Here is a 243,229-nt window from a genome sequence, read left to right as displayed (position 1 = left end):
TGGCGGAAGTGCATCTGGGAGGGCACTGAGCACCTCGAGTCTCGTCGCCGAGAGCATGCAGAAAATAAGCGGCGGCAGTGGAAAGAGCGTGCGTCAAACCAGCCCAACCCACCCCTTCCCTCAACGACTATCTGCCCCACCTGTGACAGAGTCTGTGGTTCTCGTATTGGACTGTTCAGCCACCTAAGATCTCATGTTAAGAGCGGAAGTAAGACCTCCTCGATTCCGAGGGACTGCCTATGATGATGACAATAGTGACTACACTTCAAAAGTATCTCATTGGCTGTAAAGCGCTTTGGAACATAAGAAATAGGAGCAGGAGTAGGCCATTTGGCCCCTCGACCGTGCTCTGCCATTTAATAAGATCATGGCTGATCTGATCATGGACTCAGCTCCACTTCCCTGCCCACTCCCATAACTCTTTATTCCCTTATCACTCAAAAATCTATCTATCTCCGTCTTAAATATATTCAATGACCCAGCCTCCACAGCTCTCTAAATTCCATAGACTTACAACCCTCCGAGAAAAAAAATTCCTCCTCATCTCAGTTTTAAATGGGCGGCCCCTTATTCTGAGACTATGTCCCCTGGTTTTAGTTTCCCCTATGAGTGGAAATATTCTCTCTGCATCCACCTTGTTGAGCCCCCTCATTATCTTATATGTTTCGATAAGATCATCTCTCATTCTTCTGAACTCCAATGAGTATAGGCCTAACCTACTCAACCTATCTTCATAAGTCAACCCCCTCATCTCCGGAATCACTCAAGTGAATCTTCTCCGAACAGCCTCCAATGCAAGTATACCCTTCCTTAAATATGGAGATCAAAACTGTATGCAGTACTCTAGCTTTGTATCCCCCTTGCAATAAAGGCCAACATTCCCTTTTCCTTCCTGATTCATCATCATAGGCAGTCCCCTGGAATCGAGGAAGACTTGCTTCCACTCTAAAAATGAGTTCTTAGGTGACTGAACAGTCCAATATAAGAACCACAGTCCCTGTCACAGGTGGGACAGACAGTCGTTGAGGGAAAGGGTGGGTGGGGTGGTTTGCTGCATGCTCTTTCCACTGCTTGCGCTTGGTTTCTGCATGCTCTCAGCGATGAGACTTAAGGTGCTCAGTGCCCTCGCGGATGCACTTCCTTCACTTAGGGCGGTCTTTGGCCAGGGACTCCCAGGTGTCAGTGGGGATGTTGCACTTTATCAAGGAGGCTTTGAGGGTGTCCTTGAAATGTTTCCTCTGCCCACCTTTGGCTCGTTTGTCATGAAGGAGTTCTGAGGAGTTCCTGATTACTTACTGTACCTGCATACTAACTTTTTGTGTTTCATGCACAAGGGCCCCCAGGTCCCTCTGTACTGCAGCACTTTGCAATTTTTCTCCATTTAAATTATAATTTGCTTTTCTATTTTTCTGCCAAAGTGGATAACCTCATATTTTCCCACATTATATTCCATCTGCCAAATTTTTGCCCATTCACTTAGTCTGACTATATCCCTTTGCAGATTTGTTGTGTCCTCCTCACAATTTGCTTTCCCACCCATCTTTGTATATAAATGCATGTCTTTCTTTCTTTAGTTAGTCTATATTAGATGTTATTTTGTTATACTAAATAAAGTTTCCTTTAGAAAAATCTAGGTGAAACCCATAATGCAGAGTAGCACCAAGGTTCAAAAGATGAATTATGTTAGGAAGCAGAGCTTTGATAATGCCAATTTTTGGTTTACCGATCTGAAGATTGCAAGAATGGAAGACTGAGCGAGGTAAAGAACTGAGATATTTAGATATATTGCAAACAGTAAGAGATAATATAATGAATCTTGATTTCAAAATAGTGAGGAGGTAGTGAAGATGAAGAGTTTATAGGATCGCATATTTGGGGTTTAGAAGGAAGAAGAATAGGTTATAGGAGCACTGACCTTAATAGTATTGATAAAATGGTGAGAGAAAGATTTCAATGAAGGGAAGGATATAATAGGCTCAAGGTGAGAGACTGCTTGATAGACTTTTTCTTGTATCCAGTCCAGGAGAGGTACTGAAAGAGCCTTACCATATTTGAGTCTCCGACGCATATTCACCATCAGAAAGACTGCCTACTTCCAGTTCCGTAACATTGCCCGTCTCCACCCCTGTCTCAGCCCATCATCTGTTGAAACCCTCATCCATGCCTTTATCACCTCCAGACCTATTACCTTTTAGGTTCTCGGGGCATCCCAAGGTGCTTCACAACCAATAACTTACTTTTTGAAGTGAAGTCATTGTTGGTTTGTAGACCAACATGGCAACTCTTTTGTGTACAGCAAAGTTCTACCAACAGCAATGAGATAAATGACCAGTTAATCTGTTTTGGTGGTGCTGATAAAGATTTAAAAAGAATAGAGAAGTGAAATGGGGGACTTCACTTATCATAATATCGACTTGGAAAAAACAGTGTAAAGGGTAAGAAAGGGGAGGAATTACTGAAATGTGCACAGGAGAACTTATTTGATCAGTATGCTTCCAGTCCAACATGGAAGGAAGCAGTGCTAAACCTAGCTCTGGGGCATTGACGCGGGGCAAGCAGAGTATGCTCCAGTGGGAGAGCATTTGGGAAATTGTGATCATAATATCATTAGGTTTAGAGTAGTTATATGTCATGTATGTACATTCTGTTTGTAGCCACCAGATGGCGTCATTGTTGGAGGCCACTGAGCAGCACGCACACGGTGCTGCTCAGGTATAAAAGGCAGCCATTATGAGACTCAGGCACTTTGGGCCTAAATAAAGCAGAGTCAAGGTTGTACCTTGCTTAGTTAAACAGTACACAGTTTGAACCTTTATTGCATACATAACATTTGGCGACGAGAATACAAGAACCTTTGTTTGCAAAATGAGCACGATTGGATTTTTAAAGCGATTCGTGGAGGGAGAAGATTGGGCAGACTTTGTGAGCTGTTTGAACCAGTACTTCGTGGCCAACAAAATGAATGACACCATCTGGTGGCTACAAACAGACTGTACATACATGACATATAACTACTCTAAACCTAATGATATTGTGATCACAATTTCCCAAATGCTCTCCCACTGGAGCATACTCTGCTTGCCCCACTTCAATGCAGATTGGCACTGGGCTGTGTTCCTCACTGTGTGCGATTCAAAGATCTACGGTCTGATAAAGAACCTACTCATGCCTAGTGATCCAACAGAGAAAACGTACGAGGAGTTGTATACATTGGTACGGGAGCACCTCAAGCCAGACAACGGCATCATCATCTCGAGATACAGGTTTTATACACACATTCGATCGGAGGGCCAGAGCACAGCGGAATTCGTTGCCGACCTGAGACGTCTAGCGGGATCATGAAAGTTCGGAACGGTGTTGGCAGACATGCTGCGGGACTTCTTTGTTATCGATATCAACCACGAGGTGATCCTGCGCAAACTTCTGGCGGTGGAGGAATTGGATTTAAAAAGGGCCATCCAGATCACTCAATCATGTATGATGACAGACAGGAGTCTAAAGCAAATAGCGGTGAAGAACCGAACCTTGGCAAGTACTGTAAATGCGATTGCTTCGGCGTTTGGCAGAGCGGCACATGACAGTGCCTATCCGGCTGCGTTCGCGAAACCTGTGGCTGCCCAAAGTCTGCCAGCGGGAATGTATCCGACTTCTCCGTGTTGGCGTTGTGGGGAAAATCATCGGCACTAGCAGTGTCGATTTAAACAATATTGTGCAAAGGCTGTCTGAGAGTGGGGCATCTCCAGCGCAAGTGTCCGCAGTTGAGCAAGTGAGCTGCGACCCACTACGCGAGGATGAGTGCCAGACTATCGTTGATCCGGATACGCAATCCGAGATGCCAGAGGAGGAAGTGTATGGACTGTACTCTTTCATAAACAAGAGTAAACCAATTTTGATTAATGTGAAGTTTAATGGGATACCGGTATCAATGGAACTGGACATGGGGGTGAGTCAATTGATCTTGAATGAGAGGGCATTTAATAAGCTGTGGGATACTAAGACTGTGACGCCCAGGCTGAGCCCTGTTAATGCCAAGCTGTGCATGTACACCAAAGAACTGATAAAGGTGATTGGCAGTGCACAAATTAATGTGTCATATAACGGTGCTGTTCACGAGTTACCGCTGTGGATTGTTCCAGGCAATGGCCCAATGCTGCTAGGCAGAAACTGGCTGGAGAAAATCAGATGCGACTGGAACGACTAAAGGCGTTGTCATCGGAGGAAGATACATGTGCCCAAGTATTGAGCAAGTTCCCCTCGCTGTTCGAACCGGATATCAGCAACTTCACGGGAGCCAAGGTGCAGATCCACGTGGACTCAGATGCAAGACCCGTCCATCATAAAGCTCGGGCAGTGCGTATATGATGAGGGAGAAAGTCGAAATTTGACTGGACAGACTCCAGCGTGAAGAGTCACCTGTTGAATTTAATGAATGGGCCAGCCCCATTGTTCCTGTGCTGAAAAGTGATGGCACAGTCAGAATCTGTGGAGACTACAAGGCTACGATCAACAGGGTTTCGAAACAAGATCAGTACCCATTACCGAAGGCTGATGACTTGTTTGCGACGCTAGCCGGAGGGAAGTTGTTCACAAAACTGGACTTGATGTCGGCCTATATGACACAAGAATTGGTCGAGCCATCGAAGAGACTTACGTGCATTAACACGCACAAAGGACTTTATTTACCACAGGTGCCCTTTTGGAATTCGCTCGGCTGCAGCAATATTCCAGAGGAATATGGAAAGTCTACTGAAGTCCGTTCCCAGAACCATCGTGTTCCAAGATGCCATCCTGATCACCGGTTGTGACTCCAAAGAACATCTGAACAACCTGGAAGAGGTTCTACTGCATTTGGGCAGAGTTGGACTCAGACTGAAACGCTTGAAGTGCATTTTCATGGCATCGGAGGTCGAATTCCTCGGGAGGAAAATCACCGATGTTGGCATCAGACTTACTGACGTGAAAACCAAGGCCATCAATAATGCACCCAAGCCACAGAATGTGATGGAGCTGCACTCGTTCCTGGGTCTACTCAACTACTTTGGTAATTTCCTACCTAAATTGAGCACCTTACTAGAACTACTGCACATGCTATTGAGAAAAGATGACAACTGGATGTGGGACGCATTGCATGAATGAGCTTTCGAGAACGCCACCAATCTGCTTTGCTCGAACAAGCTGCTGGTACATTATGACCCATATAAACGTTTAGTTTTGGCCTGTGATGCATTGTCGTATAGAATTGGTTGCGTACTCCAACAAGCCAATGAGTCGGGGAAACTTCAACCTGTTGCGTATGCATCCAAAAGTTTGTCTAAAGCAGAAAGAACCTACAGCATGGTACAAAAAGAAGCTTTAGCGTGTGTGTACTGTGTTAAAAACTTGCATCAATACCTGTTCAGTCTGAGGTTCAAATTAGAGACCGATCACAAGCCGCTCACTTCATTGTCTTCTGAGAGCAAAGGTATCAATACCAACGCTTCATCACGCATCCAAAGGTGGGCGCTGACATTATCTGCCTATGGTTATGTAATTTGCCACAGACCTGGCACAGAATTGTGCCGATGCTTTGAGCCGGTTGCCGTTGCCCACAACGGAGGTGGAAATACCATAACCGGCGGATCTAATGTTAATCATAGATGCTTTTGAGAGTGAAGGAACCCCTGTCACGGCTCAACAAGTTAAGACCTGGACTAGCCAGGACCCGATTTTATCGGTGGTAAAGGGTTGCATCCTCAAAGGGGATTGGTCTGCCATACCTAAGCAAATGTGCGAGGAGGCCAAACCGTACATTCATCGCAAGGACGAACTGTCTATTCAAGCTGCTTGCATATTGTGGGGCAATCGCGTTGTAATGACCAAGAAAGGGAGAGAGAAGTTTGTGTGTGAGTTACATAGCACACATCCTGGTATAGTGATGATGAAGGCCATCGCCAGGTCCCATGTTTGGTGGCCAGGAATTGATTCTGAGCTGGAAGCATGCGTGCATCAGTGCAACACTTGGATGCAGCTCAGCAAAGTACCAGCGGAATCACCGCTAAGTCTGTGGTCATGGCCATCCAAACCTTGGTCCAGGATCCATGTGGATTTTGCAGATCCCTTGCTTGTCAAGGTGTTTTTAGTGGTGGTGAACGCTTATTCGAAGTGGATAGAATGCATAATCATGTCATCCAGCACATCCACGGCAACCATAGAGAATCTCAATGTCATGTTCATGACACATGGTCTGCCTGACATAGTGGTGAGCGACAATGGGTCGTGCTTCACCAGTCAGGAGTTTCAGGACTTTGTGAAAATTAATGGCATAAAACATGTAAGGTCAGCACCGTTCAAGCCTGCGTCCAACGGGCAAGCAGAACGCGCAGTACAAATTATCAAGCAAAGCATGAGGAGAGTAACCCAAGGGTCACTGCAGACCCGCTTGTCCTACATACTGCTAAGTTACAGGACAAGACTCTACACACTCACAGGGGTCTCGCCTGCTGAACTCATGATGAAAAGAGGTCTTAAGACCAAGCTATCTCTGGTACACCCAGATTTAAATAATCATATTGAATACAGAAGACAAAGTCAACAAGGGTATCACGATTGCGCAACTGTGTCACGCGAGATTTCTGTTAATGATCCTGTATATGTGTTGAACTATGGTCAGGGTCCCAAATGGATCGCTGGTATGGTCATGGCCAAGGAGGGCAACAGAGTATTCATTATTAAGCTCAAGAATGGGAAAACTTGTAGGAAACACATGGATCAGACAAAGCTGAGGCACACAGACGAGCCAGAACAGTCGGACAAAGAAACCATCGACGACCAACCAACCTACCAGCAGTCTTCAGAGGACTCAAGGATCATCAGTGAACCCGAAATTTCCAACACGGACCCATTCAATAAAAATGGACTTGCAATTCCTGACATGGCCACTGCCACCCCCAACAAGTCCGTCATCCAGCCATCAGCCACATCAGACCTCGCACACTCACCCAAGGCTAGAATCGAACTGAGATGGTCAACCCGGGAGCGCAAAGCATCGGACCGTCTCAACCTGTGAAAGATAAGATCGCAGAGGGAGGTATTCTCATGTTTGTACATTCTGTTTGTAGCCACCAGATAGCGTCATTTTTGGAGGCCACTGAGCAGCACGCACATGGTGCTACTTAGGTATAAAAAGCAGCCATTTTGAGAGTTAGGCACTTTGGGTCTATATAAAGCAGAGCCAAGATTGTACCTTGCTTAGTTAAACAGTACTCAGTTTGAACCTTTATTGCATACATAACATTATAGAAAAGCCAAGGGACACTCAAAGGTGAAGAGGGCTAATTTCAGTGATTTGAAAATGGATCTGGCCCAGGTGGAATGGAAATAAACATTAACTGGTAAAACAGTAAATGTGCAATGGGAGGTCTTCAAGGAGGTGATGGTTCAGTTCCAGACTCGACATATTCTTGGGAGGGGGAAAGGAATGGAATCCAAAGCTAGAGCTCCCTGGAAGACTAATTGGGATTAAAATGAAACCGAAAAAGGAGGCTTATGATAAATGTCAGGTTCATAATATGGTAGATTATCAAGCTGAATACAAAAAGTTCAGAGGAGAACTGAAAATGGAAGAGGGCCAAACAGAGTCTATGAGAAAAACTTAGTGGGTAACATAAAAGGGAACACTAAAGTCTGTTATAAGCATATAAAGAGTAAAAGGGTAGTGAAAGGATGGGCGGAGATGGTTATGGACCAAAAAAGGAAATCTTCTTGTGGAGGGAGAGGGCATGGCTGAGGTATAAGTGCCTTGGGATGTTTTACTACATTAAAGGCGCTATATAAATAAAAGTTATTATTATAATATGAGTGCTTTGCATCTGTCTTCACTAATGAAGAGAATACTGCCATATCACAGTAAAGAAGGAAAGACTGAATCAACTGGGCTTGTATTCACTGGAGTTCAGAAGAGTGAGAGGGGACCTCATAGAAACGTTTAAAATTCTGACGGGTTTGGACAGGTTGGATGCAGGAAGAATGTTCCCAATGTTGGGGAAGTCCAGAACCAGGGGTCACAGTCTAAGGATAAGGGGTAAGCCATTTAGGACCGAGATAAGGAGAAACTTCTTCACCCAGAGAGTGGTGAACCTGTGGAATTCTCTACCACAGGAAGTAGTTGAGGCCAATTCACTAAATATATTCAAAAGGGAGTTAGATGAAGTCCTTAGTACTCGGGGGATCAAGGGGTATGGCGTGAAAGCAGGAAGTGGGTACTGAAGTTTCATGTTCAGCCATGAACTCGTTGAATGGCGGTGCAGGCTAGAAGGGCTGAATGGCCTGCTCCTGCACCTATTTTCTATGTTTCTATGTTTCTAGAAAAGTCACCTGGTCCAGATGGGATGCATCCTAGGTTGCTGAAGAAATTAAAGGTGGAAATAGCAGAGGCTTTGGCCACAATCTTTTAATCCTCCTTAAATGTGGAGTAGTACCAGAGGTCAAGAGGGGAACATGGGTTAATAAATGACAGCCAATGTGGATTTGTTAAAGACAAATTGTGTCTGACAAACTTGACTGAGTTCTTCAATTAAATAACAGAAAGGGTTGATGAATGTAGTGCTGTTGATATTGGATATATGGACTTTCAGAAGGCATTTGATAAAGTGCCACATAATTGAGTTGTTAACAAAACTGAAGGTCATGGGATTAAAGTGGCAGTATGGATACGACATTGGCTAAGAGACAGAAAGCAGAGAGTAGTGGTGAATGGTTGTTTATCAGACTGGAGCGAAGGCTGGCACAGACACGATGAGCTGAATGGCCTCCTTCTGTGCTGTATGATTCCATAGTTCTATGAATGGGGTATAAATATTGGCCAAGGACACTGGAAGAATTCCCTACTCTTCTTCAAATAGTACCATGGAATCTTTTACAGGGAGTCACGGTGTTAGTTTAACATCGTCAACAATGCTGCACTCCCTCTGTACTGTGCTGAAGTGTCAGCCTAGATTATGTGCTCAAGTCTTTAAAGTGGGTTGAGTTCACAACCATTTGACTTAGAAGTGAGAATGCTTTTTTTGAAGAGGTCACTAGCATGATGGATAGGGAGTCTCTATGGATGTTGCCTATATGGACTTTTAGAAGGCATTTCATAAGGTTCCACATAAGAGATTAGTAGCAAAAATTAGAGCACATCGAATTGGAGATAACCTTGTGACATGGGTTGGTAACTGATTGGGAGGTAGGGAACAGAAAGTAGGGATAAACATTTTTGTTATGTCTTTAGATGCTCTGATAATGACTCCACGGGGCAAAGTATTGCAATTGAACTGGAGTGATTTTAGTCCATTTAATATAACTCCAGAGTGAGGATACCACATGGTGGACTCCCTTTTATACCTGGTTACCTATGTTGTACAGGTGACCCCTGGGCCTCAACCAGTTGCGCCCTCCATTGGTGCCAGCATAGTGTATACAGTGTGAACCTTGTTGATGGTACCTCCAGTAAACAAGTCTCAATCTTATGCAACTATATAGTGACTACACAGAGAGAAGATCTATAGTATGCATACATAACAGGTTTTTTCTCTGATGGGCAGGATGTGACAAGTGGTGTTCCACAGGGATCTGTACTGGGGCTTCAGCTTTTCATTATATATATTAATTACTTGGATGAAGAAGCAGAGAGTTGTATATCAAAGTTTACATATGACACTAATTTTGGAGTCAAAATAAGTTGTGTGGATGGGAGTAGAAAGTTACAAAGGGACATAGGCAAACTAAATGAATGAACATATCTGTGGCAGATGGAAATCAAAATGGGGAAGTGTGAGGTCATCCAGTTTGGCTCTGAGGAAGAAAAGAAAGACTTGGATTTATATAGCGCCTTTCGCCACACCAGACATCTCAAAGCGTTTTACAGCCAATGAAGTACTTTTGAAGTGTAGTCACTGTTATAATGAGGGAAACACAGCGGCTAATTTGCACACAGCAAGCTCCCACAAACAGCAATGTGATAATGACCAGATAATCTATTTTTTTGTTATGTTGATTGAGAGACAAATATTGGCCAAGACACCAGGTATAACTCCCCTGTTCTTCTTCAAAATAGTGCCATGGGATCTTTTACGTTCACCTGAGAGAGCATACAGGGTCTCGGTTTAATGTCTCAACCGGAAGACACATTCTTAATGCCATGAGACTAGGGGCTGTGGAGGAGCAAAGTGATTTAGGTGTCCATGTACACATTCACTAAAAGCTAGTACAAAGTTACAAAAAGTAACCAAAAAGATGAATGGAAAGTTGAAATTCAAAAGTGAGGACGTGACGCTTCAGTTGCACTGCGACCACTACTGGAGTATTGCATTGGATTTTGAACACTGAATCTCAGGAAACATATATTGGCCTTGGAGCCAGGAGTAAGGTACAGATTCAGCAGAATGATACCAGGGTTTAATGTATTACATTATGAGGACAGGCCACAAAAACTTGGCTTGTATTCCCCCATTTAAAAGGTTGAGAGATGATCTAATTGAATATTTAAAATGATTAAGACATCCAATAGGGTATATACAGAAAAATCATTTCTTCCCTGATGGGGGAAATCAAGAAGAAGATGGCATAATCTCAAAATCAGAGCTAGATCATTTCAGAGTGAAATCAAGAAAAAGTAGGAGAAATCTGGCTGTCGCTCCCCCAAAAGACTGTGGATGCTGTGTCAATTGCAAAGCTTTTCTCCTAATCAAGGATGATGTGTGTAATGTATTTGTTTCATGGGTTCTTTGCTTACGAATTCATAGCAACACATTCCTATTAAAAACTAGTTGGTTTATGAGGAAAGGTTTATCACACGACACATTACCAGTTCATCCACCAGGCTCACAACCACCTGCCTCATCGCGGATCCCCCGAACCCAGCTGGCTGGGGTTTTATTGAGCCTTATGAACATCACGTGACTGGCTAAGCCACTCTCAGCTCAACTGCTCAACAAACCTGTGAGATCCTCAATGTGTAGAGTTCCAGAGTGTAAATTATAAAACCCTGGATTTCCAAATGTGTTATTTTTGTGTTAAAAGGGCATCAGAACAATTCACATATTTTTTGTTTCATTATAAATTCACATAAAGGTCTCAGAAACACTGCGCCAGTTGGAGAAACCTTCCCCATGGATTCAACGCATCCTGGACCTGTGGGTAAGATCCCTACTAGTGTAAAACAAATATTTTAATGGTTTAATACCATCAAATGATGTCAAATTCAGTTACTCCATCTGGAAAAAAATACAATTCCTTTAAACATTTCAAATTCCTGGATTAAATCAGTAATTATAATCCATGCATATCTCCGGGGGTACAAAACTCTCTACACACCCACATTCTCCTTGTTCTGTTTCTGAGGTGTCCAGTTTATTGTTTACAATTACCACTGCAACCCCTGACGAGGTAGTCATCTGTGATGGCAACCTAGATTTCTTTTCTCAGCTCTCCCTCATTTTTCATAACATTTGGAAGAACTCTTATTGATCCCCATTATGAACATTTCATTTTATGATGGTCACCAGCATTATTAATTAAAGCTGGGAGCGAAGAAGACTATAAAAATAAATATTTAATATGTAGTATTCTTCGGTGTGTATATTATGTAAGGTATTTTTGTCCATTATCCCTTGTCACTAGTTAAGTGGAGGAAAAAGCTCCTGGGTTATCAACAGGGAATCATCCTTTTTTTTAATACATGACAATGTAGAAGTGCTACACAACCCAAGTTTAACAGAATCATTAAATATTAAAGGACACAAATACAATATAATTGAAATCAGGACAAGCAATTATGTTTACTTATCCAGAGAGACCGTCAGGGAAGTGAATATAAGTATGACTTCTCTAAGGTCTTCTTTACATATGCTGTAATTAGCATGTATTATTTACTCGTGTTAAATATTTATGTAGTTTGAATAATTTAAATGGGGCAAACACTGACAATGAATATGGACTGAAAAATGTACTTTATGTGTGTGTATTACTGCTCTGGGAAAAAATCTCATGAAATTTACAAAGGCTCTGATAAATATTGTGAAAGACTATATTCAGTTTCGCGACTGATTATTAGTTTAATAAAACAAAAATGAGACTCCACATGATGAGAAAAGTCAAATAAAAAATATAAGACGGTTAAAAGGGGAAAAATACAAAACAATGATGAAATACAACAGCAGACTGGAACATTTTCAAAGCAGCTTTATTCAAAGTTTTAATTCAGATTCATTAACATTGCAAGAATGCTACAAATGACACGCAGCCGTCTTTAGTTTTTTGTGATAGTCATCAAAATCAGTCATGTTTTTTCTGATCAAAACGAGTGAGTGCCAGTCCTGGTGAGTGACAATCAGCAAGTCTGCGAATTCATTGCATTTTTAACTGCTTCATTCTTTTCATGTCTTTTAACCAATTTGCCTTTTCTACCTGACATCAATTTGCCCAGGATTTATTTTCTATTTTAAATACATATTTTGAAACATAGACAGATAATACCGCGTGGGTCCCACACACCCACCGAAACAAGTCATGCATCGATTGTCAATGCAACCGGACGCGAACTTTTCCTCGTGTTAGAGGCGGAGAGAGTTTCGGGGTCTGCGCCGGCGGTGCTGAATCGATATTTCGAAAGCGCGCTTCTCGGACGGGAGCTGCACTTATTTGAATGCGCACAGGATCCGTACGCTTTGCGGAAGTGGTTGGCGGTCGTCAAGGGCGACGGGGCCCGCGGAGCGCAAACGGTCGGAATTAACGGAGGCGCCAGACTGACAATAACATTAAACCTCGCTGAGAAGGCGCTCGGTTCAATTTGACTGTCCGTGCCCAAGACCCTCGGTACAGTATTGTATTTCTGGCTTTGCCTCGGGTTTCTCACTGCCTGGTTCCGGGGGGCATCACAAAATTTAGACTGGTCTGTGGGGCCTTGTGTGCAGAAATTGCTTCGTCTTGGCCCACTTGGCTGTGGCAACGCTAAGACCAGAATAAAAGATGTTTTAAGGGCAAATATTATAAACTGGGTGTTAGAAACTGATGTAAATTAAAATGGGATGTGATGTCAGTGCATGCAATGCTGTAAGGGATTTAATTCAGTAAAGGTGATTGTGTGAGCTGTCACATTATGCTCCAGCAGTCTAACCGCGATTTGCAGTCTGACTCGATTGACTTACGCCAATATGCTTTAAAATTGTGTGATTTAAAAAATAATCATAACCTCAACTTGCTCCCCAGTGATATGTCAGCATCAGTTGTATCTCAAATAAAACAGAAAATGCTGGAAATATTTAGCATCTGTGGAGAGAGAAAGCGAGTTAACGTTTCAGGTCAACGATCTTTCGTCAGAACTGGAAAAAGTTAAAGATGGAGCAGATGTTTAAGCAAGTGCAGAGAAAGGGGGAGGAATAGAGGAAAGAACAAAAGGGAAGGTCTGTGATAGGATGGAAAGCAGGAGAGATTAAATGACAAAAGCTTCGATGGTGCAAGGCAAAAGGAGCTGGTCATGGAACAAATAAAGGATGGGTCTAGAGGAGGTGTACATGGGAATAGCAGAATTATCAACCGCTGCTGTCAGAAAAAAATAGGAGTAGTGGTTATGATCTGAAATTGTTGAATTCAATGTTGAGTCTGGAAGGAGGTAAAGGGCCAAATATCATAGAATCATAGAAGTTTACAGCACAGAAGGAGGCCATTTCGGCCCATCGTGTCCGCGTCGGCCAAAAAGAGGCTATCCAGCCTAATCCACTTTCCAGCTCTAGGTCCGTAACCCTGCACGTTACGACACTTCAGGTGCACATCCAATTACTTTTTAAATGTGGTGAGGGTTTCTGCCTCTACCACCCTTTCAGGCAATGAGTTCCAGACCCCCACAATCCTCTGCATGAAGACATTTCCTCTCAAATCCCCTCTAAACCTTCGATCAATTACTTTAAATTTATACCCCCTGGTTGTTGATCCTTCTGCTAAGTGAAATAGGCCTTTTCTATCCACTATATCTAGGCCCCTCAATTTTATACACCTCAATGAGGTCTCCCCTCAGCCTCCTCTGTTCCAATGAAAACAAATCCAGCCTATCCACTCTGTCCTCATAGCTTAGATTCTCCACTCCTGGCAACATCTCGTAAATCTCCCCTGTACCTTCTCCTGTGCAATCACGTCCTTCCTGTAATGCCAGAACTAGGCCTCGGCTAATAAAGGCAAGCATTCTGTATGCCTTCTTAACCACCTTATCTACCTGGCCTACTATTTTCAGGGATCTGTGGACATGCACTCAAAGGTCCCTTTTTCCTCTACACTTCTCAGTATCCTAGAATCCCTTTCCTTATTAGCCCACCCAAAATGCATTACCTCACACTTCTCTGGATTAAATTCCATTTGCCACTCTTCTGCCCACCTGACCAGTTGATTGTTATCTTCTTGCAGTCCGCAGCTTTCTTCTTCATTATCAACCACACAGCCGATTTTTGAATAATCTGTAAACTTCTTAATCATACCCCCTATATTCAAGTCTAGATCATTGATGTAAATCACAAAAAGCAAGGGACTGAGCACTGAGCCCTGGAAAGATGAGGTGCTATTCCTTGAGCTTTAGTTCAAAATGCTTTCCTCAGACATAATCCAAGATTGGAAGGATGAAGTATAACTATTTATACTGTTCAAGTGGACATACTGTAGCATGAAAATTTCACACAGCCATTACTGGCCACTAGTGCATGGACACACAATCAGCAACTGTTGACCATCTCAGCAATGAACAAATGCTGTAAATAAAATGAGTAGTTCAAGACCAAGAATTGAAGCACATATTCAGTCTTTTCCCCGCTGATTAAAGTTGTGTAAAATAAGCAGAAAGTATGAAATTATGCCAAAGGTTTTTAAATATTCGATTGGATAGAAGCCTGTAGAGGTCTGGATTTGTACACAAATCTGCTATTTCTAATAATGTCAGCTAATAAAATAATACATTATATCTTTCATATGACAACAGATCAGAGAATCTTTACAGTTACAAATGTCACTGATTGCTCGCATACTGGTTTAGTGGGTAAATGGGCAACATGGTGGGCTACTAAAGATAAAGATGACAAAAGTCTTTGGTTGGAATTAGCAGATCTCAACCCGGACAGTAGTTGGTGTGTTGGAATAGGTCTCCGTGACAAGACTAGGGTAGGAAGAAAAAGCCAGATTTCTCACTCCTGTTTGCTGTTTAGTGACCCTCTGTTGGAAAATGTACTTGTGGAACATTAAGTGAAGGAAGGGTCGGGCTCAGCAATAATGACCTTAAGAAATGAATAGCCCACTGACAATCACTGTCAACATTAGCACATGAAGAGTGGCATTTGAGCAAGTTACCAGAGGGCTCTTGTCTCATGTGGAAAAAGGAGGGAGAGAGAAAACAGGGAATTATAGACCGGTCAGCCTGACATCGGTAGTGGGTAAAATGATGGAATCAATTATTAAGGATGTCATATCAGTGCATTTGGAAAGAGATGACATGATAGGTCCAAGTCAGCATGGATTTGTGAAAGGGAAATCATGCTTGACAAATCCTCTGGAATCTTTTGAGGATGTTTCCAGTAGAGTGGACAAGGGAGATGTGGTGTGGTGTATTTGGACTTTCAGAAGGCTTTCGACAAGGTCCCACATAAGAGATTAATGTGCAAAGTTAAAGCACATGGGATTGGGGGTAGTGTGCTGACGTGGATTGAGAACTGGTTGTCAGACAGGAAGCAAAGAGTAGAAGTAAATGGGTACTTTTCAGAATGGCAAGTGGGTACCGCAAGGTTTTGTGCTGGGGCCCCAGCTGTTTACATTGTACATTAATGATTTAGACGAGGGGATTAAATGTAGTATCTCCAAATTTGTGGATGACACTAAGTTGGGTGGCAGTGTGAGCTGTGAGGAGGATGCTATGAGGCTGCAGAGTGACTTGGATAGGTTAGGTGAGTGGGCAAATGCATGGCAGATGAAATATAATGTGGATAAATGTGAGGTTATCCACTTTGGTGGTAAAAACAGAGAGACAGACTATTATAGGAAAAGGGGAGGTGCAACGAGACCTGGGTGTCATGGTACATCAGTCATTGAAGGTTGGCATGCAGGTACAGCAGGCGGTTAAGAAAGCAAATGGCATGTTGGCCTTCATAGCGAGGGGATTTGAGTACAGGGGCAGGGAGGTGTTACTACAGTTGTACAGGGCCTTGGTGAGGCCACACCTGGAGTATTTTGTACAGTTTTGGTCTCCTAACTTGAGGAAGGACATTCTTGCTATTGAAGGAGTGCAGCGAAGGTTCACCAGACTGATTCCTGGGATGGCGGGACTGACATATCAAGAAAGACTGGATCAACTGGGCTTGTATTCACTGGAGTTCAGAAGAATGAGAGGGGATCTCATAGAAACATTTAAAATTCTGATGGGTTTAGACAGGTTAGATGCAGGAAGAATATTCCCAATGTTGGGGAAGTCCAGAACCAGTGGTCACAGTCTAAGGATAAGGGGTAAGCCATTTAGGACCGAGATGAGGAGAAACTTCTTCACCCAGAGAGTGGTGAACCTGTGGAATTCTCTACCACAGAAAGTTGTTGAGGCCAATTCACTAAATATATTCAAAAACGAGTTAGATGTAGTCCTTACTACTAGGGGGATCAAGGGGTATGGCGAGAAAGCAGGAATGGGGTGCTGAAGTTGCATGTTCAGCCATGAACTCATTGAATGGCAGTGCAGGCTCGAAGGGCCGAATGGCCTACTCCTGCACCTATTTTCTATGTTTCTATGTGCCCCATCAAGAGTCAGCGTTTTCAGGACAGATTGGGGGGGAAAATACATTATGGGCCATTTTGAAAATGCAGAAGTGCAGTATGCAAATGTTTTAATGTCACTTGACTGCTAACTTTAGTTTGATTCCATAGGTGCCAGAGATGGCTTTACCCACGATCCCTTCCAGATGGAGCAACCGGAATCGAGTGCTGGAACAACATATTGTTCGTCAGCGGGATCAGGAGGAGCACCTTCGCAGTCAGTGGGAGCTACATCGCCAATACTTCAAAACGCATGATATTCGGAGCAGTAAACAGGCGCAGTGGAGCTCAAGGCAGTCTTACCAGCAAAGGTAGAAAACAAAAGGAGGCTACCTGGAGTAGGGTATTTCTCCGCGTGGGAAGTGGGAAAGATGCTTCTTCAGAAAGGTATAGATAGTAGCTAGTGGGTCTGTATTCTAGTTTTTTTTCTCTCTCCAATTCTGAAGGAGCTGACTCTTGCTGTGGTATGGTTCTAGGTAACCTCTTGTACCTTAAGGTACCATTGTTCATTTGTAAGGCTTGAAGATGAGTGGACTATTCCAGCTTGGGGGTATCACAATGAAACTCGATCATGTCTTTACCCAATGTTCATAAGTTCACTTTCTTGAAGTAATAATGAACAAGAGTTCAGGTTGGTTAGGTTGTCATGAGCAGGAACTCAGGGTGACTTATTTCCGCCCTCCATAGTTCAAGGTTCTGGCACAATTGCAAAATCTCTACTGCTGCTCCAGCTAAGATCAGCAAGGTCAGTGTGGAGCAGGGATCAAATCTGTGACATTTCTGATCTGTATGCCCTCGTGTCAGATGAGTTGGAGTATTTACCCAGTGAGCCAGTGAGTAGCTATTTTATATATTTTACTAAAGAACATTGTATGGCATGGTTGGTTCAAATTCTATTTGGAACCCAAGTTCAAATCCAGCCATGACTGATAGGTCATCAATGTCTGAAGGCTGCAAAAGTCCAGTTTTCCAGTGGAGGCACGTGGACAGTATAAAACTACACCTGCTATGGCATTTAATTTACAGTCACATTGAGAAAGGTCACAAAGCTGGCTGGCCCTGGGAAGTAGAAATGTCACACTGGCACAGTAGGGGTTGAATTTTATTTTAAGGTGATTGACATTAAGGCAGTTTGGTGCAGGTTAAACAGCTTTATTTTGCGTGACCTACAAACGTGCGATGGTGACCAGGTCCAAAAATGTGAAAAGGATCTATTTCCCTAGCTTCAAAAGCAAAATACTTTGAATGCTGGAAATCTGAAATAAAAACAGAAAATGCTGAAATTTCCCCAGCTTACCTCGATTAGTACAATGACCTTTGTTAAATGTTTTTTTTTAAATAAATGTAATTTGTTTCCAGAGTACATGTCAGTTAAGAATGGGTATTAAGTTTGGAAATGATGTGCATGGATACCAGAGTTGCTGGACTATAATTTTGTGACGTGAGTAACCTATTCCTGGCTGTAAGAAGGGGCATTCAGGCAGACCTTTCTTTCTTTGGCAGTATGACGGCGTACCACCGGAATCGTCAGCAGGGGGAAAAATTGCATAGCCTGGAGCAACGACGGAAAAGGCTACAGAGCTTGCTGCTCGAGGAACAGGATCTCCTTGAAGCGGAGCTCCGTGATCTGAAGGTTGACACAAGTTCTCTCATCCATGAGGCAAAGGAGAAGACTCAGGAACTGAAATCTGCCCGCGAGGAACGCAGGAAAAAGGTAGGGACTGGGTTTCGCAGTAAAAACCCAGCTTGGAGCTCCCGGGTGGCCTAGATAAACGTACCACCTCGTGTGGACTTGAGCCATACTGATGGGAAGGTCTCTGATCTGTGCTGAGTTAGCTGATCTCAGTCAGATAGGAGTTGGGGCGCTACAGTGGCCATTGGTGGGTAAGGCAAGCGGGGGGAAATCAGCCAGGTCGTTATTGTTGATCCAATGTCCTTGGCTGGAAAGTGTGCATGTGTAAATCAGCCTTGGTTGTTACACCTATGATGGAATACCCCGATGACATTCAATGTTAAGGTGTATACATCCGGGACTGCACGTGGCTGTGCCTTGCATAGATATCTAGGAATGAGTTACAGGCTGTAATCTAATCAATGCATAAAAAAAGAATAATGGATACCTTGGAGTGAGTTGCATTTTGTAATCGAATCAATGCATTTACATGCGCTTTATATATAGAATAATGGATGCCCGGAGTGAGTTATAGTGAGTGAAATCTGATAGTTTAGTTCTATGATATCCTTAGAGCCCCTTCAACAACACCAATTTGGGTTTATATAGCTCCTTTTAATGTAGTAAGTATGCCCAAAGGAGCTTTATAGAAGTGCTATCAAACAAAATATGGTGCCTTGTAATTGGTCATGTGCTGCACTTCAACTGGGGAAAAGCCCTCACACTTGAAATAACAGATTAAGGATATTTGTCGGAGGATGCAGTAGTTGGTTGGAATATTATGCTGATTTTTGTTTTTGTTTTTATGGTTTTCTTCCCTTCTCTTATGAAGGCAATGGCTCGTGCTGGGGTACAGTTCTATCAAAGTCAAGTGAGAGCCAACATTTATGTTAAATTTCTTAATTTTCTCTTACAAAAATAAAAGAAAATGTCTGTTTTTGCTCATAATTAGCGACTTGCTAAATCGCAAGCTCCAGAAATTGCGTGTTTTAAAGTTGTGATTTCCTACAATTCCATTCATGGATAGTTAATCACAGAGAAAAATAGGCATTCTCGAACATACGAACGATGATGGACAGATAAAGATCTTCTGGTCCATCGAACCTGTTCCACACAATTGCGATACCCTGTGTATCACTATATACACTCCCCACCCCACCTGAATCCATGTGATCACCAGGGGAGGTGAAAAACCAGATTTAAAAAAAAAACCCAGGCCAATTTGGGAAAAAAGATCTGGAAAATTCCTCGCTGACCCATCTGGGCGATCGAAACTGGTAACGATGATCACTCTGGCCTGGAAATTTTTAATCAAGAGGAATTGCGGGCCCTGAGTGTATTCATCCACAATGGGGTGCTGTCAAAGGCAAGCCAGCAACTGTCTTCAACTGATGTCCACATAAGTGCACTTTGTAGCAGGAGCAATCGGGGGAGCAACTTTAGCTGACTTCTCTCCTTCCAAGTCCAGGGGCACTGTGATAAATTGGAATGCCCCTATTGGCACCCTGGCTGAGAATGAGTAACTCGGCACAGGCTAGGGATAGGACCTAGCACCTTCCTGGTGGGTATTACTAAGTACCACATTGGGTGGTGAATTTACTGAGCCATCAAGGGAGTCTTGATTTATAAATCCTTCATGCTTATGTTGCAGTTGCTAATTAATCCGGCTGCTTAAAATGGGCGAAGGTTTAATTGCTATAATTGTGGTGCTTCTGGGACAGTGAATGGAGCTTTTCACATAGAAATACTCACACCTTGATTTTCTTGGAGTGAAGTAGCTTCTATTTTGCCAATAGTTTACTTTTGCAGCTGACATTACAACAATATTTGACATTGGAAACTGATGTCGAGATGCTATGTAATTGGTGCTAAACATTTTTGCACCTCTGTTCTCAGGTTGCTGAAGAGCTGTTGTATGAACACTGGAAGAAGAACAATATAGAACTGCGTCAAGTGAGTAGTGAGGCTATCTCGCAGAGCGGGTGAGCGACATCTATCCCAATTGGCAATTCATGTCATTACCTGGTGGAGGCCTGGTGGACACAGCCCTTTGAGGTTATGCTGAGAATTGGCAATGGGCATTTTTGTTTTTTTTGGTCCTTTTCTTTTCAATGATAGGCTGGGTTTGTTTTCTTTGGAACAGAGGAGGCTGAGGGGAGACCTTATTGAGGGGTATGAAATTATGAGGGGCCTAGATAGAGTGGATAGGAAGGACCTATTTCCCTTAGCAGAGGGGTCAATAACCAGGTAGCATAGATTTAAAGTAAAGTAGGAGGTTTAGACGGGATTTGAGAGGACATTTCTTCACCCAGAGGGTGGTGGGGGTCTGGAACTCACTGCCTGAAAGGGTGGTAGAGGCAGAAACCCTCACCACATTTTAAAAAGTACTTGGATGTGCACTTGAAGTGCTGTAACCTACAGGGCTACGGACCAAGAACTGGAAAGTGGGATTAGGCTGGATAGCTCTCTTGTCGGCCGGCACGGACATAATGGGCCGAAATGGCCGCCTTCCGTGCTGTAAATTTCTTTAATTCTATGATGACAAAAGTCCCAATACAGGTTAAGTTTATGATAAATTGTCTTTCATATTTAGAATTCCGCAGCATGAAACAAAAGGACTTCGGGCCTTTGTGCGAGATCCAAGACCTAGCTGAGAGATGGATCTTTGGCAAAAAAGGAAGTGGTTGTAAGGGAGGGCTTCAGGAGTTGAGTTCAAAAGTAGTGTGGGCTGATGTGGTCTATCTTCTGTGGAAGTTGATAAGCAACTGTGGTAAGAGGAATTTTGAGTAAGTTACATCCAGTAGACATTTAAGAGCTTTCTCCCATGTCTTTTCCCTTCGTCCCTGAAGTAACCCATATTGGATTATGGGTCCACTTGCATTGGCAGCTCTCCAGTATCTCACCCAACTTATTATTATTCATTTGTGAGCCAAGATATTGAGTCTCGGTAGGTTTATCAATCTTAGCGTAGTGCAGTATAATCAAGCCTGATCCTATCGTTGTCAAGTGTCTCCACCACAGCACTTTCCAGCAGGATCGATCAGGAACGAGGGCTTTTGACTAAATCTTCTACCCTGTCTAGTCCAGGAGTTCTGAAGTGTTTTAATAATATAAAGTGGAGTCACTATCTTTTGAAGTTGAAACGACTGGTCAAAAAATCTACACATCAAGGTTTCAGCATATCATTATTGTGCCTCCTCGGCTCTGCTCCACTGTGCTAGCTCTCTAGCTGGTCTCTTACTTTCCAAGATGAACTCCTTTTGTGTTTAAAGTTGGGTCCCTCCCTGCATTGCTGTTCAGCGGGGGTCTGTTGCTTATTATGAAGGAGCAGCACTGAGACCTGATGTTTCCTTTGGTACTGGATTTTATCAAATTCAAACCATCAAACCAACAAACCCAGTGGCACAGAGAGCGATACAGCCGACAGTTCTGACTCCACGCGGAGTTTATAATGGGAGAATCAGGCTAATTTTTGCAGTGAAAGTATATCCGTTGTAGCAGCCGACCCTTTACACTTTTCATCTCGTGAAGAATGTTGCTAGAGTGAGATTTTATTTGAACTCGGTACTGGCTCATCACTAAAGTCAACTATGTGTGTTGAGGTGCTCTGAGAATAAGCTTGGAAAAACTGCTATGGTTGCACAATATCTTTTGGTGCAATGTGAACCATAATTAGAGATCCAAGTTAGTTTGGCATAGTTGCCTGTTGCAGTAAGGCTCACGAATACTACTTTTAAGAGCCCTCTTTACAATGACAGCATTGTTTAAAATTGCAGTACTATTAGGGTCATACGAATTGCTAGACGAGTAAAAACCAAGGTCCATCTAGTTCGCCTTCTACCATCCTGGTAGTCGCATGATACAATAATGGAGTTGTTGACTATCAATCAATTTTCTAGCTATTTATTTTGGATACAGATCCAGTCGGATTTGCACAAGACGCACGTGACAGGCAGCTGGTGTTCACAGATCACGGAAAAACGGCAGGTAATTAAACCGCATTTAAAAGTTTGAGATCGTCCAACCTCCTAACCAAACAGTACAGAGATGCAGACACAAAATATGGTTATGGGTCTAGTTACAAGTTTAGAGTCTTGCCTTAGATATTTTCTCAGGTACAGTGGTGCTAGTCACTCCCATATGTTTTAGGGATGTGCCTGTACTGCCCAATATCTAACAGTACGATAACATAACCCAAGGGTGTAACAATAGCATTCCTTTGTAATCCAAACTGGATATTTGAATCTTCCACACTTGTTTCTTCAATCTTTCCAAAGGCAGATCAAGCAAACACTTCATGAGATAAAGCCAGATGTGAATGGTAAAGCTGCTTTATTTCACACCATGTGAACTTACAGAGCAATAATTACGAATGTATTTACTTATCTCTAATTATTCCAAATACCTTTGTGTAATTATTCAAAAATATAAAGAAGCTTAGCTTCCCCACATCAGTGGGTTGTCTTGTTTGACTTAACAACATATATAGCGCCTTTAACGTAGTGAAACGTCCAAAGGCGCTTCAAAGGAGTATTACGCGATAAAAAATTTGACACCGAGCCGCATAAGTAGCAATTAGGGCAGGTGACCAAAAGCCTGGTCAAAGAGGAAGGTTTTAAGGAGCGTCTTGAAGGAGGAAAGAGAGGTAGATAAAATTATTTCTAATCCCATCCTGCATTCTAAACTACTCCCAAATTTTGTTGGGCCTGACTGCCTTCCAGTTTTCTGCCTCAAAAAAACCCCGTGGGTCGTTCTTCATTTCCCTTCTGTCCCCTGCAGCAAGTTGGGGCTTGGTTCCTGAAAACTCCTCCTATCCAGGCGTTGGCCACAAGAGCTGCTAATCAAACTTGCTGCCGCCCCCTCCCTTTGAAACTAGCTTCATGTCGAGCTAAATGGGAAGGGCCATTCCAACCCCATACAGTGTGATTGTTTGCTGGGAGCTTCTGAGATGAGATAACAGCACCCTTATTATTCCTGCCTGTCTTGGACAACAGTATCAATGTCCGACTTTAATACATTCTCCAAATGCCTGGCAGACTGTGACCTTTCTTTTTAAATCCATGCAAATTAATTGTTTCCAAACTCAACAAGTTCAAAATGCAAATAATTTCTGTGGAAAAATGATCAAACAAATCCCCAAATCCCTAACAAAAGACATTTCCAACATTCAGTTTCTGAGGTTCAGACCGATGTGGAAAAACGTGGCTTCTGTGGGGACTCTTTTGAATTGAGTCAAGTATTCATTTCTTAATTTTAAATAAGATATAAAAAGGATTCTTTATTGACTGTGACCAATGGTGCCATTTAAAACAGTAACCTTTCTTTTCTTTTAGACGCTGTCTGACTTCCTGTGCATCTCCAGCATTTTCTATTTTTACTTAAGGATATATATTAGTTTTCTTGTATGTGTGACTTATACTGACAGTTGTTTTTATAACAAACTAGGGGATCTCCTGTGATGTTGCTGACTGGGAATTGGAGATTCTGCAGTTTTATAATAAGAACATATTACACTATAACAGACAATGTATTTATGATAATGATGGAGTGTTTGTGTCCTGTTTTCCCTTTCATAATGGGCTTAAGGAACTGCGCGGAGGCAAGCTGCTGTTGATGTGGAGCTGTTTTTAAATTGCCTATCCCTTGTGCTACCCACTTAGCCACAGGTGCCAGTGGGTAGCACACTTGCCTCTGAGTCAGAAGATTGTGGGTTGAAGTCCCACTCCAGGGACTTGAGCACATAAATCTAGGCTGACATTCCAGTGCAGTGATGAGGTAGCGCTGCTCTGTTGGAGGTGCCATCTTTCGGATGAGACTTTACATCGAGGTACCGTCTGCCCTCTCAGGTGGACGCAAAAGATCCCATGGCACTAATTTGAGCAGGGGAGATATCCCCGGTGTCCTGGCCAATATTTATCCCTCAATCAACATAACAACAAAACAGATTATCTGGTCATTATCACATTTCTGTTTGTGGGAGCTTGCTTGTGTGCAAATTGGCTGTTGTGTTTCCCACATTACAACAGTGACTACACTCCAAAAGTACTTCATTGGCTGTAAAGTGCTTTGAGAAGTCCGGTGGTCGTGAAAGGTGCTATTAAATGCAAGTCTTTTTTAAGGTGCAAACCCATGGGGAAATGCTCCAAATGGCTACATAAATTAAGAACTTTTAATTTGAAATTTTAAATGTAGTTTAATGAATTAAATGATTAGTCATATTAAACATCAATTGATATAATAACTTTTGTTTTAACAAAATGTTTTAATATATTTAGAGGGACTTGGTGATAGGTTAGATACTAGCCTTTCATTTCTGGCACCTGGGTTTAAATCTAGATTGATGCAATAACAGCCTCCACTATCTGCTGCCTGTAAGGGTTGCATCTGAAATTAAGTTGAGCAGTCTAAATTGTGAAGGGACCTACAGCACGAACTGGCCCCTCATTTTACACTGAATGACAGTCTGACTCGGAGATGCCACAGGATAACTACAACAGTGCCTTTAATGTAGAAAAATGTCCCAGACATAATCAGACAAAAATGTGCATCGAGCCAAAGAAGGAGGTATTGGGATGGGTGACTAAAAGATTGGTCACAGAGGTAGGTTTTAAGGAGGGTCTTAAGGGAGGTGCTTGGTTTGACAATTCTATTTTTCCTACTTGAATTTTACGGAGGTGCTGGGGTGTGGAAGGAAGTAACGGAAATTTGTCGTTTTTTTAAAAAAAAAAGGAACCGGTGACAAAACAGAAACAACACATTTATTTGTGTCTCCTGTTTTTGCAATTTTTGTAGCAAGAAGAGGCAGAGTTAGAAGAGACGAAAAGGTTAGAGAATGAATATGAAATTGCACGCAAGCAGGCCATGGAGCGAATAAAGCAGGAAGCGGAGAGGAGAAGACAGGAAGACTTGAAGCAGGCAGAGACCCTGCGACAGCAAATGGAGGAGCTGCGTTTACGGGAGGTTGAGGTAAGAACTAAATTGCTTGTGCCTGTATAAATGGTTTCAGCGCAAAAGATAGGAGTTGTGTCGGATCCACTACTAGACACAATTTGTTCAATGGGCAGATCCAATCAAATAACACATTGCGACTTTGTCACCCGTGCATTATGATAGTAGGTGGATGTGCAATATAGTGGGCTGAGCACCACTCTGCCATGCAATGGCAATAGGGACATGTTGGATTCCAGGTGTGCTGCTGTGGGAGATCACCAAACAGAAACCATGCACTGCTCACAATAGCTGGCCCTCACACACTTCCTCTTGGCTGGCTCAGCCACTCTGCTACAGCACATGTAGCCCCAAGGGAAATAAGAAGGCATAAGGACAGGAGAGAATGTTCTAAAAGCTGTTGTCCTGTTTAAACAGTGGGCACAAACTGAAACAAGTAAATCATCTGATTTCTCTGTGTGGAGAAAATGTACAAAACTATTAATCGACCTGAAGACACTGCTAAAAGATGTGTGATGAAGGAAGGAACATTTCAGTTGACTAGTATAGGCCTCCTATATTTACTTGGTGGCTGTGTAGTTGCTGAAGGTATATTTTCTTAATGTGTGATATGCTTTATGGTGCAATGGAACAGAAAATGGGTGCTTTCTGTTTACAATTTCTGGGAGATCCATATAAGGAACAACAATATCCCTGGGTGCCATCTTATGGGTTGGATATGCAGGTAATGGTGTAAAACATATTTCCGGTTGGTTCGAACTGAAGGGTGATCTGTGTAACCAGTATAAATCTCCAGACACCCACAACTATTGATATTTACACTGTGGTCAAGCCGACCAATAGAAAAATATATATACATATAACAGCTTCAAGTAAATGACTAAATCAGGGTCCTCCTGCGCCGATGCAAGTTTCCATACTGAAATCGCACAGAGTTAACACCGCGGAGGTGTATAAATGTTTGCCTATAAAAGTGAAACATTTTGTTTTGTTGATATCTCCAGATAATGATAAAAGACAGCGATATCTCCCAAGCTGTGATATTGAATTGCTGCCGTTGACTCATATCAGTTAGCAGCTGTGGCTTTGTTACTAGTTTGTCTGAATGTGATGAATTCTATGTGATGTAGATGGAAGTATACCAAAGAGTAGCGATGAGGAATTGAAGGTATAAACCAACACCTTGTGCTGCATACCTTCAGGTGCTATGGCACAGTACTATATTGCCAGTTTCTTTTCACTAGAGTGGGTTAATTGCTGTTTAAAGAATTCATTCTTGGGATGTGGGCGTCACTGGCAAGGCCAACATTTATTGCCTAATCCTAATTGCCCTTTCAAAGGAGTCCGTGAGGTGAAAGTACTATCACAGTGCTATTAGGTAGGGAATTCCTGGATTTTGAACCAGTGACGATGAAAGTACGGCGATATATTTCCAAGTCAGAATGGTGCGTGACTTGTAGGGGAACTTGGAGGTGATGGTGTTCCCATGCGCCTGCTGCCCTTGTCCTTCTAGGTGGTGGAGATCGCGGGTTTGGGAGATGCTGCCAAAGAAACCTTGATGAGTCGCTACAATGCATCTTGTAGATGGTACACACTGCCGCCACGGTGCACCTGTGGTGGAGAGAGTGAATGTTGAAGGTGGTGGATGGGGTGCCAATCAAGCGGGCTGCTTTCTCCTGGATGTGTCGAGCTTCTTCAGTGTTGTTAGAGCTGCACTCATCCAGGCAAGTGGAGAGTATTCTACCACACTGCTGACTTGTGCCTTGTAGATGGTGGAAAGGCTTTGGGGAGTCAGGAGGTGAGACACTCACTGCACAATACCCAGCCTCTGACCTGCTCTTGTAGCCACAGTATTTCTGTGGCTGATCCAGTTGAGTTTCTGGTCAATGGTGACCCCCAGGATGTTGATGATGGGGGATTCTCCAATGGTAATGTCATTAAATGTCAAGTGGAGGTGGTTAGACTTATTGGGAGCTGTGTGAGATATCAATGTAATGCAGTATCTCAGTTTTTCAGGCATAAACTGCTGCTAAACTGAGTTATGTGTGTCTGTTTTTAGGTCAGAAAAATACACTAATTCATGAAGTTCTGATCTAGTAATTTTCTGGCAGCTCTTTTTTCTCCCCATAGATCATCATTTTCTCCATTGTAAGTATAAATAGCTTCCATATATCTGGGGATTTACATTGGCTATGTAACTGTGGCGTGTTTCCATGGAACAATAGTATAGTTGCATTCTGGAGTGGGCAAAGAATCTACAGGTTAGTACTGGTCCAAAATCAAGGAGAGCATGCAAGATTGATGAACGAATATGAAAAAGCTAGGTGTTGCTACTCCTGATTGATAGCCAGTGACCTCTGCTAGAACGCATGCATGCGTGGACTTCAGTTCAGGACAGTATTTGAATGTGGTGGAAGTGCATCCGGGAGGGCGCTGAGCACCTTGCGTCTCATCGCCGAGAGCGTGCAGAAATCAAGCGCAGGCAGTGGAAAGAGTGTACGGCAAACCTGTCCCACCCACCCTTTCCCTCAACGACTATCTGTCCCACCTGGGACTGTGGTTCTTGTATTGGACTGTTCAGCCACCTAAGAACTCATGTTAAGAGTGGAAGCAAGTCTTCCTCGATTCTGAAGGACTGCCTATGATGATAAAATTTTTAAAGGGCTTGACAGGGTAGATGCTGGGAAGATGTTTCCCCTGACTGGGGTGTCTAGAACTAGAGGACACAGTCTCAGAATAAGCGGTCGGCCATTTAGGACTGACAAGAGGAGAAATTTCTTCACTCAGAGGGTTGTGAATCTTTGGAATTCTCTACCCCAGAGAGCTGTGGATGCTTAGTCGTTGCGTATATTCAAGACTGAGATCAATAGATTATTGGACTCTAGGGATATGGGGATAGTGCGGGAAAGTGGAGTTGAGGTAGAAGATCAGCCATGATCTTATTGAATGGCGGAGCAGGCTCGAAAAGCCGAATGGCCTACTCCTGCTCCTATTATGTTGATGGCCTGTGTGGTCAAATAACCTACCAATGTGTATATGTAGATCATTTTCTTGTGGTTCTTGTATTGGACTGTTCAGCCACCTAGTGGAAGCAAGTCTTCCTCGATTCTAAGGGACTGCCTATGATGATGATGATGATAAAAAAATTTTAAGGGCTTGACAGGGTAGATGCTGGGAAGATGTTTCCCCTGACTGGGGTGTCTAGAACTAGAGGACACAGTCTCAGAATAAGCGGTCGGCCATTTAGGACTGACAAGAGGAGAAATTTCTTCACTCGGAGGGTTGTGAATCTTTGTTACCTCTTCCTCTTTCAGTCTGATCTGTCCATAAGAAGTTTTACATCTAGAATCATTCATGTTACCTTTCAGTAGCCCTTGGTAATCTCTTTGGCCCAAGGCAATAACTTTTGAGTTCTTTTGCACGTGAACTTTCCTTGACATTAGGGAAGTGATGGAGGTTTTTTTTGATTTGTGCAATAATTCAAACCTTAGCGTGTGAAGAGAAGGGTGTTCCAAGAATTGTCTTCCTAGAATTGTCTTCCTTCATCAAGAAGCATCAGCATTGCCAGTGGGTGTTTCTAAATTTAACTCAGGGTTGGTCTATCTTCAGGCTAAGAATCTCAAGGCAGAACAGGAGAAACTGTTGAAACAGCAGTGGGAACTGGAGGAACTGGAAGAGGAAAGGAAACAGTTGGAGCAACGACGCAAGAAATCTGAGCTGGGGTGAGTATTGTTAGTTGGCTTGTTACTTACTGCTTTGAAGATTTCTCTCAGTAATTTTTAAAGATCTACTCCTTTTTACATCCTCCTTGGACAAGGGGCAAATCATTTGCTACAAGACCTTTTTGAAGTGGCCATTAAGGCACAACTATCCTTTTTGGGAAGAGTTGGTGAAATATGCTTTTATTTGCAAATCATATCTTGCCTCGCATGTCCCTAATAAGTAACGTAGTCAAATTTTTCATAAAATGGATGCAGCAGTCATTGTAAAAAAAAAAATGACTGTTATTGGATGATAATAGGTTCATATGGAGCCATTTTAACCCTACTCACTTAACAGAAACTTGGCGGGTGAGTAGTTAAAATCACCATGGCTCTTACCCATTCAAAAACCACCGTGATTGCATCATCTGCAATTTTAATCTGCTTTCCTGAACAGGCAACGACGAAGCCAACAGGGTCCTTCTTTACGTATGCATGTTGTGGCCCGATGACATCATTAAGACCCGACTAATTTTAATTCTGGCCTGAGTGGGGAGTCCACCTAGAGTTAAAATCGGGGCTGAGTAACCATTCTGGCCTCATGATTGAGTAAATTGCTGTTATTGTCACTGTGGCTTACAAGCTGAAAGTACACTACTGTTTCTGTGTAGCTTCCTCTAACCCATTTGTTAGTTATCTTCTTGCCCGCTTTAGATGTTTCCTCCCCCTCTCCTCATGCCATACACCTTTTCCTGACTGAATTAATGGATTCTGTTTTGACTCCTTTGCATGTGCTACTCTGATCTGGCCTGTTGAAACTGCTCAAGTTATCCTTTTCAAGGTTTTCTCAGTTCAGGATTTTTAATTCATGGTAAATGCTACAGAAAGCTCCAAGTAGGATAATCACCCCTTTCTCAGGGGTGGGGAAAGCTTGTGTCCTACCAACTTGTGTCACAGTGGACTCTGCCACCAGATTGCACAGGCTTTTTCAGCTTATAACTTCACTGTTTCTTTTTTGCTTTAAGTGAATGAATTCTCAAACTTCGGCCTTTTTCTTTCAGCGGAAAGTGCTTCCATATGCTAATTTCCTTTGTTCTTTTTTGCAGCCGGATACTGAACCGTCAGTACAAGACTCAGATGAGGAGACGCGCACAGCAGATTCAGGAAGAGCTGGTAAGTGCTCCTGCACTGCAGCATCAAAACGTTCAAACATTTCATTGAGAGCCTTAGTTTCATTAATTGGCAAGGATAGGATCAGGTTTGGGTGTGATGCCCACCCTTGTTAAATAGCCTTCTTTACATTTCTCGTTCAGAGAAGAGAATGGGAGAAAGAAAATCATTTATCAATGATTTAGATGAAGGAATTGAATGTAATATCTCCAAGTTTGCAGATGACACTAAGCTGGGTGGCGGTGTGAGCTGTGAGGAGGACGCTAAGAGGCTGCAGGATGACTTGGACAGGCTAGGTGAGTGGGGAAATGCATGGCAGATGCAATATAATGTGGATAAGTGTGAGGTTATCCATTTTTGTGGCAAAAACACGAAGGCAGTATATTATCTGAATGGCAACAGATTAGGAAAAAGGGAGGTGCAACGAGACCTGGGTGTCATGGTACATCAGTCATTGAAAGTTGGCATGCACCTACAGCAGGCGGTGAAGAAGGCAAATGGTATGTTGGCCTTCATAGCTAGGGGATTTGAGTATAGGAGCAGGGAGGTCTTGCTGCAGTTGTACAGGGTCTTGGTGAGGCCCCACCTGGAATATTGTGTTCAGTTTTGGTCTCCTAATCTGAGGAAGGACGTTTTTGCTATTGAGGAAGTGCAGCGAAGGTTCACCAGACTGATTCCCGGGATGGCGGGACTGACATATGAGGAGAAACTGGATCGATTGGGCCTGTATTCACTGGAGTTTAGAAGGATGAGAGGGGATCTCATAGAAACATATAAAATTCTGACTGAACTGGACAGGTTAGATGCAGGAAGAATGTTCCTGATGTTGGGGAAGTCCAGAACCAGGGGACACAGGCTTAGGATAAGGGGTAAGCAATTTAGGACTGAGATGAGGAGAAATGTTTTCACTCAGAGAGTTGTTAACCTGTGGAATTCTCTACCGCAGAGAGTTGTTGATGCCAGTTCATTGGATATATTCAGGAGGGAGTTGGATATGGCCCTTATGGCTAAAGAGATCAAGGGGTATGGAGAGAAAGCAGGAAAGGGGTACTAAGATGAATGATCAGCCATGATCTTATTGAATGGTGCAGGCTCGAAGGGTCTATGTTTCTAAAATAAATAATAATTTTTTTTTACAAGTGTGAGTTTCAGTGAAAAGACCGACTAAAGCACACTAAATAACAATTAGCTTAACACTTGGTGGATTCAGGACTTTTCAGGGAAGCGTGCAGCTGATTCGGGATGAGCTGTGAGTAATGAAGAACTGTGTGGTATGAGGTTAAATAAAAATGGACTGTGTTAAGAATGAGAAGTCCATTCCATCAATTATCGGTACAGTACAAGTGGAGTAATTAGTTAAATGTGTGATTTGCTTTATTTTGTTTCTGTTCTTTCTAAGTATATTTTAATCCTCTCCCAGTGCACTTTGAATGAGAAGGGCAGGGAGGTGAATGTATCGCCTGTCACCATAACTGGCCATTTAACATGGCTGAGGACGGTCAGGATGTCTGTTCCTCTGTGGCAGAGGACAATGCTTTTTACTAATACTGCTCTGTGATGGCATAGCTGACATGGAGGCCTCAACATGGCGATTTATGGGTGTAGATCTGCCACCTGCCATTCCCTGGTACAACACGTTGGACCACAAATATACTGTGCCAGCCTTTATGCTTTTGTTTAAGCAGGGTTGTTCTGACACCCTTCGATTGAATGCACCTGGGTACAACTTTGAATCAATAGGAACAATGATGAATGTTCAAGAGGTAACTGCCATCTATCATGGGTTGACAGGCATCCAGTGAAAAACGGTTGGCAACAGGTGGCTGGGGGAACATTCTGCACATTGCTGCCCCTGTCTGGAGTAGCAGCGAGAACTCTACTCTTGCTGATTGCTGGATTATGGGTATCATTGTACTGTTGAGTGATTCTGTTGCCAATGAATGAATATCATTGGCAACAGAATCACCCATTTAAGCATTCTTTATGCACGTACTGTGCACATTTGATTTCCTCACCGAGGTCATTGCTGAATTGTAGTTCTTTATTTTGTACTTTTTTTTTCCAACTTGCAGGAGATGGATCGCCAAATTCTTGCGTCTCTGATTGAAAAAGAAGAGATGGACCAACAACTACAGTCAGCGAGGCGTGAACGGGCTATAGCAGACGCAGCGTGGATGAAAAAAGTCATTGAGGAGCAGCTACAATTGGAGAGAGAGCGCGAGGCAGAATTGGACACTGTATTCAGGTCTGTCCCTGATCATTTGTGCAGATAATGCTCCATTTAATTGGTCGGCAGAGAATTGTACTGGAAGGAAAATAACAGATCATTGTATTGTGCTGTTTTTTACATGAGCATGAATTAGTTCATCTCCTATTTGCTTGTGAGCATGATATCTATTGAATGCTTTCATCGGGTGTTAGAGGCTTCTGGCAGAAGAGTGCGCCAGGCTAAGGCTCTCTAGTTGTAGTCAATTATTCTCTCGAGTGCGAAATTGCAAAATAGAACTATTATTTATAAGTGGACTTTTTTGCTGAACGAACGTTATTATGATAGGTGTCCCAATTAAGTGCACTTTCTGCTGTTTTTCCTAGCGAGCCATGGAAATATGTTGAGTCTTTACTTCACCTAAACTTAGAGCTGTCTTTCCCACCCGTTCCACCCCCAGTTGTCTGTGGCTTGTAAATCAGCAGCACAATTTGCTTGGAGGTGAAGGCAAGATGTTTTCCATTTTCCTCTAGATTCAGAAGCACAGTGACAATTATTCAGGAGCCAGCGCTCTCGTAGTGAACATGTGATTTTAGATAAGAATTAATGTTGGGATGTACTTAACTGACATCGAAGGGTCTTATCCTAGAGTATTCTTCTAAATCAAAATCTATACTCTTTAAATTTCATGAAATCAGTATGTTTCAGTTCTCCTATTCAGTGGAAGGGAAAATTTAATTAGAAACGAAAGCCCAGTTTCCATGACTGATGTCGCAATATTAATCAGAAAGGAACTTCAACAGACTTTCTTGGACGTCAAATAATTTAATTTACTTTTCAGTTGAGAGCCTACAAGCATTATAAATAGAATGTGACATGGCTGCATTTGTGTCCTAGGAATATTTTTTTTTGGTGGGGGGAGTTATTATTTTTAAATTGTTAATTAAAGAGGTTATCTTCTCAATTTTCAATGCAGCACTTTGCAGTGACAATGTGTAGTAGTTCATTGCAGTCAGAGAATGTAATGGTGTACTGAAATTATAGGATGCACAAATGAGCATTTAAGTTTGAAAAAAATCCCTCTGATTCCAGGGAGGAGGCCCAACGTATGTGGCAAAAACGAGAAGAGGAGTGGGAGAGAGAGCGGCAAGCAAGATTGCGTTTAATGCAGGAGGTATGGAAGTTTCATTCTTCCCTCGACTTTCCAAAGATTAATTATTTGAAAATATCAAGTTGTTGGCTGTGTAGATGGTATGCCTTAGAATAGATTCAGGCAGTCTCACAAATGCAGTGTTGGTGTTTCTGTACATTCCACCTTGCATCTATGAATATGGTCCTGTGAATTAATCATGTTCTTTACAAGCATTGAACTCCAAAATAAATGTCCAGTGCTAGCTAGTTTACGAAGTGTCTTTTGATCGGTGCTTCAGTACAAAGTAGTGAGACCCCTATAATTCCTCACACTGTAAGTTACTATTCTTGGTCATACTGTCAAGAGAAGGTGGAGTGAAAAGGGCAGGTATTTAACCAAATGGAGCGAGAGAGAAAATAACCTAAGAGGTGCACTTCTCCCAGAATCTTGTTTAAAAGCGCGATTGGCCAGGCTGGAAACAAGTCTTTGCGTTCAGCTAGGGAATGGTCCATGGTATGTAGCCAATCAGAAGAAGTGATGACGTTTTGTTTTAAAGTAAGGACTATGAAGTGTCACTGATTACTGACAGGGGGCAGGCCAACATATTTAAATACCAGCTAGTAATATTTGATTTCATCATCATCATAGGCAGTCCCTCGGGATCGAGGAAGACTAGCTTCCACTCCTGAAATGAGTTTTTTGGTGGCTGAACAGTCCAATACGGGAGCCACACTCTGTCACAGGTGGGACAGCTAGTCGTTGAGGGGAGGGGAGGGGTGGGTGGGACTGGTTTGCTGCACGCTCTTTCCGCTGCCTGCGCTTGCTTTCTGCATTCTCTCGGCGATGAGACTTGAGGTGCTCGGCGCCCTCTCGGATGCACTTCCTCCAGTTAGGGCGGTCGTGAGCCAGGGACTCCCAGGTGTCAGTGGGGATGTCGCACTTTTTCAGGGAGGCTTTGAGGGTGTCTTTGTAGCGTTTCCGCTGCCCACCTTTGGCTCGTTTGCTGTGAAGGAGCTCCGATAGAGCGCTTGCTTAACAACACAGAAGGACTCAATTTCACCCATAACACCTGTGAAAGAGGTGTCCATTTTGTTCCATTCTTGTAGCTTTCATTTCAATTTTATTATTTTTCAAATATTAATCCACTTTCCTTTCAAAAGCTATTGTGTATTCTGCCTCCACCACTATTTCTGGTGGGGCATTCCTTGTCCTAGTAACCCCCTGCATAAAAATAATTTCCCCATTCCTTTCCTTGTTTTTTTGGCGATGATTTTAAACGTATGCCCTTTGGTTACCGACTGGCTGACTAATGGAAATAGTTTTTTCTGATTTATCTTATCAAAACTCTTAATAATTTTTAATTTCTCTGCTCTATTGAAAGGAACCCCATTGATACTTTTGCCGTCAGAATGATGGCGGCATTGCTATTTCACATTTAACAAAGAGAATCTCAGCTGACTGCTGTTGGCTTCATCAGTTCCAGGCTAGGGGCTTGAAAAATCAAAGACTTTTGATTGTTACCCAGTCGCCCTTTATGGAGGCACATGAGTGGAGACATTGCCTGTGCTCATTGTTTGGACTTTGCAGAATGATCACTTGGGGTGCTGGGTCTCTCTCAAGCTTCAGGAAAGAATGACCAAGAGTCACACAGTGCCTAAGACAGACTCTGAGACAGAATCCGTAGATAATTTCTCCATTTGCCCTGCATTAACTCAACGATCACTAAATGTTAATACAGTCATCATCATAGGCAGTCCCTCGGAATCGAGGAAGACTTGCTTTCACTCTTAAAATGAGTCCTTAGGTGGCTGAACAGTCCAATACGAGAGCCACAGTCCCTGTCACAGGTGGGACAGATAGTCGTTGAGGAAAGGGGTGGGTGGGACTGGTTTGCCGCACGCTGTTTCCGCTGTCTATGCTTGATTTCTGCATGCTCTCGGCAATTAGACTCGAGGTGCTCAGTGCCCTCCCGGATGCACTTCCTCCACTTGGGGCGGTCTTTCTCCAGGGACGTTGGTGGGGATGCTGCACTTTTTCAGGGAGGCTTTGAGGGTGTCCTTGTAACATTTCCTCTGCCCACCTTTGGCTCGTTTGCCGTGAAGGAGTTCTGAGTAGAGCACTTGCTTTGGGAGCCTCGTGTCTGGCATGCAGACATTGTGACTTGCCCAACGGAACTGGTCGAGTGTGGTCAGTGCTTCAATGCTGTCTTTTATTAGTATGCTGGTCGGAAAGTTCCTCGGCCGGGGGGGCGGGTGGCTCTCCCGATTGCTGTGCCAGGAGATTGATGGAACACCTGGAGAAATAGTGTAAATGGCTGAAAATCGTTAGATAAAGGTTTGTTCTGCTGGTGGTACGAAATGAGGACAGGACAAAATTGCCCCAGAGTTTGTAGGGGACCAAATATTATTAAACTGTAAAGTCTCTTGGAGAGGTCACAGATTGACTGGTGTGAGAAATGGAAAAATATCGCACTTGCGCTGTTGGGGTGCTATTGTGATGTTAGGGTTAAGGTACATTGTTGGGGTGGATTAAAAGAGGCTTTGCCTGACCTGAAAGCTTAAACTGGAAAGGGTCACATGTCCCTCGCCTGTCGAGCACGATTTGTTTTAAACAGAGAATTGTGGTGGGGAGCAGTAAAAGCAGTATTTAATGTGCTCTCCTCTTGTTAGGTACTTGTAGGCCGACAACGGCAAATCCTGGAGCGGATTGAAATGAATCGGCGTGCTCAGGAGGAATCTGTGCAGCGACGCGAGGAGCTGATCCGGGAGCTAGAGGAAGTGAAGGAAATGACAAAGCGCGAGAAGGAGGAAGAGGAGGAGGTGAAAACCGCTCGCAAGCAGGAACTGACAGCACAGGTTTGTTCCACAAAACCATTGATATACAGGCATTAATCACCGGACTCCGCTCCTGGTGGCTTTTTGTACAAGGTATACGTACATTGTTACATATTTAAGTGGATCAGTGCACATGGTCCCCCAGAGATACTGAGAACGGCCATGTAACCAAAAATACCTCCAAAGATTTTTCAGGTGGTCAGTGATGCTCGCTGATTTCAGTCAAGGCATCAACAGGTGCAAAATTGGTTTCAGCGAGTCAGGCGGGGAAAAACACAGTGGCGAGCAGTGGTAGGATTTAGATTGACTCCCGCGTCTCTTCACACAATGAGCTGATGGAACAATGACATCCAAAAACATCCCCCGCAGCAAAAAGATTAAATCTGAAGCTAAATTTATGTCTTCCGCCCCGCCCCCAACTCACTCCCACACCTTCCAGGTGCATCTTCAAGAAAGGTGGTGGAAACATAGTCAATGATCAGTCCTGATACTGTCAGTAATATTACAGTCGCGAGTATTGCAGGTCTACTGAAAGTCCACTCGGATCTTGTTGTAATCCCCAATACTGGGCAACAGGCTTTCATGCTATCGATGAATACTAAACAAATGTACTGGATAACGTTGGACTGGGAAATGCAGTTATTCCTAACTGGAATTATTTTTTTCTTGTTTTTAATGAAGGTTGAAGAACGGAGGAGGCAGGAATTGGAAGAGTTGCATCGGCAACAGGAGAAGGAAAATGAGGAAAGGCTTGCAGAGAGACAATATGAAGAGATGCTTCAACGTGAGGCTAAGCTGATGAGGCAGCGAGGATATGATCCGAAGGTAACTATACACGTTGAAAATGGGTGTCTGGAGCACGGCAGTGGCTCAGTTAGCAAATGTACCATCCAGTCGAGTACACCATTTTCCCCAAGCTGTGCGGGCACACGGCTGCGTACCGATCAGAAGTTCCCGTGCTCATCAGCTGTTCCGTAAATTTAAAGGGACCGCGCACCAAACATAAAAATTAGAAGTAACATTGGTGTGGTATTGAATCTCTTTAAAGTGAAAATGTTGTTAGACTTGATTGTTTTGCTCCTGTTTTATATTTTATTAGACATGCCACCGACCAAGAATAGCCTGGACATAGCGTGGAAGCTGAGAAACACAAGACTGGCTTGTGAAATGTGAGTCTCGTCTCGGAATGGATCAAGTGTCTGGATCAAATCCACATTTCTTGACCTCTCAACATAGCAGACAGAGCCAAGTTCTCATTCCCTTTATGTGCTGGATGTTGTAGTATGTAATTTGCATTTATTGAAGGAAAAACTCAATATATGTAAAACTCTGAGATTTAGGCTGGAGTTTACGTAAAACCGTAGAGCTGATAAAGCCTCTAAGGATCTCGCTTACTCTTTCTAAATTGCTGGCCTGTTATTAGTACACATTAAATATGAATGGTTCAGTCCTTAACCACTGGCCCTGTTCATTGTCTGGAAGATTGTTCTTTCTCAAGTAGGTGTTTGTGGCTGGTGCGTAGAATCCATGTTCTTTCTATAGGATCTGGAAGTAATCCTCAAACCCTGTCATTCAGGTTTTGAGAGGTTCAGGTCCACTAGATTTCTCCAGTTCTGCGGTGGGTAAATAATTTTGCTTCCACATTACAAAAGTTGAAAAAGCTGATACTTTTCACTCCTTGAGCTGATCTGTTAGCGACAAAATTAGTTAACGGACTCACAGGCATGGAGACCCGTGAGTCCCAGTCTTAACTGACATTTGCACCAAGGCTTCTAGGAAGTAGGCACCCATTGATGCCTTAAAACTGACAGGTCTTGGTCATCTGGCAGGGAAATGGAGAAGCAGTATGCAAAATCCCCTACCTGTGAGGTTCAAGCACACCTCATCCAGAGTTGACCGAGCAACTCTATTAACTGTATGTGGAACTGTGCACAATTTGGGCTATCTGTCTTCCGAGCAACAGGAAGTGACACGTATGGAAAGTAGGGCAGCGGGGAGACGCGAAAGAATTGGGGAATGAGAGAAGCTGACCCACAAAGAAATTAACCAGCTTAGAAAACAGAGTGCCAGATTTTAAAATGTTCAATCCATAATGCACCCTTTTTTGTATTGCCGTGTTTGCACTGTTTGTGTTTGCAAGACCAGCCTAATATAATAGATTTTTTTTGTTGTATTGGACCATTTAACTCAGGATTCAAATGGCCAAACAGAAATAGGACAGGAAGATTTTATTATGATGTTTTGTGTTGTGTTTGAAGGCTTTTAACTCTTGTTAAAAGTTTGCTTGTGAGCTTTACATTGGCAGTCTGGAAGTACTGAAACACTACAATGACCAGCCTCGACTCTCCCATCATTCTCCCAATGGCTGCAGTTGATCACTTTTTTTCCCAGATTAGGAATCAACATTGCCGTACAGCAACATTTTCCTTTTTGGGCCGGAAGATCACGTGAACGATCAGGTAACAAGGCTTTTGCATTGGCTAGTGTGATCCTGATTTCTGGTGGTCTCCTGCCCCCTCTCCAGATTTCTAATCCGGAGGGGGAAGGGGAAACCAATAGAGGCCGAGGAAGGGGCTTGGATGTGTGAGAAAGAAAACAATTGGAGAGAGCGAGATGGAAGATTGGGGCTATGAAATGGGATTAGGATGCTTGGAAAGGACATTGGAAGGAAACAGAGACTTGGGGAAAAATATGCTTTAAAAAAATTCAAAATAGTTTAAATTGGGGATTGCAGAACAGAGGCGGTGGGGGTATTGGTAGCTGTTTGAATATAGGCCCCAGATTAAAATTTTTTTTTTCCAATTTAATATTCTGGGGTCCGATTTAAAAACAGTGGATTCCAGACGAACATGTCTGAATATAAGGTTAGTGATAAATTATGTTTTTGATATGTATTTTATAACTATCTTTTGCTTAGCTCAAGCTGTATGTCTTTACAAAAGTAAAGAGCTGTTTGTGCACATTTTCAATAAAGGTGTGCAGAGCTGACATCTTTATCTGGAATTTACCACTTTTGTGTTTTGTATGAATCCTGTCAATGAGGGAGGGCCATTTGGGATGTAGCATTGGAACCATCTTTGACTTTTCTCTTGTAGCAGCATTCCTTTTATTGTGAGATGAAATGTCAAAACCGATTTAAAATCTGTTGCTGAGTCAGAGTTTGAGTCCAAAGGTAAACTGGGAAGTGATTAAGTTGAGAGAAATTAAAACTAACACCTTTATTAAAATATTGAGTAACTTGAGCTTTGAAGTCTTAGCTCTTTGTAAATAGCAATGGAAGTTATTTGGGTTTGTCATAAAAATATTTCCATTGCTTTTACTCCACCTGGAGCTGACTGAGTTAATCTATGTGTGAAAGGAGTCTCTGCCTAATTAGCAGCAGTTACTGTTCACAGCTGCATCTCTTAACACAACACTCAGGACAGATTTAAACCTATTTAAATTTCAGATGATTAAAACCTTTTAAAGAACTTCTAATGTAGCTGTCCAACTGATTAATTGCTAATTCGCTTGAATTCCTGATGGCTCTGAAATCCAGCTTGGGAAGCCAAGAAGTGTCTCTTTACTTGCTTTCAGTCTGAATTATTGATGTTTGTAATATAATATGTTTATAAAAAAGCATCTCTGCCTTTTTTCTAAGCTTTTGTACTGAGTTTGTGACTTTTTATTTTAGAGGCACTTATCATGAAATAGAAAAATAATCAGTTTGGGGCTTGAATGTTTTTATTTATATTTGTTATTAATAAAATCTCTTGTGCATTAAATGGTGGAATGGTTCTTTTTAACAAACTTTTTGACTCCTTGTCTGGCTACAACTCCACAGTTACCAGTCAGCCACCGGTACTGCACCGATGACCCAATGCTGATTATTTGTCATCATTATAATCATCATAGGCAGTCACTCGGAATCGAGGAAGACTTGATTCCACTCCTGTTAAGAGTCCTTGGGTCCAATACGAGAATCACAGGTGGGGCAGATAGTCGTTGAGGGAAAGGGAGGGTGGGACTGATTTGCTGTACGCTCTTTCCGCTGCCTGAATTTGATTTCTGCATGCTCTCGGTGACGAGACGCGAGGTGCTCCACCTAGGGCGGTCTTTGGCCAGGGACTCCCAGGTGTCAGTGGGGATGTTGTATGTGACCCTCGGCAGGCTATTTGGCCACTGGCGGTATTGCAGCTGAACCTGATCTTGTCCTCACTTGATATCCACATGTAAGCTTCCAGCAGATAGAGCTCTAGAATTCCAGCCCTGGACGATTTTGTCCTTCCTCATCCAGATGTACTGAGGTTAATTGTAGCATGCTTGCTTAAGATCAGCTAACAGAGTGGGAATCAATCATGGAACCTTTCTTGTCTGTATGACTCAATAACAACTTGCATTTTATATAGCGCCTTTTAATGTAGAAAAACACCCCAAGACCCTTCACACATGCACAATCAGACAAAATTGCATGCCAAGCCAAAGAAGATATTAGGAGGGGTGATTAAATGCTTGGGTGAAGAGGTGAGTTTTAAGGAGAAGGAGAGAGGTTTAGGGATTCTAGAGGGTAGTGCCCAAAAGACTGAAGGCACGGCCAAGAACGGAGTGGAGGATACGCAAGCCTGAATCGGAGGAGTGTAGTTATTGGACAGTTGTAGGGCTTAAGAAGGTTACAGCGATAAAGAGGGATGAGGCCACAAAGGGATTGAAGACTCAGCTGCTCGCTGCCTTAATCAGTTGAACCTGTTCTACTATCCAATTCATTTTTTTCCATGTTTGGTAGGTTCCTCCCTCAGTGCATCAGTCCATGATTGAGGGACAAGCAGGTAACCTTCTTGAACCCAACCAACTGGTTGGAGATGCACAAAAGCATTTTGTGTACTCTGGTAGGGTATGAAAAAGTTAAGATATACAGAGTTGAATGACTAGATCACAGAAGCTCCTGTTTTTAGTGACTAGTTCACTTGAGCTCCATTACCAGAGTTAGATGTACTTCCTCTCCCCATCTTCCCTGCAGACTGAAGCATTCTAGGGTCCAGTGTCATGGTGCCAGCAGTGCTTGGGTGCCTTGTCCAACAAGTGATTTTTCATATAAAGGCCTCATGGTTATCGACTACCCAATCTGCACAAGCCCATACTTACAGCATGAGAGCTAGTTAGTGATCAGAAGCAGGAATTCTGGTTGATATACTCTCCACTAATGTTCCCCCTAATTTTGTTGGGTGCGTGGCCCCTGTAAGGGCTGCGCAGCTCATTGACAGTTGCGCGCATGTGCGAAATTTAACATTGGAAAAGCCAGCCCCGGCTGAGTGGGATTGGCAGAGTGCCACATGGCCACGCAGCTGAGAGGGAACGTTTCTCCCCACTGCTGCTTCAGCCAAGAATTAACTCGGCATAGACTAGAAATCAAATCTGGAATTTTCCTAGTCTTTATAACTCAGCTGCTCATAGCTTAATTTTCTCCCTTTTTTTTGTGAGTTTCTTTTTTAATCTTTCCACTAATGCATATAGTCTATGATTAAGATCAAGCAAATGACTGAATTATTATTCTCTACACTAATAACTTGTATTTATCTAGGACCTTTTAATGTAGTAAAATGTGCCAAGGCACTTCCCATGAGCATTATCAAACAAAATTTGACACCAGGCTACATAAGGAGAAGAGGTAGGTTTTAAGGAGCGCCTTAAAGGAGGAAAGAGCAAGCTTAGGGCCTTGGCAGCTAAAGGCATGACCACCAATTAAAATTGGGGATGTTCCCTGATTTAATTCCCAAATGGCCAAGCTCTAATTTTATTATGCCCTCTTGTTATGGATTCCCCTACCAGAGATCTGTCTGTATCTATTCCTATGCCTTTAAGTGCTGGAGTACGGCTTGAATCTAAACCTTCTACGACCAATAACTGATCCAACCTGATCCTTGGGCTACAGTATTGGTGACGGCAGCCTTAAGTGCCTTGCTGGCCATTTTAAAGATGAATCCTGTCCTCACTAAATGTCTGTTCATACACACATCCTAGCATGAGTAGTTGGATAATGATCAGGACAGGAAACGCTGTCTGATTTAATCTATCCCTCTTCCTATCCTGGGGGCATTAAGGTCAACTATAGCAACCCCACTACCTCAACGAAGATCAACTGCCGAGAACAGAAATCAAATCTAGGGCTTCCTTTGGTGTTTAATTTAGTACCATATTGGGTGATGCAATCACCAATGGAACCATCCGCTATTGAAAATTTAAGAGCAGGTGGTATATGTTCCAGCAGTATTTGGCTCTATGGCTGCCTATCATTGTCCACATACTGAATGTTGGATCTCGCTGTGTAATAGGAGAGGGAAACAGAGACCAGGTACTACTTACAGTGAAATCCAGAGGGAGTCAAGATCAGGTCTCACCACTTATGACGACGACCTGTCTCACTGATTAATGTTGTGCTCAAGCTTCAATGCCTTTCTCTGATCTTGAAAAATCACATTTTATATAGCGCCTTTAATGTAGAAAGACCTTTGTTCAGACACTGATTTACAAAAATGCTAATTTGGCATCTCATTCGTGCCCCCCACTTAATACACACTAACAGCTGGAACATTCAACTGGTTGTAAATTTCTTTCAAACTGGAAATTAGAGAAGGAAGTTACTCACTAGCTAGTGAATAACAGCAGTACTACTCTCCCTCTATCTCCAATCTTTCATCGTTTGAGGGACATCAATCCTTTGGCAGGTTAGACCATTGACTTGTTCATCTATATCAATTTACCCCTCTACCATTGAATCTCCCTCCTTTCCTTAAGATGGCGACTTATGCGAAAGTACTGCTCTCAACATTTCTGCATTGCTCCCGTGAGTCAATTAAAAGGTTGCATCTGTGGAACTTCAACCTTCCAATCAAGGAAGATCACATGGAGAGTAACGTACCTAATAAAACAAATTTCTCAATGGTTTTTGTTTCCTTTGGTGGGAGGATGGGATGATTTGGACACATTTCTCTCAGGTTGTCCTCTGTTGATTCCTCTACTGATTTGTTTCTTCCTTTAGCCCAAATCTCAATTTCTTTACGGTTTTGACAGCTTTACATCCAGCATGCAGTTGTCACATTTCCAGTTTCTGTCGTGCAGTGTCCAACCCCCATTAAACTTACATCAAATCTAGGTTGGGTTGTGAAACTCTGCCTACGAGGGCAGTTGAGCTCAATTATCAAACGCGACTGGGTTTCCAACATTCTGTGTTAGAAGCAGGGCACCAGAGCAGTTTAGATTCATTATAAATTTACACTAAACGTTGGATTGAATACTGTGACGTGACCTCCTGATCGTTTCAAATATTAAAGCTAAGTTCAAGGAGCCTTGAGTGTAACGACAGACGACTGCACTGATCTTAAGGATATGTAATGTCTACAACCTGAAAACAGGATAGCAGAGTGTCCATAACGTAAAAGTTTATTCTACTTGAAACGTGCACATACCACCACCACTGGAGATACAAGTAGATACATTGCAACAACTACTGCTGTTCCCAGTTGATGTTTGATATATAATAGGTACACACTGGGAAAGAGTGTACTCAGTTCCTGAAACCTGATAAATCATGAATGAGTTGTGTGTTCCTTGTAAGTGGAGGCCCAAGCTTGATTTGCCCTCTGAATCTCTGAAGGATAAAAGATTGGTTAATATTTCAGGTGTAAACTTATCAGAACTTTTTTTTTTTAAAAAGGTTGCACTGAAAACATTAACATCTTTTCCTTCAGATGCTGGGTATCCTGCTGTGCATTTCCAGCTTTTAAAAAACTTTTATGCTTTGCTGCTCAAGCATGCTACAAATTGAAAAATAATCTGTGTAAATATTCTATGGTTATAAACCACATCTGGCAAATCTGGTAGTGAATCAAAAACAGGCTCTGAATGTTGATGGTTTGAATTCCATGGACCTCAGAAACTAGTTGAATTTATTTAGAAAAAAATCAGACTAGATCAAGCAACCAAAGTTCCCCAAATTATTTCCCATAGGACCTTGCTTTATCAATTTTTACATTAGATTTTTCTGTAAACATATCAATGATAGCTGTAATAAAGAGGCACTCAAGGGAATCTGGAAGCACATAACAGGAAGGCAATTTGAATATATTTTAAATTACATAAGTTTCCCATCCATATTTACATCATATCATCATCATCATAGGCAGTCCTTCAAAATCGAGGAAGACTTGCTTCCACTCTAAAAATGATTTATTTGGTCACTGAACAGTCCAATAGAGGAATTATGGTCTCTGTCACAGGTGGGACAGACAGTCGTTGAAGGAAAGGGTGGCTGGGACTGGTTTGCCGCACGCTCCTTCCGCTGACTGCGCTTGGCTCTCGGTGATGAGACGCAAAGTGCTTATTTACATAAGTGTCAGCCGTGTCTCAGTTGGTAGCACCTTCATCTGAGTCAGAAGGTTGTGAGTTCAAGTCCCACTCCAGGGACTTGAGCACAAACATCTCGGCTGACACTCAAGTGCAGTAGTGAGGGAGTACTACACTGTTGGAAGTGGCCATTTTTTGGATGAGCATAAGGGCTGGTTTTCTAGACCAATATGTCGAGGAACCAACTAGGGGGGAGGCCATCTTAGACTGGGTGTTGTGTAATGAGAGAGGATTAATTAGCAATCTCGTTGTGCGAGGCCCCTTGGGGAAGAGTGACCATAATATGGTGGAATTCTGCATTAGGATGGAGAATGAAACAGTTAATTCAGAGACTATGGTCCAGAACTTAAAGAAGGCTAACTTTGAAGGTATGAGGCGTGAATTGGCTAGGATAGATTGGCTAATGATACTTAAGGGGTTGACTGTGGATGGGCAATGGCAGACATTTAGAGACCGCATGGATGAACTACAACAATTGTACATTCCTGTCTGGTGTAAAAATAAAAAAGTGAAGGTGGCTCAACCGTGGCTATCAAGGGAAATCAGGGATAGTATTAAAGCCAAGGAAGTGGCATAAAAATTGGCCAGAAATAGCAGCGAGCCCGGGGACTGGGAGAAATTTAGAACTCAGCAGAGGAGGACAAAGGGTTTGATTAGGGCAGGGAAAATGGAGTACTAGAAGAAGCTTGCAGGGAACATTAAGACGGATTGCAAAAGTTTCTATAGATATGTAAAGAGAAAAAGGTTAGTAAAGACAAACGTAGGTCCACTGCAGTCAGAATCAGGGGAAGTCATAACGGAGAACAAAGAAATGGCAGAACAATTGAACAAGTACTTTGGTTCGGTATTCACTAAGGAGGACACAAACAACCTTCCGGATATAAAAGGGGTCAGAGGTTCTAGTAAGGAGGAGGAACTGAGGGAAATCCTTATTAGTCGGGAAATTGTGTTGGGGAAATTGATGGGATTGAAGGCCGATAAATCCCCAGGGCCTGATGAACTGCATCCCAGAATACTTAAGGAGGTGGCCTTGGAAATAGCGGATGCATTGACAGTCATTTTCCAACATTCCATTGACTCTGGATCAGTTCCTATGGAGTGGAGGGTAGCCAATGTAACCCCACTTTTTAAAAAAGGAGGGAGAGAGAGAGAACAGGAAATTATAGACCGGTCAGCCTGACCTCAGTGGTGGGTAAAATGATGGAATCAATTATTAAGGATGTCATAGCAGCGCATTTGGAAAGAGGTGATATGATAGGTCCAAGTCAGCATGGATTTGTGAAAGGGAAATCATGCTTGACAAATCTTCTGGAATTTTTTGAGGATGTTTCCAGTAGAGTGGACAAGGGAGAACCAGTTGATGTGGTATATTTGGACTTTCAGAAGGCTTTCAACAAGGTCCCACACAAGATATTAATGTGCAAAGTTAAAGCACATGGGATTGGGGGTAGTGTGCTGACATGGATTGAGAACTGGTTGTCAGACAGGAAGCAAAGAGTAGGAGTAAATGGGTACTTTTCAGAATGGCAGGAAGTGACTAGTGGGGTACCGCAAGGTTCTGTGCTGGGGCCCCAGCTGTTTACACTGTACATTAATGATTTAGATGAGGGGATTAAATGTAGTATCTCCAAATTTGCAGATGACACTAAGTTGGGTGGCAGTGTGAGCTGTGAGGAGGATGCTATGAGGCTGCAGAGTGACTTGGATAGGTTAGGTGAGTGAGCAAATGCATGGCAGATGAAGTATAATGTGGATAAATGTGAGGTTATCCACTTTGGTGGTAAAAACAGAGAGACAGACTATTATCTGAATGGTGACAGATTAGGAAAAGGGGAGGTGCAACGAGACCTGGGTGTCATGGTACATTAGTCATTGAAGGTTGGCATGCAGGTACAGCAGGTGGTTAAGAAAGCAAATGGCATGTTGGCCTTCATAGCGAGGGGATTTGAGTACAGGGGCAGGGAGGTGTTGCTACAGTTGTACAGGGCCTTGGTGAGGCCACATCTGGAGTATTGTGTACAGTTTTGGTCTCCTAACTTGAAGGACATTCTTGCTATTGAGGGAGTGCAGCGAAGGTTCACCAGACTGATTCCCGGGATGGCGGGACTGACCTATCAAGAAAGACTGGATCAACTGGGTATCTGATCAGGAGAATCCCCATGGATTCTCCTGATCAGATGCTGTACCTCGAGTGGAAGATCGCTGGAACACAGGAGGAGGCCATTCAGCCCCTCGAGCCTGTTCAATTAGATCGTGGCTGATCATCTGCTTAACTCCATTGAGCCGCCTTTGATTCATATCCCTTGTCTAACACAAATCTATTGATCTCAGTCTTGACCTTTTCAATATGCCCAACATCCAGAGCCTTTTGGAGGAGTGGGTTCGAAATTTCCACTACCCTTTGCCTGCTCATTTCTCTGCTGAATAGCCTGGCTCTAATGTTAAGATTTTGCCCCCTTGTTCCACATTCACCTACCAGGGGAAATGGTTTCTCCTGAGCACCCCTATCAAAACCATTCATACTTTAACCACCTCGAATAGATCACCTTTCAATTTTCTGAACTCAAGGAAATACATGCCACGATCACATAAATTCTCCTCAGAAGTTAACCCTTTCACCCCCGGTATGATGCTGCTAAACCTGTGCCGTACCCCTTCCAGGGACAACAAACTTGTGATAGACGCAGTAGCGGGATACGGCAGCCGGTTGGGAGAACCCCCGCGGGAATTCCCGGAATGCGTGTGCGCAGCGATGCCGTGAGTGCATCTGTGAAGATCTCCTTTGTTCAGGATTTGCAGCGATTCTGAAACATGTCCCAATTCTGGGCACCTCACTATAGGAAGGACATCGAGGCTTTGGAGAGGGTACAGAAGAGATTTACAAGAATGGTTCCCCAGATGAGGGACTTCAGTTACGTGGATAGACTGGAGAAGCTGGGTTTGTTCTCCTTGGAACAGAGAAGGTTGAGAGGAGATTTGATTGTGGTGTTCAAAATCATGAGGGGTCTGGACAGAGTAGATCAAGAGAAACTGTTCCCATTGGCGGAAGGGTCGAGAACCAGAGGACACAGATTTAAGGCGATTGGCAGAAGAACCAAAAGCGACATGTGTAATGAGAGAGGATTAATTAGCAATCTCATTGTGCGAGGCCCCTTGGGGAAGAGTGACCATAATATGGTGGAATTCTGCATTAGGATGGAGAATGAAACAGTTAATTCAGAGACCATGGTCCAGAACTTAAAGAAGGGTAACTTTGAAGGTATGAGGCATGAATTGGCTAAGATAGATTGGCTAATGATACTTAAGGGGTTGACTGTGGATGGGCAATGGCAGACATTTAGAGAACGCATGGATGAATTACAACAATTGTACATTCCTGTCTGGCGTAAAAATAAAAAAGGGAAGGTGGCTCAACCGTGGCTATCTAGGGAAATCAGGGATAGTATTAAAGCCAAGGAAGTGGCATACAAATTGGCCAGAAATAGCAGCGAACCTGAGGACTGGGAGAAATTTAGAACTCAGCAGAGGAGGACAAAGGGTTTGATTAGGGCAGGGAAAATGGAGTACGAGAAGAAGCTTGCAGGGAACATTAAGGCGGATTGCAAAAGTTTCTATAGGTATGTAAAGAGAAAGAGGTTAGTAAAGACAAACGTAGGTCCCCTGCAGTCAGAATCAGGGGAAGTCATAACGGGGAACAAAGAAATGGCAGACCAATTGAACAAGTACTTTGGTTCAGTATTCACTAAGGAGGACACAAACAACCTTCCGGATATAAAAGTGGTCAGAGGGTCTATTAAAGAGGAGGAACTGAGGGAAATCTTTATTAGTCGGGAAATTGTGTTGGGGAAATTGATGGGATTGAAGGCCGATAAATCCCCAGGGCCTGATGGACTGCATCCCAGAGTACTTAAGGAGGTGGCCTTGGAAATAGCGGATGCATTGACAGTCATTTTCCAACATTCCATTGACTCTGGATCAGTTCCTATCGAGTGGAGGGTAGCCAATGTAACCCCACTTTTTAAAAAAGGAGGGAGAGAGAAAGCAGGGAATTATAGACCGGTCAGCCTGACCTCAGTAGTGGGTAAAATGATGGAATCAATTATTAAGGATGTCATAGCAGCGCATTTGGAAAATGGTGACATGATAGGTCCAAGTCAGCATGGATTTGTAAAAGGGAGATCATGCTTGACAAATCTTCTGGAATTTTTTGAGGATGTTTCCAATAAAGTGGACAAAGGAGTACCAGTTGATGTGGTATATTTGGACTTTCAGAAGGCTTTCGACAAGGTCCCACACAGGAGATTAATGTGCAAAGTTAAAGCACATGGGATTGGGGGTAGTGTGCTGACGTGGATTGAGAACTGGTTGTCAGACAGGAAGCAAAGAGTAGGAGTAAATGGGTACTTTTCGGAATGGCAGGCAGTGACTAGTGGGGTACCGCAGGGTTCTGTGCTGGGGCCCCAGCTGTTTACATTATACATTAATGATTTAGACGAAGGGATTAAATGTAGCATCTCCAAATTTGCGGATGACACTAAGTTGGGTGGCAGTGTGAGCTGCGAGGAGGATGCTATGAGGCTACAGAGTGACTTGGATAGGTTAGGTGAGTGGGCAAATGCGTGGCAGATGAAGTATAATGTGGATAAATGTGAGGTTATCCACTTTGGTGGTAAAAACAGAGAGACAGACTATTATCTGAATGGTGACAGATTAGGAAAAGGGAAGGTGCAACGAGACCTGGGTGTCATGGTACATCAGTCATTGAAGGTTGGCATGCAGGTACAGCAGGCGGTTAAGAAAGCAAATGGCATGTTGGCCTTCATAGCGAGGGGATTTGAGTACAGGGGCAGAGAGGTGTTGCTACAGTTGTACAGGGCCTTGGTGAGGCCACACCTGGAGTATTGTGTACAGTTTTGGTCTCCTAACTTGAGGAAGGACATACTTGCTGTTGAGGGAGTGCAGCGAAGATTCACCAGACTGATTCCCGGGATGGTGGGACTGACCTATCAAGAAAGACTGAATCAACTGGGCTTGTATTCACTGGAGTTCAGAAGAGTGAGAGGGGACCTCATAGAAACGTTTAAAATTCTGACGGGTTTGGACAGGTTGGATGCAGGAAGAATGTTCCCAATGTTGGGGAAGTCCAGAACCAGGGGTCACAGTCTAAGGATAAGGGGTAAGCCATTTAGGACCGAGATAAGGAGAAACTTCTTCACCCAGAGAGTGGTGAACCTGTGGAATTCTCTACCACAGGAAGTAGTTGAGGCCAATTCACTAAATATATTCAAAAGGGAGTTAGATGAAGTCCTTAGTACTCGGGGGATCAAGGGGTATGGCGTGAAAGCAGGAAGTGGGTACTGAAGTTTCATGTTCAGCCATGAACTCGTTGAATGGCGGTGCAGGCTAGAAGGGCTGAATGGCCTGCTCCTGCACCTATTTTCTATGTTTCTATGTTTCTATGACATGAGGGAAAACGTTTTTACGCAGCGAATGGTTAGGATCTGGAATGCACGGCCTGAGAGGGTGGTGGAGGCAGACTCAATCGTGGCTTTCAAAAGGGAATTGCATAAGTACCTAAAAAAAAAAAAATGTGCAGGGCTACGGGGAAAGAGCGGGGGAGTGGGACTAGCTGAGGTGCTCTTGCAGAGAGCTGGCACGGGCTCGATGGGCCGAATGGCCTCCTTCCTTGCTGCAACCATTTTATGATTCTGATTCCAAACACTTTTCAGTGGCAGAAGGGTCGATAACCAGAGGGCACAGATTTAAGGTGATTGGCAAAAGAACCAGAGGCGACATGAGGAAACACTATTTTACACAACGAGTGATTAGGATTTGGAATGTATGGCCTGATAGGGTGGTGGACACAGATTCAATAGCAGCCTTCAAAAGGGAAGTGGATAAATACTTGAAGGAGAAAAAAAAAAGAGGGATCTGGGGAAGGAGCAGGGGGAGTGGGACTGACTGGATTGCTCTTCAAAAGAGCCGGCACAGACACGATGGGCCGAATGGCCTCCTTCTGTGCTGTACTGTTCTATGGTATTCACTGGAGTTCAGAAGAATGAGAGGGGACCTCATAGAAACGTTTAAAATTCTGACGGGTTTAGACAGGTTAGATGCAGGAAGAATGTTCCCAACGTTGGGGAAGTCCAGAGCCAGGGGTCACAGTCGAAGGATAAGGGGTAAGCCATTTAGGACCGAGATGAGGAGAAACTTCTTCACCCAGAGTGTGGTGAACCTGTGGAATTCTCTATCACAGAAAGTTGTTGAGGCCAATTCACTAAATATATTCAAAAAGGAGTTAGATATAGTCCTTACTACTAGGGGGATCAAGCGGTATGGCGAGAAAGCAGGAATGGGGTACTGAAGTTGCATGTTCAGCCATGAACTCATTGAATGGCGGTGCAGGCTAGAAGGGCCAAATGGCCTACTATGTTTCTATGAGACATTAAACCAAGGCCCTCATTTGGACATAAAAGATCCTATGGCACTATTTTAAAGAGCATGTGAGTTATCGCCGGTGTCCTAGCCAATATTTATCCCTCAATCAACATCACTAAAACAAAAGGTTTACACATTGCTGTTTGTGAAAATTGGCTGCTGCATTTCCTACATTATAACAGTGACTACACTTCAAATGTACTTCATTGGCTGTAAAGCGCTTTGGGATGTTCGGTGGATGTGAAAGGCATTGTATAAATGCATGTCCGTCTTTCTTTTGGCAATTGTTTAGCCTGGTCAAACCTCCAAATAGAGATGGAGTTCCAGCATATGGAATAGGTTTCCTTGGCAACAATTTCTAAAACCCAGCTGTTTATTACTGTAAGACAATCAGTAAAATGGCAATTTCCACAGCTCCACTGTAAACCAGTTCATTAAGTTTCCAAAAGGCCACCACAAATGTCAAAATAGATGAAAGAACATTTCAAATTTCACTTAAGATTTTTTCTTAAAGTATAAAATGGTTTTGTGCCCTTTATGCATAGATGATGGTTACTGAGGTTACTTGCTTTATATAAAAGGACCAGGAAACTGAAGACGTTTTGTTGAGCGCAATAGTTTGTTATTTCTGTGTGCACAATTCCACATTTACCCTCATTTCCATGATGGGCTAGTTGGGTTTTGTAAGAGCAGCAGTGTAAAACCAGTACATGTCATGCACCTCACATTAAAGTAGTTCTATGAAAAAGCAGCATTGCATTTGCTGTTTTGGGTGCAACCATTGTATTTGAATGTGCAATAATCGTATCGGCATCAGTGTTAGGAAGCAGGCACACTCAGATGATCAACTTACGTCACCTCTCGGGTGACAACAGGCTTCTACATTGATGACAATTACAGAATTGAGAAATTATATATATATTATATAAATAATATATATATTATACAAATTTAAAAAAAAACACCGGCACACATCTAGCTGTTCATCATACTAACTCCTAGAACTCCCTCCATTACAACACCGGCCCCTTAATGTCTACCCCTCTGACCAAACTTTTAGTCATCTGTCATAATTTCTTCTTATCTGGCTCGGTGTCAAATTTATTTTTGTGTTATAACACTCCTGTGAAGCACCTTGGGATGCTGTGCTATATAAATACAAGTTGTTGTTAATAATTCAATTACAAATCTATTTTATTTCCTCCCAAAGGTAATCTTATTTATCCCTGGTTTCTGCTAATGTTCAGATATTGTCTGGGAGGAACCGGGATAATTCACTAATTCTTATTCTCTATCGACCTCACCAGCATTCAACACTGTCCCCAACACTCCATCGGAGATCTCAACCTGTGGTAATTCATGGATGCAACCTTCTGTCATACTATCCAGACATAGTTTGTCTTTCCTCCAATTCTTATCAAATGTTTTCTAAAAGCAGTGAATTTGAAGGAACCTAGCAGAAACAGAGTGCTAGTATGTAAGTGAAACAGAGGTTGGTGTGGAAGAGAAGACAGAATACAACAGAGGATCGACAATGAAGTGGAGCATTTAACTAAAAAGTGATGAGTACAGTCAATTTATACCTATTCAGATTTTGCGACATGCTGAAACATTTACAGTACTCCCACACTGAGTGTCAGCATACATTATGTGCTCAAATACAGTGGGACTAACTGGATTGCTCTTCGAAAGAGCCGTTGCAGACTCAATGGGCTGAATGACCTGTGCTGTACTATTGTAAGATTTGCAATATGAAATGCCACCAAGCTCGGTGAGACTAGTGCAAAGGAGTTTGACAAATTTTACAAGATGCCAGATACGGTGTTTAAAGTAGAATGAAATCTTCTGGAAAGTTATTTTGGTTTTTGTAGGCTACAAAACCACTCTTGCATAACAGAACACCAGCATTACAACTCTTAGTTGAATGAGAGCTTTGGTTTCCACTGTGGGTAATTGTCACCGGAACCTCAATCGTATCATGAAGTGAATGAGTTATATCACAGACATGCCTTGTGCAAGATTACCTATGGTTAGTGATTTACTAATCTGTGCCCTTTGGTGTCTAACCATTGAGCTGAAAACTCATCGCCAAATCACAACCAGATGCTTATTCCAATATCATCCCTATGCATAAATAAATTGGTGTAGAGTCCCAGGGTCAGTAAGACTCACATGAAGCAACCACATGTGCAGAAAATCTGACCAGGTCTTCACCAAGCCAATTTTTGATACAAAAACTTTTATATTTTGGGGTGGAGATTTCATAGATTCTTTCTCTCCAACCAGTTTCTGCATGTCTTGTGCTTCAACAGCAATTCTTTTTAAGTCTGATTAGGAACTCTAACATTTGAAGTAAGGTTATAACAGAATTAGTGTCGGAGGACTGGAGTGTTGCTAATGTTATATCACTACTCAATAAAGGGGAGAGGGATGTCCACAGACCAGACAGCTTAACATTGGTAGTAGGAAGTAATTGGAAACTAGAGACAAAATAAATTTTCATTTGGAAAGGCATAGGTTAATCAAGGAGAGCCAGCATGGATTTGTTGATGGCAAATCGTGTCTGACCAAATTGACTGAATTTTTTGATGAGTTAACAGAAGGTTAAGGTAGTGAAATAAATGTATAAATGGACCTTTGGAAGACATTCGACAAGTGTCATACAGGCTTGTTGAGGAGATGGAAGCCCATGGATGAAGGGGAAAATGGCGGTATGGATACGGAAATGGCTCAGTGACGGGAAGCAGAGGGTGGTAGTGGATGGATGTTTTCAGACTGGGAGATGGTTTGTAGTGGTGTTCCCCAAGTGTAAGTTCTGGGACCATTACTCTTCAATTTTTATAAATGACCTAGTGTGAATTCCGATTCACAAACCAAACCCTTTGAGCACAAATGCTAATTTAGTGCCCAAGTGTAGGTTGTCTTTTCCTGAGGAACAACTCTGCGAAGTGCGTTGACTTCATTTCACACAAGATCTTTATTGAAAGCAGACTTCCATCCTGTCAATCTACAAGGATTCAAAAATCCGGTACTAGAATGGAAAGGACATTATTCATCGTATACAATTCAGTTTCCTGGAGATATTTAAATATACAGTTACATCATTATGATCTGGCCTTAAGTTACAGCAAGCAAAAGTCTAAAGAACAAGTGGAGGACAGGAAGAAAATAAAGAAACCCAGGATACTGTATATACATGTAATGTATTTAATAAATCAGACTAAATACATTGTTACAAACTGTACAAGGTTGCATGCTTAGTTGGTTTCAATATACCCATTAGCTGCTGAAAGTGACACACAAATATTACACAGGAAGAGCCACATGACAGGTACAGTGCAAAGGTATGTAGAGATTCACTCATTCTGGGGAGGAAAAAGTGACAAAGACCCTTAATACACCCACCTTCAAAGGCTGAACATTTTTGGAACATAGCAAACGGACTTTCACTGTAACTAATGTCAAATTCCACCCCAGAACTACAGTCGTCAGTGCCTAGATTTCACGTTGTAGCCTGGTAGTGCCAATCCCCATAATCGTAGTCATTTATAAGGAACATTTAGTCACCAATTCATATTGCAATAACACTACCACAAAACCCACCCTCACCTGAAAATAATCTTTCCCTTCATTTTTCATGTTCAAAGTAAAAAGATCCTGAGTACAGCCTGTATAAATATGCTGCTCCCCACTCCTCAGTGTCACATACGCGAACCCATCTACATCACCGTACTGATTTTTGTCAGCCTCCATTCTCCCCCTTAGAACCTAACCAAAAGTTCATAGACTCTATACGCTCAGGAGAAAATGGGTGCAATCCTGATTAACTCCATCTTCATGAAATGTTCTTGCGACCTTCTCCCTCTACATTTCCTCCTGTAATGAACTGGGTTCTGTTTCTCCCCCCCCCCCCACCCACCGCGCCCCCCTCCACAGCTGCTGCAAATGACACTCTGAGTTGCTGGCAGGAAGTGCACTTCTGGACTGGTCCTGCCAGTTCAAGTCCACACCATATTTTGCATTGCATTAGTCTGGGTGCAGATTCATTCATCAATACAAAGTTGACTGGGATGCCCAGTTTAACTATTTCAAAATCACTTGCATAAAAATGTGCTGACTTTGCCATTCCTCCATCTGTTAATTCACCTATCATCAAGAAGAATTGGAAGCCTTACTGCACCAGTTCAAACGAGGTTGTGCTAGTCTCGTCTGTTGTGGGATCCAAGGCTACAGGTTGAAATCCCCATGGCTGAAGGGCTTAAAAGAATGCATCTGATTGAGATGCAGTTTTGCAGAAATCAGGTTTTCACTTATGGGAATTCAATGCAAAAAGTACAGGAGATTATAAGTTCCATTACAATTTACTGACCACTTTACAAAAGTCATCAATATTACCAACTAAAAGTAAACGGTCTTGCTCAGAACGAACTGATCAAAAATGCTGTGCAATGCCAGGCAAAGGATTGGCGATAAATAGCTTTTGCATACACAGCCTAGACACGAAAATGTAAAACATCTTCCACAAAAAAAGCCTGATCAATCTTAAGGGTTGGCTGTACAAGTGGCACGTTGCATTGATACAGTGCTGTCAGTCATTTAGGTCACAAGCTGTAATATTACGAGGTACAATTTTCACAAAGCAATGATGAGTATGGCTTTTAATTCAATTACGCTTTGACCAATCTGATTTATACAGCTTCTGGTTTAAAATTTGTGCATGTGGCTGAATGAAGTAGCACGGATAAAACCATTCACGTACACGAGAATTCACGAGCAATCATTGAAGATATTGTAATGCTCTTTTGAAACACTAAAAAATAGTAAAAACAGCATTTGTCGTTAAGAGCTATCTAACATCAGTGATCAACAGAACAAACTCAATTGTCTGCTGACAGAACAAAACTGTAGAAAACATGTGAATCGTTTTTTATAAAGTTAAATTTAGTCCAAATGCTTGCTATAGCAAAATATGAATCTATTCTCTAAATATTTCATAAATCATAGAATGATACAGCACAGAAGTAGACCATTCAGCCTATTGTACTTGTGCTAGCGATTTGAAAGAGCTATCCAATTAGCCCACTGCCCTTCTCTTTCCCCAGAGCCTTGCTATTTTTTTCCACTTCAGGTAACACTTCCACTTCAAGTTTGCCGACTGGGCTAAAAAAGCAGTGCTCAGCAATACCGTACAGTCGTTTGGTTTCAGCTCGAATCTCTGGTCACTTCCATAACCCCCAGGTTAACTGTTTTACCGCTATAGCCCTTTAACTGCAGCCTGGTGCCTAACATGGAGATCTGAACCCTTCTCAAACTTACCTTCCTTGTACAATCTAAAGACTTTCTAAACCAATGATTGACATCTTATCCAATACTCACTGATTCTCCCTGCCCATTTTAACTTTAGTTTATTTCCCTCACTATGGGTTTTGTACCTTGACCGAGATTACTCAATAATTAAAATCTTAATAGCTTTGGTAAATACAAAAAAAACCTTAATTCCCATTGCAGCAACTTCAAACAATTTTTCCCCCGACATTGCATAATTTTGGAAATACTGTTAACCTTTATAACTGTGGAAGAAATGCAGCTTTAAGTTTCTACATATTTCTACTGTTATCAATACACTTCAGTCATATGCACAATTCTAACCAACATCTGTTTTCACTCCCAGAAGGCAGTATCTAGCCAGTGGGCATTGACGTCAGACAAACAAAATAAAAAGCACCAGAAAAATTAGCATAACTCCGCTGCAAACATATAAGCAGAAGGAAAGCTATTTTAATATCCAAAAATTGTAAATAATGTTATTAGAAAGCATGCAAACATAATACTGACAGAAAGCCCAGACCAAATCTGGTACATATTCAAAATAGTTTTCTTTTATAAAAAAAAAATTCCTGCAAATAAAAAAAGGGGGAAAAGAAACATGGTCGTCAGTTGTTGTTTTCTTTTGTTGTTATAGTAACAAGTTGCTTGGCAGCCTTGGCAATATCATATGCACACTGGATCACTTGCTGTGTTACCAGTTGGATGTCAGTTGCGGGACTGGGTTCTGCAGGCAGTGCTTTCTTGCATTCTGACTGGAGTCTGTATGCGCTCGAAGTTAGCAGCCTCAGTGAGGCCCGAACCATCTCTGATCGAGGTTTCTATACAGTGACAGAAGAAACATTCTTCACACGACTGAATAGCCCGTGTAATCAACAGAATAGTACACGCATTGCTTTCAATGTCCAGATAATGCGAGAAAACAATGAGAAAATCAAACACAATATTGGAATTTACTGCAACATTTTTTTTAAAAATCAGTCAGGTTTCTGATGTGCACAGAGATCAATTGCCATTTTTAAGAATCTCCACATCAAGCTAATGAGAAATCCACACAGGTAGTGATCATTTTAACGTTTCAGATCGTTCAACTTTCATCAGAACTGGAAAAAGTTAGAGATGTAACAGGTTTTAAGCACGTACAGAGGCAGGGAAAGGATGGAGGGAGGGGGGGGGGAAAGAACAAAAGAAAAGGCTGTGAAAGGGTGGATGGCAGGAGTGATTAAACGACAAAAGGGATGAGCTGAAAATGACAAAAGCAGAATCATTATCAGCAAAAGATGCTGTTCAAAAAAATGGGAGCAGTGTTTATGATCTGAAATTGTTGACCTCCGTGTTGAGGCTGGAAGGATGTAAAGTGCCTAAACAAAAGATGAGGTGGTGTTCCTTCAGCTTCATTAGAACAGTGTCGCAGGCTGTGTACAGAAAGGTCAGAGTGGGAGCGGAGCGGAGAATTAAAATGACAGAGGACCGGAAGCTTAGTGCCACGCTTGGGGACGGAACGGTGATCGACCTGAAACATTAACCCTGTTCCTCTCTCCACACGTGCTGCCTGACCTGCTGAGTATTTCCAGCATTATCTGTTTTTATTTTGCTTTTGTGCAGGTAGTGCTTGTGCTTGCCCAGTGTGGAGTGCACATGCTCCTCGTCCCACTAACCTAAATCCAGAGGACTTGGGTTCAAGTCGGCAGTGGTAATTCTGGAGTTCAATCAGCTAAAACCACACAGCCTACCAAGACAGAGTACTGGTAAATTTCCCACGGTTTTCCAGTCAGGACCACCCCATCAATTAAGGCACTGACTTGCAGGATTTACCTGGAGCCAAGTGGGAACACAGTCAATTCCCAATGACAGATTTACTCCTCCAGGTTTAGTTAGTAGTCAGGCTGGCAAGTCATTGGTACTCTGGACTATTGCAGAGCTGCCTGGCTTGGCATCGGATTACGGAGTTTGCCACAAAAAAAGTTGACTTGGTTCAGCATTTCCATTGCAGGGTGCGACACAGTGGAGCCATCACAGAGACCCAGCTTACCTGCCCACAACAAGCTTCACTAGTTTGCCATTAGATAACTGATGAGCAATAATTTGAGCTCTCGCTAGGAGGAGAATAGTACACAATAGATTGACCTTGAATATCCTAGAGATGGAATGAGTGACCTTTCAGATCTCTGACCTTTCTCAGTCTTCACTCGACTCGTGCTACCTTTCTCCTTTCCAATGCTCCTTTCCAACCTGAGCTAGCAGCTTTTGGCCTCTTACCAATCATGTAACTTACTTGAAGACTTATACTTATCTGAATGAACACCGTTACCTTTTAAATCATATCTTGATTTTCAAATTTTCCATATTGGCGAAATTTACAGTTTTAAAGTTTTACGCAGTTGAAATACATTTTTTTTTTGTTCCTCACCACAGGGAAACTAAAAATATTTTAGAAAAATGACTCACCTTTGGGAAAAGAGCGGCCATCTCAGCTACAGCAACATGTATCCTTTCCGAGCAGGGCATAAAGCTAATGGGTGAAACAGCACAACGGTAGAGGGTACAAGGAAAAGGGGGAAAAAGAAAAACCATTAGTCACTCAATTAATATACTGCTGTGTGACTGGAGTTAAAGTGACATTCAAGCAAGTCTACACTAATCGTATGGCTGTTGGACCAATGAATCCAGGGACTGAGATGGGACATGCAATGCCAATGATTCCCTATGGCAGGGATGTCCAATCGGGCCCACAAAGCCCAAGTAATTCAGTTCTATTTGTGCTTGCATTTATTACTAACTGGCCTGCACTGATTGAATTTCATAGGCCTGGAGGTTTGGAAATGGTTGTTCCTAATCCTGTTGCCTCATTGGTGGATAAACCCGAAAACAAAAACACCGAGATCCGTCAGAACATACTGCTTAAATTAAGGGAACATTAATGTAAACTTGCGGACAGAGCGCCATGATATATCCACCAGAATGGCCCATGAAGACGGAAAGGTGTGGACATTCCTGCTCTGTGGTATGTAATATTTAGCTGAAATTGTGGCAATGGCCGCAGTATTAATATCCACTTTCTAAATAGGATGATCATTCACATGCTTTCAAACCGCCTCTCCTCCTGGCATTGGGTTCTCTAGCAGCTCAGTGTGTAAATGGCCCAATGTGTGATGCTTTGCTGTATGGATCAGTGAGGTCCCAGGTTAGATACACAAGGCTGTGTAGAGTTAGCTGATCTCACCCTGGGCAATGGTTGGGGCATTATAACTGGCCTGAGTGTTCTTTGGCGAGGGTTCTAGATTGCTATCCACTGACCCTTGCTGGAAAGCTTTCGCTTGCGTACTTTAGACAAGGACAGGATCAGACACGACTGCGATGCCCTCTCCTGAATGTATAATTGACTCCTTGCTGGGATACATTTGATAGATTGCCAATAACATGGTACCTCAGCCAAATAACCAGTTTGAAAGTAGTAAGATAATCAATTTGCAGTTCAGTGCCAAGGAACAAAATATAATAAAAATTCTGTATTAAAATTCATGTGTCTGATTAGTTGAGTTTTGTTTAATATTTGAACTGGATTATGATCTTACAAAAATAAACTATTCTCAATTCTTTCAGAATTCTCGCTCTACCTGGACCCCTCCCTCTGGCTTCTTACCCTCTCTAGACCTCTTCATTGCAAACTGCCGACGGGACATCGGCTGGCTCAATTTCTCTGTTCCTCTCACTCACTCCAATCTACCTCCCTCTGAACTTGCAGCACCTCGCTCACTCAGATCCAACACCAACCTCGTCATCAAAGCTGCTGACAAGGTGGCGCTGTTGTTGTTTGGCGAACCGACCTCTACCTTGCAGAGGCTGATCGGCAACTCTCTGACACCTCCTTCTACCTCCCCCTGGACCATGACCCCACCACTGAACATCAAGCCATCATTTCCCAGACCGTCACTGACCTCATCTCCTCTGGAGATCTTCCCTCCACAGCCACCAACCTCAGTTCCCCAACCCCGCACAGCCTCCTTCCCAAAATCCACAAACAGGATTGCCCCAGTAGACCCATTGTTTCAGCCGGTTCTTGCCCCACAGAACTTATTTCTTCCTACCTCGACTATTTTTTCTCCCTTTGTCCACTCTCTTCCCACCTACATCCGCGACTCCTCCGATGCCCTCCGTCACGAACAGTTTCCAGTTTCCTGGCCCCAACTGTCTCCTTTTCCATGGACGTCCAATCCCTCTACACTTCCATCCCCATCCAGGATGGCCCGAGGGTGCTCCACTTCTTCCTCGAGCAGAGGCCCAACCAATCCCCATCCACCACCACCCTCCTCTGCCTGGCTGAACTTGTTCTTGCATTTAACAACTTCAACTCCACTCACTTCCTCCAAATTAAAGGTGCTGCTATGGGAACCCGCATGGGTCTTGGCTATGGCTGCCTTTTTTGGGGATTATGTGGAACATTCTTTGTTCCAGTCCTACTCGGGTTCCCTCCTTCACCTCTTTTTCCGGTACATTGATGACTGTATCGGTGCCGTTTCCTGCTCTCGCCCTGAACTTGAAAATGTCATTCACTTTGCATCCAATTTCCACCCTTCCCTCACATTCACATGGTCAATATCTCTGACTCTTCTCTTTCCTTCCTCGACTTCTCCATCTCCATCTCTGGGGATAGGCTTTCGACCAGTATCCACTATAAGCCCACTGATTCCCACAGCTACCTGGACTGCACTTCCTCCCACCCCTCATCCTGCAAGGACTCCATTCCATTCTCCCAGTTTCTCCGTCTCAGTCGCATCTGCTCTGACGACGCCACCTTTCACACCAATGCCTCTGACATGTCTTCCTTTTTCCTCAGAGGATTCCCCTCTGCTGTGGTTAACATGGCCCTCGACCGTGTCTGTTCTATTTCCCGCATCTCTGCTCTCACTCCTTCCCCTCCCTCTCAGAATCACGACAGGGTTTTCCTTGTCCTCACCTTTCACCCCACCAGCCTCCACGTTCAACGGACCATCCTCCGCCATTTCTGCCACCTCCAGCATGATCCCACCACCAATCACATCTTCCCCTCCCTCCCCTCTCAGCATTCCGAAGCTCCCTCCGCGACACCTTGGTCAATTACGCAGTCACCCCAGCAACCCTCTCCCCTTCCCACGCACCTTTCCGTGCAAATGCAGGAAATGCAACACCTGCCCTTTTACCTCCTCCCTTCCCATTATCCAGGGCCCCAAATACTCCTTCCAGGTGAAACAGCGATTTACTTGCATTTCTTTCAATTTATTGACTCCTCTACATTGGGGAGACCAAGCGTAGATTGGGTGACCGCTTTGCGGAACACCTCCATTCAGTCCGTAAATGTGATCCTGACCTTCCGGTCGCCTGTCACTTTCATTCTCTGCTCTATTCCCACTCTGACCTCTCTGTTCTCAGTCTCCTAAACTGTTCCAACAAAGTTCAACGTAAGCTCGAGGAACAGCACCTCATCTTCTGTTTAGGCACTTTACAGCCTTCTGGACTCAACATCAAGTTCAAAAATTTCAGAGCGTAACCGCTTGGCCAAGACAGCAGGATCTCACTATGGAGAGGACCGTGGACATGAAGCAGGTCTCCACTTCTTCCTGGGAGACTGCTATCTAACAAACAAATACCCTGGACCAAGGAATTATCAATGTTTTGAACATTTTTTTTTTAAACCAAAAGGGATTTAAAAAGGGACTGCTTTTTAAAGTAGCAGTAATATTTTATTGATTAGCTAAAGCAACATTAATTTGCACACTACAATCAAATAGAAAATTTCAACCCTTTCATCAGAACCACTCACATTTTGGATTGTTCAAAAATGGTTAAGTGACATGTCTACATTCTCAGAATTGGTATACGGAAATGTCAAATCAGCAATACCGAACTAAATAGATGAGAAGCCCAAATCTTAACTTCACAAAATCCCTAATTTTAATGTGAGTGGACTTGGTATGCAGACATGGAGGACTGGTGAAAGGGTTTAAGTTTTGTTTGAATTAGTGGGTCCTTTGGTATCAGAAACATGCATTCAGTGTACTGCAGCTGATCTGCTGAACTGTCTTCCAATCATTTCTGTAACCCTGTTCACACAAACCCAGTCTTTAACCTCAGCTCAAGCAATAGGCAGATCAGAGCAGACATCAGTGAGAACTTCCACACAAGCACGAGTCATCCAGCAAGAGGAAAGTGATCGTTACAGGCCACAGTTGATCAGTTTTTACTCTCTGTCAGGCTGCTGGATTCTATTTGGCATCTCTCCCAAGAGGCAAAACTAATTACAGGCACAGCTAGCAGGTTAAAGTGTCCCTCGGCTTTTGAATTCAAAAACATTTGAATGCACAGGATATATGCAAACACAGGGTTACAAGGCCAATCCAAAAGCACCTATATCCAAAATAGTGTTGGAAATTGCCCAGGGATAGCAACATTGAGAAAATGTTAGGAGGGACATTTCTGATTAATAAGATGACAAACATTTTAAATGTATTTAAATACATCTAGCTGTGTTTATTTTAAGAATAATGAAACATGCACTATTTTACATTCTGATTTGATCACTTTTCCCCATAAAAGGACGGACCCATGCTGTTGGGTTCCATGGGTGCCGACATCCCTGCGATAGGAATACAAAGAAAAACAATGATGGACAGGTTAAAAAACCCTCTGGTCCATCGAGCCTGTCCCACCCAATTGTGATACCTTGTGTATCATACTAGATACTCTCCACCCCACCCAAAACCATGTGATCTCCTGGGAGAGGTGTAAAACCAGATAAACCACCCAGGCCAATTTGTGTGAAAAAAAATCTGGGAAATTCCCCTCTGACCCATCTAGGCGATCAAAACTAGTCAAGGAGATCACCCTGTATAGCCATTCTTCAATTGCAAGTGTGGACATTGAGTGTTAGGAAGCTATTTTTTGCAGGAGCATCAATCCTTTTCTCATCTGACATCCACATGTGAAGTTTCCAGATTGCTGAACTCTGGTTGATACACACCCCTCCCCCTCCCCCACCCTACTTCTCTAACTTAGGGGACCAGAGGTCAGTTGAAGCATGTCGAATATTGTCATGGCAGAGATGAGGTAACTTAACACAGACAGGGGAGCCAACCTGGGATCTTCCTATTCTCTATGGTTCAGTGCCACTAATAAGTGCATTTGCCCACTAAGCCATCAGAGGAGGTGAACACTTTTACATGTGAAAGAGGCACTGGACAGGTCCGGTTTCTGGGAAGTCACAAAATTATTGTACAGATTTCAGAGGCTACTGCAATAACAAAAGGATCTATGTGTAAAATTTTAATGCAGCCCATTTTGGATACTCATTTTTGATTGTGGGAAGGGGGGGAATGTAGGAGTTTTCGCCACATGGACTTTGATATTACCAACACAATGAAGGCACACTCTATGACAATCCATGGTCCATGATGGAAACAAATCACTTGGATCAACAGTGGCCAAATAATTAAAGTAACCAACAGCCAATAATGTTCATTTAAAAAAAAGTCCTCCCTCCTCTTCTGAAGAGAGCATGGTTCCAGAGGCACTGAGCACACAGCTACCTCGCACAAGTGGCCATTTTTAACTTTGGCAGTGGGTGTCAGTAGTCAAGGACATCAGATCTAAGCCCTATCCTACTGCCCTCACATGTCCACTTTCTAGTAGAGGCCACTGGATGATACAAGTGGTGAAAATCATGGCCAATTTTGCTACTTCCAAGCCCAAGCACTGAGGTCACAGAGATCAGCTCAGTCGGCACAGACTAGATACCAAGCTATGGGATTTCCTTGATGCATTGCTCAGTTACACACTACATACTGCACTTATGAACTGAACCAGTGGAAAGCTGAAACCAAAGGGGTTACTTATGTAGCCATTGTAATGTATACACCAGTCACAATTTTTAATGTATAGCCAACTCACATTATGCAAAAGGAATTTGGATAAATTATGGAATTTGTAGCCTTTGGTCGGTATTTGTGTATCATTTCTTTTGTGGCCACTGGATTTATTTTCTTTCCACTAGACTCGTTACTTTTATTAACAAACCACAGTGACAATCATGCAGGGAAGAAGAGAAAAGATGGAGTGCCTGGGAGGCAGAGACAGAGGTCAGAGTACCAGGTGGCAGGGTCAGACTGCTGCGGCAGGGTCAGAGGCTGGAGGGAAGTTTTGTCGGCCCGCAGAACCAACGTACTGAAACAGCCCAGGCTGTGCCTGAACTTGCGCAGGCTCTCGCGTTCAATCTGTCTGCTGGAACGGAGGGAAGGTGGGGATCGGAAACAGGAGAGGAAGAGAAAGGGAGAGAAAAAGAAAGAAGTAATTGCTCAAATGAAATCAAATTACAAAGTGAAATGAAATTAAAATAAAAAAGACTTCAAAATGAAAATACAATGTGGACTGTGGCAGATAGCAGAATGCACATGAATAGAGCAATTCCTATATATCTACATACGTACTGCACACTTAGTGGTAGGTCCAGACCAGTTTCCTTTTTATTTGCTATTTTGTTTAAATGTTTCTTAAACAGCATTAATAACAAATGACAGTGAAGAGTGTGGGCGGACTTGCAGAAGTTATGAAGACACTGTGACGGCTCATAACACACCAGTGCGTACATACAGACTTTCTGAAAACATTTCACGGCAGCAATCAGTTAGTAGACTGTATGGGAGAGAACAAATTATAGAATGGGCTGTCTAGTATATTTGACTAGTTTATGGCAAATTCATTTTGTGCCAAAAATGGGGCAGCTGAAACAAATGATTTGCACCAGTGCCGATAGTAATTTTGTTTCTTCAGTTAGTCCTCCAAGCCAATATTCTCGGATATCACGAACACTCCTGATATTTTTGATGGCTTACTGTATAAATGGCCTGCCTGGTGTGGGAATAAGCCATGTGAACCAGGAAAATGCAAGGCTTGAACCTGACCTGTGTTACATTGGGGTGTGCTGTGGTTAACCCCTGCATTCCTGGGCTAGGAAGAGCATAAAAGAAAGAAATAGCTGTAGGGCTTGCCGAATGGCTCAACAATATTATCTAATGACCAGGTGATCAGTCCAAGAAGGTTCCAGGTTTAATCCTGAGGGAGAGGAAATTCTCCTTCCTGATAAATATCCAGTGATCTCTGCTGGAGTGTGCACGCCTATGGACAGCATGGGGCTTGGCTTTAGTGGCTAAATTTCACAACAATTCTCACTTTCAAGACCGATATATGAATAATGGTCACTTGGGTGAGGTAATGGATGAGGCCTGTGGAATCACACCTCGGCACAACTCATCCCTTTTTGGAAAAAATAGTAAACAGGTATCTGCCTGTGCTAGAATTGCATGTGTGGATGTTAGCATTAGGCTCAACTAGGTTGCCTCGCCATAATCAAATTGGTGTCTAAGCGCATAAGTGGAGATTTTATTTTTAAAAATACTGAAAGACCGAGGTGAAAGATCAAGGCCCACAGCCCAGGATAACACCGAGGCTGGAAACCAATGCGCGGAGAATGGTCATTTTGACAAAGTACTGGATGGTTGTCAGTGCCAGTGGAAGCATCAGTGCATTAGTCAGCACCTTCAGCAAAGGACGGGAGAAAAATTGGAAAAAACACTGAAGAAATTAAAACAAAACACCTATCATGCATAGAACTGGGTGATTAAAGAGGTATGATGACAATAGCTCTTAAATAATACTGTAAGTTGCAAAAATAACTTAATACCCCTTTGTACTCCTTAGACAACTGTGAAATCACAAAACATATACAGTGGGATCACTGCATGCACATAATCAAAACCACTTTCATTTTTCACAATGATATACAAGATATGTAGGACAGCCAAACCCTAAGGGATTAGGGTAATGTTAACTTGTGCCATTATATAAACACAATGGTTTGGTTATAGTCTGGTGATACTCACAAATACCTTTCAAAAAAAATAATCAGAGAATCAGGTGACACAGGAAAGACACTGCTTTCACCTCTGGGACCCGAGTTCAAATCCAGCCCAGACTGCTGATGTGAAAGTCTCCTGTCTGTTGGTGGTGGCAATCACCATCATCATTACCTTTGCCTCCTCAAAAAACCCACCCATGATCAACATTCACTTTAAGCTGCGGTGTCGCATTGCCGTGAAGCTCTCCAGGGAACCCTTGGATCCGGTTTTTCAACATAAAAACCGCGCATGTGGAATGGACCGCACAGCCCTTTAAAGAGGCCGCATAGCGCCAAAAAAATTCCAGGAAACATTGCCCATGACCCTCTCTCTCCTTGCAATTTACTGCCCAGTCACCTCCCTTTCCTCTCCAAAGTCCTTGAACATGTTGCCTCCCAACTCTGTGCCCATCTTTCCCGCAACTCCATGTGAATGACTCCCATCCGATTTCCACATGGCTACAGCACCGAAACGGACCCAACCAAAGTCACAGATAACATCCTGTGACTGTGGGGCATTCTCCCACCGCGACCTCTCAGCAACCGTTGACATGTTTGACCCCACACGTTGCCCTCCAACACCTCTGCTGTCCAGCTCAGTGGGACTGCCCTCGCTTGGTTCGACTCTTACCTATTTGATCGCAGTCAGAGCATCTCCGGTAAGTTCCCCCCACCCCACCCCGGCCAAGGACATCTTTGGCCTCCTCAACATCAGCTGCAGATATGGTGTCAGCTTCTGCATGTACATGAACGACTACCAGCTCTACAGCTCAACCATCTCTCTTCACTCCTGAGCTAGTTGATTAACCTTACGTGCTTACTCGTGTATAAAAAAAAATGCACAAAACAAAATATTGTAGTTTTACCTGTCATGCTTGTTTTCCTGCGCAGCTCGCAGCAACTCCTGAATATTTTTGGTGATCTGTTCAGTTTTACGAATTACATCCTCTGTGCTGGGGAGTGTGGAATCTGGTTCTGCATCTGGATTGTCCAGCTCCAATATAGGGTTCTCTCCATGTCGTCCTATGGTTTTTGGCTTACTCTTCCGGCAAGAGCTTACATTAGGCAAAAGGAAACAAAACAGATCATTTATTTTAATTGAGGATTATACTCTCCGCTTACAGGTAGCAACTTAAATAGACTGATCACCTTTCAATATATAAATTAACAAATACAATTTATAGTGGCAGAATTATTTGGTGAAAAGTGAGAGAACACTTGCTTGCTTCAAGAGAGAGTAATATTCCATTTATATTATGGACAATATGATCCTATTCCTATGGTGCCAAACCTGTCCTTTTTATACTGCAACTTTCCACGCTGGGCCTAGACCTTTCTTAGATGTCAGACAGCAGTTCATACAGGCCTCCTATGTTAAACTTGAGATAGCAGTCAAACCTGAGATAGCAGTCACCACTGGCTGAGACATTTACCAGTGTCAACATTGTGGCTTTTCTCTCCCCTAGAGGCAACAAAAATATACATTCTGAGAGGGTGTTTCCTGCGCTACATGTAGACTGGGTCATTTATATTGTGGGGCTACCTCCAAAGATAATAGCTGCATGACACAGGGTATAACAGCTCGTCGAAGTGCTTATCCAAGCTAAGGATCAATGCATTATGTACCAACAACCTTTTCCATCTTTCAAAAATGGGCTTAACTTCCGTGTGACATTTGCATGAGTGACTTTCTACTTGTATCTCAACAAAATATTTTGATATTTCAAATAACAGTGTTGATATTTGATGTCTCCAAGATAAGAGGAGACTAATTGTTGTGCTATTTCTGACTGTTCCATTTTTGATCGGGGCAGAGGAGTATGAGAGATCGGGGCCCAGGAGCGTTGTGATCGCGGCCGAGGAGAGGCGAGGGTTCAGGGGCAGCACGGGCCAGCCCACACTGCAATCGATGGATAGTAGGAGCATGCATGCGCACTAGGTCCGTGCAGCAGAGCTTGGTCTCCAGTCGTCTTGTTTAACCCTTGCCACTGGACCAAGACCTAACTCTGTCAAGCCCGTGTGGTGGCTGGTGTGCAACGGCCACCCCACGTTAAAAGAATCCATGCACAGGCATCTTCCACCCTTCAGTATGTAGTTCGGGACCTAAAATGTCAGGTCCCTGTGAACTCATCCCTTTTTGGTGTGGAAGCGGGTCATCCTCGATACGAGGAACTGCCTAATACTATACGTATCTCAACACTAAGTACATTACAAAGATAACATTAAATATTCTTTATTTCAATATATTGTAATTTCTCAATTTTTCTTGCAAGCATTCTACCACCGTGGTGGTAATATTTAACCACCACCATGAAGGCAATAGCCTGCCTGAAAATATTGTTTAGCCACTGTTGAGTGAAAATATCTAGATGCTTGTGCTCTCTGCATAAAAACAAAGGGAGGATTTACTACTTTGTCCCCTGCTAATCTGGAAGGTGGTCTGGTGATCCCTCAGGCTTCAACCACTATCACTCTAACCAATTCCAAAGAGGCATGCAAGAATAGTCTTCGCGGAATACCACTCCCTCAGATTCTTCCTCCTTTTCCAATGGGACAGAGCCCAGTCTCCAATTACTGCTCTCTGATCACAATCTAGAACTTCAATTGTTAATAAATGTATGTGAACTGATAACATACTGCACTAAAATCATAAAATTTAAAAATACATAAAGGGAGATAGAGAGAAACCTTGAGATCACAAGATAAAAATGGGAACCCAGCATTACTTCTCACATTTGACATTTAGTAGCTCAAGTCACTGTGTATTTTTACTCTGGTCACCGGAACTTCACTCACATTTTAATGTGCCACTTTGTGCATACCATACATTCTGAATATATTCCATTAAAAAAAAATAAGAGCAAGCTGAAAAACTTGTGGGCAGTGATATCAGTGGCTCAATGGAATTTCCCCACAAGTCTAACCATAGAAAGTTCCCATTATTGCAATATGATTCATATGGTAACTTCATAATTGCATTCATTTCTTCCCATCCCACTCTCATCCCAAGAAGTTGTCCTTCAGCACGATTACCATAGCTCTAAAATTATTACAAAGATTATTTAAGGGTGAATTTCAAAACAATAATGCATGGGGTTCGGCTATTATTTCGGAGCCATTTTGAATTCTATATAGGTAATCGTGTGAAATTTTCTCTGTGCCTTATTGCACTATGCTTAATCCATACCCAGCCTCATCCGGCTCCAAGTCGTTCGCTGCATTGTCGTAGTCACTGTCTGGCATGCTGTTTTGTTTCTCGAGTTTTGACGCCTAAAGAAGTTAAAACAAACCCCAAGATACAAACAGTATAGTAACATGGATATTGAATCAAGTGTTCACACAGGTTGACAATTATTAGGTGACATACAATCCAGATTCAGACAGGAACTAAAAATTATACGTTCAAACTGTTTGAAGTCAGTAACAAAAAAAAAATGCTGCTTTGAATTTTAAAAACTAAACTAATGCATTTATGTTTAAAAAGCAGACCATTTTCTATTTTTCACTCGACAACTAGAAATTTGAAATAAAGTTATTTGCATGACTTTTGAACCAGGTTTTTTGCTGCGTTACTTTTTTAACATATTTAGATTGTCAGGGTGGGTGGGTGGGGAGAGAGAAAGAAGGGACGTGGTGTGATAAAAGGGAGAGAGTCTTTGCATCTCCTGCCTAGAGTGATTTTGCATTGCACCCCATATGTTGTGCGCACATCAAAAACATGTTTCATCAGCAGTGATATATTTCTCAACAGAAAAATTCTGGATAAAGATTAAACGTACAGCTTCAGGGCACAAATTATCCCTAGGGAAAGCAGATTCATGTGAACTTATGAGACAGTGAAGGACAAAAATGTAGCTTTGCATCTGAAGTAAAAAAAATGCTCAGCTTGGCATTTACATTGTCCTCACGAAAGAGGGTCAATTTTAAGAACAGAGCCTTATCATGTCTGATATTTTAAACACTCATTTTATATTGGTATAGTTAGTTGAGATTTAAAGACACCTCTGTTAGTTATGATAAAAGCCATTTTACTATTTACAAATGAGTAACTGTTTTATAAATTTAAGCAATTTTCTCTTTTTTGTTGAATTAAAATAATCATTTTGAAGATAAAGCTAGGGTTTATTTGTAGCTGGACTGACAATGACTTAAGTCTATTCATGTTTCTAAAAGTTCATATACAACAAAATTCTGCTTGGAACGCAGACAAGAAATTCAACAAAATTAGCAGTGCTTCATCAAGCTGTTGTTCTGGCGCCGTGACAAAGAAAAACATTCAACACAAGTCAGTTTTCCCTTCAAGTAATTCATTTTTAAAAATGCACAATCTGACTTTGGAAGAAGAAAGTTTATTTTTGTTTTAAAATCAGTAGACTTAAAAGTGAGTACATGCTACAATGCGAGACAAGTCAGACCATGCTCAAGGCAGGATGCTAATGATACTGTGCTACCTGGTGGCTGGAACCATCTTTACAGTAATAGTCCGTCCAAGAATGATTGTCTGGATTGATTACATTTTTCAACAAAAAAAAGTGTGTATTAGCCCATCTAGAGATCTGCATGGAAATTATAGTGGACCCCAGTAGCCAATGGCAACTCAATTACCACAAGACTCCCCCCATATTGGAATGAAGCCTCCAACAAGCCCAGCACTGAAAATGGTTACCCATCTGATTTGAGATGCCACTATAACCACCATTAGGTTACTGGGCCATGAGATCTTTAGTGGATAAATGATTGGCAGTATTTCAGATCCAGGCTACATGAGAACTATTTCAAAGACTCCTTCTGTTCCACCAGCAGCCAGTCACAGTTCATTTAAAGCATTACTAAAGTCCCAAAACAATCTTAGTAATGGAAGCATCATTAGAAAATGGAGCAAGCTTTTGAAGTCAACTGTGATCTTTTTCTGAAAGCTTTACCTCATGGTACAGCAACCAAGTTGCATGAAGATCCCGATTCACATATATGCATACACTACATAGCATTGCAATAGAAAATGGAACATTTTTCTTATTTTAACCCAGTGAAAAAGCACATCGGATTTTCAAGTTAGATTGTTGGGGGTGGAAAAGGAATGTTAAACACTGAAAACCTGTACCGTGTATTAGCTTTAGATAATATGCTTTAATTGTTAAATTCAGAAGTGTTGCATGTATGCCACCAGGAACACATCCTTTACTTTTTAAAAACGCATTATCCTTCTGAACTCAGCCATCAATTGCTGGATTAGCAATTAGCATATTTGGTATAAATCGCTCAATATTATTTCCCCCTTTGCATCATTCTGTGCAAGAGTAAACCATTACTGCTGAGCTCCTCTGATGGCTGTGTGTGTTAATCCAGTGCGTAGCTGAGGCATATAGACTAAGATCATGCCAATTCGATCTCTGATCTATGATTTAGCTGATCTCAGCCAGCGTGCTATAAATGTCCTCAGTGCCTGGATCTGGCACCAGCTAAGGTTCTTGCTTCTGATCAATATCCAGCGATCCATGTTTGAAGTGTGGACTTTGGGTAATGACAGGATTGGTTTGGCTGCGATGCTCGCCAATGTTCAGCATCAAGGCTTACACATGCATAATGGCCATATGAGGTACTAAAAAGCGACCAGTGCTCATGGAACCATACGACATCAAGGAATCAGTGCCTGCAGGAGCGGGGAAGGGAGAAAATTGGGAAGAAAAAAAAATTATAGCCACTATATTTATACTGAAAGTTCCTTTTCCAAAGTTTTCCACACCTCTTCTTGAAAGCGCTGGTGTACGGCTCCACGGGCCCTTCAGTACCTTGCCCAAGTGGCCATTCTTCACACGAGCTCAGGCAGATTTGCTTGCTGAGTGCATCAAAGCTGAGCCTAAATCCAGTCATCACCCAACATTTCTCACTCCCCCCCCCCCAAATATATATGCCAGATAACAACCAGGAGTTCAGGCCGATTATTTCCACTCCCTATCCCAGGGGTGCAGTTGTACTCTAGCTGGAATCAGCTAACACAGCAAGAGACCAGAGATTGAACCTGGGATGTGCCTGCTCTATATGGCTCAATACAACACTGGGCAGTGAATTCACTCAGTAATCATCAGGGCAGCTTGATGGTATATTTTGAATGGAGATCTAGTACCAGTGCTGTAGCAAAGGGTCAAGCTTTGATGGCTGTAAGGCTAATTAAGTTAGGTGTGCAATGTGACCTGTGGTTTGGGAGCAAGCAGGATTAATAAAATGAATAAAAAGTGAAAGGCAGAGAAGAATGATCAGGAATATGCAAACAGTGGGTGAAAGAAACCCTGGTGAAAGTGACTATTCATGCAGAGATGAAGGGAGGAGAGAAGGACAAAGAGGAGGGAAAGAGACAGCAACAGGCACTGCAGATGGTCACCACTTCCTCCTATGCACAGACCAACTGAGAAGGTACTTAACCCTTCGGGTGTTCTCATCCCGGGACCAGGAAAGCGTGGAAGGGAAGGAAGGTAAAGATGAAGAGGAGGTCACAAAGGCACTCCTCCCAATCTGAAAGGGGAAAGAAGAAACACTCGGGCAAAAATTAAACACAAGTAAAACACAACAGAAGAGAATGATCCCACAAACTGTAAACATATAGGTATGCCAAGTTTAGATATTGGGAGTTTACCTGATAAAGTTTTTATTGGGTTTTAAAGAACTAAATTGCAAACAGGTTTCAAAACAGTGAACAAACCTCATTTTAACTGAATAGGTTGCCTTACTTGGTATGGTTACCAATAGAATTGATAATATTGCAAAGATGATATTGCCAATGAAAACAGTACATATAAAAATTAGTTTATCTCATCCATCCAAAGTTCTGTCCATCAAATGCACTCACTAAAGTGAAGTATATTCCTCTGAATTAACTCAAACCCAGGGACTTGAACACACAAAAAAAATCTAGGCTGACACTCCAGTGAAGTGCTGAGGGAGCACTGCACTGTTGGAGGTTCCGTCTTTAAGAGGCCCCGTCTGCTCTCAAGTGGACGTAAAAGATCCCATGGCACTATTTCGAAGAGGAGCAGGGGAATTATCCCCGGTGTCCTGGCCAATATTTATCCCTCAGTCAACATAATAAAAAAACCATTATCTGGTCATTTTCACATTGCTGTTTATGGGAGCATGCTTGTGCACAAATTGGCTGCCGCATTTCCTACATTGCAACAATGACTATATGCCAAAAGTACTTAATTGGCTGTAAAGCGCTTTGAGACGTCCAGTGGTTGTGAAAGACGCTACATAAATCCAAGTCTTTCTTTCTTTCTCTTAACAACACATGTAGCCCCGTTTACTGGCAGCTATTGATCTCTTCCCTGTTTGGTTGGAAACAGGGTGGGATCACACATTTTGAGTGTAATGCTTTCTCTGGCATCATGGTTGGCTCTATATTGCTACGGATGGGAAAAGTCTTGCTGCAACTGAAGACAGGACAAAATGTCTGTTCCTGACACAGTGGTTTCAAAGAATAAAATGGAAACCAATGAAAGCTATAGGACTTCTGATGCAAACATCGCCTTTGAAGATCACCTGCACACAGACAACCTGGAGGTAGTAGACAAATTGATTGCATTTAATTGTGCTTTTTGGAACAACAAAAAATTAATAAGTGGTTTATTTAAAAATGACCTCATCATGTCGAGATTAATTTAAAAAAAAAGCTAGTTCATGTATTTCTACTTAAAAAAAAAATTACAGCATCTCAAAAATCACAGGAGTACTCAGGACAACAAACCTAAGGAGGGCATTAATATGCTCACGATTTCAGAAAAGTATCTGCTACCTCTACTGACACATTAATGAAGCAAGGAAATTCAAACTATGATGTGTACCATAATGTCTTTCTGGTAAATTAGCAGATCTGAAGGATAGATGATGGAAAAACTAATACTATTTTATAAGGCACAATTCTTTCAACAGTTTCATATTCACAAATCAAATTTAGTACATTTCAGGTTTTAAGGTTGTTACTTGGCATACCTACAAACAAAATAAATCAACAAGTCGACATTTAAAAGCAAGACATCACTGGAAAAACAAATCTGCATGCAACTCTTAAAATTAAGTTAATGACTAAAAATGACACACATTTTGGTGATTTATATTGATGCTTATTTAATAAACCAGCAGGGATTTTTTAAAGTAAAAATCAGGAGGATGTATTTAGTCAATGAGGTCCATTTATCTCCAGTTCAGTCTGGTTCAATTTAAACATTAGGACTTCAGTGGTGGTTTGGAACAAAGTGCCTGTAGTAACTAAATTTTACACTGGGCTACCAATGAAACTTTTCATTTTATCAACTTAAAGGCAATTAAATACAAAGCATAAGCTGATTTTTTAAAAATAAATGGAACAAAAATAATTTTACCCCAATCCACATTTGGAAAGGAAAAATTAGCAGGGCTGTGGGGAAAGAGGGGGGTGGGACTAATTGTATAGCTCTTTCAAAGAGCCAGCACAAGCACGATGGGCCGGAGGACTCAATGATCCTGCACAGTATTTCACAAAGTAAACATTCTAAATGCTGGGTTGTTCTGTATTCAAACTCAAATAACTTTAAGAAGTGTAGCTTGTTGAAGTTTAGTGCAACACAATCATTCCTATACAAACCCTGTGGAACAGAAAGTTGAAAAAGTATGGGATGGGTTTGTATTCCAAACTCAAGCCCAACCTGAATGGCAAACAAAACAGACAAATTAGGCATAATCTAGAACTGAGGGTATTGGTGAGGCCACACCTAGAGCACGGTGTTCAGTTTTGGTCTCCGTATTTAAGGAAGGATCCACTTGCATTGGAGACTGTTCAGAGAAGGTTCACTAGGTTGATTCCGGAGATGAGGGGGTTGCCTTATGAAGATAGGTTGAGCCTGTACTCATTGGAGTTTAAAAGAATGAGAGGTGATCTTATCGAAACATACAAGATAATAAGGGGACTCGTAAGGCGGGTGCAGAGAGGATATTTCCACTCATAGGGGAAACTAGAACTAGGGAGCATAGTCTCAGAATAAGGGGCTGCCCATTTAAAACTGAGATGAGGGTTGTACATCTGTGGAATTCTCTGTCCCAGGGAGTTGTGGAGGCTGGGTCATTGAATATATTTAAGGCGGAGTTAGACGGATTTTTGAACGATAAGGGAATAAAGGGTTATGGGGAGCTGGCAGGGAAGTGGAGCTGAGTCCATGAGCAGATCAGTCATGATCTTATTAAATGGCGGAGCAGGCTCGTGGGGCCAAATGGCCTGCTCCTATTTCTTATGTTCTTATAAATCCAATTAGAGTAACAATTTCTCTCACTTTATAACTTATCGCTGGTGTTGTACAAGTTCTTCCTCATCAAAAGGGACAAACTGTATTCCAGCATTCCCCAACACATAGCTTGTATAAAAACCAGTGCAAATTTTACACTGCATTTAAAAAAGGGTAATCACCAGCCCCCCCCCCCCCCCCCACACACACACGTCTAAATGCAAACTTAAAACCTGACTAGTGGAATGTTTTTTTTTAAATGTAATGTTCAAAGATTCAAAAACTGAGAATTTATTTATACCATTCAAAAAGAGTAAAATCACCAATAATTATATTGCTTTCCTTGCTTGCACAATGATGTAGCGAGTGTAGCAGAACAAAGGGATCCAACCTGCAGCATTAGTAGAACGATTAGGAGAAATGTCAATAAAACCAACACCTGGAGGACATTAAACTTTCAAATACTATCCGTTCCATAATTGTTCAATTACCTACCAGAACTGGAAAAATATTTTCCAATATTTAGCTTACAATGAGTAAATCAGGTTTTGCACCAATGGTTTATGTAAATTGGGGAAACTAAACAGTCACAAAGATAACAAAGTGTCATCAGGCTATTTCTAGAAGGATTTTTATTTTCAAAGATTTAAAAATAAAGCTGTGCAAATGTGACTTTTCCTCTCCAACTTTCGCCCTTTCCTCCTGAAGGAAGACTCTAGCACCTTGCTCAAATGATCATCGTCCATGTGTCAATTATTCAACCACAGGGAGCGCCACAGCCAAGGCCAGTTCGGTTCTCACCTAACAACCAGTGCACCGAGGTTCCAGCGTGGTCACTCAACATTGGTCAGGAGCAGCAAACCTCTCCAGCCGAGGCACAGTTAAATTCCACTAATCAAAGTTTTCAGGATATTAAAGGGAACTGATAGAGTAGATAGAGAGAAACGATTCCTGCTGGCTGGGGCGTCGAGGACAAGGGGGCATAGTCTAAAAATGAGAGCCAGGCCTTTCAGGAGTAAAATTAGGAAACACTTCTACACAGTAGTGTGGTAGAAGTTTGGAACTCTCTTCCGCAAACAGCAATTTATGCTGGATCAATTGTTAATTTTAAATCTGAGATTGATAAGATTTTTGTTAACCAAAGGTATTAAGGGATATGGGGCAAAGGTGGGTATATGGAGTTAGGTCGCAGATCAGCCATGATCTCATTGAATGGCGGAACAGGCTCAAAGGGTAAATGGCTTCCCCCTGTTCCTATGTTCACCACTTCAACTGATGACTTGGCTGAAATCAGCTAACTTGGCACAGATCAGGCATAGATTCTGAGATATTTCTGGTCTTTCGGCTCAATACCACCCATCGTGATGCATACGCAAATTGAACCATCATGGGAAAGCTTAACTTTGACCTGCCAAGATAACCTGCTTGTTTCAAGGACATGATTATTAATAAGACCTTCATGATTTCAACTCAATGTACAATACTTGTATGCCATCTAGTGCTTCAAGCAGGCATTTTCTTTCTTCCTCAATTAACATTCGATCAAATCAAGTTGAAAAGTTTAGGTGAGGGTCTATGGGCCTTATTCCCTTGCAATTCGAATATGATGATGTTAGCACAACAGTATTGGAATAATAACATTTAAGGGAACAAGGGTTAAGGGCAAAAGATTAACATGCTCTAGGTGTCATTTTTATTCAATTAGGCATCTTTCAATAGTTTTTTTTATAAATCTTAGTTTTGTAACAAAAAGCAAGAGTAATAGAAGAAAAGGAACAAAAACCACAAGAGAGTGTTTTGCAAGTTGGAAAAGAAAATCAGATTTTAGGACAATGAGGGAAAGGAGAAAAAAAAAAGCACAAGTTGCTTACCAGAGCTGACGGCGATTTACTTACGTGTTGAGGGAAGGGCTGAAGTCCTGCAATACTGTCCTCTGGGTACGTGACGTCCCCCATTGGGAGATAGGGTTTCTGACCAGAACCAGTCTCGTACATGGACATAGGCCGGCTGCCACGTGCAGACGGGCGCCGTTTTAAGGACGAAGGATTGGAGGGACCTGGGTATTCTGAACTGGTGGGAACTTGATAGATATTCGTAGTGACCTGCCGCCTGAGGGTGGTGTTTTCACTCTGCAGTGTTTGGAGCTGAAAGAAATGTTTTTTTAAACCAATAATCTTTTCTTGCACCAAGTAAAGCTGGACAAATTTTGGCGATTTCTGCAAAGTGGTTCGTGCACGTTATAAATGAAATGTTTCTACAACAAGTAAAGTCAGAGAGACAGACAGAGAAAATGAACAAATGAACATTTCAGGAGGAGCAGCTGAAGCGTGGACCAAATTGCGCATAAATCACCATAAATTCCATCTGGAGGTTTAGCAACCAAAATTTCACATTGTAGAGTTTTAAAAAGAATTTGGTCACATTGAAGAGCCCAGGTGGAAGATGAATAATTTACAGACATTAGTAAATACATACATGTGATGCTGTAGCTTTAAGCCCACTAACTGCAGCATTTTTAATGGTGGTTTACATTTAAAAAAATAATGTCTGGGTAAACATAATGTTTGTAACATGACACTTAAAAAGCTGTCTGCATGCACACCCCTTTACAGTATCCTTTTCTTTGCTCTCAACACATCTCAAGCCTCTAAACTATCAATTTGAACATATAAAAGTATAGGGAACCCTGTATAAACGGATACTTATTGAGACCCCCAAAGAATGTGTACAAGAGGCACTCTGAAACAATGGACACTCACAAATTACGAGCTATGGACAGCCTTCAACGCACCAAGACCGTTTACAACTTAAGACACGAGACGGCCAGCGCGAGGTGGTAGTGGGTTTTGTGGAAGCAACAGCTTTTGTGGAATGGGAAGGTCTTTCCCCAGCATCCAAAGCAGCAGAGAAACTTCTCCATCTGTAGGATTAAATGCTTGCATGGCTCTATTCCACGGAGGGAATGGTTTCTTTGCCGCTATGGATGCTGTGCAAAGAACTACCCATTCTCCTGAATGTGTTTTTTTTTAATACAGTGCATACAATGACCATTTTGAAAATAAGGACACCTGCAAAAAATGTAACAGCTGATGCCAGTCCCCAAGAGACTGTCCGTAATTTACAGGTTTCACTGTACTGGCTTTTGAGGTATTCTATCTCCAGTCATTTAAACATGTAAAAAAAGAATTGCAATGAAAACACAGAGAATCCCTCAGTGCTTTGATTACACAGAACTAAAAAAAAGGATAGGGTAATAGGAAGCTATAGGAGTTTTGCAACATTTATTGCAACAGAAAACAGTAATATTCATCATATACCCTTAAGGAACATTAACACCAGCTCCTATGATCCTTGGCAGACTTTCTGCTCCACATCTCTGGGTCTCCATTTTTAACCTGCAAGGCTACAGGATTCTGTCTCTCCTTGCCGGTGTCCAACTTGTCTGAAACTCAACCTCCCTCATTACGTCCTGCACTACATCCTGCTCACCCATCAATCTCTAGCTTCATTAATCTATATCGGTTCCCTGTAAATGTGCAGAATTTAAAATCCTTGTCCTTTTCTTCAAAATCTCTTCAGATTTGCAATCTCCTTCAGCCTATATTCCCTCCCACATGCTGGGGTCTACTGACTGTCTTTTTGTGCATTCCTCCTCCCTACGGCTCATCAATGGCAGAGCCTACAGCTGCACTGGGACATTTTCTACTTTAAAGACGCTATATAAATGCAAGCCTTCTTTGCTTGATCTTCAGCAGAAAGTGCCAGCAGAGTAATCGCAGCTTCAATTAAGTAAGTGAAAAGGCTATAAAAAAATAGAATTATTTAATAGATTTCCTCCACCTTTCTGGCAATTGACTACAGTGAGATGTTCACCATGTGAATCACAGGTTCAGACCTGTGCTCCCACTCTGGCAAAGTGCATTATAGCATGCAGTTGAGCCTAACTGCAGTTTTGAGACAATATACTCAACCAAAAAAATAACAAACGCTACAAAAGAACAGTCCCGACAATAACAATAATTGGAATCTTAGCACTCAACAAGAACAATTACGTATTACAAAGTAATGCAAGTCCTGTTACAAAGTTGAATTCACTGGTTATTTATACAGCACCTTTCATGTCCTTAGGAGGACACAAAAGTGCTATGTAGCCAAAGAATGACTTTCTGAAGAGCAGTCAATTGTTTTGCATTGACGCACTGACCACACTTGTTCAGCTCCGTTGAGCAGGCCACATTTTTCGCATGCCAGACACGAGACTCCCAAAGCAAGTGCTCTACTCGGAACTCCTTCACGGCAAGTGAGCCAAAGGTGGGCAGAGGAAACGTTACAAGGACACTCTCAAAGCCTCCCTAATGAAGTGCAACATCCCCACTGATGCCTGGGAGTCCCTGGCCAAAGACCGCCCTATGTGGAGGAAGTGCATCCGGGAGGGCGCTGAGCACCTCGAGTTTCATCGCCGAGAGCATGCAGAAATCAAGCGCAGGCAGCGGAAAGAGCATGCGGCAAACCTGTCCCACCCACCCCTTCTCTCAACGACTATCTGTCCCATCTGTGGCAGGGACTGTGGTTCTCGTATTGGACTGTTCAACCACCTAAGGACTCATTTTTAGAATGGAAGCAAGTCTTCCTCGATTCCGAAGGACTGCCTATGATGATAATGATGATGGAGACAAATGTGGCAACCAGTTTGCACATTGCACAGTCCCACAAATATCAGAGATAAATGACTCGTTAATGTCTTTTGTTGGTGTAGGCTGAGTGATAAACAGTGGCAAGGGCATCAAGAGAACTCCCTTGCTCCTCTTCAAATAGTGCAATGGAGTGAGAATGGCCCACTGTCTCAATGTTGCTCTCTAATGGAGTTACATTAAAGATGTTATCAACAAAAGGTCAAGATCCTGCACTGTACAAAAGAGTGGAAAAATTACATTTTGGTCATAAATTTGTCATGCCCCAGAGGTCACAATAGCAAAGATTTACAAGTGGGAAAACAATTCATACACATTATATTGTAAACATTCTTTGTTAAATAAAGCTACTTATTACAATCAGTTAAAAGTTTTTAAAAAGTGGGCCATTAAACCAACGCAAGGAAGAACTAGTTCAACATTATAAATAAAGTTTCAATTTAACTTACTCATTTAATCTCGACTGCTAGAGGGTCTAGGGAAATTGCAGTCTCTCTGGGTGGTAGTTTTATATACACATTCCTCCCTACTGACTCGTGCCAGTCACCTCCCTGCATTTCACCCCATTGCTATTCTTCATTTGTGAGGCTGGACAATGTGCACTAGCTATTCCATTGTGGTGTTGAGGGCATGAGCCTAATCCTGTACCACACCAAACATCTGCATATGTGCACTTTCTAACGGTAGTCACTGGGAAACAATTAGAAACAGGAACCCTAGATAACTTTAATTCCCTTAAAGTATCGGTTTGCCTCAGCTGATAACACTTGTCCAATTCACTTCTTGCAGGTACTAGCCCCGCTTGAGGTCTTGGACACACAGTTAAAGCCGACACTTCAGTGTTACTGAAGGAGTGCTGCATGGTCAGATGACTCATTAAATCTAGGACACAATTTTCTATTCGGGTGATGCAAACGATCCCATGGTACTATTTAAAGAAGAAGAGTGTTCTTCCAGTGTCCAGACCAAAATTCATCCTTTAACCAACATCCAAGAGCAGATTAACTGATCATTCATCACATTTGCTGTTTCTGGGACCTTGCTACCCAAATTGGCTGCTGCATTTACCCACATAACATTGAATGCATTCTGTGAAGTGTTTCGGGACATCCGAAAAAGAGAAAAAAGGCACTTATATAAATGCAAGTTCTTCCTTTCACTGGTGGTATTTTGGAAAACTGTATATTCTGTACTGCCTCCCAAGTAACCCAGCAGAGACCAATTAAACCTGGCACTTTATGGGTTTGTCTATTTTTATATTCTGGGGGCAGCTATTTCAATTTCGATAATGTGTGCCACATCTATTAATGCCTACAATGAACAAAGCAGCTTTTGTGTTGGAAGGAGATCATGTTGGAATAGGGAATTTTAGGCAAATTAAAAAACTATCTGGGAATCATTTCATGCCTTAAAACATGTGTTTTTAAACTTAGAAAGAACCACGTGGGCTGTTCATTCTTAATAGAAAACTGCACATTTTAAAAACTTTTACGAAGAGTTAAATGATCTGTCAGTTCCAGCCCACTCGTTTGCTAATGAGACAGAATAGGGCAGATGAAATTCCAATCTGGGGAGAATTCTGGTTGTGTATAATTTTTGACTACCAATGCAACTGTATATGAAATTATGACAACCCATCTGTACAAGGGAAAAGAAAGTGAAAAGGAAGGTCAAGTGTTGTGCAGGTCAAATTAAAAAAAAACAGATTGTATTGGAAATGTCCTTGTAAAACTACTCTGACATTTTCATAAATCACAGAGCTGAATTGCTCAGGTTTCTTGTCCCTTTCCTTCAGAGACGGTAAACAGCTTCCGTTACGTCTCTCAACAGCGCATGCTGTAATTTCAGATCTCGCTACTGTCTTGACACTATTGTAAAATAGTTATTGAATTTCCTTCTCCTCTGAGCTTCAAGCTCCTGAACAGATTAAACCTGCGTCAGACCGTGATTAATTTTTAATCAAAACTACTGTGATTTCACTTTCTGATCAGCCTGATTGCGATTATTAAAACAGCTTTCTATTCTACAATAAATGCAGCTCATTTCTTTTTGGGGATTGCAGGAGTGGGATTCCAAGGCATCACAAGTTTGAGTCTTGCCGTTTGAATTTTCTCAGGTACAGTCGTGTTACTCAGACATGTAGAGTGTTTTACATTCAGGTGTATTCCCTTACTGCTCAATATGTAATTATATAATAGCATAACCTAGGAATGTAACAGCATATCCTCGTCAGCTGAACTGAATATTTGTATCTTTTGCACAAGCCCTGAAGTACTCCTCTCCAATCTTTCCGAAGGCGGACAGAGAAAACACATCCTTAAGCTGTTTTATTTCACAGCAAGTGAACATACAGAGCAACAGTTATGATCAAACTCACTTAGTTCCATCAGCACAATTTGTCTTTGCATAATTAATACAAAATCATGAACATGCTACACCTCCCCACATTGACGAGTCACCTTTCTCAACTTAAACAAAATATCTGCTATCTACCTCTGCATTCTAACCTTCAGAGTTAGTGAATGCTTGGCCTCACAGCTCTTCCTTTAAAAGGAAAATACTTGCCAGTGTTTGATTTTGTCTGTTCTATCTCCCTGTGCCCACAACCCAAGGTGGAGGGCCTATGACAGATGATCCCTGCTCAGCATCCAGGACCAGGGACCTTCCAACATAACAGATGAGGGATGGTTACTGAAACAGGCGAACAAACTGCTTTTGTTTTCACTCGTGTGTGTAGATACTTTACTTTAAAAAGCCAACATTTAAATGGTAGTTCTTTTCCAAACCTTTTCTGCAAAAAAAATGGTAAAAAAAAAGAATCCCAAAAATTTGATTGGAGGAATAACCTCATTTGGGATTTCCGAACTTCCATTTCTTTTCCACTATCGGAAAGCAAAACCACTTGCTATAATTCAGTCTATGGTAAAGGGAAGAAAATAAGTATGTCTTATGAACATCCCTCCCTCTGAGGAAGTATTGAAAAATAGAATTTGTAAAAGTGAAAAAGGACCTTCACGATTTAAAGAATCAATTTATTTCCTACATTATTTGAGGACAGGGATCATAAATAAAAGGTGGTTTTAAAAGGAGGTAGCTTCTCATAGGGGTCCAAGTCACAAGTAGTTTGCCCCAGGTTCCGTGTTATGTTCTCTTCTGAACATTATGTTCAATATGACAGAGGAGAATGTACAGCACACTAATTACATTTTCAGATAACACCAAATTGTGTAATGAAGTCAATAACTTAGAAGAGTTGAGAGATTAGAAAAAAAGTTGGTGATAAATAGTTGATGGAAGTTGCTGCAAATGGATTTAGATATGTTGGGGAAGTGGACCCAATATATCTAAATCTTTAGATATGTCTAATACAGAGAAACATGCAATTATGCATACAGATGAAAATAAAAGAAATAGAATACATCATGGTCAGCGACCACGCTCTCAAAGCACAAGCGTTACATCAGGAGGCTGCAGCCAAGAAAAACAGGGTCGGGGCCTGGAATGCACTTCCTAAAAGGGTGGCGCAAGCAGACTGAATAGCAACAAAAGGGAGGGATAAGCAAACTGAATAGTAACAAAAGGGAGGGGTAAGCAGACTGATTAGTAACAAAAGGGAGGGGTAAGCAGACTGAATAGTAACAAAAGGGATGGGTAAGCAGACTGAATAGTAACAAAAGGGAGGGGTAAGCAGACTGAATAGTAACAAAAGGGAGGGATAAGCAGACTGAATAGTAACAAAAGGGAGGGGTAAGCAGACTGAATAGTAACAAAAGGGAATTGGAATTGTATTTGCAAAGGAAAAAATTGCAGGGCTATGGGGAAAGAGCAGGGGAGTGGGACTAATTGGATTGCTCTTTCAAAGAGCCGACACAGCACAGTGGGCTGAATGGTCTCCTTCTGTGCTGTCTGATTCTACCATTCATGAGAAAACTTGGATCACAATAACAAGGTTATACAAGACATTTCTAAGATCTAATTTGGTGTAACATCTTCAGTTTTGGTCCCCCTCCCACCTCAGAAAGGACATTGTGACTCTGGAAATGGTGCAGAGGTGGAAAACAATGATCCCGGCTTGAGAGTGTTGCACTCTGAAGATAACCAGCAAAGCCATTGCAATTGTCCTCTGCAATTGAAGTACTGGATGGTTTGACACAAAATAACATTCAAGTAGTCAGCACTAAGTAAGCCACCCTCAAGCCATGTGTGGTACAACAACGACCTGTATTTATATAATGCCTTTAACGTAATAAAACCTCCCAAGGTGCTCCACAGGAGTGTTATAAGACAAAAATTTGACACCGAGCCACATAAGAAATTATGGCAGATGTCCAAAAGCTTGGTCAAAGAGGTAGGTTTTAAGGAGCAGCTTAAAGAAGAGAGGTGTGCAGAGGTAGAGAGGTTTAGGGAAGGAGTTCCAGAGCTTTAGGGCCTAGGCAGCTGAAGGTATGGCCACCAATGCTTGAGCAGTTATAATCAGGGATGCTCAAGAGGGCAGAATTTGAGGAGCGCAGATATCTTGAGGGATTGAGAGGCTGGAGGAGATTAGAGATAGGGAAGGGCGAGGCCACGGAGGATTTGTAAACAAGGATGAGAATTTTGAAATCTAAGCATTGCTTAACTGGGAGCCAATGTAGGTCAGCGACCACATGGGTGAACGGGACTTGGAATTAGGACACAGGAATCCGAGTTTTGGATAGCCTCAAGTTTATGTAGAGTAGAATGTGGGAGGCTAGCCAGGAGTGCGTTGGAATAGTCAAGTCTAGAGGTAAAGGCAGGGATGAGTGTTTCAGCAGCAGATGAGATGAGGCAGGGGCGGAGAAGGGCAATGTTACGGAGGTGGAAACATGCAGGTTTCGTTATGCTGCGGATGTGTTTTCGGAATCTCATTTCAGGGTCAAAATATGCCACCAAGGTCGTGAACAGTCTGGTCCAGCCTCAGACAGAGGCTAGGCAGAGGGATGGAGTTAGTGGCTAGGGAACAGAGTTTGCACGGAAAAAAATGTTACTGATACCAGCTCAGGTCCAAATCAACAAGCAATCAAACAAAAATGAAATATGGAAAATAAATGAGAAATCTGAAGTGTAATGGGGTACTGCTTAGAGACAGAATAGTTGCTGTTGCATTTAGGACAATACTCAAACCTCTCACTCCCCCACCCTGCCCAAAAAAAGGATACACAAAGGCAAAGGAAAATGGAACGCATACTTAAGTAATCTACAGTGCTACAAGAAAAATCATTGGGATCCTGCCAGTTCTCTAACTCAGGAAAGTTATCCTTGACCCTTGGCTATAGAGCAGATTGAATGCTTCAAGGAATATCTGAAAAAGTCATTCTTACTTTTTTTTGCATCAAACGCAGCTCGTCGCTCAGGTTGCTGTTCACCTTCATCAGCTGCTGTATCTTTGCCTCGGAAGCGCTGAGAGCATTTTTCACCTCCATGTATTCCTGCAATGTAATTGGTCCGTCTGACAGATCAGAGTCCATGCTCTACAACAAGAAGTACATCTGATGAACAAAATTCTCTTTCTTTGTAGAGATGGTTATAAAACTACCAAACTTTTGAAGGCTAAACCTGCAGTGCGTTTCCCCTCTCTCCAAAATCCTTTTCACTCATATCACTATAACAATCCTTCACTGCTGAACTCCACTGTTACAATGGCGAGGAAGGTACCAAAATGCCACTGGGGCCATGACGTTAAATGTTACAGTACAGAATGAATAGATTCAAATGTGAGTTAGCATCTGGATTTTTTAAGCTTTTAAAGAATGGCTGAATTTTAACAGGCAGTAATTGCATTGAATGGGTTTAGATCAAACTGGGACAAGGCAATCTGAGGTTTTACCACAGCAATGTGAACCTGTTTGTGATTATTGCCTTATAATCACTCCCACTTATCTATCTCAGAACAGTACATCAGTTGATTCATCCATGGCACTGCATAGTAACAAAATGGTTGGGTTTATAATAATGGATGAAAGAAAAAACAAATTCAAATAAGGATTGTTGCTGGATCATGCATGCCACTGAAAATGATGCCACTTTGTTAAAGTTCGCTGAGAGCCAAAGACTGAGCCAACATGTCATTGAGCAGTAAAGGTTGTACATGTGCACAGCCAAAGCAACACCAAGTGTGGCTTCTTGCAATTGGGTGTTTCTCGAACATGCCCATCTGAAATCCCACCCTTTGCTGCTTACAATAGAGCTGTAACTGGATGTGATAGATCATTCCCAGCAACTGATATCACTGGAGTCACTTAGCAGGGATGGAAACTCTATTTTGCGATTTGTGTTTTAACAAAAAAGGTACCCTGGAAGACTTGAAAGGGGAGTAATCTGAATTTAAAGCACTCGCCCAGCTCGCCTTCCTTTTGTAAGTGCAACTTTTCCTAAACAACACTGATGCACTTTTTTAAAGAAATGGACTGCAACTTAACATTCAATGTTCATTTTGGATGTGATTCAGGAGTACAGTACTACAATTAGTATCAAGCCACCACCAAACTTGAGCTCCATTAAAATGACACAGTAGAAGTACCTTTGCTCTGATTGCTTTAACTGCTGGTTCCTGGTCCGTATCTTCATCTGAAGCAACACTGTCATAATCTGGCTGATCATTGTCATGGCTCTCACTGCCATGACGATCATGAACGCTCTTCAGTATAAGTTCCACATTATCTATGTTAACAAGAAAAAAACTGAGCAATTTCCAAACTGATTGATATATAACACTTTAGAATGGTCCAAAATGAAGAAATTGAACAAAATAGAAGAGAACTTAGTCATTGAAACACTCTTTACACACCTACAGATAAAAGCAACTTCTGGTATGAAAGATCCAAGAAAGATTGTGCCAGAGTGCCTGTGATTATATTACGTATTGGCAAATGACTAACAACTGCATCTCAATCCAGCAATGATCATCTTTTCAGTTCAGTTTTGTCCATGGTTCAATTGAAATGGAACCTCTGACAACAACCACCGACCCAAATCTGACTCAGAGAGAGAGGATGACTGTAGAGTGTGGCACACTCCTTTGCAAGGAATGGGGGAAGTGAAGATATGTGATCATTCTTAAAATGATCATGGATGAGCAATGGGCATTCAGCCAAGCAAGCCCATCCAGCTAGCACCCCAACTATCCCAGCCTGGCATCCAATTGCATTTTGAATGCCCCAATATTCTTGCCTCTAGTGCCTTGTTTGAAATTGCTATCCCCTGGTTCTACTAGCCAACTCCGAAATTATATTCAGATTTACTTCATCAATACCATGCAATACTTTGACCTGACCCAGCCTTAACCTCATTCTCCAGACTGTAGAGCTTGAATGGCTATAATTTGGGATGAAGAGAAATTTCTTCACTCAGAGGGTGGTGTAGCTTTGGAATTCTCTATCCCAGAGGGCTGCGGAGTCCGAGTCATTGTGTATATTCAAGAAAGATCGACAGATTTTTGGATATTAAGGATATCAAGGGATAGTGCAGGAAAATGGAGTTGAGATAGAAGATTAGTCATGATCTTATTGAATGACGGAGCAGGCTCAAGGGACAGAATGGCCTACTCCTGCTCCTATTTCTCATGTTATGTTCTAATTTCTCAATAGAGCTCATCGCTTAAGACTTGGGATCATTCTTGTTGCTCGCTAATGCATCTTTTTCCTCTTACACCCCAACTGCCTCCTCCATACAGTATGTATTAGCTCCATTAGTGTTAACTGCAGGATGATGGGACCTGCAATGAAGAACTCAAGATACCTCTATTACAGTACACATCTTATACTACCCTAATAAGCCAATATGACATTTGATCCCCTATTAAACTACTGGAAGACTGCCCTAGAAGCTGTTCTATTGCGTTAAATTTCACAATGTTAGATAACTACAACAAAAAGGGACCAATTCCCAGCAACATTTAATCAACCCGAATAGTTCAGTAAATTCAGGAACCAGTGTGAAATTTAGCCATTAGGAAAGTACCAGTTTCAAACCCCTTGTCCATGCTAATCTCAGCTGTGGTAGTAATTTGCCTGAACGTCTTTGGGCTGGGTGGGGGTAGGGGTGAAGAGATAAATACCAAGGTTCCCGCTCTGATCAGCCTGAATAGCTCCTACTGAAAAGCACATGTGTATGGATATTTGGTGAGGTCAAGGTTTTAGGCCACATGATCAAGCAGCCAGTTAACGGTCTTCAACTGGCTCACACGCAAAAACTAGCCACTTAGGTGAGGGACTGGAGACCATACCCAAACACAAGTCAATGCCTTTAGAAGAGACGGATGGAGAAAATAAAGATCTCTTCAAAAAAAAAAACAACTGACAACACAGTGAGCTGGGAACATACACACATTCTAAATATACTGTTTTAAGAGCACATCCGTTGCTGGACTTTTATTTGCTGCTACTTATTTGAGAGACTACAAAGCAGGAAAGATATAAAACAACAGGCATTTTCTTCTTTCTGACCTGTCAACTGGAGGTTGTCAAGCATATAGGTTTGTGCGGTGACAGGATGAGTTTTAAGAATAAGATAAATGTATAAGGACAATTATAGCTACATATCACAGACAGTTTGCCGCAATATGCTTAGTTGGATCAGCATTCTACTTTGTCCTTTAACCAAGTATATATATTTATCTGGACTCAACTGTATCACTTCCCCATGACATACTGCATTTCTCTTCAAAAGGCCTTTATTAATAGTTTGGAAAACAGACATTGTGGTATATGTTGTCATTTATTCAACAACATGGTGGAGTGGAGGAGAAAGGGTGGGGGGGGGGAAGCTAATAAACAGCAACAGGTATTATAATGCAGGCCATTTTTATTCAACAGCATAGGGGTGGAGAGAAAGGTAAAAAAAAAATAGTTCACAGAACTTCTGTATAAAAATACTGTTACATGCAGTAAATAGTTAAAAAAAAGACTAGGTTATTGATAATACTAGGATGCAGAAGTGTTTCAAAAATATATCGCAAAATTCATACTCGTGGTCCAATCACACATTTTCCAGTAAATATGTTGCATCATGCAGAGATGCCATTATAAACTGGTTCAAAAACTGCCCAACACACCTTGGGTATTTAACGCACATTTTACAAAGAAATACCAGGCTATGTACAAGTCTCAATCTGAATCACAGCCAAACTCCTATACATGATTTCAGGAAAAATCAATTTCCCATTTTAAAGGCATATGCAGGTATAGAAAAACAAGTTTATTGGCGGAGTAAAAAAAGTGAGCACATACACCTGAAAAATTCCACCTGTTTAACTAGTATGTGCCAGTATCTATTTAGATCGTACCATAAATTTATGACTACTGATGATCCCACCTCAATGAGAGAGTTCTGCAAGTTAATCTGTGGGAAGGAAGGGGGAAAAATCCTTCATCCAATGCTCAAGCATACCACCCTAGCATGATTCGAACAAGAACATATAGTAAGCTGGAAGGTGCTGCCCCCTCTTTTAGAGTGGGAGAGGAAGATGGATGAAGTTCATGGAATTCTGCAGTTCTCCTTATGGCACAATTGGTAATGCAACTAATTCAGACCAAGAAAGTCTGATCTTCAAATCACTGGGCTTTGCTAAGTTAGCTGAACCCAAGTAGGTGGGGCAGTAGGATGCAATAGTTTGCCTCACAACTCCCAAGGTTGGGGGAAGAGATTGGGCTTTGCTGTGATGTCCCCACAGTTAAGTAGTCCGTTGACACTCAGCGCCTAGGCTCATACAGGAAGAATGGTCATCTAGACAAGGTAGCAGAGGGCTGTCACGACACATGGTAACCATTCTCCAGTGGTCAAGGTGTATAGAAGAGCAGGAAAAAAAAAATGATGGGCGGGAGGAAAAAAAATTGATGGAATTTTATTCTTGGATGCAAAAGCTTAATTTAAAAAAAAAATACAGGCAACAGATTAACACTCTGAATTTTATGCAAGCTTCAATTTCCAATTTAAAACAAAAATCTATTTTACTATATATTAAAGACAAATTTTGGTTAAAAAATATAACCAGGAAGATATTGGACACCAAAAGTCTTGACAAGAGATCCTTTAGTCTGAATTCAGCCTGTAGTCTTGTGACCACTGTCGAAGAGTAACTGGCACAAGTTTCTGTAGAGACCTTTGTCCAATCTTCAACATAGAAACACAGTATCCAGAAATCTCTGTAGTTAAAGTCATCCATAGTGCCCTCAATGAATGTCATTTCCCTTATATCAATTCTTGCTAAGCACCGCCACAACTCTACCACTTCCATGCTTCGTGGGTAGGACAGGACATTTTTCAGTGAAAGCTCCACGTGTTCACTTCCATGTGTGCACCTTTTCATCTGAATGGAAAAATAATAATTTTGGTTTCATCCGACCACAAGTTGCTACTCTTTAAGAACTAGACTTGTTTTCGTTTTAAAGCACAAAATGTAAATAAGCTTTTCTCTTGAATTCCTAACCATGTAAAATAATCCATTAAATCATGATCACTGAACTAAGGACTTTGCTTCTCTCCTCCACTTGTCTCTGTTTGAAAGTACCTCTTTCTGTCAATAATGACCAACGATCTCAATTTTCAGCAAAGCAAGGTTTTAAGTCAACCATGCAATTGTGCTATAAGGCTTTCTTCTCCCCACTTGTAGTTGTTTTCTCCTTCTCCAGTTTCATGGGTGCTGGCTACACTCTTGATACAGCACCCAAGTGACCATTCTTCATGTGCGAATCTAGGGGCGGGGTAATTTTTCCCGAGCCGTTTTTCCCTCAATGTCCACATTTTTCTTTCTGCTAATTTTCTCCCCATCTCTCCTGAAGGTACTGAGTCTTGCTGGGGTATTGCTGCAAAGAGCACCCTCTAGTACCATATTCAAGTGACCATTCTTCATGCGGGAGCCTAGGCTAAGTGCTGGGTGGCTCCTTACGGCACAATAGATTCACAGTTGAAGCTGATCCCATCCTCACTCAGTGTTCACTTTCTAGATGGTATTTCTGGAATGTGTCTCTGCCTTGTTTTCTCCTCCCTACTTAAGAGTGCTGAGGGCAAGTCTATCACTGTAACCACTGCACCAGATTAGATCAGAGCAAACTATAGGTAGTGAAAGTTTAACTATAGCGAACTAGTTTAATTGCACAGGATAAAAGCTCACTGGGTTGGGGGTAATATATTAGCATGGGTAGAGGATTGGCTAACTAACAGAAAACAAAGAGTCGGGATAAATGGGTCATTTTCTGGTTGGTAAACAGTGATTAGTGGGGCTGCCGCAGGGATCGGTGCTGGGTCCTCATCTATTAACAATCTATATTAATGGCTTTGATGAAGGGACCGAGTGTAATGTAGCCAAGTTTGCTGCTGATACAAAGATGGGTGGGAAAGCAAATTGTGAGGCGAACACAAATAATTTACAAGGGGATATAGACAGGCTAAGCGAGTGGGCAAACATTTGGCAGATGGAGTATAATGTGGGAAACTGTGAGGTTATCCACTTTGGCAGAAATAATAGAAAAGCAAATTATAAATTAAATGGAGAAAAATTGCTAAGTGCTGCAGTAGAGACACACCTGGGGATCCTTGTTCATGAAACACAAAAAGTTAGTATGCAGGTACAGCAAGTAATCAAGAAGGCAAATGGAATGTTGGCCTTTATTGCAAAGGGGGATGGAGTATAAAAGCAGAGAAGTCCTGCTACAACTGTACAGAGTATTGGTGAGGCCACACCTGGAGTACTGTGTACAGTTTTGGTTCCGTATTTAAGGAAGGATATACAGATTGAGCATCCGAAATCCGGAAACCTCGGGACCGAGATCGTTCCGGATATTTCCAGATTTTGGAACGTCTTTGCCTGGGTCGAGGTAGGTGGGGTCGGGCAGTCGAGGTAAGGGGGCGAGGTCGGCCCGCCGAAGTAAGGGGAGAGGAGGGGAGAAGGGGAGGGGCGGGCGAAGTTGGGCTGGCGGTCGGGCCACCGAGGGCCGGGGCGAGGGAGGGCCGGAGTGTGGTCGGGCCGCCGAGGGCCGGGGCGAGGGAGGGCCGGAGCGGAGCGAGGTCGGGCCGTGGCGAAGTCGGGCGGAGTCTCAATTTCGGAACATTTTCCGGTTTCCGGACAACCCTGCCACGGATTGGCCCGGTGTCCGGATTCCGGAACATTCCAAATTTTGGAACTCCGGATTTCGGACGCTCAACCTATACTTGCATTGGAGGCTGTTCAGAGAAGGTTCACTAGGTTAATTCCGGAGATGAGGGGGTTGACTTATGGGGATAGGTTGAGTAGGGTTGGGCCTATACTCATTGAAGTTCAGAAGAATGAGAGGTGATCTTATTGAAACTTATAAGATAATGAGGGGACTCGACAAGGTGGATGTATCCACTGATGGGATGAGACTAGAACTCGGGGACATATTCTTAGACTAAGGGCCCACCCATTTAAAACTGAGATGAGGAGGAATTTCTTCTCGGAGGGCTGTAAATCTGTGGAATTCTCTGCCCCAGAGAGCTGTGAAGGCTGGGTCATTGAATAAATTTAAGGTGGAGATGGACAGATTTTTGAGCAATATGGTAGTAAAGGGTTATGGGGAGCAGGCAGGGAAGTGGAGCTGAGTCCATGATCAGATCAGCCATGATCTTATTGAATGGCAGAGCAGGCTCAAGGGACCAAATGGCCTACTCCTGCTCTTATTTCTTATGTTCATAAACCAGAGGTGAAATCTCGTCTTTTCTGGATTATATGACTTAGTATTACATCAGGAAGTGCATGCACAAGAATATTTTACCTGTACACTTCATCATCATCATAGGCGGTCCCTCGAAACGAGGATGACTTGCTTCCACGCCAAAATAGGATGAGTTCACAAGTGGAAGATGCCTGTGCGTGGATTTTTTTAACGTGTGGTTGCCGTTGCACACCAGCCACCACATGACCTTGACAGAGCTAGGTCTTGGTCCAGTGACAAGGGTTAACCAAGACGACTGGAGACCTGGGATTTTCTGTTCATTTTATTCTGATAAAAGGTTGTCATGTGACAGAGGGAGACAGACATGCGTGGTTCCCTGTGCTTCAGAAGCTACTGTAGAGGAGTAACTGACGGAAGAAGGAAAAATTGGGAAAAAGAGGGGGAGAGAGAGATAGATGAGTACGGTAACGGATTGCTGGCATTTGGCCTTGACTTCAAAATAATAATTCATCCCAAGACCTCTGTGCTCCACATATTCTGGCCCTATGAACAACCCCGATATTAATCACTCCAACTTTGACGGCTGTGTCCTAAGCTCTGCAATTCCCTCCCTAAATCTCTTCGCCTTTCCATTTCTCTTTCCTCTTCGAAACATACCTTTTCAAACAAGCTTTTGGTCATCCGGCTTATCATCTTATATGGCTCGGTGTCAAATTTTGTTTTTTGTTTGATAGTGCTCCTGTGACGTGTCTTGGGATGTTTTATTACGTTGAAGGCGCTATCTAAATACAAGTTGTTGTTGAGCTGTACACGTATTCCTTTAATAAAAGCTGTATCAGCTGAAGACTATGCATCATTACTATGACTTCTATATTCAGTTTCAGCTGGTATGTTTGCGACAGTTCAACATTTTCCTCAATTGTCCCTTTCCATTGATGCCAAATGTCACTTAAGAAAACTCCCCAAATCTGGGTAAGCTTCTTTTGTTACACTTTTCATTGGAATTAAGAAAATAAATACATAATAGAAACATTGAAAACATTTAAGAGTTAAAGATGACAATGTCCAAACATGTTTTGGTTAATTGCTTCTAAATAAACATGTGCAATTTTCCACATAGATGAACATGCAGTTCTTAAGTAGACTGCTCTGTCAATAAAATGGATATGAAAACCAACAACTTGTTAAAATAGATCGGGATATCACAGCGGTGCGATGTCCCAATATACAATGTCCACAAACTGTGAAGTGAACTGCTGCTCCTGCAGTTCACTATAACTTGTATTAAGAGATAGCATTTTCCTAGTAGTCCCACATCTCCTTTGCTAAAGATGTCCCAAGAAGCCTATTTTCCTCTGTTGTACAAAACACTAACTTCTTAACTTTCTATGCCTTGGCCAAGACGATCCAAGATTTCAGTGCTGCTCCCATATATGGGGAGGCTCTTCTCACATTCCTTACTCACTCATAGACACAATCCAAGAAAAAAATTCATATGACAAGTCATCCTCATTCCTGTACTTCCAATCACTCTCTTCCTGTAGGCACATGTCCAAAATGCCATGAGTCTTTTTCTTTGCAATACTAATGACCTGTGTAATTCAGATTCTAATGCTCACCTCCATTTTAAAATCAACACGCTATAGTTATTGATCTTCTGAACCTTCTCTTGCTGCTCCTAATCTGTAAGACGACAGCACATTTTTCATCTCAATTTCTGCTAATAACTGTGCTTGCAACTGCTCCAAGATGGCTTGACCATTTTTAGTGACCTACAAACAACGCGAGAGCAGATCGGAGCAGGAGATAAAGACAGCGCAAGCAGGAGCCGGCACACAAACAATGCAAGAGCAGATCGGAGCGGGAGAAAAAGGCAGCCAGCCCAACCAGCACCAACTGACCTGGGAGGATAAGTAAAAAGATTCAAAGTCTGACGTCACAAGAAAGCAGGGAAGTGACTGGTTGGTCAGTATTTCTTTTTCTTGGGCATTGGTTGAAATTAAGAGCTGGAATTAAAAACCTAAACTTTCAAAACGTGAAAACTTAATTAAATGCATTAGAGATGGCAGGGCAGGCGATGTGTTAATGCTGCTATATGTGGCAGCTGGGTGACCCCACTGAGATCCATGGCGACCACATCTGCAGTCAGTGTCTGCAGCTTGAGGAACTTTGGCTGGAGTCCGAGCTGCGGACACTGCGACACATCAGGATGGGGGCGAGTTACCGGACGCTGTCTTCCAGGACACCCTTCAATCACACCCCTTAGATTAATTAATTTAAATTTGGTCCAAGAAATAAGGGATGTATGCAATAAAGGTACAGCAGTAATCATGGGTGACTTTAATCTACATATTGATTGGGCTAACCTAACTGGTAGCAATGCGGTGGAGGAGGATTTCCTGGAGTGTATTAGGGATGGTTTTCTAGATCAATATGTCGAGGAACCAACCAGGGAGCTGGCCATCCTAGACTGGGTGATGTGCAATGAGAAGGGACTAATTAGAATCTTGTTGTGTGAGGTCCCTTGGGGGAAGAGTGACCATAATATGGTAGAATTCCTTATTAAGATGGAGGGTGACAAAATTAATTCAGAAACTAGGGTCCTGAACTTAAGAAAGGTAACTTCGACGGTATGAGGTGTGAATTGGCTCGAATAGACTGGCGTGTGATACTTAAAGGGTTGACGGTGGATAAGCAATGGCAAACATTTAAAGATCACATAGATGAACTTCAGCAATTGTACATCCCTGTCTGGAGTAAAAATAAAACTGGGAAGGTGGCTCAATCATGGCTAACAAGGGAAATTAAGGATAGTGTTAAAACCAAGGAAGGGGCATATAAATTGGCTAGAAAAAGCAACAAACCTGAGGACTGGGAGAAATTTAGAATTAAACAGAGGAGGACTAAGGGTTTAATTAAGATGGGAAAATAGAGTACGAGAGGAAGCTTGCAGGGAACATAAAAACTGACTGCAAAAGCTTCTATAAATATGTGAAGAGAAAAAGATTAGTGAAGACAAATATAGGTCCCTTGCAGTCGGATTCAGGTGAATTTATAATGGGGAACAAAGAAATGGCAGACCAATTGAACCAATACTTCGGTTCTGTCTTCACGAAGGTAGATACAAATAACCTTCCGAATGTACTAGGGGACAGTGGGTCTAGTGAGAAAGAGGAACTGAAGGATATCCTTATTAGGCGGGAAATTGTGTTCGGGAAATTGATGGGATTGAAGGCCGGTAGAGTACTTAAGGAAGTGGCCCTAGAAATAGTGGATGCATTGGTGATCATTTTCCAACAGTCTATCGACTCTGGATCAGTTCCTATGGACTGGAGGGTAGCTAATGTAACACCACTTTTTAAAAAAGGAAGGAGAGATAAAACGGGTAATTATATTAGCCTGATATCAGTAGTGGGGAAAATGTTAGAATCAATCATTAAGGATGAAAAAGCAGCACATTTGGAAAGCAGTGACAGGATCGGACCAAGTCAGCATGGATTTATGAAAGGGAAATCATGCTTGACGAATCTTCTGGAATTTTTTGAGGATGTAACTAGTAGAGTGGACAAGGGAGAACCAGTGGATGTGGTGTATTTGGACTATCAAAAGGCTTTTGACAAGGTCCCGCACAAGAGATTGGTGTGCAAAATCAAAGCGCATGGTATTGGGGGTAATGTACTGGCGTGGATAGAGAACTGGAAGCAGACAGTCGGGATAAATGGGTCCTTTTCAGAATGGCAGGCAGTGACTAGTGGAGTGCCGCAGGGCTCAGTGCTGGGACCCGAGCTCTTTACAATATACATTAACGATTTAGATGAAGGAATAGAGTGTAATATCTCCAAGTTTGCGGATGACACTAAACTGGGTGGCGGTGTGAGTTGTGAGGAGGATGCTAAGAGGCTGCAGGATGACTTGGACAGGTTAGGTGAGTGGGAAAATGCATGGCAGATGCAGTATAATGTGGATAAATGTGAGGATATCCATTTTGGGGGCAAAAACACAAAGGCAGAATATTATCTGAATGGCGGCAGATTAGGAAAAGGGGAGGTGCAACGAGACCTGGGTGTCATGGTACATCAGTCACTGAAAGTGAGCACGCAGGTACAACAGCGGTAAAGAAAGCAAATGGTATGTTGGCCTTCATAACTAGGGGATTTGAGTAAAGGAGCAGGGAGGTCTTAATGCAGTTGTACAGGGCCTTGGTGAGGCCTCACCTGGAATATTGTGTTCAGTTTTGGTCTCCTAGTCTAAGGAAGGACGTTCTTGTTATTGAGGGAGTGCAGCGAAGGTTCACCAGACTGATTTCAGGGATGGCTGGGCTGTCATATGAGGAGAGACTGGGTCAACTGGGCCTTTATTCACTGGAGTTTAGAAGGATGAGAGGGGATCTCATAGAAACATATAAGATTCTGACGGGACTGGACAAATTAGATGCAGGAAGGATGTTCCCGATGTTGGGAAAGTCCAGAACCAGGGTACATTGTTTTAGGATAAGGGGTAGGCCTTTTAGGACTGAGATGAGGAGATGCTTCTTCACTCAGTTGTTAACCTATGGAATTCCCTGCCGCAGAGAGTTGTTGATTCCAGTTCATTGGATATATTCAAGAGGAAGTTAGATATGGCCCTTACGGTTAAGGGGATCAAGGGGTATGGAGAGAAGGCGGGAAAGGGGTACTGAAGGAATGATCAGCCATAATCTTATTGAATGGCGGTGCAGGCTCGAAGGGCTGAATGGCCGACTCCTGCACCTATTTTCTATGTTTCTATGTCAGGAACAGGAGGGTGTGACTATGAGTGAGGCAGGTATGGGGACCCAGGATGTAGCATTGGGGCCCTTGCTCTCGTCCAACAGGTACGAGATTCTTGCTCCCTGTTTGGACGAGGGCAGGGATTGCAGGGAGGATGAGCAAATTGACCACAGCACCGTGGTACAGGGGGCCACTCAAATGGGGAGAGTAAAAAGAAATGTGATAGTGATAGGGCCCAGTATATTTCGGGGGATAGATAATGTTCTCTGTAGTCGAGAGCAAATCCCGAAGGCTGTAACCCGGTGCCAGGGTTAAGGACATCTCCTGGGCTAGAGAGGAACTTGGAGTGAGAGGGAGAAGATCCAGTTGTCGTGGTCCACGTAGGTACCAATGACATAGATAGGACAAAGAACAAGGTTCTGCTGAGGGTACATGAACAGCTAGGGGCCAAATTAAAAAGCAGAACGTAATAAATCTCTGGATTACTACCTGAGCCACGACCAAATTTGCATAGGGTAAATAAGATCAGAGAGATGAACGCGTGGCTCAAAGATTGGAGTGGGAGAAATGGGTTTCAATTCATATGGCACTGGCACCAGTACTGGGGTAAAAGGGAACTGTTCCTTTGGCACGGGCTTCACTAAGATTGTTTCTTTGAACATGGGATTGTTTCTTAGAACAGTATGTTACAGAACCCACAAGAGAGCAAGCTATCTTAGATCTGGTCCTGTGTAATGAGACAGGAATAATAAACGATCTCCTAGTAAAAGATCCTCCCGGAATGAGTGATCACAGTATGGTTGAATTTGTAATACAGATTGAGGGTGAGGAAGTAGTGTCTCAAACGAGCGTACTTTGCTTAAACAAAGGGGACTACAGTGGGATAAGGGCAGAGTTGGCTAAAGTAGACTTGGAACACAGACTAAACGGTGGCACAATTGAGGAACAGTGGAGGACTTTTAAGGAGCTCTTTCATAGTGCTCAACAAAAATATATTCTAGTGAAAAAGAAGGGCGGTAAGAGAAGGGATAACCAGCCGTGGATAACCAAGGAAATAAAGGAAAGTATCAAATTAAAAACCAATGCATATAAGGTGGCCAAGGTTAGTGGGAAACTAGAAGATTGGGGAAAATTTTAAACGACAGCAAAGAATGACTAAGAAAGCAATAAAGAAAGAAAAGATAGATTACGAAAGTAAACTTGCGCAAAACATAAAAACAGATAACAAAAGCTTTTACCGATATATAAAATGGAAGAGAGTGACTAAAGTAAATGTTGGTCCCTTAGAAGATGAGAAGGGGGATTTAATAATGGAAAATGTGGAAATGGCTGAGACCTTAAACAATTATTTTGCTTCGGTCTTCACAAAAACCATGCCAAAAATTGCTGGTCACGAGAATGTGGGAAGGAAGGACCTTGAGACAATCACTGTCACTAGTGGGGTAGTGCTGGACAGGCTAATGGACTCAAGGTAGACAAGTCCCCTGGTCCTGATGAAATGCATCCCAGGGTATTAAAAGAGATGGCGGAAGTTACAACAGATGCATTCGTTATAATCTACCAAAATTCTCTGGACTCTGGGGCGGTACCAGCGGATTGGAAAGCAGCTAATGTAACGCCTCTGTTTAAAAAAGGGGGCAGACAAAAGGCAGGTAACTATAGGCCGGTTAGTTTAACATCTGTAGTGGGGAAAATGCTTGAAGCTATCATTAAGGAAGAAATAGAGGGACATCTAGATAGGAATAGTGCAATCAAGCAGACGCAACATGGATTCATGAAGGGGAAATCATGTTTAACTAATTTACTGGAATTCTTTGAGGATATAACGAGCATGGTGAATAGAGGTGTACCAATGGATGTGGTGTATTTAGATTTCCAAAAGGCATTCGATAAGGTGCCACACAAAAGGTTACTGCAGAAGATAAAGGTACGCGGAGTCAGAGGAAATGTATTAGCATGGATAGAGAATTGGCTGGCTAACAGAAAGCAGAGAGTCGGGATAAATGGGTCCTTTTCGGGTTGGAAATTGGTGGTTAGTGGTGTGCCACAGGGATCGGTGCTGGAACCACAACTGTTTACAATATACATAGATGACCTGGAAGAGGGGACGGAGTGTAGTGTAACAAAATTTGCAGATGACACAAAGATTAGTGGGAAAGCGGGTTGTGTAGAGGACACAGAGAGGCTGCAGAGATTTGGATAGGTTAAGCGAATGGGCTAAAGTTTGGCAGATGGAATACAATGTCGGAAAATGTGAGGTCATCCACCTTGGAAAAAAAAAAACAGTACAAGGGATTATTATTTGAATGGGGAGAAATTACAATATGCTGCGGTGCAAAGGGACCTGGGGGTTCTTGTGCGTGAATCCCAAAAAGTTAGTTTGCAGGTGCAACAGGTAATCAGGAAGGCGAATGGAATGTTGGCCTTCATTGCGAGAGGGCTGGAGTACAAAAGCAGGGAGGTCCTGCTGCAACTGTACGGGGTATTGGTGAGGCCGCACCTGGAGTACTGCGTGCAGTTTTGGTCACCTCACTTAAGGAAGGATATACTAGCTTTGGAGGGGGTACAGAGAAGATTCACTAGGCTGATTCCGGAGATGAGGGGGTTACCTTATGATGATAGATTGAGTAGACTGGGTCTTTACTCGTTGGAGTTCAGAAGGATGAGGGGTGATCTGAGAGAAACATTTAAGATAATGAAAGGGATAGTCAAGATAGAGGCTGAGAGGTTGTTTCCACTGGTCGGAGAGACTAGAACTAGGGGGCACAGCCTCAAAATATGGGGGAGCCAATTTAAAACCGAGTTGAGAAGGAATTTCTTATCCCAGAGGGTTGTGAATCTGTGGAATTCTCTGCCCAAGGAAGCAGTTGAGGCTAGCTCATTGAATGTATTCAAATCACAGATAGATAGATTTTTAACCAATAAGGGAATTAAGGGTTATGGGGAGCGGGCGGGTAAGTGGAGCTGAGTCCACGGCCAGATCAGCCATGATCTTGTTGAATGGCGGAGCAGGCTCGAGGGGTTAGATGGCCTACTCCTGTTCCTAATTCTTATGTTCTTATGTTTTTATGAACCAGGCTGGGGCCAGAGTCCTGGCGAATCGAATAACTAGAGCTATAGATAGGGCTTTAAACTAAATAGTGATGGGGAGGGATCTGATGAGCGGAAATGTAAAGAGAGAAAAGAGCAGGCAAATGTGCAGGGTAGCAATAGGGGTAACGATAACCAAAGCGTGACAGGAAGGGACAGAGTGTATACACACAAGACAAAACTAAAAGCTTTGTATCTGAATGCACGCAGCAATCGTAACAAGACAGATGAGTTGATGGCACAAGTAGAAATAAATGGATATGATCTGATTGCCATTGCAGAAACATGTTTGCAAGGTGACCAAGGATGGGAATTAAATATTCAGGGGTATTTGCCATTTCGCAGAAAGGAAAAGGAGGTGGGGTAGCTCTGTTAATAAGAGATGAGATCAGTGCAGTAGTAAGAAATGATATTGGCTCAGAAGATCAAGATGTAGAATCAGTTTGGGTGGAGGTAAGAAATAATAAGAGTAGGAAGTCACTGTTGGGAGTAGTCTATAGGCCCCCAAACAGTAGCCACACTGTCAGAGAGTATAAATCAATAATAAATAGAGGCTTGTAAGAAAGGTACAGCAATAATCATGGGTGATTTTGATCTTCATATTGATTGGACAAATCAAATTGCCAAAGGTAGCCTGGAGGAAGAGTTCATAGAGTGTATGCGGGATGATTTCTTGGAACAATACTTTGTAGAACCAATCAGGGAGCAGACTATTTTAGATCTGGTAATGTGTAACAAGACTGGATTAAATAATGATCTTGTAGTGAAGGATTTCTTGGGAAGAGTGATCATAGCATGGTAGAATTTAAAATTCAGTTTGAGGGTGAAAAAGCTAGTTCTCAAACTAGTGTCCTGAACTTAAATAAAAGTAATTACAAAGGTGTGAAGGCAGAGCTGGTTAAAGTGGACTGGGAAAATATATTAAAGGGCAAGACTGTAGAAAAGCAGTGGCAAACATTTAAGGAGATATTTCATAACTCTCAGCAAAGATATATTCCAGTGAGAAAGAAAGATTCTAAGAGAAGGATTAACCATCTGTGGCTAACTAAGGAAGTAAAGGATGGTATCAAATTGAAAATAAAGGCATACAATATTGTGAAGAACAGTGGAAGACCAGAAGATTGGGAAATTTTTAGAAACCAGCAAAGGACGACTAAAAAAAATGATAGAGATAGCTTATGAGAGTAAACTAGCAAGAAATATAAAAACAGACAGCAAGAACTTCTACAGGTATACAAAAAGGAAACAAGTAGCTAAAGTAAACATTGGTTCCTTAGAGGGTGAGTCTGGGGAATTAATAATGGGATCAGGGAAATGGCGGAGACTTTGAACAAATATTTTGTATTGGTCTTCATGGTGGAAGACACTAAAAGTATCCCAATAATTGATAATCAGGGGGCTATTGGGGTGGGGGGGGGGGGGGTGCAGAGAAACTTAAAACAATCACTATCACTGGAGAAAAAGTACTAGGCAAACTAATGGGACTAAAGGTGGACAAGTCTCCTGGACCTGATGGCGTGCAAAGATAGTGGCTGTATTGGTTGTAATCTACCAAAATTCCATGGATTCTGGAGAGGTGCCAGCGGACTGTTCTGTCATCCTGGGAATCATTCTGATGAACCTTCGCTGCACTCACTCAATAGCAAGAATATCCTTCCTCAGATTAGGAGACCAGAGCTGTACACAATATTAAAGGTGTGGCCTCACCAAGGCCCTGTACAACTGTAGTAAGACCTCCCTGCTCCTAGTCAAATCCTCTTGCTATGAAGGCCAACATGCCATTTGCCTTCTTCATAGAAACATAGAAAATAGGTGCAGGAGTAGGCCATTCGGCCTTCGAGCCTGCACCGCCATTCAATGAGGTCATGGCTGAACAGGCAACTTCAGTACCCTATTCCTGCTTTCTCGCCATACCCCTTGATCCCCCCTAATAGTAAGGACTACATCTAACTCCTTTTTGAATATATTTAGTGAATTGGCCTCAACAACTTTCTGTGGTAGAGAATTCCACAGGTTCACCACTCTTCACTGCCTGCTGTATCTGCATGCCAACTTTCAATGACTGATGTACCATGATACCCAGGCCTCGTTGCACCTCCCCTTTTACTAATCTGTCACCATTCAGGTAATAATCTGCCTTCCTGTTTTTAGCGTCATCTGCAAACTTGAAGATATTACATTCAATTCCTTCGTCTAAATCATTAATGTATATTGTAAAGAGCTGGGGTCCCAGCACTGAACCTTGTGGTACCCCACTAGTCACTGCCTGCCATTCTGAAAAGGACCCATTTATTCCTACTCTTTGCTTCATGTCTGCCAACCAGTTCTCTATCCACGTAAGTACATTACCCCCAATACCAAGTGCTTTAATTTTGCGCACTAATCTCTTGTGTGGGACCTTGTCAAAAGCCTTTTGAAAGTCTAAATGCACCACATCCACTGGCTCCCCCTTGTCCACCCTACCAGTTACATCCTCAAAAAATTCTAGAAGATTTATCAAGCATGATTTCCCTTTCATAAATCCATGCTGACTTGGACCAATCCTGTCACTGCTTTCCAAATGCACTGCATTTAGTTTAATCTATATTAATGACAGAGATGTATCCAAATTTGCTAATGATACAAAGATAGGTGGGAAAGCAAATTGTGAGGATGCAAAGAATCTGTAAAGGAATATAGATTGCCTAAGTGAGTGGGCAAAAATTGGGCAGATGAAGTATAATATGGGGAAATGTGAGGTTATCCACTTTGGTAGGAAAAATAAAAAAACAATTTATTATTTAAATGGGAGCGATTACAAAATGCGGAGATAGAGGAGGATCTGGGGGTCCTTGTACATGAAACACAAAAAGTTAGCATGCAGGTAAAGCAAGTAATTAGGAAGGCAAATGGAATATTGACCTTTATTGCAAAGGGGATGGAGTATAAAAGTAGGGAAGTCCTGCTACAACTGTACAGGGCATTGGCAAGACCATACTTGGAGTACTGCGTAAAGTTTTGGTCTCCTTATTTAAGGAAGGATATACTTGCACTGGAGGCAGTTCAGAGAAGGTTCACAAGGTTGATTCCTGAGATGAAGGGGTTGTCATATGAAGAAAGGTTGAGCAGGTTGGGCCTATACTCATTAGAGTTTAGACAACTTAGAGATGATCTTATTGAAACGTATAAGATTATGAGGGGGCTCGACAGGGTAGTTGCAGAGTATGTTTCAGAATAAGGGGTCGCGTCTATTTAAAATAGAAATGAGGAGGAATTTCTTTTCTCAGAGGGTTGTGAATCTTTGGAATTCTCTACCTCAGAGAGCTGTGGAGGCTGGATCATTGAATGTATTTAAGGTGGAGATACAGATTTTTGAAAGATAAGGAAGTCTAAGGTTATGGGGAGCGGAGTTGAGGCCAGGATCAGATCAGCCATGATCTTACTGAATGGTGGAGCAGGCGCGAGGGGCCATATGACCTATTCCTGCTCCTATTTCTTATGTTCTTATGCTGTGCCGATTCAAAAGACTTGAGAGTTTTAACACCAGCTGCAAAACACTTGTCTGGGAACTGTGGAAAAAGACTGTCCAGGAGATAAGAGAATGAAAGACCTATTCATCGTGAGAGTGTCCCTTTGTTTTGAACCTAGACAATTGCGTACACGGTGGGCAGACAACCAGAAAAACAGTATAACATGGCTGTAACATGCAAGGTCAAATGCTGCAGTCAAGAGATTGATAACCTGGTCAATTACAAAGGAAAAGGGGGTTAATTTTAAGATCGTTGAGCAGGGCTGTAATTAACCCTGTCTTTTCTTTCTATTAATCACTTGGGGGATAGGTAATTTTAACTGTTGTAATAATAAGATAATAAGATAATAGGCCCAAGTTTCCACAAGAAAAAAAACGGGCGCCCCTCCGAGCTGGGCGCCCGTTTTTCGCGCCTAAAAAAACTCTCAGTATTCTCCACCTACTTACAGGTCCTGTGGCACTCGGCGCAGCCAGCTCGAGCTGTGGGGGGGCGGAGCCAGGTCCCGGCGCTGAAAACAGTGCCGGGACTTCTGCACATGCGCGCTACAGTCGGCATGCATGTGCAGTAGCTTCAGGCGCCGAACTGTGTGGGAGGGGCCCGAAGCACGCAGCCCCTATAGCCCTGGCCCAATGGCCTCACTGGGGCTGCGTGAATGAGGCTCCTCCCACGGCCAGCTCCTGCTCCCCGCCCCCGACAAGACCCGACACCCGCTCCCCCGCCGACCAGACACCCGCTCTCCGCCCCCACCCCCCGCCGACCAGACCCGACACCCGGTCCCCCCCCCACCCCCCACCGACCAAACCAACACAACACCCGCTCCTCGCCGACCAGACACCCGCTCTCCGCCCCCACCCCCCGCCGACCAGACCCGACACCCGGTCCCCCCCCCACCCCCCACCGACCAAACCGACACAACACCCGCTCCTCGCCGACCAGACACCCGCTCTCCGCCCCCACCCCCCGCCGACCAGACCCGACACCCGGTCCCCCCCCCCACCCCCCACCGACCAAACCCGACACAACACCCGCTCCTCGCCGACCAGACCCGACCCGACACCCGCTCCTGTCTCCCTCCCTCCCTCCCTCTCTCCCTCTCTCCCTCTCTCCCTCTCTCCCTCTCTCCCTCTCTCCCTCAGCGGAATTCTCCCTGGCTGAAGCATTTTCACACAGGTAGGAAGATGGTTTATTTAATCTTTTCTTGGCTTATAAATGTTTATTCAGGTTGGATTTATTTGTATAATATTTGTAGAAGTATAAATAAGGATTTATTGTCGAATTTAATGAGTTCCCTTTCCCCCCCCTCCACCTCCCCACCTCGTTCTGGACGCCTAATTTGTAACCTGCGCCTGATTTTTTTAATGTGTAGAACAGGTTTTTTCAGGTCTACAAAAATCTTCACTGGCTCCATTCTACTTTAGTTTGGAGTACATTTTCACTGTGGAAACTTTCAAATCAGGCGTCAGTGGCCGGACACGCTCCCTTTTGAAGAAAAAATTCTGTTGTAAACTAGAACTGTTCTACCTGACAAGAACTGCAGAAAAAAAAATGTGGAGAATTGCGATTTCTAAAATAGTCCGTTCTCCACCAGTTGCTCCTAAAAATCAGGCGCGAATCATGTGGAAACTTGGGCCCAATAAGTTAATAATAATGGGATAATAAGAACATAAGAACAAAATAAATAGGAACAGGAGTAGGCCATACGGCCCCTCGAGCCTGCTCCGCCATTCAATAAGATCATGGCTGATCTGATCATGGACTCAGCTCCACTTCCCTGCCCACTCCCCAAAACACCTTATTCCCTTATCATTTGAGAAACTGTCTATTTCTGTCTTAAATTTATTCAATGTCCCAGCTTCCACAGCTCTCTCAGGCAGCAAATTCCACAGATTTACAACCCTCTGAGAAGAAATTTCTTCTCATCTCTGTTTTATATGGGCAGCCCCTTATTCTCAGATCATGCCCTCTAGTTCTAGTCTCTCCTATCAGTGGAAACATCCTCTCTGCATCCACCTTGTCAAGCCCTCTCAATCTTATATGTTTCAATAAGATCACCTCTCATTCTTCTGAATTCCAATGAGTAGAGGTCCAACCTACTCAACCTTTCCTCATAAGTCAACCTCCTCATCCCCGGAATCAACCTAGTGAACCTTCTCTGAACTGCCTCCAAAGCAAGTATATCCTTTCGTAAATATGGAAACCAAAACTGCACGCAGCATTCCAGGTGTGGCCTCACCAATACCTTATATAGCATTGTTGTTGCCTATCTAAGGGTTAAGTCATGGCAGGACAGCTCGGTCACGTGGTATGCTCCTCCTGTACCATGTGGGAACTCGGGGACGACACCAGTGTTCCTGACGACTACGTGTGCGGGAAGTGTATCCGCCTCCAGCTCCTGACGGACCGCGTTGCGGAGTTAGAGCTGAGGGTGGATTCACTCTGGAGCATCCACAATGCTGAGAATGACGTGAGTAGCACATGTAGCGAGTTGGTCGTACCGCAGGGAAAGGATCCACAGCCAGATAGGGAATGGAAGACCAGCAGGAAGAGCAGTGCAAGGAAGGTAGTGCAGGGGTCCCCTGTGGTCATCCCCCTGCAAAACAGATACACTGCTTTGGGTACTGTTGGGGGGGGGGGGAATGACTCATCAGGGGAGGGCAGCAGCAGCCAAGTTCATGGCACCGTGGCTGGCTCTGTTGCACAGGAGGGCAGGAAAAAGAGTGGGAGAGCGATAGTGATAGGGGATTCAATTGTAAGGGGAATAGATAGGCGTTTCTGCGGCCGCAACCGAGACTCCAGGATGGTATGTTGCCTCCCTGGTGCAAGGGTCAAGGATGTCTCGGAGCGGGTGCAGGACATTCTAAAAAGGGAGGGAGAACAGCCAGTTGTCGTGGTGCACATTGGTACCAACGACATAGGTAAAAAAAGGGATGAGGTCCTACGAAACGAATTTAAGGAGCTAGGAGCTAAATTAAAAAGTAGGACCTCAAAAGTAGTAATCTCGGGATTGCTACCAGTGCCACGTGCTAGTCAGAGTAGGAATCGCAGGATAGCGCAGATGAATACGTGGCTTGAGCAGTGGTGCAGCAGGGAGGGATTCAAATTCCTGGGGCATTGGAACCGGTTCTGGGGGAGGTGGGACCAGTACAAATCGGACGGTCTGCACCTGGGCAGGACCGGAACCAATGTCCTAGGGGGAGTGTTTGCTAGTGCTGTTGGGGAGGAGTTAAACTAATATGGCAGGGGGATGGGAACCAATGCAGGGAGACAGAGAGAAACAAAAAGGAGGCAAAAACAAAAGACAGAAAGGAGATGAGGAAAAGTGGAGGGCAGAGAAACCCAAGGCAAAGAACAAAAAGGGCCACTGTACAGCAAAATTCTAAAAGGACAAAGGGTGTTAAAAAAACAAGCCTGAAGGCTTTGTGTCTTAATGCAAGGAGTATCCGTAATAAGGTGGATGAATTAACTGTGCAAATAGATGTTAACAAATATGATGTGATTGGGATTACAGAGACGTGGCTCCAGGATGATCAGGGCTGTGAACTCAACATCCAAGGGTATTCAACATTCAGGAAGGATAGAATAAAAGGAAAAGGAGGTGGGGTAGCATTGCTGGTTAAGGAGGAGATTAATGAAATAGTTAGGAAGGACATTAGCTTAGATGATGTGGAATCTATATGGGTAGAGCTGCAGAACACCAAAGGGCAAAAAACGTTAGTGGGAGTTGTGTACAGACCTCCAAACAGTAGTAGTGATGTTGGGGAGGGCAAACAGGAAATTAGGGGTGCATGCAATAAAGGTGCAGCAGTTATAATGGGTGACTTTAATATGCACATAGATTGGGCTAACCAAACTGGAAGCAATACGGTGGAGGAGGATTTCCTGGAGTGCATAAGGGATGGTTTTCTAGACCAATATGTCGAGGAACCAACTAGGGGGGAGGCCATCTTAGACTGGGTGTTGTGTAATGAGAGAGGATTAATTAGCAATCTCGTTGTGCGAGGCCCCTTGGGGAAGAGTGACCATAATATGGTGGAATTCTGCATTAGGATGGAGAATGAAACAGTTAATTAAGAGACCATGGTCCAGAACTTATAGAAGGGTAACTTTGAAGGTATGAGGCATGAATTGGCTGGGATAGATTGGCGAATGATACTTAAGGGGTTGACTGTGGATGGGCAATGGCAGACATTTAGAGACCGCATGGATGAACTACAACAATTGTACATTCCTGTCTGGAGTAAAAATAAAAAAGGGAAGGTGGCTCAACTGTGGCTATCAAGGGAAATCAGGGATAGTATTAAAGCCAAGGAAGTGGCATACAAATTGGTCAGAAATAGCAGCGAACCCAGGGACTGGGAGAAATTTAGAACTCAGCAGAGGAGGACCAAGGTTTGATTAGGGGAGGGAAAATGGAGTACGAGAAGAAGCTTGCAGCGAACATTAAGACGGATTGCAAAAGTTTCTATAGATATGTAAAGAGAAAAAGGTTAGTAATGTAGGTCCCCTGCAGTAAGAATCAGGGGAAGTCATAACGGGGAACAAAGAAATGGCGGACCAATTGAACAAGTACTTTGGTTCGGTATTCACAAACAACCTTCCGGATATAAAAGGGGTCAGAGGGTCTAGTAAGGAGGAGGAACTGAGGGAAATCCTTATTAGTCGGGAAATTGTGTTGGGGAAATTGATGGGATTGAAGGCCGATAAATCCCCAGGGCCTGATGGACTGCATCCCAGAGTACTGAAGGAGGTGGCCTTGGAAATAGCGGATGCATTGACAGTCATTTTCCAACATTCCATTGACTCTGGATCAGTTCCTATGGAGTGGAGGGTAGCCAATGTAACCCCACTTTTTAAAAAAGGGAGAGAGAAAACAGGGAATTATAGACCGGTCAGCCTGACATCAGTAGTGGTAAAATGATGGAATCAATTATTAAGGATGTCATAGCAGTGCATTTGGAAAGAGGTGACATGATAGGTCCAAGTCAGCATAGATTTGTGAAAGGGAAATCATGCTTGACAAATCTTCTGGAATTTTTTGAGGATGTTTCCAGTAGAGTGGACAAGGGAGAACCAGTTGATGTGGTATATTTGGACTTTCAGAAGGCTTTCGACAAGGTCCCACACAAGAGATTAATGTGCAAAGTTAAAGCACATGGGATTGGGGGTAGTGTGCTGACATGGATTGAGAACTGGTTGTCAGACAGGAAGCAAAGAGTAGGAGTAAATGGGGACTTTTCAGAATGGCAGGCAGTGACTAGTGGGGTACCGCAAGGTTCTGTGCTGGGGCCCCAGCTGTTTACACTGTACACTAATGATTTAGACGAGGGGATTAAATGTAGTATCTCCAAATTTGCGGATGACACTAAGTTGGGTGGCAGTGTGAGCTGCGAGGAGGATGCTATGAGGCTGCAGAGCGACTTGGATAGGTTAGGTGAGTGGGCAAATGCATGGCAGATGAAGTATAATGTGGATAAATGTGAGGTTATCCACTTTGGTGGTAAAAACAGAGAGACAGACTATTATCTGAATGGTGACAGATTAGGAAAAGGGGAGGTGCAACGAGACCTGGGTGTCATGGTACATCAGTCATTGAAGGTTGGCATGCAGGTACAGCAGGCAGTTAAGAAAGCAAATGGCATGTTGGCCTTCATAGCGAGGGGATTTGAGTACAGGGACAGGGAGGTGTTACTACAGTTGTGCAGGGCCTTGGTGAGGCCACACCTGGAGTATTGTGTACAGTTTTGGTCTCCTAACTTGAGGAAGGACATTCTTGCTATTGAGGGAGTGCAGCGAAGGTTCACCAGACTGATTCCCGGGATGGCGGGACTGACCTATCAAGAAAGACTGGATCAACTGGGCTTGTATTCACTGGAGTTCAGAAGAATGAGAGGGGACCTCATAGAAACGTTTAAAATTCTGATGGGTTTAGACAGGTTAGATGCAGGAAGAATGTTCCCAATGTTGGGGAAGTCCAGAACTAGGGGACAAAGTCTAAGGATAAGGGGTAAGCCATTTAGGACCGAGATGAGGAGAAACTTCTTCACCCAGAGAGTGGTGAACCTGTGGAATTCTCTACCACAGAAAGTTGTTGAGGCCAATTCACTAAATATATTCAAAAAGGAGTTAGATGAAGTCCTTACTACTAGGGGGATCAAGGGGTATGGCGAGAAAGCAGGAATGGGGTACTGAAGTTGCATGTTCAGCCATGAACTCATTGAATAGCGGTGCAGGCTAGAAGGGCCGAATGGCCTACTCCTGCACCTATTTTCTATATTTCTATGTATAGTAAGACTTCCCTGCTTTTATACTCCATCCTCTTTGCAATAAAGGCCAAGATACCATTGACCTTCTGATCACTTGCTGTACCTGCATACTATCCTTTTGTGTTACATTCACAAGTCCGGGCTAATAATTAGAAATGATTGTGCATTTGATGATGTCGTGAATTGGTTGTATTTCTTTTGATCATTCTAAGTAAATATAACACCAGGAAAGGGGTGAGTGAAGGAACATCCCGTGTCTGTATTGTTCTGTCACAAGTACGAACTCAAAGTGTAGAATCAAGGCATATAGCTTACAGGCTAAAACCTGTTCTTATAAAAGATAAGTCTTACACATCCTACATATACTTCTATCTCCCTGCATTCTCATTGTGATGAATCTTGATTTCTGTAACTCATTCCTCCCTAGGATCTCACATCTGTGCAATTCTTTACTTCTCCAAATCTTCTTTTTCTCTTACAGTATACAAGCTTTTAAAATTTAAGATTGGCATCTTCCAATCACTCTATCTTGATTTGCTCTGTCTTCTTAGGCGTCAGCTGTGGCTCAGTTACAGCATTCTCATTTGAGTCAGAAGGTAGTGGGTTCAAGTCCTACTTCAGAGACTTAAGCACAAAATCTAGGCTAGCACTCCAGTGCAGAGAGTGCTGCACTATCGGAGGTGCCGTCTTTTGGTTGAGACGTTAAAACCAAGACCCCGTCTGCCCTCTTAGGTGAATATTAAAGATCTCATGGCACTATTTTGAAGAGGAGCAGGGGAGTAAGCCTCAGTGTCCTAGCCAATACTTATCCCTCAACTAACATCACTAAAACAGATTATCTGATCATTATCACACTGATGTTTGTGGGACTTTGCTATGTGCAAATTGGCTGCCGCGTTTCCTATATTACTTTAAAAAAAAAGTGCTTTGGGATGTCCTGAGGTCGTCAAAGGCACTATATGTATGCAAGTCTTTCTTTCTTCCCTAACTTTTTCAACTTTAGTGCTATCCTGCACTATAAGCTTTGGACCGTTACCTATTTAATTGGAACATCCAAGGTAAGGAAGAATAAATTACATTAAATTGTTTTTTGAAGGGTGTATTTAGAAAATATTCATGCTGCTCAGACAAAGCATACAGCATTACCATGTGAAGAACTAACTGAAATATAGCATCATGTTGAATAAAATAAAATACAACATGGTATGGCAAGAATTCAAACAGAAAATTATTGAATAAAGTTTAAACTGCTACATAAATGGTTCAAAACATCTCATCTGCTTAAGCTTTATTATAGATATGAACAAAACAAACTGGGGATTGATCGCACGGGAGAAATCTCCGATACAGATGTTTCAACAGTCATCTGAAATTGAGAGTAGATTACACCTTTCTAAAAATCCAGCAGACCTGTTCTTTTAACAACATACACATTTCACAATTTATGGGACATTTTATTCACTTTTTTTTGTAGGAACAGCTGTTACGGAATGGCCAGCCAGTACACTCAGTGATCCACACTAAATGAAGATTGATCAAACTCTTCTAATTTAATTAACTGATAACCAACTGATCTTTGGAAAATGATATTGTTGGTACAGATTTACACTAAGTGCAGAGATGTGGCACTCCCCTTTCTCCTTTCACTTTAGTGATACAGTTGAGTCCTGATGAACACTATTAACTCGCTAAAGGTTACGTTTGCATGAGGAAGGCTTCTACACAAAGTGACAGTGAATGGGAATAGTACATTAGAATTCTGCATTTTAATCCAGTCTCCACTGTAACAACTGCAATGCATTTTGAAAGCCGATATATATTTTAAATGAGTGAAAGCACACACACCTTTAGGACTAGTGACAGGATTCCCCAGTTGTCTCCGTTTGGCATCACTTAAAATATCAATGACTAGAGTGGCAAACTCGTGAGCGTTAAACCGCGCCAGCTTCTGTCTTCCCTGCAATTTACAATGAAAGGAAAGTACAGATTAGAGTCTGATTGTGTGCAACATCTTAGTGATGTTATGAATGAAGACAGTAGCTCTGTGATAATAAAATCTCCAGAACAGAACTTCATAACTTTACATCATGAATAAGTAATTGTTAGCTTTCAAACTCCCTCCAGACAACAATTTAAACGTATAAAACTTCGCAACAGACGACTAGAGATAAAAGGAACACTTAATATTGAAAATCTAAAACAGAAAATGTTGGTAACGTGCAGCAGATTCAGTAATATATGAAAAGACAGGTTAACATTACGGGTGGAGACTTTTCTTGGAACTGACAAAGGGTCTCCACAAGCTGATTTACCCGCGCTGTATTAACACTTTCTATTTTTATGATGCTAGTAAGCATACAGACATCATCAACTGGATTATGTGACAGTTCCTCCCTTTTATAGTGCTTGCAACAACAAAGCATTTATTGAAAACTTGCCTGATTCCTAGTTGACGAGTACTCTGGATTCACAGGAAGGAAGGGAATAACTGTTGTCTCAGTTACCAGGGTGCTGTGGTTTTGAGTTGTCAGCCAAACTGTGCAGAGAAAAATCAGTTAACTCGAACATTTTTATGCAGTAGTGTGTAAAAAATAAATAGAAACTCAAGGCAACTATTCTGATCCATATTTATCATTGCCTCTCAGAGTGTACAAGAACCAAATCTAGAGACTGCTCCAAGTAGATTCCGTAATTGTAAAGTAGCTGATCTATAAACTCATGCTTTCCTTTCTCATACTACAGCACTATCAATGCAAAGGGGTGGTAACTGTATTGGAAATGATAAGTTCATTTTCAAACCCATCTCTTGCAAGATTTAATGATTGAGTTCTGATCATGTCACAGAAATTAAAACAACTAATAAACCAGCTTACTTGTGAATTAAGATCCTAGTTGTGGTCCCTTGTGTAACTATGCTCCCATTATAACAGAATGAAGGTGTCGTCGCATCCATGAAAATGCACGTTATCTAGAAAGCTATTTAAATAATATAAATATATAAATTCCAAAATTTTCCTCTGTCGCATCTATTTCCTGTTACCATAATTTAGTAATGCTTTTGTAACCATGATAATACCGAGTGTAACAGGATTATAATAGGTGACAGTAATGCCTGTATTTAGTCCTCCCAACACTTGTGGCACGTCACCCAGCTCTACTGTTGCAATAGGTGAGTGATCCGAAACTCTACTGGGAGCTCCCATACATCAGCTCTCCTCCATCCACATCTCTACAAGGCCCACGCTCTCCCACCTGTACGTTCGCTCCACCTCAAAAAGGGGAAGTGTCCTCTTGATGCTCAGACAGCCATCCTAAACCATGCTAATGTTGCAAGTTAAGTCTCCATTCTCCCCCCACCCCTCCCAGCTTATCCTGAAAGTGCCATCTTCAAGTGTACAGTGATAGAGGCCCCAACCAGCCGGTAACTTTTGACAGTGCCTTGCCGCTGGCCCCCCTCCACTCCACTTTGCTGGTCCTCACTATTCTTGCTAGAGCCAATCACGCTCTTCTTGACAGCTGCTGCCCATGACTCCAGCCTCCACCCCTCCTACTACCCATTTTTGCAAACTTACCTCTAGCCCTCCATCTCACCTCCTCGCTCAGTTGGAAACTAATGAATTGTGTTTGGCATTATAAGCACTTTCAAAATAAGTTACTGGTTCTGTGTGTTTGGAACCAGCTTACTTACCATACTATGGTCAGTGGAGAGATAAATGCTCCAAGGTGTGGGGAAGCACAAAGTCTTGGCAATACATAGATGGCTAGGATAACGTGGTCATGCAGAAATGGGCAGCAGAGAGCACGAAGACATACACAGCATTAGTCGACAAAGGTTCAATGCATCTCAGACTCCTGATCACTTTATAATTTTGGTTCCCAGCTTACTGCTGGGCACCAACTTTAATTACCTTGTTACACGATGTGGCAATGAGTGGAATAGGGAATTGACAACGGGCAAAACAGGAGAGGCACACAGAGAGAACTTGCAACACTACAAACAAAGAGACTGTTTACACTGACTTACTGTGAGAAATCAAATCGGAGAAATTCTCTCCCACTCACACACCCCTCCCAGCATTCCTCTCTCAACAACAAAACCAGGTTAAACGATCATTCATCTTATTGTGGTTTATTGCGTAATATGGCTACTGCATTTGCTTAGATAGCCACAGGCACCTTATTGCAAACAAGTGCACTGCATGCAAAATGCTTTGAGACATTTGCAAGAGAAGTGATAATGCAGAATGTTAATGCACATTTTTCGTTCTTCCACGGATATCATTAATTTATTTCTAGTTTGTCCTGCAAGGAGACATCATCTGTTAGTACAAAGAAGACCCCTTAGCCAAAACTGGTTTCCTATCCCACTGGACCCAGCTAAAACCAGCAAACACCCTCCAGGAACAAGATTTAAAAGGTTAGCTAAAAATTGGAGGTTCTAAGTTGAGGGGCCAATGCTCTGGTATCATTTCTAGAGGGTTGTTTACTCCCACAACTTTGATGTGCTGTGCTCTGGAAAAAATAGGTAGGTTATGAGAAAGACCTGTAAACTTAAAAAAAAATGTTTTTATATAAAAGAGCCAAGAAGGGGAATTTCATGTAGATTATTCAAAACAGAGCTCCCTTTTCAGAACAGCAGGCAAGATTGCGAGTGTATCACAATATTGGATTACACTTCACAGCGAAATCCTCACCTGCATCAGTCTCCCTTCGATCTACTTCATCATACACATCCATAGCTAGTTCCTCAAATAAGTGATTACTTAACTAGAAACAGAAGCAGAAAGAACATTTTATTACTCGAGATAAAATGCAACTAAAGTGCAACTATATAAACCATTCACAGTGCTTTGACAATGTTTAAGATGCTAGAGAGGCAAATTGAAAAACGACTGGCGCATGAAAAGGAATTGTGAACTGAATGAAAGAATCTGCACATATTACATTAAAAGATCACTACTGCTTTAACTCCTTCCAAGTTCATCTTTTCCAAGATTTACAAAAAAAGAAATTGGCAAGAAATCTCTCTGGCTCCCAGCAAAATCTCCATATCCTTCCCTCTCTCCCCCTTCTTGACTACAATCTAAAGTATAGGGAAGGAGTTTGTGTGCCTTCTAACTTGAATAGCCTTGCTGCCAATTACATAAGAACATAAGAACATTACGCCATCCATGCTGGGAAGAGGATGTTAAACAGCAGAAATGGTTGGGAGAAATTGGTCAGCACCCACGCAGAATCTGACCATCCTGCATAGGGGTGGAAATTTAGGGCTACGGAGTTAGAGAATCCGCAGACCCTCAGCTACTGTCTACTGCCATATCACAAGGTGAAGTGAGCTCAGAGATTGTGTGTAAACCTCACAGATAGCATTTAAAGTTTGTCAACCACTCTGCCTTGGCAGCACAAACTGAGGGATGAGAGTGTATTAATGGCTCAGTGCAAACTCATTTCACTTAAACCCATTTTCTTTTTTTTTGTTGGCAAAGATCATCAAAGTCCTACAATGCTGCCCGAGTGGTGAGCTAACAGACATGGTAATGTTGGAACTATACCTGTAGACTTCAATGCAACTGATTTGGATTGTGCCCCAGGCAACCAATGACTTCGCAATCCTCTTTAGCATTTGCAATCATCACCCCACATGGGGAAGTTGGCTAGAAAAAGGTGACATCAATAATTCCTGCCAAGCCAATTGACCACTGTCAAACCATGGCTATAGCCACTTTTTACACTGAGTCATAAAGCATGTAATAAAAGAACATGACTTTGGTTTCCGGAAATATCGCAACTCTTCTTGACAAAAGATGGTACAGAAAGGGCCGTGGAAAACTGCCATGGCAACAGAAGAACTGGCTCACCATGACACTGACATTCCTGCACTGAGTGAGACCAGGTGGGCTAGAAGGAAATAGCTGCCGACATGAAGCCAGCTATACATTCTTCTGGTACAGCCAGGCAGATGAGGCACTGTCACTACTGGTGCTGGACTTGCGCAGATTGCAGTGAAATGAAATAACCTGCCAAATGGCATCAATGAGCACCTGTTGATTGTGAAAGAAAAGCACTACACCAGTATTCATGACTACTAGACCGGAGGAACTGGCCGTAGGACGGTGGAATTATGGCTACTTCTATTTCCACCCGTGGCAAAATCTACATGATTCTGTGGAAGGGAGGGAGGGAGGGAGAGGCAAACGGTAGAGTTATTTTTAAATACACTGTTCTACATACATAACTCATTTGGAATTGTGTCTGGTAGAAGTTGGAAACCCTTCTATCCAGTACTTATCTAGGTCTTCCCAAGATGAAAGAGCAATTATGTAATGATCTAAATGTGATCACTGCATCACCATCAGCAGGCATACTGATCAGGCCAAATGGTAAATGCAGCGCTAAAATTGCACATATTACTGAGCACTAGAGACTTATAGTTCTCACTGTGCAATGTGTAAAGTAATTCAACATTTTAGGCAGCTTTTCTAGGATCCATTTGCAATTTCTGGGCATCTGATCTGCAGGATTATGGAGTGCAATGTGAATGAGGATACCTAGTTCTTGATGAGCAACATGCACAGGAAATGTCTCAAATGTCAGAGACAAACCGTCTCAGACATACGTGCAATAGGCATCTTAGTATAATCTTAAGGTCAGTATTCAAATCCAGGCTCTTTGTATACCAGTCTTGTATTCTGCCACAAGACTCAGCGAGGCCAAGAAGAAAACTTACCGACTGAAGCTTTTTCTTTGCTGCCTTCGCGAGTTCTGACAAATCTAAACTGCTGAAGATCGAGGATAAAGAACACCATTATTAATGAAGTAATATAAACACAGAGCAGTATGATATTTTTAAACAGTTTTCTGAGATAGTTATTTCCAAACCAGTACAGCTGGCATGTTTTGGCAAACTTGGTTAAGCAATTTAAAGCCATGAAATGGGCAATGTTTGAGAAAGAGAAAAAAGTAGTACTCCAGATGGCTCAGTGTACAAGATCACACAGCCTGGTGTGGTACAGAGTCATATAGACCAGGAACATTCTAGGTTAGATTCCTGGTCTTCTGCTCGATCAGCTTATCTCAGCTGGGGCAGCTGTGGAGTGTTACACTTAGAATTGTACCCCAGTATGATTCTGGTATCAACATGAAAGAGACAAGAGTCCTGTGGTGGACCCAATTCTTCCTCCAAAATCAAATTCAACAATATTACAAAGATGCAATATTGCTCAGTTAGAGCACCCAACATTTGATGCTCTTCAATACTGGGATTTGGTGTCTTGATTGCTATGACAACCTGAGATCCTATGAAGGTTTAAAATTCTATCGATTTTAAAATTCTCATCCTTGTTTTCAAATATCCTCCAGCCCCATAACCCTCAGATATCTGCACTCCTCCAATTCTAGCCTCTTGAGCATCCCCGATTTTAATCGTTCAACTATTGGTGGCTATGCCTTCAGCTGCCAAAGCCCTAAGCTCTGGAATTCCCTTTCTACCTCTCTTCAAGACGCTCCTTAAAACCAACCTCTTATCAAGCTTTGGTCATCAACCCTAATATCTTAGGAGGCTTGGTGTCAAATTTTGTTCGATAATGCTCCTGTGAAGAGTCTTGGGAGGTTTTAACCACATTAAAGGTGATATATAAATACAAGTTGAAGTCACATAAGATCATCCAGGACAGTATTACTCATAATATGGGTTGCGGAAGGCAGTACTTGTGACCCCCCCGACCTGTGAGAGAACAGCTCCGCAGGTCATAGAAACATACAAAATAAGTGACGGATTAGGCCATTTGGCCCTTCGAGCCTGCACCACCATTCAATATCATGGCTGATCATTCACCCCAGGTCGGACTATAAAAGAGCTGGAGCGGCGTACCACTTCAACCTCCAGCGTGAGCTACTCCAAGTATGCGACGTTTTTGAGATGGACGACGTAATCAAAATCCTGATCGCCGTTTTGGAGCGTGGGCAGGAACATCGGCAAGACCCAGGTACAGAGGAGTGGGAAGGTCGGGGCAGATGAGCGGCGAGTGTTTGTGGCGGGATGCAGTGAATGTTTATGGCGGAGGAGCGGTGAGAGATCGTGGCGGAGATGCGACAGATGAGGGTATGGGACCCAGAAGAGCCGAAGGCCCGGGGCAGCCCACACTGCGATATGTGTGCGTGCTAGGTCCGTGCAGCAGAGCAGGTCTCCAGTTGTCTTGGTTAATCTTTGATACTGGACCAAGACCTAGCTCTGTCAAGCCCGTGTGGTGGCTGGGGTGCAACGGTCACCCCACGTTAAAAGAATCCATGCATAGACATCTTCCACCCCCTCAATTGGAGTTTAGGACTGGAACATCGGGTCCTTCACCGAAACACCTATGAACTCGTGGAAGCAAGTCATCCTCGTTCGAGGGACCGCCTATGATGATGATGACTTGTGACCCATCTCATCTGTCACTGTGGCAATCATCAGAGCTGTTGCTCCAAGCATTGCCCCAGGAACTCAAAATATGGGAAATCGAGAGGCCAGCCTATCCCTCCATGGCGTCACGTGTTGGAGCATCGCTGAGAATGGCCATCAAGTGCTTGTGGTGTGGCTTGAGACCAAAAAATTACTGTAAGGCCAAATTTTTTTGAAAAATCAGTCTAAATTTAAAGGTGTGGGTTGTGTATATCGTAATGTTTCCTGGTAGCAAGGAGGAATCCAGTTTGGGGTGCAGCTAATATGCAGGGGTGGGCTATACATGCGTCAATATGGCAACACTGATCTAGCGTACGATATTGTACTAGTTCAGAATTCTAAGTGAATTCTAAGTGTGTTGCATGTACATTTGGTTCTGGATACCATCATCATCATAGGCAGTTCCTCGGAATCGAGGAAGATTTGCTTCCGCTCCAGAAGCGAGTTCTTTGGTGGCTGAACAGTCCAATACTAGAACCACAGACTCTGTCACAGGTTGGACAGATAGTCGTTGAGGGAAGGGGAGGGTGGGACTGGTTTGCGGCACGCTCTCTCTGCTGCGTGCGCTTGATTTCTGCATGCTCTCGGCGTTGAGACTTGAGGTGCTCAGCGCCCTCTCAGATGCACTTTCTCCACTTCGAACGGTCTTTGGCCAGGGACTTCAAGGTGGCAGTGGGGATGTCGCACTGGGTGTCCTTGTAACGTTTCTGCTGCCCACCTTTGGCTCATTTTCCGTGAAGGAACTCCGAGTAGAGCACATGCTTTGGGAGTCTCGTGTCTGGTATGCGAACTATGTGGCCTGCCCAGTGGAGCTGATCGAGTGTGGTCAGTGCTTCAATGCTGTACAATATACAAGTACTGCGCATCAGCAACCTTCAAAATGCTGTCTGATATCATCAGTGCACAGCAGATGGAGTCAGCAGCTAAACAGATCATCACATTCTCATTAGCGGAGATGCTCTGATCTTTAATCCAACTCAAGACAGTTCAATCCCCACAACGACAAAATTTGAGGTTAGTCATAGGCTCATGTTATCATGTTAAACATCAGGCTCACAATATACTGTAACATTATGACATTTCAGTTTTAAAAGAAGTATCCGAGCACACATTACATTGATCTTCAACTATCAGGCCTAGAAGTAGCTATTTTAGTATGCATTACTTACAGGTGCCTTTATCCCAAGAGTTGCAGTGAAGAAAGTGCAAAAATATTTATTGATTAGTCTATACAATAAGATTACAAACACTTCATAAGATGGCTGAAGAACCAGCGGCATGAAATCAAAATTACATGCTGATCGCCAATTCATTTTGAACAAGTCCTGCATACTTTGCAGATCCATTTCACCATAAAAATGTCACTGGGGCTCCAATATTCAGCTGGTAAGTACAACACGTAGCATGGAATTGAGCAATACTGACTAAGGAAGTCGACCATTGACCTCTGTGTAAAACTATCTGATCTCACTCAGAGTGACGTGTTGCAAATGGCCTCAAAGCCTAGGGAGCAAGAGTGGAAAAAAAAAATCATCCAGGGTCCCCACTCCCAGCTGTTATCCAGTGATACCTGCTGGAGAGTGGTGAAGACAAGCTCAAGATTGCCCGTGGTGCTTTCAGCGGCCAAATAGTCCGTTAACACAAAATGTCTGACCTCATAGATAAAGAATGGCCACTTGCTGAGGTACCAGAGAATTGTGGATGTGTGTGATACTGTACCCCAGCAGAAATTTGGGGAAGGAGGAAGAAGGGAGAGAGAAGACAGTTGAGTATAAATACAAACGTACAGACAGACAGGAGTGCGACACTTAGTAAGAGCTCTCATTAAAACCCTCCCTTCCTGTCAGCTGCCGTCAATTTGTGAAATATTCCAATCATCCTATCACAATGGTAGAGTATAAATTTGGATGATACTATTCCAGTGGGAGAGCTTAGCTGAAAAAAAACTGCAAAACTTCTGAAAATGTTTCAAGGGTTCAGATAACAGTGTACACATGATTTATTCCACAATAGGATTTTTGTCAGGAAGGGTTTTCTATTCTTGTTGAGCTAGTTTCTTTTGGTCTCTTTTCTGTAAAATTTCAATATACATTCACCCCAAAGATAATGCAACAGGTATCTTGGAGTATCTCAGCTGCCCGTTACCCAATATACTACGGATTTTTCTTCACAATTAACTTAGAAGGTACTTTTTATTAAAAGCACTGCAAATGAAAGTCCTGGTATAGTATTAAGCCATACGAACCAGGATATCTCAAGTTGGATTCCTGGGCTGGGTTGAGTTAGCTAATCTCAGTGAGGGCAGCAAATGGCCTCAGCACCTCACAGCTGAGGAGCAGGTGGAGAGATCCATACATTTTTCCCACTTCTGATCACTATCCAGTGTTTTCTTCTCGAAAGTGTATCTGCATAGACGTTAGGAGAGAACAGAATTGGTTTCGCTGTTGTGTACCCCACAGTAGAATAGTCAAGCTCACATGTAAAGAATAACCACATGGGTGAGGTGGTAGAGGGCTACCAATCAGGGTTGGTAATTTGAGGATCAAGAAGAAAAATAGGGGTAACGACCGTAAATATTGAGAGATAGCACAAAGACTGCCGGATATTTTTGATCAGGCTGCGATCCTCACACATGCTCAGCTGAGGTCAGCAACAGAGGCAGTCAGCCTGCTGATCCAAAGTGTAAGCCATTAACTAATGCAATACTAGATATTGCTAATACCTGGGCCCAATGACATAGCTACTGCAGTGTCAGTGTGTAATTTCTCTGACGTTTAGAACATTTTTCTAACAAAAGCTAACACATTGTGAGTAGCACTTTATTGTAAATACTTCCCCAAAGAATAGTGCTTTCCTCCTTCAATAAGTAATGTGCTAAATTGTGCTTAGAGCATATAAAATATAAAGTTCACTCTCATGATCGCTATCCAACCATACTCAGTGGAAGTGCACATATGCGGGCATAAAGTGAGGATACAACTGCCAAACCACTTCCTATCACTGTATAGGTTCATGCTTGAAAAATGGACATTTGGTTGAGATACGAGGCAGTGACTGACCTCAGCAAGGAATCATTGCCTTCGGGAGAGGAAGGAAGAAAACTAGAAGAAAAATAAATAATGAAACATCTACAACTAGTGCATTTGGCCGCTTCTTTCTCCATTTTGTAATTGAGTTGTAGTAACTCAATAATCCAGCAGGTGGCAGCCACTGGTGCATCATCAGCTCATTCAGTGAAAGGACAGGAACCATCATGTTTTCAGGGGCAAGGGTATCAGAATAAAAGCAATATGCTGTGGGAAGTTTAAATGGAATATAATGCTTACAATTCAAAGTAAAACTATAGTGAACACTGAAAATGAAACAAAGCCACAAATATTTAAATTCCCACAATGTCAGTAGTGTGCAAGTGCACCACAGCTACAGTTAAAAAAAAATATACAAGCATATTCACATCCAAAGCATGATCTTCGACTGCGCAAAATCCAACACCTTACACATAGCTACAGGTGATTCACCAATTCAAAAGAATAAATGCACAACTCCCCCAGGTATTTTCCCAGCAGTAAATTTCTCTCATACCAATTACTCTTCTGTGGCACTGAACCTGGGAATCAAAACCAAGTTCCCAGGCCACAGGAGCCATCTCCACTTTGACAGGTTTTCCATGCTTCCCTCACCTTCTGCTATTCTGCTGTAACCATTTATACCTCCGCTGGATCCATCTTTTGTTTCTTTACCACCCCCTTTTTGCCTTGCACCAATCACTCCTGCCCTCCACCCCATCACAGACCTTCCCCATTTATTTTTTCCCCAACTCCCCCACCTTTTCCCTGCCTCCGCATTGGTTTAAAAACTGTTCATCTCCAACAACTTCCAGTTCTGATGAAAGATCATCAACCTGAAACGTTAACTTTGTTTCTCTCTCCACAGATGATGCCTGAGCTGCTGAGTGTTTAACAGCATTCTCTGTTTTTCTTACAAATTTCCAGCATCCGCAGTATTTAGCTTTTGAACCAAGACGAAGTTTAGTGTTTAAATAATGTGTGTGTGTTAGAGGGCAGAGAATATTTGGATCAGGGTGTGTAGATATATATAATTCAGTCTCCATTTTGAGGGCAAAATATTTTGTCCTTAATTTTATATTGCCATTATAAATTCCAATCTCCGCATGTGTAATGGGAAACTGCACGTTAACTTCGCATGGTGTAATTACATCTTCCCACCAAGTAGCGGCGCTACAGGGGAGGGAGCAATCACAAAACACTGCGGATGCTGGACAACTCAAATAAAAACAGAAAATGCTGGAAATACTAAGCAGGTCAGGCAGCATCTGTGGAGAGAGAAACAGAGTTAACGTTTCAGGTCGATGATCTTTTGTCTGCACTGGAAGAAGTTAAGAGATTTAGCAGCTTATTACCGAGTACAGAGACAGGGGAAAAAGGGGGGAGGAGGGGAGGAAAGAAGAAAAGAAAGGTCGGTAATAGGGCAGGACTCATTAAATGACAAAAGGGATGATGCTGTAAATCAACGGGGGTGGTAATGGGTCAAGTAAAGAAACAAAAGATGGGCCAAGAGGAACTGTAAATGGCAACAGGAGGGTGTAATTACAGCCTGACAAGTTTAAATGTGGATATAGGAATTTAGAATAAGAAAACTTAACACAGTGCACATAGAAACGCCAGACTTTTAAATTAAATATTGTGATCTCATAGCCTGACTACTTGCTGCAAGGCTTTGCTCTATGTCCAAGCCTTAAAGTACAGTCCCCACCGCTTATATCGGGCGAGTTGGTGTTAACCCGCTACAAGTATTGGATAGTGCATCATCTTTTGGAGGCATCAAGACCATCCTCGCACACGCTCTAGCAGCCAAGCACCAATTTGGACTTTGTCGTAATAAACAAAAATCTCTCCGCCTCACCTATCAGCCATCTGTGGAATTATGAAGTGCTGCCCATTCTTGTGATCTGGAATGGAAGAAGATAGTTGAGTTGCAGTACAGTTCAAACAAAAGCACAGCAGGCACAATAAATTTGAGCACAAATGTCAAATCAGATGCTGGAAATCTCACCAGTAAGAGGTCACAGATGTTACACCTAGTCTGGATTGGGAATGCGCCCCTTAGGACTTGAAGCACACACCCATCATTACCATCCATGATTTGGATTAACGAACGAAGAAGGTATTCTACTCTCATTGAAGTGAAGTTGTCCCATTAAGCGCAATATAAACACTTGAAGGATACCTTAAAACTTAACCTTCAGAAGGACATCATTGGATATTGACAAGTTTGATGAGTTGGCACTCAATTAAAGTTGCACATTGCAACATTTCAAGGATCACAATGCTTTGACGATGAATGCCAAACAGTGAAAAGTGATGAGAAGAGCATACAATACATCCAGCAAGATTCTAATTTGGTAGCGGTTTTAAATGTGAAATCTATTGAAGGAACTGCCAATCTTGCATTGGTCTTTACAGTTGTATGTCTCCAGGGAGGTCAGAATCAGAATCAATACAACAATGTAATGCACACCCCTACATGGCAGACATCATTGGACATGGCATATAAGCAGCATATTAAGAGGAACCTTCGCTTATTTAAAGTTACTACAACTGTAAGCACTAGTCAAGCTACTCCCAAAACCACAATTGCAATGGCAATTCTAAAGCCATTATGAATTTGTGTGTCATGTCGGTTAAAACCAGTTGCACACAAACTATTCAGCGCATGCAAATGTATAAATGGATACATTCTACAAAGGGGGAGCATAGAAAAAATAAAGTTATGAACATTTGAATACAGAGAAAACATATTAGCATGAATAAAGACTTGCATTTAGACTAGCACCTTTCACGACCACCAAAGCGCTTTACAGCCAATGAAGTACTTTTTGAAGTGTAGTCACTGTTGTAATGTAGGAATGGGAGGAAATAAGACACTCTCATTGGCTGATATATGTGCAACATATTGACTACTGTATAAATGGAGAGTTCACAGAGGATCCCTTCAATTGTACATAATATTTGGCCTCTCTTGTGGAAAGGGGATGTTGCATTGTAGATATCTAACAAGCAAGAGCTTCATATTCATGACATTTTTTATCTCCTAGTGTATCTTTCACCAAAATATTTAAAACAGGAAGTCTCTCTTTCACGAAGGATTGAAGTTAAGGTGGATTACTCATTTTTCTCATAATGTGCAGTTTTGAACTTTGTAGCCGAATAACTTGTTCTCTCTCAGGTGCTGTATTAGATCAGTGGCACTCGTTAACATGGTTTGCCTCTCCTTCACTTGCTACCTTCAGTAGACTAACAATCCCATGTACTTCGGGGTCTACATCTATTTTCTGATCAACTGTGGGATGTTGACCAAGCTGGAATTAAGTGCTCTTCCCCTTCTTTTCTTTCTCTAGCAAAAGGTGGCAAGGCAATGATATCAGGAGGTGGGGCCATTACTGCTTCAATACACAAAAGTGCAAGGCCCGCAACTGCTTCTTCCCCATCTAACTTCGGTCTTCCCCTTCTTCCTCCTGTATGGTATTGACTCGCCTCCCTGTAAAGCCCTCTCTATACTTGAGCAACATTATAGAAAGGAGGTAGAATTATTGAACAGAAGAATTGATCCTTTACTTTGCCCTTTCTTCCTGTGGAGGAAATGCATGGCTTCCATTTGGCAGCTGCCCATAGTGTCGTGATTGAAAACAGGAGTTCAGTATGCTGGAATCATAGTGCAGACTTGCACCCCACATTCCATGGTGCATCAAGTTGCATTCCTGAGAGCAACTCTTGAGGAAACTATTGGTTAGAATTGCACATCGCAATAAAACATTAGTGAGCAACACTACTATCTAGATTCTCCAGTGCTGATCTTTCACACCCACCTGGTTTCCTTCCACAGAGAAAGAAGGCTAGTCTATCAGTGAGTTCATACTGGATCTCTACTAAACGGTCCGCTAGTTCATGGTGTCCTGCTTGCCTACAAAACAAAGATAACATTTTAATGTCAAGAGTACTTGCGCTGACAAAGGAGAAAAAGAAAAGATCTATTTGGAAATCCACGCATTACAAGACACAAACTCAAATCTAAAACGTGGGAAAAGTACTGTACATATTTAGCAACACCAACACCAACTAGTGAGGTTATGACAAAAACAATGGTACTTGTATACCTTGTTTCCAGCCACCATAACAGGTGATTCAGCTCTTATTCTTGCATTCACTTGCACTATGACAGAACCCATATTATTCAATTAAAGATTTAATAGAGGTATTCAAAATTACATGTGGGTTTGGTAGAAACTGTTCCCACTGGAAGGAGGATCGGTAACCAGAGGATACAGATTTAAATTAATTGACCAAAAAGAACCAAAAAGGGCGTATTCTTTTACGCAGCGAGTTATGATGATGTGGAATGCACTGTGAGAGTGTGTGGTGGAAGCACATTTATAGTAATTTTCACAAGGGAATTGGATCTATACTTGAAGGGGTGTAGGGAAAGAACAGGGTAGTGCGACCAAATGGAAAGCTCCATTCAAGAGCCGGCATTGGCACGATGGGCCGAATGGCCGCCTTCTGATCTACATAATTTGACAAAATCATAGAAATGTAAATACAGGAAGATGTGCTAATAGATCCATATCAGAACTGGCTACTTCAAATCACACATCCTTGCTTTTTTCTTGGACGCTACAGAACGAGAAATTTCAGCAAAAGATTACATTTGAATCCTTTAAAGCTCATGTTTCCATCAAAGTAAATGTGGAGTTTGCAGCTGAATTTACAGAGGTGGAGAAAAAACCCACAGCTGCTGCCAGCCCTCCCAGTGAACTGTTCTAACCCCTTTCACAGGGGAACAGTCTCCCTCTTTGATCACATTAAAATAAAGAAACCCAGATTCATCAGACTGGAGATATTTACAGTGCATTAAAAAGGTCAAAAGATCAGGAAGAATACAACATACTCTGGCATACTTGGATTATTTCTGTAGATTACAAAATGGACATCTAATACACAACAATTTGAACTTCTGTGGACTTCATGAACTGCTTGATTTTCATTCTCTACAGTATCAAAACGCCTCGTAATATATCCCGATACCCCTAAAGCTCTCTGCCTTGCTACCTCTCACCCCAACTTCACAAAAGCTACCTCTTTGACCATGTCTTTCGTCACCTTCCCTGAAGCTTCTACTACTGGTCAGCATATTTATCATTTCGCTGAAGTGCCTTGGAGCATTTATTATATTAAAAGTGTTATATAAATGCATGCTGCTGTATACTTCTCATTTTCACAGGGTCAGCATCTACAGTAACATACCCTGGTTACACTTCTATTTAAAAGATACACCAGTGTCAAAACTTGACCACAGTCAAACCATTGTCATGCAGTGTAGCCCTCTTAATAAGACACAAATAATCTTCCGGAAATACTAGCGGACCGAGGGTCTAGCAAGAAGGCGGAACTGAAGGAAATCCTTATTAGTCAGGGAATTGTGTTCGGGAAATTGATGGGATTGAAGGCCGATAAATCCCCAGGACCTGATAGTCTGCATCCCAGAATCATATAAACATAGAAACATAGAAAATAGGTGCAGGAGTAGGCCATTTGGCCCTTCGAGCCTGCACCGCCATTCAATGAGTTCATAGCTGAACATGCAACTTCAGTACCCCATTCCTGCTTTCTCGCCATACCCCTTGATTCCCCTAGTAGTCAGGACTACATATAACTCCTTTTTGAATATATTTAGTGAATTGGCCTCAACAACTTTCTGTGGTAGAGAATTCCACAGGTTCACCACTCTGGGTGAAGAAGTTTCTCCTTATCTCGGTCCTAAATGGCTTACCCCTTATCCTTAGACTGTGACCCCTGGTTCTGGACTTCCCCAACATTGGGAACATTCTTCCTGCATCTAACCTGTCTAAACCCGTCAGAATTTTAAACGTTTCTATGAGATTTCCTCTCATTCTTCTAAACTCCAGTGAATACAAGCCCAGTTGATCCAGTCTTTCTTGATATGTCAGTCCCGCCATCCTGGGAATCAGTCTGGTGAACCTTTGCTGCACTCTCTCAATAGCAAGAATGTTCTTCCTCAAGTTAGGAGACCAAAAATGTACACAATATTCACCAAGGCCCTGTACAACTGTAGTAATACCTTCCTGCCCCTGTACTCAAACCCCCTCGCTATGAAGGCCAACATGCCATTTGCTTTCTTAACTGCCTGCGATACCTGCATGCCAACCTTCAATGACTGATGTACCATGACACCCAAGTCTCGTTGGACCTCCCCTTTCCCTAATCTGTCACCATTCAGATAATAGGCTGTCTCTCTGTTTTTACAACCAAAGTGGATAACCTCACATTTATCCACATTATACTTTATCTGCTATGATTTGCCCACTCACCTAACCTATCCAAGTTGCTCTGCAGCCTCATAGCATCTTCCTCGCAGCTCACCCAACTTAATGTCATCCGCAAATTTGGAGATACTACATTTAATCCCCTTGTCTAAATCATTAATGTACAGTGTAAACAGCTGGGGCCCCAGCACAGAACCTTGCGGTACCCCACTAGTCACTGCCTGCCATTCTGAAAAGTACCCATTTACTCCTACTCTTTGCTTCCTGTCTGCCAACCAGTTCTCAATCCATGTCAGCACACTACCCCCAATCCCATGTGCTTTAACTTTGCACATTAATCTCTTGTGTGGGACCTTGTCGAAAGCCTTCTGAAAGTCCAAATACACATCAACTGGTTCTCCCTTGTCCACTCGACTGGAAACATCCTCAAAAAATTCCAGTGGATTTGTCAAGCATGATTTTCCTTTCACAAATCCACGCTGACTTGGACCTATCATGTCACCTCTTTCCAAATGCGCTGCTGTGACATCCTTAATAATTGATTCCATCATTTTACCCACTACCGATGTCAGGCTGACCAGTCTATAATTCCCTGTTTTCCCTCTCCCTCCTTTTTTAAAAAGTGGGGTTACATTGGCTACCGTCCACTCCATAGGAACTGATCCAGAGTCTATGGAATGTTGGAAAATGACTGTCAATGCATCCGCTATTTCCAAGGCCACCTCCTTAAGTACTCTGGGATGCAATCCATCAGGCCCTGGGGATTTATCGGCCTTCAATCCCATCAATTTCCCCAACACAATTTCGCAACTAATAAGGATTTCCCCGAGTTCCTCCTTCTTACTAGACCCTCTGATCCCTTTTATATCCCGAAGGTTGTTTGTGTCCTCCTCAGTGAATACCAAACCAAAGTACTTGTTCAATTGGTCTGCCATTTCTTTGTTCCCAATTATGACTTCCCCTGATTCTGACTGCAGGGGACCTACGTTTGTCTTTACTAACCTTTTTCTCTTTACATATCTATAGAAGCTTTTGCAGTCTGTTTTAATGTTCCCTGCAAGCTTCCTCACGTACTCTATTTTCCCTGCCCTAATCAAACCCTTTGTCCTCCTCTGCTGAGTTCTAAATTTCTCCCAGTCCCCGGGTTCGCTGCTATTTCTGGCCAATTTGTGTGCCACTTCCTTGGCTTTAATACTATCCCTGATTTCCCTTGATAGCCACCTTCCCTTTTTTTATTTTTACACTAGACAGGGATGTACAATTGTTGTAGTTCATCCATGCGGTCTCTAAATGTCTGCCATTGTCCATCCACCGTCAACCCGTTAAATATCATTCGCCAATCTATCCTAGCCAATTCACGCCTCATACCTTCAAAGTTACCTTTCTTTAAGTTCTGGACCATGGTCCCTGAATTAACTGTTTCATTCTCCATCCTAATGTAGAATTCCACCATATTATGGTCACTCTTCCCCAAGGGGCCTCGCACAACGAGATTGCTAATTAATCCTCTCTCATTACACAACACCCAGTCTAAGATGGCCTCCCCCCTAATTGGTTCCTCGACATATTTAAGAGTACTTAAGAAAGTGACACTAGAAATAGTGGATGCATTGGTGGTCATTTTCCAACAGTCTTTCGACTCTGGATCAGTTCCTATGGATTGGAGGGTAGCTAATGTAACCCCACTTTTTAAAAAAGGAGGGAGAGAAAACAGGGAATTATAGACCGATTAGCCTGACATCGATAGTGGGGAAAATGTTGGAATCAATTATTAAAGATGTAATAGCAGCGTATTTGGAAAGCAGTGACAGGACCGGTCCAAGTCAGCATGGATTTATGAAAGAGAAATCATGCTTGACTAATCTTCTAGAATTTTTTGAGGATGCAACTAGTAGATGGGAGAACCAGTGGATGTGGTGTATTTGGATTTTCAAAAGGCTTTTGACAAGGTCCCACACAAGAGATTAATGTGCAAAATTAAAGCACATGGTATTGGAGGTAATGTATTGACGTGGATAGAGAACTGGTTGGCAGACAGGAATCAAAGAGTAGGAATAAAAGGGTCCTTTTCAGAACGGCAGGCAGTGACTAGTGGAGTACCGCAAGATTCAGTGCTGGGTCCCCAGCTATTTACACTATACATTAAAGATTTAGATGAAGGAATTGAATGTAATATCTCGAAGTTTGCAGATGACACTAAGCTGGCTGGCAGTGTGAGCTGTGAGGAGGATGCGAAGAGGCTGCAGGGTGACTTGTACAGGTTAGGTGAGTGGGCAAATGCATGGCGGATGCAGTATAATGTATATAAATGTGAGGTTATCCACTTTGGTGGTAAAAACAGGAAGGCAGATTATTATCTGAATGGTGACAGATTAGTAAAAGGAGAGGTGCAACGAGACCTGGGTGTCATGGTACATCAGTCACTGAAAGTTGGCATGCAGGTACAGCAGGCGGTGAAGGCGGCAAATGGCATGTTGGTCTTCATAGCGAGAGGATTTGAGTATAGGAGCAGGGAGGTCTTACTGCAGTTGTACAGGGCCTTTGGTGAATATTGTTTTGGTCTCCTAACCTGAGGAAGGACATTCTTGCTATTGAAAGAGTGCAGCGAAGGTTCACCAGACTGATTCCCGGAATGGCAGGACTGGATTGACTAGGCTTATATTCAGTGGAATTTAGAAGAATGAGAGGGGATCTCACAGAAACATAAAATTCTGATGGGATTGGACAGGTTAGATGCTGGAAGAATATTCCCGAGGTTGGGGGAAGTCCAGAACCAGGAGTCACAGTGTAAAGATAAGGGGTAAGCCACTTAGGACCGAGATGAGGAGAAACCTCTTCACTCAGAGAATTGTGAACCTATGAAAGTTGTTGAGGCTAGTTTGTTAGATATATTCAAAAGGGAGTTAGATGTGGCCCTAAAGGGATCAAGGGGTATGGAGAGAAATCAGGAATGGGGTACTGAAGTTGCTTGATCAGCCATGATCATATTGAATGGTGGTGTAGGCTCAAAGGGCCTACTCCTGCACCTATTTTCCATGTTTCAGAAAAACTGTTACTGTGTTGATGCTGGTGTAAAATCTTTTCCCCGTTCTATGGTACTTAGATGTGTACGCTGGCAACAGTCATTCAAATGAGCATGCATTTGCAACACCAGAACATAAGCAAGCATGGAATGAGAAAAAGCATCAAGGCATGAAGCATGTTCCTTCTGCAGATAATGGATAATCTACCTCATCATGGAGAGTATTCTATTTTTGGAGGCAAACTTCTGTGCACATATTCAGTTGTCAGGAATGATTTTCGAGGAAAATGTTGCTGCATTTTTCAGAGTTGTTTTACTCCAGATGCTTTTTGGATGGGTGAGTTTTTGCTCCCTATGCTCCAGAGGGTATTTTTGTTTAACCAGATATGTGGAAAAATGACTAACATGGCCAGTGATCAAACAGAGAACTCTCTCTACTTTATTTTCCTTCGATGGTGGCAGAGGAACATGCTAGGCTTCAATTGGCAAACAAATTATCAGTAAAAGGTTAAGTGCACAACAGCAACATAGATTTTGCTAGTTATTAAGCTTAAATATCTTAAGTGGAAAGCAGTATTCATAACTACCATGCTAAACTATAATTTATTGTTCCGTCACAGTTCTATTTTTCCTTTATTGTCCATTATATAATCTGACTTTTTTTCTCTGGACTTCAGGCAAACTCTTGATTTGAGCCAGCCAGGCTAAGAAATACTTTCCAGAAAACAACCAGGCCCAGAAAAATGTAAATAACAGTCTGCTAAATTCAAAAAAAGCTGACAAACACTTCCAAAAGATGTTTGTACTTCAACTGAATGGCTCGGCTCGTCCTTTACAGACTTTGCTTAGAAACAACTAAAATCTGTCAGACTTGTATTGAAATAACTAGGGCACAGTTTAAATTGAATAAAGTTGGTTTTTAATCCCTTATGTTTCATAAAGATTAATAAGCCAATACTGCACTAAATCGGTGACAAAAATGCTTCATCTTTTCACGATTACATATTGGAAAGTATATTGCAGTAAATAAGCCATTGTTGCATTAACATTTATATTCTTCTCGGTACTAAAGAGAGGTATCTCTATGGCCTTTTCAGTTATCTAACCTTGCATTGTCACATGGAGTTTTGCCACTGGTATCAGGTGCACCGGGATCAGCACCGTACACTGCCAACAGCTCAGCCTGTAGAATCTGTCCTCCTTTGCTTGCTACATGAAGAGGAGTGTTTCCTTTCTCCTATAAATGTAAAAAGAATTAAAAACAGGCACTGAAGCAGTTTCAGTTTTACACAAAGTAACCATTTATATGCAACAAAAAAGTACAGCCTCATAGGAAAGGCAAACTTCTACAAAATACATTTTTATTATTTGTTCTTGGGCTGTGGGCAACGCTGGCAAAGCCACATTTATTGCGCACCGCTAGTTATCCTAAGATTGAAGTCGGCTTTCTTCTAGTGATTGTCTTTACAATGGGGTGGCTTGTTAGGCCACTTCAGAGGATATAAAAGCCAACCACACAATGTGGGACTAGAATCACATAGTTCAAAAACAGGTGTTAGCCATTTCCCTTCCTTGGCAGACATTAGGGAACCAGTTGGGCATTTCAATGATAATTTGGCAATTTGCCAGTACACAAATTAGCATATTCATTGAATTTCACAATTTTAATGGCGGGATTTGAATTGACAATCTCTGGGTTGCTAGTACAGTACCGTAACCAGCGTGGCGCCGCCTAACCTGTGAGGATCATCGCGGCAGGTCGGGGATATAAGGAGCCAGTTCCAGATCCAGCATGGCGACCCCCGGCCTGTGAGGGAACACCATCGGCAGATTGGGGATATAAGAGCTGGAGGTAGCCACTGCAGGGAGCAGTGCGAGCTAGTCCAGGAGGGCGACAGCTTCGAGGAAGGCGACTGGATTGATGCCACCAAAATCCAGGTCGCAGATTGGAGCATGGCAGGGCGCGGCTTTGGGGGCCCCCAGGTGACGCACGCGTTTGAGGCCCAGGAGCGGTGGAATCAAGGAGTGGCGGGGCCGTGGCCCAGCAGAGCTTGGTCTCCAGTCGTCTTGGTTAACATTTGGCACCGGACAAAGGCCTTGCTCTGTGTCAAGCCGGTATGGTGGCTGGTCACGCAAAGGCATCTTCCACCCTTCAAGATGTAGCTCGGGACCTAGAATGTCAGGTTCGGGTCGGGGGGGAAGGAGAGAGAGGGGGGAGGGGGAGGGAGTGAGAGAGAGGGGGGAGGGGGAGGGAGTGAGAGAGAGGGGGGGGGGAAGAGAGAGCGAGAGAGAGAGGGGGGTGGGGGAAAGAGAGAGAGGGAGGGGGGGGGGAGGGAAAGAGAGAGGGGGGGGGGGGGAGAGAGAGAGGGAGGGGGGGAGAGAGAGAGGGAGGGAGGGGGAGGTCAGGTCAGGGAGGAGGTGGTCAGGTCGGATCCAGTCCAGGGGGGGGTCGGGGGTGTCGGGTCGGGTCCAGTCCGGGGGGGGGAGCGGGAGTCGGGTCGGGTCCGGGAGGGGGGAGCAGAAGCGGGAATCGGGTCGGGTCAGGTCCGGCGGGGGGGGGGGGGGGCGATCGGGAGCAGGAAGCGGGTCGGGTCCAGTCCGGGGGAGGAGCGGGTCGGGTCTGGTCGGGGGGGGGGGGGGGGGAAAGAGAGCAGGAGCTGGCCGTGGGAGGAGCCTTATTCACACAGCCCCAGTGAGGCCATTCGGCCAGGGCTAGGGGCTGCGTGCTTCGGGCGCCTGGAGCTACTGCACTTGCGTGCCCACTGTAGCGCGCATGTGCAGAGGTCCCGGCACTGTTTTCAGCGCAGGGACCTGGCTCCGCCCCCCCCCCCACAGCTCGTGCTGCGCTGCGCCGAAGGCCAGAGGACCTGCAGGGAGGTGGAGAATACCGAGGATTTTTTTTAGGCGCTCTTTGTGGCGTGAAAAACGGGTGTCCAGGTCGGGACTGCGCCGTTCTAGGCGCGTGTGGAAACTTGGAAACATATGTTAAGTTAACCTGCATTAAAAATGTAGCAAGCAGCAGTGCATAAAAACTGCAGAGGAAACTCTGCACCAAAAACAGTTACGTTGAAGACTTACAGGATGGAAGAAGTTTGCTTGGGCCCCTAACGAGAGCAATCGCAGGCAGGTCTCCAAGTTCCCCGTCCGTACACTTGAGTGCAATTGCTGAGATAACAAAAAGACAAAAGACACTCGAGCACCAGACAACACAGCTGGGAGCACATGAACCATTTAATCTTTAAAAGAGACATACATGAAAAGGAAACTTGAAAGAAAAATGCATTATACAGCTAATTATTTGTTTGGTTACTTCTGTAATTCAATCCCTGGAACCAAAAGGCTGACATCAGTCTGCTTTATGACGAGCTGTCTATTCAATGTAATTAAAAGCTACTTTAAACTCCATAACCATCTCAGATTTCCAGTTCCACAATTTGTTGTAGAATTTATAAAAATCTACTACAGCTAGCTACCAAGCAGAAGTTATGGAACTTCCTCATTACAAGGGAACTTGTCAAGAAAATTAAGCAATTTTTTGTTGATTCTTTAATACAATCGCTCGCACAAGTTTGGACATATAATAGTAGCAATGCTGACAAACAGATGACAGCTTTCTATAACGCCCTAGGAAACCTTACACATGAAACTGCTTCAGTGCCTATTATTACCTTTTTGTTAAAATTCCTTTTACATTGTAGGAGAAAGGAAGGTGAGAGACACAGTACTGGCACACAATGGCTGCTGCACTTCCTTACATTACAACAGTTACTGCACTTGTGAAAGGCCAGAAATAGCAGCGAACCTGGGGACTGGGAGAAATTTAGAACTCAGCAGAGGAGGACAAAGGGTTTGATTAGGGCAGGGAAAATGGAGTACGAGAAGAAGCTTGCGGGAACATTAAGACGGATTGCAAAAGTTTCTATAGATATGTAAAGAGAAAAAGGTTAGTAAAGACAAACGTAGGTCCCCTGCAGTCAGAATCAGGGGAAGTCATAACGGGGAACAAAGAAATGGCGGACCAATTGAACAAGTACTTTGGTTCTGTATTCACGAAGGAGGACACGAATAACCTTCCGGTTATAAAAGGGGTCGGGGGGTCTAGTAAGGAGGAGGAACTGAGGGAAATCCTTATTCGCCGGGAAATTGTGTTGGGGAAATTGATGGGATTGAAGGCCGATAAATCCCCAGGGCCTGATGGACTGCATCCCAGAGTACTTAAGGAGGTGGCCTTGGAAATAGTGGATGCGTTGACAGTCATTTTCCAACATTCCATTGACTCTGGATCAGTTCCTATGGAGTGGAGGGTAGCCAATGTAACCCCACTTTTTAAAAAAGAAGGGAGAGAGAAAACAGTGAATTATAGACCGGTCAGCCTGACATCGGTAGTGGGTAAAATGATGGAATCAATTATTAAGGATGTCATAGCAGTGCATTTGGAAAGAGGTGACATGATAGGTCCAAGTCAGCATGGATTTGTGAAAGGGAAATCATGCTTGACAAATCTTCTGGAATTTTTTGAGGATGTTTCCAGTAGAGTGGATAAGGGAGAACCAGTTGATGTGGTATATTTGGACTTTCAGAAGGCGTTCGACAAGGTCCCACACAAGAGATTGATGTGCAAAGTTAGAGCACATGGGATTGGGGGTAGTGTACTGACATGGATTGAGAACTGGTTGTCAGACAGGAAGCAAAGAGTAGGAGTAAATGGGGACTTTTCAGAATGGCAGGCAGTGACTAGTGGGGTACCGCAAGGTTCTGTGCTGGGGCCCCAGCTGTTTACACTGTACATTAATGATTTAGATGAGGGGATTAAATGTAGTATCTCCAAATTTGCGGATGACACTAAGTTGGGTGGCAGTGTGAGCTGCGAGGAGGATGCTGTGAGGCTGTAGAGCGACTTGGATAGGTTAGGTGAGTGGGCAAATGCATGGCAGATGAAGTATAATGTGGATAAATGTGAGGTTATCCACTTTGGTGGTAAAAACAGAGAGACAGACTATTATCTGAATGGTGACAGATTAGGAAAAGGGGAGGTGCAAAGAGACCTGGGTGTCATGGTACATCAGTCATTGAAGGTTGGCATGCAGGTGCAGCAGGCGGTTAAGAAAGCAAATGGCATGTTGGCCTTCATAGCAAGGGGATTTGAGTACAGGGGCAGGGAGGTGTTGCTACAGTTGTACAGGGCCTTGGTGAGGCCACACCTGGAGTATTGTGTACAGTTTTGGTCTCCTAACCTGAGGAAGGACATTCTTGCTATTGAGGGAGTGCAGCGAAGGTTCACCAGACTGATTCCTGGGATGGCGGGACTGACCTATCAAGAAAGACTGGATCAACTGGGCTTGTATTCACTGGAGTTCAGAAGAATGAGAGGGGACCTCATAGAAACATTTAAAATTCTGACGGGGTTAGACAGGTTAGATGCAGGAAGAATGTTCCCAATGTTGGGGACGTTCAGAACCAGAGGTCACAGTCTAAGGATAAGGGGTAAGCCATTTAGGACCGAGATGCGGAGGAATTTCTTCACCCAGAGAGTGGTGAACCTGTGGAATTCTCTACCACAGAAAGTTGTTGAGGCCAATTCACTAAATATATTCAAAAAGGAGTTAGATGAGGTCCTTACTACTAGGGGGATCAAGGGGTATGGCGAGAAAGCAGGAATGGGGTACTGAAGTTGAATGTTCAGCCATGAACTCATTGAATGGCGGTGCAGGCTAGAAGGGCCGAATGGCCTACTCCTGCACCTATTTTCTATGTTTCTATGTTTCAACAGTAATTTGTGTGAAGCATACAGACATTTAGACATAACTGGACCCGGTTATAAATATTATTTACATACAGTACTGCATTCTAGTTTTGGAAATTTGAACAGCACACAAGACACTGAACAACCTGTTGCACAAAATTAGCACTCAAATATTTACTTCCCTTTCACCCCTCCATCCCATTAACAACATATTTTAACTCAATAAAAATGTGGAACAAATATCCAGCTCTGCCAATAGCTCACTTTGTAAGGGCAATATGTAACTAAGCCATACAGAGCAGGAATGGCTCTGATTTGATCCTCTGTCTATCCTGAGTCGGCTCATTTCAACCGAGGCAGCAATTAGTGATGTTTCAAATATCCCTAGTCCCCTGAATTAGATGGGGAGGGGGGAAATGTAAAAAGGGAAAATATTAGCCAGTGTTTCCACGCTTGACAACCGTCCTCGGTTGGAAAGTGTGTGTGTGTGCGTGCATAGTTATCAGGTTAAGTAAGATAGGATCAGACTCTGCTGCAATTTCCTCAGTAATCAAATATGCTGGTGATACTCAGTATTTAAGCTTGCACATGAAAATGAATACTTGGGTGAAGTACCAGAGTGCATAGCACCGGTAGAACCATAACCCAGCACGAGATGGTATTTTCAGGAGTGAAGTGGAGTAAATTAGATGGGAAAAAGCTTTTTAAAAAATATATCCTCATGGTGATATAGTGACCCAGCATGCTGAAGCTCCAAAATATCATGCCTGATAAGGGCTGGAGAATTTTGACTATGAAACTGGAGTAAAGTGCCAAGTAGAGAAAAAGTACTTCCACATGAAGGGGAGTGGGATAGGAACCGAATCAATGTACCCGCTAAGCTGTGCAGCTGCGGAATCATCTGCAAGGTCCCAGCGCAGGCTGCTCATCGGTTTTTACATTGTAGATACCGCGCATGCGTAAACATTTTGAACGGGCCGCACATTGGTGGAAGCAGGCCATGCAGGAAGCTGTGGAACCTACGGGGGACATTGAACCCAATTAACTTAGTTGCACTTTCTTGCAGCTGGCTATTGAGCACCATTGCCAGAGATCTAAAAGCAAGTGTCCAGGATCGTCACAACTAAAGAAAGTGTGTGGCTCACGGAGACAAAGTTATTTTACTCCCTCTTTGGCTCGCCACATAAACCCAAGCACATCATTCCCCGGTTAAGGTTGGTGAATAAGCAATCCAATCCCAACCCTTATCCAATGCAACTGATAATGGTGATTATATTAGAATTTCCTGTCCTTCTGTTCAGAAGTATCAGTTTGGAATACTGACTATTCAAGAAATATGTCGATGGGAATTCAGTCCTGAACATGTGTTTTCTCCCCCAATCTCAGTGGGGTGGGGGTGGGGTGGGAAATAATGTTTGTGCCATTTTGGTACAAATTTGCCTTTAATAAATTAACTCCAATGGCGTGCTATTTACAAATGAGAAAAATGTATAATTTACAAATCCCACAAGACAGACAGACCACGATCTTCAAAGTTATAAATGATTTCTCTCTAGTGCACTCTTAGTGGGTGGTTTGGCTTTATGTCAAAAATTTACATCTCAAGAGGAACTCTATTCGCATGCAACAGCTGTCTACTTGCTTGTCAGGACAGGTATAGATGAAGGCACATTTGTAGATTTGATATATTCCCAACAGCATTATCTAGTTAAGCTTCATAGCAACACAATTAGAATTTGTGTATAGAAGCAGCGCAAAAAAAAATCCAATTTCCCAGTCACCATAGTATTTACATAGCAGCTCCTTCACCTCATCTTCGAAAATGTGTATAGTAATCCCCATTACACTTAATGGTAAAAATCTTGGGACCATACTTTTTGTACAAATATCCCCCCACCCTCACTTTTAAAAGATATGCTATTCCTTCCAAAATATCAAATTTATTGCCACATCATAAGTTATGGGGTGGGTTCCTTGTGTCTCAAAGCAATTCCTTTCATTGTGACAAGGACTGGCTCTTTGGATCATACTTAGGATGACTTGAACAGGTTAGGTGAGTGGGCAAATGCATGGCAGATGCAGTATAATGTAGATAAATGTGAGGTTATCCACTTTGGTGGCAAAAACAGGAAGGCAGAATATTATCTGAATGGTGACAGATTAGGAAAAGGCGAGGTGCAACGAGACCTGGGTGTCATGGTACATCAGTCATTGAAAGTTGGCATGCAGGTACAGGATGCGGTGAAGGCGGCAAATGGCATGTTGGCCTTCAACTTCAGCAGCTGTGCATCCCTGTCTGGAGTAAAAATGGGGCGGGGGGGGTGGCTCAGCCATGGCTGGCGGGGGAAATTGGGGATAGTGTTGGGGCCAGGGAGGAGGCATGTGGGTTGGCCAGGGAAAGCAGCGAGCCTGAGGACTGGGAGAATTTTGCAATATAGCAGAGGAGGATAAAGGGTTTAATTGGGAGGGTGAGGGTAGAGTATGAGAGGAGGCTTGCTGGCAACATAAAAGCTCACTGCAGGATCTTCTATAGATATGTGAGGAAAGGAAGATTTGTGGGGACAAGCGTGGGTCCCTTGCAGTCGGATTCAGGTGAATTTATGGTGGGGAGCAAGGAAATGGCGGACCAGTTAAACAAATACTTTGGTTCTGTCTTCACGAAGGAAGACACGAATAACCTTCCGGAGGTACTGGGGGACCGAGGGTCTGGTGGGAGGGAGGAGCTGAGGGAGGTCCTTGTTGGGCGGGAAGTTGTGTTGGGGAGGTTGATAGGATTGGGGGCCAATGGATCCCCGGGGCCTGGTTGTCTGCGTCCCGGAGTGCTTAGGGAAATGGCGGATGCATTGCTGATCGTTTTCCAGCAGTCTCCGACTCTCGGTTCTTATGAACTGGAGGGTAGCTAATGTGGCACCACTTTTTGGGAAAGGAGGGAGAGAAAACGGGTAATCATAGGCCGGTTGGCCTGACGTCATGGGGGGGAAAGTGATGGAATCGATTGTTGGGGGTGGAGTGGCGGCGCATTCGGAAGGCAGTGGCGGGGTCGGTCCGGGTCAGCATGGATTTATGGGGGGGGGAGGAGGTCCTGCTTGACGAATCTTCTGGAGTTTTTTGGGGGTGTGGCTGGTGGAGTGGATGGGGTAGAACCGGTGGATGTGGTGTATTTGGGCTTTCAGAGGGCTTTTGGCGGGGTCCCGAACGAGAGATCGGTGTGCAGGATTAAGGCACATGGTGTTGGGGGGGGTGGTGTGCTGGCGTGGATGGAGAGCTGGTTGGTGGACAGGAGGCGGAGAGTTGGAATGGGCGGGTCCTTTTCAGAATGGCAGGCAGTGACTAGTGGGGTGCCGCAGGTCTCACTGCTGGGACCCCAGCTATTTACAATATACATTAATGATTTGGATGGGGGAGTTGAGTGTGGTATCTCCAGGTTTGCAGATGACACTGGGCTGGGTGGCGGTGTGAGCTGTGAGGGGGATGCTGCAGGGTGACTTGGACAGGTTGGGTGTGTGGGCAAACGCGTGGCAGATGCAGTATAATGTGGATAAATGTGAGGTTATCCACTTTGGTGGCAAAAACACGAAGGCAGAATATTATCTGAATGGCGGCAGATTCGGAGTGGGGGAGGTGCGGCAAGACCTGGGTGTCATGGTACATCAGTCATTGGGGGTTGGCGTGCAGGTGTAGCGGGCAGTGGGGAGGACGGGTGGTGTGTTGGCCTTCATAGCTGGGGGATTTGAGTGTAGGAGCAGGGAGGTCTTACTGCAGATGTACAGGGCCTTAGTGAGGCCTCACGTGGAATGTTGTGTTCAGTTTTGGTCCCCTAATCTGAGGAAGGACGTTCTTGCTATTGAGGGGGTGCAGCGAGGGTTCACCAGACTGATTCCCGGAATGGCAGGACTGACATATGAGGAGAGACTGGATCGATTGAACCTGTATTCACTGGAGTTTAGAAGAATGAGAGGGGATCTCATAGAAACATAAAATTCTGACAGGATTGGACAGGTTAGATGCAGAAAGAATGTCCCCGATGTTGGGGAAGTCCAGAACCAGGGGTCACAGTCTAAGGATAAGGGGTAAGCCATTTAGGACCGAGATGAGGAAAAACTTCTTCATTCCGAGAATTGTGAACCTGTGGAATTCTCTACCATAGAAAGTTGTTGAGGCCAGTTCGTTAGATATATTCAAAAGGGAGTTAGATGTGGCCCTTATGGCTAAAGGGATCAAGGGGTATGGAGAGAAAGCAGGAATGGGGTACTGAAGTTGCACGATCAGCCATGATCATATATTGAATGGTGGTGCAGGCTTGAGGGCCGAATGGCCTACTCCTGCACCTATTTTCTATGTTTCTATGTTTACTTAACTGGAACTACCCAATCCCAGAAAAAGCATACAATCAGGCAGTACTGCTGCACACTCATCTGGGTGAAGCGATTCCCTGGGAATGCAGAGTTCCAAGACTACCAAAGTGCTGACTCCTCATTGTCACTACAGGACCCTGGCAATCCTTGCCTGTAACTGAGGTCACCAAAGCAGCGAGGAGGGTGAATCAGCAAATTCAATGATAAATCACTTTCTAAACATCAGACTAGTGGAGGAACAGGAGACACTTTGAACAGAGCTATTGCTCCTAAATTACCGTCAATGATTTTAGTATTGACAAAGTCAGCGAAAAATTCGCCCGATTCACAGCAGCATTCCCCAAACAGAATGGAATCATGCATTCACAGTAAGTAAACTTATGCTTAACTCAAAATGCTCTCTGATGCTTCTATTGTAACACACCACTGCAAAGCAACTTTAAACTCAGCCACATGCTCTGGAGGAGCTCTGACAACTTTCTTCCAAGGAAGTGTTCTGAAGTTTTCATTTAACTGATGCTTTCTGTTAAGAGGCTTACTTTGCTCAGGTCTTTGGCTACAACACTGTCATCCTCACGACACGGCGAGCGATGGACGAATGCCAACATCGAATATTTGGCTCGGATAAATTCTGCTTTGTTAGGGCTGAATGAGATTTAAAAAAGTGATCAATTTGTTTGACAAGGCAAGCATATTTTTAAAAACATATATACATGCGTATACATTTGGAATGCCAAACAAAATAGTTGATTGGCAGGGGGGAGAAAAACAGCCTTATGCAAAATTTGTGCTCATCACAGCAAGGGGCATCAGCACTGGAAAATGGAATACTTTCCTATTTCAGGCACCTCAAGATAGAGACAGAAAGGTTAGATGTTAGAGTAATGCTCTCTCCACTTAATTGTCTCGACTCTGTCCCTGTATTGTGCCTCAGGTGCAACTTCTGAACAGAGCACATGACTGTACCAATGTGATAATTTTCCTATTGCGCCACATCAGCCATTCTGTGGCATTGGAGTGAATATAATGTTCAGAAGTGCTGAATTGCCAGCAGCTGTGTGTTGTGGGCAGATGCCCTCCAGAAACTGCATTGATACTGTCCAAACTCATTACACTGTGTTCACACAAGCACTTTGGAACATTTCAACAGTATGACAAGATGCTATATAAATGCAAGTATCTATTTTATTCACATGGCACCTTTATACCCAGCAGCAGACAGAGGAAACTTGCAAACGACAGAACTGGGCTGGAATTGACGCCAGCTCCCCTAGCTGAAAGACCAGTGTCTAACCTGTAATATCACCCAGTTTCTCCAATTTTTCTTTTAAAGAAGTGGACATACTGACTTATGAGCCAGGTAACATTCTGATCCTGGGCCCCAAGTATACAGGGTTGCTCACTGCAATATTGTTGCAGTACTAGGTTTCTACAATCAGAGATTTTGAAAAGCAAGTTTGGAACTGTTAATGACTAATGTAGCATTACTCACTTTTTGCAAATTTGGTTTTCACAAGCCTGTATGTGGCTCCAGAAACATCCTCCCGATTCCAAGGGAAGGGTGAGGGTGGGGGTAAACATACATACATGGTATGTATAGCTCAGGCAATGGAATGTTTAACCGCTGCAAATTGTTAATATGCAGACAACAAAAAAGTTAGTTTAATTGTTTCACAGCTTAATTTAATTTCTATTACACCAGGAAAATTATGTTTGTAATGGAGACAGAACGAATATCAACTTTAACTGAGGTTTTACCTCAAAGAATAAACAGTTTTAAGTTGAGTTTCAACCAGAAAGTCCCCTTTGTTGAAATACAGACTGGCACCATGAAGAGACAAGAATAATAATTATGGGACATGGGATTAGTATTGAGGGAGTAAGATTTATAACTTGGGTGGTCTGAGACAAGCTTTCGCTACATCTGACCACTATCAGGCATGTGTAAATTGATAACAAAAAAGACTGGAAACATTTTTTAGTCTTCGGATAAGGATATAAGGCTCAAAGTTAAAACTGCAGAACCACGAGCCAACAAGAGTTATGGCAAAAAATAAATGGCGCTGTACCTAGTGTCTTACATGTGCAGAAATTTGTTGGAGGCAACTTGTAAAAGCACACACAAAAAGTGACCTGCTTGAGATGCCATTACTGATTCGTTGGACCAATCACACCTAAACTACTAAACCTACTCATCGTGCTAATTTGAACGGTGTATGAAATATACACAATAAGCAGGATCAAATATACTCACTGTACTTTGTCTTGAGGGCTGGCCTTGCGCTTTCCACTCATTACAGACGTAGGATCCAGCAAGGAGTGCTCCCAGATTGAATTGGCACCATTGCTAACAAGGGTTTGCACCATCTGAAATGAAAAATATTTGTAAAAAGACGGGGCTGAAATATAATGTGCACAGTTTGCTACTAATAACTTTACAAATGGTATGGCATCTACCCTGGACATTTTCGCCTCTTCTGGTGACTCAAAACTTTACTCAGTTAGATTGTTTGACGAAAACAGTGGAATAAGCAGCACCTAAAATATCTCAAGCTGGAGTGAAATGTCGGGGTATGGAATATGCAATAGCACATCAGATATCTTAACAACTGGAAGATCCACAATTAGACTTATAGAAGTGATTGTTTTCAGTGAAGGAACCCTTGTAATACACAATAGTACAATGTAGGTTAAGAGTAATAATCTTGATCAAGAACCACAGCAGCTATGTTGAAGTAATCTGCTTAAGGTCCCAGGGACTTTTTTTACAAGGCATGATTAAAGTGATCCAGCAGACCAGTGACCTCAGAGCCCTCACGATTGCTGAAAAGTGCTCACACACGGGGTAAAAATGTTACTGCTAGTCACACTCAGATGGAGCATGAATTGAAAGAGACATGTCGTCAGTAAGGAGTTTCCATTTTTAGCACCCCATCAAGTGTCAAATGATACACGCACACTAAAGATTAGGAAAGCAGTAGTGAAACGTAACAGCTATTGCCACTCTCGTTAGGATTTATTTATTTTTCATGAAGATTCCTTCTTTTAGATTCTTTTCTCCAATCCACTTTCCTGACTCACTTTTCCCTTTGGACCACAAAGATGCATGCTGTAATGCTACAAGAGCCACATATACAGTTTACATCATGTTCCCATTAATTTTCAGACATCTCAAGTTACTGGTTAAGGGTTTATCCATCAACAGCACGAGCACTGCCTTTTCTAAATGGTGAGGCCTACAAAATTCAAACAGGTCAAAAATGGAAATAGAGACATAAATAGGAACTGAACAGTCTGGGATTGCCAGCCCTGTGAAGACATGTGATCAATGTACCCGTTAAGCTACGCAGCCATGGTCTGAAGTCCTGTGCAGGCTGCTCAACGGATTTACAATGGAAAAACAGCGCATATGCAGAAATTTGAATAGGCCACGCAGCCCATTAAAGGGGCCACGAATCCACAAAGAAAATTAAAGGGAACAATACATGCGACCCTGGATCTGCAGTAGGTTGGACCGCTGCCGTGCGTCATGTTACCCCTCCTCTCTTTCCCAGGTGTACAGATAATCTGTTTCCCAGTCCCTGCTCGTAGTGCTGCTATCAACCACTCGGAGTACACGAGCACAATCTTAAGTAACTCGGCCTCCAATTTTCCCACATCGGGATATGGCTGTCTCTCCCACAAAAAAAAAATCGATCAGATATTTAGCAAATAGATAATTATGGCCATAGACACACATCTTAACCATTATTTAAATGGTTAGAGCTCCTATTTACTATGTGGTAAACGAGCCAAAGGAGAACAGCAGAAACATTATAAGGACACCCTCAAAGCCTCCCTGGTAAAGTGCGACATCACCACTGACACCTGGGTGACCCTGGCCGAAGACAGCCCGTGATGGAGAAAGTGCATCCGGGAGGGCGTTGAGCTCTTCGAGTCTCAACGCAAAGAACGTGAACAAGCCAAGCAGAAGCAGCAGAAGCAGCGCGCGGCAAACCAGCCCCTTCCCTCGACGAATGTCTGTCCCACCTGTGACAGGGTCTGTGGCTCTCATATCGGATTGTTCAGCCATCAAAAATTCACTTTGGGAGTGGAAGCAAGTCTTCCTCGATTCCGAGGCACTGCCTATGAATGATGATTATGTCAAGGGACTGCACATTTGAAAAATATTACAATTCAATTTCACTAGCCAAAAATGTGTCTTTGAACTTTAACTGCAAAAAAAATTCGAAGCAGTAATTACATAGGATATACAGCAGAGAAACAGGCCATTTGGCCCAACCAATCCATGCCAGCATTTGTGCTCCACTTGAGTCTCCTTCCGACTTTCCTCATCTATCAGCAGAACCCTCTATTCCCTTCTCCCTCATATAGAAACATAGAAAATAGGTGCAGGAGTAGGCCATTCGGCCCTTCTAGCCTGCACCGCCATTCAATGAGTTCATGGCTGAACATGCAACTTCAGGACCCCCTTCCTGCTTTCTCGCCATACCCCTTGATCCCCCTAGTAGTAAGGACTTCATCTAACTCCGTTTTGAATATATTTAGTGAATTGGCCTCAACAACTTTCTGTGGTAGAGAATTCCACAGGTTCACCACTCCCTGGGTGAAGAAGTTTCTCCTCATCTCGGTCCTAAATGGCTTACCCCTTATCCTTAGACTGTGACCTCTGGTTCTGGACTTCCCCAACATTGGGAACATTCTTCCTGCATCTAACCTGTCTAAACCCATCAGAATTTTAAACGTTTCTATGAGGTGCCCTCTCATTCTTCTGAACTCCAGTGAATACAAGCCCAGTTGATCCAGTCTTTCTTGATAGGTCAGTCCCACCATCCTGGGAATCAGTCTGGTGAACCTTCGCTGCACTCCCTCAATAGCAAGAATGTCCTTCCTCAAGTTAGGAGACCAAAACTGTACACAATACTCCAGGTGTGGCCTCACCAATGCCCTGGTACAACTGTAGCAACACCTCCCTGCCCCTGTACTCGAATCCCCTCGCTATGAAGGCCAACATGCCATTTGCTTTCTTAACTGCCTGCTGTACCTGCATGCCAACCTTCAATGACTGATGCACCATGACACCCAGGTCTCGTTGCACCTCCCCTTTTCCTAATCTGTCACCATTCAGATAATAGTCTGTCTCTGTTTTTACCACCAAAGTGGATAACCTCACATTTATCCACATTATACTTCATCTGCCATGCATTTGCCCACTCACCTAACCTATCCAAGTCACTCTGCAGCCTCATAGCATCCTCCTCGCAGCTCACACTGCCACCCAACTTAGTGTCATCCGCAAATTTGGAGATACTACATTTAATCCCCTCGTCTAAATCATTAATGTACAGCGTAAACAGCTGGGTACCCCACTAGTCACTGCCTGCCATTCTGAAAAGTCCCCATTTACTCCTACTCTTTGCTTCCTGTCTGACAATCAGTTCTCAATCCACGTCAGCACACTACCCCCAATCCCATGTGCTTTAACTTTGCACATTAATCTCTTGTGTGGGACCTTGTCGAAAGCCTTCTGAAAGTCAAAATATACCACATCAACTGGTTCTCCCTTGTCCACTCTACTGGAAACATCCTCAAAAAATTCCAGAAGATTTGTCAAGCATGATTTCCCTTTCACAAATCCACGCTGACTTGGACCTATCATGTCACCTCTTTCCAAATGCGCTGCTATGACATCCTTAATAATTGATTCCATCATTTTACCCACTACCCATGTCAGGCTGACCGGTCTATAATTCCCTGTTTTCTCTCTCCCTCCTTTTTTAAAAAGTGGGGTTACATTGGCTACCCTCCACTCGATAGGAACTGATTCAGAGTCAATGGAATGTTGGAAAATGACTGTCAATGCATCCGCTATTTCCAAGGCCACCTCCTTAAGTACTCTGGGATGCAGTCCATCAGGCCCTGGGGATTTATCGGCCTTCAATCCCATCAATTTCCCCAACACAATTTCCTGACTAATAAAGATTTCCCTTCAGTTCCTCCTCCTTACTAGACCCTCTGACCCCTTTTATATCCGTAAAGTTGTTTGTGTCCTCCTTAGTGAATACTGAACCAAAGTACTTGTTCAATTGGTCTGCCATTTCTTTGTTCCCAGTTATGACTTCCCCTGATTCTGACTGCAGGGGACTTACGTTTGTCTTTACTAACCTTTTTCTCTTTACATACCTATAGAAACTTTTGCAATCCGTCTTAATGTTCCCTGCAAGCTTCTTCTCGTGCTCCATTTTCCCTGCCCTAATCATACCCTTTGTCCTCTTCTGCCGAGTTCTAAATTTCTCCCAGTCCCCGGATTCGCTGCTATTTCTGGCCAATTTGTATGCCACTTCCTTGGCTTTAATACTATCCCTGATTTCCCTTGATAGCCACGGTTGAGCCACCTTCCCTTTTTTATTTTTACGCCAGACAGGAATGTACAATTGTTGTAGTTCATCCATGCGGTCTCTAAATGTCTGCCATTGCCCATCCACAGTCAACCCCTTAAGTATCATTCGCCAATCTATCCTAGCCAATTCACGCCTCATACCTTCAAAGTTACCCTTCTTTAAGTTCTGGACCATGGTCTCTGAATTAACTGTTTCATTCTCCATCCTAATGCAGAATTCCACCATATTATGGTCACTCTTCCCCAAGGGGCCTCGCACAACGAGATTGCTAATTAATCCTCTCTCATTACACAACACTCTGTCGAAGATGGCCTCCCCCCTAGTTGGTTCCTCGACATATTGGTCGAGAAAACCATCCCTTATGCACTCCAGGAAATCCTCCTCCACCGTATTGCTTCCAGTTTGGTTAGCCCAATCTATGTGCATATTAAAGTCACCCATTATAACTGCTGCACCTTTATTGCATGCAGCCCTAATTTCCTGTTTGATGCCCTCCCCAACATCACTACTACTGTTTGGAGGTGTGTACACAACTCCCACTAACGTTTTTTGCCCTTTGGTGTTCTGCAGCTCCACCCATATCGATTCCACATCATCCAAGCTAATGTCCTTCCTAACTATTGCATTAATCTCCTCCTTAACCAGCAATGCTACCCCACCTCCTTTTCCTTTTATTCTATCCTTCCTGAATGTTGAGTTCCCAGCCCTGATCAACCTGGAGCCACATCTCCGTAATCCCAATCACATCATATTTGTTAACATCTATTTACACAGTTAATTAATCCACCTTATTACGGATACTCCTTGCATTAAGACACAAAGCCTTCAGGCTTGTTTTTTTAACACCCTTTGTTCTTTTAGAATTTTGCTGCACAGTGGCCCTTTTTGTTCTTTGCCTTGGGTTTCTCTGCCCTCCACTTTTCCTCATCTCCTTTCTGTCTTTTGCTTTTGCCTCCTTTTTGTTTCCCTCTGTCTCCCTGCATTGGTTCCCTCCCCCTGCCATATTAGTTTAACTCCTCCCCAACAGCACTAGCAAACACTCTCCCTAGGACATTGGTTCCGGTCCTGCCCAGGTGCAGACCGTCCGGTTTGTACTGGTCCCACCTACCCCAGAACCGGTTCCAATGCCCCAGGAATTTGAATCCCTCCCTGCTGCACCACTGCTCAAGCCACGTATTCTTCTGCGCTATCCTGCGATTCCTACTCTGACTAGCACGTGGCACTGGTAGCAATCCCGAGATTACTACTTTTGTGGTCCTACTTTTTAATTTAGCTCCTAGCTCCTTAAATTCGTTTCGTAGGACCTCATCCCTTTTTTTTTACCTATGTCGTTGGTACCAATGTGCACCACGACAACTGGCTGTTCTCCCTCCCTTTTTAGAATGTCCTGCACCCGCTCCGAGACATCCTTGACCCTTGCATCACGGAGGCAACATACCATCCTGGAGTCTCCGTTGCGGCCGCAGAAACGCCTATCTATTCCCCTTACAATTGAATCCCCTATCACTATCGCTCTCCCACTCTTTTTCCTGCCCTCCTGTGCAACAGAGCCAGCCACAGTGCCATGAACTTGGCTGCTGCTGCCCTCCCCTGATGAGTCACCCCCCTCAACAGCACTCAAAGCAGTGTATCTGTTTTGCAGGGGGATGACCACAGGGGACCCCTGAACTACCTTCCTTTCACTGCTTTTCCTGCTCGTCTTCCATTCCCTAGCTGGCTGTGGATCCTTGTCCTGCGGTAAGACCAACTCGCTACACATGCTACTCACGTCGTTCTCAGCATCGTGGATGCTCCAGAGTGAATCCACCCCTCAGCTCCAATTCCGCAACACGGTCCGTCAGGAGCTGGAGGCGGATACACTTCCCGCAGATGTAGTTGTCAGGGACAGTGGAAGCGTCCCCGAGTTCCCACATCGTACAGGAGGAGCATATCACGTGACCGAGCTCCCCTGCCATGACTTAACCCTTAGATACACTTAAATTGACAACAATGTTAAAAGTTACTGACTGTTAAAGAGAAAAAAGAAAAACTACTCACCAATCCAGCCAATCACTTACCCTATGCATCTATACTATTCGCTTCAACCACTCCCTGTGGTAACGAGTTCCATAATTCTCGCCATCATTATCGTCATCATAGGCAGTCCCTCGTATCGAGGATGACTTGTTTCCACAGCAAAAAGGAATGAGTTCACAGGTCTTTCAATGAAGGACCTAATATTCAAGGTCCCGATCTGCATGTTGAAGGGTGGAAGATGCCTGTGCGTGAATTTTTTTAACGTGTGATGGCTGTTGCACACCAGCCATCACACGGGCTTGATAGAGCTAGGTCTTGGTCCAGTGGCAAGGATTAACCAAGACGACTGGAGACCAGCTCTGCTGCACGGAGCTAGTGTGCACACATGTTGCAGTGTGGGCTGGCCCGTGCTGCCCTTGGGCCCTCGCCTCTCCTGGACCCCGATCATGTCGCTGCAAGATCTCTCACCGCTCAGGCACCAGCATTACCTGCCCACGCTCCAATCACCGACCTGAGTTATGGCGATGTCCAATCCAGCCACCCTCTTCACAGCCGTCGCTCTCCTGCACCAGCACGCGCTGTACCTTGAAGTGGTATGCCTCCACACTCCGCTCCTTTGAAAGCCCGACCTGCCTAATCTAAAAATGTTTCTAGGTATTTACACCTGAACATTGCAGCAATGATCTACAATACAATGAATCCCCTGCCATGCCCGCCAGTTGTGATGTGGTGGGCACCACGTTTCTTCTCAATTTATTTTTCTAAGGCAGTCCCTCGGAGTTGAGGATGACCACTGCATGGGTAACGACGTTTCTTCTGAATTTCCTATTTGATTTTTTAGTGGCGATCTTATATGGATGGCCTTTAGTTTTGCTCATCAAAAAATTAAATTCCTACACCCATTACACAAATCTGTCAATGCACTCAATTATTAAAACCTAGTCTGGACTTAAACTCAGGGCCACCAAATGTCTACTTCTTGAAAAAAAAAGTACGAGTCATAATGGACATTTTGAATGAAGAGTTTTACAAATGTAAAATGTCAGAATCTGACAAAAATCACAAAATGGATTTTTGTTACAGACTTCGTCAGTTGGGTAGCTAAACGAACCAATTGACTTCAAAAGGACCAGAGGCACCAAGGAAACAGCAAATTAAATCATGAAAGATTGGAGATTGAGGAATATGCATTCTTCCAGTTATACGAACACACAAAACTCATGGGCAGAAAAAGACCATTTGGTCCATCGAGTCTGTCCCATACAGTCATGTTGCGATTAAGCATCACGACCCTCAATGCGCTCCACCCATTAGCAGACATGTTATCTCCAGAGCGGTGCAATTTTAATTTTTTTTTAAAACTCAGCTAATTCTGGGAAATTCCTCTCTGACCCCCAAAGGCGATCATATCGAGTTCCAGGAGACCATTTCACTCAACATTCCACCTACACTTTGTACTCTGTGATATCAGCCTCAGCCAGGATCTCGTCCAGCTCCCTTTTGAAGCCTTGCAGCAAATCTTACTCATTAAGAGGCAATGATTACAAAACAAAGTATTCCTTACCTGTAGCAGCGTGGGAGGCCAGGGTGTGTGTGTCAGGTGTCGTACCTGAGAGATATGCCGGCCCAGACTGCGGTGTACACTGCAACAGTCATCACAGATCAGAACACCCCTGTTTATTGATGCCCAGCGAGGGTCTGGAACAGAAATTATATATTTTTAAATGCTACACTAATTTCCAAATGCTCTGTCGATGCTTCGAAACAGCAAAAGGCTCAATGTCAACATAAATGAGCAAGTTTTCCATGTCAGCCATAACTGCTGGTATTGCAAACCTGAAGTCCTGATTCTGACGACTACCTATACCTTGAAAGCAACAGAAAACCTTTATCTGTATTTGTAAACAGACATATAAGATTGGTCATATCTGGAGTAGTTTGATACTCACAAAAAAGATTACATATCTAAAATTTTGTAAAATGCCAGTTCTTAAAAGCTTTCCCATCAGTTAGATTTTTTGGAATGGGATGACAGGAGGACAGTCATGTCATGGCCCTCCTATACCTCAATCCAAAAATAGCAAATTCTCAAGTTTACTGCTTAATCATCATATTTTTTTTAGAGGGGCCGTTACATGATTTCACTACTGTAGTGAGCTGCCCAAATAGGTTCCCATAGTAGAGGGAGCTTTACTCTACATCTAGCCCATGTTATCCCTGATCTAGAAGTATCTGACATTGACGATAGCTGCTGGAAACAAGTCTTAATCCAGTCCCTAGAGGACACAATTCCAATTGCCAAAGCTTAGCAGTCAGTGAGTGCACTAATCATCCCAAGAACAGGAATTAAATCAAGTTCTGCTTTTGAATTTAGTTGATAAAATGTATTTTCTCACAGATGTGATGAGACTATTAATGGTGTACTGGGAAAGGGTTCAAACTATCCATTCGCTGGTTACCATAAACTTGCTGTTTCAAAAAACATTGTTTGGAAACATTGCTTCTCAATCCCAAGCACAATATTAATAATGGTCCATAGATTTAATGTCTGAATCACCTTGTCAAAGGGGACAGGGAAATCTATCTAAAAAAGATTTTTTTTTCAAATTACATTAATTTCCCTGTTATCTATGACATTACTGATCCCACCAAATACATGTGTCATTACAAGAACTTTTACAGTATGAAACCTCTGATAGAGAGAAAGCTCAACACATCACTGGCAACGAGGGTGAGGGAGAGGCAGACATGGGTGATGTTGTGAAGGCGGAAGCTGGTCAAGCCAAATTTAGTGATGAATGACTCAATACAACCTCAAAAAAGAAACCCACAAGAGTGAAAAATGAGTAGGACCTACGAGTCTAAACAACATCGTCTTGAGTTTTTAATTTAAAACAAAGATCTGCCGATTGCGACACTGCTGAACAACGAGGCAAGTATTGCACAAATAAAAATCAAGTGCCGTGAATCAGTCCCACCTTTTTCTGTCATGCTAATCAGAGTAAGAAGTGGGTGGGGAGAAGGGAGTCTCAGATTTTACCACAGACAGCTGTAATAGTTGCACGAGGCGCAGCCTGGATTTTACACTGGGTGCTCAATTTATGACCATGAACAAGACAATTATAAAATTTGCAGTTGAAGGCAACAGGTGACGGTTTTGTTTTGCCCTTTTTTCACAACAAATGTGCTCAGCTCCTTCACCTCTCTCCCTGCCCACAAATTGGAACTTGGCGGTAAAGATGACCAGATTTGGCACGGTCAGCCTTTTGCTGTGGACTGAGGCAAGAGCTAGAAAGACAATTAAAAGAAAAACACCCATTCCTACTCCAGACATTTTCTGCCACTCCTGTTAAAAATGTTGACATAAAAGTGTGAGCAAAGATTGTAACAACAGGAAGTTGAATAAGAAGTGCATGCATACACAAGATTAAAAAATATATACATTTCAATTTGTGCGACAAACCAAAATCACTAGTTAGGCAAAACACCGAGTGCTCGCTACATCCACTGTTTAATGTCAGGTTCGGTGAGGACAGAGGAAGAGAGGAAATGCAAATTATTTAATTTACAAAGTTGATCACTATAATCACTGCAGAGAAAGGAGTTACAAAAATATTGAAACTTTTTTTTTTAATGTAAATTTGTCATTTAAAATTATTCCCTGGTTCCTCAATTTACCAGAGTTTTATGCTGCTGCTGCTAAGAGGACGGGGGTGGGGCCAGTTGGCCTGTTCCCAAATTTCTGCGAATACCCCCTTTGTTTGATGGCGAAATGGTATGGATCCCTGCCCCGGTTTTGTCTCCCTTCTAGTTTTCTACTCCCTCGTGGAATTAAAGGCAAATTATTGACCTGGTTAGGAAATTGACTGAGCAGCAGGAGACAGAGTAGGGATAATGGGCAGGTACTCTAATTGGCAGGATGTGAATAATGGTGTCCCACATCTGTGTTGCGGCCTCAACTATTCAGTGTGTTTATTAACGACTTAAATGATGGGATAGAAAGCCACATATCCAAGTTTGCTGCTGATACAAAGATAGACAGCTTTGTAAGCAGTGTTGCTGGAAGCCTAAAATTGCAGAGATTTTAGTAGATTAAGTGAATGGGGAAAAACTGTGGTAAATGGATGTCAATGTAGGCAGTATGAGATCATCCACTTCCGACCTAAAAAGGACAGAACAGTGTACTTTATAAATGGTGAAAAGCTATTAACAGTGGAGGTCCAAAGATACTAGGGGCCCATTTACATAGATAATTAAAATGTTATGGACAGGTACAGAAAATAATCAAAAGGCTAACGGAATGCTGGCCTTTACATCTAGAGGACTAGAATACAAAGGAATAGAAGTCATGCTGCAGTTATATAAAGCCCTAGTTAGACAACTCCTGGAGTACAGTGAGCAGTTTTGTTCACTCCCGTCTGGGAGGCAATGCAGTATCAACCCTACACCAGGAACTGAGCAGATTGGCGATTGAACCGACTATGAGACCTTTCATGGCACTCTAAGGTGTTGCGTCACTTCACTGTCCCTCCATACCTCTAACATCCGCCAGCCATACAACCCTCCGAGATCTCTGCATTCCTCCAATTCTGGCCTCTTGTACATCTCCGATTTTAATCGCTCCATCATTGGTGGACATGCATTCAGCTGCTTTGGCCGCAAGCTCTGGAATTCAATCCCTAAACCTCTCGACCCCCTCTCCTCCTTTCCCACATTACAACAGTGACTACACTCTAAAAGTACTTCATTGGCTGTAAAGCGCTTCGAGACATCCGGTGGTCGTGAAAGGCGCTATATAAATCCAAGTCTTTATTTGTTCTTTCTTTAAGTTGCTTCTTAAAATCTACCTACTTGTCCAACCTGTCCTAATCTCTCCTTGTGTGACTCGGTGTCAAATTTTGTTTGATAGCTCCTGTGGTAAAGTCAGATATAAATGCAAGTTGCTGTTGCCCAAGATTATTCTTAATACAAAAGCAAAAAAATTGTATTGACTTTTATTCTGAATGTGTCTGCAATGAGGAGTTGGTTAAACAAACAAAAAAAGGTAAAACAGGAACTACTGCATCCAGAGGAAACCGTTTCTTTATATTATATAATAAAAAGCATTAACTGTTAATTGAATTGGCTAAAACTTATTTGAATATAATTACAATTAAGGGGAGAATCCAGACATCTCGGGCTGGATTTTCGGCTTTGTGATTTTGCCCGTTTGCGGGTGCAAATGGCAGCAAAATCAAAATTTTAGCACCGGGTTAGCATTAGCGCCTGAGCGCGCAACTGTCGCCAAATGAAGGTTCACGACGAGCATTAGCGCGAACTCCAGCTTTGCACCACAGAGTGTGTGTGCTGGAGCCGAAAGTTCTGGTACTAAAAAAAAAAATCGGCTGTTCTGTGTATGCGCAATTTTTTTTTCCTTCCCGCGCTCCTCGTCTGCTTACCAATCGCAAATGCTAATGCAGGGCGCGGCCGTGCGCGTGCGCAGTAACCCGGGGCTGAATCAGCCATTTTATAATTCGATTTTGATCACGCAGGAGGAGGATAGCAGTCAGCGTGCCAGGCGATTTACTCAAGAGGCAAACAAATCTCTTGTGGGGGCTGTGGAGAGGAGATGGCAAGAATTACATCAGAGGGATGGATCTAGACCCATAACCGCCGTGAACTGGCGGCGATTCGCCTCAGACACTGCCACTTACCGACCGAGGATCGAGTGGCAGGCCTCGTCGGCATCTCAGGTCAGGCAGCTGCCCCCCACTTGGATACTGAGGGCAAGTCCTGCACACTCCCTGGGTTGGGGCAGTGTGATGCAGTGTCTCTGGACGAGATATAATGGAGTAGCAGCAGTCCTTCAAATGAGCCTGTGCTATGTGACCTGTTCCTCAGGTCACCCTGCTCCCTCCCCGCTGCTCACCGCTCGTCTGTTTTCTACGTCCAGATGACCAGTCACAGGCACAGCAGCCCTCAGATCAACCCTCCACGTCAGGCCATCATGTGGAAGAGGAAGAGGAGTTCAAAGATCAACCGACTCCGGGGCAGATACACTCTACACCTCTTTTTCCTCGTCTGAGTATGATGTAACTTTCTCAGGGTTTGACACCTCCGAGGTTCCTGGGACTAGTGGCGTGCAGCAACGCAGTTCTGGGGTCGAATCCCGTATGCCATCTATCCGGAGGGTGAGTCTGCAAAGTCGATCTCCTGACAGACAGGCAGATGAGGAACTGGACATAGTGGGGCTGTCCAGGGAGAGCATCCACCTCACTAGTCAGCTCCTTGATGTCCTGGGTAGGATTCCCACGACCATTGAGAATCTCACTTGGACAATTACAGAGGGAGGGTTGCAGATTGTCGGTGCGAGCCGTGAAACCTGCGAGGCCATCAGTGCGCACATGCGGCTGGTGGCCTCCACCAGGTGACACTGGAGTTCCGGAGTGTGGCGCAAAGCCTTTCTGAATATGGTGCATCACAAGTACAAGCTCTACTTCAGCTTCGGCAGGTAATGCAACCCCCATAAATCCTCCCGCCATACTCTCTGTGTTCCCCAATGTCACACCCAGACCCATCATAGGTGGTCCCTCGAATGAGGGTGACTTGCTTCCACGAGTTCACAGGTGTTTTGATGAAGGAACCGATGTTCCAGTCCTGAACTCCAATTGAGGGGGTGGAAGATGCCTGTGAATTTTTTTAACGTGTGGTGACCGGTGCACACCAGCCACTACACGGCCTTGGCAGCACTAGGTCTTGGTCCAGTGGCAAGGATTAACCAAGATGACCGGAGAACTGCTCTACTGCACGGACCTAGCGTGCACACATATCGCAGCGTGGGCTGGCCCGTGCTGCCCCTGAGCCCTCGGGGTTCTTCTGGGTTCCGTACCCTCATCCGTCGCACCTCCGCCACGATCTCTGGCCATTCCACCGCCACAAACATTCACCGCATCTCGCCACAAGCACTCACCGCTCATCCGCCCCGACCTTCCCACCCCTCTGTACCTGGGTCCTGCACATGTTCCTGCCCATGCTCCAAAACGGCAACCAGGGTTTTGATGACGTCACCCAGGGTTTTGATGACGTCACCCAGTCGCCCATCTCAAAATCGCCGCATACTTGGAGCAGCTCGCGCTGGAGCTTGAAGTGGTATGCCGCTCCAGTTCTTTTACTTCCCGACCTGCGGAGCTGTTCTTGCGCAGGTCGGGGGACCGCGATGTTCCAGTGCCCGCCGCTCCAGCTCTTTTATAGCCCGACCTGCAGAGCTGTTCTTGCGCAGGTCGGGGGGGCCATGATGTTCCAGGGCTGCCGCTCCAGCTCTTTCATAGAGACCCACACCACCTGTGATTGGCGACGTCGATGGAGAGGCTCACCAGTCAGAAGCCGGGCCTTCCATGCCATGAGCTGGTCCAGTGTCTCCCCAGGTGCCATCTCCAATGTCTCTTCCCCCAACACAACAGCGCTCTGGCAACAATGCTGCACGCCATCATGGTGCTACTTTGGGGTAGGAGCATCAGGCAAGGGACGGTGGTAAAGGTGGTGGGGGGGGGGGGGGTGGTGGAAAGCTGGTGGTAAAAGACAGTGGGGCAGGGGTTGCTGCATTATGTTCTGCATTCTGTTGTTTATAATGTTGTTTTTGAATAATCGCACTGCTGGATGCAGATAATTTATGTTATTTTATTAAAGTTTCAAAGTGAAGTTAAGTTATAAAAGTGTATAATGTTTGATAAATTCTTTTGTAGTGTCTCATTTGCAGAATAAGAGGGGGAATAGTCAACATGGTGGGATACGATGGCCAGGCAACGGTCAAACGAGCCCTTCACTCTTCAAGTAAAGCGTCCAATTTTGAGCTGCTGACCTAAGGCTTTTGCAGCGGCAAAATTTCCACAATGCCTCCCTGTGGTTGTCGTGGGGGTGGTGGTGGTATGGGTTCCTCAGCAGGCTCCTCTTCCTCCCCACCCCCCTCTCTCCTCAGGTGGTCCTGCAATCCCCTTTGGCAAATCCTGTCCCCTCATGATGGCTAAGTTCTGCAGCATAGAAACATAGAAAATAGGTGCAGGAATAGGCCATTCGGCCCTTCTAGCCTGCACCGCCATTCAATGAGTTCATGACTGAACATGCAACTTCAGTACCCCATTCCTGCTTTCTCGCCATACCCCTTGATCCCCCTAGTAGTAAGGACTTCATCTAACTCCTTTTTGAATATATTTAGTGAATTGGCCTCAACAACTTTCTGTGGTAGAGAATTCCACAGGTTCACCACTCTCTGGGTGAAGAAGTTTCTCCTCATCTCGGTCCTAATTGGCTTACCCCTTATCCTTAGACTGTGACCTCTGGTTCTGAACGTCCCCAACATTGTGAACATTCTTCCTGCATCTAACTTGTCTAACCCCGTCAGAATTTTAAACGTTTCTATGAGGTCCCCTCTCATTCTTCTGAACTCCAGTGAATACAAGCCCAATTGATCCAGTCTTTCTTGATAGGTCAGTCCCGCCATCCCGGGAATCAGTCTGGTGAACCTTCGCTGCACTCCTTCAATAGCAAGAATGTCCTTCCTCAGGTTAGGAGACCAAAACTGTACACAATACTCCAGGTGTGGCCTCACCAAGGCCCTGTACAACTGTAGCAACACCTCCCTGCCCCTGTACTCAAATCCCCTCGCTATGAAGGCCAACATGCCATTTGCTTTCTTAACCGCCTGCTGCACCTGCATGCCAACCTTCAATGATTGATGTACCATGAAACCCAGGTCTCTTTGCACCTCCCCTTTTCCTAATCTGTCACCATTCAGATAATAGTCTGTCTCTCTGTTTTTACCACCAAAGTGGATAACCTCACATTTATCCACATTATACTTCATCTGCCATGCATTTGCCCACTCACCTAACCTATCCAAGTCGCTCTGCAGCCTCATAGCATCCTCCTCGCAGCTCACACTGCCACCCAACTTAGTGTCATCCGCAAATTTGGAGATACTACATTTAATCCCCTCGTCTAAATCATTAATGTACAGTGTAAACAGCTGGGGCCCCAGCACAGAACCTTGCGGTACCCCACTAGTCACTGCCTGCCATTCTGAAAAGTCCCCATTTACTCCTACTTTTTGCTTCCTGTCTGACAACCAGTTCTCAATCCATGTCAGCACACTACCCCCAATCCCATGTGCTTTAACTTTGCACATTAATCTCTTGTGTGGGACCTTGTCGAACGCCTTCTGAAAGTCCAAATATACCACATCAACTGGTTCTCCCTTGTCCACTCGACTGGAAACATCCTCAAAAAATTCCAGAAGATTTGTCAAGCATGATTTCCCTTTCACAAATCCACGCTGACTTGGACCTATCATGTCACCTCTTTCCAAATGCGCTGCTGTGACATCCTTAATAATTGATTCCATCATTTTACCCACTACCCATGTCAGGCTGACCGGTGTATAATTCCCTGTTTTCCCTCTCCCTCCTTTTTTAAAAAGTGGGGTTACATTGGCTACCGTCCACTCCATAGTAACTGATCCAGAGTCTATGGAATGTTGGAAAATGACTGTCAATGCATCCGCTATTTCCAAGGCCACCTCCTTAAGTACTCTGGGATGCAGACCATCAGGCCCTGGGGATTTATCGGCCTTCAATCCCATCAATTTCCCCAACACAATTTCCTGACTAATAAGGATTTCCCTCAGTTCCTCCTCCTTACTAGACCCTCTGACCCCTTTTATATCCGGAAGGTTGTTTGTGTCCTCCTTAGTGAATACCGAACCAAAGTACTTGTTCAATTGGTCTGCCATTTCTTTGTTCCCCGTTATGACTTCCCCTGATTCTGACTGCAGGGGACCTACGTTTGTCTTTACTAACCTTTTTCTCTTTACATATCTATAGAAACTTTTGCAATCCGTCTTAATGTTCCCTGCAAGCTTCTTCTCGTACTCCATTTTCCCTGCCCTAATCAAACCCTTTGTCCTCCTCTGCTGAGTTCTAAATTTCTCCCAGTCCCCGGGTTCACTGCTATTTCTGGCCAATTTGTATGCCACTTCCTTGGCTTTAATACAATCCCTGATTTCCCTTGATAGCCACGGTTGAGACACCTTCCCTTTTTTATTTTTACGCCGGACAGGAATGTACAATTGTTGTAGTTCATCCATGCGGTCTCTAAATGTCTGCCATTGCCCATCCACAGTCAACCCCTTAAGTATCATTCGCCAATCTATCCTAGCCAATTCACGCCTCATACCTTCAAAGTTACCCTTCTTTAAGTTCTGGACCATGGTCTCTGAATTAACTGTTTCATTCTCCATCCTAATGCAGAATTCCACCATATTATGGTCACTCTTCCCCCAAGGGGCCTCGCACAACGAGATTGCTAATTAATCCTCTCTCATTACCCAACATCCAGTCTAAGATGGCCTCCCCCCTAGTTGGTTCCTCGACATATTGGTCTAAAAAACCATCCCTTATGCACTCCAGGAAATCCTCCTCCACCGTATTGCTTCCAGTTTGGTTAGCCCAATCTATGTGCATATTAAAGTCACCCATTATAACTGCTGCACCTTTATTGCATGCACCCCTAATTTCCTGTTTGTTGCCATCCCCAACATCACTACTACTGTTTGGAGGTCTGTACACAACTCCCACTAACGTTTTTTGCCCTTTGGTGTTCTGCAGCTCTACCCATATAGATTTCACATCATCCAAGCTAATGTCCTTCCTAACTATTGCCTTAATCTCCTCCTTAACCAGCAATGCTACCCCACCTCCTTTTCCTTTTATTCTATCCTTCCTGAATGTTGAATACCCCTGGATGTTGAGTTCCCAGCCCTGATCATCCTGGAGCCACGTCTCCGTAATCCCAATCACATCATATTTGTTAACATCTATTTGCACAGTTAATTCATCCACCTTATTGCAGATACTCCTTGCATTAAGACACAAAGCCTTCAGGCTTGTTTTTTTTAACACCCTTTGTTCTTTTGGAATTTTGCTGTACAGTGGCTCTTTTTGTTCTTTGCCTTGGGTTTCTCTGCCCTCCACTTTTCCTCATCTCCTTTCTGTCTTTTGCTTTTGCCTCCTTTTTGTTTCCCTCTGTCTCCCTGCATTGGTTCCCATCCCCCTGCCATATTAGTTTAACTCCTCCCCAACAGCACTAGCAAACACTCCCCCTAGGACATTGGTTCCGGTCCTGCCCAGGTGCAGACCGTCCGGTTTGTACTGGTCCCACCTCCCCCAGAACCGGTTCCAATGCCCCAGGAATTTGAATCCCTCCCTGCTGCACCACTGCTCAAGCCACGTATTCATCTGCGCTATCCTGCGATTCCTACTCTGACTATCACGTGGCACTGGTAGCAATCCCGAGATTACTACTTTTGAGGTCCTACTTTTTAATTTAGCTCCTAAAATTCGTTTCGTAGGACCTCATCCCTTTTTTTACCTATGTCGTTGGTACCAATGTGCACCACGACAACTGGCTGATCTCCCTCCCTTTTTAGAATGTCCTGCACCCGCTCCGAGACATCCTTGACCCTTGCACCAGGGAGGCAACATACCATCCTGGAGTCTCGGTTGCGGCCGCAGAAACACCTATTTATTCCCCTTACAATTGAATCCCCTATCACTATCACTCTCCCGCTCTTTCCTGCCCTCCTGTGCAACAGAGCCAGCCACAGTGCCATGAACTTGGCTGCTGCTGCCCTCCCCTGATGAGTCATCCCCCTCAACAGTACCCAAAGCAGTGTATCTGTTTTGCAGGGGGATGACCACAGGGGACCCCTGCACTACCTTCCTTGCACTGCTCTTCCTGTTGGTCTTCCATTCCATATCTGGCTGTGGACCCTTTCCCTGCGGTACGACCAACTCGCTACACGTGCTACTCACGTCATTCTCAGCATCGTGGATGCTCCAGAGTGAATCCACCCTCAGCTCTAACTCCGCAACGCGGTCCATCAGGAGCTGGAGGAGGATACACTTCCCGCACACGTAGTCGTCAGGGACACTGGATTCGTCCCCGAGTTCCCACATGGTACAGGAGGAGCATAACACCCGTCCGAGCTCTCCTGCCATGACTTAACCCTTAGATAGGCAACAACAATGTTAAAGTTTACTCACTGTTATAGAAGAGAAAAAAGAAAAACTACTCACCAATCACCAGCCAATCACTGACCCCCTTGGCTGTGACGTCACCTTTTGATTTCTTTCTACTTCTTTTTTGCCTTCTCTCCCCGCTGCAGCTGCACAGGTACGCCTCTCGCTGCCGCTGAGCTTTTATAGGCCTCACCAACGCCAGGAACTCCCGCCTCTCGGACTGCCGCCGAGCCTTTATAGGCCTCACCAACGCCAGGAACTCCCGCCTCTCCTCGCTGCCGCTGAGCCTTTATAGGCCTCACCAACGCCAGGAACTCCCGCCTCTCGGACTGCCGCCGCCTCTCGCTGCCGCTGAGCCTTTATAGGCCTCACCAACGCCAGGAGCATGCAGCACACCACAATGAACTCAGGGGGGAGTATTGGAGGCAGCCTCGAGTGATCCAGACTTCGGAAGCGCTGCTTGAGCACTCCAATTGTCTGTTCGACGATGTTGCGTGTGTGGCTGCATGGCTCTCATTATAGCGATGCTCGGCTTCTGTCGGAGGGATCCAGGGGGTGGGGGGGGGGGGTGGTCATGAGCCAGGTGGCGAGGCCGTAACTTTCGCCACGCCCAGAACCAGCTCTGGCCTTGTGGTTGAAGCTGGAACATGCGTGAGACACTGCTCTCACTCAAGATGAAAGTATCATGGATGTTCGGGCCTTAACTGCCATGATGCGCTGAGTATGGTCGCAGACGATTTGTATGTTCATGGAGTGGAATCCCTTTTAGTTTCGGTAACCTTCTAGATTGAGTAAAGGTGCTCGCAGAGCGATGTGCACCCTGAACCTTGTGGAAGCTAGCAAATCGTCCAAAACCTACAGCCTTCTCATTTTGGGCCTCCTTGGTCATTGGGAAGTTTATGAAGTCCATCCTGCGTACGTACAGTGCATTAGTCACCTGGTGAATGCAGCAATGTGTAGCGTGCTGCGAGATGGTGCATGTGTCCCCCACTGATGCCTGAAAGGTGCCGGAGGCATGCTGTAGTCACCTTCACCTCAATGGGCAGTGCAGTCCTGTTGATGCTGGTAGGCTGTAGGTGTGCCTGTATGAGCTGACATATCTCTGTGACCACCTCTTTTAGGAAGTGCAGCCTTCTAACACACTGTGCCTCAGAGAGCTGCAGGTATGAGCGATGTTCCCTGTAAACTCGAGTGGGGGTAAGGCCTCCTCCCCATATGTCTGCGACCTCTTTGATTACGTTGAAAATGATCAATGAGCCTTATTCCAGCTCGGCACCGTATATAGCAGCCAGGATTAATGGCCGATATAGTATAGCCCCCATCTTTTAAAATGTCTTTTAAAACAAACTATAAACTCACATAAACTTCACAATGAAAAATATGCAGTAAAGCAGTATTCTTCTCCCAATGCTTTTAATCACTCAGAACTCCAACTTTCTCCTCAGTTTCCAAGATGGCGCCGTTAGTACCTGGTGTGCGACTGCTTTTTGCTGGCGGATTCCTAAGCGTACGCTAAATCGGAAGACATGCTCGAAAGTTCTGCCTGGGGTGCTGGCGCAGCGATGCATGACTATTTACAATCTTTATTAATGACTTGGCTGAAGGGACTGAGTGTAATGCAGCCAAGTTTGCTGATGATACAAAGATGATGGGAAAGCAAATTGTGAGGAGGGCACAAAAGAAATCTGCAAAGGGATATGATATAGACAGGCTAAGTGAGTGACAGATGGAGTATAATGTGGGAAAATGTGAGGTTATCCACTTTGGCAGAAAAAATAGAAAAACAAATTATAATTTAAATGGAGAAAAATTGCACAGTGCTGCAGTACAGAGGGACCTGGAGGTCCTTGTGCATGAAACTCAAAAAGTTAGTATGCAAGTACAGCAAGTAATCAGGAAGGCAAATGGAATGTTGGCCTTTATTGCAAGGGGAATAGAGTATAAAAGCAGAGAAGTCCTGCTACAACTGTACAGGGTATTGGTGAGGCCACACCTAGAGTACTGCGTACAGTTTTAGTCTCCGTACTAAAAGGAGGATATACTTGCATTGAAGGCTGTTCAGAGAAGGTTCACTCGGTTAATTCCGGAGATGAGGGGGTTGACTTATGAAGATAAGTTGAGTAGGTTGGGCCTCTACACATTGGAGTTCAGAAGAATGAGAGGTGATCTTATCGAAACAAAGATAATGAGGGGGCTCGACAAGGTGGATGCAGAGAGGATATTTCCACTCATAGGGAAACTAAAACTAGGGGATATAGTCTAAAAATAAAGTCTTAAAACTGAGATGAGGAGGAATTTCTTCTCAGAGGGTTGTAAATCTATGGAATTCTCTGCCCCAGAGAGCTGTGGAGGCTGGGTCACTGAATATATTTGAGGCAGAGATAGACAGATTTTTGAGCGATGAGGGAATAAAGGGTTATGGGGAGCGGGCAGGGAAGTGGAGCTGAGTCCATGATCAGATCAGCCATGATCTTATTAAATGGCGGAGCAGGCTCGAGGGGCCAGGTGGTCTATTCCTGCTCCTATTTACATCATCCAAATAGTGAAAACAGCGGGCGGGTGCCAAGTTTTAGCACCGCCACAAAACCATTGCCGAAAATTCCGCCCAGGCACAAAATCTTATGCGTCTCGCTTCATACCAAAAAAAAAATTGTTTGTGCCCCACCCAGGTGCTAAATGGAGCACAAATGAGCCGAAAATCCAGCCCTTAAAGTTTTTTGTGGTGCATCTGTCAGCAGCTACCAGTTCCTGCTAGACGCTTCCTTATTTATACTGCCTAAGTCCATCTGCACTTCTGCCCAAGACAGGACTCATCGTACGCATGTGCAGCACATCTTTTATACTGCAGCCAAAAATCCAAATGATAAGAGAACCCAGCTGTCTGCCGTTCTAAACATTTAAAACTCAGGTGAGTATGAAAAGTACAAGAAATTACTTGAGCATTTTGACACTGCACTGGAATTATTCTCCATGTGATGTTAAAACTAAACAGCACTAGACCACCTTCTGCCAGGGGTGGGAATGACATGTTACACCACTTCTCTCTGTAGTTACAATGTAAATTTAGCATTGCTGCAAGCTGGAAACCATTTCACAACACTATGGTTGCAGGATAAAAGCACCCATAAATATAAAATTATGACTTTTATTCCATTGGAAAGAAAATATCAAACAACAATCAAAATGAAAACACATTCATGAAAGAAGTGACATCTAGTTATTCATCTTAAAGTAGAAAAATTTCTAGATTTGTCCAGCCATACTTACAACTATCCTAGGCCGCAAATTTTAACTGAAAATAAATGGGACAAGAGAGGAAAACAATCACTAAGTCAACTAAAATCTAACTGATTATGTCTGATCAGCCAGCTCGGCCATTACTGCCTTTCTCAGCACTGACTAAGCCCCACCCCTATCCTGTGTGCTCAGATTCATCCCTTCAAACCCTCCAGACTGTAATCAGGTTTTCAAATCGTTTGCAATTTTAAGTGGTCGCAAGATTCTCCTAGGTACTGGTACAACCACTTGCCATTGGGCGACCTAAATTAAAGACATTTTGTAATCAAGTCCACAATCACCTTAACCAGATGGACTTGGATTGAGGACACGATCTATATCATTAAAATGCACACCCAACACATGTTTGTCACATACTAGGGGACCGAGGGTCTAGAGATAAGGAGGAACTGAAGGAAATCTTTATTAGGCGGGAAATTGTGTTAGGGAAATTGATGGCATTGAAGGCCGATAAATCCCCGGTGCCTGATAGTTTGCATTCCAGAGTACTTAAGGAAGTGGCCCTAGAAATAGTGGATGCATTGGTGATCATTTTCCAACAGTCTATCGACTCTGGATCAGTTCCTATGGACTGGAGGGTAGCTAATGTAACACCACTTTTTAAAAAAAGGAAGGAGAGAGAAAACAGGTTAGCCTGACATCAGTAGTGGGGAAAATGTTGGAATCAATTATTAAAGATGAAATAGCAGAGCATTTGGAAAGCAGTGACAGGATCGGTCCAAGTCAGCATGGATTTATGAAAGGGAAATCATGTTTGACAAATCTTCTAGAATTTGTTGAGGATGTAACTAGTAGAGTGGACAAGGGAGAGCCAGTGGATGTGGTGTATTTGGACTTTCAAAAGGCTTTTGACAAGGTCCCAAACAAGAGATTGGTATGCAAAATTGAAGCACATGGTATTGGGGGTAATGTACTGACGTGGATAGAAAACTGGTTGGCAGACAGGAAGCAGAGAGTCGGGATAAACGGGTCCCTTTTCAGAATGGCAGGCAGTGACTAGTGGGGTGCCGCAGGGCTCAGTGCTGGGACCCCAGCTATTTACAATATACATTAATGATTTAGATGAAGGAATTGAGTGTAATATCTCCAAGTTTGCAGATGACACTAAGCTGGGTGGCGGTGTGAGCTGTGAGGAGGACGCTAAGAGGCTGCAGGGTGACTTGGACAGGTTAGGTGAGTGGACAAATGCATGGCAGATGCAGTATAATGTGGATAAATGTAAGGTTATCCACTTTGGTGGCAAAAACATGAAGGCAGATTATTATCTGAATGGCGGCAGATTAGGAAAAGGGGAGATGCAACGAGACCTGGGTGTCATGGTACATCAGTCATTGAAAGTTGGCATGCAGATACAGCAGGCGGTGAAGAAGGCATTTGGTATGTTGGCCATCATAGCTAGGGGATTTGAGTATAGGAGCAGGGAGGTCTTACTGCAGTTGTACAGGGCCTTGGTGAGGCCTCATCTGGAATATTGTGTTCAGTTTTAGTCTCCTAATCTGAGGAAGAACGTTCTTGCTATTGAGGGAATGCAGCGAAGGTTCACCAGACTGATTCCCGGGTTGGTCGGACTGACTTATGAGGAGAGACTGGATCGACTGGGCCTGTATTCACTGGAGTTCAGAAGGATCAGAGGGGATCTCATAGAAATATATAAAATTCTGACGGGACTGGACAGATTAGATGCAGGAAGAATGTTCCTGGTGTTGAGGAAGTCTAGAACCAAGGGACACAGTCTAAGGATAAGAGGTAAGCCATTTAAGACTGAGATGAGGAGAAACTTCTTCACTCAGAGTTGTTAACCTGTGGAATTCCCTACCGCAGAGAGTTGCTGAGGCCAGTTCATTGGATATATTCAAGAGGGAGTTAGATATGGCCCTTACAGCTAAAGGGATCAAGGGGTATGGAGAGAAAGCAGGAAAGGGGTACTGAGGTGAATGATCAGCCATGATCTTATTGACTGGTGGTGCAGACTCGAAGGGCTGAATGGCCTACTCCTGCACCTATTTTCTATGCTTCTATGTTTCTACACCTCAAGTGACGCACTTCAAAGGGTCACAGACTTATACGCGATTAAAATATAATTTATGAAAAGCAACAAATCATAATTGAACGGGTAGTGAACTTACCATTGAACAAATATCAAGCAAGTGTAAAAATCGAGAATCGGCCATCACTAAACAGCTACCAATAAAAGAGCTAGCAAGGAGAAGGTAAATAAATGTATTTGATGAAAATGTTTTTGTTTCCATTGTAATATTGTTCTGTCAGGATCCAAAGCACAAAGTGAAGGAAGAAATCAAACAACTTGCATTTCTCTATCGCCTTTCACATCCTCAGGGCTTTGTAAAGCATTTCACAACAAATTAATTACTTTGGGAAATGTAGTCACAAGTGGCTTTTGTTGTTGCATAAAAGAACAAATCCAAGTAAAAGCAAGTACTGAGGAAAAACACAATGAACTCATTTTATGTCGGAGTCTGTAATACAATCATACTATAGAACCAACACTCCTGCACTCACCATGCTCAACAACAGCCTGAGCAACATCTTTTCTCCCAGATAACCAAATTCCACTCCATCCCTGCTTCAACTCAGGCTCCATGTCTCACTCCTTCCCTGCTGCAGTTCCTACTTTGCCCCACTGTGCTACTCCCTAGTCTTGTGTTGCATTCCCAACCGGACTGCGGTTGAAGGCGGCAGCTCACCACCACCTTCTCAAGGGCAATTAGGGATGGGCAATAAATGCTGGCCTTGCCAATGACGCCTACATCCTGTAAACAAATTTAAAAAAGGAAGAGAGATGAAATTGGGGGGGGTTGGGGGGCTGGAGCTAAGAAACTGAATTTCTGGCAGGAGCTGAACAGATGGCTTTGGTCTTACCAATGTTGAGCTGTAAAAATGTCTGGATCATCAACGACTCCATTTTGAACAGTTGGGCATCAAAGTACAGGTGAAGACTGGCCCCATTTTCAGCTATTTGTAAGTGAAAAACAATCACCCAAATCATGGAGATTGAGCACAATCTCCACCGGCTTCTGTTGCATTCAGTTTTTAAAAATATGAAACAGGACGCAGTTGTTTTTCCTATTATATGACTCGTTTAGTATTTTTACTTTGAAAAACAATTATATAGTAGGAACAAAATGCTCAACTCACTTTCAGCCATCATGACAGGTTTCTGCTTTAATCTGTAGTCAACCCAGCAGATATACAACAAGTAAATGTTGGAACATATCTCCGTAACCTTCCAGCACCAGCACAACCCTGACCCACACTTCCACCCTCAGCCTTTGCTGACATTCTCCTCCTAGGCTGATACTTCAGTGCAGCACTAAATGAGTGCTGCACTGTCGGAGGTGCTATCTTTCAGAGGTGCATTAAATCAAGGCACAATCTCCCTGTTTGGGTACAGAGAAAGTGCCGCATTGTCAGTGGTGCTGTCTTTCAGATGAGATGTTAACGGAGACCCTGCCTAGCTGTTCCCCTAACCACCTCGTGGGGAGAGGGATCCGGTTAGTGGGAAATTTAAAAAGTGAAAGAGAAAGGAGAAGGCAAAAGTGCAAGGTAGCCTGGTTCAAGTGAAGTCTGTCCTGACGGAACAGCTCCCTCCTATCCCAGGACACAGCGCTGGTCCCTCTGGCACCCCACTGGTTGCAGTTTTCCAGCCTGTGGGTGACCCATTTGTCTCGACTCTCTGTTTTCTGTTGGCCAGTCCTCTATCCACACTAATAGATTACCCCCAATGATAACCAGAGTAGGACAAGTAGGAACAGAGCATATACACATAAGACAAAATTAAAAGCTCTATATTTGAACGCACGAAGCATTCATAATGAGGAGTTGGCGGCATAAATAGAAATAAATGGGTATAATCTGATAGCCATTACAAAGACGTGGTTGCAAGATGACCAATGCTGAGAACTAAATATTATGGGGTATTTGCCATTTCGTAAGGATAGGCAGAAAGGAAAAGGAGATGGGGTAGCTCTGTTCATAAAGAATGAGATCAGTGCAGTAGTAGCCAGCCCACACTGCGACATGTGCGCGCACTGGGTCCGTGCAGCAGAGCTGGTCTCCAGTCGTCTTGGGTAATCCTTGCCACTGGACCAAGACCTAGCTCTGTCAAGCCCGTGTGGTGGCTGGTGTGCAACGGCCACCACACGTTAAAAAAATCCACGCACAGGCATCTTCCAGCCTTGAGGATGGAGTTCGGGTTCTTCTTTCGAAACACCTGTGAACTCTTCCTTTTTTTGGGGGGGGGGGGGGTGGAAGCAAGTCATCCGCGTTTCGAGGGACTGCCTTTGATGACCGCTAAAACAGATTAACTGGTCACTTTTGTTTCTGTTTGTGGGAACTTGCTGTCTGGAAGTTGCATTTCCCTACAGACTAAGAGTGATTGAACTTCAAAAGGAATTAGTTGCCTGTGAAATGCTTCAGGACATCAGGAGGATGTGAAAAGTATTACATAGATGTCAGTTCTTTCTTTTTATGGGTATTTTCAGCCTGTGAGCAACTCTATGAGATCTACTAGTGAATCCAAGAAATTAAATCTATGAAAAATACTCAAAAGATGGATATCAAGATGAATCACATCTGCAGGTTGAGGAGAAGCATTACATCAACCGCAATCTGCCATAACCAAAATAGCAATCCTTCAAACTCGATGTGGCGTTAAATGCAGTCTGCTTAAAGTCTTCCATTGCCCTACACGTAGATTAGCATTCATCTAAATGATTTGTTAGTATGCCTCCAGTGATTTGGCGTAAAGTCAAAAAGTTGATAACCCGAGTCCCATTGAGGACTCTTATTATTCTTGATAAATATACAGGACTATTGTTGATTCTGAAAAACAATCCATTTGCAAAATGACCCACTTTCATCAGTCTAATTTAGCCCTGAGCACAGATCATAGAAATATAGAAACATAGAAAATAGGTGCAGGAGTAGGCCATTCGGCCCTTCGAGCCTGCACTGCCATTCAATGAGTTCATGGCTGAACATGCAACTTCAGTACGCCATTCCTGCTTTCTCGCCATACCCCTTGATCCTCCTAGTAGTAAGGACTACATCTAACTCCTTTTTGAATATATTTAGAGAATTGGCCTCAACAACTTTCTGTGGTAGAGAATTCCACAGGTTCACCACTCTCTGGGTGAAGAAGTTTCTCCTCATCTCGGTCCTAAATGGCTTACCCCTTATCCTTAGACTGTGACCTCTGGTTCTGGACTTCCCCAACATTGGGAACATTCTTCCTGCATCTAACCTGTCTAAATTTTAAACGTTTCTGAGATCCCCTCTCATTCTTCTGAACTCCAGTGAATACAAGCCCAGTTTATCCAGTCTTTCTTGATATGTCAGTCCCGCCATCCCAGGATCATAGTTGCATCAGTGAAAAAGGAATCATTCTTCCTACAGCTCAACTGGTTAAGGAAGTGAGTAGTTGGAGAACAATTTATTGGATGAATTTTAAAAGACTTGGAAGTCTCTCCAGTTTATAGGTCAGTACTGGATTTGCAATGAAACAGAATTTCGGATCTCCAAGTCAGGGCCTGAAGTCTGCTGTAAACAGTGCAAGTTGCCCAACGTCTTGGAAGACTTGACATAAAACCAAGTTTACCACTTTCATCCCGACAGATAAGTCTCGATCATGTTTACAGTCCAACTTTGTATTAGTACAAAAAGGGTGCCGAGGGTGGGGGAATAAATAACAGCTTTAAGCTCAAGTCAGTAAAAATATTTAAGTCTATTTTTAAATAAACTATTCCTCATGAGATTCACTGATAAGTCAGCCAGGTGCCTATATGAATGCAGTTCTGCCTACAGAAAATCTTGGTCACAAGACAACATGACTAACAAGTAGAGCCTTGGAGACAATAGGTAATGCAGCAAATACTCAATCATGATCCTAAAAAGATATATTTCTAAACTTCACTCGACAGAAAACACTGACATTGATCATACTGACCAGACATGTTGCAAGAGGATTACATCATCCTCTGTAACTTCTGGGCCAAATGCCTCCTCCGACTGACTGAGAAAAATCAACAAGTGGCTTTTTGCTGTACTTTTGGCAGTAGCTCTTACAGAAGTTAAAACTCTGATGAAAGATTTTATCTAAAGCTTCATCAACAGCTGCAAGCTAGTACTTGCGATGAGCCTGTACCCTTTTTGAAGTGAGTTTACTGGTGTAAACTGTTTATTTTATTTCAGTTCAAAGTGTAGTGTAACAAAGACAGCAGATACATTGCAATGGTCACGATATACACAAGGTTCAAAAACTGCACCATTTGTACATGGGGCTATGTATCGTTTATACAGCATACTCTACCTATCAGGAAAACAAGATGTTATCTAAAATGTTAGCCTGCTCTTAAACTTCAACTCCTTAGCTATGGTGGGTAGAAAATACTTTTAAATACTGTTCGACGAGTAGGATTCTTTTTTCAGTGCTATGCTAACCAACAGGACAACCAGGTGCTATTTTCTCCCTAGGCTTTCGTCACTGCCACAACGAACAACAATGAGATTTGCAAGAGTGGCCTGGATGGCACCAGTGTTGTCACTGGGTTTATTTGGCAAAATGGTACCAATATGCTAAGGAGGTTCTGGGGAGGGATATGGAGCAGGCTAAACCAATACTTTCTAATGTAGCTCAACAACACTTTCTGTGGGATACTCAAATTACTCCCACCACTCGTGGCAGATTTAAAGAAAAATATAGCGCCTTTCACAACTTGCTGTGTAGCGAGTAGGTTTATTTTTGAACTAGTAAATAGTTTGCGTTTGTAAACAGTTTTTAAAATCAGAGGAGAGTTACTTTTAGAGTGTAGTCACTGATGTAATGTTCTGTTACTAACACCCTAATGTTGTGGAGCTCAAAGATGCTCTCTCCAAACATGCTGGACAAACATTTTGAAGAACACAGCTGATAACCATTGCTTAGGTTCTTCCATAATTCAAGAGCAGATGGCATGAAAAGTTCATGCGGTCATAACTGCTGGTTGAAATCTGAGTGAATCACTGCAGTAACACTCAAGACTTTCCTTCCCTCAAGACACAACTTGGCTTCTGCCTTCTCGCAGCTGCAATTAATAACTTGCTGTGTAGATGAACAATTGGAGCAAACTCGCATTCAACCAAGGCAGCTCCAAATGCTGTGTAGCAAGTAGATTTATTTTTGAACTTGTAAACTATTTGTGTTTGTAAACAGTTATTTTTTTAATCAGAGGAGAGTTAAAGAAAAATACAAAGTATCTTAAGCATAGACAATGAGCCACTTAATAGGTCGGAAAAACACAACAGTCACAAAGGATTATATGCAAGACGACACTCGAAAAAGACAATGACTAACAGTAGGGGCCCAAGTTTTCACAGGATAAAAAACGGGCGCCCCTCCGAGCTGGGCGCCCGTTTTTCGCGCCTAAAACGGCGCCAGAAAAAAAACGCGCGATTCTCGAGCGCTTTGCAGCTCCTTATCTGTTTGGCGCGGCGCCCAGGGGGGGCGGAGCCTACACTCGCGCCGATTTTGTAAGTGGGAGGGGGCGGGCACTATTTAAATGAGTTTTTTCCTGCCGGCAACGCTGTGCGTGCGCGTTGGAGCATTCGCGCACGCGCAGTGTGAAGGAAACATTGGCACTCGGCCATTTTTGTAGTTCTTTGTAGCTGTTTAATTTTTGAACATTTTTTAATAAAAGCACATTGCCATCAGCACATCAGCAGTGAGGCTATCCTTCTCACTGTCTCCTTCCCCTCCCCACCCTCCATGGCAACAAACGGCGATTTCCTCCCCCTCCCCCTCCCCCTCCCTCCCCTGCACGGCAACAAACCGCTGTCTCCTTCCCCTCCCTCCCCTCCGCGGCAACAAACGGCGGTTTCCTTTCCCACCCGCCCACGGGAACGAACGATGGCTGAAGCACTTTCACACAGGTAGGAAGATGGTTTATTTAATCTTTTCTTTGCTTATAAATGTTTATTCAGGTTGGATTTATTTGCATAATATTTGTAGAAGTATAAATAAGGATTGATTGTAGAATTTATTGACTTTCCTTCCCCCCCCCCACCTCGTTCTGGACGCCTAATTTGTAACCTGCGCCTGATTTTTTAATGTGTAAGACAGGTTTTTTCAGTTCTACAAAAATCTTCACTTGCTCCATTCGACTTTAGTTTGGAGTACGTTTTCACTGTGGAAACTTTGAAATCAGGCGTCAGTGGCCGGACACGCCCCCTTTTGAAGAAAAAATTCTGTTCCAAAGTAGAACTGTTCTAACTGACTAGAACTGCAGAAAAAAAAATGTGGAGAATTGCGATTTCTAAGATAGTCCGTTCTCCACCAGTTGCTCCTAAAAATCAGGTGCAAATCATGTGGAAACTTGGGCCCTAGATGTTGGGATGAATACACTGATTTTGCATCCAAGAGTGTTGCGTTCATTTTCAATTGAAACTTTTGGTGAGTGGAATTTGCAGCCCTGTTATACAACAGTCACTTTAAAGAAACAGAAACACTGCAAAAACACAAAACATATATACTAGTCAGCATACAAGCCATCTTTGAAGTATTGCCCTTTGTTCAGTGTGTGCAAATACTTCTGCCTTATAATTGGGATTCACATCATGTTGATTGAAACCTAACTTAGAAACATAGAAAATAGGTGCAGGAGTAGGCCATTCGGCCCTTCTAGCCTGCACCGCCATTCAATGAGTTCAAGCAATTTTCTTCAGCAAACAAAAAGACAACTGAGCACGTGTCTTTCTAATAGTTTCACACACTGTAAAGGGCGGAAACAAAGGGCGGGATGTTTGACACGATGACCCTCTGCGCGGTGGCCTCGAGAGGGTCCACCGGCAGGAACGTCCCGCCCACCGTGAGCCCCTTTTCAAGGGCCAGGGACACCGCCCGCTCCGACCCCAGGAAGAACACGGCCTTCCCAGACATCTTGGAGGCTGCGACAATGGCCGAGGGGCCGACTACCCCAGCCATCGCCCGCACGCACTCCTCGATGCTCATTGTGGGGTGAGTGTAGCTCTTGACCCCGTGTTTCCTGGTTATAAGTGTAAAAGGTGGCAGGGCAGCGGGTGGCGCAGGAGGTGCCGTGGATGTGGACACCGCCTGCGCATACGTCCTTGCTGGCCCTGCCACCGGCGTGGATGGGGTCGCCATCACGGGGTCCCTTTAAGGGCTACACCCACCCCAAAGTCACAGGCCTTAATGGTCTTAATTAGGCCTCGTATATAAACTGAGCAGAGGAGCCCTTAACGAGGCACCTCTCCCCTAGTTGGTAATTGGGGAGGGGCCTTGCTCCCTCTGCTCAGTTGTCTTAAATGTTTTTTTTTATATTAATTTGGAAGAAAGAGGCCTCAGAGAGAGAGGGGAGAAACAGAGTAGCAGAGAAAGAGAGAGGGGGGTGGGAAGGGGTGGGAAGGGGGACTGCGAGGGCAGGTCTCCCCTCGCAGCTGTGGGTGGGTGCACTCCCCAGATAGCAAAAACACACAAAAAACACAGTCTTTGGGATGGTCTTCAGGTGAGGGGAGAAGACGTCTTCACCTGGGATAGCTAGAGCCACCAGGCACACACTCTTAACGATGTTAATTGGGTGATTAAAGAATCTTCAGCCTGGTAGCTCCAGCTATCCCAGGCTAGGCAAATGTGGGGGGGTTCCAATTGTGGGGGGGGGCCTAGTTGTAAGCACGGCCCCCACGCACACTACCACACACACACACACCCCCCCCGCGATGTTCTGGCCCTCAGTGGTCTTCTTTCCTCCCCCCACCGATACAACAAAGTCTTTTTGGGAAATGCACCAACACCCACCTGTAGAAAGTGTAGAGTCTCCCTCCTTCCACACTGGATGTTGTTGGTTTTTCCCCCTCTCTCCAACTCCTTGCAGAAATGGTAAAGTTGTTAAAGTTTTCTGTTCTCCTCCTCTCCCTCTGGATGAAAGTTGGTGGTGAAGCCCCTTCCTTCCTTCTCTTCCTGGGCTGGTCTCAGGGCTCTCCAGGCAGGAGCACAGGTTGCTAGCTGCTCTCCTCCAAAGGCTGCATTAGAGGGAGCAGCGTGCGGCGGCCTGGCCTGGAAATCGACGCGGTCCCGTCCTGAAAGTCCATCAGCAGGCTGGGGCCATCAGAGGGAGCAGCATGCGGAGGCATACCACTGCAGGAGGGCGACGGCTGCGAAGTCAGGTCGCTGATTGCATTGCGGTCAGGCACAGCAGGAGGGGCGAAGGAGCGGCGAGAGTTTGTAGATGGAAGTGACCGGCGCCCAAGAGAGGCGTGAGTCTGGAGCCCAGAAGAGGCGAGGGTCCAGGGGCAGCACGGGCCAGCCCACACTGCTATAGATGTGCGCGGTCCGTCCGTGCAGCAGAGCTGGTCTCCAGTCGTCTTGGGTAATCCTTGCCACTGGACCTAGACCTGGCTCTGTCAAGCCCGTGTGGTGGCTGGTGTGCAACGGCCACCACACGTTAAAAAAAAATCCAAACACAGGCATCTTCCACCCTCCAAGATGTAGTTCGGGATCTGGAATATTAGGTCCTTCATTGAAACATTTGTAGAACTCATTCCTTTTTGGCGTGGAAGCAAGTCATCCTTGCTTTGAGGGACTGCCTATGATGATGAGTGCAATCACATCTTTCCTGTAATGTGGTGACCAGAACTGCATGCAGTACTCTATCTGTGGCATAACTAGTGTTTTATACTGTTCAAGCATAACCTCCCTGTTCTTGTATTCTATGCCTCAGCTAATAAATGCAAAATTGTAATCCATTTCTTGCCTGCTCCCAACAGTACTGCAAACTGAATGTTGTAAACCTGTTGGGCTCCTCAAGAACATTGCTGTTGTATTCTTCTCCCAATCACAGACAGAAAACCCACATTCACCAGCACCAAGCATCTTAAAATAACGTGATTGTTTAGATATCAAATGGCAACACACCACCAAAAAGAGAGTCACATTCAATTATTAAACAAATCAAAATACACAGCAACCAACCATGGTGTACAAAAGAGTCAGACAGATTACAAACTCTCAAATGTAAAACTGGCATAGTCACACAAAGAAACAGTTTCTATTTGTTAAGCAAAATAAAGGAATTTCATACAAGACACAACCAACACTGATGGAGAGTCTCATTCAAAATATTAATCCATTTTTCTCCTTGAGATGCTGGCTAGCCTGCTATACATTTCTGGCTGTTTTATTTCATATTTTCAACGCTTGTAACATTTCTTTTTATCATGAGATTTGACATGGCTGGTGGTATGCCAGATGCAGAAATGCACAAACACAAATGTCCTAATTTCTTTTGTGCAACTTTCAAAATTTATACTAGTGCCTCATTACTCTCCATTACTGTAGCTCAAGGCTACTGGATGACAAACGGTTGAAAAATACAAGTCCTCATTTTGTGATTTACAACACTGAATAATCTGTGATCTTTAAAAGACTTAACAGCAAAAATATTAGTATTTAATTAAGATTTTATCACCTTGATAAAAAAAATGAAAAATTTTATTCGTTTGGGAGGGAGAACAATAGATATCATTCTTGTCATAATAATGTGATTCACAAGTGAAGCAATTTTCATCATGTTGTATTTGTAATTAATGTAAAAGTTTGCACAAAGACAGCAACCATTGAAGCAGTTATTTTACATGAGATGCATTTGTAGGAACCCCTTAACTTCCAAAAGACAGCATCAGCTACATAAAAGAAAGTGACATCCTTACAGAAAAATGCACTTTTATTAATATACAGCAACAAGTGGCATACTTGCAAGTCAATACGCAAATAAATATCAAGTACAGAATGCTCAAGACACTGCTCACAGCACAGTATACACACCCACAGGCAGACTGAAATATGTTGTCATTCCAGATACCCACTCGTGCACTCCATAGTTCACAGAACTCCATTATGACAACCCATGCATTTAATATAAAAAGTGAAGTTAATAGCTGAAGCCTATGATTTATGCACAGTGGATAGATACCACAAGTTCGAGGAAGTGGGGCTACGAATGATTACAACCCATTTTGTACTGGTATTTTATTTTGTAATATGGTCCCAAACCAAAAAAGGGGTGAAAGAATACAAAAAGGTGCTGGATATTTCCTGACTGTATCCTGGTTGAGGCTCTGCTGCAGTTTTTAATGCATGTTTAAGCTCACCCACTTCCTCTCTTTATGTGCTCCATTAGCAAGAGGACTTTGCATTTCCTCTCTCAGTCCCCAGCCTCAGCCGGCCAGCACAATACTCTCCAGGTTTGATTTTTTTTGTGTGTTAAACAGGGGCCCTAACTTCCTCTGCTGCCCAGTCCTTTCCCATGCACAGCCCCCAGCCATCGACTTACCGGGGACGCTGCAGTCAGCGCAGATGTCGTTGCTCCTCAACCTTTTCGACATGGACAGAGACAGTTTGATTTATTATAATCTTTTTTTAATTGGAATGTTTTTATAAATAGATGTAAAGCACTAAAGTTAATAATAAAAAGTCGCGTTGTGAAGTTCTGAATTTGATTTTAACGGCGAGCTGCCATCAGCACCAAGTTTGCAGTCGGGCTGCAGTTCCTGTCAGACTCGCCTCTGGCCCGAGGTGCTGGGAGGTGCCGCTTGGCATGCTGGGAAGGCGGAGGACCAGCCTGGCATGCTGGGAAGGTGGAGGACCATCCAGGCGTCACCCAGCCGCCGCGCTATGCGCGCGCCGACCAATCCAACTCTGCCGTTATTTCCCTGAGCGGTGTGTTTGGGGGGGGGGGGGGGGGGGTGGTGACCGAAATTATTAAATGTTTCTTCCCGGCGGAAAATCGTTCAACCAGCATTTTGTTCTTCAACATTTTGGGGAAATAACACGACGCGCCCCCCCCCCCCGGGTCGAAGAAACCGCGCAGATCCGTCACTTTCTCGGCAGGCCTAGCGGGTAATCGTCAATGGTGTTTACCCGCTGTCAATACATGCGGCTTCGACATGGAGCCAACCACAATACAGGGCAGGAGGAGGGGTGGGGTTGGCCTCCACATAATTAATATTTAAACAGAATTAATCAAAGTTTCAGGGTCGTTCAGGGGGGTAATCAATCTTGCATTTTTATATTTATACGCTTATAAGGACACACATTGGCAAAGTTACTAAAAGAGCTGTCAGGGTGTCCTCAATGCCCCCTCCGGGTTGGGCGGATTGCATTTCCTTGTTGTGGGTTCCTTCCTGTAAACTTTTTGCTGCAAAAGTTTTAGAAGTTTTATTTTCTCTCTCTCTCTCTTTCCCTCCCCCTCTCCCCACTGCTGTGTTTTTTTTTTGTTTTGGAGGGAGGGGATTAAAGGGGAAAGAGGGGGTCGTGTGCATGGTGAAACGGAAGAACTAGGATGTGTTCATTGGAAGACATCAAGAACAAATACAAACTTCACCTGTTCGTCTGGCACAATCAGTACAGAGAAGTTGAGAGAGAACTGAAACAGGTTGGTTAGTTATACAAGAGAGCACGGGTTTGTTCAGTATCATTGTACGACTACCAATAGAAATAGTTTTAACTTCGCAGTTGCTGTTTGAGAATCCCAACTGGAATTGTGTTTCGGATACGATTGTTATTTGGAGGCGATAACTGTCTTAAAGATCACATTTTCTGAGCTGAAAATATCCAAGCCTTTACAGTTTCCTCAACAAATGGGATTCCCCCTTCCATTCAATTTAGTTGTTGAAGTGGGGTGTGTTTAAAATGTTGAGAGGTCTAGGTGCAGTTAATTTAAAAGGCGATTTGACTGGGACTGATTAAAATGGTCTCAAGCAAGACGAGATTAGAAGAACCACTCTCCTCAAATAGGAACATACTCTAAGTGAAAGTAGTTGAAGCTGAATTGGTTCTGTTGAATATCTGGCTAGGATACTGGGGATGAGTAGTAGAAATGTGAGATCGACACATATTCTAGTCTTTCTTGATTTTCATGAAGATGGTGCATTGTCTGAGGAAAGAGTGGATTCTCATTTCCTGTTTTTGTTATCTTGTCATTAAGTAAATGTTTATCTACTAGCTGTTTTATTTGTGTTTTGAGCATGGTTTGCAGAATGAGGTGGGAAGAGGAGACAGTTACAAAAGTCATGAGCTCGCCTCCAGTATGAGGAATGGTACAAATATCCAATTAGTCCTACAATTTTAGAATATAGGTTTGAATATTATTGAAGCAGCGGGCAGTTTTTGCCAATATCATCTATGCCTTTGATAAATGATGTATGTAACTGCTACAAATGGTACTTCGATGTATATGATTCCTATTTCACAAACGTCTAAAGTCTATTTTATCTTCATAAGATCTGAATCACGATAACAGACATGTTAGTTTTATCTTTGCCTAAATTAGGAAAAAATGTTAGTGAAGATATAAGTTCCTTTTTTTAAAAAAAGAAAGCCTAACACTTTTGGCATGCAAAATATAATATCTATGATTCAATCTGTGTTTGCATGATTATTTTGTTCCCCACCCAATTTTCTCCCTTGCTGATTTTTGTTATTTTGTGTGGTGATAGACCTTTTCAATAATTGGAGGGATGGGAAAATCAATGCAAGTTTGTGGTGAAGGATATTCATAAGACAACTGAGCCAGAATACATATTTTTTTTTTCCTGCCATTTTCCCCCATCTTTGTCACAAGGCACTGACTGCTTATCCCACTGGTATAATTAAAGAATCATGCAGCACAGAAGGAGGCCATTCTTCCCATCGTGCTCTTGTCGGTTCTCGAGCTACCAATGTTTCACTCCCCTGCACTTTTCCCATAGCCTTGCACTTCTTGTTCCTTCAATTTTATTTCCAATTCCCTTTTGAAAATTACTATTAAATCTGCTTCCACCGTCCTTTCAGTTAGTGCATCATAGATCATAACTTGCTGCGTAAACACCCCCACAATTACCTTAAATTTGTGTCTTCTAATTATCAACAATGTTCCCTCTAATTTTTTTGGTGCTGCACAGCCCCTTTAAGGGGATGCGCTGATTATTCAAAATACCATGCGTGTACTGTTTTTACATTGAAAAGCAGGCTGCAGGAATCCCTGGAGAGCTGTGCGGCCACGGAGCTTAAAGTGAACGTTGGTTATCGACTCTCCTGCCAGTGGAAACAAGTTTCTCCCTGTTCACTCAATCAAAACCTCGCCTCTGTTGAGTCTCCCTGTAACCTTCTCTGCTCTAAGGAGAACAATCCCAGCTTCTCTAGTCTCTCCACATAACTGGTACCATTTACTTTATACAGGTATTGCCTCTCATTCATTCTTCCACAATGCATCACTTCACATTTCTCATTAAATTTCATCTGCCCATTTTACCAATCTTTCTGTATCCTCCTGAAGTCTGATATTAGCCTCCTCACTGTTTACTACATATCCGAGTTTCTTGTCATCTGCAAACATTGAAATTATGCTCTGTACACTGACGTTCAGGTCATTAATATATATCAAAAATGGCAGTGATCCTAATACTGACCACTGGAAGACACCGCTGTATTCTTTTCTCCAGTCTGAAAAACAATCTGCTTTCTGTCCCTTAGCCAATTTCGTATCCACGTTGCCATTGTCTCTTTAATCCCTGCGCTCCTCTAATTCTGCCCTCTTTAGCATCCCTGATTATAATCCCTCAAATTTGGCGGCCATGCCTTCAACTGCCGAGACCCTAAGCTCTAGAATTCCTTCCCTAAACCTCGTCGCCGCTCTACCTCACTTTCCTCCTTTAAGACGTTCCTTAAAACCTACCTCTGTGACCAACCATCATAATTCATTCTTGTATGGCTCGGTGTCAAATTTTTGTCTTACAACGCTCCTGTGAAGTGCCTTGGGCTATATAAATATGAGTTGTTGCTGATGATGATGGGCTCCAAGTTTATTATGTAGCACTTTATCAAATGCCTTTTTGAAAGTACATATACACAATATCAACCACACTACCCTCATCTACCTTCCGTTACTTCATCAAAGAACTCAATTAAGTTTGTCAGAAACGATTTGCCTTTAACAAATCTATGCTGGCTTTCATTTATTAACCCGTGTTTTTCCAAGTGGCAATTGATTTTGTCTCATATTGTCTCTAAAAGTGTCCCCACCACCGACAAGCCTGTAGTGATCAAATATATTCTTCTCCCCCTTTTTTTGAGCAGGCATGTAACATTTGCAACCCTTCACTCCCATGTCCAAGGAGGATTGAAAGATTGTGGCTCTTCTATTTTTACCCTTGCTTCCCTTAACTTAGGATGCATGCCATCCGGTAACTTTTCTACCTTTTTAAGTACTTCCCTCTTTATCCCTCGAGTATCTTTCCCAAAGAGCCATTATTCATATGTGAGCTAAAGCAGTGAGTGTTGGCACATTATTGGAGACTGAAGGGACTTGTAGCTGAACCTGAACAAATCCTCATCCAATGTCAGCACACTGTTTTGAACAGGAGTCATTTGACAGGGATTTGGAGAGCAGACCTTTTGAACATTCCGAGCTCGGGGACAATAAATTCTGTTTGTGCCTCCCACAGCTCAGGTGCCACTGCCTTTTCTGAGATCTGCTAACTCAGGTGTTGAATCTGAAACTTTCCTGGTCTGTGGATCAGTACCACATTGTGAGGCACACTGAGCCATTTTCCAAATCAATTTCAGTACTTCATTATATCAGATAACCATCTTTTTGTCCCCACAGTATGATATCGAAGCAGTCGATCCGCGGGGTCGGACACCATTGCACCTCGCCGTCTCACTAGGACACTTGGAATGTGTCGAAGTGCTGCTTCGAAACAATGCCTCTGTCACCACGGAGAATGTCAAGGGATGGACAGGTCAGGAATGCTTAGTAACCAGCCAGCAAAAGGCACAGGCCCAAAGACAGTCTCGGGCAGGTGGGGGAGAACTGGTACCATTTTTAAATAGAGAAGGAACAGAGAAACCTGGGGTTTTATGTACACAAATCTTTGATGGTGGTAAGATTTGGCTGTGAGAAAAGCATATGGGATCCATGGCTTTATAAATAGAGGGATAAGAGTACAAAAGCAAGGAAGTTATTTAAATCTTTATAAATCACTGGTTAGGCCTCAGCTGGAGTATTGTGTTCCATTCTGGTCACCAAACTTTAGGAAGGAGCAAATGGAGAAACGAAGCACCGTTTACACAAGAAAGAATATTAAGACTGGCAGAGGACGAGGAAGAGTCAGAGTATTTGTGTTTTCTAATTCAACCCATTGCTGCTATAGTGGGTGCCCATGAAAATGGCTCAGCTTGATCTCCCTTTTGTTTTTTTTTTGCCTTCCGCCCTGTGAGGAAGTGCTTAACCTCTGACAACACAGGCAAGGCTGAAACATGTAGTGTGAGGAACTGCATGTGTTAAACCACATTCTAACAGTCTGTGGTCAGCTGGCAGTAGAGCAACGGACCACACCACCTGGGACAGGGAACATTTTCTTCAGTGAACCACCCACTAACTTTAGCAACCTGGCTAAGCGGGCCTGAATTTGGCTGTTTCTTTGGCAGGCAATCGGCTTGCTTCTCTGGGTTCGATAACGGAAAATTACTGAAAGCAGACAGAATTAGGCCGTCTTTCAAGAAGTTGTGTACAAGAATTAAATGTAGCTTTCTTTAAGAAAAAAACAATTTACAGAGCTATTGCTTCTGATCTAATGGCTTTTAGGCCTTCCTTAATGCTGGAGAAGAACTGCAGAGTCTTATCCTGGCTGACCGGGACTGACGGTCACGACAGGTCCATAGGGTTGGATTTTTGGTTGTCTAAAGCCTCAGTTAGCAGCCAGAGGGGGCATTAATGGGAATGTAAGCGTTTAGCGTCCCGGGGGGGGGGGGCGCAAACCAGTAGCGCCTGGCTGCTGACAATCACTCCGATCGTGACGTATTTCTAATGCAAAGCGCACGCTTGCACCCAGTTCGGTAAATTAGGTGCAGCCTCCTCATTTAGCGACCACCAATAATCACGTCTGAAAAAACATTCAATACAGCCTTCTAGAGGCGTTGAAAGGTGGCTACTTAAAGGGATGAGGAAGCGCTTCCGTCGGAGGTCACAATCAGTGCAATGGTGCGTGTGCCTCTGAATTTGCAGCCGGCAGGCAGACATTATGGTACAGGTTGGAAATAAGTGATTTTGAAAACTTTAATGGGTGCATTGCTATGCCGCCCCTTTTAAGACTCGGATTTTCCCGGGATCTGAATTGGAGTTCGGCATATGCACAATGGCTCCGCAAAAGTTAGCGACAGAACTTTTGTTAGCGACCCCCAAGTCAAGTGGATAACGGCTGATTTTGCACCAGCTTCAGCTCCTCACCCGATTGACGAATGTCTGGGCGGAGGGCGCACATTTTTTCAAGGTGCTAGAATTACCCTCCGCCTGGGTCACCGCCCCAAATGGGGCACGATTTAAATTCCTCCTCCAGGGACTTTATTCACCTTATTACCTCCTTTTTCGAGAGCGGCTGTAGAAACTCATTTACGTAGAGTCGCATGAGTGGTGGTGCTATGCAAAATACAAATACAACAACTTGCATTTATATAGCATCTTCAATGTTGAAAACATCCCAAGATGCTTTGTAGGCGAGGGGAGAAAAATAAAATGGATAAAAGTGGCTAAGGAATGGATACAGAACCACGGTGGGAGAGTTAGGAGAGGTGGCGTGGCAGAAAAGCTGAGTTATAAGAATTACAAAAGTTGCAGAAAGATTTAAGGAAGGGCTGAGGTGGCGCAAGGTTCTTCCACTCATAGGGGAACTAAAAGCAGGGGAATGCTCAAAATCCTGAAGTCAGAAGATATAAAACTGGAGGAAGTTGTAAAGCTAGGTAGGGTGAGGCTATGGAGAGATTTGAACATGACAATTTTAAATTAGCTGCATTGTGGGACAGGGAGCCAGTATAAATAAGTGAGAATGGAGTGATGGGCAAGTAGAACTCTGTTTTGGACAGGATATGGGTAGCTGAGGTTTGGATAATTTAGAGTTTGTGGAGGATGGGAAACCAGCAAGGTGTATATTGGTGAAATCTATTCTAAAAGTGTTTCAAGGTCAGAGGGGCTGAGATAGGGATGGAGCAGGGTGTTACTGTGGAGTAGGTTACTCAGCTAAAGGTTGAACAGCACCCTGAGGGTTCAGTTCGAGTGAGTGGTTGGGTAGTTAGCAAGGAAGCAGCGTTTAAGACAGGGGCTTAAAAGTCAGGTTGGATGCATTCCCAATTTTTGTTTTTTTTGCCGTTGCACTTTGCTTTCCTCTTCTGAAAACGCTGAGGTAGATTATCCTCTGTCGTCTGGGCATAAAACTGGGATGCTGGATTGGCTGCCCGATTTTCATTTTTACTGAACTCCGATGAGCCGAATCCTGTCCAGCAGGTATCATTTGATAGCGATCAAGAGTCGGAATCCTGGTTAACTCTCTGTTCCCTAACCCATGGGCACTGAAACTAATTGTAGCACGCCAACTGCTGCCTCAGCTGCGATAAACTGACTGAGTGCAGACCAGACGCGAGAGAGATTTGTAAAGGACGACATGTTAGCATAAAACTTTTAGACTAGCCCCTCCCTACCTCTGTAACCTCCTCCAGCCCGACAGCGCTTCAAGATCTCTGCGCTCTTCCAATTCTGGCCTCTTGTGCGTCCCTGATTTTAATCGCTCCACCATTGGCGGCCGTGCCTTCAGCTGCCTAGGCCCTAAGCTCTGGAATTCCCTCTCTTAAAACTCTGCCTCTCTTCCTCTCTTCCTTTTAAGGCGCTAATTAAAATCTACCTCTTTAAAAAAGCTTTTAGTCATCTGTCCTAATATCTCCTTACGTGGCTCAGTGTCAAATTTTGTTTAATAACGCTCCTGTGAAGAGCCTTCGGACATTTTACTATGTTAAAGGCGCGATATAAATGCAAGTTGTTTGTTGTTGACACGTTGGAAGTTGCTCGGCACAAATCTTGTCCACCCCATTTTGTGTTAGAGCATCTCATATAAGCACATTCTCAATGGGTAATTATTGATTTAACATTTCATTCTCTTCAGTTCTACAAGAGGCAGTCAGCACAGGAGATCCTGAGCTGCTGGAGAAAATTCTTCAGTATCGAGACTACAATCGAATAAACTCGCAGCTGAATGGAGTTCCAGAATTACTCAACAAGATACAAAAGGTAACAACTGCCCTGGCATCCAAGCTTCAACAGGAGTATAAATTATTTGACATGGTAAAGGCCATTCAACTCAGACGTTTCTTTTCCGTTGAGATTCTGTACTCAGAATTAAATTCAGAGCATAAATCTGTTCACACTATAACCTCTTGTCCAAGTATGTATCCCGTAAGCTCATTCTCGTAAGCTAGGAGCTGGTCCACTTTCACCCTGATTCCAATCTATACTCCACTCTCACTGTAACCAGAAACCTAGCCATCTCACTTTCCTACATTACAGCAGTGACTGCACTTGAAAAAGTACTTCATTGGCTGTAAAGCGCTTTGGGATGTCCCGTGGTCACGAAAGGCATTATATAATGCACATCTTTTTTTTCTCCTCAAAATCAAAGGATTTTGCATTACTGACCTGAGTGCCAATTTATTCCACAAATTAAGAAATTCCTCATTCACTCCTGTCATCAACCAGGTTCGCTAATGCCTTCCTCCAGTCCCCAACCCCTTTTCTCAGTCACCTGAAGGTACTGATTCTAACTAAGGTACTGATCCAAAGCAACAGCAGCCAGACAGTAAGCAGCCCAAGTAACCATTCTCCATGCATAAGCCGAAATATCGATTAGCTGTTCGATTGTGTTGGGCACTACAGCGTAATTCTTGCCCTCGCTTGATGACCATACACACTATTTCAAGCTAGGACTCGTGGAATGTAGTTAGGAACAAGAGCCGAGGTAGACATTTTTTCCCCTCTTCCTAGTCCAGGGATACTGAAGATAATTATCGCACCCGATGGCTGAGATCTGTAAACTCTGCAAGCGCTGGGGGTTTTCCTGATCTGTATGGCTCAGCTCCAGTTTGAGTCATTGGGGAAGTTCATCATAACTTAATTGTAATTCCTTATGTAGAAACAACACTGCTTAGTTTCACCCTGTTTTAAACACTCAAATCATGTCATGAGACCTGGGTGTCATGGTACATCAGTCATTGAAAGTAGGTACAGCAGGCAGTAAAGAAAGCAAATGGCATGTTGGCCTTCATAGTGAGAGGATTTGAGTATAGGAGCAGGGAGGTCTTCCTGCAATTGTATAGGGCCTTGGTGAGACCATACCTAGGACATAGAACATAAGAATTAGGAACAGGAGTAGGCCATCTTGCCCCTCGAGCCTGCTCCGCCATTCAACAAGATCATGGCTAATCTGGCCGTGGACTCCGCTCCACTTACCCGCCCGCTCCCCGTAACCCTTAATTCCCTTATTGGTTAAAAATCTATCTATCTGTGATTTGAATACATTCAATGAGCTAGCCTCAACTGCTTCCTTGGGCAGAGAATTCCACAGATTCACAACCCTCTGGGAGAAGAAATTCCTTCTCAACTCGGTTTTAAATTGGCTCCCCCGTATTTTGAGGCTGTGCCCCCTAGTTCTAGTCTCCCCGACCAGTGGAAACAACCTCTCTGCCTCTATCTTGTCTATCCCTTTCATTATTTTAAATGTTTCTATAAGATCACCCCTCATTCTTCTGAACTCCAACGAGTAAAGACCCAGTCTGCTCAATCTATCATCATAAGGTAACCCTCTCATCTCCGGAATCAGCCTAGTGAATCGTCTCTGTACCCCCTCCTAAGCTAGTATATCCTTCCTTAAGTAATGTGACCAAAACTGCACGCAGTACTCCAGGTGCGGTCTCACTAATACCCTGTACAGTTGCAGCAGGACCTCCCTGCTTTTGTACTCCATCCCTCTCGCAATGAAGGCCAACATTCCATTCGCCTTCCTGATTATCTGCTGCACATGCAAACTAACTTTTTGGGATTCATGCACAAGGACCCCCAGGTCCCACTGCACCGCAGCATGTTGTAATTTCTCCCCATTCAAATAATATTCCCTTTTACTGTTTTCTTTTTCCAAGGTGGATGACCTCACATTTTCCGACATTGTATCCATCTGCCAAACCTTAGCCCATTCGCTTAACCTATCTAAATCTCTTTGCAGCCTCTCTGTGTCCTCTACACAACCTGCTTTCCCACTAATCTTTGTGTCATCTGCAAATTTTGTTACACTACACTCTGTCCCCTGTTCCAGGTCATCTATGTATATTGTAAACAGTTGTGGTCCCAGCACCGATCTCTGTGGCACACCACTAACCACCGATTTCCAACCCAAAAAGGACCCATTTATCCCGACTCTCTGCTTTCTGTTAGCCAGCCAATTCTCAATCCACGCTAATACATTTCCTCTGACTCCACGTACCTTTATCTTCTGCAGTAACCTTTTGTGTGGCACCTTATCGAATGCCTTTTGGAAATCTAAATACACCACATCCATCGGTACACCTCTATCCACCATGCTTGTTATATCCTCAAAGAATTTCAGTAAATTAGTTAAACATGATTTCCCCTTCATGAATCCATGTTGCGTCTGCTTGATTGCACTATTCCTATCCTTAATGCTATTTCTTCCTTAATGATAGCTTCAAGCATTTTCCCCACTACAGATGTTAAACTAACCAGCCTATAGTTACCTGCCTTTTGTCTGCCCCCTTTTTTAAACAGATGCGTTACATTAGCTGTTTTTCAATCCGCTGGTATCTCCCCAGAGTCCAGAGAATTTTGATAGATTATAACGAATGCAGCTGCTATAACTTCCGCCATCTCTTTTAATACCCTGGGATGCATTTCATCTGGACCAGGGGACTTGTCTATCTTGAGACCCATTAGCCTATCCAGCACTACCCCCTAGTGATAGTGATTATCTCAAGGTCCTCCCTTCCCACATTCCCGTGACCAGCAATTTTTGGCATGGTTTTTGTGTCTTCCACTGTGAAGACCAAAGTAAAATAATTGTTTAAGGTCTCAGCCATTTCCACATTTCCCATTATTAAATCCCTCTTTTCATCTTCTAAGGGACCAACATTTACTTTAGTCACTCTTTTCCGTTTTATATATCTGTAAAAGCTTTTACTATCTGTTTTTATGTTTTGCGCAAGTTTACTTTCGTAATCTATCTTTCCTTTCTTTATTGCTTTCTTAGTCATTCTTTGCTGTCGTTTAAAATTTTCCCAATCTTCTAGTTTCCCACTAACTTTGGCCACCTTATACGCATTGGTTTTTAATTTGATACTCTCCCTTATTTCCTTGGTTATCCACGGCTGGTTATGCCTTCTCTTACCGCCCTTCTTTTTCACTGGAATATATTTTTGTTGAGCACTATGAAAGAGCTCCTTAAAAGTCCTCCACTGTTCTTCAATTGTGCCACCGTTTAGTCTGTGTTTCCAGTCTACTTTAGCCAACTCTGCCCTCATCCCACTTTGTTTAAGCATAGTACGCTCGTTTGAGACACTACTTCCTCACCCTCAATCTGTATTACAAATTCAACCATACTGTGATCACTCATTCCGAGAGGATCTTTTACGAGGAGATCGTTTATTATTCCTGTCTCATTACACAGGACCAGATCTAAGATAGCTTGTTCCCTTGTAGGTTCTGTAACATACTGTTCTAAGAAACAATCCCGTATGCATTCTATGAATTCCTCCTCAAGGCTACTCCGTGCGATTTGATTTGACCAATCGATATGTAGGTTAAAATCCCCCATGATTACTGTCGTTCCTTTTTCACATGCCTCCATTATTCCCTTGATTATTGCCCGCCCCACCATGAAGTTATTATTTGGGGGCCTATAAACTACGTCCACCAGTGACTTTTTTCCCTTACTATCTCTAATCTCCACCCACAATGATTCAACATTTTGTTCATTAGAGCCACTATCGTCTCTCACAACTGCCCTGATATCATCCTTTATTAACAGAGCTACCCCACCTCCTTTCCCTTCTTGTCTATCTTTCCAAATTGTCAGATACCCCTGTATCTTTAATTGCCAGTCTTGGCCCCCCTGCAACTACGTTTCTGTAATGGCCACCAAATCATACCCATTTGTAATGATTTGTGCCGCCAACTCATTTACTTTATTTTGAATGCTGCATGCTTTTAGGTAGAGTGTTTTAATACTAGTTTTTAAACCATGATTTTTAGTTTTGACCCCTTCTGCAGCCCCTTTATATTCATACATATTGTCCCTTCCTGTCACCTTGTGGATTACACTTACCCCAGTGCTACTCAGATCTGTTGCCTCCTGCCTTTTGCATTCTTTCTTGGGGTCCTGTTCATCTGAGTTCTCACCCACTCCAACTAGCTCAGAGCCCTCTCCTGGGTTCCGAATACTCCTTGCATTGAGGCACCGAGCTTTCATGCTTGCCTTTTTATTACACTTTGACCCTTTAGAATTTTGCTGTACAGTGGCCCTTTTTGTTTTTTGCCTTGGGATTCTCTACCCTCCACTTTTACTCAACTCCTTGAGTATTATGTGCAGTTTTGGTCTCCTAATCTGAGCAAGGACATTCTTGCTATTGAGCGAGTGCAGCGAAGGTTCACCAGACTGATTCCTGGAATGGCAGGACTGACATGAAGAAAGACCGGATCGACTAGGCTTATATTCACTGGAATTTAGAAGAATGAGAGGGGATCTCATAGAAGCCTCTAAAATTCTGATGGGATTGGACAGGTTAGATGCAGGAAGCATGTTCCCGATGTTGGGGAAGTCCAGAACCAGGGGTCACAGTCTAAGGATAAGGGGTAAGCCATCTAGGAGTGAGATGAGGAGAAACCTTTTCACCCAGAGAATTGTGAACCTATGGAATTCTCTACCACATAAAGTTGTTGAGTCCAGTTCATTGGATATATTCAAAAGGGAATTAGATATGGCCATTATGGCTAAAGGGATCAGGGGGTATGGAGAGAAGGCAGGGGTGGGGTACTGAAGCTGCATGATCAGCCATGATCATATTGAATGGTGGTGTAGGTTCGAATGGCTGAATGGCCTGCTCTTGCACTTACTTTTCTATGTTTCTATGTCTCCTCATCAATCACTCCCAGTTTGGGTAAATTGAGCCCTCTGAACTTCTCACAGTAGCTTAATGGCCTCGGCACTGGGATCACCCCTATTACATTTCTATACTTCTCTCTGAAATCCTCAGTCTTATTAGAGATATTGCTCTTGAAAGTTGGATGTTACTCACCAAGGCTTGTTTGACAACACACCGAAAGCCCCGACCCCTCCCACCTAGAGGGACATGGGCAGCAGGCACATGGGAACACCACCAAGTTTCCCTCCAAGTCACACACCATTCTGTCGTGGAAATATATCACCGTTCCTTCATCGTGCTGGGACAAAATCCTGGAACTCCTTACCTAATAGCACTGTGGGAGTACCTTCACCTCAAGGATTGCAGCGGTTCAAGAAGGCGGCTCACTACCACCTTCAAGGACATTTAGGGATGGGCAATCATTTCTGGCCTTGCCAGCGACGCCCACATTCCGTGATTGAATAAATAACTCCAAAAAATTACTATCCTTTTTAACATTAATTTATTGTCGACCATATCATGGAGGTGCTGGGTTAAAATTCAGCTCAAGCTCTTGGGATGAAGAAGGGTAATCTGACGATGGATCATCAACCTGAAACGTTAACTCTGTTTCTCTCTCCACTGATGCTGCCTGACCCGCTGAGATTTCCAGCATTTTCTGTATTTATTTCAGATTCCAGCATCCACAGTATTTTGCTTTTGTCTTGGGATGAATGTCTTTGCACCCAGTTGGCTGAATCGGACCACTAGTGGGTGTGAGTCAAGAGCACAAAGCTGCCATAATTAAAAGAAAATGATAAAGGTGGCCAGTGTGGCTAAATGGAAATGTTGCACTATAGTACTATAGATGCTTTTTATGATGGGCATTGTTGGGTTAGTATGGAGGAAGTATTGCATGTAACCCATGCTTTATCTAACCTAGGAAAGCTTGGTGCTAAAAATGGACAAATTAATCCATTTCCAAGCATTACTATCCCTCACTTCCTGAGTTTTTTAATTTTCTCCCCTTCCAAATTAAAAAAAAAAATCTACAGTGCTTAAAAATAACTGGGGAACGGAGAAAGGAGCTATGTTGCTAAATTAGCCTTTGCACTCTCATGGCTCAGTCATGCCTCTTAGTTGGTTCTCTGAATGATCTCTGACCAGTTACTCCTTAAGCAAAAAGATTGCTTTTTTTAATCTGGTAAATATTACAGTAAATCATAACTATGTTAACTGGTTTAGGCTTATTGGATATTGAAGTCATTATTAGCTGAGGATTCAAATGTTCTCTCTTGATTTTAATACACTCTGCAATCCTTGGACTTGTTGAGTCTAACCCACTTTTTAAAAATTTTCTTAACAGACTTCTGATTTCTATGTGGAGATGAAATGGGAGTTTACCAGTTGGAGTAAGTGGTTTTGGTTTTAAATTTAACCTTCTGTGTATGTCCAGGTTGACTGCAGATAGCATTTTTTGTTGTTTTAAGGGTGACTCCCAGCTAATTGTCCCTAATACTGAGCGAAGATAATGAGCTACTTGAAGTGACTCTCCCTGCCCTTTCTGTATTAGTGTGCAAATTTAAGGCACATGGGATTGGGGGTAATGTATTGACGTGGATAGAAAACTGGTTGGCAGACAGGAAGCAAAGAGTGGGAATAAACTGGTCCTTTTCAGAACGGCAGGCAGTGACTAGTGGGGTACCGCAAGGTTCAGTGCTGGGACCCCAGCTATTTACAATATATATTAATGATTTAGACGAAGGAATTGAATGTAATATCTCCAAGTTTGCAGATGACACAAAGATGGGTGGCAGTGTGAGCTGTGAGGAGGATGCGAAGAGGCTGCAGGGTGACTTGGACAGGTTAGGTGAGTGGGCAAATGCATGGCAGATGCAGTATAATGTGGATAAGTGTGAGGTTATCCACTTTTGTGGCAAAAACAGGAAGGCAGATTATTATCTGAATGGTGACAGATTAGTAAAAGGGGAGGTGCAACAAGACCTGGGTATCATGGTACACCAGTCATTGAAAGTAGGCATGCAGGTACAACAGGCAGTAAAGAAAGCAAATGGCATGTTTGCCTTCATAGCGAGAGGATTTGAGTATAGGAGCAGGGAGGTCTTACTGCAGTTGTACAGGACCTTGTTGCGATCACACCTTGAGTATTTTGTGCCGTTTTGGTCTCCTAATCTGAGGAAGGACATTCTTGCTATTGAGGAAGTGCAGCAAAGGTTCACCAGACTGATTCCCGGGATGGCAGGACTGACATATGAAGAAAGACTGGATCGACTAGGCTTATTCACTGGAATTTAAAAGAATGAGGGGCTCTCATAGAAGCATATAAAATTCTGACGGGATTTGACAGGTTAGATGCAGGAAGAATGTTCCTGATGTTAGAAGTCCAGAACCAGGGGTCACAATCTAAGGATAAGGGATAAGCCATATAGGACCGAGTTGAGGAGAAACTTTTTCACCCAGAGAATTGTGAACTTATGGAATTCTGTACCACAGAAAGATGTTGAGTCCAATTCGTTGGATATATTCAAAAGTGAGTTAGATGTGGCCCTTACGGATAAAGAGATCAGTGGGTATGGAGAGAAGGCAGGAGTGGGGTACTGAAGTTGCATGATCAGCCATGATCATATTGAATGGTGGTGCAAGCTCGAAGGGCCGAATGGCTTGCTGCGGCACCTATTTTCTATGTTTCTATGTATGGAATGATACCTGGATTCTTGACATAACTGTGCTATAGCTCAGATTATGAGATCAATGTAAGCATTGTTGGTATGGACCCACCTCCTATGTTGGAGCTCCTGAAATACTGCACATTGTGGATCTGATTTTTTTTCCCTTCCCTGTGGAATTGTTTAGCCAAGAAAGTGGGCAGGCAACCTACACCTATGCTTCTACCTATGCTGGTTACAAGAAGACGCAATACGATGGAGACACATTACGAGGCGTCAGCTGTGGCTCGGTGGGAAGGTTGTGGGTTCATGACCCACTCCAGGGACTTGAGCACAAAAAAAATCTAGGCTGACACTCCAGTACGGTGCTGAGGGATGAGACGTTAAACTAAATCTGCTCTCAAGTGGACGTAAACGATCCCATGGCATTATTTCGAAGAAGAGCAGGGGAGTTATCCCCGGTGTCCTGGCCAATACTTAACCCTCAATCAACCTAACAAAGAACTGATTATCTGGTCATTATCACATTGCTGTTTGTAGGAGCTTGCTTGTGTGAAAATTGGCAGTCGCGTTTCCTACATTACAACAGTGATTACACTCCAAACGTACTTCATTGGCTGTAAAGTGCTTTGAGACGTCCGGTGGTTGTGAAAGGCACTATATAAATCCATTCTTTCTATGTCTTGCCTCAGATGGCCCAATTGAGATTCGGAGGTTACCATGCAAGAAGCTAAACCTTGTATCCTATTATTCCATGTTACATTGGAATGACAATTTGCATTTATAAAGTGCCTTTTAAGGTAGTAAAACGTCCCACGGTGCTTCACATTAATAACAATGAAGCCACATCTAAGGGAGAATAGCATCATTGGAAAAGGGGAACATGAGAAAGGATTGACATTGAGAAAATTTGGTTGGATCCAGTAAGGATCTGTTACTTGTCTATTTGAGCTGGGCTCAGTTGGTAACATCTCCTGAGTCAGAATGTTTTGTTTTGAAGCCCACTTCAAGACCTGATCACAATTGTATTCCTTCTGATTTGGAAAGAGTCAACATAAATACCCCTAAAATAGCTGCCAAGACTATGTGGATTTAAATAACAGACAAATCTGTTTTTTAAACAAAAAGCTACTGTTATTGCCAGTCATGCATGTGACTGCAGTCATACAACATTGTTTTATGTTTGAATTATGTGGTTTGTTTCTAACCTTGAAGATGATTGCCAAAGCCTTTCAGCATTTGTATCGATTTTAGGCTGATGACACAGAATTGAACTGTAGCTCCTTTTGCCTCTACACATTTCCTTCTTTTTCTCACTTTTCCCAGTTCCCCTGGTGTCCAAGATGTGCCCAAGCGATGTGTATCGTGTGTGGAAGAGTGGTGCCAACCTGCGAGTGGATACCACCTTACTGAACTTCGAGAATATGAAGTGGGAAAGGGGCCGTCGTAGCTACATGTTTAAGGGCAAGCGTAAGTATCAGAACAAAAGCTCAAGTAGCTAGCCATTGTTACTTTTTAATGTTTTCCCCTACCTCCATTTATAGTAATCCCAAGGCAGCCATATTGTAAACCAAGCAATTCATTAAGCAAGAGTTATATAATTGTATGGGGAGCAGGAAAGGCAATTGGGCCTAACAAGACCCATCACAAGAGATTCCCCTCATGGTTTAGTACAAGCTGCAATTCTGAGTCATGCAGACCAGAAAGGCCTCTGGTCCATCCTTTGTGCTGATCTTAGTTGGGGTGGCATTAGTGGTATTACAGTTGGCTTCTCCCCTCTGTGCTCATAGGATAGAAAGTGGGGGGAGGGAAAAGAAATCAAGTAGGACTTCCACTTGGATTGCTATACCATAACTCTTGCTGGAAAATGTGCACCTTGGATAAGGGCCGGATCAAGTTTGGCTGTGATGATCCTCATCGTCAAATAGTCTACATGCACACACTGTCTAGATTCATGCGTGAAGAATGGCCATTTGAACAGGAGGCCAGCCCACCCTTGTGAAGCTATACTCCCAATGTGAATCAGTGACATTGGGGCCAAGTTTCGGCCTGAGTTGCTCCTGTTTTTTTTGGAGCAACTGGTTTAGAATGGAGTATCTTAGAAATTGCAATTCTCGGCATTTCGTTTGCTCCAGTTCTAGTCAGTTAGAACAGTTTCAGTTTGGAAAAGATTTTTTTTTTCAAAAGGGAGCGTGTCCGGCCACTTAAGCCAGTTTTGAAAGTTTAGGCAGTGAAAACATACTCCAAACTAACTTAGAATGGAGTAAGTGTAGATTTTTGTACGCTCAGAAAAACCTTGTCTACACTTAGAAAATCAGACGTAGGTTACAAATCAGGCGTAGGGAATGGGGGGGGGGGGCGTTTAAAGGGAAGTTTACAAACATTAAACACTTCAGTTTACAAATAAATGATAAATACATCAATAAATCAATCAAAAAAATTAATAAGAAATAAATTTTAAAAAAAATCAAATAATTAAAACATTTTCTACTTACCGACTGCAGCACCGGGAGCCCTCCAACAGCGTGCTGCTCCCCCCCCTCCCCCCCCCGCCCCGCCCCAGTGTGTCTCTGTCAGTGTCTCTATCTCTGTCTGTCTGTCTGTGTGTGTGTCTCTCACTCTTTGTCTGTCAGTGTCTGTGTTTCTGACAGCGAGAGGAGGGGGAGAAGGGAGGGGAGGGGGGGAGGAGGGAAAAGGGAGGGAGGGAGCAGGGAGGGAGGGGGGGGCAGGGAGAAGGGAAGGGAGGGGGGGAGGAGGGAGAAGGGAGGGAGGGGGGAGAGGGAGAAGGGAAGGGGGAAGAGGGAGAAGGGAGGGGTGGGGAGGAGGGAGGGAAGGGAGGGAGGGGAAGGGGGGAAGAGGGAGAAGGGAGGGGTGGGGAGGAGGGAGGGAAGGAAGGAGGGAGGGGTGGGGAGGAGGGAGGGAAGGAAGGGGGGAGGGGAGGAGCAGGGAGGGGAGGGGGAGGGAGAAGGGAGGGGAGGGGGAGGAGAAGGGAGGGAGGGGAGGGGGTGGAGAAGGGAGGGAGGGAAGGGGGTGGAGAAGGGAGGGAGGGGAGGGGGTGGAGAAGGGAGGGAGGGGGAGGGGGTGGAGAAGGGAGGGAGGGGAGGGGGTGGAGAAGGGAGGAGGGGGTGGAGAAGGGAGGGAGGGAGAAAGGAGGGGAGGAAGGGAGGGAGGGGAGGGTGGGGAGAAGGGAGGGAGGGATGGGGGGGGAGAAAGGGAGGGAGGGAGGGAGGAAGGGAGAAGAAGGGGGTGTGGGCGTGTGAGAGGGGGGGAGGAGGGGGTGTGAGGGGGGGAGGAGGAGGGGGGGGAGGAGGGGGAGAAGGAAGGAAGGGAGGGAGGGGGAAGGAAGGGAGGGAGGGGGGGGAGAAGGGAGGGAGGGGAGGAGAGGAGGGGGAGAAGGGAGAAAGGATGGGGGGGAGAAATGAAGGGGAGGTCAGGTCGGTGGGGTGGGGGGCAGGGGAGGGAGCGCGGGTTGGGTCCGGGGGGTGGGGGGGCGGCGGGAGGGAGCGCGGGTTGTGTCCGGTCCGGGGTGGGGAGGGGGAACGCGGGTTGGGTCCGGTCCCGGGGGGTGGGGGGGCGGGGGGGCGGCGGGTCGGGTCCGGGGAGGAAGCAGGGGCTGTGCGTGGGAGGCAGCCTTATCCACGCAGCCCCAGTGAGGCCATTCGGCCAGGGCTAGGGGCTGCGTGCTTCGGGCCTCTCCCACACAGTTTTGGGCGCCTTGAGCTACTGCACATGCGCGCCCATTGTAGCGCGCATGTGCAGAGGTCCCGGCACGGTTTTCAGCGCAGGGACCTAGCACCGCTCCCCACAGCTCGTGCTGCGCCGCGCCCAGCTCCAGAGGACCAGCAGGGAGCCGGAGAATAGGTAAGTTTTTTTTAGGCGCACTTTGTGGCACGAAAAACGGGCGTCCAGGTCGGGGCTGCGCCGTTCTAGGCGCGGCCGAAACTTGGGCCCATTAAGTGTCGTAGGAAGAAAAATCAGTGTGGGAAGCTTTTTTTTAAAAAGCAAAAAAAAATCAGAAGTGAACCCATGAGTCTTCCCTGACTAAATATTTTTCATCTAAATATATAAATGGTTCCTAAACTACAATGATTGTAATGTATTTGCTTTATGGGTTCTTTGCTTAAGAATTCATAGCAACACATTGCTATTAAGAACTAGTTGGTTTAATAACAAATGTGTAAAAATCAAACTAAACATTACCAGTTCATCCACTGTGTTCACAACTGCATACCTCATCGTGGATGCCCTAGACTCAATTGACTGGGGTTTTATTGAGTCTTGTGCACATCATGTGACTGGCTAAGCACTCACAGTGCAACAGCTCTACAACTATTTTAAAACATAACTTTAAATCAAGTGCCCCCTTTTGGTAAGGGCACTTACCAAATTTAGAAATTAACTGGGAACTTTGCCAATCAAATTAGAATTCTGTTCCTGGGGGTGATGATGCACTCCAGTCCCTCCGGTGCTCACCTCTCGCGGAAGGCCGCGAGCGTACCGGTGGACACTGTGTGCATCATCTCCAGGGACATCCTGGTGCAAACGTAGCCGCGGAAGAGAGGCAAGCAGTTGGGCTGAACGACCGCCCATTGCCTGGACCGGTTAATGGCTACCTTGGCCATGCCAGGAACAGTCCTATGAGTAGGCCCTCCGACCTGCCCACTTCCCTCTGCCCAAATATCAACAGCTCTACAATTATTTTGAGTTGTAAAACTTTAATCAAGTGCCCCCTGATTAAAGCGGGGGGGGAGGGGGGGGGGCACACTACAAAAAACTTTAAGTACCCCTTTTTTTTTTTGAGGGCACTAAAACACAAATTATACAAGTGCCCCCTGACTAAAAGGGGGCGGGCACTAAAACCGACAACTTAAACAAATTAAGCTTTAGACATTAAAATCAAATTAAAATTTAATTGCTGGGGATGATGATGCACTCCAGTCCCTCCAGCGCCCACTTCTCATGGAAGGCCGCGAACGTACCGGTGGACACCGCGTGCTCCATCCCCAGGGACACCCTGGCTCAGATGTAACCGCGGAAGAGAGGCAGGCAGTCGGGCTGAACGACCCCCTCGACCGCCCGCTGCCTGGACCGGCTGATGGCCCCCTTGGCCATGCTCAGGAGCAGTCCTACGAGGAGACCTTCCGACCTGCCCACTTCCCTCCGCACAGGGTGCCCAAAGATCAGGAGTGTGGGACTGAAGTGCAACCAGAATTTGAGGAGCAGCCCCTTCAAATATTGGAAGAGAGGCTGCAACCTTGCACATTCAATAAAAACGTTGAACACTGACTGTTCCAGACCGCAGAAATTGCAGACGGCCTGGGAGCCTGTGAACCGACTTAAAAACTTATTGCACGGGACTGCTCCTTGCAACACACTCCAGGCCAAGTCCTCAATAAATAGAGGGCGGACTCCCGTGTAGAGTGCACTTCATTGAGGACTCAACAGCTCTACACACCTGTGATGTTTTGTTAGTTTTTCCTTACTATTAATTACCATGATTTCCTCTCTGGTGACAGCTGACTGGGCAGAGTTTATCGAGGTAGACCACGATAACCAAGTCGTAGACTGCGAACACTTTGAGCTCTCGCAGCAGCAACAAGGTCTCACGCTATCTTCCATAAGACCAACAAAGGATCAAGTCGCAAATCGTCTTACATCCCCCATCATTTCTACATACCTTGATACAAAAGACATCTCCTTTGAGAGGTAAGGTTAACCTTGCACCATAACCTGAAATACCAGTCATCACTGAAGCTCAGTGTACATGCGTGACAAAAGAATATTATAAAAATCATTAGGGACCTGGTTGGTGCGATGAAGGTGAATTGTCCAAAGACCATGTAGTGCAAGTGGTTTGCTAGTGGTCATAAAATAGCCTTTTCACTCCCCTCTGGGACTTTATGCAAAATGATGGTAATTGAATATCAAATCGTAGGAATTCAGCTATGCCCAATCACTTGTGGAATCATAATGCTGGTCATGTCCAAGGTTGAGCAAATACGAGAAAGAACAAGATAAATCGAGAAGTGATTAGTGAGCAGTAAGCTTGGGCTTTGGATTTGAGGAGAAAGGAAAGACTTGAGTGAAGTAAGGAGTGCCATATTTTTTGAGATTTTGGTAACAAATGAATGAGAATAGGGCAGGAGTGGCCAATCACTTGTGTGAGCAGTGTGCTTTTGTGGCTGAAGTGTATTGCCCCTAATGCTTTTTTTTAGATTCCTTGCCCACAAACTCAGTTCTGATGTGAGATGTGCTGAATAATACAGGGCATGATTGACCACAGCAAAACAAGCCTTTCTTCCATTTTGAGATGTCTAGACAAAATAATTTGAATCTGTTGTAAAACCCCTGATAATTTAGCCTTTTTTGCACTTAAAAAAAAATCATCCAGTAAGTTATATTAAGCAATGTAAATAACACATCAAAGTGATAACTTAGTGCAGATCCTTTTTTTGAATTAAGCAACTTTAAATTAAGATTAGACTGTGTATTAGATACTAGTGAATCTTCCATGGCCTTGCTCATAGTAAGTTGTATGATGCACTTTTTAATAACGACAGGATTGCTATATCATGTAATGCACAATCTATTCTGCTGTTCAGAATGAACTATGGTCAACGTAGCTTTTCCCCTTTGGGCCACAAAGTACTTGCCACTTGAGATGGGCAATAAGTGTGGCATTCCCAGTTTCGCCTAAATCTTGGTGGAGGGAATTTGGAGGTCAGTTAAAGATTCATCATTTTTTTTGGTGAGAGAAGTTTGCAGATTTGGAGGTGCTTATAAACTTTCGGTTCCACTTCAAATGAAAGCAGCATGAAATGAAATGACTGCTCTCTTTTTAACACTCTTGACACTTTGGAGTGCGACAGATGCAGGGTAGGCACAGAACGTTGTCATGTTTTGCTTCGTGTGTAATAAGAAATAGTGCCATCTTCTGCAGTTTCCCAACATAGTTCTGAAGACAGTTACTTAACAAAAGTTCATCTTTCAGACTTTTTTAATGCTTTTTTAAAGGAAATTCACTCCCTTGAATGTCAATAATTGGGTTAAAAAGATTTAAAAGTAAAGTTTCTCTTGTTAATATCTTCCATATTTCAGTAAGTTTGCATGAACTGCTTGTAACAAGGTAATCTCTTTGCAAAATGGTTCTTTTAAGTTGTTATTTTGGAGGGGGGGAATGAATAATTAGTTAAAAAAAAAATGATGTATCAAGTGTGCAGCTTTTGAACATTTTGATGTTCAGTCATGAGGTTTGAATTAGATCTGCTTTCTAGGTTGTGATCAAGAATATCAAAGGTTCTTCAATCTGTGTCCATCAGATTTGCTTTTGCACTGATTTCTGTGCATGGTTCCTCTCTCTCGTTCTCTCCCTTTTTCTCTCTCTCTCTCTCTCTCCCTTTTTCTCTCTCTCTCTCTCTCTCTCCCTTTTTCTTTCTCTCTCTCTCTCTCTCTCTCTCTCTCTCTCTCTCTCATTTCCCTCGCGTTTTCTCATTCCCCCTCGCACTTTCCTTCTCTCTCTCAAATCTATGTGACGTAAGACAGTATTTAACTTGCATCATGCTGAAATGCTAAATCGATTAAGAATGGCTCTGGCAAATAAGGTACGTGGAGAAGTTGCTATCTTCAAGTTGAGAATCTTCATGCTCTTTTAGTTAATGAAAGAATATCTTTGTTTGAATAGTGCTGTTTTTTTTTGATTGGGGTAGGAAGTGAAATTAGAATAGGCTGGACCACAGCGCGTTTAGCTAAACATGCATCTAATTTGTCTTTTGGAGAAATTACAGTTTTTTAAAAAAAAATAGGAGTTTCCAATATGCTCTCATTAACTTGACTAATATGATCAGAGCAAGTTGGTGGTTTGGTAAGTGGAATTGCCACGTTATCAGTGTTTTAATTTAATTGCAATTGAAGATTGCAGAGTTTTCCTCCTTTTGGTTCAGTCATCGCTCCTTTGAAAGTGTCATTCAGAGGTGAAATTCTAAACGTTAGCAGTTGAAACTGTTGCTTACTATAGGTTTACATTTTAAATAGTAACGGGTCCGTATAGACCTGCGAGAAGACTGACTATTCTATCTGTGGATAGATGTGTAGTTACAGAGAAAATATCAGTGAGCGTACTTTAAAGTTTGTGGGTCTTTATCTACACATGATTTCTTTTTCCAGCTCTTGTGAGGTTGGCCACCCTGAACTTGGAGAAGTCTTGATTCCAACACATTAAGGAAGAGCTGGTGGAATTGTATCTTCGGAGTTTGGGATCCATATGTATGCTGTTGGGGTCTGGATTCATAACGCTGTCCTTTCATCTTTTGGAGTAGGGCAAGAACTTAGGGGATGTGAATTAATATGGATAGTAATGGTGGCATTCACTTTTTTAGGATTTCACAAATACTTAAAAAAAAAAAAATCTGATCGGTGATGAGTTGTGTCAATAATCTAAAGCTACGTGTGTTGTGATGTTTGTACCTCTCCAAGATGAATGGGAGGAAGAGTCATGATGATATTAAGAGGGTGAGAAGTAATTAACTCTCTGCCTACAGGAATAAGTCTGGATTCTGGGGCTGGCGGACAGACAAGACTGATGTTGTTCAAGAGTATGAAGCCAAGGTACAGTAAAACAGGAGTTTTCACTGATACTTATTTCACTGTTTTCTGTATCCCTGTCCCAAACACACAGATGAAAACTCTTCAGGGAGACATCCTGGGCTACTCCCATTCAGCTCCTAGCAGCTCTCGTGAGAGAAGCGATCACTTCATGGTCCCAGGGACACTGGGAGAAAGAGAGAAAATGAAATGGGATATCAAAATCCAGAAGAAATCCATATCTTCCAGCAAAATAATATTTTTTTGGGGTGGGGGGGGTTCGGGGAAAGAGAAAGAAAATTAGTACAGAGTTTAAGGGAACTGAGTGGTAGTGGATAAGCATAGTGGCACATCACCTACAGTGATGTGCTCCACAGTCAGATAGACTGTTAATAGTCATGGTTTAGTCTAGTCTTATATATTACAACAGTGATTGCACTTCAAAAGTATTTCATTGGCTGTAAAGCACTTTGCGACATCCGGTAGTTGTGAAAGGTTCTATATAAATATGCACGTCTTTTTTAAATGCGGAATAACCATTTCAGTGAAATACTAAAAGGCTTTCACATTGTGAATCTCTGTCTCCAGGAGATAAAAGGAGAAAATTAGGGGTGAAATTAATGCTTAGTTGGATGTTTTTCTTCAGGTTTTCACTGTGAGCAATGTTAATGTGGTGACCAGGAGCAGAACAGAACACCTGACTGACGAAGACAAGGCCAAATATAAAGGTACAGAAAAGAACTGACACCGAAACATAAGATGTGGAATTAGAGGAGACCATTTCGCCCGTGTAGCCTGCTCTGACCATGTGTAATTTGCATGCACACTTTTTTTTCCAACCCCACCAACACCCTATTTAATGTCCTGAGGAAGGTCAGAGAATTTGGGTAAAAGCTTTTTTTCAGTTTCTCCCCAAATGTAATGGGAGCAGAAATCCCAAGATATAGCTCTAGCATTACAGTCTACCTGATTTAACTCTGATCAGTTGTATACCATAGCTGATATACTTGTGGTACACAAGGACCTGGACAACGTGAACCATTTCCCATACCTTAGGAGCCTCTTATCAACAAGAGCAGACATTCAACACCGCCTCCAGTGCGCCAGTGCATCCTTTGGCCACCTGAGGAAAAGAGTGTTTGAAGACCAGGCCCTCAAAACTGCCACCAAGCTCATGGTCTACAGGGCTGTAGTAATACCTGCCCTCCTGTACGACTCCGCTGGAGAAATACCACCAACGATGTCTTTGCAAGATGTTACAAATCCCCTGGGAGGACATATGCACCAACACTAGCATCCTCGACCAGGCCAACATCCCCAGCATGAAACACTGACCACACTTGATCAGCTCCGCTGGGCAGGCCACATTGTTCACATGCCAGACACGAGACTCCCAAAGCAAGCGCTTTACTCGGAACTCCTTTATGGTAAGCGAGCGAAAGGTGGGCAGAGGAAACGTTACAAGGATATCCTCAAAGCCTCCCTAATAAAGTGCAACATCCCCACTGACACCTGGGAGTCCCTGGCCAAAGACCGCCCTAAGTGGAGGAAGTGCATCCAGGAGGGTGCTGAGCACCTCTAGTCTCATCGCCGAGATCATACAGAAATCAAGTGCAGGCAGCGGAAAGAGCATGCGGCAAACCATTCCCACCCACCCTTTCCCTCAATGACTATCTGTCCCATCTGTGACCGGGACTGTGGTTCTCATATTGGATTGTTCAGCCACCTAAGGACCCATTTTAAGAGTGGCGTGGAAGCAAGTCTTCCTCGATTCCGAGAGACTGCCTATGATGATGGCACAAGGACCAGAGCCGTAGTGTAGAGCACAACTGAGAGAAAGAAATAAAGAAATACTTCGATTTATATCTCATAGGCAGTCTCTCGAAGCGAGGATGACTTGCTTCTATGCCAAAAAGGGATGAATTCACAGGTGTTTCAATGAAGGGCCTAATATTCCAGATCCTGAACTACATCTTGAAGGGTGGAAGATGTCTGTGCGTGGATTTTTTTAATGTGTGGTGGCCGTTGCACACCAGCCACCACACGGACTTGACAGAGCTAGGTCTTGGTCCAGTGGCAAGGATTATCCAAGACGACTCTAGACCAGCTCTGCTTCACGGACCTAGCATGCACACATATCGCAGTAAGGGCTGGCCCATGCTGCCCCTGGGCCCTCGCCTCTTCTGAGCCCCAAACTCGCACCTCTCCTGGGCCCCGTTCACTTCCCTCTTCAAATTCCTGCCGCTCCTTCGCTCCTCCTGCTGTGCCTGCCCGCACTGCAATCAGTGACCTGGCTTCACAGCCGTCACCCTCCTGCAGCAGCACGCATTGCTCCCTGCAGTGGCATGCCGCTGCACTCTGCTCTCTTCAGTGGCCCTGGCCTACTGATGGTCTTACAGGCCGGGACCGCGCCGATTTCCGCCGGGCCACCGAAAGACCATCCAATGGCCCCGGCATCTAAAGTGGAAGAAAATGCATGATGATAATGTTCACCCCGGGAATAAAGGTGCCCACTTCCACTAGACACTCACCCACCTTTGTACACCTTTCACGACACAGGATATCTCCAAACGCTTTATAGTCAATGGGGTACTTTTGGAGTGTAGTCACTGTTGTAATGTAGGAAAGGAGTAGCAATGAGGTGATGCCAAACATGAATTTAAAAGCCTGTAAATTGTAGGAGGGGAAGATGACTGAGGGGAGAGTTTCAGAAATATTGAGGGCTTTTGCTCTGGTTTCAGGCTAAGCATGGAGAACTGCTTGATTCCTAGACCATGAGATAATGTCATGACTCGGCAAATTTGCAGTTGTATAACACAGGCTACATATAATGTGAAGCTCTCACTACTTAACTCCAAACGTGCACCTTAAATCCCAACTCCAGAAGACCAATCTGAGCACTGAGCAGCATCCTCTCTCCAATTTAAATCCTCTGAAACACAGCTCAACTTTTCCAACATTACTATGTTCCTTCGTTTATTTTACAGATGATAAAAATCTACTTGAATCTCTGCTGGGAAAAGTGGAGGAACACATCACCCCACAGAACGGAGTAAGTTGCAGAGAAACATTTCTCCATTTCCATTTCCAGATAGCTAGGAACCAATATGACACCGAAGAAATGCTCTTTACCTCCTCCCTTCCCCACCCCAACCCCACATCTTCTGGCCGAAGGAGGACAGTCACTAATTGATTATTAGACAACTGAAGGGCATGGTTTTGAGCCCTCACTAGATGGACAATAGAATTCAGAAATTTCTCATGAGAAGCATAATTCTCGAATAAAATCTTTTTGAGTTCATTGCCTCTTTTCTTTTGATCACAACATAAGAACAGAAGAAATAGGAGCAGGAGTAGGCCATACAGACCCTCAAGCTTGATCTGCCATTCAATAAGATCATGGTTGATCTTCTACATCAACACTCACCCGCCCTCTTCCTATATCCCTTGATTCTCTTAGTGCCCAAAAATCTATCGATCTCAGTCTGTGCATCCACAGCTCTCTGGAGTAGAGAATTCCAAAGATTCACAATCCTCTGAGTGATAAAATTTCTCCTCATGGGTTGTAGTCTCAGGATTAGGACCCCTTATCCTGAGACTACGACTCCTAGTTCTAGACTTTCTCTAGCATGGCCACATACAATACCCTATTGAATGGTGATTCCACCAGTTTGATTGCATGACCAATCAAAATTCAGGGTAAAAGTATCCAGATATAGTCATACCTTCTGGTTTGCACACCTTGTTGCGGTGAGTGATGTGATTGAATGTTTGCCTGTGAGACACTGCCTTACATGCTGTCTTTTTTCCTCATTTGTAGCACCTTGTCACAGAAACTGCAACTATTAACAATCCCACCTCCATCATGCCAGAAGAATATTTCAATCCAGAGTTTGACCTTGGAGACCGGGACATTGGTCGACCCATGGAGCTCTGCATCAAATTACGCAAGTAGGATCCTTGGCAATAGCCATGCAATATTGGAGCAAGACGTATTAAGCAGTTGCAAGATGGTCTGCTGTCACTGGCCTGTTCATGCCCATAATGTTTTACTCTGGCTTTTGGGAGAGGTGCTAACGGAAGGCTGGAGATGAGGGTGAAAATTAGAGGGCCAGACAGCTTCCCTCACCTGGTTAAATAGCCATGTCAGGCATTTGGGGAATGGGATTGGTGAAGGAATTGAAGAGTGCCCAAAGAAGTGAAGAAAAATAAGTTTGTCAATGGGGAAGGAATGGACAAGTGCTTCAAAAGAATGTCGCTTACAAACGCAAGGCATGACCATGCAAACGATGTTGAAACAGATTAGCTTGTCACCTTATTCTAACATTGGGACAAACATAGAAACATAGAAAATAGGTGCAGGAGTAGGCCATTCGGCCCTTCGAGCCTGTACCACCATTCAATAAGATCATGGCTAATCATTCACCTCAGTACCCCTTTACAGCTTTCTCTCCATACCCCTTGATCCCTTTAGCCTAAGGGCCATATCTAACTCCCTCTTGAATATATCCAATCAACTGGCATCAGCAACTCTCTGCTGTTAACAACTCTCTGAGTGAAGAGGTTTCTCCTCATCTCAGTCCTAAATGGCTTACCCCTGATCCTTAGACTGTGTCCCCTGGTTCTGGACTTCCCCAACATCGGGAACATTCTTTCTGCATCTAACCTGTCCAGTTCTGTCAGAATTTTATATGTTTCTATGAGATCCCCTCTCATCCCTCTAAACTCCAGTGAATACAGGCCCAGTCGATCCAGTCTCTCCTCATAAGTCAGTCCTACCAACCCGGGAATCAGTCTGGTGAATCTTCGCTGCACTCCCTCAATAGCAAGAACGTTCTTCCTCAGATTAGGAGACCAAAACTGAACACAATATTCCAGGTAAGGCCTCACCAAGGCCCTGTACAACTGCAGTAAGACCTCCCTGCTCCTATACTCAAATCCCCTAGCTATGATGGCCAACATACCATTTGCCTTCTTCACCACCTGCATGCCAACTTTCAATGACTGATGTACCATGACACCCAGGTCTCGTTGCACCTTTCCTTTTCCTAATCTGCCGCTATTCGGATAATATTCTGCCTTCGTGTTTTTGCTACTAAAGTGGATAACCTCACATTTATCCACATTATGCTGCATCTGCCATGCATTTGCCCGTTCATCTAACATGTCCAAGTCACCCTGCAGCCTCTGAACATGCTCCTCACAGCTCACACTGCCACCCAACTTAGTGTCATCTGCAAACTTGGAGATATTACACTCAATTCCTTCATCTAAATCATTAATGTATATTGTAAATAGCTGGGGTCCTAGCACTGAACCCTGCGGCACCCCACTAGTCACTGCCTGCCATTCTGAATAGGACCCATTTATCCCGGCTCTCTGCTTCCTGTCTGCCAACTAGTTCTCTATCCATGTCAGTACATTACCCCCAATACTAGGTGCTTTCATTTTGCACACCAATCTCCTGTGTGGGACCTTGTCAAAAGCCTTTTGAAAGTCCAAATACACCACATCCACTGGTTCTCCCTTGTCCACTCTACTAGTTACATTCTCAAAAAATTCTAGAAGATTTGTTAAGCATGATTTCCCTTTCATAAATCCATGCTGATTTGGACTGATCCTGTCACTGCTTTCCAAATGCGCTGCTATTTCATCTTTAATAATTGATTCCAACAATTTCCCCACTACTGATGTCAGGCAAACTTTAGCTTTTAGCTTTTTTCTCTCTCCCTCCTTTTTTAAAAAGTGGTGTTACATTAGCTACCCTCCAGGCCATAGGAATTGATCCAGAGTCGATGGACTATTGGAAAATGATCACCAATGCATCGACTATTTCTCGGGCCACTTCCTTAAGTATTCTGAGATGCAGACTATCAGGCCCTGGAGATTTATCGGCCTTCAATCCCATCAATTTCCCGAACACAATTTCTCGCCTAATAAGGATTTCCTTTAGTTCCTCCTCTCTAAACCCTCGGTCCCCTAGTATTTCCGGAAGGTTATTTGTGTCTTCCTTTGTGAAGACAGAACCAAAGTATTTGTTCAACTGGTCTGCCATTTCTTTGTTCCCTATTTATAAATTCACCTGAATCTGACTGCAAGGGACCTACGTTTGTCTTCACTAATCTTTTTCTCTTCACATATCTATAGAAGCTTTTGCAGTCAGTTTTTATATTCACAACAAGCTTCCTATCATACTCTCTTTTCCCCCTCCTAATTAAACTCTTGGTCCTCCTCTGCTCAATTCTAAATTTCTCCTAGTCCTCAGGTTTGCTGCTTTTTCTGGCCAATTTATATGCCTCTTCCTTGGATTTAACACTAACCTAAATTTCCCTTGTTAGCCACGGTTGAGCCACCTTCCCCGTTTTATTTTTACTCCAGACAGGGATGTACAATTGTTGAAGTTCATCCATGTGATCTTTAAATGTTTGCCTATCCACCGTCAACCCTTTAAGTATCATTCGCCAGTCTATTCTAGCCAATTCACGTCTCATACCATCGAAGTTATCGGACCCTAGTCTCTGAATTAACTGTGTCATTCTCCATCTTAATAAAGAATTCTACCATATTATGGTCACTCTCCCCCAAGGGGCCTCGCACAAGAAGCTTTCTCATTACACATCACCCAGTCCAGGATGGCCAGCCCTCTAGCTGGTTCTTCGACATACTGGTCTAGAAAACCATCCCTATTGCACTCCAGGAAATCCTCCTCCACCATATTGTTACCAGTTTGGTTAGCCCAATCTATATGTAGATTAAAGTCGCCCATGATAACTGCTGTACCTTTATTGCATGCATCCTTAATTTCTTGTTTGATGTTGTCCCCAACCTCACTACTACTGTTTGGTGGTCTGTACACAATTCCCACTAGTTTTTTCTGCCCTTTGGTATTCCGCAACTCCACCCATACTGATTCCACATCACCCAAGCTAATGTCCTTCCTTACTATTGCGTTAATTTCCTCTTTAACCAGCAGTGCTACCCCACCTCCTTCTTCTTTCTGTCTATCCTTCCTGAATGTTGAATACCCCTGGATGTTGAGTTCGCAGCCTTGGCCACTCTGGAGCCATGTCTCCGTGATGCCAATTATATCATATCCGTTACTTGCTGCCTGCGCAGTTAATTCGTCCACCTTATTACGAATACTCCTTGCATTGAGGCACAGAGGCTTGTCTTTTTAACACACTTTTCCCCTTTAGAATTTTGCTGTAATGTGGCCCTTTTTGATTTTTGCCTTGGGTTTCACTGCCCTCCATTTTGACTTTTCTTCTTTCTATCTTTTGCTTCTGCCCCCATTCTACTTCTCTCTGTCTCCCTGCATAGGTTCCTATCCCCCTGCCATATTAGTTTAACCCTTCCCCAACAGCACTAGCAAACACTCCCCTGAGGACATTGGTTCCGGTCCTGCCCAGGTGCAGACCGTCCGGTTTGTACTGGTCCCACCTCCCCCAGAACCGGTTCCAATGTCCCAGGAATTTGAATCCCTCCCTTCTGCACCACTCAAGCCACGTATTCATCTGAGTTATCCTGCAATTCCTACTCTGACTAGCACGTGGCACTGGTAGTAATCCTGAGATCACTACCTTTTGAGGTCCTACTTTTTAATTTAACTCTTAGCTCCCTAAATTCAGCTTGTAGGACCTCATCCCGTTTTTTACCTATAATGTACCACGACAACTGGCTGTTCATCCTCCCCCTTCAAAATGTCCTGCAGCCGCTCCGAGACATCCTTGACCCTTGCACCAGGGAGCCAACATACCATTCTGGAGTCTCGATTGCGGCCACAGAAACGTCTATCTATTTCCCTTACAATAGAATCCCCTACCACTATAGCTCTCCCACTCTTTTTCCTGCCCTCCTGTGCTGCAGAGCCACCCACGGTGTCATGTACTTGGCTGCTGCTGCCCTCCCCTGATGAGTTATCCATCCCCAACAGTACCCAAAGTGGTGTATCTGTTTTGGAGGGGGACGACCTGCACTACCTACCTTCCACTGCTCTTCCTGCTGGTCACCCATTCCCTATCTCTCTGTGTAACCTTTACCTGTGGTATGACCAACTTGCTAAACGTGCTATTCACGGCATCCTCAGCATTGCGCTCCAGAGTGAATCCACCCGCAGCTGCAGTGTCGCAATGCGGTCTGTCAGGAGCTGCAGCAGGATACACTTCCCGCACATGTAGTCGTCCGGGATACTGGAAGTGTCCCTGAGTTCCCACATAGCACAGGAGGAGCATGACACGTGTCCGAGCTCTCCTGCCATGACATAACCCCTAGATTAACTTAATTTGGCAACAATGATAAAGGTTATCTACTGATAAAGGAAAAGAAAAAGAAAAACTACTCACCAATCACTTACCCCCTTGGCTGTGACGTCACCCTTCGATTTCTTTCTACTTTTTTGCCTTCTCTCCCTGCTGCAACTGTACCAGCTGGCCTCCCGACTCACCGCGCTGCCTCCTCGACATCCCGCTGGCTGCTCCCTGCCTGTTGGGCCTTTTATATTGGCCCATGGATGCGCCTCTCCCATTTTAAAAGTACAATTTGCCAAACTCTTTCTACTGAAGCCTCTTTAATTTCCTGGGGAGGCCCTACTTCTGAATGGAGCCTGTTTATTCTATGCATTTTTCTGAGTTACTGTCCAGGACCCAGGCCAGACACAGAAAATTACTGGCCCAGATTTGAAAGTCACTGACCAGTGGCACTGTTATATCACGGTGCAGTGGTCTTGTTCCCCTTGGACTTTGCTTCCTATTTTTTTCTTCTCTTTTTCAAGTTACTCCTTTTCAGGAATATCTGCTCTTGTAATTTCTGCAATGTCAAGACTGCTGTAGAAAATGTGTGCAAGCATAGTTCCCTCATAAAGACTAGCTGAGTCCCAAGTTCAATCCATGGTCTCAGCACACTGCTTGTGGGAAGAGTAGATTGATATATCCAGTTACATTCAAAATGATAGCTTCAAACAAAAAAATACATATATATGTGAATGCAAACTATTCGGAGATCCTCTTCCTATTCCTCATTCTCCAATCTTCTCTTACTCACCCTTTACTGCCACTCCCAAGTCCTACCCTTACTGCTGCACACTGTGGATTGAAATTGTTCTTGCGAGACTGAATTAGGGGCACTTCTATCCTTCGAGTTCCTTCACCACCAATTCCATCCTCCTTCCCGGCCACTATCTCAGGCTGAACAAGACTGGTCGCAAACTTGGAGACTTATCCTGACCCTGAGTTGAGCTTCCGACCCCGTATCCTCTCCACCACAAAGACCACCGACTTCCATCTCTGTAACATCGCCCGTCTCTGCCTCTGCCTCAGCTCATTTGCGCTGAATCTTTCAGCCATGCTTTTGCTACCTCCAGATTCAATTATGCTGGTGCTCTCCTGGATAGCTTCCCATCTTCTACCCTCCATAAACCTAAGCTGATCCAAAACTCTGCTGCCCATATCCTAACCCACACCAAGTCCTGCTCACCCACCACCCACTGTTCTTGCTGACCTACATCTGCCAACGTCTCAGATTTAAAATTCTCACGCTTGTGTTCAAATACCACCGTGGCCTCGCCCCTCCCTATCTTTGTAATCTCCTCCAGCCCTACAACCCTCCAAGAACTCTACGATCCTTCTGCACCTCTTGTGCATCCGCAACACCCTTTGCCTTACCATTGGTGGCCATGCCTTCAGCCATCTAGGCCCTGAGCTCTGGAATTTCTTGTTAAATCTCTTTGCCGCCTCCTCCTTTTAAGACCTACCTATTTCACCAAGCTTTTACACACGCCTCCCATTATCCCTTTCTTTGGCTTGGTTCTAACTGTAATGTAAGCATCTGTGAGTATGCTCACAGGTTTGTCGAGCTGTTGACTGTCCACCGGTACGCTCGCGGTCTTCCGCAAGAGGTGGGCACCGGAGGAACTGGAGTGCATCATCACCCCCGGCAAGCAAATTTTAATTTGAACCACTTGTCTAAAGGTTAATTTGCCTATGTTTGTCAGTTTTAGTGTCGTACCCCCCCGCCCTTTTAGCCAGGGGACACTTGTATAATTTGTGTTTTGGTGCCCTCAGGGGAAAAAAAACAAGGGGGAACCGAAAAAGTTTTGGAGTGTGACCCCCACCCCCCCCCCCCCCCCCCCCTTTAATCAGGGGACACAATTAAAGTATACAACAAAATAGTTGTAGAGCTGTTGAGTGTCCACTGGTACGCTCGCCGCCTTCCGTGAGAGATGGGCGCTGGAGGGACTGGAGTGCATCATCACCCCCGGAAACCAAATTTTAATTTGAACCACGTAAGATCTAAAATTTAATTTGTTTATTTGTCGGTTTAGTATCCCTTTAATAAGGGGGCAGTTGTACTATATTTGATATACAGGTACAACTCAAAATAGTTGTAGAGCTGTTGAGTTGGGAGTAGCTTAGCCAGCCAGTCATGTGATGTTCACAAGACTCAATAAAACCCCAGCCAGTTGGGTTCGGGGGATTCACGATGAGGTATGCAGTTGTGAGTCGAGTGGATGAACTAGTAATGTGTAGTGTGATTGTTAAACCTTTGCTAATAAACCAACTCGTTCTTAATAGCAATGTGTTGCTATGAATTTTGAAGCCAAGAACCCATGAAGCAAATACATTACACTAACCTTTGTCTAGTTGACCTCCAGTGATGCTCCTGGGACGTTTTCATATGTAAATGGAGCTATACAAGCTATTCATTTAAGTGAGTTCCAGGGCTTTTCACACTATTCAGTGTATTGTATTTCTCCCTGGTCTAAGCAGATTTAAAGCGACACTGTGGCTCTGCGACGATTACCCACTGTCCTTTGCGGAGCAGGTGATTCCGATCATCGATCTGATGGCGAGGAGCAGCACACACTTTGCAAAACTCAGGGACTTCATCACATTGCAATTGCCACCAGGATTTCCTGTCAAAATCGGTAAAAGTCGCACTACATTTGAATTACCACTATTTTTTGTCGTCACTACCCAATAACCTCTGCTGAGATGTACGCGTGTGTCGACATCTGGAGAGGACAAGATCAGGTTTGCCCTCCACGGTCAAATGAGATTCAAGTGCTCACTGTACAGGCTCGGACATAAATCATTGCCCACCTGGGTGAGGTCATGGAAGCTATGGCAACTGTAGAGCTGTACTTCACCAAGAGTCAAGAAAGAAGAAGAAAATATTGGTGAGGGGCGCGAGAGAGGAAACTGGCTGTCGGCCTTGGCTCAGCGGTAGCACTCTCCTGAGTCACAAGGTCATGTGTTCAAGCCCCACTCCAGAGACCTGAGCGCATAATCCAGGCTGACACTCCAGTGCAGTACTGAGGGGGTGCTGCACTGTCGGCGGTTCTGTCTTTCGGATGAGACATTAAACCGAGGATCTTTTACACCCAGCTGATTCCAAGTCTGCCCATGGTACTATTTTGATGAAGAGCAGGGGAATTTTCCCAGTATCCTGGCCAATGTTTATTCCTCAACTAACCTAAAAATAGATGGCCTGGTCATTTATTTAATTGTTATTTATGGGACCTTGCTGTGCACAAATTGGCTGCCGCATTTGGCACATTACAACACTGACTACACTTCAAAATGTAACTAATTGGCTGTAAACACTTTGGGGTGTCCCGTGATCCTGAAAGGCACTATCTAATTGCAAGTTCTTACTTTCCGAATCATAGAATCATAGACATTTACAGCACAGAATCAAGCCATTTGGCTCATCGTGTCTGTGCCGGCCGACAAAGAACTATTCAGCCTAATCTCACTTTCCAGCTTTTGGTCCCTAGCCCTGTAGGTTACGGCGCTTCAAGTGCACATCCAAGTACTTTTTAAATCTGGTGAGGGATTCTGCCTCTACTACCCTTTCAGGCAGTGAGTTTCAGACCCCCACCACCCTCTGGGTGAAAACATTTCTCCTCAAATCTCCTCTAAACCTCCTACAATGTATTTTAACTCCATGCTCCCTGGTTGTTGACCCCTCTGCTGAGGGGGAATAGGTCCTTCCCATCCACTCTATCTAGGTACTTCATAATTTTATACACCTCAATTAGGTCTCCCCTCAGCCTCCTCTGTTCCAAAGAAAACAACTCCAGTCTTTCCTCATAGCTAAAATTCTCCAGTCTAGGCAACATCCTCGTAAATCTCCTCTGTACTTTCTCCAGTGCAATCACATCTTTGCTGTAATGTGGTGACCAGAACTGCATGCAGTACTCTAGCTGTGGCCTAACTAGTGTGCTATACAGTTCAAGCATAACCTCCCTGCTCTTCTATTCTATGTCCAGGCTAATAAAAGCAAGTATCCCATATACCTTCTTAACCACCTTATCTACCTGTCCTGCTACCTTCAAGGATCTGTGGACATGCACTCCAAGGTCCCTCTGTTCCTCTACGCTTCTCAGTGTCCTACCATTTATTGTGTATTCCCTTGCCTTATTAGCCCTCCCCAAATGCATTACCTCACACTTCTCCGGATTGAAATTAACTGTTCTATCCACCTGAACAGTTCATTGATATCTTTCTGCAGTCTACAGCTTTCTTCTTCATTATCAACTATGTGGCCAATTTTTCTATCATCTGCAAACTTTTTAATCAGACACCCTACTTTCAAGTCTAAATCATTGATATATATCAAAAAGCAAGGGATCTAGTACTGAGTATTGCGGAACCCTACTGGAAACAGCTTTCCAGTCACAAAAACACCCATCGACCATTACCCTTTGCATCCTACCTCTGAGCCAATTTTGGATCCTACTTGCCTCTTTGCCTTTGTACCCTTGGGCTTTTACTTTTGTGACTAGTCAGCCATGTGGGACCTTATCAAAAGCCTTGCTAAAATCCATATAGACTACATCAAACACGCTACCTTCATCAATCCTCCTTGTTACCTCAAAATTTGAAATCAAGTAAGTCAGACATGACCTTCCATGAACAAATCCATTCTGACTATATGTGTTCAGTCAATAAGGGGAAGAAATTTGGGAGCGCCTCATTTGGGGTACTAACTTTCACAAGTAGAAAAAATTAGCCATTGACTAACCTTTTTCTACTTTTAAAATATTCAGGGGATAGCGCTCCAGGAAGGAAATGGTGCACTAAATCAGGTGTTCCACTTCCTTCCTGGAGCGCAAGAGGCAGCAGGCGGGGCGGTAAGTTGAGCAGCGCTGCACAATGGGCCGTACAGCACTGCCATGTTGGAAGGCTCCTTCCCTTAAAGGGAAGGGTCATCGCTGCAGGCTCTGCAAAATAAAAACGTAGCTTGTCCCCGACAGCAGCCGCGATCCGGCCAGATCAGCCCGAAGCACTGAAGCAGAGTCCCGGGCCGATTGATCGCGGGCAAAGAAGAGTGGCAACAAACCTAAAGGAGGGCAGTTACATTTTTTTGAACTTGCCTCGGCCAACTTGCCTTTAATCATCGCCCCCGAAGTGCCCAGCCTCCCGATGGATACCTCCTGCAGCTGCCGTTGTTTTCGCCCGACAATGCTGCAGGTGTTGAAACCCAAGTTCGGGTCTGGGGCGATATGCACAGCAATGACGTCACAATCTCCAAGTGAAGGAAATCGGGATGAAACGCCGCCGCAAACCTCCTGCTGAATATGGCGGGAGCCGATGTTATCGCCGCGCCTGGTTGGTACCTGGTTAGTGCCCCGTTATCACCCCCGGAGGTGATAACGGTAGGCGCTAAGGAAGCCGATTTCTCGGCCTAAGTTCCTACAGTTGTTTGCAGGGCCATCAGAGTTTGAGTTGGTAACATTACGTGTGTATAAATGGACGTTGAACAGTTCTGTCTTAGCTGAAATACCCTGGCTTACCCATCAGCAAGGTAGTGCTGTTTGGTTTAAATTGTTTGTTCAAAATTATCCTATCTTCATCTGTCCCAGAAATCCCACTCTTCTACGTCTTGAATGCAAGAATTACATTTGGAAATGTGAATACATGCAGCACCCTCAAGGCACCAATGCCACAAGCACAGCAGGGATCACAGAGCAACTTAGCAATGCCAGCATCTAATGGAGGTTCGTATACTGCATGCATTACCCTACTAAGCAACTGTGTTAACTCTGACTCCGATGTATAGGCCTAGATTTTCGCCGTTTTTGCAACCGTATTTTCGCGTCAAAAACCTGGTCGGCAGGATCCTCGGTGACCTCTTTGCTGCGACGCTTTCACGTACCGCCGGGGAGAGGAGCGCTGACGTGCAACATTGCAGATTGCGTTTGCGTCGCACTTTCGGCTCTCTCGGGAACCGTACGCCACGCCCAGAATACCGACACGGTCAAACCTGTTGGCGCAGCCCTGGCAGCAGCGGTAAGTATGAAGACCTGCAGAAAGGTAAGTTAAACTTTTTATTTTTTAATTATTTATCAGCGATTTAGTAGTTAAGGGTGTTTTGAATGTTTTTTGCATTTTTTGATTTCCCCCCCTCCCACCGCGCAAGGCCTCTCTCGCAGCGCTACCGGTCCCAGACTAAAGTTGCCGAAACTCGCGGTTTGCGTCGTCAATCCTCGTGCAACGCTGATTTTACCGACGTAAAGGCCGAAAGTTTATCCTAAAAACGGTAGCACAGCGAAAACAGTAATTTTGGCGTAAAACTACTGTTTTTTTTTGAAAACTGAAAATCTAGCCCATAACGTTTTAGGTTTTTGCTTGGGGCTTGTGAAAATTTGGGAGTTTCTGTTGCCCCCAAAGACCATCACAAATATTAACCTGATATGGCTAACTAATTCCATGCAAAGCACTTTGTACTGACATAGTTAAACCTGCCTGTATGGGTAGGGTTTAATAAAATAAAGTAGGAAGAAGGAAAGTTCATGGTGAGTGGGGGCGGAGGGAAAGAATTCTACCGTTCTCTGAAAAATTTGCGTAGAAGCAAGACTAACTGTTTTCTGGGAAGATTATACCGAGGGAGTTGGACTTTATCGGTGGTGGTAATAGCACTCGAGAGTGCTGATGGTGAAACTCTCTCTGATTCCTGGCATTTAACTGCAGTTAATAATCATGGGCTAGGAAAAGCTCATCACTGGGATTTCAGACATGTAATGGAGGGAGCTGCCACCCAGTGCATGGACTGCTGCTTTGGTTTCCCATTTGTTTTGTTTTCTTTCCTTGCTGTGTGTGTGTATGTGTGTCTACCTGTCGTTTCCTCTTGCTCTGTGTATGGCTGTGTCTCTCTCTTTTTCTCTCACTCCCTCTTGTGCACTAGCTCTCTGTTTCTTTATCTGTCTCTCCCGATCCTTCCTTTCACTCTCAATTTCTCTCTTGCATTCAACCTCCCTCTTTGTCTTTCCTAGGCATGTGCTCTGTGACTTTTATCTATACTTTCTTTGTCTTTCCTCGTTCTCGTTCTTCTCTCTTGCTTTCTTCTCTCTTGCTTTCTTCTCTCTCTCTCTCTCTCTCTCTCGCTCCGCGCTTTTCTTTTTCTCCTTTGCCTTTTTATTATTCCATTTCTTTCTCTTTCTTGTGCTCTCATGCCACCTCTGCAGATCCAGTATTTTGATGAATCTTATGCTCAAGGTGAGAGACAGTGGTGCTGGAGAATGAAACATATTCCATTTCGGGGACTCTTGTGTCTGCCAATGCCCAGGTCAGGTGCAGCAAGGTAAGAGCACCCCCTACTGCACCAGTGTCATAATACATTTCCAGGCACTAGTTGTGGTGGCTGGTCTGTATGAGATTGTCAATAACTGCTATTCTAGGTACAGATACTTGTGCTGCAGGCCAAATCCTACTAGGAATGGATAAAGCCTGCTGAAAACATTACAGGTAGGGAGAGAGTTAGTTTCATACTGATGCAATCAATTTAGCCGTACTGCTCAGCAAAGGTAAACTGGCTCCATAAAGTGTTGTCCGTCTAGAACAATTTCACACTCTTAAGTACAGGCAAACAATATCTCCATTTTTACAAAACTATCTGTGAAGTTATAGAGCACTTTCACTACATGGGTAGACACTGCCTCCATTATTACAAAATTTTCAACTGCAATGTGTCATTGTTAGTGTATTTAGCAATGTTGCCTATACAGTGTTTACCCCGTCTGCTTAATATGCCGAGTTGCAGCTTATGGAGTTAATCTATACTATTTTTCTACTGTCTTCAGACTCTATGTTTGAAGTGGACCCATCTGTTTTCGCCATACCAGAAAATTACCACATCCGTGGCGGCAGCAGAAGGAACATGGCGCTTGGAGCTGATGGAGATGAGAATGATCATCTGATCCAGATTGCGCTCCAGCAGAGCCTGCTGGATTCACGTCCTGATGGCGATGAAGTGAGTGTGAAATCAAGCAGAAAATTGTGGCTTGGCCTGTAATGGGACGCTGCCTTTCTTTTCCTCCTCATTCCCCCAATTTTCATCCCTGTACTGCTGAAGATGTTGGCTCTTGCTAGAGTACAGTTCCACGAGTAATTAATAGCACCCATCCAAGTATCAGCTCTTTGTATGTGAGGCTAGACAGCTTTGCCACTGTGGAATCCCATCAGAGCTGAGCCTAATCTGTCCTCACCTTTTTTAAATGGTGAGAGATTGGGAAATGTTGCTGTTCAGAGGGACTGGGTGACCTTGTACACAAATCTCTGAAAGTTAACATGCAGGTACAGCAAGCAATTAAGAGAGCAAATGGTATGTTGGCCTTTATTACAAGAGGATTTGAGTATAAGAGTAAAGAAGTCTTACAGTAATTATATAGGGCCCCGGTGAGACTGCACCTGGAATATTGCGTACAGTTTTGGTCTCCTTACCTACTTTCCATAGAGGAAGTGCAATGAAAGTTCACCAGACTGATTCCTGGGATTGGGGGCGGGGGGGGGGGGGGGGGTTTCCTATGAGGAGAGATTGAGTAGACTAGGCCTATATTCTCTAGAGTTTATAAGATGAGGTGACCTAATTGAAACATACAACATTCTTACAGGACTTGACAGGGTAGATGCAGGGAGGATGTTTCCCCTGGCTGGGGAGTCTAGAACCAGGGGTCACAGTTTCAGAATAAGGGGTCGGCCATTTAGGATTGAGATGAGGAGAAATTTCTTCACTGAGGGTTATGAATCTTTGGAATTCTTTACCCCAGAGGGCTGTGGAAGCTCAGTCGTTGAGCATATTCAAGACAGAGATCGATAGATTTTTTGATATCAAGGGATATGGGGATAGTGCAGGCAAGTGGTGTTCAGGTAGACGATCGGCCATGATCTCATTGAATGGCAGAGCATGCTCGAGGGGCCAAATGACTTACTCCTGCTCCTATTTCTTGTGTTCTTATGTCCACGCATACAACAATTTCCAGTAAGGATCCTGGAGAGCAATCAGGAGTGAGGCCCTGGATTTTTTTTTTATCATCTTGAATCAGAGAAGGGAGTTCAACTGTATCTGGCCTGAGATCACCACAGGCTAGGCATCATAACAACATAAGAAATAGGAGCAGAAGTAGGCCCTTTGAGCTCTGATTCCTGGGATGGGAGGGGATTTTCCTATGAGGAGAGATTGAGTAGAGTAGGCCTATGGGGCCCAATTTTGGCCATGACTTGCATACATTTTTTTGGAGTAAGTTTTTTCTGATGTAAGTTTAAAAAATGCCATTTTCCCCAAAAAATTTGCTCCAGAGTAAGCCAGTTAGGTCCGAATTTTTTTTAGGTCAGTTTATTTTTTCAAAAGGGGGCGTTTCCAGACACTTACGGCAGTTTTGACCATTTATGCCACTTTGGCCAGCCAGTGCGGGAGGCTACTCAGCCAGGGATAGGGTGCGGCGAGATCGGGCGTCCCTTCGGCTGGGGATAGGGGCTGCGAGCATCGGGTCCTGCTCACAGCCCACAGGATGTGCTAGGAGGGCAGGAGCATGCGTGCAGCCTTCAGTGAGCATGCGCGCTGGTGCCGGCAGTGCTTTCTGCGCTGGCCTGTTGCTCCACCCCCCCCTTCAGACTGCACGCCACACCACGATTCCGGGGACTCTGAAGAGCGGCCAGGATGGGGCCCCATTTTTCCGGCGCCCTTTCCAGCGCGCAAAGTCGGCGCGCTTCAGGTCAGTGCGCCGAAAAATGGCTTGGGCAATGTTGGGCCCATAGTCTCTCGAGTTTAGAAGAATGAGAGGTGATCTCATTCAAACATACAAAACTCTTACAGGGCTTGACAGAGTAGATGCAGGAGTAGGCCCTTCGAGCTTGCTCTGCCATTCAATAAGATCACTTTCTACCTCAACTCCACCTTCCCACACTATCCCCATATCCTTTTGTTCCCTTGATGTCCAAAATACCCTGTCTGGAATATAATACACGAGTGAGCAGCCCCAGCCCTCTGGAGTAGAGAATTCCAAAGATTGACTGGGCATCAAACCTGGCCCAGAGCTCTGCCTTTTTTATACTTTAAACTGTTGCTTCAGACCGGTTCCACTTGCGTTGCAGTTGACCTGAAATCCAAGCAGTTTAAAACTACTTTCTTCCAAAAGTTCTTGCAGCATTTGCCAAAAATTCAAAGTCTGCTGTATTCATGTGCTGCCTTTCATGTCCTTAGGATAGCTTAAGTGCTTTACAATCAATGGATTGCTTTTGACGTGCATTCATAGTTCGATAAATGCAGCAGTCAATTTGCCCACAGGCAAACTGAATGAATGAGCAGATAATCTGTTTTGGTGATGGTAATTGAAGGAAGAATGTTGACCAGGCCACTACGTGAACTCCCTGCTCTTCATTTCAGTACTGCCAAGGGATCTGCATCCATCTGAATAGATGGATAGTACTCAGTTTATCGTAGGATCCGAAATACTGCACTGAAGTATTGGCCTAGATTATATGTAAAAGTTTGTAGTTGGGCTTTAACCTTTGACTCAGATGGGATGTTACTAACTGGGCTAAGCTAACCATGCAATGGAGAGGCTGCAGTATAATTGTCCCATAAGATGTGACCAAGTTTTCCATTCTGCAGCATGGAAATCCTGACAAAATTCACAAGATAAATGTAAATAACTGTGCAGTTTGGAACAATTAAAAGTGACACCTTTTGTGTTTTAGGGTGCATGGGAGATGCCTCCCATCAGGACGTCACAGTCGGAGCAGAACTTGGACCAAGATAGTGAAAGGTAAGGGAATATTACTTTTCAAAAATGTCTTTCCTTTTTGGAAAGAAAGAATGTGTTCTCTATTTTCTTCTCCATTCTTGGCTGGTATGAAATGGGCAAAGAGCAGAAAGCGAGTGAGGGTTTTTTTCTCCCCTTCCCTGTGGAGAAATACCTGAGATAAAGTCAGGAATTTGCAAAGAGACAGGGGATAAAGATTGCCACCAGGTCTGGGCACAGCTTATTGATCCAGAATACTGTGCATCCGATTTTATATAATTATTAAACCAGTTATTTTAACCTTTTATTCGGACAGTTGATTTTTCTCTCTCCATCCTCCTGGGAATATGGAGTCTGGTTCACAGGATTTCCTTGGTTAATATTTGAAGGTTTCATTCTAATATCTCCTTATGTGATTGTGTCAAATCTTGTCTGATAACACTCCTGTGAAGTAACTTGGGGTGTTTTTACTACATTAAAGGTGCTATATAAATGAAATGTGGTGGTTGTTGTAGTAGTTAACCTGTCCTGAAGGTTGCTAGTTCATACTGGGGAATTGTTCAATAGACACGCAGCCTTTCTTCAGGTTTGAGCCTAGGCAGTTAGTAATGATAAACTAGTTAACTAGGGAAGAGGGTGAATCCTGTTCATGTTTGGTGTCAGCATGCATGTACTTTATAGGATTATCACTGGATGGTGATCAAGCCTAAGTCAAGAAACACTGGGGATTGAAATTGGGATCTTTCTGATCCGTACACTTACTAACAGATCCAGGAAAAAATGCCCTTTTATTTGAACTATTCCGCTGAAATAGTCCTGATGTGTTCCCATCACCTTCCTGTGGATTCAACTTTTCTAGGGCGACTAATGAAAGCATTATAGCGGGTTCCCATGGCTCTCACTCCACAGACAGGTACTCCAGCTACAGCACGCAGTTGCAAGTTGCCATGGAGCTTTCTGCCAAAGAGCTTAAGGAGCAAGAGGAAAGAGAGAGAGAAGAGGAGGCAACGCTGAAGCGGATATTGGAGCTTTCTCTCCAGGAGAAGTGATGGCTCCTTGTGGGCCAATGGAAACGGGTGCACAGCACTTTATTAATTTGTTACAACTGAAATTAACCAAGACTGTTTTCTTGAAAAAAAAGTATATATATATATATTTTTGTCATCTGACTGAACAATCTGCATCTGACCATCAGATTGTATTGACAGTTCTTCTTCCCTCCCTCCACCACGATGCAGTGTGCTGATGGGAATATAACAATATAACATTCTGCAGCCCTGGGAATTAACCTCCCACCCACCCTCCCCTACAGTTGAAGACACAGTATCATCCATGTCTTGTTTGCAGAACAGAAATGCAGTGTTCCTTCTGACATGATGGTCTTCTTGCTGAGCTCACCTTAGCGAGCTGTAGACGACAGCCAGATTGCGAAGTTTATTTCAGTGCAGGAACAAACAGCAGGCAGACAGCATACAGCTTTCAACAAAATACACATACATGTGTTGACATTTCCAATCAGACATGTCGACGCAAATACTTTCACTCATGACCATACGGAATTGCATATAGGCTGCATTAAACTTGAACCCTTCATCGGGGCTGATGCAGGCATCACCGCATTTATTGGCCATCCCTAGTTGCTTGAGAAGATAATATTGGCAGATGATTTTGATCATGGGGGAGGGTCCCATTGCCAATCTCATCCTGTGCTCACCCAATCTCTGCATATGCACACTTTCCAACAGGGGTTGCTGGACAGTGAGCAGAAACCCTGGCTGATTATTCTCGCCCCAGCTCCAGCTCCAGTAAGCTAACAACCCCACCGACGATCAACTCTAGGACCTTTCATGTTTATACTCGCAAGATATTGGGCAGGATTTTGTTGGGTAATCCCAAGAGCTCCATGTGCAGATTATAATGATGGATGCTGCATTTGATCTTGCCAGGTTCTGGTTTTGTGGAAGTGAATGCCCCACACTCCCATGCCGTACATAGCTCTGATTCTGGTGTAATGTGAAATTATTATTCTTTTATAAAGTGGGGGGGGCGGAGGAATAAAAAAAAGCTATGCCAATCATTTCAGATAACTTTGTGAAAATGTGTAACTTATACTTTGAAATGAAACTACACTGATTGTAGTATTGCAGAAGTGTGCTTTTACCCTTTTCTGAATCATGTAATTATATTAGTAAAAAATTAAACCTGCCTTTGTTCAGTTTTTTTAAAATAAATTGTTGGCTGCTTTTAACATAACAAGGAAGTTCACTACTTATGACCATATTTGATCTCCCTGGTTTATTTCACTAAAATTACTACCTCCTTTACTGATACTTCTGTGATTTTAATATCCTAATGGAAAGTTCCACATACTCACTGATCCACAAAGGCAATCAATCAAAACTCCAGCATATATGTAAGACTGCGTTTATTGTTCCAGCTCTAGTTTCTTTTGAGCAGGTGATGGTGGGCCTTCCCCTTAGAAACATAGAAAACAGGTGCAGAAGTAGGCCATGCGGCCCTTCGAGCCTGCACCACCATTCAATATCATGGCTGATCATGTAACTTCAGTTCCCCATTCCTGCTTTCTCTCCATACCCCTTGATCCCTTTAGCCGTAAGGGCCACATCTAACTCCCTTTTGAATATATCTAACGAGTTGGCCTCAACAATTTTCTGTGGTAGAGAATTCCACAGATTCACACTTCTGAGTGAAGAAGTTTCTCCTCATCTCGGTCCTAAATGGCTTACCCCTTATCCTTAGACTGCAACCCCTGGTTCTGGACTTCCCCAACATCGGGAACATTCTTCCTGCATCTAACCTGTCCAATCCCATCAGAATTTTATTTGTTTCTATGAGATCCCCTCTCATTCTAATAAATTCCAGTGAATATAAGCCTAGTAGATCCAGTCTTTCTTCATATGTCATTCCTGCCATCCCGGGAATCAGTCTGGTGAACCTTTGCTGCACTCCCTCAATAGCAAGAATGTCCTTCCTCAGATTAGGAGACCAAAACTGCACACAGTACTCAAGGTGTGGTCTCACCAAGGCCCTGTACAACTGCAGTAAGACCTCCCTGCTCCTATACTCAAATCCCTTCGCTATGAGGGCCAGAATGCCATTGAACCGCTGCAGTCCTTGTGGTGATGGTACTCCCACAATGGTGTTAAGTAGCAAATTCCAGGATTCTGACCCAGTCACATTGAAGGAATGTCAATATATGTCCCAGTCAGTATGGCACGTGACTAGGAGGTGTTCCCACATTGCTGCTCTTTTTCTTGAAGGGAGGTTGCAGGCCATTGAAGCAACCTTGGTGAGTTATTGCACTGCATCTTGTTGCTATCTCATTTTTAAGATATGCTTGGTGCTGATATGCTCTTCTACACTCCACATTGAACCAGAGTTGGTCTGGCGTTGATGGTGATCACAAAGTGAGGGATCTGCCCGTGTGTTGGAAGAAAATTCTGCTGCGGCTGATGGCCTACATTATCTCATGGACGTCCAGTTTTGTTAGATCTGTCCTACTTATCACGGTAGTACTGCCACCCTGCATGATTGAGGACTCCTTCACGGTGGAGACAAAACCTGGTCTTCACAAACGCAATGCGATGGACACTTCTGCCAGTGGTATTGTGGACAGATGTGCCTGCAATAGATGGATTAATGAGAATGAGCTCAAGCAGGTTACTTCCTCATGTTGGTTCCCTCACCATCTGCCCGGTCTAGTTTGGCAGCTGTATTCTTCAGGACTCCCAGCAGCTCAATCAGCGATGGTCCTATCGAGCCACTCTTGGCGATTCACATTAAACATAGAAACATAGAAAATAGGTGCAGGAGTAGGCCATTCGGCCCTTCTAGCCTGCACCGCCATTCAATGAGTTCATGGCTGAACATTCAACTTCAGTACCCCATTCCTGCTTTCTCGCCATACCCCTTGATCCCTCTAGCAGTAAGGACCTCATCTAACTCCTTTTTGAATATATTTAGTGAATTGGCCTCAACAACTTTCTGTGGTAGAGAATTCCACAGGTTCACCACTCTCTGGGTGAAGAAGTTCCTCCGCATCTCGGTCCTAAATGGCTTACCCCTTATCCTTAGACTGTGACCCCTGGTTCTGGACTTCCCCAACATTGGGAACATTCTTCCTGCATCTAACCTGTCAAACCCCGTCAGAATTTTATATGTTTCTATGAGGTCCCCTCTCATTCTTCTGAACTCCAGTGAATACAAGCCCAGTTGATCCAGTCTTTCTTGATAGGTCAGTCCCGCCATCCCGGGAATCAGTCTGGTGAACCTTCGCTGCACTCCCTCAATAGCAAGAATGTCCTTCCTCAGGTTAGGAGACCAAAACTGTACACAATACTCCAGGTGTGGCCTCACCAATGCCCTGTACAACTGTAGCAACACCTCCCTGCCCCTGTACTCAAATCCCCTTGCTATGAAGGCCAACATGCCATTTGCTTTCTTAACCGCCTGCTGCACCTGCATGCCAACCTTCAATGACTGATGTACCATGACACCCAGGTCTCTTTGCACCTCCCCTTTTCCTAATCTGTCACCATTCAGATAATAGTCTGTCTCTCTGTTTTTACCACCAAAGTGGATAACCTCACATTTATCCACATTATACCTCCACCCAGAGTACATTTTTATATGCAGATGATTTTGGGAATATCCATTTCAGAAAATGGTCACTTCAAAGAAGGAGAAGTTAACTATGAATCCAAACTTGTGTAAAAGTTACTAGATTACAATTTTTTCCCTATTTAAAAAAAAAATAACAATTTCTAAATGCTTTCAAGAGGAAGTTCTACAAAACAATTTTTGGACGAGTAAAACATTTAAATTGACAAGTATTTCACTGGAGCACAGCAGCACTAAGGCTAGTGTTTAAAGACAGAAACCACACAATGTTTTGCAAATAAATACTGATAAACTTTAAATTTATTGTTTCACAGGATTGACTTGATTTTTTCCCCACAAAAACACAAAAACCAATACAAAGGGAGAGGGTCCAAAGAGGATGCTCCCATTTAAAAAGTCTTCAGTAATGATCGGCAAAATACACTAAAAGAGGCAAAAAAAAGTTACGTTAACATTAAAACCTTTTACAAAGTTAATGAACGCTGCACATTTACAAAACCAAGTATCCACCAGTTTTCCACACAAATTCAAAACTTGTGTGTCAATGTAACTACATACAGAATATTGCACCAGTAATTGTACATTATAACTGTCTTTTCACTAGCATAAAAGATCCTACAAATTGCATTTTAGTCCTTCACAAAAGTCACAGGACCTTTGAAAAGCACCAATTATTTTAGGTGTATAATAGGTTCTGTTTAATTGCATAGCCTTGAAATCAGACCTTTTAGAATTAATAGGTTGACTAAAACATACACAGAATAGATTTCCCACCATTATTTTATAAGTCACTGCCCAATGAGCAACTGAGCTAAAGTTTAATCCCAGTTCCGTGCTGAATTAGTTGATCACACCAAGAGCAGCTGTAGAAGCACGAATATGGCTTGAGCACCTTTGGGATAGTGGAGGAGGGAAAGGAAGCCATTCAGTGAATCCTGCTGGAAAGTATGCGTGTGTGGATGACAGGTGCAAACAGGTCGCAAAAATAATCACAACTATCAAAACAGAAAACATTGAATAATTTGCAATCCTTCAGTTCAAAGTTTTCCTTAGCAACATACACAGCAATAATTCTTAACCCTGCATGAAACAGAACTCTGGTCTGATCAAATACTAATCTCCTTTCTGGAATCTGAGATAGCTGAACTGCCAGAAATTTATATATTTAAAATTGTAAATTACTTTATCTCAATTTAAGCACAACTCAACTTTCTCTCCCTCAATTAAATACTTCTTCCTCCCTTTCTCCAACCTTCTAAACTAATTTAGATAAATTCCTTTTTTTCCTCACATCTAGAAGACTGTGCCTCTCATTTTCCTCCTTATTCCTCAATAAACCCGATTCTATTACTCTCAATCCAAATCCAAACAATGCGCTTTCCCCAATCTAAATTCAATCCATTAAGTCTCATAACTTAAACTCGAGTCCCTTCCTCTTAGTACTAAACCAATCAGCTCCATAGTAACTTTGCACTCCAAAGATTAGTTGAGTGTGATGTGCTTTCCAGATTCCTAGCTAGAACAAAGACCAAAAGGAGACCAATTTAAAGCAAGACTATTAAAATGGTTTTAGAAAGAAGGGTGTGAAATGGACTTGGATTTGCTGGGAATTAAAAAAATCTTAGTAACAAAGAAGCAGCACGTGAACAATGAACACCAGCATACAGACATCACAGTATTTGTACTTTATTAGAATGTGGCTAACAGCACTTAACAATACCAATTTTTCATGGATCTTGTAAACTTACACTGAATTCACCAGCTCCATTTCTGGTCAAAAAAGTGCACCGGGTGGGAAGTAATCAGGCAGAGCAATGCAGGAGGTTAGTACAGCATCACTCTACTGAAGTTGGAGCAGCAACATTTAAAAGAACCTTTTACAGTACCTGGAGAACAGCAACTCGCTCAACAATGTCTCCCCAAAGAAAAAGGGATAACAGCCATACAGGTAAAACAAACACACTACTGGTCTTTGAAACAGGCCATTCTGGGATTTCTAAATGCTTCAGTTACACGAATGACAGAAACTTAAAAACTTTGTTAAAAAAATAAATGAATTGTCAAGTGTGCAAAAATATTTTAAATAAACAAAAATTCCAGTTTCTTATGTTTAAAACATTAACATTCAGTGCAAAATAAAATTAGGTGCTTAGCATTAGTAGTACTAAGACAGCAGAAATTGCAGTACACTCCTTTAAACTCAGGTGTGCCAAGATATGAGCTTTAACTCGTGGCACAAAGCAAGTCCAGATATGGCACACAGCTTAAGAGTGTTCAGGTCTGTAGCGGGCTTAATGTGTTTCTTCTGTACTTCTCAGTCAGATTTTTTTTTTGAAGTACAAACCAAACTCAGGAGCTACGAATCACATTTTAAAAAGGTGCCTAGTGTACTGAAAACAGATTAGTGTTTTTCTCAAGCCTTAGGTAGACGTTGGAACAGACATCTTGTTAACTGCACGAACAAGAAAGGCTCATTGAAAGGAAACAAGTTCTGGGAGGAATAGATATACCTCGAAATATCACTGCAACAAAACGTATTGTGAAGTGTAAAATACATCACAAAACATGACTACTGACAAAACTAAGAACAAGCAGCAATAAAAATTAAGACTAATAAGATACTTTTACATTCAAAACACATTAATGGAAGCCTCAAATCTGTAATATTGTCATTTCGGGGAATACAGCCCATTTACAACTGGCTCTGCTAAGACAAGATTTGCTTTCGATCGGAACATTTTCTTGGGCAAGAGTGTTTCAAGAACAGGAACATACCAAAAGAGCCTGGAGTTTCCTTCATGTGGTGCAACATGTTAAGCAGATCACTGATTGAAGAAAATCCTCTTGGCTATGGATCAAGTATTTAAATATTTCAACAATGATTATTCAACACCAATAGGGGAAAAGATGCTGCGTACCATGGGTAATGTCTGACAAGACGAGAAAAATAAACATTGTCAGTGACAGTCATTTTTGTTTAAAAATTAAAAGTTGCAGCATTACTTAACTAACTGCCACAAATTGTCTCCAGTACGTGTACATTAACATGAACAGAAGTTTTGGAAATACTCAGCAGGTCAAGCAGCATCTGTGGAGAAACAGAAGTCAGCCAGTGACGTTTCAGGGCTAAAGGCCATTCCTCAGGACTGGAGGACGGGTCGCAAGATCTGAAGCATCGACTGACTGCCTTGTGGTTTGCCACAGATACGGCCCAGACTTGCTGAGTACTTCCAGCTTTTACTGGTTTTGTTTACAGATTTCCAGCATCTGCAGTTTTGTGCTTTTAGAATTTTTTGAAAATTTGATCCAATTCTTTAGTTGACGAGTCAATCATAATGGGATTTTCCGATCAGCCATTTCAAGATTTGTTAATATTTAGCAACTTAATTAAAAAAATTAAATCACTGGTTTATAGCCTGATCTGCTAAAGACAAATTCAAACTTGGACCCAAAAAAATAATAATTCATGGCAATTGCACTGCTGTGAAATCCCAGGCAAGGAATCTTTGAAAAAGCAGCTCGTTTCCCCTTTGTAACAAAAATGTTCAGTTTCCATCCTTTTCTTTCTCTCGCGAAGTGTTTTTTTTTGTTTAGCAGGATGCGGGGTGGGGGGGGGGGGGTGCAGTTATGAGAGTAGTGTTACCAGTTGTAAATTGTATAGTGGAGTATACTACACGAGAATAACTTCATACATCACCTGTATCAGCAGATGCAAGATCCTGCCATAGCAATTTACTGAACTTCAAACAAAGCTTCATCCCAGGCCCATATACAGGGCATTTGTACCAAGTGAAAAGAAAATACATTAATTGAAGGTTGCAAGGTAGCATAGTGGTTATGTTACTGGACTAATGATCCGGAGACGCGAGTACAAATCCCACTACAGCAGCTGGGGAATTTAAATTCAGTTAATTAAATAAATTTAGAATGAAAAGTCAGCATCAGTACCGGATTGTTGTGAAAACCCATCTGATTCATCAATGCCCTTTAGGGAAGGAAATCTGCCATCTTTGGCCAGTCTGGCCTATATGTGACTCCAGACTCCAGGCAATGTGGTTGACTCTTAAATGCCGCTCTGAAATGTCCAGTAGCAAGCCACTCCGTCGTATCAAAAATGTTGCTCACCACCACCTTCTCAAGGGGCAATTAAGGATGGGCAATAAATGCTACCCTTGCTAGCGATGCCCACATCACGTGAATGAATAAATTAAAAAAAAACATTGAGTTGGTTAAACCACATGGTAAGATGTGGGGTTCCTACCCTCCTTTCAGCAGGGAATGATTCCCAGACCTTGGTTGTGCAGTTCTGGAGCAGATGCCAAGTGCTTTATGCACAAGGGAGATGGCAAAAAAGACAGCTATCCATCCTCGGCCAATCACTTGCCTTCAAGAGACCACGAAGAGCAGCATTGGGAGTCGCTCACCTAACTATCCTCCTCTCAGCCAGAGTATACAGCATCAAGTGCGGGGAGGGGGGTAAGAATAGGGGGAAATAAAAGTAACATCAGTTTGTAACCACAGCCTACTTGTAACCACATAGAGAAAATATCCGAAAGCTTATGGCAAAAGTACAATATCCATTACATCTCAGTTTCCAGTGCTTATGACTATTTTGTAAATGTTAAAAAAAAAAGAAAATATGTTTGTATATATCGCCTCCCCTCCCACCCGGGTGTAGTTCCTTGCAAACTCATAGGATTTTCATGAGTTGTTTGATCAGCAGCCACGTTCAGTTGCAACCAGATCCGTACGTGTTGACTCAAGTGTTGTGTAAGAGCAAATAGCTCGATAAAAATGTTCCAATCTTTCACTGTGCAGCGAATAAAGATGTCAGAATGCAATGCTGTGCCAAAGTGATGTGCTGCACAAGTAGTGGATTCACCAACAGAGCTTCAGGTTTTATCCTTCTAAATAGCAAAAACAAAAATTCTCTATTTAGCGGACATTCCACGAAGAAACTCAGTCTTTCATCGCCGACGGATGGGTTTGTACACGCAGATCACCATTATAATCAGGACGAGTAGCAGGATGCTCAGAACACTGACACTCAGAGCTGCGTGAGGAAAGCAAATGAAGTAAATTAACCACGAAAGCAATTCTGTTGAATTTTGTGTTCATTAAGGTGAGGAATATTAGTCCTCCAGTTTTTATTTTGTATTCTGTATACTGAAGCAAATGCACCTGCAATGGCAAACCACCTGTAATGTTTGCAGTCATATCCTTCATTTAGTTCTGTACCCATACAAGAACATAAGACATAGGAGCAGGAGTAGGCCATTCGGCCCCTCGAGCCTGCTCCACCATTCAATAAGATCATGGCTGATCTTTATGAAACCCTATGCTCACATCTACAGGACAGCAAGCAATGCTTGTTACATTTTGCTGGCTTGAGATGAACACCTTTTAACATTGCCATCCCACCCAAATAATTAGGTAAGATCTGCAACCAGAATTGCAAAAAATTATGGCAGCAACTGTTACGTGCATAGGATAAATGGGCCGAATTCAGCACAATGGGAACTGGTTCCATAATGAAAATGTGGCATCAATTGCGCAGTCAGTGATCTTTTCCCAGCCCCTGGATTGTGCCACAAAATAAACTAGGAAGAAAGTTAAAAGATACAACCATCATTCAATTTAACCTGTGCTGGAGTAAAATGGCAGGCCAGTTTATTATACTATCAGCAAATCACCTTTAATAAAAAGAAAAGACTGTAACAGAGGCAAAACGTGCTTTGTATGAAATATTATTCAAGTGCTAATCCCTCTTAGTTTAGTAGCAGATAAATTAATGGAAGAATTAAGTTTCTTTGAGAGAAGCAAAATGACATTGCTTTTCTTCTCCTTAAGGCATATTCTGCTCAGGTGCAGTTCCACATGCATAAGGCCCTCTTGGGTACCTCAATCAGGTAGTCGTGCAACTCTGTCCGACAGGCTCACTTTTCAGGAGGTCAATGTCAGCCGTGGCTCAAGTGGGTGGCACTCTCGTCTCTGGGTCAGAAGGTTGTGGGTTCAAGTCCCACTCCAGGGACTTGAGCACAAAAAATCTATGCTGACACTTCAGGGCAGTGCTGCGGGAGCACTGCACTGTCGGAGGTGCCGTCTTTTGGATGAGACATTAAACTGAGGCCCCATCTGCTCGCTCAAGTGGGCGTAAAAGATCCCATAGCACTATTTCGAAGAAGAGCAGGGGAGTTGGGGAGTTATCCTTGGTCTTCAGTTGGAGGTTGAGAAAGTTGGATCTCAAACCAGTGTCCTAAGCTTAAATAAAGGAGACTACAAAGACATAGTTGGCTAAAGTGGACTGGAAAAATAGATTAAAGTATGGGACGGTTGATGAGCAGTGGCAGACATTTAAGGAGATATTTCATAACTCGCAACAAAAATATATCCTAATGAGAAGGAAAGACTGTAAGTGAAGGGATAACCATCCGTGGCTAACTAAGGAAATAAGGGAGGCTATCAAATTGAAAACAAGGGCATATAATGTGGCCAAGACTAGTGGGAGGCCAGAGGATTGGGAAACTTTTAAAAGCCAGCAAAGAACGACTAAAAAAAAATGATAAAGAGTGGGAAGATAGATTATGAAAGTAAACTAGCACGGAATATAAAAACAGATAATAAAAGTTTCTACAGGTACATAAATAGGAAAAGAGTGGCTAAAGTAAATGTTGGTCCCCTAGAGGATGAGACTAGGGAATTAATAATGGAGAACAGGGAAATAGCAGAGACGTTAAACAAATATTTTGTATCGGTCTTCACGGTAAAAGACTCTAAAAACATCTCAATAGTGGATAATCAAGGGGCTATTGGGAGGAACTTTAATACAATCACTAAAGAAGTAGTACTCAGTAAAATAATGGGACTAAAGGCGGACAAGTCCCCTGGACCTGATGGCTTACATCCCAAGGTCTTAAAAGAAGTGGCTGCAGAGATAGTGGATGCATTGGTTGTAATCTACCAAAATTCCCTGGATTCTGGGGCGGTCCCAGCGGATTGGAAAACTGCAAATGTAACGCCCCTATTTAAAAAAGGAGGCAGACAAAAAGCAGGAAACTATAGACCAGTTAGCCTAACATTTGTCGTTGGGAAAATGCTGGAGTCCATTATTAAGGGAGCAGCAGAGGGACATCTGGAAAAGCATAATTCAATCAGCATGGTTTTATGAAAGAGGAATCATGTATGATAAATTTGCTGGAGTTCTTTGAGGATGTACCGAACAGGATGGATAAGGGGGAACCAGTGGATGTGGTGTATTGGATTTCCAGAAGGCATTCGATAAGGTGCCACAAAAAGGTTCCTGCACAAGATAAAAGTTCACAGCGTTGGGGGTAGAGGATTGGTTAACTAACAGAAAACAGAGAGTTGGGATAAATGGGTCATTTTCTGGTTGGCAAACAGTAACTAATGGGGTGCCACAGAGATCGGTGTTGGGACCCCAACTATTTACAATCTATATTAATTACTTGGATGAAGGGACCGAGTGTAATGTAGCCAAGCTTGCTGATGATACAAAGATGGGTGGGAAAGTAAATTGTGAGGAGGACACAAAAAATCTGCAAAGGGATATAGACAGGCTAAGTGAGTGGGCAAAAATTTGGCAGATGGAGTATAATGTGGGAGAATGTGAGGTTATCCACTTTGGCAGAAAACATAGAAAAGCAAGTTATAATTTAAATGGAGAAAAATTGCTAAGTGCTGCAGTAGAGAGGGACCTGGGGGTCCTTGTGCATGAAACACAAAAAGTAAGTATGCAGGTACATCAAGTAATCAGGAAGGCAAATGGAATGTTGGCCTTTATTGCAGGGGAGATAGAGTATATAAGCAGAGAAATCCTGCTACAACTGTACAGGGTATTGGTGAGGCCACACCTGGAGTACTGCGTACAGTTTTGGTCTCCGTATTTAAGGAAGGATATACTTGTATTGGAGGCTGTTCAGAGAAGATTCACTCAGTTGATTCCGGAGATGAGAGGGTTGACATATGAAGATAGGTTGAGTAGGTTGGGCCTATACACATTGGAGTTCAGAAGAGTGAGATGTGATCTTATCGAAACATATAAGATAATGAGGGGGTTTGACAAGGTGGATGCAGAGAGGATATTTCCACTCATAAGGGAAACTAAAACTAGGGGGACATAGTCTCAGAATAAGGGGCCGCCCATTTAAAACTGAGATGAGGAGAAATTTCTTCTCTCAGAGGGTTGTAAATCTATGGAATTCGCTGCCCCAGAGAGCTGTGGAGGCTAGGTCATTGAATATATTTCAGACGGGGATAGACAGATTTTTGAGCGATAAGGGAATAAAGGATTATGGGGAGCAGGCAGGGAAGTGGAGCTGAGTCCATGATCAGATCAGCCATGATCTTATTAAATGGCGGAGCAGGCTCGAGTGGCCAGATGGCCTACTCCTGCTCCTATTTTTTATGTTCTGATGTATCCTGGCCAATATTTATCCCTCAATCAACATAACAAAAACAGATTATCTGGTCATTATCACATTGCTGTTTGTGGGAGCTTGCTTGTGCTGCGTTTCCCACATTACAACAGTGACTACACTTACCCCCAAAATACTCCATTGACTGTAAAGCATTTTGAGACGCCCGATTCTCTGCAAATCCAAATTTTTGTTTCCTTGACCTAGGAGCACTGAATAAGGTTGCCAATTCTGGTTCCAGAAGCTTTCAACACATGACCTCCAACCTCCCCAACCTTCAATATTTTTAGAACTAATAAATAAAAGCGTTCAAAGATGATGAAAAAGCACCATTTTTTAATGCCCCTGTAATTTCTCTCCCGGTTTGCTCACAGCAATGTCTCGGAAAGTGATCTTTAATTCCTGGAGACTCCAAGACATTCCTGGAGGGTTGGCAACCCCACAATGGAGGCCAATTACGACACCTCTACTACTGCCTCAACTGATATGTAATGAACTCAAGAGAAAGCAAGGATGGAGCTGGGGCTGTACTGGCCATTCGTGGCTCAGCTACTCAACCAGCTCGGTCCCTGGCAATATTTACATCACAGAGCAGGCCATTTGGCCTATCATGCCTGTGCATGAGGAAACCTTTCCCTCTGATAGATGAAAAGATCAGCTCTATGAAAAAAGAAAGTCTTGCATTTAAATTGTGCTTTACATCCAATTAAGTATTTTTTGAAGTGTAGTCACTGTTGTAATGTGGGAAACGCAGCAGCCAATTTGCACACAGCAAGCTTCCACAAACAGCAATGTGATAATCAGTTTCAGTGATGATTGAGGGATAAATATTGGCCAGGACAGCAGGGACATCTCCCCTCCTGCTCTTCTTCAAAATAGTGCCATGGGATCTTTTACATCCACCTAAGAGATCACACCTGAGAGAGCATATGGGGCCTCGGTTTGTCTCATCTGAAAGACGGTTCCTCCGACACTGTAGCACTCCCTCAGCACTGCACTGGAGTGTCAGCCTAGATTTATGTGGAGGCCCCGACCTGCGTGAGAACAGCAGCGACAGGTCGGGGCCATAAAAGGAGCGGTGTGGAGGCCCAGACATGCGTGGGAACACCAGCGGCAGGTCGCGGCAGGTGTGGAGGCCTCGGGGAGCAGCGTGGAGGTGTACTACTCCAGGGAACAGCGTGAGCTGGTGCAGGAGGGTGACGGCAGCGAAGAGTGACGTCATCAAGGTCCAGGCCGGTGATTGGAGCATAGGCAGATAAAGCAGGAGCGCCGAGAGACTGTGGAGGGATGTGATCGGGGCCCAGGGGCAGCACGGGCCAGCCCACACTGCGATGTGTGCGCGCACTAGGTCCGTGCAGCAGAGCTGGTCTCCAGTCATCTTGGCTAATCCTTGCCACTGGACCAAGACCTAGCTCTGTCAAGCCCGTGTGGTGGCTGGTGTGCAACGGCCACCCCACGTTAAAAAAAATCCATGCACAGGCATCTTCCACCCTTCAGGATGTAGTTTGGGTCCTTCAATGAAACACCTGTGAACTCATCCTTTTTTGGTTTGGAAGCAAGTCGTCCTTGTTTCGAGGAGCTGCCTATTTAGGACCGAGATGAGGAGAAACTTCTTCACTCAGAGAGTTGTGAGCACGTGGAATTCTGTACCACAGAAAGTTCTTGAGGCCAGTTCGTTAAGATATATTCAAAAGGGAGTTGGTTTGTGGCCCCTGCAGCTAAAGGGATCAAGGGGTATGGAGAGAAAGCAGGAAAGGGGTACTGAGGTGAATAATCAGCCACGATCTTATTGACTGGCGGTGCAGGCTCGAAGGGCCGAATGGCCTACTCCTGCTCCTATTTTCTATGCTGATGATGATGATGATGTGCTCAAGTACCTGGAGTGGGACTTGAACCCACGACCTTGTGACTGAGAGCCGAGGGTGCTGCCCACTGAGCCCGTCCCCTTTAATTCTTCTCTCTAAGGGTCAGCCCAACGACATTGGAGGGGAGGGGAGGGGAGGGGAGCCGGCCGCGATCTGCAGCAGCTGGGGGCCGTCTTGCCGTCTTCCCCCGCCCACTATCCTCAAGGCCGCTGCCCGGCCCCCTGCACTCTCACTACTCCCACCCCACAGGCGTGAGGCCCAGTTTCTCCGTCCAAGGCTCCTTTACCGAGGTTCTGGTGCTTCAGCACACTGAAGGGCCGCTCCCGGGGGGTGGGCGGTTGGTCCTGGCCCAGGACGAGCGGCGGTAAAGCGGCGAGCAGGCCGAGGGCGAGGCGGCCCATCTTTGCGAGGCAGCCGGGTCCTAGCGCCCGACCAATGCGCGCGCAGCCACTAGCAACGCACACGTCACGCGAGGGGTTGAACGCCACGCTGCGCGATGACATCATTCACACCTTCTCCTGCAAATGTGCTTGGGGCCAATGTGCCATTCAAAAAGAAAGACTTGCATTTATATAGCGCCTTTCACGGCCATCAGACGTGCCAAAGTGCTTTACAGCCAATGATGTACTTTTGGAATGTAGTCACTTGTAATGGAAAGCAGCAGTCAATTTGTGCACAGCAAGCTCCCACAAATCGCAATGTGATAATCTGTTTTAATGATGTTGATTGTGGGATACATATTTTCCAGGACACCAGGGATAGCTCCCCTGCTCTTCAAAATAGTGCCATGGGATCTTTTATGTTCACCTGAGAGGGCAGATGTGTCCTCGGTTTAACGTTTCATCTGAACGACATTTTGCTCATTCTATTTTTTTTCCTCTGTTCTTTGTGCCGCACAGACCCGTGCCAGACACAGTTCTCCCAGGCCTTTGCAAATGGCAGGATCCCACACCGGTCACAAGCAGATACTCATGAATGGTTTAAAGGTATCTAATTCTGCCTGCTTTGTGAAAATGTCTCATCACCTCCTTTAAATGCCATGGCCAAGAACTGGGAGAGGAGAAAGAGGAACTGTGGCCGCACTCCCCTTCCCACAGCCCTCAGCATCAACAGCATGTGCCATCCGTTGACAAGGTAACCTGAACGTGCTTTAACCATTCACTGTCAGAGACTATTGTAAAACATTCTTTTAGAAAGCCACAGTTAGAGGCATTACGCTTTGGCCCCGACCTGCGTGAGAACACCAGCGGCAGGTCGGGGCCATAAAAAGGAGCAGCATGGAGGCCCCGGGAGCAGCGTGGAGGTGTACTACTTCAGGGAGCAGGGCAAGCTGGTGCAGGAAGGTGACGGCAGCGTAGAGTGACATAATCAAAGTCCAGATCAGTGATTGGAGCATGGGCAGATACAGCAGGAGCTGCGAGATCAGGGTGAAGGAGTGGCGAGAGACAGTAGAGGGACGTGATCGGGGCCCAGGAGAAGCATGAGTTCAGGGCCGGGGGCCCAGGGGGTGCACGGGCCAGCCCACACTGCGATATGTGTGCACACTAGGTCCGTGCAGCAGAGCAAACTCCAGTCGTCTTGGATAACCCTTGCCATGGACCAAGACCTAGCTCTGTCAAGCCCCTGTGGTGGCTGGTGTGCAAAGGCCACCACACGTTAAAAAAATCCAGGCACAGGCAGCTTCCACCTTGCAGGATGTAGTTCGGGACCTGGAATATTAGGTCCTTCATTGAAACACCTGTGAACTCATCCTTTTTTGGCGTGGAAGCAAGTCATCCTCGATACGAGGGACTACCTATGATGACTCTTTGCATGTGAAAATTTCATAAGGCTGTTTGTCATGCACATACATACATGTTCTGGTTGCAACAGTTAGCTATAACCCATTAACACTCACTTTACATTTTATTCATAGTCTGAGAATGTTTACAGTTTAAAAAAAATGCACACAATGGGAATGAGTGGGTTTAACTAGGCACACTCTTCAAAAATACAAACATTATATTTGTTATTTTACAAAATCTTAGTTAAAAAATAATCATAACCATCAACTGTTCTTTAAGAACACATTTGCAGAAAAAATATAACAACATTTTACCTGGTGTCAATTTATATATACACTAAAATGGCCTTAGGAGTTTCGTTATTGATTGATTAAAGATTATCGTGAACAATCCAACTGTTTTAAATGGTGGAATAAGGGATAGTGAAATAATTCAAGCCAAGGAGCCCCCGATGGACTGCTCACTACAGCTATCAAAATATGAGTCATTTGTACCTTTAAGGAACCATTGCCTTTTAAAATTATTTAATTGTTTTTCACTCAAATTTCTCTCTTTCTTTCCTGGCTCATGCTGGGTTCACTGGTGCAGCTGCCCTTCACTGCCTCACCTTAGTACTTATGCATGACGAATGAGCCAAGACAGTGATAGTCAGTGGTACTATTTCATCTGGGGGAGCATTACAGGAAACAGATCCTGCAGCTGCCCACTACTGCCTGGCTGATGTAGTACTACTGTTCAAACACTAGGTGCCAGTGCTGTTCTTTGTCCCTTTTGGTTCCAGTGGACTTGGCTTGCACATTGGTGCAACGTCTGAATGTTGGGGTCTGAGCGGTTGCTCAGGTTCTGAGTGCTGCTGGCATTACAAAATTCTGACTCACTTTCTCGATGCGTGAGTTGTTGGGGAGAAGAGGTAGAGAGTGGAGTGGAACGAAAGAGGAAAAATGTAAAAGGACATAAAAAAGGAACAAGGGACCAAGGTAGAGGGAGAATATAGAGACAGACTGAAGAAGTGAGAGTAAACGGTCAAACAGAGAAATTAAGGAAGTAGAGTTCCATTTGGGAAAGCGACGCTTCTCTTCCCTACTTTATTCCCAACAATTTTCTCCCTATCCCTCCTGAAGCTTATGCTGGGGCACATATTTAGCCCTCTGGTGCTTTGTCAAAGTGTTCATTCTACATCTGTGAGCCCAGACGGTGAGTGTCGGGAGTCTAGTAGACCATGGGAGGCGACACAGCCAAGTCTTTACCTAAGATCCAGATGTGTACTTTTCCACAGAGGACAGTGGATAGCGACAAGGAGTGGGAAACCTGGTTGAGTTGAGTTTCCTATATTCCAACACTGACTACACTTCAATGGTACTTCTTTGGCTGTAAAACGCTTTGGGGCATCCTGAGGTTGTGAAAGGTGCCATATAAATGCAAGTCTTTTTTTCCTCCACCTGAGCTCGATGCTGAAGGGCAATTGCTGTGCATGAATCGAACACCCTCGCTGAAATCAGCTCACTCAGCACAGAACGGAGAATCGAACCTGGGGCCTTCGTGGTTTGTATGGCTCAGTATTATAACACCCCGCGTGACTGAACCTTCGGGAGGAAGTTACAAAAAGACATTTTCACTGCAGGCTCCTGACACTTTGTGTCTGCCAGAGGTTGCACACAGTTAACTTCACCAGCTCTATCGCTGACCGTCTCTTTTAAATCATTTGGCGCCCAGCACACTGACGGCAGGTATAAGCTGCGATGTGACACATTATCAACTGTGAAACACACATGCTGAGCCCAAGTTACAAAACGTCTGTGAGCTTCTAGTTAATATTCAAAAATGAAAAAATAAGAGACAGCAAACCAGCTGTGTGCTGAACCAGTGAGTTCATGACTGTTCTTCACTGTGCGGAACACGGGGCTCAATTTAGACAAAGATTTCTCCACTAGATTTGAGCAGAAGTTTTCAAAACTACTTCGTGTGCACGATCTGACGTGGGCCAGGTTTTGGTCACTGAGTGTACTGCTGCTCCAAAAGCAATAGAAAGAAAGACTTGCATTTATATAGTATTTGAGGGAAGTAGAATGGGGGCAGAAGCAAAAGATAGAAAGAAGAAAAGTAAAAGTGGAGGGCAGAGAAACCCAAGGCAAAAAGCAAAAAGGGCCACATTACAGCAACATTCTAAAGGGGCAAAGTTTGTTAAAAAGTCAAGCCTGAAGGCTCTGTGCCTCAATGCGATAAGAATTCGTAATAAGGTGGATGAATTAACTGTGCAGGCAGCAAGTAATGAATATGATATAATTGGCATCACGGAGACATGGCTCCAGGGTGATCAAGGCTGGGAACTCAACATCCAGGGGTATTCAACATTCAGGAAGGATAGACAGAAAGGAAAAGGAGATGGGGTGGTTAAAGAGGAAATTAACGCAATAGTAAGGAAGGACATTAGCTTGGATGATGTGAAATTGGTATGGTTGGAGCTACGGAATACCAAAGAGCAGAAAACGCTAGTGGGATTTGTGTACAGACCACCAAACAGTAGTAGTGAGGTTAGGCACAGCATCAAACAAGAAATTAGGGATGTGTGCAATAAAGGTACACCAGTTATGATGGGCGACTTTAATCTACATATAGATTGGGCTAACTAAACTGGTAGCAATGCGGTGGAGGAGGATCTCCTGGAGTGTATTAGGGATGGTTTTCTAGACCAATATGTCGAGGAACCAACTAGAGGGCTGGCCATCCTAGACTGGGTGATGTGTAATGAGAAAGGACTAACTAGCAATCTTATTGTGTAAGGCCCCTTGGGGAAGAGTGACCATAATATGGTAGAATTCTTTATTAAGATGGAGAGTGACACAGTTAATTCAGAGACTAGGGTCCTGAACTTAAGGAAAGGTAACTTCGATGGTATGAGACGTGAATTGGCTAGAATAGACTGGCGAATGATACTTAAAGGGTTGACGGTGGATAGGCAATGGCAAACATTTAAAGATCACGTGGATGAACTTCAACAATTGTGCATCCCTGTCTGGAGTAAAAATAAAACGGGGAAGGTGGCTCAACTGTGCCTAACAAGGGAAATTAAGGATAGTGTTAAATCCAAGGAAGAGGCATATAAATTGGCAGAAAAAGCAGCAAACCCGAAGACTGGGAGAATTTTATAATTCAGCAGAGGAGGACAAAGGGTTTAATTAGGACGGGGAAAATAGAGTATGAGAGGAAGTTTGCTGGAAACTTAAAAACTGACTACAAAAGCTTCAATAGATATGTGAAGAGAAAAAGATTAGTGGAGACAAACATAGGTCCCTTGCAATCAGATTCAGGTGAATTTATAATAGGGAACAAAGAAAAGGCCCAGTTGAACAAATACTTTGGTTCTGTCTTCACGAAGGAAGACGTAAATAACCTTCCAAAAATACTAGGGGACCAAGGGTCTAGTGAGAAGGAGGAACTGAAGGAAATCCTTATTAGGCGGGAAATTGTGTTAGGGAAATTGATGGGATTGAAGGCCGATAAATCCCCGGGGCCTGATAGTCTGCATCCCAGAGTAGTTAAGGAAGTGGCCATAGAAATAGTGGATGCATTGGTGATCATTTTCCAACAGTCTATCTAATCTGGATCAGTTCCTATGGACTGGAGGGTAGCTAATGTAACACCACTTTTTAAGAAACGAGAGAGAGAGAAAACGGGTAATTATAGACCAGTTAGCCTGACATCAGTAGTGGGGAAAATGTTGCAATCAATTATTAAAGATGAAATAGCAGCGCATTTGGAAAGCGGTGATAGGATCGGTACAAGTCAGCATGGATTTATGAAAGGGAAATCATGCTTGACAAATCTTCTAGAATTTTTTGAGGATGTAACTGGTAGAGTGGGCAAGGGAGAACCAGTAGATGTGGTGTAATTAGACTTTCAAAAAGCTTTTGACAAGGTCCCACACAAGAGATTGGTGTGCAAAATTAAAGCACGTGGTAGTGGGGGTAATGTACTGACATGGATAGAGAACTGGTTGGCAGACAGAAAGCAGAGAGTCGGGATAAATGGGTCCTTTTCAGAATGGCAGGCAGTGACTAGTGGTGTGCCGCAGGGTTCAGTGCTGGGACCCCAACTATTTACAATATACATTAATTATTTAGATGAAGGAATTGAGTGTAATATCTCCAAGTTTGCAGATGACACTAAGCTGGGTTACAGTGTGAGCTGTGAGGAGGAAGCTAAGAGGCTGCAGGGTGAGTTGGACAGGTTAGGTGAGTGGGCAAATGCATGGCAGATGCAGTATAATGTGGATAAATGTGAGGTTATCCACTTTGATGGCAAAAATACGAAGGCAGAATATTATCTGAAGGACGGCTGATTAGGAAAAGGGGAGGTGCAACAAGATCTGGGTGTCATGGTACATCAGTCATTGAAAGTTGGCATGTAGGTACAGCAGGCGGTGAAGAAGGCAAATGGTGTGTTGGCCTTCATAGCTAGGGGATTTGAGTATAGGAGCAGGGAGGTCTTACTGCAGCTTTACAGGGCCTTAGTGAGGCATCACCTGGAATATTGTGTTCAGTTTTGCTGTCCTAATCTGAGGAAGGACGTTCTTGCTATTGAGGGAGTGCAGCAAAGGTTCACTAGACTGATTCCCGGGATGGCAGGACTGACATATGAGGAGAGACTGGGCCTGTATTCACTGGAGTTTAGAAGGATGAGAGGGGATCTCATAGAAACATATAAAATTCTGACGGGACTGAACAGCTTAGATGCAGGAAGAATGTTCCCGATGTTGGGGAAGTCCAGAACCAGGGGACATAGTCTAAGGATAAGGGGTAAGCCATTTAGGACTTAGATGAGGAGAAACTTCTTCACTCAGAGAGTTTTTAACCTGTGGAATTCCCTACCGCAGAGAGTTGTTGATGCCAGTTCATTGGATATATTCAAGAGAGAGTTAAATATGGCCCTTATGGCTAAAGGGATCAAGGGGTATGAAGGAAAAGCAGGAATGGGGTACTGAGGTGAACGATCAGCCATGAACTCATTGAATGGCGGTGCAGGCTCGAAGGGCCGAATTGCCTGCTCCTGCACCTATTTTCTATGTTGCTATGTATCGAGGATGACTTGCTTCCACACCAAAAAGGGTTGAGTTCACAGGTGTTTCATTGAGGGACCTGACATTCTAGGACCCGAACTACAGATTGAAGGGTGGAAGATGCCTGTGCGTGGATTCTTTTAACGTGGGGTAGCCGTTGCATTTATATAGTGCCTTCCATGACTACTGGATGTCTCAAAGAGCTTTACAGTCAATTACGTACTTTTGGAGTGTAGTCACTGTTGTAAAGTGGCAGCCAACTTGCGCACAGCAAACAGCAATGTGATAGTGACCAGATAATCTGTATTTTGTGATGTTGATTGAGGGATAACTATTGGCTAGGACACCAGGGATAACCCCCCTGCTCTTCTTCAAAATAATGCTATTTTTACATCCACCTGAGAGAGCAGGCAAGCGGTTTAACATCTCATCCAGAAGACAACACCTCTGACAATGCAGCACTCCCTGATTTATGTGCTCAAGTTCCTAGAGTGGGGCTTGAACCAACAATTTTCTGATTCACAGGCAAGTGTGCTACCCACTGCGCCATGGTTGACACTGACTCCTCTAAGCTCTAGACTACAAATGTTCCTTTTACATCTCTTTATAGGGGGTATTTTGCGATTCAAGTTCATGTGGCAGTAACTAACTTAAATCTCAAACATCTGGCTTACATAATTGATAAAACAGAATTTCTCGGTGGCAGTTCCAGGTGAGTAGCAAAATGCTATTAACAGTTTCAGAACGGCAGTTTTTCCTGAATT

The 243,229-nt window shown here is 43.6% G+C and overlaps 3 protein-coding genes and 1 long non-coding RNA gene across 16 annotated transcripts; 2 read left to right on the top strand and 2 right to left on the bottom strand.

Annotated features, from left to right (window-relative positions):
- The first annotated feature begins 12,696 nt into the window (after positions 1 to 12,696).
- tchp (trichoplein, keratin filament binding) lies at positions 12,697 to 40,183 on the top strand. 2 transcript variants are annotated; one of them, XM_070887978.1, is made up of 13 exons: positions 12,697 to 12,834; positions 16,903 to 17,102; positions 18,295 to 18,505; positions 20,360 to 20,416; positions 22,382 to 22,450; positions 25,256 to 25,429; positions 29,021 to 29,133; positions 30,219 to 30,285; positions 32,355 to 32,527; positions 33,581 to 33,662; positions 36,290 to 36,475; positions 37,136 to 37,279; positions 37,554 to 40,183. In XM_070887978.1, exons 2-13 carry the CDS (start codon positions 16,912 to 16,914, stop codon positions 37,584 to 37,586), a joined length of 1,500 nt encoding a protein of 499 aa, XP_070744079.1. In that variant the 5' UTR covers positions 12,697 to 12,834; positions 16,903 to 16,911; the 3' UTR covers positions 37,587 to 40,183. The 2 variants fall into 2 exon arrangements, with proteins under 2 accessions (XP_070744079.1, XP_070744080.1); XM_070887979.1 differs by having other exon boundaries at positions 12,697 to 12,839.
- Positions 40,184 to 55,201: 15,018 nt separating this feature from the next.
- Positions 55,202 to 178,007, bottom strand: git2a (G protein-coupled receptor kinase interacting ArfGAP 2a). 12 transcript variants are annotated; one of them, XM_070887963.1, is made up of 21 exons: positions 177,744 to 178,007; positions 151,620 to 151,753; positions 143,893 to 144,005; positions 142,178 to 142,283; positions 134,619 to 134,705; positions 132,647 to 132,777; positions 126,044 to 126,138; positions 124,081 to 124,126; positions 117,445 to 117,496; positions 115,412 to 115,484; positions 113,156 to 113,253; positions 112,563 to 112,674; positions 86,999 to 87,138; positions 85,800 to 85,949; positions 77,665 to 77,913; positions 72,942 to 73,031; positions 69,709 to 69,791; positions 67,388 to 67,576; positions 64,718 to 64,849; positions 59,045 to 59,108; positions 55,202 to 57,417 (listed from the first exon to the last, which is right to left on the bottom strand). In XM_070887963.1, exons 1-21 carry the CDS (start codon positions 177,793 to 177,795, stop codon positions 57,205 to 57,207), a joined length of 2,409 nt encoding a protein of 802 aa, XP_070744064.1. In that variant the 5' UTR covers positions 177,796 to 178,007; the 3' UTR covers positions 55,202 to 57,204. The 12 variants fall into 12 exon arrangements, with proteins under 12 accessions (XP_070744064.1, XP_070744066.1, XP_070744068.1 ...); XM_070887965.1 differs by having other exon boundaries at positions 64,718 to 64,846; XM_070887967.1 differs by having other exon boundaries at positions 85,800 to 85,907.
- A 144-nt stretch (positions 178,008 to 178,151) lies between these two features.
- ankrd13a (ankyrin repeat domain 13A) lies at positions 178,152 to 222,885 on the top strand. The gene is made up of 15 exons (XM_070887977.1): positions 178,152 to 178,844; positions 182,055 to 182,190; positions 185,380 to 185,504; positions 191,763 to 191,808; positions 194,410 to 194,553; positions 198,600 to 198,789; positions 201,621 to 201,687; positions 202,310 to 202,391; positions 204,651 to 204,715; positions 205,484 to 205,614; positions 212,427 to 212,584; positions 215,528 to 215,662; positions 217,745 to 217,914; positions 220,641 to 220,708; positions 221,544 to 222,885. The coding sequence occupies exons 1-15, from the start codon at positions 178,752 to 178,754 to the stop codon at positions 221,731 to 221,733; spliced, it is 1,800 nt and encodes a 599-aa protein (XP_070744078.1). The 5' UTR covers positions 178,152 to 178,751; the 3' UTR covers positions 221,734 to 222,885.
- A 2,709-nt stretch (positions 222,886 to 225,594) lies between these two features.
- LOC139269025 (uncharacterized) lies at positions 225,595 to 236,049 on the bottom strand. Its single transcript, XR_011594148.1, has 2 exons — positions 235,912 to 236,049; positions 225,595 to 230,378 (listed from the first exon to the last, which is right to left on the bottom strand). It is a non-coding gene; the product is annotated as an uncharacterized lncRNA (long non-coding RNA).
- Positions 236,050 to 243,229: the final 7,180 nt, after the last annotated feature.

Source organism: Pristiophorus japonicus, chromosome 8, assembly GCF_044704955.1.
Source record: "Pristiophorus japonicus isolate sPriJap1 chromosome 8, sPriJap1.hap1, whole genome shotgun sequence".
NCBI lineage: Eukaryota > Metazoa > Chordata > Chondrichthyes > Pristiophoridae > Pristiophorus > Pristiophorus japonicus.
The sequence above is the reverse complement of the archived record's forward strand: the minus strand, read 5'-3'. Positions and strand labels throughout refer to the sequence as shown.

What these genes read in the sequence shown, in the direction of transcription:
- ankrd13a (XM_070887977.1), top strand. Translation starts at nt 178,752, where the DNA reads ATGTGTTCATTGGAAGACATCAAGAACAAATACAAACTTCACCTGTTC. An exon ending in CTACATGTTTAAGGGCAAGC is followed by an intron (nt 194,554 to 198,599) that starts GTAAGTATCAGA and finishes CTCTGGTGACAG; the next exon opens with CTGACTGGGCAGAGTTTATC. An exon ending in CACGTCCTGATGGCGATGAA is followed by an intron (nt 217,915 to 220,640) that starts GTGAGTGTGAAA and finishes TTTGTGTTTTAG; the next exon opens with GGTGCATGGGAGATGCCTCC.
- git2a (XM_070887963.1), bottom strand. Translation starts at nt 177,795, where the DNA reads ATGTCGAAAAGGTTGAGGAGCAACGACATCTGCGCTGACTGCAGCGTC. An exon ending in GGCCTCCCACGCTGCTACAG is followed by an intron (nt 144,006 to 151,619) that starts GTAAGGAATACT and finishes TTTTCATTTCAG; the next exon opens with ATGGTGCAAACCCTTGTTAG. An exon ending in AAGCAAACTTCTTCCATCCT is followed by an intron (nt 132,778 to 134,618) that starts GTAAGTCTTCAA and finishes TTACATTTATAG; the next exon opens with GAGAAAGGAAACACTCCTCT.
- tchp (XM_070887978.1), top strand. Translation starts at nt 16,912, where the DNA reads ATGGCTTTACCCACGATCCCTTCCAGATGGAGCAACCGGAATCGAGTG. An exon ending in TGCGTTTACGGGAGGTTGAG is followed by an intron (nt 25,430 to 29,020) that starts GTAAGAACTAAA and finishes GTCTATCTTCAG; the next exon opens with GCTAAGAATCTCAAGGCAGA. An exon ending in AGCAGGAACTGACAGCACAG is followed by an intron (nt 36,476 to 37,135) that starts GTTTGTTCCACA and finishes TTTTTAATGAAG; the next exon opens with GTTGAAGAACGGAGGAGGCA.